This window comes from Triturus cristatus, chromosome 5_2 (assembly GCF_964204655.1).
Source record: "Triturus cristatus chromosome 5_2, aTriCri1.1, whole genome shotgun sequence".
Taxonomy (NCBI): domain Eukaryota; kingdom Metazoa; phylum Chordata; class Amphibia; order Caudata; family Salamandridae; genus Triturus; species Triturus cristatus.
The window spans coordinates 1,073,236,363-1,073,524,720 of NC_140588.1; the positions used below are offsets into that span (position 1 = coordinate 1,073,236,363).

At 47.3% G+C, this 288,358-nt stretch overlaps 1 protein-coding gene across 1 annotated transcript; it reads right to left on the bottom strand.

The window, feature by feature from the left end:
• Nucleotides 1–22,605: 22,605 nt before the first annotated feature.
• Nucleotides 22,606–241,163, bottom strand: LOC146829691 (testis-expressed protein 11-like). The gene is made up of 8 exons (XM_085606537.1): nucleotides 241,113–241,163; nucleotides 240,498–240,635; nucleotides 233,253–233,355; nucleotides 173,014–173,138; nucleotides 124,645–124,730; nucleotides 32,122–32,175; nucleotides 24,650–24,690; nucleotides 22,606–22,733 (listed from the first exon to the last, which is right to left on the bottom strand). Exons 1-8 carry the CDS (start codon nucleotides 241,161–241,163, stop codon nucleotides 22,606–22,608), a joined length of 726 nt encoding a protein of 241 aa, XP_085462663.1.
• Between the last annotated feature and the right edge of the window lie 47,195 nt (nucleotides 241,164–288,358).

A 288,358-nucleotide genomic window follows, 5' to 3' on the forward strand; every position in this document is an offset into this window, starting at 1 on the left:
ACACAATCCATGTGCTAAATGTTACGGTATATTGAAATATTAAAACCAATAATGTTGAGGTAAATATTCAAAGATACATCACAATTCATATTATGGTACAAATTGTCAAATACAGTTACATGATCATTTACCTTGATTAAAATAAAGAAAGAATTCCTCTTATGTAAAATAAAGAGGCTGACCTTAGTTAAAGAGATGACGCAGTACAGCTTGGCCAACCACTGCATCCTCTCGTTGTGTAGATTGCAGGCGGTAATGCTTCATAAACATGTGGACATTTTTCCATGTCGTAGAACGGCATATCTTGTCTAATGTCACTCCTGCAAACAAGGCTGCAAATGCAGAGACTGTTCTTGTGGATTGTGCTTTAGCCCTTACTGTCAGAGGCTTGTTAGCCTTTTCGTGGCAGAATTGTATTGCAGATGCAACCCATCTGGCGATCGTGGCCTTTGTTACTGCCGTTCCTTGTCCGTAAGCCACCAGGAGCTGATCCCTTTTCCTTATTTCCTTTGTCCTGTGAAGAGAAAATTTCAAGCATCTTTTGATATCCAACGTATGCAATGCCCGTTCTGCTGGACTAGATGGGTTTGGAAAGAAAGATTGTAATATCACCGGCTCGTTGAGGTGAAACTGTGTTGGTACTTATGGAATGAACGTTGGGTTTGACCGTAGAGTTACATAATTTTCAGTGAAATGTAGAAAACGTTCTTTGACTGCAAAAGGCTTGTATCTCCCTGACTCTTCTTGCAGAATAAACGCTAGCAAGAGGGATACTTTCCATGTGAGAAATTTAGGTTCCGCTTTGTGAATCGGTTCAAACTGTTGTCTCATCAACAGCGCCAGGACCACATTGAGTCTCCACTCTGGAGGAGGCGCGCGCACTGGGGGAAAAGTGCGGAAAAGACCTCTCATGAACTACTTTACGAAACTAGATGCACAGAGAGAAGGAATCTGAAGAGATTTCCTGTACTTGGAAATTGCAGCCAGGTGAACCTTTACAGAAGAGAAAGTGAGACCTGATTTGGCCAGAGAGAGGAGATGCGGCAAAATCTGTTCAGCAGGAGCTTGGAGTGGGTGAACGTTATTCCTTTCGGACCAGAAACAGAATCGTCTCCATTTCAAACAATATGTTTTGATAGTGCTTTCAGCATGGGATTTGGCAATGATCTCTCTGCATTCTTGTGGTATGTTTAAATTCTTAAATTCAAGGAATTCAGGAGCCATGCGTTCAAATGAAGCGAGTGAGGGTCCAGATGGTTCACTTGGCCCTTGTCCCTTGATAACATCCATCGTTGAGGATGGCAACAGGCGAATGGGTTTCGACTCCGATAGTAGAAGCAGTTCTGGGAACCAGTATTGTCTGGGTCAACGTGGTGCTATCAGGATCAGGTGACAGCCTTCCGATTTCATCTTGGTTAGTACCCTGGGAATTAATGGAATGGGGGGGGGGAAAGCATAGGCATAAATCCCTGACCATCGCATTAAAAGGGCATTCCCCCTTGACCCTGGTAGAGGGAATCTGCTGGCATAGTACTGGTATTTGGCGTTCTCCTGTGTTGTGAAGAGGTACAACAATGGTTTCCCCCATTTCGATATATCTTGTCCAGTTGAACTTGCTCAAGTTCCCATTTGTGACAACTGATTTGGGACCTGCTTAATTTGTCTGCTACGGTTTTGTGCAGACCTTTGACATGCTCGGCCTTTAACGAGATTCGATGGTTTGTTGTCCACTCCCATAATTCTTGTGCTTCCTGTGATAGTGTAATGGATCTTGTTCCTCCTTGTTTTTTGACATAGTACATGCTGGTCATATTGTCTGTACGAACTAACACGGAGGAGCCTGCTATCCTTGGTAGGAATGTGGCTATGAGGTCCAAGCTGTTGATGTGCTGCTTCTTTTGCACTGAAGACCATTTGCCCTGGATCTGTAAATCCTGTAGATGACCTCCCCAGCCTTCCATGGATGCGTCCGTTGTTAGAATGAAATCTGGTGTGCTCTGTAAGAAATTCAGGCCCTGAACAAGATGTGTTGCCTGACACCACCACAGCAGAGCTTTCACCATCCGTGCAGTTATTTGAATTACATCTTCAAAGGACCTCATTGCTTGTTGCCACTGTTTCTGCAATTCCTCCTGAAGAGGCCTCATTTTCAGTCTGGCTAGAGGTACCAGATTTATTGCTGACGAGCACATTCCCAAGAGCGATTTATACTGACTCTTTTCTTGAAATGGTCTTTGCAAGTCTTTGTAGATGTATCTGTCTTTCCTGAGATAAGAACTCTTTGCATTGAATGATGTCTAAGGATGCTCCCAGGAAAGATATTACTTGAGTTGGATGTAAGATCGATATTTCCCTGTTTAGGGTTAGTCCCAATGTATTGAACACATGAAGGCAGACATTTGTTGCTCTGTTGGCCTCCTGTGCAGTTGCTGCTTTGAGCAGTCAGTCGTCGAGGTATGGAAATACTTGAAACCCCTGGGACCACAGGGTTGCCGCCACTGGTGCCAGGCATTTGGTGACGATTTGAGGCCAAACTGGAGCACTTTGAATTGATAGTGGGTAACAGCCACTATCCATTCCTTAGGAATTTCCAATGTTTCGGATGGATTGGGATATGGAAATATGCGTCTTCCCTGTCGAGTGAAGTCATGAAATCTCCTCTGTTTAAGCAGCCCAGGATATCTGAGAGTGTTACCATCCTGAACGTCTGCTTCTTGAGAAACTTGTTGAGATTCCTTATGTCTAGAATTGGTCTCCATTCTCCTGATTTCTTTTTTATTAGGAAAAAACGAGAATAAAAACCTTTCCCCTTCTGAGTGAACAGCACTTCCTTTATTGCCTCTTTGAGAAGCATGGTCAACACTTCTTTTCGTAATAAGTAAAGGGGAGGGGGACCTCTGGGTGGAGTGTTTGGTGGTCGCTGGAGGAACTCCAAAGTGTGACCATTGGTGACTAGGTCCAACACCAAGCGATTTGATGTTATTTCGTGCCACATGCACGACTGGAAATTTTTGCACCCACGGGTAGGGAGGGAAGATGGCCTGGTACCCTGCCACGCTCATTGCTTTCTGCCTGAGTCGCGGCCTTGTTGGGATGCTGGCTTGCGGCCTCCTTGGCGAGAGAAACCAGCTGTAGATTGTTGGCGATAAGATGAGGTATAAGAATGCCGATATTGGGTTTGATATGGCTGATATTGTTGAGCCCTCTGGTATCCTCCTTTGTAATTGGCGAATCCTCGCACTCTAGCACCTCTGAATGGTGTTCTTTTGTACTGTAGAGAGCCCAATGACTTTGCAGTATCAGTCTCATTTTTAATTGCCAAAAGAGCGTCATCAATGTGCTTTCCGAAGAGTGACTCACCGTCAAAAGCCATATCTAGAACTTTCGATTGTACTTCAGGTCTAAAGGTGGTCGCTCTTATCCATCCCTGACGTCGAAGTACTGCCGCTCCAGCTAACTGCCTAAAACTAGTATTAGCCACATCAAGGGCAAAGTCAATTGTTTCAGAAGCTGCACGCTCATCCTCCAGCAGTATCTTGCGTGCATCCTGTCTGCCTTAGGAAGTCTGATAAGGCAAGAAGGAGAATCATCCCGTGCTCCATACTTCTTTTCCACACGATGTAGTACTGATGAAATGGACGCTGGTGTCTTCATAATTCTTATGCCCTCCTGCCATATATGGTCAATGATAGGTATGGAATGTACCACTTTCCTTGTGTCCTCCTTGAAATCGTATAGGAAGCACTCAGTTTGCTTCACAGTCATGGGCAGATGAAACCTGTTGGCTGCCTTCTGCATTAAATTGTGAAACCCCCCGATATCCTCTAGAGGAGAGTCTGACGGAAGGTATGGAGGAGGGGATGGTGTAGGAATCACATAGTAATCCCAAGGATCAGGAGCAGGTATTGGATCTGGCAGTTCACCTTCCTCTACCTTCTTCAGAGGAGGAAGTGTTGTGTGCTCCAGGGTCGACTGCCTTCGAACCCAGTAAATTCACAGGTGTGCTAGGCAGTTGAGGACCTGGTGTTCCTGTAGGTGCTTCCACTTAAGGAACCTGATTCCCTGATTGATGTTGCGTGGGAGGGAATCTTTGTTTATAATCCGCCAGCATGGCTTGAAGGTCCTCAATTAATGATGGCGGTAAATGAGCCTTGTCCCTCCGATGTGGTTCCGGTCAGAAATTAAATTAGTAACTATGATGTGGCATAAACCCTTGTTGGTAATACTGCGCCTCTTCTAGAAAATCTTCTTCCTCCTCGTCATCCTCCTGGCACTTCACATGAAGCTCAGATGGGCTGTGAGCTATACCATATAAGCCATCATCATCATCATCCTCTTCCTCTATATACCCTTCCAATAGATGTGATGGAAGTAAAGGTGATACTTTGCAATAGTCCTGCATAGACGGGTGTAAGAATGTCTTTGACACTCTAGTGACCTGAGTGATCCTCGTCGACGGAGGCGTCAAGGTGCGGAAATCATGGGAAAAGGTATTTCCTTTGTCAACGTTGCAGTCGTCGACGGAGCTGGCATCCACAATATCTTTGTCGACAGTGTCGTCATCTACGGTGTCTCCGTCATTGACAGTGTCTTGGTCGACGGTGTCTTGGTCGGAAGGTCCCTTCGTTGACAATGTTTTCGTCGACGGTACCTTCGTCAACGATGTCTCTGCCGTCGACGGTATGTTGGTCGACGGACAAACAGTGGACAAGTCTTTCGCTACAGGGATCTTCGTTGACGGCGTCGCAGCCGACTGAGAGACGTCGGCGGTCTTCAACGACGATGAAGCCTTTGTAGTCGATGTGGAAACTTTGACAGAAAGAATAGGAGACTGGATTGCCGTCGTCGTAACCGTCGACGATGGCGTTGACAATGTTACACAGATTGTCGTCAACGAGAAAGAGATTATCATTGGCAATGGCTTTTTAAAAGTTTTCTTACTCACAGGATCAGAAGAGGAGGTTCTAGGGCGATCTCTTTCTTTCCTGACAGGTGTAGAGGGCACAGACAAAGTCGGTTCAGAGGCGTGTTTAGCCTCCTTCTCCTTACTTGAAGCCCTTTCCTGGGAAGTTTTAAGGTGTTTTCTCCCCTCACCTGAGGAACTGTACTTGGATCTAGCCCTCTTCTGGGATGATGAAGCTCTGCCTTCTTCTTTATCCGAGGAATTAGATTGCTGTTTTGTGGTCTGGAGCCACAATAACAGTCTTCCCTCTCTGTCCTTGAGGGTCTTATTTGAGAAGGTGCAACAGATTTTACAATCTCTCACCTCATGCCTAGGATATAGGCAATAAATACACTCCTTGTGTGGATCATCCACATGGACCCTTTTCTTCCCACAGTTATTACAAGGGCGGAAAAGGCCTTTTTTGTCTGACATGATGTCCAGATTTGTTGAAGAGAAGAAACTGAGTTGCACTCAGGGAGACTCTATTCCACACAACGTGCAGTGAAAATCTGAAGAGAACTTGCCGCTGCTGAGAGTGTTCTAGAGGGTGCTAACAGCTGATTGGCTGAAGCCAACATTTGGTCCTTTTTTTAAAAAAAAGGACATAGATAGGCTACTATTAGAGGGCCTTGGGCCATTTTAGCCTATGTATTATTTATGGCACTGTTTGTATATTTTACCATGGGACTCCCATCTTGACTGCGGGGAATGATTTAGGTATGTGAATCTATGAAAGATACCTCAATAATGGACAAGTTATGCAACACTTATCAAGTAGAACCCACTGTGGTTTTCTTGAAACAACCTTCTGGGAGTGTCCAACTCTTCATTGATCATACCTGCCAGGTGCAATGTGGCGATCTACGGATCTCACCTCCAGATGGTGGAGAATTCCCGGGGCAGGGTTCTCAGTCTCATCCCTTCGTTTGTTTAGAGATTACATGACAGTCGTTGACTCTCTAAATGGATAATGATTTAAACTTCAATGCAGGGAAGAACAATTGTATATCTAAATGAATGATTCTGAGCTTCGAAAGACTCATGTGACATGAGCAATCCTTTTGTGGAGGGAGTTGTAGTTTCCATGGCGGGGTGTGCAAGATATGGTTTGTATGGAAGACTATACTGAATTTCAGGGGATTTTAGCTTTTGCTTTGGAACCATCACATTACGACACCTATGTTGTTTCTGTGAATTTCTAACGTTCCCCCATGTGAATGGTATAGAGTACATGAAAAACTTTATGTTAACAGTGTTTTTTAAATGAATTACATATATCCAGTGGTCTAGCACTGGCGCCATGCCATAGGCCTTGGTGAAAGCAAGGTAAATTAGGCCCCAATTCGCTGGCTTGGAAGTTAAATACAGCCACAATTTGGGCCCCGGTGCCACTGCACCTGCTGTACTACTGACAGGTATGCCCCTGGTATCAACCCACAAACAACTCATGCGGGTTTGTGGTGGCTCAACTGATTTTTAGGCACCTGTTTTGTGATGGTATTTTGCATTCAAAAGGGGGTATCGTGACGTGAAATAAATTTAAATAACCATGCATTTAGAAGTTTAGCTACACATCAGCATGCGTCAATCGAAGCTAGGCCGTTTTTTGTCAGAATGATGTTTCATGCCCTTCTAAAACACAGAAAGGTGCACAGTGAGCTGCAAACAGACTTTTAAACATAAGGAGAGAAATCGTTCATGTTATTTTTATAAACACCTCAAACTTTAGAGCTCACACTGTTAGTGTGTGTATAATAGGTGTAAAGCCTTCTGCCTGTATGAAGAGGAAACTGAAACACATAAAGGGGACATACGGAAGGAAGACAGGAGGACGAATGAAAGGAATGGAAATGAGAAGGAAGTGGGGTAAAAGCACAAGTTACTAACCTTCGGTAACAATATATCTGTTATATCTGTAAGCGACATTAGTTAGTGATAGATTCCTTACCTTAGAATTACCCGCAGGCGTCAGACTGGATCTGGAGAGTTTTCGTCAGCAGTACCCCTGCGCGTCGGAAGGTGGCGTCGTGTGGCTCCGTGTCCATCGTAGGTGTCGTGATCGCCGGGATGACTTTGCGGCAGCTACTTAGACACCACCCTCGCGCGCTGATGTCAGTTCTGTACACGACTTTCCGCGCCAGGAGCGCAGAGCCATGCAAGATACTGACCACTAGTGCATTGAAACTATGGCCCTGAATGGGGTGACCTTAACCCTAGAAATCAGTTCGCAGAACTGGGAGGATGGGTGGGGCGGTAAGGAATCTATCACTAACTAATGTCTCTTACAGATATAGCCTTACCGAAGGTAAGTAACTTGTGCATCTGAAAGAGACACATTAGTGATAGATTCCTTACCTTAGAATAGATACCCCAGCAATACCAACCTCAGTGGTGGGTCTGCGAACCAAGATCACACCTAAAAGTCACGGAGAACAGAACTGCCAAAGAAGCCGTCTCTCCGGACTTGGTTGTCAAGGCAATAATGCTTAGTAAAAATGTGCAGCGAGGCCCACGTGGCTGCCTGACAGATGTCTTGCAGGGGGACACCGCGTCCCAATGCAGTAGTAGCTGCTGTCGCCCTGGTAAAATGGGTACGCAGCCCCACGGGAGGTTCCTTTTTAGCCAGAGAATAACAGGTTTTTATACACAAGACGACCCAGGGGGAGATAGTCCTCTTGTGTACAGCCCGGCCTTTCTTGGCGCCTATGTAGCCAACAAAGAGCTGGTCATCCACCCGGAACTGTTGGGTGTGATTCAGGTAAAATGAGAGCGCACGTTTTGGGTCAAAACGGTGGAGCCTCTTTTCCTCTCTGGAAGGGTGCGGAGGCAGATAGAAAGTGGGCAAGGTGATAGTTTGCCCGATATGGAAGGCAGTAACAAGCTTTGGCAAAAAGGAAGGACGAGTGCAGAGCACAACTTTGTCTGGAGGAAGAGACAGAAAAGGAGGTTTGCAGGAAAGGGCCTGAAGCTCACTCACGCGCCTAGCGGAGGTGATGGCAACCAGGAAAGCAGTCTCTAAAGTCAATAAACGAAGAGGACAGTTGTGAAGCGGCTCAAAGGGAGCGCACATCAAATAGGTAAGAGCCAGATTCAAGTCCCACTGCGGCATCACAAAAGGAAAAGGAGGGAAAAGGTGAGTAATGCCTTTGAGAAATCTACTTCCGACAGTGGACTTGAAAAGAGAGGGCTGATCCGGGAGCCTGAGAAAGGCCGAAATTGCTGAAAGGTGGCCCTTAATAGTGCCCAGAGCAGAGCCCTGCCGGGCCAAAGAAAGAAGGAACAAAAGGACTTCTGAAAGAGGGGCAGAAAGGAGATCTACAGCCTTTGCTGTGCACTATGCCACAAATTTGCTCCACCTGCAGGCGTATACCGATTTAGTGGAGGGACGCCTGGCTGCCAGAATGATTACACAGATTTCAGGAGGCAAGTCAAATGGAATCAACTGTCACTGCTCAATCTCCACGCATGGAGGTGGAGGCTGGACAGGTTCGGGTGGAGGACCATCCCCTGCTGCTGCGACAGAAGATCCTCCCGAAGAGGCAGTCGGATCGGGTGATCCACGCTCATACTGAGTAGCTCGGGATACCAATCTCTTCGAGCCCAGTCCGGGCCACAAGAATGACTTGGGCCCGGTTGCGCCTGATCTTCTTCAGCACTCTGGGTAGAAGTGGTCTAGGTGGAAAGGCGTACAATAGACCACAACTCCACTTGTGACGAAAAGCGTCGCTGAACGAGTGCCGCCTTGGAAATTCCAACGTGCAGAACTGCTGACATTGCGCGTTCTCTTCTATGGTGAATAGATCTAACCAAGGCTCTCCCCACTGTTGAAAGAGACCTTGCGCCACCTCCGAGTCATTTGTGATCCATCATGCACCTGCGGCTGAGTTCGTTCGCCCTGGCGTTCAAAGAACCTGCAAGTGTTGAACCAACAAAGAAATGCCTTGATGTTCCAGCCATGTCCAGAGATGCAGAGCCTCTCGACATAGGGTCCACGACTCCACCCCGCCTTGCTTGTTGCAGTACCACATGGCAGTGGTGTTGTCTGTGAACACCTGCACTACTCTCCCCTTGACAGAGGGAAGGAATGCCTTCAGTGCAAGTAGGATCACCCGGAGCTCCAGAAGGTTGATATGGAGCCTGGACTCCGCCGGAGACCAGAGGCCTCTGATCTCCGCCTCTCCCATGTGGCCGCCCCATCCCAGGAGGGACGCATCCATCACCACTGTGTACTCCGGTTGGGGAAGGGAGAGTGATCTGCCGCTGACCCAATGCTGGTTTGTGAGACACACTGCAACTGTCCTGCAGTGCCCCCCGAGATCTGGACGCACTCGAACAGGTTCCCTTGATGCTGCGCCCACTGGAACTTCAGATCCCACTGCAGAGCCCGCATATGCCATCTGGCATGATTGGTCAGCAGGATGCAGGAGGCCATGAGGCCAGTAGCCTCAAGGTCATCCTGACCGAAACCCAGGACAAGGGCGGAAAGTTCGGAATCATAGCCTGAATGTCCCGGACTCGCTGTTCGGGAGGATAAACCCGAAACTGCACCGTGTCCAGAACCGCTCCGATAAAGAGGAGCTTCTGAGAGGGAATCAGGTGCGACTTTGGCACGTTGATGGAGAACCCCAGCAAATGCAGGAGGTTAGCCGTAGTCTGGAGGTGGGAGACGACAGCCTGGGGCGAGCCCGCCTTCAACAACCAGTCGTCGAGATAGGGGAAGACTGAAACCCCTAATCTACGCAGAAGAGCTGCGACCACCGCCATCACTTTCGTGAACACCCGAGGGGCGCTGGTAAGGCCAAAAGGAAGCACGGTGAACTGAAAGTGCTCGTGGCCTACCGTGAACCGCAGGTAATCCTGGTGGGCCAGCAGGACAGGGATATGAAAGTAAGCATCCTGCAAGTCCAACGCTACCATGCAGTCTTGCGGGTGTAGGGCACCAAAGACCTGAGCAAGTGTGAGCATCGTGAAGCAATTGACGTTCCGAAGGTCTAAGATAGGACGCAGGCCATGTCCTTCTTTGGAACCAGGAAGTAGTGGGAGTAACAACCACAACCTACTTCTGGCGTTGGAATGCGCTCGATGACCTCCTTGGCCAAGAGGGCCGCAACTTCCTACTGGTGAAGGGCCAAGTGATCCCCCGACATGCGGTGGTACTGAGGTGGCATGGCTGGAGGGGTAGTCTCGAAGGGGCGGGACTATCTGTAAAACCGACCTGTACAAAGTGATGGTGTGCCAGTGGGGGGGGGGGGGTGATGGTGAATCCTGCCGACCACTGTCGTTTGGTGGGCCTGAAACACCGGACTAGGAAGGTTTGTTGGCAGTGGTGGCAGGGGAGGTGGTGGATTGACCCGCCCGCTGGCCCCGTGACCCACCTCAGCGGGTCCCACGTCCGTGGCTGCGCTGAGACTGTTGCTGAGCAGGCCTGTGGCTTTGAAACAAACGTGTTTGGGCGCCTCTTCCTTGGCCACGAAAGGAGCAAAAAGCAGAAGCCGAAGGAGTGCGCGTGGCTGAAAGGCCCAAGGACCCGGCCGAAAGGCCCAAGTACTTGGCCGTAGCCCGCGAGTCCTGTCTGCTTTGTCGCCAGAAAGACCAGTGCCATCAAAAGGCATGTTCATCAGAGTGTTCTGGACATCACCAGAAAAGCCAGTCGTCCTCAGCCAGGCATGATGGCGTAGCGCCACTGTCGTGAAAATCGCTCTGCCCAGCGAGTCGGCGGTGTCAAGGCCACAAAGAATCGTGAACTTGGCTGCATCTCTCCCCTCAGCAATAGCTTGGGAGAGCACCGTTCGGGCATCCACCGGACACTGAGGCAGCACCTGCGCCAACGTATCCCACACAGAGTGGGAAAACGGGCAAGAGGCATGCGGTGTTCACAGACCGCAACCCTGAACTGGCGGAAGAGAAAATCTTCTTCCCAAACCGCTCCAGTTTCTTGGATTCCCTGTCCGGAGGTGCGGAAGGGAATGTGCTCGGGAACGCAGAGGCTTGGACAACCAAGCTCTCAGGGGTAAGGTGCTGGGAGAGGAAAATGGGGTCGCCCAGGGCCGGGCGATGGCGTTGGGTCACATTCCGATCCACAGGAGCCCCTGTGTTGAGCCTGGACCAGGTGCCCAAAAGCACGTCTGAAAGTGCATCATTAAAGGGCAGCAGCGGCTCCGCAGAGGAAGAAGCTGGCCGAAGCACTTCAGTCAGGAGGTTAGTCCTGACGGACACTGTAGGGAGCTTGAGGTGGAGATTCTCTGCTGCCCTACGCAACACCACTGAATAAGTACCACCCTCCTCCGTAGCCACGGTAGAAGGAGACAGTGCGCTAGGTTCTGGAGAGAAATCTAGATCACCTGCGTCCTCCAAATCCTCTGCCCAGTCCGGGTCTAACTCGCATTGGGCTGCGAGAGGGTCTTCAGACCCCTCCCAGTCCTCCCCGTCCTCCATAACTTGCTGGGCAGGTGGGAAAGGAGGAGGACAATGGAGAAAGGGATAAAAATTCCCCATCGGCGTCGATCGACACCAGTTCGGCACCGTCTCCATGTCGGTGTGGAAGCCGCCGACGACATCGGCCGGGGAGCCGGCTGACGCTGGCGGTGGTGCCATAGACGTCAATGTCGGTGGAGGTCGTATGAGGTCAACCGACATTGGCTGTGATCCATGCATGGATCCATGGGGGTCTCGCGGAGCCGAGGCCGTAGCTGTCGACGACGTCGGGGCCAGAGCCATCGACGAAGAAGGGCGAGGATCCCCAGTCGGACCCGCGAGGCCCAAAGGTACGCCGGCGGGGCCCGACGTGCCAAAGAGACGGCCTATGGCTGACAGAAATTCCTGCAGCTGGGCCGGTGTTGCAGACGGACCCGGGAAAGGCGGGTATGCCGTCGGCAACTGCGTAGGCTCAGCTAGAGCCGTGGGGGTGGTACCACCCGCACCCTCAGCCATGTTGCGCGACAGGCTAGGGGAAGGCAAAGAGCGACGGTGCTTCTTCGACTTCTTGTGCTTCGTCATACCTGACCCCGAATGCGAAGACTTCGTTGAACGATGGTGGTGGCTCCGCGACTGGTCCCTCGACCTCCCACGGGACCGGGACCTTGTACGGCGTGGAGCCGACTCCCGGGCCTCAAGGAACTTTCGGGACCACTCGCACAAAGTTTTCGGAGCCATGGCCAGGCAGTCGGGGCACCACGTGGGGTCATGGTCGCGCCCCAGGCAGTAGAGACACTCACGGTGTGGGTCCGTCACCGACATCATGCGGGGACAAACCTCGCAACACTTGAAACGGGGCATCCCTATAACACCAGGAGTCAAAGACTCAAAAAAGACAGAGGGCCGGATTCACAGAACTAACTTAAGATAAAATCCTAAACTTACTACTTTTGGTATTCACAGAAGGCATTTAGTAGTAGTAAAGTTAGGATTTGGTCTAAAGTCTGTCTTAAGTCTGTCTTAAGTCTGTCTTAAGTCTGTCCTAAGTCTGTCTTAAGTCTGTCCTAAGTTTGTCTTAAGTTTGTCTTAAGTCTGTCTTAAGTCTGTCTTAAGTTTGTCTTAAGTCTGTATTAAGTTTGTCTTAAGTCTGTCCTAAGTCTGTCTTAAGTCTGTCTTAAGTCTGTCTTAAGTCTGTCTTAAGTCTGTCCTACTACTTTTGGTATTCACAGAAGGCATTTAGTAGTAGTAAAGTTAGGATTCTGTCTTAAGTTTGACTTAAGAGAGACTTAAGACAGACTTAAGAAAGACTTAAGACAAACTTAGGACAGACTTAAGACAGTCTTAAGACAGACTTAAGGCAGACTTAAGGCAGACTTAAGACAAAATCCTAACTTTACTACTACTAAATGCCTTCTGTGAATACCAAAAGTAGTAAGTTTAGCATTTTGTCTTATGTTAGTTCTGTGAATCGGGCTCAGTGACAAAAGTCCCCAAAAACTCAGTCAAAAATTGACGGGGGGTACCACTCTCTCCGGAACTGCGCTCACTGGTGCGGAAAAAGAAAGAACTGACGTCAGCGCGCAAGGGCGAGGTCTATGTAGCTGCCGTGACGTCAAACAGAGATCTTTTGATCGGGTAAACCGCTGGTGTTGGAGAGTTTTGTGTGCTGTGACCAGTGTTGAGCACGACTGCCTGCTCAGCGCGTTTCTGTGAGGCACAGAGCTCCGGCATTTGAAGGGTGGTTATTCGAGATCGTGCGAAGCGTATTGCACCGTCATTAAAGCTGCAGACTGCGTGATCTTCAGGCTGTAGTGTGCTTATTATCTAAATTGGTAATAAGTTTACCGTCTCAGTATTGGCTGTAACACGAGATTGAAAGGCGCCTTAGTCTCCCTATATGCTGCATTTAGATAACCACTCACAAGAAAGAGGAAGTGGGAGGAGTCCACTGGCAATGGTTGGAGAGTCTTTAACCAGTGCTGGTATTGACTCAAGTGTTAATCGTATGTGCTTCTGCATGTCTTCTCATTGGTAGAGGGGAGTATCCTTCAGACAAGCTAATTGGTGGTGAATGATATTCACAGTCTAGACCTGCAACCCTGCACTTGGGAAAACAGGAAGTGACAACGCTGACTACCTTCTTTATTATAATTATTTATTTTACACGTCTTTGGTTCAATTCTGGACTACGGTGACTACTTTTATCCCCTTCGATGCTTCTGTCGGCCAACGGCCGTCGCCAGCACTACCTTCATAGTGCTGCGCACGTCCGTTGGCCGACGCCGCCCCGACCACTTAATTAAACTGCCGCACCGTGGCGGAAATTGCACCGCGGTTAAGCGGTTATTATTATCTTTTGCTGTTTGTGTGAATTGTGCAACTCAGCATTTGGGAAACAGGAAGTGTCAACGGTGACTACTTTCTTTATTTTAATATTTGTTTTACATGTTGTCTGGTTCAATTCTTACATAAGGGAAGCTTTTGACTTTGACTTTTACAAAGGCATTACATAATACTGTCCCTCCTCCACCGTTTTTACAAAATCCAGGGATAGAGACCTAGCACAGTATGGGAAGATTGGAGGGAGTCTTTAGAGACTTATGAGGAAGCTATTGGGGAAGATGTTTACGTTGCAAAAAGAAAATGTGCCATTTTAAAACACAATCTAGGGTTGGAGGGGAGGAGGATTTTGAAGACTTTACCAGTACCAGATGACGTTCTTCATGAGGAGAATGAGGAAGCGGAAGAGTGTGAAGAAGCTGGGTATTCTTTAGCAATTAAAGCTCTTGAAGAGAATTTTGGGAAGAAAATAAGCATTGTATTTGAAAGACGTTTTTTTCTCGTGCACAGTTGCAAGGGGAATCCATTGAACAATTTGTGTCTGTGTTAAGAACATTAGCTGTCATCATGTAAGTTTAAAGATTTACATGAAGAAATAATTAGAGATCAACTGATAAATAGGACTTGCAACACCAAAATTCAAGAAAAGCTTTTGGGTTTGAAAGATCCATCTCTTGAAAAGGCTGTATTAATTGCTTGTAAAATTGAGAACACATCTCTTTATGTTTAAGAATTGAATCAAGATGTGTGGAAAAGTGAAGCTGAATGTGGTGATAAAGCAGTTAATACAGTACGCTATTCTGGAAAGAATTCCCAAAATACCGAGTTCAAGGAAAGGGAGGTCAATGATGAGCGTAAAGGATCAGGTAGTAAACAATGTTTCCGATGTGGGAGTTTTAGGCATTTGGGGGAGTCTAATTTTTGTCCTGCTTTTAGGTCCAGATGTTTTAAGTGCAAAAGATTTGGGCATTTTTCAAGAATGTGCAAAGATGGTGCGGTTTACAGGAAACCCAATGTGAATCTAGTAGAAGATCGTTGTTCAAAGTATGAATATTCTAGTTAGGGTACTGATGAGGAGGTTGAAGTGATGGTGGTCAGTGAAGTGAAATAAATCCTGGAAGGTGGTGATTCTGTGACAAGTCCATATAATCCACCTGAATGTGTGGTAGTTATGAATGGAGTTCAGATGCACATGGCTGATTCGTGTTCTCCGTACACCCTGATTGACAAAACTGTGTAGAAAAGTATTGGGGCACCTGCTTTGATTTCTACTATGATTGAACCAGAGGGATATTGTGGAATCAAATTGCCAATTTTAGGGTGTTTTAATACTGAATTGAAATACAAAAGTAGATGTTCCAGTGGGAAGGTGTATGTTGTTGAAAAATGCAAAACACTTCTAGGATGGAGAGAACAGAAATCGCTGGGTATTATATTGGACCCCAATCATCCCGACCAGGTGTTGATGACTCATAAAGGGGAGGAAAAGTGGAGTAATCGGTTTCCAAGTTTATTCATTGAAAAACTGGGATGTTTGAAGAAATTTGAACACCGTATTATTTTAAAACAAGGATCTGTACCTAAGGTCCACAAAGTGCGCAATGTTCCTTTAGCGCTTTGTGGTCAACTTAAAGGTGAATTAGAATGTTTATGTAATGCTGGTGTCATTGAGCCCATAGAGGCACCAGAATGGCTTAGTTCCATTGTTTTGGCGAGGAAGGCTAATGGCAAACTGCGCATGTGTGTAGATTTAAGGGATCTAAATAGCTGCATATGGGTTGATCGGCATCCCTTACCCCTTATAAGCAAAATATTAATGAATGTAAGAGGAGCAAAATATTTTTCAACATTAGACCTCTCCAGTGCATATCATCAGATAAGGTTACATGCGGAGTCTAAACATCTTACATCTTTCATTACTCCTGAAGGGGTCTATCAATTTGTTTGCATGCCCTTTGGCTTGGCACCGGCGTCATCAGTTTCTCAGAGAATTATGCACTCAACATTAAAGGGGTCATCTAAGGAATTATGTTTTCAAGATGACATATTGGTGTGGGGTAAAAACAAAGAAGAGCATGATAAGGGTCTACAGGATGTTTTGTCAAGACTGGAGAGAGCTGGTTGGACAATTGCTTTGGAAAAATGCAATTTGAAGTGAATGAGGTTGAATACCTAGTGCATACTTTGACGTGTGATGGAATTAAACCAATACTGAAACTAGTGGAAGTTATTGAGAATGCACCTTCACCACAAAACATGGATCAATTGAGATCATTTCTTGGGCTAGCTAAATTCTTTGCTAAATTTGTCAAGAATTTTGCTGGAAACACGCATGTTCTAAAAGAATTGTTAAAAAAAGGTGTGCAGTTTGTAAACATCAAAAAATCCATCAGTGAAGCTTTGATATTAAAACAGTGTAATCCCGATGACAAAACTATAATTGTTACCGATGCCAGTGCATACGGTTTAGGGGCTGTTTTGATGCAAGAGTGTAATGGGTATGAAAGGGCTGTAGCATTTGCGTCCCGCACTCTGAAAGGTGCAGAGCCCACGTATTCCACCATTGAAAAGAAGCTTTGGCGTGTTGGTGGGGTGTTCAACATTTTCGCACATATGTTTGGGGAAACCATATGAATTACGGACTGACCACAAACTGTTGATAGACTTGTTTACCACTAAGGGTGTTGGCAGAGCCACACCTCGCATAGCCAAGTGGCTATCCAGGCTGCAAGAATATACTTTCAATATGTGCTATGTTCCTGGAAGTAAGAATTTAAGTGCAGACTGTTTATCATGGTTACCTCTGGATTGTAAGGAGGAGGTGGAAGATGAAGAGTGGGTTGTGGCAGATGTTAATGAAACATGTAAAGGAGCTATTTGGGAGAATGAGTGGAAACAAATGTTGTTGGAAGATCGACGGTTGAATTTAGTTGCTGAGTTAATTCAAAGTGGTACTGAAATAAGTGGTAAAGAAAAAGAGAATATAAGCGATTATGCTACTGGTTGAAGTGAAATATCTGTGTTGAAGGTGATGTGAGAAGAAATGACAGATTAGTGGTTCCTGAAGGTTTACGTTTTCATTTGTTAGAGCTATTACATGTGGGTCATGGTGGAATTTCTGCCATGAAACGCAAGACACGTGTCGACTTTTGGTGGCCAGGAATGGATGGGGAGGTAGACAGATTTGTGAGAAATTGTGTACCTTGCACATGTAGTGACAAATCTCACATAGTTATGTAATCTCCGATTGTTTAATCTACGGCCTTTTGATTGTCTTGCACCGGAGAGCAGATATGCTTTGGTAATAATTGACTATTTTTTAAAGTGGCCGGAGGTGGCTTTCATGAGGGAGGTCAAAGGGTGTCATGTCATTTCATTTTGTGAAGAGATTTTCAGGAGAGAAGGATATCCAAGAAGAAAACAAGTTACTTACCTGTAACTTTGGTTCTCCAGTATTGGAAACTTTCATAGATTCCCATGCTTGAATCATTCCCCGTCGTCTTAATGGGGGTCCCCTGTATACATAAAATAGCAATAGAAACCATTACAAAAGAAGAAACCAGGCCTGGGCCCATTCTAGTTTTGTAACAATACTGGAGTAATTTTGGTGTCGGCTAATGGCCAGCAATTTACATCCCGTGAGTTCACTGCATTCTTGAAAATGGAGGAGATTGAGCAACATTGCACTGCAGTGTATCATCCTTTGGAAAATGGCTTAGTATAAAGATTTAATCGTGTCCTTTTGTGTACAGTTGGCGTTGTGTGCTGGTCTGGATTGGAAAAGAGAGATAAAAAATATGTTGTGGAACTACAGAAATACTCCGCATTCAGTCACTGGTGAAACTAATTTCTTTCTTTCTTTTAAAAGGAAGAGTAGCTTGTACCACAGCTGCTCCGGCGTGGATGGAAAGAACGGCAACAAAGAAATTGAATTTGGAGCAGTTGGAGAAGAAGGTTTATAAGTATCAAGATCGTTATGTGCACAGGCACAATGATAGTTTATCTAAGTCTAGACTTTTTAAGGAAGGAGAGTGAGTCTGGACTTTAAGGGAAAATCAGAGAAAGGGTTTTTCCAGATGGTCCTATCCTAAGGTGGTCAATGATGTGAAAGAGTCAAAAGTGTTGGTGGATGACAAGTGGTGGAATGGAAGGAAATTAGTTAAGTGTAATGATGTGGAAGTGAGTGGAAAGGTTGGTAACAAGAATGAAACTGATCCACATGGCATGGATTCCTTGGTCAAAGATCTATCCAAAGAAAAAAGTGGGTCAATGACTAAGCTACACAGAAACAAGGATTTTGTTGTGCGTAGTAAAAGGATGCCCAAATACTTGAAGGATTATGTTGTTACTTAACACCGTAGTTTATGATGTTATATGCTATAAGATGTGTAACGTTTATAATGTTGTAATTATCTCTAGAGCATCAGCATGATGTTGTATTTATTTCTCATGTTTTTTTTTGTTTATTTCTTTCCCAAAAATTAATTCTGTTTATAAAAGGGAGATATGTTGTAATCTTCTTGCTGATGTCACATAGTAATGGTTGCCATCTGACATCAGATAGAACATTCAGGGGAGTTCTGCTGGTGACAGTTGATGAATCTTGCCAGGGGTTGATGGCGTTGGCGTATCTAAATAAAGTCTCTTACATTCACCACAGCGTCGTCATCTTTAAAAGCGAGGACCGCACCTGGGGGCTCTGCTCTTTCCCCAGCTCGCCGAGTGATTTGTAGCAGGTAGAGAGGGACTTCAAGAGAGGGGGAATAGTGGGGGGGGAGGGGAGTAGAGAGAATAGATGGATCAAACAGAGCGATCTTGTGAGGAGAGGAAGGGCCAGGGCTGGTGTGAGCATTGTTGCCATGTTGGTTCCCCAGTCCGGCCCTGGTTGTGCTCGGCTCCTATCTGGGGGTTTCTAGAGGCACTCACATTGAGGTGTAGGCGGCCGCCCAGTAAGTTGGAGTTTAATGAGAAAGGTTATCTTTGCGGGTACAAAGAGAGACATGAGGCATCAGCTGAAGCAGGATATTAAGAGACATGGACGGTTGCAGACCTCAAACAGATTGAATACTACTGGTAACTCAAGCTTTCCTTTCGAAATAAAGAGTGCATTGCTGCAAAATTACGGTTCGATGTGGCATTGGCACCTAGACATCAGCATTGATTTAAAGCGCCCTGAACAACCAACATCCACAAAGGCAATAAGATGCACTTGGGTGGCTCTGAGATTTAAGAAATGATAGGTAGCAAAGCAATGTCTGAGGTGGTTTATTCAGAAATAAACTCAGATAACGGCCATTCCCTCACTCCTGAAATAACTGTGAAATATCACAGAGCATGTGACCACTACCACCATGCCTTGCTAGAGTTGAAAAGCTGCAGGGACCTGTGTTACACCAAGTTGTGGCAGGTGCAGCTGATGCGGCTCCTGCAAAGGGAGACCCCGCATCGCTCTCTAGGCCTCCTTCTCCACAGCCCCCCTCAGGCCACATCACTGTGCAGTGTAGTTCCACAAATCTAGCACAGCTGCCTCCACAGCCCAGCCACCATGCTGCTGTAATGACTGCCTTAACAGGTATGGAGTGGATTACACAGATGTTTCTCCTTCAACTCTCAACATGTTAGCTCAGTCCACTAGAAAAACTCTATCCTTATTAAAAGCATAATGTATATAAGAGATGTTAAAAACAAAAGATGACATTCTATGAATAATTATCACTCCTTATTGAAAATATGGTTAAAAAAACAAATATAGCATTACTTAATGCTTACAGAGTGAAATATTTAATTAGTACGCACTTAAATACTCATCATTCACACAATAAAAAAACAAGCACGGTGTTGGTTTGAGTTTAAGATCTTCGAGTCAACAGATATGCAGGGGTTTACATGACTCAACAACACATTCAATTATTACAAGGCCACAAGACAGATAGGAAGCATCAGATTCATGAGTTAGGGATGTGTGATGAACAATGTTTGGGGAGTATATTTATTCATTCTGAGAATATTTGTAATTGCCTAGATATTTGTTACAAGATTTGTAGAATATTAGCACATAATAGATGTGAATTATCATAAAGTACCTAAGTGTGTGCATGCACTAATTAGGGGTTTTGGGGCAGGGACCCCATATCGTTTCCTTGCAAGAGATTCTTTGGCATGTCCTGTTCTAATCACTACATAACTGCAGTACGTACAACCCATTAGGAGGGGGTGAGAAACACGTCAGCATTCCTTTTCTCCTCAAAGGTTGTAGTTTCCTTTGCCAGTCAAAGAAATCTACCCAGATGTGACACCCCAAGATTTGGCTTTCTCATGGTATGGCACTCAACGCAGGGCTAAGCCCCAAGCTAAGGGCACACACAACTAAATCCAAGAGATCTGTAGGCACCCTTTTATGGAACTGCGATTAAACAAGGCTTAGCAGGAACAAGTGATAGAAACATGCATCGTCAGAGTGGATACTTCAGTCTTTCTACACAATGGCTAATCAAGCAGAAATTCCACAGTACATACACCCTGTCCCTACTACTCATTCAACTGAAAAAGGATTGCCATACATAGAGAAACCATGCTCGTTGTAGGGGCAGATTCAGTTTATACAACTGAGGTCTTTTATTCCTGGTTTGATGTAGCACCTGTAGATGATGGAGGACATTTTACTAAATATATTCCAATGGATCCTTCGTGTTATGTCGATTTGTATGGTGCAGCTTATAACTCGTGAGGAATGTTGGCCGGGCTGCACTCTTAGTCGAACAGCCTGGTCTTCAGTTTCTTGCAGAAACTGAGGAGTGAAGTAGCTGTCCTGATGTGTTTTTGGAAGCTAATTCCAGTGTTTGGCAACGAAGTAGGAGAAGGCACTTCTGTGGATGGTGGGGGGACCTGTGTGAGGGAGAGAAAGGTAGAGCATAGTTGTCTGGAAGGTTGGTGGAACTGAAGTAGGTCGTTGAGGTATGCCGGCACAGTGTTGTGTAGGGCTTGTAGGCGTGGATGAGCATCTTGAATTGGCAAAGCTTCTGGATGGGTAGTTAGTGTAGTTCAGGGGATGTCTCTGGTGATGGTGTTTTGGATGGTCTGGAGTCTTTGCATGAGTTGGTTGCAGATGCTGACGCTAAAACCATGTTGCCCGCAGCCAGCCTTGACGACGATGGACAGTAGCGCCCGCAAGGGAGCGGAACGCAGTCGTTGCCTTGTCCATTGCACAGTCAATGACTTCAGAAGAGGTTTTCTCTACCTCTTGAAGAATCTTCTTCGCTTCCATTTTCGCATCTTCTGGCAATTGATCCATATAGGGGGAAAGGTCGCACCACATCTGGCGATCATAGCGGCCAAGTATCGCTTAGGTGATCGCAGCCCTGACCAACAGGCTGGACATGGAGGAAAACCTCTTGCCCGTGTTATCGAGGCGTCTGCCCTCTTTATCTGGTGGTTTTGTGACGGGAGCAGAAGGATTTCTGGACTTTCTTTGGGCAGCCTGAGAGATGACAGAGTCTGGTTCAGGCTGGTTGACCAAGCAGGCCGGGCTATCGTCAGGAGCCTTATATTTCTTCTCAAGGCGAGGCAGTACCGGAATCACCGTGGCTGGACTCCGCAACACTTTCAAACCCTCATTCCAGATGTGACCGACGATAGGAATAGACAGAACTGGTTTCTTATAAGGCTCCTTGAAGTCATAAAGGAAACATTCAGACTGCACCACGGGCAGGCGCAGTTCAAATCTCTTAGCAGCCCTTTCCATCAAATTATGGAAACCCCCTATGTCTGCAGGGGGAGAACCAACAGGCGCTGGTGAAGGAGAAGCCGGATCAGGAATTACATAGTCATCCCACTCTGCGTCTGGATCTGGTATAGGGACGTTGCCCTGGTCCTCATCAGAGGTCTCATCCTGAATGAGAGGGACGATTGCTGGTGCATCCTGAGCCACAGGCAGTGGTTGAGGTGGTGGCAATTGAGGGGTAGCAGGCAGTGCAGGAGGAACAGCTGTAACTGGTGCCGCAACTGGAGCCAGAGATTGTGTTGAGAATCTCCGTCTATAGTCCAAAAGCATAGACTGCAAGTCTGCTAGTAGAGAGGAAGGCAATAGTCACCCTCCTGGGGGAAGTCATCTCAGGTGTAATCTGGCGTTTTCTGATAGAAATGGCAATTTTTCCTTTGTCGACGAGGTCGTAGACAGGACCGTCAACGACGATGACAGAGTCGTCGACGAAGATATGGACGTCGTCGACAAGACCGTCATCACTACAGCAGCCAATGCCACCGTAGTCGTGGTAGACGGGGTTGCCGTCGCCACCATCGTCATCGTTATCCTCGTCGACGACAAAGCCACCACCGGCGTCGTATTCGTCGACGGGGAACCCTGAAGCGTAGACGCCGGAGACGAGGATATCTCGTAGATGGAGCCAGAAGTAAAGGAGAAGACGTTGACTGTACCTTTGACGTCTTCGTCGACGGAGTCGATGACAACGTCGTCGACAAGTGAACTTTCTTCCCAGACTTGCCATTGAAAGAGAGAGATGAGGGCTTTTTGTAGGCTTTTGGAGCCGCTGGAGGAGAAGATGGAGGAACAGAGCTAGATTTCGTCTCAGATATTACTCCTGTGACAGTCCTTCCCTCTCCTTTACACCTCGGAGAGGAGATTCGCCAGGACTACGCCTTTCAGACCTATGAGAGGTCTTTTTCAAGACCTTACTAGGACAGTCTTCAGAAGGTGAAGGAGAAGATATACCCCTTTTTACAGACCTCCTGGAAGATGTAGCAGAGGATGCCTCATCACTGTCACTGGAGACTGGTTCCTTCCTTGACTTGAGCTTCTGGAGCCAGGTCAAGAGACGCGCCTCGCGGTCTCGCAAAGTCTTTGTTGACAAAGTGCGGCATATTTTACAGTCTGCTGCCTTATGGTCTTGCTACAGAGAGTAAATACAATCATTGTGCTTGTCCTCCACATACAGTGTCTTCTTAGCACAAGTTGCACAAGCTTTAAAGAGGGCTTTCTTCTCTTTATCAGACATCTTGACCCGAAGTCCAAGCAGGTCTTGAAGAAAAAACAGGTGAAAAACTGTAGAAGTAAGGTTGACAGGAAAATACTGAGCAGAGCTCAGTGGAGACTCCCTTGCACAACGTGCAGTAGAAAATCTGAGGCTCTGAGGTTCTCTCAGGAAGGTTCTACAGGGTGAGGCTAATCTAATTGTTTGTTCATTTTATTTGGTCTCTTTTACAAAAAGAGGTGGATATGTTACAAAACTAGAATGGGCCTAGGCCTAGTTTTTTCTATTGTAATGGTTTCTATTGCTATTTGATGTATACCGTGGACTTCCATCTCGACGACAGGGAATGATTCAAGCATGGGAATCTATGAAAGTTCCAATACTGGCGTAATAGTTGATTCATCTCTGCAAGGTTTGGAAACTGTACACAAGTAACTGATGGACACTTAGGGGCATATTTACAAGCTCCTATTGCGACCCACAACGACACTTTTAGTGACGTTGTGATGGTGATAAGAGCTTTGCTTTATTTAAAAGACAGCGTTAAGCCACTTAACGTGGCTTAACACTGCCTTGTAAATACGCCCCCCTTTCACGCTACGCTTAGCGTGAAAGGGGTGGCCAATGGGTGCTGTGGTGGGTGTTCCACCGCAACACCCACTGATTTTGACGCTGCCCCCTACTTACAAGAGCAGCATAATTAGGAGGCAGCGCCAAAATTTAGACCAGGGAAAACCTGCTCTTAAATAGGCGAAACAAGGAGAAATGCTTTATTTGTCCTCGTTTTCGCATTAAGCAGCACACATATTAAGTTGCAAAACTGCATTTAAAGATTGTTTATGTGCAGGATGGGGGACCTTCCTGCATATAAACAATCTTCCCCTCAACACAGGTACCCTTGCACTATTGGTGCCTTCGTTGGCCTTCGTTGGCGCTAGGCAGCTAAAGTTAGTGCCAGCACAGGGGGAAACACTGGGCTGCACCATATTCTAGTAAATATGGTGCAGCCCTGCATTTCTAAAGTGACAAAGCGTGTCGTTAGCCTTCTTCGCATAACGACACGCTTCGCCACTTTCTTTCTAAGTATGCCCTTTAATGTGTTGAGCCATCTTGCTGCCTACACCTCAACTTCATTCTCTCTGTGGTGCGACCCCTTAAGAGGTGACCATGAGAACTTATGCTGAGAGACGAATACGACCAATAGAGGAAGAGGAATTAAAGCACGACTGGCTGCTGAGGGAGTTGAGGGTAGACAGCCTCTGGATGTGAACACTGCGGGGTAGGAGAAGGAGTACAGCAGTTCTAGGTGGACCTCCCTGATAAAAACAGCGAACCTACTGGCCTTTGTTGTTGGTTTGGGAGGAAGCCAGGAAGGTTAGGTTTCATACTAAGCTGATGAGAAGTCGCTTCGTTCTGAAGCAAGGTGGTGGTGTGGCAACATCCAAGAGATGCAATCACCAGAACAAGGTTCTATGAAATCTGAAAATAATTTAGAAAGGCTAGGCATCATTGGAGACAAAACAGTAAATGAGCGTTTTTCTATAGGTTGAAGGCAACAGATGGCGGCGACTCAAACGTGTTTCTCTTTCCAAAATCAATAGACTGCACCAAATCAGCTGGTTAATGAAAGTTCTACCAAAACGTGCAAACACCCCTACAGAAGTAACATGTTCATTGTAAATGCAGATAAGATTGTTATTACTCTTACACCACACTTTCCTAGATATATTTGACATCACATGCTACTGCTACTCTACAGGAAACTTAAAGATAGAAATGTCCTAGCTATGCGGCATCGGTATTCACAATGGAGTGCGGCTCCCATCTGCACAACACTGGAATTCAGACCACATTACCTTATGCATGCAATCTCTGATGACACATCATGTTTTATTAATTGTGAGAATAAAAAGGATTAATGAAGGTTTTAATGTTACGAAATTGAGAGTGGAGGCTTGCTTACCTGTGTTGAGATAGGATGAGAGAAGAGTAATATCACTATTCCTACAGCAGGAGTTAAAGTTGTAAATTAGTTTTCAGCATATTTGAAATCACTTTGTGTTAGTCATTTTCCTTCACTATTTGAGAATAATGAACACATGAAGTATGTGTGTTTTTTTTTTTTATAATAGATTAGCTTCAAGTAACTAAGCAGAAAGGGGTTCATTTCAAGTTTATTAATGTTTAGACAATTGTCTTTAAAACAATAAATACATATAATGCACATTAAAATGTAACCCCAACCCTACCACCCCCCAGACCATTCCAAGGTCAAAATCTCGGACTACTCATGGGACCCCACAAGCCCGCTATAAACATTAAGAGTAAAGTGCCCATGTATCACTATATATCACTTCATCTCTCCGTCCATACGATGCGACATCAGTTAATCTAAAAAGTCTAAAATCTACAATAGCACTTGCTATCCGAAACTTATTTTTAAATATGTTGCTAAGGCACGTGCAACGTCTAAAAATGCAATATTCACTAAGAGTGCCAGTGCTTTATAACGTTGATATATATTGTATTTTAAAAAAGCGGTTGTAAAATCAGACATCAAACCACATAGAAATGTAGACAATCTAGTAAAAAATGAACATTAAAATGTTGTCACCTTAATCCATACATGCACAATTGTTCTCAGCATCCAGAAGTGTGTTAAATTCCTCGAGCTTCAGGTACCGTAAATTCAAGCCAACCGAAATTTTAAAAACAATAGGCGCAGTTGGGCATTTGGCAATGTATATATATATATATATATATATATATATATATATATATGGGAACACCCGCTGATTATTTCTGGACTCCATTCTTATAATTTGCTGAGTGATTATTCTTTACATACCCAAAATCAGACAACTATGGCCCCTTTCAATTCAACTTTCGATAGGTGGGAGGCCTCAGTCATCTTGAATTTCTCAATTTTTAGAGCTACAACAAATTTTCCTCATCTACCCCTGACCTGCACTGCCCATCTTAGCTCACTCCTTGCAATTTCATTTGCACAGAGAAGTGATACCTTTTGAACCTCTGAGGCCCAGAGCTTATCTCAGAATCGCATTGTTGATTTGTAGGCCAGGAAATTCCAAGCCTGCAAATCCCCTTCCAATCTTATCGCTGGGCCCATCACACTTTTTGGCAGACCTAACAATTTTTCAGACATTTACCCTCACAATTTTCCCAGCTTGCCTCCGTGCTTCGAGTCAATAACTCTGCCCCATATAGGCATTGAGAGGGGACCATTGTGCTATAAGCGAGGTCCAAGACGGCCCACCAAAGGTGTTCTTAAAACATACTAACCTCCTATAGTTAAGGCTGCACATATCTCCACAGTTTCATATGCAGAGCCCAGTTCAAATTTTTTGTGAACATCATTCCTAGATACTTGTACGAGGTTACCATCTCCACCATCCTATTGCCCAATAAACATTTACATGGTTTTGAGTTTTTCCCAAAATAAATTATTTTTGGGTTTTTCCTGATTAACCTTGAGTTTGTTGGCCTCCCAATAGATATTAAATGTATGCAACTGAGTCAGATCTAAAATGGTGAGGTCATCTGTATAGAGGAAGCACAATATGTGCCTACTCCAATTTTCAGCGAAAAATATTTGGTGGTAGCAAAGGCACTGGGTAGGTCTGTGAGAAATAAAGAGAACAACGGAGGGGCCAGGACACAGCCCTGCCTCAGTCCATTTTCTAAGGGTATTCTTTTCAATAAGGCCTCATTTGTGTCAAGCTCGACTTGGGTCTAATTCTGTGTATGTAGTTCTTGGAGTATTGCTAATGGGCTAGTGGGAATTACCAGTTGGTGTAGCTTCTCCCACAGAATACAATGATCCACAAGATCAAAGGCTTAGCTTTGGTTGACAAAACAACAGAACAGATTCCCTGTCATTTCCATTTCCTACTGCCCCAAACCTCACAAGCTGAAACAGTGATCAACCACTGAATGCCCTTGCGAGAAGCCTCCTTGTTCCACTGGGACAATATCATTGCATGCAATCATGTTCTTATGAGAGATAGGAATTACCTTTGAGTACAATTTTGCACCAACGTCAAGCGAGACATCCGTCTCCCTTTTTTATACATAGGTTTGATTACTGCACCCTTCCATCCTGGTGGAAATATATTTGACCTTGTCATGGATCCAAAAACTTTTGAGAAGAAAGTTGCCCACCACTTGGGGTTGGACTTTAATACAATTGCTGGAAGATTATCCACCCCTGCTGCTTTGGGTAGATTTAGGGAGGATATCAGTTTTACTGGAGAATAAATCCAAAGACTCCTCCCCCAATTTAGGCCAATTTCCTTTCACAGCTACCTTTCTGGCCTTACAGATATTGCTTAAACAGGTAACCCAAGTACTGTACACCTTGAAGGTGACTCCAAATGACTCCACCATCTCTGAACAAACTTCCAAGTTTTTTTTCATATCCTTATCATGGAGGGGGCTAACCATTTAGTCCCAACATGACTAATAATAAGCAATCTTCTTAGCACTAATCAAGACATCATACTCCTTTTTTATACAGTTCTCTTCCATTACAAGCCCCCAAGGAGAGATTCCCCCTTCCTACTACCACTGAGGGCAGGACCTCAGCCGACCACTGCACCGCCGCGGGAAAAGGAAGCCCCTTCCTCCATGGCCACACTAGGAGGAGAGACAAGGCCAGTGTCTGGTGAAGTGTCCTTACCACTGGCATCAGCCAGTTTCTCATACCAGTTATCCTCGGCCAAGGGCTCCTCAAGGGGGTCAGGAGAACCACAAAAATCCTCAGATCCTCCCAAATCGTGTTCTCCACAGTGCCTTTCGAAAGAAAGAGGCAATGTTTCTAACCAGGAGAGTCTTGGTCGGGTCGGAGTCGGGAAGGACAATGTGGTTGGCACTGCAGAGGAGCGGCGCCGGGAACAACGCCAGTGGAGGGGATTCTGGTAAAGGTCATGGATTCAGGACCTGAATGGGTCTGGATTCAGAAATGGAACCAAAGGGTCCAACTTGTGCCAAAGGCAAACCCGCCTGTGGAAATCCAGTCAGGACATTCTGAACCCACATGGCCAGAAAGAGTTACAGAGGAGTAGGGTCGCTAAATATAAGCAATTTGGCCTCATAAAATTCCCTCAGTTGGACAGCAGTTTTTCAGGCTCTAGAAAATTCTGGAAGGCAGGAGCCGACCCAGGCAAAGTATGGGAGCGGGGCTTAGATTTGTGGCATCCAGCGCCTCGTCTGATGACTTGAACCAGTGCATTGAAGTCAAAGACTGCTTCCACTTCTTGGCCTTCTTGTGAGACTTACCCAACGAAGACTTTGACTTTCACGACGACCAACAGGAACAGCTCCGAGAGTGTACCTGGTACCTCCACTTGACAAGGACCTGGAGCTGAGCAGAGTTGTCAATGGCCGAGCACCAGAAGTGTCAAAGCACACTCCTGCACTACCATGGGGTAATCGCATGGCAGTCAGGGCAGGCCTGGGAGTAGTGTCTGGTTCCAGGCATCACAGGCAAACCAGGTGTGGATCTGTCACAGACAACTGCCTGTGGCAGGCTCCACAAGGTTTAAAACCCATTGGTTTTGTTAGGGGACATCCCTAAAGGCACAGTGGGAGCATAAAGTTCAAAAAGTGTAGACAAAAAGGTAGTAAAAAAATGATTGAGGAAGCTCTTCAGGATCTCTGCTGATGGCGTAGAAAGAAAATAACTGATGTCAGCATGCTGGGGTGGTGCCTATATAGGTACTGCACGTCACATCCAGAATGGAAAAAGCAGATGACGCCGTTGCGGAGCTAATCAACGCAACTTACTGGCACACAGAGGTACTGCTCAAGATTTCCAGATCCAGTCTGGTGCCTGGGGAATATTCTATGGTAATGAATCTGAGGCTAGAAATCTCTATCAGATTATGCCAATTCATTGTATGTGGGACTGCCTCAATGCCCCATCCAAAAAAAAGAAATTATTTAATTACCTGTAACTCCAGTTCTTCAGCGCTGGTATTTTTCATATATCCAAATGCTTGAATAATTCCCTGTCATCAAACTGAGAATCCTTAGTAACTTTCAATAGTAGTAAACAATGTTAAAGTGACCATAGGCCTAACAACAGTTTTGTTTAGTAGCACATCCATCTTATTAGAAACAACCCGAACTTCAGCCAATGAGACGGAGGAGCTGAGATCTCTCCCACCACTAAGTGCTACCAAAGCTTACATGTCATAGCACAATAGTCAAGGATGCACAGAAGAGACAGTGAGCCTTTGACCAGGGAGGAGAGAGGGTAGCATGTGAATCTATGAAAGATACCAATGCTGGTAACTTGAGTGTCGCCAGGGCGTTGTTTTGCGATATGGAAAATCATTCAAAGCCAGTCAGTTCACAATCCATAAACCAGGATTGGGGTTTCATTTGACTATTTTTTATTTTCAACAATCAGTTGATTATTCCTCCTTGAGTAATTCATTCCTGGCTGTCTCAAGCGTAGTTTTCTCAGACTCTTGACTGCGTTTCTGTTTCTCTTCACAGATGCAGGCATTGTCGGACTGTGAGACCCTCAGGAAAAGACGGGCTATACAGTTAAGGGTCCAGTTCCTCACTTCTAGAGGTTCTTCCTATATTCCCTACATTACTGTCCCTTTATTATTACTCTTAATATGCCCTCTCTCCTTCTCGGGTTACTCTATCCCTCGCTTTTGCTCTCTGATTACTTCTAGGATACTTCCTTTCTTTCTTTCTTGGATCCTTTCAGAAGTAATCTCTTTTCCCTTAAATGTTCATCTCTAGTAAAATAAACTACAATTGATTCTCCCTAATAAGCAGGGGATACGATTTCTCTCCACAAGAGATTTCTACCATTGCCTTCGGTAGTATCTTAGTTTGCTTTTCCTGTTGTTACTCACGCTCTGTTCCTCAAACTAGTGAAAAATCCCCAAAAGTATGCCACAAAATAAAAAAAAAAAATGTTTCTGTCTCTTTTAGAGAGGTCAGCATCTCCACTTCTTTCGCTGAAGTTTGGGCTGTTCTAAATGAGATGGAGGTGCTGCTAAACAAACACTATTGTTGGGCTTACCAGTGCACTGTTTGGAAGTAACGACTAGTTGGTACTAGATATCGCAACACCTCTATTGTCGTTATGGCATATTTCTTGTTACTTCTTCCTACCAGAAGTAAGAGGGGGAATATGTCATCACTGGAGTATTATCAAAGGCAACAGTCTGCAGAGCTGGCAAGGCGAGGTTTGTGCTATTCATCAATCCTGCTCTTCCTAGTGCCATATTTAGAATGTGCTGTCTCACAGAGCCCGAGGATGCCACATGCTGCAGCATACATTACTAAAGCTAAGACAGATCTGAAGCAGTCCACTGCAGCTCTCTGCCTACTTATCTACAGGAGACAAATTACTACAGCTAAGAGGGCTCAGAAGCGGTGAGAGTCCACTGCAGTTCTCTGCCTGGTTCCCTTTAGGAGTCAGCAGCAGCACCCAGTTCTGTGCTTCTTTGAATACTGGAGGAAGGCAGACTCTCTTCCTCAACATTTACCTCCTTTGAGAGCACCAGCCGCTTCCCCACATGTTTAGGTATTGGCAAACAAGTTACTTACCTTCGGTAATGATGTATCTGGTAGAGAGTACAGCAAAAAAATAAATCCATAGATAATGAATTATAAGAACCTAGCCAGGGAGAAATTGTGGGTTCGTCAAATTTGGGTGAACCTCAACTGTCAATAGAAAAGAGAAATTTTCTTTTCTTGAGTCCCCTCACTCCCCCCGGGTTGCCCCTAGGTGACATGCTTCATCATTGGGGCCATCCCAAGCATCTACTGCTTGGGGCGTGCTGCAACTTGCGAAGTTACGTAGGAGCACTTGTTATGTAAATATATGTATAGTTATAGAAAGTAAGCAACTTGTTCATCTGATAGAGACATCTAGCCGCAGTTTCCTTAACTTAGAATAGATACGAAAGCCATACCCCATTGGAGAAGGGTCTGTGACTGAAATCCACCAAGTTCCAAAGAGAACTAGTACGTCAAAAAGATTGACTAAAACAGGTTGGGACAGCAAGTGCAAGCGCGGCTGACACTAGACCCATGAACCTCTGTAGGAGAGCAGTAAAAAGGGAAAGGCAATGGCACCACAGTCCATCAGAGGACAGTACAAGACGTCCCTCGTCCAAGAAGGGACAAGGGGAAACCACAGAAACACCAGAATGGTCTGTGCACAATGGAAGTAAATTCATAAGCTTCTGTAAAGAGAAGTAGAAGCCAAACTGCGCACAGGATCCAGTGGATCTGCCAAAACAAAGAAAGTCCCAAAGAAGGACAAAACAGCATGACAGAGTCAGAACATCCAAAATGAGCATGCACCACCGTTACTTCTTCTTGTGCTTACCTGCGTGAGGAGAGCAACGTTCGCGGAAACGACTCCGTGACCTGCACAGGACTGGAGCCTCCGATCGAGCTGGAGATCGGCGACGCTTGGACTCCGAACGGGACATCTGGGCGGACAGCAATTTCATCCGACTTTCCCACCAGGGCTTTGGCTTCAGCTGCCGACAGGCGTCACATTCCTCGGAGTTGTGGTGCTCACCCAAGCACCACATACAGATCAGTTGCGGATCCGTCACCGACATCTGCCGTGTACAGGTCTCACACGATTTGAAGCCCAAAGGCATTGCACACTGTTTTCAGACGTGAAAAGGCATCGGTAAGGCCTAATAGGACCAAACAGAGGAACCGCTTCTCCTTGATCTGCATTGTGGGCACGGAAAAGAAGAAAACTGACGCCGGCGCGCTGGGAGGGACTTATATGGCTCCACTGACGTTATATCCGTGGACGACGTCAGGGCGGAGCCATGCAACGCCGTCCATCGGCCCGCAGAGGTACTGCTGAAAAATCTCCAGATCCAGACTGGCGCCTGAAGGATATTCTAAGTTAAGGAGTCTGCAGCTAGATGTCTCTATCAGATATATCTGACATAAGTCTGGACACCACCCAACAGAGGTACTTTGGTCATCTTATGAGCAGCACATATTCCCCTCTTCTAATACTGCTGGCATATTCTAATTATTTTCTCATTACCCCTCTGTCTGTGTAAGGCTATCTCCATAGGAACATAGTCTTAACCACCTGCCTTCATGCACTACTAGAGGATCCTAAAACCCTGAACGCTCTTCAGGAGACACCCTTTACTTAGCATGCTCTACTACAACCAACTAGCACACCTTGTGGTCACATGGCATGTGAGAGGTGCAAGCATGGTTAAAGAATTCAGCACTGCATGTAGGGTTAGTCTAAGTTTTAATAACTTCTAAAATATTTTCCAAAGAGTTTTCCAGAGGGTGCCTTACCTGGTGTCATATAAATATTTATAGAGGACCCTCAAACTCACTTGCCTACCTCAAAAACAGCATTAAATAAACTGTCAATATATTATATCTTACCTCTTTTCTTCAGGTTCTGACCCAACTTTGGAAAGCACCAGACGAATCAAACATCTATGATAAAAATATTCAAATTAGGAGTTGGTTTCACAACATCCACCTAACAGAAACTTATTTTGAAGCACTGGACATTTTCCTAAATTCATTTCAACCTGTTACCGTAGGGGCGGGTATGGGTTTTTGGTTTGTTATTGCTTAGCAAAATAGAAAACAGCCTAGTCCTCCTACAACAAAAACAAATAGACACAGTAGGATTTAGCTTTTTCTAGGCTGAATAAAACATACTGTCAGGACGCAGGCTAGCCAAACTCAGGGGTAATGTGGTCTCTTAACCAAATTTTGTAAACCAAGGAAAGACACCTTATCTCCCTCTATCCCACTTACTTTATCTGGCAAAATGGGAGCCCCTGGAGGCAACTCAGGTCACTGTGCAAGATATGAAAGAAAAGGTAATCACTCACCGTTTTGCAGGGAATAATCAGCACCCACTAAGAATAATTCCACACCATGGTTGTTCTTAGCACACACCTTGGCATCAGAGGAGATTATAAGATAGCATTTTAAGGCAACTGGATCAAAAAGACTTCTGTCATTCCAATGCACACAAGAGTATGTCCCGCATAGATTACTTTCTCAGAAACCTGGCAGATATTGGGCACTTTAGACACCCTCGAGCTTTGCCAAGGGGCATCTCCGATCACTCTCCGGTGAGGGTGGAGCTTACCTATTTTCAATATCAACACCGTAGTGCCATATCTATTAATCCATGGTTGCTTAAGATCCCGAACATTAGAGAGGACCTGACTACCCAGACAGCTCACTACTTCACTGAAAACGCTGGCTCAGTTGCATCAGCACAGATTCTGTGGGAGGCATATAAACAGTGGTGAAGGGGCAGGCGTTGGCACTGAAGAACAAGTTAATTACCTTCGGTCACAATATAACTGTGAGAAACATTAGTAGTGATAGATTCCTTACCTTAGAATATCCCCAGGCGTCAGACTGGTTCCAGAAAGTTTTCGTCAGCAGTACCCCTGCACGTCGGTAGGTGGCATCGTGCGGCTCCGCGTTCGTCATTGGTGTCGTGGTCGCCGAGATGACGTCGCGGGCGCTACTAAGACGCCGCCCGCGCGCGCTGACGTCAGTTCTGTACACGACTTTCCGCGCCAGGAACGCAGAGCCATGCAAGATACTGACCACTGGTGCATTGAAACTTGGGCCCTGAAAGGGATGACCTTAACCCTAGAAATCAGTTCGCAGAACAGGGGAGGATGGTTGGGGTGGTAAGGAATCTATCACTACCAATGTTTCTTACAGATATATCGTTACCGAAGGTAAGTAACTTGTTCATCTGAAAGAAATACATAGTTATAGATTCCTTACCTTAGAATAGATACCCCAGCAATACCAACCCCGGTGGTGGGTCTGCGAACCAAGATCACATCAGGAAGTCCTGGAGAACAGAATGGCCAAAGAAGCTGTCTCTTCGGACTCGGCTGTACAGGCAATAATGCTTAGTAAACGTGTGCAGCGAGGCCCACGTGGCTGCCTGACAGATGTCTAGCAGGGGGTCACCACATCCCAATGCAGTAGTGGCTGCAGTTGCTCTAGTGGAATGAGCATGCAGCCCCACCGGAGGCTCTTTTTTAGCCAAAGAGTAACAGGCTTTGATACACAAGACGACTCAGCGGGAGATAGTCCTCTTGTGTACCGCCAGACCTTTCTTGGTGCAACTCTTCCTCTCTGGAAGGATGCGGAGGTGGAAAGAAGGTGGGCAACGTAATGGTCTACCCAATGTGAAAGGCCGTAACAACTTTTGGCAAAAAGGAAGGACGGGGCCTGAGCACAACCTTGTCCGGATGGACCGACAGAAAAGGAGGTTTACAAGAAAGAGTCTGGAGCTCACTCACTCGCCTAGCAGAGGTGATGGCAACCAGGAAGGCAGTCTTCAAGATCAAGAGATGAAGAGGACAGTTGTGAAGGGGCTCGAAAGGAGTAAACATAAGATAAATAAGAACCAGATTCTAGTCCCACTGTGGCATCACAAACAGAATAGGAGGGAAAAGGTGTGTAATGCCTTTGAGAAATCTATTTACAACCGGGGACTTGAAAAGAGAGGGCTGATCAGGAAGCCTTAGAAAGGCCGAAATGGCAGAAATATAACCTTTGATAGTGCCCAGAGCAGAGCCCTGCCTGGCCAAAGAAAGAAGGAATAAAAGGACCTCAGAAAGAGGGGCAGAAAGAGGATCCACAGCCTTTGCTGTGCACCATGCCAGGCGTGTACCACTTTAGTGGAGGGACGCCTGGCTGCCAGAATGACATCACAAACTTCAGGAGGCAAGTCGAAAGGAATCAACTGCCGCCGCTCAATCTCCACGCAAAGAGGTGGAGGCTGGACAGGTTCGGGTGGAGGACCGTCCCCTGCTGCTGCGACAGAAGATCCTCCCGAAGAGGCACTCAGATCGGGGGATCGATGCTCATACTGAGTAGCTCTAGATATCATACTTTTTGAGCCCAGTCCGGGGCCACAAGGATGACTTGTGCCCGGTCACGCCTGATCTTCTTCAGCACTCTGGGCAGAAGTGGTATAGGTGGAAAGGCGTACAACAGACCAAGAGCAGACAAGCCCTGAGCCAAAGTGAACATCTTGAACTTCTCTTTGCGAAGGAAACGATTGACGTTCCGGAGGTCTAAAATAGGACGCAGGCCCTTGTCCTTCTTTGGCACCAGAAAGTAGTGGGAATAACAACCAGGACCTACTTCTGGTGGCGGAACGCGCTCGATGGCCCCCTTGGCCAAGAGGGCCGTAACTTCCTGCCGAAGAAGCACCAAGTGATCCCCCATCATGCGGTGGTACCGAGGTGGCATGGCTGGAGGAGCAGTCTCGAAAGGGAGGGAGTAGCCCCTTCGGACTAGATCTAAAACCCACCTGTCCGATGTGATGGTGCACCGGTGGGGGAGGTGATGGCAAAGCCTGCCGCCCACTGGCGTTTGATGGGCCTGAAAGTTCGGACTATGAAGGTTTGGAGGCACTAGTGGCCAGGGTGGAGGTGGACTGACCCGCCCGCTGGCCCCTTAGTCCGTCACGGCAGAACCCATGTCCACGGCTGCGCTGAGATTGTTGCTGCACAGGCTTGTGGCTCTGTTGCGAACGCTGCGGGGAGCCCCTTCAGGTGCCATGAAAGGAGCGAAAAGCAGAAGGCGGAGGAGGACGGACTGCAGAGAGTCCCAAGGACTTGGCCGTAGCCCGTGAGTCCTTAAAACACTCCAACTGTCTGCTTTGTCGCCGAAGAGGCGACGGCCGTCAAAAGGCATGTCTATAAGTGTGCTTTGGACATTCCCCGAAAATCCAGTTGTCCTCAACCAGGCGTGGCGTCTGACCGCCACCGTCGTTGCAATCGACCTGCCCAGTGAGTCGGCGGCGTCTAGGCCATAATGAATCATGAACTTAGCTGCGTCTCTCCCCTCTGCAACAGCCTGGGAGAGAGCTGTCCGGGCCTCCTCCGGACACTGAGGCAGCACTTGCGCCACCGTATCCCACAGAGAGTGGGAGTAACAGCCCAAGAGGCATGCGGTGTACACAGACCACAGCACAGAACTGGTGGAAGAAAAATTCTTCTTTCCGAACTGATCCATTTTCTTGGATTCCCTATCCGGTGGTGCAGAAGGGAAGGCGGTTGGGGAAGCAGAGGCTTGGACACCAAGCTTTCAGGGGTGGGGTGTTGGGAGAGGAAAATGGGGTCACCCGGAGCCGGGTGATGGCGTTGGGCTACGTTCCTATCCACAGGAGCTCCTGTGGAGGGCCTGGACCAGGTGCCCAAAAGAACGTCGGAAAGTGCTTTGTTGAAGGGGAGCAGCGGCTCCGCAGAAGTAGCTGCCAGCTGAAGCACTTCTGTCAGGAGGTTAGTCCTGCCGGCCACAGTAGGGAGCATGAGGTGTAGAGTCTTGGCCGCCCTACGCAACACCACAGCATAACTAGTGCCCTCCTCCATAGCCACGGTAGGAGGAGACAGCATGCCAAGGTCTGGTGAGGTATCCAGACTACTGGCTTCCTCCAACTCCTCTGCCCAGTCCTGTTCAGAATCACAATCAGCTGCGAGAGGGTCCTCAGACCCCTCCCAGTCCTCCCCTTTTTCCTCAGGCCGTTCTACAGTCCAAAAATATGGAGCAGGGACATGGGGATAGAAATCCCCGAGCAATGTTGAGAACGGCATCGATCGACGCCGTCCCAACGCCGCGTCCCTTTCGGGGCTGAAACCGGGGCCGGCGTCGTCCCGAGGAGCGGGCGACGTTGGAAGCGGTGCCGGTGGGGTCGACGTCGGTGGAGGTGTTATGAGTTCAACTGGCGTCGACCCGGATCCAGGCCTGGATCCCTGAGGATCCTGCGGCGCTGGGGCCGGAGCCGGCAGCGGCGCCAGGGCTGGAGCTGCCGGCGATGGAACGCGAGGACCCCCAGTCGGGACTGCGGGGCCCGAAGGCGCACCAGCGGGACCCAACGGCCCAAAGAGGCGAGCCATGGCAGACAGGAACTCCTGTATCTGGGCCGGAGTCGCCGACGGACCCGGGAGGGCGGGTAGGCAGGCGACAGCACAGGCTTTGCCGGAGCCGCGGGGGAGGCACCACCCGCGCCCTCAGCCACGTCACGCAACCGACGAGGGGAAGTCGGAGAACGATGATGTTTCTTCGACTTCTTGTGCTTCGCCTTACCTGAGCCCGAGTGCGAAGACTTAGATCCCAAAGATCGATGATGATGACTCTGCGCACGGTCCCTCGACCTCCCACGTGACTGGGACATCGAACGGCGCGGGGCCGACTGCCAGGCCTCCAGCAGCTTTCGGGACCGCTCCCGCAAAGACTTCAGCGCCATGGCCCGGCAGTCGAGGCACAACTTGGGGTCGTGGTCGCGCCCCAGGCAGAAAAGACACACTCGGTGTGGGTCCGTCACCGACATCATGCGGTGACAGTCCTCACAGGACTTAAAACCGGGCATCCTAACTGCACCAGGAGTCGAAGACTCAATGAAAAAACAGAGACAAAAAGCCTCAAAAAGTCAGTAAAAAAATGACTGGGGATACCTGCTCTTCCCGGATCTGCGCTTGCTGGCGCGGAAAAAGAAAGAACTGACGTCAGCGCATGTGGGCAGCGTCTAAGTAGCGCCCACGACGTCATCCTGGTGACCACGACGCCAACGACGGACGCGGAACTGCACGACGCCACCTACCGACACGCAGGGGTACTGCTGACAAAAACTTTCCGGATCTAAGGTAACGAATCGATCACTATGTGTTTCTTTCAGATGGTGGGCTACATCCGGAAACAAAATCAACAATTGCTTGATCTAGAGACGGTGCTCCAACAGCTTGAGGAACAAAACACACGCTCACCTTGTGAAGCCACCACCTACCAATTAGCCATTAAACAGTTGGAATACAGATCTCTGGCCAGGGAGAAAACTCGGGCCAAGTTATTACAAACACAATACAGGGTATATGAGATAGGGGACAGGGCGGAAAAGATGTTAGTGTGGTTAGAGAGGCGGGAACAGGGAGAGCACTGGGTACCAAAGCTAACCCTGCCGGTAACAGTGCAAATTAGTGATCCGCAGGGCATTGCGGAGGCCTTTGCGGATCATCTGGAGGAGGTTTATACCTCCTCAACTACATATACGACAGAAGACTCCTGTCAGTTGCTAGTCGACATGACATTACCTGCCTTGTCTGATGTCGATAGGATGAGGCTAGAGGAGGACCTCACAAAGGATGAAATCTGCCGGGCCATAAACGATATTCAGTCTGGGAAAGCAATGGGGCCCAACGGCGTTTCAATTGAATTCCTCAAGACTGTGGCCACGCGGGTCGTCCCCACCTTAAAAATATGTTCACTGAAAGCTTCGACAAAGGAATCTTATCAGATGATCAGCGACTTGCTTCCATAGCGGTCATTCGAAAGCCTGGGAAACCGACGGATAGCTGCGGTTCCTATCAGCCGATCTCTTTGATCAATGTCGAAGCCAAAGTCCTAGCCAAACTTTTAGCTAACCGTCTTATCCCAATACTTTCATCCCTAGTCCATGCCGACCAATCGGGCTTCATACCAGGTCGGAACACAGCATTGAATATCCGCCGTCTACACAGTGTTTTGGGTCGACAGTGATACATAGAGGAAGATGCGGTGGTGCTTTCTCTGGATACCTCTATGGCATTTGATTCCATAGAGTGGCCCTACCTCTTCCAGGTTCTGACGCATCTCGGGTTCGGCCCGAAATTCCTGGGTTGGATCAAACTGCTATATACGGACCTGCATGCCCAAGTCAAGATTAACAACCGAATATCGCGAATGTTTACACTGGGCAGGGGCACATGACAGGGCTACCCGCTATCCCCTCTTATCTTTTCTTTGATCCTGGAACCATTGGCCTCCTGGGTGCGAAGAGATGTGCTCCTTAGAGGCCTGAAATGGGACAAAGGACATGAGGATAGAATATCATTGTCTGCCGATGATGTACTGGTGTACTTGGCGTCCCCCTGTGCATCCCTACACAGGCTCCTAAATATTTTTACCAACTTTGGCAAGTACTCGGGCTACGCTATTAATTGGTCGAAATCAGTACTATACGTTCTCCATGGCCAGACTCCCCGACTGCCCCCCGGGTTGCGACTTGGAGGTGGCCCTTGACGGCTTTCGTTATCTAGGGATTTTTATCACCCCCGACCCTCACCTCTCCTATGACAAGAACCTAGCTGCCCCATTAGACAGACTCAGAAAAGATGTTACCCACTGGAGATCCCTATCACTGTCTCTACTGGGCCGAGCGGCCCTCTTTAAGATGCTGGCCCTCCCCCGGTTCTTTTATGTTCTCCAGAACTGCCCATACCCAATCTCGGATTCGTATTTTAAAAGCATTGATAGCGAGTTGAGGTCACTGTTATGGAGCGGAGAGACGCCGCGTATTGCACTACATCAATTATCTAAGGAGTGGTACGATGGAGGGATCGCCCTCCCGGACATGCGACTCTACTATTGGGCATCGCAGCTTGTCGTGGTAAACTACTGGTTGTACCGCTCTCTGTTAGATCCCGCCTATATGCTGGACAGGTACCAAATGGAGTGGGAAGGGTATTTAGGTGCCCTCTACACGAAGGATCGGAAAGGGAGATTTGTGGGCCCCACAGCTTGCACGGTACAACTCTGGTATCAAGCGACCAAACGCTTGGGCTGGACTGATGTATTGACTCAGTCCACTCCATTGTGGTACACCCAGAAGTTAGAACTCCTGTGCCATCAACCGGGGTTTGACAAATGGGACGGGATCGGACTCTCCTATATAGGTCATCTCGTGAAAAAGGGTAGGCTCCTATCGTTCCCGGAACTGCAGGAGAAGTACGAAATGGCCCAGGGGGAGGCGTTTTGATACCTGCAGGTTCATCATGCCCTAACGACCGCTCTCCCAGACTCGAGCTACGTTCCGGAATCGTCTCCACTTGAAAATCGACTACTTTCTGAATCACTCCCTGACAAGGCAATTTCCCTAACGTACCGCAAGTTGTGTAATAATCTACCTAACCCTTTCCTAGCTCTCGGCAGCCGGTGGCAAGCCAACATTGGTGGCATTGATGACGACGATTGACAAACGGCACTAATGTCACTGAGAGAGGCAGCCATTTCACTCCGCTTTCGGCTGATCCAATTAAAAGTTCTGCATAGAACCTACCTCACCGGGGTTACACTGGCTAAAATTGGGACGCGACAGGATGCCTCTTGTCTGAGGGGGTGTCACATGTGGGAGTGGGCAACCACGCACCTGCAAGATGCACTCGGCAAAACAATCAGCCTCACTCCATCATTGGGGCTCCTCAACATTTGGGAGCCAACCGACCTTACTGAAGTAGAACAACAACTGGTTACCTTGGGCTATGTGTTGGTTAAGAGAGCCATTGCGATGAAGTGGGGGGTGGCGGGGCAACCTTCAATAAATGTCTGGGCGGCTGAGCTGGGCAAATGCATGGTAGCAGAAAAAGAAGTATTCAAATTCAGAGGTTGCCCCAAGAAATGGGACAGAAAGTGGAGTGGGTGGAATGCATATTGTGGAAATCTATGTATATCTACGACTGTAGAATTGGAAATGGCTAAGGGGAAACACCGTACACTCTGCATGACTAAATGATTGTATGACTATGTTTAGTAATCTGTACCTGATATTCTAAGATTGAACTGTCTGCAATTTATACCTGTGATGATTGGAAATTTGTTACTAATAAAAAGACCATTAAAAAAAAAAGAAAGGATTTCTGTCATCTGCGAGACTTTATCACCATATAGAGATTCTGTGGCAAATTTAAGGGTTTTACAGAATCTGCACGTGTATAAAGCTTCTAATTCAAATAGAGGAGGACTGCAAGGAACGCGAGATGCTGATGACATTCACACATGTAAAGAACTGTTTTTTTCTCCAACATGGGATCCTTTGCAAAGTTTAGAGAAGGAGAGTATCTGCTGTTTATACTGAAGATATACACACCACTTTAGCACTAATGTCAAATGGTATTTCTGAATCTATAGCAACATATATTGCAACACAGAATCCATTGCGCTATAAACGACTTTAAGTATATCTACAACTGAGAAGAGGAGGTCCACTGAACTCTTTGGTGTGGTGATCACCCACTTAAAATTGAGTTCCTGCTAGGCTAGCTTAGAGATCATGGGTAATGCCATAAAAGCAAAGCCAGATTTGTTTCCTCACCACACGTACACTTACTTGTGTAGTTGTGTACTCAGAGTCGAAGGGCACCTGAAATGCTGCAGGGCAAAAGTGGCCTCACTAGTAATTTACTCCTAAGCTCTCAGTGACCAGGCCTTCAATGTTATGTGCATTAACATTTTGCAGGAGCAGAGGATATAAAAGAGGCAGCAGGACCTGGGCATGCATCTATTCTGGAGCTACTGCGAACATCATCTCAAGGAGGATCCACGGCTACATAGCAACCACCAGAAACACTCTTGTCCGTTCCTCCATATCTTGTTGAGGGCTATCTGGATGACTGGGAAACAGGAGTGACTTGAGTCATGGGATCACAAAGCTATCTATTCCCAATCCCAATAAGATGGCAAAAATACACAGCAATGGATGGTAAAGAAGAAAGGTAAGTCTGCTCTACATATCCCTCTACCTCTACTGTTTGCTCACCCAGCCAAGTCAAAGTGTTCAATAGTGGGGTTCTACTAAAATGGAAATTACCCAAATTTCCTTCCACATGCCTTTTGTGGCTGACCATCTGTATCCCATGTGGGCAATATCATCTCTGGGGCATGCTGGAGTGCCTCCAACCATAGTGGCGGACCCGAGAAGTGTTCTGTGTGCCACTGCATATGGGAAGGAGCAGAGGAGAGGGAAAATAACCTGTAGGCACTACTGAGCTGTTAAAGGGCCAATAGGCTCAGATGTGATTTAAACATACATTCATTGTGGATTGAGATAATAAAACAGGTAGAATTGAGGCAGCAGAGCGATCAGTGAAGGGGATATTGAGGGGCCTGGCAAATAGAGTGCTGCAGATTGAACACAAATCAGCATCTGTGCCTGTTACCGCTTCAAAAATAGAAGGGTCAGTTGTAGGAGACAAAGCTACTTTAGAAGATGTTGTAGAGTTGTAGAGTTAAAAACCTTTGCAATTGGGAGCCTTTAGCTGAACAATCTGAAGAGGAGCTTCCAGTTCAGAGCACAGGACTTGCTGTCACATGTGACAGATTCGCTTACTGGGGCAATAGACAAAATGCTGAAGACCTTGATAAAATCTGGTGAAGGGACGGGCCAGTGGTCCATACACAAGCCTATAGATTACCCTTGAGAATGAAGGGTGGGTGCTCTGCTGCTTGAGGAACTGTGATGGTGATGTTGGACTCAGCTGACAGCCGCAAGAATGCTGCGAGCAACAGTATGGCAAAATAGTGGTGTACAAGGACAGTCCTCTTCTCAATTTTTCTGAATTGGTATCTCAACACACTGGGCAAGAGCAGAGAGCTGATGCCAATGGCAATGGGACTTTGTGCTTGTTTCAAGCCTACCGAATTGAAGAAGGTCATGTGTTAGAAATTGGGTTTCTGGTTAGGAGAGGTATGCACCCTGTACAAGCAGGAACCACAATCCTGGTCAGAGTAAGTCACAACACACCCTAAATTACCTTTTACTCACACTCTGGTAGCTTGGCACAGAGCAGTCAGGTATAACTTAAGAGGCAATATCTTTGTGCAACACTTCAAGTTACTTACCTGTAATCCTAGTTCTCTTCCAGGGGTATCCTCATTAAAGTCATAAGCACTAGAATATTCCCGCCCGTGCGCGGGACCCCGGAAACACAATCATATATGTGACAAACATATATGTATCTCCATATATATATATATACATATATATAAAATTCACTTAAAAAAACATAGGTTTCACACATGTTATAGTTAGGTGGACATTTCACTCGTAAAAAACCAATGAAGTTATAGTTCATTGGTTAGCGAGTTATAGTTATCTGAACTAACTATAACGGGGGAATTTCATTGTTTTTTTACGAGTGAAATGTCCACCTAACTATAACATGTGTGAAACCTATGGTTTTTTAAGTGAATTTGCAAGGTTTTTTAAATGCTAATTCCTAACTATAACGTGTGTGAAACCTATGGTTTTTTCAGTGAATGTGTTTGGTTTTTTAAATGCTAAGTTATGTATTTATTATTATATTTTTTATATATTTACTTTACAATAAACTACGTATTAAAATTCTTATTTTTTTTGTTTTTATATGGTTTTTCACCGTGCGCGCATGGTGCGCGCATGGTGCGCGCACCCCGCGATTTAAAAAAAAAAAAAGGAAAAGTTTTTTTCTGCCTTCGGGGTCCTTCAGGGACCCCCTGACAAAGGCTAGGGGTCAGGAACTCTCTACCCTGCCCCCTTTTCACGTTCGCCACCTTCCTTTTTCACTCTCGCACTCAAAACAAACAAAATGGCGGCCGACACTTCCTGATTTCGACCGATTCGAACGTTGACTGACATGTAACCACCAATCAGAATTACGCTCGCGCAAGTTAGGGTGCGCGCACGGTGCGCGGCTATAGATATTTATGTACTTTAACTGCAATTTTCTCAGGAACTACTGAACAGATTGACTCCATATATGCAAAAGGCGCTTCCCTGACCTGAGGACTACCTCTTTGCCAAATTTCAAGTAATTCTGTTCAGCCGTTCGGGCTGTACCTTCGACTAAAGGGCCTATGGGAAAATGCATGGGGAAAACGTGTTTTGGGATCCCCCTTTTATCTCGGCCTCATCTTGACGAATCCCCCCGAGACTTTCAGGGTAGGAGCTGAGCGGAGCGCCCCATTAGTTTTGAAAATTTCGCGAGGGTTCGTCAACCGGCGCAAAAGTTATTCAAAATAGAATTTTGAGATTTCCTATGGAAACACGGTCCTAACTATAACTATCTACTGGCGACCGCCAGTAGATAATATAATAAAAAAGCAAATGCAGCCTTTCATAACCAGAGCTGAATAATGCTGTAAGGACTCCCCTGTATTTCATAAACAATACCTTAAAAACCAGGGGAAAGCAACAGCAAAGCATGTTTGAAAACTGCATTAATGCTTAGCACTTAGCACAATCTCTCAGAAAGGACTGAAAGCATTGACATCTCACAGGCTGCATTGCAGAAAACATAGCCTAGAAAAGCTGAAAAGCTAACTCATAGCAACATAGAAATAAACTGGCACCGTGCCTTTAAGGCAGCCATGACCGCCAGCTTCCCATCATGCCTCAGGGGTGACAGTTAGGTCAGTTGTTCTTTGCGGTGACTCAAAAGCCATGACACAAAGAGTTGACAATTCCTTAAATACAAGGGGGCAGATTTACAAGCCCCTTGCGCCTCATTTATGCCGCCATTGCGTCACTTTTGTGACGCAGCGGCCGCGCAAATCCTGTGCCATGGTGCGGGTTACTTACAACGTGACGCATCTGGGAGATGCCTCACGTTGTAAAGCCCTGCGCCAGAAGTAGGCGTTCCTGCGCAGGGGGGGCGTTCCGTCGCAGGAATGTCTCCTACAAGATTTCACTCAGTCACTTTTAGGCCCATGCTGCGTCAAAACCCTGCGCCTGCTTGAAGCAGGCGTAAGGATTGACGCAGCATTAACAAGATAGGGCCCCCCCAGAGCATTGCTGGAGCTGCGTCGCGCTTGCGACGCAACTCCAGCAATACGCCACTTTTACGGCACAGATGCGTCACGCATCTGTGCCGTTTTTGCCCCATGGTGCGCCGCATTGTAAATGCGGCGCATCCATGGTGACGGAGCCATGACGCACAATATGCCCCTAGGTTCCTTTGCCCGGGGAGGCGGGAGGGTTGCTTATAACTTTGATGAAGCTGGATGAGGTGAGGCTCGCTATTCTATTCTAGTGCTTATGACTATTGATGAGGATCCCCTGGAAGAGAACTAGGATTACAGATAAGTAACTAATCCTTCTCTTCCAGGGGATCCTCATCAATAGTCATAAGCACTAGAATAGAATATCGAGCCTCACCTCATCCATCTGCGGGCAAAGGAAACAAATAATTAATAATCAAGCTCAGATAACTAAACTTGAAAACCCAGATATCTTATTATCTGAACAGATTCCTCAAGGAGGCTTGGTCTTCTTGAGTATCCGCCCTGGAATCGGATTCAAGACAATAATGCCTTGTGAAAGTGTGCACCGATCTCCAGGTTGCTGCCTTGCAAATCTCTGCCATTGGAACATCATGCAAGAAAGCTATTGTAGCCGCTTTCCCCCTAGTGGAGTGTGCTTTAGGTGACAACAATAGGGGTTTATTTGCCAACTGGTAAGCCAATTTTATACAGGACACTATCCATCTCGAAATGGACCTTTTGGAAGCTGGAAAGCCTGTCCTCATGGAACCATAATTTAAAAACAATTGACCTGATTTCCTTATGCCTTTTGTTCCCTCCAAATAGAACTTGAGCACTCTCTTAAGGTCTAAGGAGTGGAGTGACCTCTCCGCAGGAGTAGCGGGATTGGGAAAAAAGGATGGTAGGGATATTGACTGGTTAACATGAAAATCAGATACAACTTTTGGCAAAAAAGCAGGGTGAGTCCTTAACACTACCCTGTTGTGGTGAAAAATAGTATATGGCTCTTTGGCAGACAGCGCTTGGATTTCACTTACTCTGCGCGCTGATGTTATCACCACTAGGAAGGTGGTTTTCCATGTCAAATGCTGCAAGGTGGCCTTATGGATGGGCTCAAAAGGAGGACCCATCAATCCAGAGAGGACTAGATTCAACTCCCAAGGAGGAGAAGGAGGCCGAACAGGGGGATACACTTTCTTCAACCCCTGTAGGAAAACCTTGACCACCGGTAGTTGAAAAAAGGAAGGCTGGTTGGGAGACTTTCTGTAGGCCGCAATGGCCGCTAAGTGTACCCTGATCGAGGAATACTTTCAACCTGTTTTGGCTAAGTACAGGAGGTAGGGAAGAATTACGTCCTCCTGCCCTGTAGTAGGATTAAAATGATTACGTGTGCACCAAAAGTAGAATCTTTTGCACTTAAAAGAGTATGACACCCTCGTGGAAGGTCTCTTTGCCTCTTTTAAGATGTGCATTTAGTCCTACGGTAAATTCAAGTGTCCATATTGCAGGACCTCAGGAGCCATGCTGCCAAGTTCAGTGAGGGAAGGTTGGGATGGAAAATCTTCCCGTCCATCTTGGTCAGCAGGTCCGATCTGTAAGGTAGTCTCTTGTGGGGGAGCATCGACAACTGTAACAGGTCTGGGTACCACCACTGACGAGGCCAGTCTAGAGCTATCAAGATCATTGTCATGTTGGATCGGATGAGTTTGGACACCACCTTCGGGATTAGAGACAGGGGAGGAAAGGCGTATGCAAATATTCTGGACCAATCCATCAAAAGAGCATTCCTCCTCGTCCCTGGACGGTAGAACCTGGATGCGAAGGCGTGGCATTTTTTTGTTTTGGTCGTCTGCAAACAAATCTATGGAAGGTTGCCCCAACTGATGGAAAATATCTGTCACTACCTCGTCGTTTAGCACCCAGTCTGGCTGATCTTCGAAGTGCCGACTGAGTGCGTCTGCTCGCACGTTTCACTCCCCTGGAAGGTGCACCGCTGTGATGGAGAGGCCTAGGGCTAGAAGCCAGAGCCATATCGTTTGAGCTTCCAGGGAGAGCGGGCGAGAGCACGTACCACCCTGTTTGTAGAGGTAATACATGGTGGTCGTGTTGTCTGTTTGGATCAGGATCGAGTTGGACATGATTGAGGGCTGAAAAGCTTTCAGAGCTAGATGGACTGCTTGCAGCTCCAACATGTTTATATGGTAGGATTGCTCCTTGATGGACCACCGTCCCTGCATCTGCAAGCAAACCATGTGTGCTCCCCACCCTTGTAGGGATGCATCCGTTACCAAGGACTGTGTCGGAACTGGTTGATGGGAAGATAGGGGTCATGGCTGCCTTAAAAGCAATGTGCCCGTTTATTTCTATGTTGCTATGAGTTAGCTTTTCAGATTTTCTAGGCTATGTTTTCTGCAATGCAACCTGTGAGCTGTCAATGCTTTCAGTCCTTTCTGAGAGATTGTGCTAAGTGCTAAGCATTAAAGCAGTTTTCAAACATGCTTTGCTGTTGTTTTTCCCTGGTTTTTAAGGTATTGTTTATGATATACAGGGGAGTCCTTACAGCATTATTCAGCTCTGGTTATGAAAGGCTGCATTTGCTTTTTTATTTTATATATATATTGATACGGTACTCCCACTCAGACGAGGCGGTAATCGAGAGGCAATTCTTAGAAAGTTAGAGACACAGGGCCCGATTCACAGAACTAACTTAAGACAAAATCCTAAACTTACTACCATTTTGGTATTCACAGAAGGCACTTACTCATTTTGGTATTCACAGAAGGCACTTACTCATTTCGGTATTCACAGAAGTTAGGAGTCCTAACTTTAGGACTCCTAAATGCCTTCTGTGAATACCGAAAGTCTTAAAATTAGGATTTTTCTCAGTTTAGTAGTAGTATAGTTAGGACTCCTAACTTTAGGACTCCTAAATGCCTTCTGTGAATACCGAAAGTCTTAAAATTAGGATTTTTCTCAATTTAGTAGTCCTAAGTCTAAACTTAAGACTACTAAATTGAGAAAAATCCTAATTTTAAGACTTTCGGTATTCACAGAAGGCATTTAGGAGTCCTAAAGTTAGGAGTCCTAACTATACTACTACTATACTGAGAAAAATCCTAATTTTAAGGCTTTCGGTATTCACAGAAGGCATTTAGGAGTCCTAAAGTTAGGAGTCCTAAATTTAGGACTACTAAATTGAGAAAAATCCTAATTTTAAGACTTTCAGTATTCACAGAAGGCATTTAGGAGTCCTAAAGTTAGGAGTCCTAACTATACTACTACTAAACTGAGAAAAATCCTAATTTTAAGACTTTCGGTATTCACAGAAGGCATTTAGGAGTCCTAAAGTTAGGACTCCTAACTTCTGTGAATACCGAAATGAGTAAGTGCCTTCTGTGAATACCAAAATGAGTAAGTGCCTTCTGTGAATACCAAAATGGTAGTAAGTTTAGGATTTTGTCTTAAGTTAGTTCTGTGAATCGGGCCCTAAGTATATCCTGGAGTTGGATTCCAAAGTGCCCAATGGGCTTAATTCCAGTGAAGATCTCTACACTTGTTTATAAAGGGACTATATATGCTTTCTGTAATAATTGATTATTGATTTAAAACAACAACTTTGAGATGAGTTTCAACCACCTCCTCTACTATCTAAATTTTAACTCTATGCCTTTTTTATATGTAACAAGTGAGTCAACATATAGCTTTTTAAAAATTGTATTAATAGAGTTTTGCACATTTGCACTTATTTTGAAATTTTGAAATTATGGGTTCCTTCGACAATGATTTATCTATTGAGTGGCTAAATTGCATACTGTAAGCTTTGAAACACACAAAAGATACATATTCTATTTAATATCATTATATAGTATATGGGAATACCACATGTAGAATGCATTGGAAGTGACGCCTAGGTGGATGGCATATTTAACACATGGCGATTGGTCAAGTGGGATACAACAAGATAGCCCACTCGGGCTGTATGGTAGTAATATTAATTTTGGGTATCCTCTCCAACTCGAGATGTCCATCTCACTAGGGCGTCCATAAAGATTAACATTTTTTGTCAAATAACGATGACACAACACTATATAAATGTATATGATTGTTGTTAATATTGAATGTTAATCTACGTTTAAGTCGTTACGAGCATTCTATGATTGTTTAATTGAACAATGAGGTTTCAAACTTATTTTTAAGCTATGACAAAGGATTGATTTTAACGTGTTTTTTAATTGACACTGTTTTAAATCCTTGCAACTTTGCACATAATTTACAGTTGTTTGCTTATATGTAATGTATATTCAGGATAGCAATATACAAATGTCTTGGCTTCTGAAGTTTTGGTTTTTAACGTGTTTATGAAGTCAATAGACAGGTATTTTAACCAAATGCGAATTTGCACAAATAAGAGCAGCATTTTGCACATGTTCTAAACATTATTTGCACTAGTCAACTTTTATTGTAGATGTCTACAGGCCAATAATCTTGGTTCCTGAGGCATTTTTTGTCATTGTATGCAACTTTGCATGAAAAAAGAAGAAAAAAGAGCAATTTGCACATTTGTTAAACTTCAAAGTATTTTGTCGATGTCTATGTACCCATAATCACATGATTGTTGCACTGGCACTTTAAATTTCATGGTCACTCCTCTGGGCGTCATGTGATCAAGGCTTCTTTGAAGCCGAAACGCGTCATGGCGATAGTGCTGGTTTGAAATGAAATAAAATATTAGCACGAAAATCTGGGTCCGTACCGTCTCTTGTGCAGCGCCTGTGAAGTGGAGTACTGCAACGGATTGCTTTGGCATATATATATATATATATATATATTCACTGAAAAAACCATAGGTTTCAGGGGTGTTATAGTTAGCTGGAATTTTCACTTGTACAAAACCATTGAAATTCCCCCGTTATAGTTAGTTCAGCTAACTATAACTCGCGCGCCCGCAATGCACTGATGATGACGTCACATATTACATCACTCATGACATGGTCAGTGACATCACTCATGACATCACTGATGACATCTCAAATGACATCACTGATGACATCACTGATTACATCATCCAGTGAATGTCTGTTTTTCTGAAAATTAAATATGTTTTATATATGTATATCTCAAGGTCGATGGAAGAATAAATGGGTATATAAGTGTCTAAATGGATGATTTGTTTTTGAAAAATTGATTATGTAACTGACTGATTAAGTGTATCATAGTGAATACATGGCTTAGTGAGTAATGTTTAAATATGTAAATATCTGTATCAGTCTCTCACTTTGTGTATACGTGGCTGCATAGGTTGGTGAGTAGCTACATGGGTGTCTATATAGGTTATTAGTTGGTTTTTTGAGTATCAGTCTGAGTGTCTGCATGGTTCGGTGGGGGGTATTACGTAGTGCATAGGTGCATGAATGAGTGACTCACTGTTTGTATGTGTTGAAGACAGCATGTGTGCAGGACTGTATGGGTGGATGAGTGTGTGTATGTGTGTTAGTGAGTGAATGACTGTCTCAATAGTGTCTTTATGAGTAACTACATATGTTTTAAACTAGTATATGTGACTATTGGTGTATATTAGTGAGTATATGTGAGAGTGAGAGATTGAAAGAGTTCCTGTATGAATAAGTATGTGTTTCTATAAGTGATTGTTTAAAAGACTAAGTATGTGTAAGTTTCCGTAGAAGTAAGTGTGGTGGTGTGTGTATAACTGTATAACTGTATATGCAAGTAAATGTATGTTTGATTCTTTATTAGCATGAGTGACTATGTGTGTGAGTAACTCTATGGATGAGTGGCATTGTGTAACAGGATGTATAGGTGTATGAGTACATATGATGAGTGAGTACATGTATGAGTGACTGTATAGGACTGTTGGTGAATGAGTGGATGTGTATGTGGATCTTAGAATTACTGAAGAGGTTGTTGTAACTGGTATTGGTATGTCCATTGTTTTGAAAATTTCAGTCTCTATTTTTGAATGTGTGTATCAAAGGTTATATTAGGGTGAGAGGAGGTCTGCCACTCTATCACAAGGATGATGTCATCAGTGATGTCATCAGTGATGTCATTTGAGATGTCATCAGTGATGTCATGAGTGATGTCACTGACCATGTCATGAGTGATGTAATATGTGACGTCATCAGCAGTGCATTGCGGGCGCGCGAGTTATAGTTAGCTGAACTAACTATAACGGGGGAATTTCAATGGTTTTGTACAAGTGAAAAGTCCAGCTAACTATAACACCCCTGAAACCTATGTTTTTTTCAGTGAATTTCTGAGGTTTTTTAAATGCTAATTCCTAACTATAACGTGCCTGAAACCTATGTTTTTTTCTGTGAATTTCAAAGGTTTTTAAATGCTAATTTCTAACTATGCCTACAGAGATAGGACATGTGAAGAAAGAAGAAAAAATGCACAGAAAGAAAAAAAAGAAGTGCAGAAAGAAGCAACAGAAGTCCTCAAAGACGAAGAAAAGTGCAGGAAGAAGGATAACGTGCAGAAAGAACAAAAAGAAGAGCAGAAAGAATCCTTGTTGCAAAATCATCCTGTACCCTCAACTTTTTCAGACGGATACTGGTGGTAACTGAGTCTGACTAACCAGTCCTAGAGCCAGTGCTATGTTAAAAGACACTTAGAATACAGTGAAAACACCTACATACACTAGGGAACATTATGCGTTGGGGTCCCCCTGTGATTAGCATGACCTCCTCTGTAAGCCCCTAGTATATAATAGGGCAGGGGGATTAAAACTACCTCTTAAAACAGGCCACAGGGCGTTTTGCACACGTTAACTCAGGCCCCGTCCCCTCCCTTCACCACTGTGTAAACACGCCCTGTGTCCGTTTTTAGTTGGGAGATTAAGTTCATTTGAATCCTGAGGGTCCCTAGGGTCCTACTAGCCCACTAGGTACCTCCAGTAAGTGCCACAGCGCTGCGTTGCAGAGAGGTGTAAAAAGTGGCACAGCCTGGACCACCTCTCTGCAATGCAGCTCAGTGGCGCTTACTGGAAGCACTTGGTGGGCTAGTTAGCCCCCAGGGGCCCTCATTATTGAAGGGAAATTAAATCCCCAATTTAAAACGTGCCATAGTGCGTGTTTGCACACGTCACCTCAGGCCCCGTCCCCTCCCTTCACCACTGTGTAAACGCGCCCTGTGGCTGTTCTAAGTTGTGAGATTAAGTCCCCTTGAATCCCAAGGGTCCCTAGGGTCAAACTAGAGGTGTAAAAAGGGGCTTGGCCTCAGAACACCTGTCTGCAGCGCAGCTCCCTGGCGCATACTGGAGATGCCTGTTGGGCTAGTTGGCCCTCAGGGACCCTCAGTATTGAAGAGGAATTAATTCCCCAAATTACAACTCGCCAGGGGGCGCGTTTGCAGAGTGCTGCAAGGAGGGGGCGTGGCCTCCGGCACGATGCCAGTCTTTTATTTATTTTAATTTATTAAGAAGGGGTGCTGTGTGGTTCCCCTTCTTATTCTAATTTATTGGCCCTGATGACCCCATCCCCCAGGGCCTGTCTCCTAATTATTTTTTTTTACCCCAATCCCCAGGGCCGGCCACTGTTTTTTATTATTTTAAAAAAATCTATATTTATAGACACACCTAGGACATGCTGGACAAACCGTACGTACCTATCACCATGACGATTTGAGTGATATTCATTAAAAGGCGACTATGCATACAATGAATCCACGTGGAATGTATTTACACCACTAGTGAAGCTCTGACATGTCTGATGCCCTACCGTGCCTAATCCCGGTAGACACCCTTGTCGTTTATTTTTACAAACATGGGTAGCTATTGACCGGCACATTTAATACACATGCACACCAAGCCATTCAAAGGGGATTCGACAAAAATTCGACCAAAACTATGTAAGAAACCCCCCTCACGGTTAATAAAACACACATCCACTGCCGGATGTGTAATACTTTTTATTTTACTCTCTGGAAAGGGGACGAACATCACTTGAGAGTCACAGCGCGCTCCTGGCAGAGCCCAATGCTGTGTTACACCCACCATTGCCTGCCGAGTGCCACACACCTCTGTGTTGTATTCCACCAGCTAGTGCATATGCTATGACACTCTCTAGCCCATGTGCACTGTAACACCACCCCGTGAATATGTCATGCCACACTTGTCTTCGCACGGGTTATATTGCCCCATCTAACGTGCCTTCCTCGATGCCTATGTTATAACGCACAGTGCTATGCCATACATATTACAATCTGGGATCCATATCTTTGTCACAGTGCATATGCAACGTTACACTCCCCAGCACATATTTTATATTACAACTTTAGAGACTAGTTAGGTTACACAACACTGCCCTGTGCATATTACACTCCAAGGCGCACATCGCATAGCACGCGCTAGTGCCTGTGCTATCTCGCGCTCTCCAATGAATCTGTCATTGCGCACAATGTATTGCATATTATATTTCACGCCCGGTTCATCTTATATCACACTTTTTGGTGCATAGTTTATACCATACACTATACCTAGTTTTCATTTTCAATCGTGCTCTCAGGACTATGTTCTATATAACAATGTGTTCACCTACCCTTTTCACGGGCATTACATTTTGCGATAGGGGGTGGAGGGTCAGGGGGTGTTTCTGCCAAGTGAGCCCAGAGTCACAGTCACAAACGTCCTCTTCTTCCTGAATAAAAGTGAGATTATGCTGCATACTTGTTTATATTTTTAGTAGTTCGCACAGACACACGTTTTAAAAACAATAAAGTTCCTAATACCCGCCTTCTCTGAACAGTTAGCTTGCTGCCCCCATCCCCCTCCTCCCTATCCTCTGTTGTGTGAATCCATGGACTAGCCTCCTCCCTCCTGCCATGCATGGTCTGATGTGCTGCCACTGCCCTCAATTTAGTATGATGTACCAGTCCCCTCCTCCTGCCCTCCATTGCCCAATTCTATGCCCCATCATTGACCTCCTGCTTAAACTCTGTGCTTAGCTTGCTGCCCCTATTCTCCTTCCCCCTGCCCTCCGATGTCTTTGTGCATGCCCCTGCTCCATCCTTTTTGCCCACCATGTTCCATGGACCTGCCACTCCTATCTACTCTGAGTGTTCTGTTGAGCTGCCACTCCCCTCCCACCTGCCTAGCATTGTCAGATGACTGTAACCTGTCCCTGCCACCTCCACCCTGCCTGTCCACATGCCATGCCCCTATCCTCTTCCTCCTGTCCTACATGGTCCATTGTACTGCCACACCCTTCTGCCCTCCCTGGTCTGTTGTGCTGCAACTGCTCCTCCTGCCTGCCCCGTGCGGTCTGTTGTGAGGCCCCTTCCCCTGAACTTTCTTGTCTGTGCACAGGTCCTGACCCTCCCTTCTATCCTCCATCGTCCTTTGTGCATGCCCCTGCACCCTCCTTCTTGCCCATCATAGCAATTGTGCTGCCACTAACCCTCCCACTTGCCATGCATGGTCTTCTGTGCTGCCATGGCCCCTCCCACCTTCCCTGTGTGGTCAGTTAGCTGCCCCTGACCCCCTCCCACCTTCCCTCCATGGTCTGTGTGTATGCCATCACAGTCTCACTGTTGCTCTTCATGGTGTGTCTTGCTTCTAGTGCCCATCCTGCCTGACCTCCATGGCTATCTTGCTGCTCCTGCCCTGCCCCCTTGCCCCCAGCCCTCTATTTACATGTGCATACCCCTACTCCCTCACTCCTCGCTTGTCTGTTCCATTGTAATGCCCCTGATCCGTCCCTCCTGCCCTTTATGGTCTGTTATGCTACAGCTTTCTCTCCTGTCTGTCCATTATGGTCAGCTAGCTGCCATTGCCTCTTGCCCCTCTGTTCTCTGGTGTCCATGTGCATGGTCCTGGCCCCTCCCTCTTGCTTTCTATGGAGTGTTGTGCTGCACTCCCGTCCCGCATGCCCTGTGTGGTGTATTGTGCTGCTGCAAACCCTGATGCCTGCCCTGCAGGGTCAGTTTGGTGCACCTCTCCATGTCCCTCCTGTCCTCTGTTATCCAAGTCCATGTCCCTACCCCATTTCCTTTGAAAGTAACAAGGACCCCCTGTGAGATATTTAGGTCAATTCCTAGGACAGGGTAACAAAGACAATGAAAAATATATTCCTAGGCAATCAAAATTGATACAAGTGTCAACCACTGAATATGTTGATATAGAGCCAGGAAAGGCAGAAATACTTTTAATAAGAGCCAGTGTACCATATGGCGATGAAATTAAAAATCTTCTCTTTATTGTCAGTAACTGTTAATGTTTTATATATAAAAAACATATAACCAAAACACAATACAACTTTTAAAAAAAAGACACGTTTTTTATATAAAAATGTTTCATGAATTCTCAACATAATACACAATAAAATGCAGGTATAATGACAAAAAAAGATTTTCAATAAACACAATATTAAATAAGGAAGGTAAAAGACAAATATAAACATTCAAAATTCGTAAAAATAAAGTTGCGGCAATTGATTGTCTTCGACGCGCGTTTCGGCGCACTAGCGCCTTCGTCAGGAAAGCCACACAATTTTCCTGAAAATAGAAGGTACACTGGCTTAACGATAAAATAACATCATTTTAAGGATGACAGTAGTAGCTTATGTGATTAGCTATAAAATTAGCTCTTCCAAAATTAGCGAAAACAGACTGAAAATAAGTGCAAGTGATAAAGTAGAAGGGGTAAAGGAAAAATTAGAATAGTGACCAAGGACTAAAATACAAGTGCTGTTCAGAAATATACCCAATATAAACAGAATATATTAGAATTGATAAATAGAAAGTATATACACCGTGATGGTAGACAGACCACTTGATTCAAGAAAAGCAAGAAAATCCCAGGAGAAAATAATTTCGACCAAATGTGAGAAAGATACTAGCCAATATTTAAAGATCCAAGCATATGACCTTCGAGAGAAACTTACTCGTAATAATAATTGGAGTAAAAAGGATGAAGGTTATCGAGGACTGATACTCGTTGATGGAATAATCACTAAGAAAAAGATCAAAAGAAGGGGATGGTGAGGTGTTATTGTTGTTAAATGCTAACGATAATTGACTTTTAATGTTTGGATAAGTCTAAGGTCTACAACTGATTACCTTGTGATTAATACTATTTCCAACCGATATTCTTCAGTACGCACAACTTTTTAAAAGAGAACTCGATGAGGCTGCGAAAGAGGCCGATAGCTTCTAAAGAAATATACAATTATTTAAAAATTATTAAAATGGCATAATCTACAACAAATTAGTATCTTGTTCGTATTGGGCAGAAGAGACAGAAGGTGTTACCTACCCGGTTATATTCGGGAAGGAAGTTGATTGATAATCTTATTGTTATATATTGCTGTTTGCACTGATATATGGATGTTTTATCTTCTTTTCTGACCCCAAAACGGTCTGCAAATAATAAAGTAGAAGCGAAATAGTTACAATATGCAAATGATAACTAACGGAAGTTGGCCGATATATTGTAACACGAGATCGGGAGTACTATATGATACGGGCCCCTGATGTGTTGGCAGTAACTGAGGGGTTCAGCAGAACTCACCTAATGATGAAAGACCTTCGTGGGAAGAAGGATGTACCTCACCGTGTTCTTTTCTTCTACGGAGCACTTTCTTCCATATGTGTGAGACAGCGCTTAATTGGAGGTTTAAATCGGTACGGCGGAGCGTCACTCAGTCATGTGATTAAAAACGTGCTGATGTAATATTTAATATTGTGTTTATTGAAAATCTTTTTTGTCATTATACCTGCATTTTATTGTGTATTATGTTGAGAATTCATGAAACATTTTTATATAAAAAACGTGTCTTTTTTAAAAAAGTTGTATTGTGTTTTGGTTATATGTTTTTTATATATAAAACATTAACAGTTACTGACAATAAAGAGAAGATTTTTAATTTCATCGCCATATGGTACACTGTCTCTTATTAAAAGTATTTCTGCCTTTCCTGGCTCCATATCAACATATTCAGTGGTTGACACTTGTATCAATTTTGATTGCCTAGGAATATATTTTTCATTGCCTACCCCATTTCCTTCCATGATCCAATGTACCATACTTGCGAACATTTTGAACTTGGTAAGAGGGAGATTTTGAAAAAAAACTGGGGTATTGATTTTCCCCTTTGAGTTACATTGAAAAAGAGGAGATTGTAGACAGGAGACAGATCAAATAAAGCCCATTTGAGCTTAAAAACATTGGACGTTTCCTGGCTGAATCGGGTCTGTTGGCATGTATGGTTGTACTACCATTGCCTCTTCCTTCTGCCCACAATGGTCTATTACATTGCCACAGCCTCTCTTGCAAGTCCTGTATTGTTGGTTTGTTGCCCCTGCCCCCCTTTCCACTGCCCTCCATAGTCTGTTGTGCTGCCACGGCCCTTCCTGCCTGCTCAGTGTGGTTAAATTGTTGCCTTTGCACCCTCCTACCTGCCTTCAATTTTCAGAGTCCGTGCCCCTGGCCTCTGCCTCTCAACAGTATCCTAATGAACAACTAGATTGCTAACATTCTATATTTATTACAAAAGTGTGGAAAGCCTGACGTCATGTTGATGTAATCAAAACTGTAATACCTAGAGCATTTCCTTTAGAAATTACATATATGAGAGGGTCTTATTGGCATCAAAATTATGGTTAGTGCTCTAAAAGACTAAAATAAGGACATATTTTCTGAGTTTTCAAATAGCGACAAAGCACTTTTAAATTATTTGTTATCTTTATGTTTTTTTATCCAGTTGACCACTTGATTAAATGTTGCACTTAGGGGAGAGGATGTGGTGTTACTTCCAGAACTGCAGACTTTGCAACTGGGGAACCAGGTTGGAGTGTCTGCTTCAGCTCGACATTCTGTTATTCTGGTCAAATCACTTAGTCTCCCCATGTCTACAACCAAAATGAATTTGTTCTTGTGTGATGTAACCAATGCCCATGTAAAGCACTCCAATACCTGACAAGTCTGCACTATATAACACTGCAAAAACACAAAATAATAAGTGTTTTGCACACTTCTGTCATTGGGTATATTTGGGCTACATCTGGGTGATTTTGGGCTACATTTGGGCTCTTTTGTCTCCGGTGGCCATCTTGGGAGATTTATTTGTTATGAAGTTTCCTCATTTCCTCATGTACTGCAGTCTCCTCAGTAGGAAATGCTTTCAGTTTTTTACTTTGATTCCATCAAGAAGGCATTCACATGTGTCACACATTTGCCATAAATTCTGAAAGTTAGCACTCTAGTTGCTCATTAGATCACTGTGGTAAAACTACTGTTCACCATGGAAGTCTGCTCCTGGTATTAAAAGTGCATGTTTCAGTCTGCATGTCAGAAATTTTTAATGAAATAGAAGAGGATTTGAGAAATCACTCAAAATGTGCCCTCATTTTCTTTCTTCAGCATTAATCATAATTTCTATGGCAAAATGAACCCCCTCATTGTGTTCCTTTTTAAATTAAATGTTTTAAGTGTTACCAGTTTATTCCAATCAAGATGGCTTCAGGTGTGCCATACTTTTGTCATAATGAAGACAGTAAGCGCTCTAGTTGTTTTTAAGAACACTCTGGGACATTCTGTCATTGGGCTATACTTGGGCTACATCTGGGTGATATTTGGGCTCTTTTGTCTCTGGTGGCCATCTTGGGAGACTTATTTGTTATGAAGTTTCCTAATTTCCTCATTTACTGCAGTCTCCTCAGTAATACTTTCAGTTTTTTACTTTGATTCCATCAAGAAGGCATTCAGATGTGTCACACATTTGCCATAAATTCAGAATGTTAGCACTCTTTTTGCTCATTAGATCACTGTAGTAAAGCTACTGCTCACCAGGGAAAACTGCTGCTGGTATTGAAAGTGCATGTTTCAGTCTGCATGTCAGAATATTTTAATGAAATAAAAGAGGATTTCAGAAGTCAAAATGTGCCCTAGTTTTTCTTTCTGCAGCACTAATCATACTTGTTATGGAAAAATGAACCCCCTGATTTTGTTCCTTTTTAAATTAAATGTTTTAAGAGTTACCACTTTAATCCAAGCAAGATGGCTTCAGGTGTGCCATACGTTTATCATAAGTAGGACTGTTAGCGCTCTAGTTGTTCTTTGGAACACTCTGGGAAGCTGCAGTAGAACACAAAGGAATCAACTGACAGTCTCTGCCCTTGTTGGATGTACATGTTTTACTGAGAATGTCAGACTTCATTCTCACATGACTGAGAAAGATAATGTGAATTTACACAAAATAAGCCCTCAGTTTAGCTTATAGATCACCTTCCAAACCTCTGTGGGAAAAGCATGAGAAAATATTTTTCTCTCAATCATGATATCCCAGCAGAAGGCTTTTTCACATGGTGAAATCACTTTAGAACATACCACAATTCCTAAAATGAGTATGGTACCATCAACAAATGATTTATAATGTAACTAAAGTCTTAAAACCTTCTATTAACTGCAATGCTTTTTAATGAGGTGCTATCATGTATATTGGTCCCAAGATGGCTGCCAACACTTCTTGGATGAAGTGCTGACAGACAATCAGATCTCAGGATGAGATGTGTGGTTAGGCTCCGCCCACATATATATATGATTTTACTTTTGATTTTCTCAGGAACTACTGAACAGATTGACACCAGACCTGCAAAAGGCACTTCCCTGAGCTGAGGACTACCTCTCTGCCAAATTTCAAGTAATTCTGTTCAGCCGTTCGGGCTGTACCTTGGACTAAAGGTCCCTATGGAAAATTGCATGGGGAAAATGCATTTTGGGAACCCCCTTTTTTCTCAGCCCCCGCTTGACGAATCCCCCCGAGACTTTCAGGGTAGGAGCGGAGCGGAGCGCCCCACCTATTTTGAAAATTTCGCGAGGATTCGTCAACCGGCGCCAAAGTTATTCCAAATAGAATGTTGCGGATTTCCTATGGAAACACGGTCCTAACTATAACTATCTACTGGCGACCGCCAGTAGATAATATATATATATATATATATATATATATATATACTTTGTTTAAAAAGTCCTTAGTGTCTTTTACGTATGACTTTAGTTGAGTTACAAAGGAAAACAAGAAATAATTGCTTGATCTGAATTCCAAAAGGTCTTTTACCATAGCCTCCGAAAATACATCGATCGCATCGAATGGCATTTGGGGGTTAAATAAGGATCGATGCGATCGATGTATTTTCGGAGGCTATGGTAAAAGACCTTTTGGAATTCAGATCAAGCAAAAACAAACATCAAAACAGAAACAATATTACAATTGGACAGAAGAAGGCGTTACAAGATTTAATGAAGGACACGTCAATCATAATCAAATCCTCCGACAAGGGAGGCAATGTGGTTCTGCAGACAAGGGAAAACTATAGAAAAGAAGCACTACGACAGCTGTCAGATCAAAAACATTATGAGAGAACAACCAATGAGGGATACCTACAGAGCATTAAGAAATATGACGAACTTATCAAAAAATGGTATGACAAGTCAATGCTAGGGACAGAAGAGCATATGTTCCTTCGTAGCAATAATCCTACAACACCTACTTTCTACCATATTCCCAAATTGCATAAAGACAGAACAACTCCTCCGGGCAGACCCATCGTGTCCTCTTTGAACAGTCTAACGGAACATTTATCGATGTTCATTAATTATTTCTTGTTTTCCTTTGTAACTCAACTAAAGTCATACGTAAAAGACACTAAGGACTTTTTAAACAAAGTATCGGATATGAAGTGGGACTCATCCTATCTACTGATGGTATTGGACATTACTAGCCTATACACGAGTATAGAGCATGAACATGGTATAAAAGCTATAAAATGTTATCTTGAGAGACGACAACTTCGCTTTGCGGAGCATAATCAAATGTTAACTGAATTTTTGGAGTTCTGTTTACAAAATAACATTTTTTTATTTGAAGATCAATATTACAGGCAAACATCTGGTACGGCAATGGGCACCTGCTTCGCTCCCAGCTATGCGAATTTATTCGTAGGCTGGTGGGAGGAGCAGGTGCCCAAAGTGTACACAGGACTGGATGGGGGCAGAGTTGTGGAATGGCATCCATACATCGATGACCTGTTCATAGTATGGCAGGGGTCAATTGAGTCAGCTTATGGGTACATAGATGTCCTTAACAGCAACCATCTAAATTTACACTTCTCTGGTACAGTGAGTCCGGTGGCAGCGGACTACCTGGACCTACGGGTATTCATTGAAGATGGAAAGATTCAGACAGCTTTATTTCTCAAAGCGACAGCTGGTAATTCTACCCTGTATGCCACCAGCAACCATTCACCTAGATTAGTTCAAAGCATTCCGTACGGTGAGCTTCTAAGATTGAAGAGAAATAGCACCATGGAAAAAGATTTTGAGGCGGCAGCATCAGAATGTATAGACAGGTTTACTGTGAGGGGGTTCAAACCTCAGATTCTGGAAACTACCTTACATAAGGTTAGAAAGATCCCAAGGGAAAAACTTCTGTTAGAGAAACCTCAACAACCAGAGAATGTTGGAAAAGATAAATTTCGGATGATTACCTCTTATTCTTCCGAAGCCAACTATTTGAAACATATGCTAAAGAAAAATTGGCATATTTTAAAAACAGATAGTGTAATCAGTGATGATATTCCAATCTCTCCCTTAGTAACTTTTAGAAAGGCTAGGTCCTTAAGGGATATGCTTGTGAAAAGTCACTTTGAAAAAATTCCAGAACGCAGCTATACCTTTAAAGAAATGAAGGGATTTTTCCCATGCAAAAGATGCAAAGCCTGCTCCACCAGTAAAAGAGTTTTGTCCTATAACATACCAGACACCACAATAATAAGACCAATCAATAAATGTTTAACTTGCAGTACTCCTTTCGCAGTTTATTGTTTAGTGTGTCCATGTGGACTGCGATATATAGGCAGCACTATACACCAACTAAAAATCAGGATCCTAGAACATCTACGGGCCATAGACAAATCTGACGCAGCATATCCAGTCGCGCGCCACTTTGCAGAGTGTCATCAAAGTAACAGAAATCTGTTACAATATTTTGGCCTAGATTATGTTCCTGTAAATGTAAGAGGAGGCAATAGAACACGCAAGTTGAGAAGACTTGAGTCGAGATTTATTATAGATCTACAGACCAAGTACCCACGAGGATTAAATAGTGGGGAGGAATTAGTGGTCCATTTAGGTCAATAAATCAGATCATTTCTAGTCTGAATATCCATGAATTCGGGTTCTTTCGTTCGCTGTTTCACCTACCGATATTCAGCAAATTGTTCCTGTATTACTTCTCTCTGAATTTTGAATTCTGACTATTAGACATTAATGAGTATTGTCAATATGTAAAAAGTAAAAAATAATGTGTGTTGATATTTCCATCACATAGCCGATACACGGCTAGTATTATGAATTTACAAATGATTCTAAACATTTATAGTGTGTTGATATCAGTGCTTCATGAAAGGACTCAAGCCGATACACGGCAGGATTAACTATGTGCAATGTGAGTGCCATGGGCTGGTTACAATGTATAATTGATTGTGTTTGTTAAATGCTTAATATGTGATGACGCATTGAATCGCATTAGCTTCGATTTACTGTAAGCCGATACACGGCCGGAAGTAATGTGTGAAACCACTCCAAAATGGTACTGCTATTTAGTTAAAAATGTTTGTCCTTTCTTTATCTTTGAAGCACTAAGATAGCTTTTTAAACATGCCTCCTCGGAAGTGTAATGAACACCAAAGAAGGCCTACGCCGAAACGCGTTTGTTTGCCATTTGCCGTTACCGTTGAATAAACAACAACTGTGAATGTCCCCCCGGAGTGCGGTATTTCTTCAACAAGTATGGGGAAATTGAGCTTTGGATATTAAGCGGTGTCCACTACCGCAAACCGCACCCGTCCGCGAGTGCTCCGCAGGAGGTGAATGTGGAGGTGGACCTAGAGATATATATATATATATATATATATATATATATATATATATATATATATTCACTGAAAAAACCATAGGTTTCACACACGTTATAGTTAGGAATTAGCATTTAAAAAACCTTGCAAATTCACTGAAAAAACCATAGGTTTCACACATGTTATAGTTAGCGGAAATTTTACTGATAAAAAACCAATGAAATTCCCCCGTTATAGTTAGTGCAGGAAACTATAACTCACGCGACCGCAATCCTCTGCTGATGCTAATACTGTATTTAGACACTTATTTGCCCATGTCTTCTTCCATACATTTTTAGCTATACATATATTACAAATATTTTTTTTTCATAAAGACACATATGTCATCAGCAGAAGATTGCGGTCGCGTGAGTTATAGTTGCCTGCACTAACTATAACGGGGGAATTTCATTGGTTTTTTATCAGTAAAATTTCCGCTAACTATAACATGTGTGAAACCTATGGTTTTTTCAGTGAATTTGCAAGGTTTTTTAAATGCTAATTCCTAACTATAACGTGTGTGAAACCTATGGTTTTTTCAGTGAATTTGTACGGTTTTTTAAATGCTAAGTTACTTTACGCCATTCGTGGCGTGCGCGCCCACTTAACGCAGTTCGTTCCGTGCGCGCACGGTGCGCTTCGCGCACCGTGCGCGCACAGTGAGCACGCGGTGCGCTTCGCGCACCGCGCGCCCACTTTACGCAGTTAGTGCCGTGCACGCACGGTGGGCACGCGGTGCGATGACAAAGCAAGAAAGCACGTCAACAAATCTGTTTCTGCTTTCCTCCGTGACTATGGTATGGGTGCCATTTACCACAACAACTTGCGTTATGACATGCAAGACATTTATAGAGGAGATGGGGTGCACTTCAATGATGAAGGGAACAGAGTCTTCCTCTTGAACCTTAGACTCTGCATCGGTACTTACTTGTAGGTACCACTAAAAAATCATTTCATAAACACAACGGCTCTTTTTAGAGCCCCCTAATATCTAAACACTTAAATCTGATTTTCATTTTTTTTTTTTTTTTTTTCTACCGTACGCTTACCGTAAGCTTACCGTACGCATACCCCGTGATTTTTTTTAAAATCAATAAATGTTTTCTTTGTACTTTACAGTCCTTCTTTGACCCCCTCACAAATGTAAGGGGGTCTGTAACTCTCCTCATTGCCCCCTTTTCTTGTTTTCACTCTTTTTTTTCTGAGTGAAATACACAAAATGGCGGCCGCTGCTTCCTGGTTTCGGCCGATTCGAATGTTTACTAAGATCTAACAGCCAATCAGAATCGCGCTCGCGCACGCCACCGTACGCTTACGGTAAGCGTACGGTAAGCGTACCGTAAGCGGGCTCAGATATATATATTGATTTAAAGGCTATTTTCTCAGAATCTACTGAACAGATTTACACCAAACCTACAAAAGGCACTTCCTTGACCTAGGGACTACCTCTCTGCCAAATTTCGAGTAATTCTGTTCAGCCGTTCGGGCTGTAGCTCGTTCTAAAGGTCCTATGGAAAAATGCATGGGGAAAACGCGTTTTGGGACCCCCCTTTTATCTCAGCCCCCGCTTGACGGATCCCCCCGAGACTTTCAGGGTAGGAGCGGAGCGTAGCGCCCCACCTATTTTGAGAAATTCGCGAGGATTCATCGACCGGCGCCAAAGTTATTCAAAATAGAATGTTGAGGTTTTCCTATGGAAAAGGGGTCCTAACTATAACTACCTACTGGCGACCGCCAGTAGGTAATATATATATATATATATATATATCCCACAATAGCTTGCCTCGCAAACTGAACTCAGACCTTGAAGGGCGGCCAGTGTAGCTGGTACGAGGCTTCCAGTCATAAATACCACCAAATGCTCCTTAAACAAAGAGACACACCGACTCTGGCTGAAAGCTGCATTTCGTTTATTCATGGAAAAGCACGAAGGCAATAGGCATCCTTTTCCTAACGTTTCTGCTTCTGCAAGCCTTGATCACGGGAGGAGTCTCTGACTTTTGAATGACCCACGTGGTTTCTTAAATCACTGCAGGCCGTATTCTTTTGCAGAGCACGCAGGGGGAAATTATTTTCAATTTTAAACGAAGCGCTATTGTGGTGTGGTAAATATTCTTTTTACCTTGACTGAATTTCATACGGAATCTAAAATAAAGTAAAATAGCTCAGAATAACAAGAGGCAGAATCCGTGGTATAAGAGATTTTCTGAATGGGCTTTATTCCAAAATGGCCGACTCGAGTGGCGGCCTTCAGGTTCCGTCACCACGAGGGTTCAGGAAGTGAAGTACAATACTTTATTGACAAGAAGTAACTTTTATAGGTCATACATTACAATGAAACGAATGCAAAAGGCGTAACAATTGATAAGAGAAATGACATAGTGGTACGTAATCGAAACTAGGCGTAATAAGGAGCAGAAAGAAACATGATTGGCTCTGATTATCATGCATAGGTGGATCTATAAGATAATACTTAACATAGATGCGCGCGCAGCAGCATGACGTGTGATTGACGTGCAACTAGGGGGTGAAGGGGACTTGACATTTAGCTCTACATGTGGAGACGAGAAGTCTGGGGGGTCAAGTTAACCTAATCCCAAATCATATCTAACATCCTATGTTTAGAGAACTATGTTATCCACAAGGAAGGACTCTCGGACAGAATCTATTCTATACTGACTGTGTGTGCGTGTACAAGCGTCTAAGTGTCTATATGAGATGCGAGGGGCAGAAAACTTTCCATGGCAACAGGGCTATGAATTACTTGCAGGAGGACGGAAAGGCCGAGTCCTTTGCTTGTGAGCTAAAGGAAATGTTTACCTAAATCACTAGACAGGAATGCATCGGCTGAAGAGCAAAGTAGATAATTCGAAGGTGAAATACAGCTTCTTGGCAGGCAGGCAAAACTGGCCGAGGCAGGCACCGTTAGCTGCACAGGGAGTAGGACAAAGTTCATGGATACAGATGCGAGCTCAAGCTGAAGCTGTCAGAGACAGAGAGCAGGGAAGGCTTTGAGGACAGAATCGGGCCTACTTGCCTGAACTGTAAAAATGGAGTAACTTAGCCATATAAAGTCGGTGGCCTTTCATACTTAGGAATCGAATATCCAGCCCATTGATGGCGGATCTGACAGAGAACATGTTGACGGTGGACGCACATATGTTTGCGTTTTGGAAACTGGAACTGGAGGGAACATACATGTACTTGTGACATGCACATAGAACCGTTGGGGTCCAAGATAGGGGACATAACTGATCAGGAAAATCCACATTTCCACATTCCCTCCTTGTCCCCTACTTGCCCTTCAAGAGATATCAATCTTCATCATTCCATCGATTTGCTCATGGAGCATCATTTCTTCTTCCTTCTTCTTCCGGCATTCTGAACGAGAACTTTGATATGGAATGCATGATGTGGCACACAGACCACAAATCGCTGGTCCACATTGCAGGCATAGACAACAACTGAAGAGCATAAGAAGGCCAATACCTAGGAAGGATAGAACTCTCCATCCCCAGGCTGATATCACACTCCAAAACCACCCGGACCACGTCCAAGTGCCTGGATTCTCGTGTATCTGGCTCACAATCTTATGAAGGCGTGTTATAGCTTTATATACAGATGGCGAATTTTCTGGTATGAATATGCAGCAGCTGGATCCGATGACCCTGCAAGCTCCGCCCCTATCGGCCAGGATGACGTCAAGGACAAGACGATTCTGGAGAACAACAATTCTCATCACTGATTGTTCCTCTGTCAGATTGCCTAGGGCGGCTATAGTCTCGTTTACTACAGCTTCAAGAGTCTTGGTTAGTCTACGTATCAGCTTACTATTTGATATTGTACCTATATAGGGAAAGATACCTTTATTGAAATCTACATACTTGTCCCATGCCGTCTCAGTATAATCGACAACTGGGAGATCTCTTTGCTCTCTATTGTGTACTAAATGAACATCTCGATAATAATCAGGAGGAGCTAGGAAAACAGGTGGCAGAAGGAATGCTATGTAACAGGTACCATCCCAATCTAGAGGCAGACGCATATATGCCGTCTGACCACATATAAAGTAAGAATGGCGAGAAGCTCTAAATGAGGATTTACCTTGATCACTATATTCTACTGTAGTAACGCATTGGCTATGGCCCATATGTATGGAACCAACTTTTCTTACACATAATTCACCCTTAACTGGAAATACTGACATAGTGGGCAGAATTAGTTCAACTTCGGATTTGACATTCAGAATCATAAGATTAGGTGTAAAATTACCTAATTTATACACTTCATTTTCTAGATCAGTCCCTGTTCTACTGGGGTGACCCTCCTTATTAGGGTGACAGACTTTGAATAAAACTAGATTCAGATTTCCCCATATCCAATGTTGTTGATAAACTGCTGTGTCTGGGTCTATGGAATTTAGTAAACTAAACCATGCTCCGCAGGAGCCATTGTGTGTGAACGGATGTGGAAAGAAAGGCAGAACTCCTTTGTTATTCTGATAGGGAGGGAGTCGGCCACACACCCAACAATTGGTGGCATTACTAGTCTGATGGGAATGATGTAACATACTAATGAAGGTGTTATTGCGCAGCGCAAGTCTATAAGATAATTCATGTGGCGGTAGGTCACTAAAAGAATGTTCAGCAGCAACATTATAAACATGTCTAGAAATAGGATGATATATGTGCAAAATCACACTCGTAATAATTATTAAAACACTCAATAAAAACAAAATTAATAATGTCCTCATACAGTAGCTACACAGTGATTTACAATACGCCTGTCGTTTCAACATTTCTCGGGTATTTTCTCTACTCAGGTCCAAGGGATACATGTCGGAGACAATTCAACCGCTTCACCTTGGAGAGGACTTAAACAATCAAATTGCTCGACTGTTTGGGCCTAAGCTTTAATTTATAGCACTGAGAGTCATTCTGTTCAACAAAAGGAAGTTTTGAATCAGTCTGTGAGGGAGTGCAGGGCACAGTGTCTATATCCGAGGATAGTCCATGAAATTTCTTAATGTGGCTGGAATGTATCCAGCCCTTGCGGCCCTCAACTTTCACGGCTGTTCTTGTGGTCAGCAGGACTAGCTTCGGTGCTTTCCACCTGGGCTCCAACTGGGTCTTGCGATCGAAATTCCTCACAAACACCAGATCACCCGGAACAACGTCATGGGGTTTCACCTCAGTGTTGTCAGGAAAGGCTGCAGCTACCTGTGAACGACAAGATTGTAGTGCAGACATCAAGGAAGCCAAGTAATCTGTTAGCATATCACAATTAACATCAGTTATTTTACGTGGTATAGGCGTCCCCCACATATTTGGTGGCCTTCCGAAGATCACCTCATACGGGGATAGCCCTGTTCGAGAGTGTGCTACCATTCTTATGTAAAATAGTGCAACTGGTAATGCTACTATCCAGTCAACACCTTTCTCCTTACATATTTTAGACAATCTGATTTTCAAAATTTGATTATGTCGTTCCACGAGACCTGCTGCCTCGGGGTGTCGGACACAGTGGAATTTCCACTGATATCCCAACAAAAGTGAGACATGTTTCATTAATTCGGATGAGAAAGGCTGGCCGTTATCTGAATATACAACACGTGGTAAACCGTACCGCGGGAAGAATTCTCGAACTAACTGTTTGGCAGTAGTCGGGGCCGTGTAATCTGATACTGGGTACGCCTCAGTCCATCGGGAGAGAGCGCAGACAACTACAAGAACATATTTGAATCCTCGACATCGTTCCATCTGGATATAATCCATTTGGAGCACTTCAAAAGGATGATCAGGAGTCTGGAATCCACCCTGTTCTACAGGAACACTTTTTCCTGGGTTGAACTGACAACATATCATACAGGTACGGACTTTTTGTTTAGCTGCTGCTCGTAAATGTTTATTGAACCAAATGTGTTGAATGCTATCTAGCATAGCTTTCTCTCCTAAATGCGCTGGGCTGTGAATTGTAGCTATAATGGCTTGGACCATAGAGTCAGGAAGAAACCATACAGATTTCTCCTTCGTCATCCATCCCTGATCTGTCTGGATCCCTCCTAGTTCAGTCCATTTCTTTAATTCTTCTGCAGTAGCATGTGTCTGTATGTCAATTACGTCAAGTGCGGGATCCTTAATTGTCATACACTGTGTTGGTGTCTGAACTATTGGCTTTGTCATGTCTAATGTGCGATTCTGAGCAGTCTGTTTAGCTGTTCTGTCAGCTAAATCATTGCCTTGAGAAATGATATCAGTAACCTTCGTGTGTGCTTTACATTTCATAATTGATATGGCAGTTGGTAGATGTATTGCGTCTAACAAGGCATGAATGAGGGTTCCGTGCTGAATGTGGGCACCATGGGAGGTTAAATAACCTCTCTCTCGCCACAGCACGCCGAAGTCGTGTACAACTCCGAATGCATAACGTGAGTCAGTGTATACATTAACTTTCTTATTTGTGGCTTGAATACAGGCTTGTGTTAGAGCAATAAGTTCTGCTGCTTGGGCTGACAAAGTATCTATACAATTTGTCTCAATAACTTCAGTGTCTGTTGTGACTGCATACGCGGCCACTAAGTCTCCTGTACTTGCTCTCATGCACGATCCGTCTACATACAACGTCAGGTCTGGATCTAACAATGGAACGTCTGTCAAGTCTTGTCTAGGTTTCGTCTTTATTTCAATAATTTCAACACAATCATGAGCTAGTGGGTCTGTTCCAATTACAGGTAATAGTGTAGCAGGATTCAATGTATTACACCGTCGGATCTCTATGTGTGGCTGAAACAATGTCAGTTCATAACCGGTAAGTCTTGCTATGGTCAAGTGTTGTGTTTGTGTTCGGTTCACAAGAACTTCTACTGCATGTGGTACTTGTACTGTCAATGGATGTCCTAACACTATGGCATCGCTTTGTCTGATTGCTAAAGCTGTTGCTGCCACTGATTTCAGGCACGCGGGCAAAGCCTGAGCTACGGGATCTAATGTACTGGAAAAATAAGCACATGGCTTGCGTGATCCTGCTTGATCCTGAGTGAGTACTGACAAAGCAGTACCTTCGCGTTCTGTAACAAAGAGTGTAAAATGTTTGCTATAACATGGTGTTGCTAAAACAGGTGCTTGGCATAAAGCTTCCTTTAGGCTTTCAAAAGCTTGTGTATGTTCCTGAGTCCAAGGGAGAACAGTCGATGTGGCTGCCTCCTGTGTGGTTAACTGAATGAGTGGTTTTGCTAGAAATGCGTACTGAGGGATCCACTGCCTACAATATGAAGTGAGGCCTATGAAAGCCCGCACCTCCTTTTGTGTCTGGGGTATTGACATGTTAGCAATTAACTGGATGCGATCTGGTGTAAGCTGCCTTCCCTCCTTGGACAGCGAGTGACCAAGATAAATAACTCGCTGGACACAGAATTGCAGCTTAGAAGGAGACACCTTGTGCCCCTTGTCGGCTAGAAAATGTAAAACTGTCAGAGAAGCCTTTTCACATTCGGGTTCGCTTCTCGCGGTGATCAGCAGATCATCGACATATTGAAGCAGTGCAGTATTGACTGGCATGTGGATACTGTCAAGTTCTCGTTTCAGTGCTTGGCTGTAGATGCTGGGGCTTTCTGTGAATCCTTGGGGAGCGCGTGAGAATTTAAAACTGCGCCCATTTAAACTGAATCCGAACAAATATTGGCTTTCCGGATCTATTGGGACGCTGAAAAAGGCATTCTTGAGATCAATTACAGTAAAGAATGTTGCTTCGGAATCAATTGCTGTCAATAATGATGATATATCGGGGACCACAGGAAATTGTGGCACAATGCACTTGTTTAGTTCACGCAAATCAATAACCAATCGGTATACTGGCGGAGCAGTAGGGTCAGTTCGTTTAAGAATCGGAATTATCGGTGAATTACATACATTGGAGTCTGTTTCTACAACTACTCCTTGGGCAATTAGCTCATCAATGATTTTCAGCAAAGCCACTACAGCATCTTGCGGTAACTTGTATTGTCGCATTCGTGGTAATACCACTCCTGCCTTGAGTGTAACTCGGTATGGTGTAATGTTCATGCAACCAACATCAGTAGGGCCTTGTGCCCATAGATGTGCTGGTAAAGTCTGTAGTCGGGGATCCATGTCTCTAGACACATAGTGACCTTTAAAATCACGTAAAAACAACCTTATTCCTCCCGGAGAACAACATATTATGGCTCCTAGGGCTTTCAGAGTTTTAATTCCTAACAGATTTTCTGGGCATGATTTAGTAAGCAATAAATCTGTAGTTCGTGTCAAAGGTCCTATCGTAAGTGGAAGAGGCTGTGATACTTCATTAACAATAGGTTTTCCTGAAAAACCAAGGGAAACATTTTGAGAGCCTGAGAGGGGTGCCCCTGGAACTTCACTACGTTTTATAGTTGTTCGACTTGCCCCTGTATCGAGTAAGAATTTTCTATCTTGACCTAATAATTCACTATGTACATAAGGTCCTTCTTGATCTACAGGAATCTCGATAAGCGGTAAGTCAACTTCCCTCTCTAGGCTGGTTCATGCGTAACGCTGATACTCAGGATATTCATACTGTGCAGTCTGATACATTTGTCGTGTTGTGGTTTGTGTGGCAGTAACAGGCAACGGTGGTGCAGCTGGCACAAACTGTATTGGCTGTTGTGCGGCTGGCATGGCCTGGGAATGCGGCATAGCTCCTTGTTCATTCTGATCTTGTCTGTGTGGCCGTGATCTTTCTTGTGTTTTACCTATGGCGATATTATGTTTTAAAACTGGACAATCGTGTACGTAATGACCTGGCTTTTTGCAATAATTGCATGTCCCTTTTACCGGTCCTGCTGAATCGGACTGTGTCATACCCTTTTTATGTCCTTCAGCCGGTACTGTCTGAGACACTAGCATTTTCATTTTTGTATCTTTCATACGTCTTTGTTCGTGTTCTTGTTCATCTCTAATTCTATTGTGATGATACTGTAACATTTGTAGCATTTGTGACGGAGTATTACTTTGCCAGGTACTCTCGAATTTCAATATTCTATTCTTTACTGGAGGTAAAGCATTTTCTACTAATTTTGTCACAAATAAATGTGGATACGACTCACTACTTGTTTTTATACCACTATTTATTCCAAAACATTTTTCAAATCGGGCATAATAGTCACTTGTGTCTTCATCATGCTTTTGTTTACAGGCCGTGATTGCACCCCAATCTTCCTTTTTCGTAGTTAATAAACGTGGCAGTACTTGTACTAGTAAACCTGGTAATGCTTTGACTTTATCCCCGAGCCCTGAACCTGCAGCTCGGGCCTTTTCTTCCGTTTCTAATGCTGTCCAATCTATCTTTTGGTCTCCCACTTCCCACTCTTTTTCTTTCAGTTTTTCATAAATGCCAGCAGGTAAGAGCACCTTTAATATCGTCATAATATCAGGATAGGTATACTCTCCCATCAGCAACATGTCCTTAATTTCTCGGTGGAAACCCGCTGGGTCTTTGTCATGACTTGGTACTACTTTCTTCATTTCTAACAATTCAATTTTTGATATGGGTGTGTATACAAATACACGGTGAAACTCATTGTCTTCGCCTTTTATTGGGTGCACTTCTCGTGAGGGATTTTGTCTATCCATATAATACGGTGTTCTTTCTCTGCGGGGCAGCGAGAAAGAATCCGGTCTTACAAAAAGGACATACTGTTTTCGTGACACTAATATTTCTTTAATTAACTTGTTACTAGAACCTCTCCATCTGTTCGTGAGTAGTTCCGTTAATATATCAGGTAAAGGACCAGGGTCAGCATGTTGGCTCTTATATAGTATAAGGAGTTGCTGAATCATATAGATTCCAGCTAAACGTTGTTCATCTGCACTAAGGTTAAAAAACGTGTGTGCTACGGTCTCATCACCGTATTTTTCAGGACTGTCAATCCAGTGAACGGCTGATCTGGCCAATTCTTGCTCATCCATGGAATCGAGGAGGTGGTAACCCCTTCGTTCTCGTAGTATTTTATCTGCGGCTTGGAACAAATGTTCAGGAGACTTTAAATTTATTACAGGCGTCGGATACGTTCTGCTATTATTTGGACATTCTGAGTGTATGGGATCAGAAAAGCATCTAGTATTATCACAGGATCTTCCTCTGCCTACGTATGCTATGGTTTCTGACTGTCTTGCGGGATTCCCTGATTCGGATACTCCATCTTGCTCGAACTCGTCTGTTTCCAATCTTTCTTCGTGAATACGTTCTATTTCTCTACGGATTTTTCGGCACATGGCTATTATACAGTTTTTCTTATCGTGTCTCCCTTCTGATATATTCTGGCTCCATCTTGTAAGAGTAAGCATTGTATTCGGGTCTACCCCCGGACGGTCTTGATTTCTGATCACGCAGTTTATGAGGAAACGTAACAGTTCCCCCTGTATCTCTACTTTCTGGAATTCCATAGCTCTGTTAATACATTCTGGGTCTCGCCCTGTTTGGACAAAATGATATATGTTATCTAGATGCGTAGTCATTCCTGGTAACCTCGCTAAATACTCTGCGGCTCGTCTGATACGTAATGATGCCAGGACCATTTCGTCCTCTTTACCGACCACCGGGTCATATCTACAATCTATAAGGAGTTCCTTAAGCGTACGTTCACTTACGAATTTGGGTGTACGTGAATGCGCTGATTCTTGAAAAACAAGTTTATTTATTCTAGGTGGTGTAAAGGTATTTCTTGCACCTCCCGTGGCCCCTTCAGGGGCGTCGGGTGTGAATGGATTCGTCGAACGTGATACAGCAACTATAGGTGTCGATACCACTGTAGAATCGATTGCGGGGACAGATGCGGAAACAGATGTGCTTGCCGGAGCTCGTGTCGGGACTTGCTGTTGCACGGGGACAGATACCTGATCCTGACGTTGAACCCCTCCGCCAGACGGTCTATGTGGTGTGGGGTTAGCATACTCGGGAGCTGCGTCATCTAGATATGAGGAAAGAAAAACATCTTCTGCGGTTCTGGGATGCCCTTTTGGATGTACCTTAATTGGAAATAATGGGGGTGGCAAGTCTTTTGGCATCTCTGGAACAGCCTTAGGTAGTCCTTCGGCTAGGAGGGGATACATACCACTCATAAGAGCGTTTCTTTGTCTATCTACTTGTTCTGATTTCACTCGGATACCTTCCTCAATTAATATATTTTCTTGAACTTCCTTTGAACTCTCTTTACTCCTCTCTTCTTGTCTACGTGCTTTTTCTGTACGTCTATGAGATTCTTTACGCCATAACTCAACAGCGTCTTTCTGTGACTGTCTGACTTTTCTTTTCCATAACTCTTCCTCCACTTTCATGATGCACTCTGCATCCCAGGTTCCCGCTGCGGGCCACCTTTGACTTTCCGGCAATCCCTTGGTATAATCTACCCATAGATCCAGAAACAATATGGCATCTAAGCCATGCTTGTGATACATAAAATGCCCTGGGGTGTCCCTAGGAGGAATAGGAACTGCTTCTTCAAGCACCCCTTTTCTGGTAGTAATCTGTCTTAACTTCGAGAAGAGCGGCATCTTGACAACTGATCTGATACTTACTCTTGAATTCACTTAATACGAAAAACACAATAATGAACGGTGAACAATGAACAATCATTCATACCACAATATGCAAGACATTTGAACACTTTAAACATTAAACATTAAACAAAAAAAAATGACCGACAATGATGACAGTCTGCATAACTAATCACCAAGCTGAATTCTTGACAATAACTGAATACTTCGGAATACTTGATATACTGCTAAACAGTACATATACACTGCTAAACAGTGCAGACCGGATTTGTGTACCCAAATCCGTCTTGACCGGCACAACCTATGTGCGCGTCAACACGCCTCCCCGGCGATGGTACTCACCGAGTAGCTCCTTGAAACGGAAGGCCTCAGAGAATGAACGGGACTCGATGACTGCGGACAGCGGACCCTCTTGGACATCGGGATTTCGAAAACCTGGTGGGCCTCTGTATACCTCGGATCTTGCTCTCTCAGCTAGGCTCTGGTCGGGATACTTCGCACTTCTCACCGCCTCGTCTGGGTTGATCGCAGCCTCAGTCGCCCCCGCTTGACCGGAGGGAGCTTACAGGAAATCCTGCTGGTACGCGTTTATGGTCCGTCCAGCTGTGGCAGGAGACCGGGCCTGCAACGCACCGCCGGCGCGTGAGATGAGAAAGTGTCCCTGTTCGGGCGCCATTATGTGGTAAATATTCTTTTTACCTTGACTGAATTTCATACGGAATCTAAAATAAAGTAAAATAGCTCAGAATAACAAGAGGCAGAATCCGTGGTATAAGAGATTTTCTGAATGGGCTTTATTCCAAAATGGCCGACTCGAGTGGCGGCCTTCAGGTTCCGTCACCACGAGGGTTCAGGAAGTGAAGTACAATACTTTATTGACAAGAAGTAACTTTTATAGGTCATACATTACAATGAAACGAATGCAAAAGGCGTAACAATTGATAAGAGAAATGACATAGTGGTACGTAATCGAAACTAGGCGTAATAAGGAGCAGAAAGAAACATGATTGGCTCTGATTATCATGCATAGGTGGATCTATAAGATAATACTTAACATAGATGCGCACGCAGCAGCATGACGTGTGATTGACGTGCAACTAGGGGGTGAAGGGGACTTGACATTTAGCTCTACATGTGGAGACGAGAAGTCTGGGGGGTCAAGTTAACCTAATCCCAAATCATATCTAACATCCTATGTTTAGAGAACTATGTTATCCACAAGGAAGGACTCTCGGACAGAATCTATTCTATACTGACTGTGTGTGCGTGTACAAGCGTCTAAGTGTCTATATGAGATGCGAGGGGCAGAAAACTTTCCATGGCAACAGGGCTATGAATTACTTGCAGGAGGACGGAAAGGCCGAGTCCTTTGCTTGTGAGCTAAAGGAAATGTTTACCTAAATCACTAGACAGGAATGCATCGGCTGAAGAGCAAAGTAGATAATTCGAAGGTGAAATACAGCTTCTTGGCAGGCAGGCAAAACTGGCCGAGGCAGGCACCGTTAGCTGCACAGGGAGTAGGACAAAGTTCATGGATACAGATGCGAGCTCAAGCTGAAGCTGTCAGAGACAGAGAGCAGGGAAGGCTTTGAGGACAGAATCGGGCCTACTTGCCTGAACTGTAAAAATGGAGTAACTTAGCCATATAAAGTCGGTGGCCTTTCATACTTAGGAATCGAATATCCAGCCCATTGATGGCGGATCTGACAGAGAACATGTTGACGGTGGACGCACATATGTTTGCGTTTTGGAAACTGGAACTGGAGGGAACATACATGTACTTGTGACATGCACATAGAACCGTTGGGGTCCAAGATAGGGGACATAACTGATCAGGAAAATCCACATTTCCACAGTGGGACATTTATTGTTAGAACCGGACCTGCTTGCCCTGCGTGGAAATGTTTTTCAGCTTGTGGTGAGTTGGGAGCTTAAGGAATAATTGCCTGAGGCTGCGAGCTGATGCTGTGTTTCTAGTCAATGGAAACTGAAAAACGAACTGTGCATTTTGGCTGACTGTATTTAGCGCTGGGGGATTGACAAGTAAAGAAGAACATGCTTAACAAAGCGCTTCGTTTAAAATTGAAAATAATATATATATATATATATATATATATATATATATATATATATATATCTGGAGATACATATATGTTTGTTTCTGGGGTCCCGCGCATGGGCGGGAATATTCTAGTGCTTATGACTATTGATCCCCTGGAAGAGAAACATCCAATATGTAGAAATTGAAACATGGATGTCTGAAGAATAAACTGAAAAATAGCGCTTAAATGGTATATCTGGTCGTGTCGGACAGAGAAAAACTCAAAAGTTGAGGCCGAACGCGATGGAGCATGGGCCGGACACAGGACCCAGTTAGGCCAGCTGAACAAAAGTGCTTGTTTCAAGCCTACCAAATTGAAGAAGGTCATGTGTTAGAAATTGGGTTTCTGGTTAGGAGAGGTATGCACCCTGCACAAGCAGGAACCACAATCCTGGTCAGAGTAAGTCACAACACACCCTAAATTACTTTATACTCACCCTCTGGTAGCTTGGCACAGAGCAGTCAGGTATAACTTAAGAGGCACTATCTTTGTGCAACACTTCAAACAGTAACAGTGAAAACACCACACAAAGACTCTGCACCAGGTTAGAAAAAAAGAGAATAATTTCATAAATAAAACAAGACCAAAACGATAAACATCCAATATGTAGAAGTTGAAACATGTAATTCTGAAGAATAAACTGAAAAATAGCGCTTAAATGGTATATCTGGTCGTGTCGGACAGAGAAAAACTCAAAAGTTGAGGCCGAACGCGATGGAGCATGGGCCGGACACAGGACCCAGTTAGGCCAGCTGAACAAAAGTACCTTGATCAGGACTGCGACGTCGTCGACAAAGATGAGAGGTCCAGCCGAAGCCATGCAACGGTGTTGAGCCATGCATTGGACGAGATGCGTCAATTTTCTCCATGCTGCAGCGGTGATGCACCAGTTTTGAGTGCGATGCCCTGGCTCTGGATGCAATGAGCTGTTACTGCTCCTGCAGCAGACGATGCATTGGTTCCAAAGGCCATGCGCCGGGTCCGCTCCACGCAACGACAAGGATACACCGGTTCCGATCCACGCAAAGGCAATGATGCGCCAGTTTTGAGCCAGGCAAAGGCAAAGATGTGCTGGTTCTGATGAGGATGCTTGGGTTGGCTTGAAGAAGCACCTTAGGTCTCACTTCCAAGAATCTGGGGTGGCACCACTTGGCAGGGCAGACTAACAGAGTCCAGGTGCAGAAGCAGGTAAGATGGAAGTCTTTTATGTCCCTGATAAGGTTAGAGCCAGCATAAAGGAGAAACCACCAAAATTCTGGAGCTAGGGGTAACTGAGCCTTCAAGCAACCGTTGCCCGGTGGTGCTGGTCCCCAAGGCTGCCACTCCAGGTACCACCCCTAAGCTCTGGTTCTGCATGAATTACAGGGACTCAATGCATTCAATAAGACTGATGCACATCCCATCCCTCGAGCTGACGAGCTCACTGATCATTTAGGGGGTGCCAAGATAATTTCAGGTAGCCTACCTTAGGGGTGTGGCTAGCAAGTTGGTGCAACATGCCTGCTGAATAACTCATTTCCCACCTGCTCTGGTGCCAAATAGGCCCAGGGCAGGGGGTGGTGCTCCCCAGGTCTGGGGGTTGCATGTCAAAGGCAGCAGAGGCTTTGAAGCCTTCACATGCTAAATTGCTAGCCAAGCAGGTATTGTTCCTGGCCTCTGAGAGCACAGGCTAACCTTTGCAGGGGGCCAGAAACCTGTCTGTGATGGCTGGCTGGAAGATACCAGTCAGCCAACACACTAAGAGACTGGTAGAGCTACAAGGGGTACCTCTAAGCTACCCTCTGGGTACATGCCCCAATAAATCAGATGCTGGCATCAGTACAGATCTATTAAGAGAAGGTGTTTGATACCAAACACTAGTACTCTTAGTGCAGCCATCATGTAGCTGGGTAACCCGTAATGATCAGTGCCCAGTGATACCTCCAAGAATCAGCTCCACATTTTTTATATCTGAATACATGTGCTCATACATAAGCCTGTTTTTTCAGTGTGGCAAAGTATTTGTATGTTGGCATTGTGTCCATGTTCTGTGAAACCCATCAGATTGTAATGAATATTGTACTGTGCAACAATTGTTGTGTAGGCTCATAAGACCACCTTAAGAGCGTATTATTACCTTCAGGCCTTCAGTCCGCGGTAATAGACAGCAACATATTAATTTGTTGTTGTTAAATGTCTTAGAATGTTAGATGATACTTTGCCACTTTTTAAAATATTTTGCATAAATAATAAAAGGAGATACAGTTCTAGTTTTGACTGGTACATTAAGTTCTTATTGCATTATGTTTCTACTTTAGGTCTGATTATATCAGTATCTTACCAACTTGTTGCCTAGTGAATTTGTATTGCCAATTGCATTTTCCCTGTCCTAGGAACGTTCAGTAGTTACGGGGGTCCCTATTTTCGCGTTAATCAGTGCCCATTACATGACTTCAAAATGGCTTTCTGAGCACTTGCAATGACTAGCAATGGAACTAGGCATCAAAGTGGCATATCTGCTCATGCAGCTGTGCCATCACATGTAATATAATGCACCTTGCCTTAGGGCTCTCAAGGCCTGCTGCAGCGGTGACTTACATATAGTACATGCAATGTATGTAGGCATTTCACACAGGGAGTGGGCAATGTTGTGCTTTCGAAATGGCTTGCACCATTTCATGCGACCTGCAATGGCTTGCACCATTTCATGCATCCTGCAATGGCAGTCTGCTTGCAATTTGAGTGTGGGTCCCTTTGGGTGGCATAATACATGCTGCAGCCCTTAGGAATCCTCTTTAGTACCCATGCCCTGGGTACGAGGGGCACCATTAACCAGGGTCTTACAAGGGTGCTAAAGTCCTTGCCAATTGGGTAACAGTTAACATTTGTGTCGTTTTTAAGTAATGACCCCTGGCACTGGGGCCTGGTTAGCAGGAACCCGGTGCACTTCCACTCAAAAGCATCAGTACCAGTGTGCAAAAAGTGGGGGAAACCATGTTTAAAAGGAATAGCACTCCTTTTCCCGCTTCCCCTCACCCCGCATGTTATTACAACGAGGTTGTGTTTGCGATATATAAAACTGCAACAAAAAAAAACCTCACTTTGCACTGCCAAAGGCAACTCGCAATGGGGTATGGTATACTTTCATAGACATCGGATGTAGTATATGATCAATAAAACCTAGACATTCAATGAAAAAGCAATGTTAAAGTGACGTTTTTGTTCGCTTTGTTTATAACACCTGGCGGATGCCAGTGGTTTGGACACCTACCAAGACACTAGCTTTGCCTTTCCTCCTGGTATGGCTAAGGAGGAAGGGGTTTCATTTGCCATGGTGGGGAAGAAGGCGGTTGAGGTCCCGGGCCTTACCCTATCCTCAGTGGCAGTCTGTAGGAAAGGGCCTCTTTTAAACGGTAAACATCACTCACCCCGCATCTGTGACCCCGCATGTTATTACAACACGGTCGTTACAACGACCGCGTTGTAACAATGCAATACCATTACTCCGCAAGTCGTTACCACGACTTGTGGAGGGGGGCGCTGGATGTTGGAATAATATGATTTACTATTCCAACTCCAGTCTGTGCGGACAGTAGGGAAGGTGTTGGATTTGAAATCCAACACCTTCTCCCCCCTCCGCAAGTCGTGGTTTCAACTTGCGGGACAATAGTATTGTGTTGTTACAACGCGGTCGTTGCAACCACCGTGTTGTAATAACATGCGGGGTCACAGATGAGGGGTGAGTGATGTTTACCGTTTAAAAGAGGCCCTTTCCTACAGACTGCCACTGAGGATAGGGTAAGGCCCGGGACCTCAACCGCCTTCTGCCCCACCATGGCAAATGAAACCCCTTCCTCCTTAGCCATACCAGGAGGAAAGGCAAAGCTAGTGTCTTGGTAGGTGTCCAAACCACTGGCATCTGCCAGGTGTTATAAACAAAGCAAACAAAAACGTCACTTTCCCATTGCTTTTTCATTGACTGTCTAGGTTTTATTGATCATATACTGCATCCAATGTCTATGAAAGTATACCATACCCCATTGCGAGTTGCCTTTGCCAGTGCAAAGTGAGTTTTCTTTTTTGCAGTTTTATATATCGCAAACTCGACTGGAAGGTATTGGAGCACTTTACATGAGCACCAGTTACGTTACATAAGGACACACCCGCAGCGGATTGGGTGCAGGGCCAGGCTGTGCTGCCCAGCCCTGCACCCAATCCGCTGCGGGAGGCCAACTCCTGCAGCACACTCACTGCCTTTGTGCGCCGTGGGGAACTGGCCATAGGGAGTGGCATATGTACAGGCCCTGCGCCCTACTGTTCATGTACAACCAACCAGCCCATACGGATGCCCTTTCTGACTCTCTTCCCTGATGGATCTGCATGAAGCCTGACATTCTGAACCCAAATCAGATGAGCTATTATTGGAAACTGTATTGCTGGTTCATCGAGAGGTGCACTTAAACCTACAAATAATGTTCTGTGAAGGAGAAAGGTAGTTTGTGTTTAACGGGCTGCTGTGGCCAAAACGAAACATTAGCAGTATAATTCCCACTTATCACTTGATAAGAAGAGATACGAAGTTGATCTAAAGAAGCTGCCACATGTGCCAGTCTGTCTGTTTGATGTTCATTGCAGCAGGTATGTGTCAGGGGTAAGAGTGCCTACATTTGCGTTTGTGGAAGAGCTGTTCCTCCATCCTCCCTACTTGCTTCATTTGTTATTCTCTGTGTTGACACGAAAAGCAATACAATTTAAAAATGTCTCTACACAAAAACAAGGGTTTTTCCTCTAACTGTAATTAAGGGCTGCTCAGTAAACTGGACAAAGGTTGTTATTCTGTTTTAAGCACTGAACAGGCACAATCGGAAACCAGAGGTAAGCCAAGCTTGCAGATACATTTGCTTATTTACCAGGAACTTTTCAAATAGTAGCAACATCATTTTACCCTTTTAATCTTTCCTTTTAATATTAATATTTCAGCTTGTCTCGCGATTTCCATTACTTTGTTTTCCAGTGTGTTTCTATCATGTAAATTAAAAGTAATAGCTTATCTTTGGCCTGTTGCAGCATTCAGTTGCTGTTTTATTAGCTAAAGATTTAAATTGACATCTCTGTGGGCAAGATTCGCGCTATGTTCAACTTACCAAAATAAAATGTGGCTTCTGCCTCCCACCTACGCTAACTTAGTCCATGACTATTGTGAAGCACTCGAGTACCTGTGGGAAAGGTTTGTGCTATGTTAAAATGCCAAAATAAAATGTAGCTTCTGCCTGTCGCTCACAATCATGATTACACTGCATCAAGCTGGTGTGCAGATCCCTCAGCTGTTTTATGAATAAGACCTTTGTATCATTGACACTGCAAGAGGCATTAAACCGGTACACAAGACTGTGGGTAGAGGATGCATGTGTGCGCCAAAAATAAAAGGTGGCTTCTGCCTGTCGCTCATGCTAACTTAGGGGCGATTAGGATGGCGGTTCGACTTCTGTCCGACTGCCATCCTTTCATAGATGGGACCGCCCGACAGGCTGTCGCCGGTCCCGCCATAGGTATTAGGATGCGACCACCACCACGGCAGTCGCAATGCCTATGTTTTGTATTGCGGCGGGTGCTGCTGGCTGCAGCACACGCCGCAGTACAAAAAGGGGACACTTCACATATCCCTGCCCTACGTGGCAGGCAACATGTGTTGTCTGTCACATGGTACAGGGATTATGCCCCAAAACCCACAGCTAAGGGCCAGGGGGCAAGGGAGGCCCGCTACTGGCACCCAAAGTCCCTTTACGCCTGCCTTTTCATGGGGGGTTAACCGCCATGAAACAGCGAGCGGAAAGGGACATTGTAAGCCCTATGGTGGTGCCTGGCAGGCACCACCACCATTATAGGGAATACAACTCCCTCTGACGCACCAGCGGGTTCAAGGTCGGTCTTTCTGACCACCAGCCATTTGCCCGCCATTGAAATATGGTGGGCAGAAAGGAAAATGCTACTTACCAGTATGCATCTGTTCTCGGCATGTAGGGCTGCAGCGTCACACACTAGTGCATATCTGGTGGTGGGCCCGGATGATTACACTTTGTTGTTGTCCTGGAAGAGTCTTTGTATGGTAGATGACTCCTCCTCTGAGCATAGTGCGCATGGGTATCGACTCCATCTTCAGATTGTTTTTCGCCATTACGGGAAATGATGGAGTTGTGTGAGAACAGAAAGAGATGCCCATGAATAATGTATCTAATTAAGATATTACTGGAACAGATAGAGGTAGCAGGGGAGGCGGGTGGGCGTGTGTGACTCTGCAGCCCTACATGCCAAGATCAGATGCATACTGGTAAGTAGCATTTTCCTTCGAGGCATATGGGCTGCAGATCACACACTAGTGCATAGATTGCATAGCAGTTCTCTCCCTTAGCGGCGAGTACCAGTATCTTTTGCAGTGGTTTGAAATAGTGTTTTGAGTACAGCCTGGCCCACACTAGCTTGTTGTTTTGCTTGCACATCTACACAGTAGTGCTTTGTGAATGTGTGCAGTGTAGACCATGTAGCTGCTTTGCAGATATCATCTAAGGGAATGTTCCCTAAAAATGCCATAGATCCCCCTAGTTTACGGGTGGAATGAGCCCTAGGGGAAATGGATAGAGTGCGTTTTGCTTTTTGGTCGCAAATTTGAATGCATTTAACAATCCACCATGCAATCCCAGTTTTTGAAATGGGGTTACCTTTATGCGGGGGAGAAAAGGAGACAAAAAGCTGTTTTGTTTTACGAAATGGCTTTGTCCTATCAATATAATAGAGGAGAGCTTGTTTAACATCTAACGTATGAGGAGCTCTCTCAGCTACTGTTTGAGGTTGGGAGAAGAATACTGACAACTCAACAGACTGATTGAGATGGAATGGTGAAATGACTTTTGGAAGGAATTTGGGATTTGTCCTTAGAACCACCTTGTTGTGATGGAGTTGCAAGAATGGTTCTTGAGTTGTTAGTGCCTGGAACTCACTCACCCTTCTGAGTGATGTAATAGCTACTAGAAAGGCATCTTTCCATGAAAGGAATTGTAATTCACACTTGTGCAAAGGCTCAAATGGAGGGCCCACGAGCCTGATGAGAACAATGTTGAGGCTCCATACAGGTGAGGGTGGTACCCTGGGAGGAATTATTGTTTTAAGGCCTTCCATGAAGGCTTTAATGGCAGGAACTTTGAATAATGATAGATGCTGTCTGTTTTGGAGATAGGCCGCTATGGCAGCAAGATGTAACCTGATTGAGGAGTATGTTAAAGTGCATTTGTGGAGATGCAGAAAGTAGCATATGATGTTCTGGATGGAAACATCTAGGGGGTTGATGTTGTTATTGGTGCAATATATAACAAATCTTTTCCATTTAGCTGCGTAGCAAGCTCTAGTGGTAGGACGTCTAGCTTCTTTGATAACGTTCATGCAATCAGGTGGGAGGTTGAGATATTCAAATTCTAAGACCTCAGGAGCCAAATTGCTAGGTTGAGCTGCATGGGGTCCGGATGCATGATCTCTCCATGGTTCTGTGTTAACAGATGTGGTGATGTGGTGAGAGTTGCAGTTTTTGATGTGGTACCACTGAAAGTTCCAGTAGTGTGGTGTACCATGGTTGCCTTGCCTATGTTGGTGCAATTAGGATCAGTGTGAGGGAGTGTTGCTGCAGCTTGCGCACTACTAACGGAATGAGTGGGAGAGGCGGAAAAGCGTATGCAAATTTGCCTGACCAACTCATCCATATCGCATTGCCTTTGAACAATGGGTGTGGATACCTGGCGGCGAAGCTTGGACATTTGGAGTTTAGGTGTGTGGCGAGCAGATCTATTTGTGGCTGTCCCCATACTTGAAAGAAAGGTTGAAGAACTTGCGGATGAATTTCCCACTCGTGAATCTGTTGGCTCTGACGACTCAACAGATCTGCAATCTGATTTTGAACTCCTGGTAGATGCTCTGCTGGTAGATAGATTTTTTGAGGAATGGCCCACCTCCATATGCTCTGTGCCAACCGGGAGAGCTGTAAGGAGTGTGTTCCTCCCTGTTTTTGGATGTAATACATGGCTGTCATATTGTCTGTTCGGACTAAGGCAGTCTTGCCTGATAGGTAATTTTGAAAGGATTTTAATGGTAGAAAAATGGCTAGCAACTCCAGATGGTTTATGTGGAGTAGCTTTTGTTGTGGTGTCCGCCTGCCTTGAACTGTGTGCTCTGACAGATGAGCTCCCCAGCCGATGAGGGATGCGTCTGTGGTTAGCACCACCTGTGGAACTGGCTCAAGGAACGGCCGTCCTTTGGAAAGGTTTCTGGTGCTCCACTATGTAGGAAGGTGGATATCTGACTATGGTTACCCCCAACTATTTGCCTAGTGTCTAGCTGGTTTTTCGACTTAGTTGGCCTGAGATCCTGCCATTCAGGGTCTCAGGCTGTCTGCTCTCTCTTTAAAATGGACTCCATGTACCCTAGGTACATACCCAATTGGTAAGGATCACCTTATTGGACCCTGTACAGTGTACCCTAGGTACCCAGGGCATAGGTGTACCCTAGGCCTCCCAGGGGCTGCAGCATGTATTATGCCACCCCTGGTCTGGCCTTCCAATCAGACACAACTGGCTGATCACTCAGCTGGGGCAAGGTCGTGTAATCACCCCTTGCTTAGATATAGTATACCTATATCTGCCCTTAAAATAGACACATTTGTACCTATCAGCCACTCCTATGGCAGGCCTTAACAATCCTGGAGGCAGAGTGCTTGGTAACATGTGAGATGGTGCTCTAGCATGAGCTGAGCCTGTCTGCAGCTTTCGGAACCATGTCCTTATAGCTGTTCTATGATATAGCCTACCATATACTCTTAAAGTGCCTTATAATCCTAAACGGTTATGGTAACTATGGTTTGGCTTTATCAAAACATGTCATGTAAGGTGTCTAACACTTTGGAATAATACCGCCTTACCATTTCTGGTGATGAGGATATTATTCCCCCCTTCTAGAGGGAGAGACATGTTAAAATCCTACTTTGCTGTTTAACTCTAACCAAAGCCTCAGCATCACAAAATGGATGCTGCTGCCACAGACACAAGTCTGACCTCCTGCTGCTGGGAGTGATCCCGGCAAGGGAGGCTTGGACAATAGGTTTTCTGCTTGGGGAGGTGCTAGCACCTCCCCAGACAGACTTTAGTGTATTGGGGCAGGGAGGGCTGAAAGGAATGAGACATGCCTGGGGCACACAAGGTGTCCCATGCATAGTCCAGTTCAAACCGGTGCTGGGGCATTCCAGCCCCAGTCCTGGCGTGAAACTGGACAAAGGGAAGGGGGTGTAACCACCCCCCTCCCAGGTCCCACCCATAAGGCGTGACCTAGCAGGTAACCCAGCCCCCCAGATTTGGATAAGAGTGGTAGCTGGGCCCCAGGAGATTAGATTATCCTGAACCTGCAACTTGAACAGAAACTCTGGACCTTCGACATTCGACGAAAGAAGAAGACTGAAGAATCTCCCTTGTGGCCAAGGAGTGGCTACCCTGTGCAAACAGGCACCATCAAGAGACTACCCTTTGCTTTGCTGAAGTTCTACGAGGGACCGACTGCAGAGCCCGACCAGAGCCTTGACTTCCAGACTTCTCCGACCCTGATCCACATCCACAGCCGAGCTGAGATCCGTGGAGGCGACGAGAGACGTGGGACCGGCTACCTGGGAAAAGTGGCTAGTATCTTCCAGCGCAGCTTCTGAGGCACCCTCGAAGTTGTGCACCGGGGATTGAGAAGCCCCAACCCCAAGCACCATCTGCACCGAAGATCAGCCCCCCACACTCCACGAGTCCTGCGTGGGGCCCTTCTGCATTTTTCTGCTTGCCGCGTCTGTCCAGTTGCTTGCCCGTTGGCTAGTGGCCTCTGTGACGACGCATCCTGAAATCTTCACTGCTGGTTTGGCTCCTCCAGACTGGCTCCCGCTTCCCTGCAAAAGAGAAGCACCCCAGACCTTCCTGGTCTGCACCAGAAGCAAGTCCTCCGTTCTTCGTGGGTTCCGCTTGCCAAGGCTTGGTGAGTCCTAGTTCGACTTCGACGCCGCCGCCAGCAATAGCCTTCGTGGGACAGCTCGCCTCCTGGTCCTGGTCGTCCTCGACGTCTCCTGGTCCCCGTGGCTGCAGCGACAAGCTTCACCTTCACCTGCAATCTTCACGACATCGCCTGGTTCCTTCCTGGTTCCACGTGGTCACTGGCTAGTGACCTTGACTCTGTCCCTTCTGCTTGCAGGTATCTTCTCTTCTTGATCCCAGCCTTGGGATCCACCGGACACTCTTCACTGACTGCCTGTCAGCAACTTTCCTTCAGGCATCCATAGAAGTCCATGACGAAACCCGACGCAAGTTCACACCTATGCACCCGCAGTCCGTGGGCTAGGTAACTTGGGTACTTCGGTGCTCACAAGGGTAGTGACTATCCTAGGGTCTAGTTTCCGAGTCTCGACTCTCTAGCTGCTTCAGAAGTGTCCTTAAACTGTTAATTTCTAACTGCTAGTAATTCTATCGACTTTTACGCATTACGCGTGAGTGTTTCCACTCTGCACCTGAATCCCGTGGGCCTCCCACTTCCTAACTGTTGCTAGTGTAGTGTAGCCCCAGCGATTCCCTAGGACTAGGCCTAGGCCTATCCTATTTCCGTGACAGTGGTCCTTATACCACTTCTTTAGTATATGGTTTGCGTGGCCCCTAGGGCCTAACTGTATTACTTACCTGTGTGACTTAATGTATGCATAAATAAGACTGTGTTGTACTTACCTCTAATCTCATAAAGAGTGCTGAGGGTTTGACTATAATAAATACACTTTATTTTATATATATATCTGTTGTGGTGTCCTTTCATTTGGTATTCAAGGGATTATATATGGTATCACAGCTGGCTTCACATGCCATTCAGAGTTTAGCCTAAGACTGCTCTTGTCCATGCTACCACTAGGATAGCTGGTCTATAAGGTTGACTTTACAACCAATCACCATAAGGGTTGTTTGGACTGATATAAGGTGTACACTAGAACTAGTGACAGCATACATCAGGCCAACTTCTCACATTGGTGAGCAGCGGTTGGGATCTGAGCTTGCTGTTGTAATACCATTGTAATCTTGAGATACTAAATTGAAAGATCACACAGATATTGTTTAGGTACATATAACATAGATTATAATACTTAAGTCCTACTGGACTTAGTTGTTGTAGGTTGAAGGGCCTAGCACACCCTGACTACAACTGCTCGAGAGGTTTAGTAGATACAACTAGTGTAGGTAGGTGCACACACCACACCCTCACTAGAATCATGTCCCTGAATGGAGATCACACTGATACTCCCTCAGGAGAGGAGAATCCTGGACAGATTCCCTCTAGATATGATGCATTCACTTTCCAGGAGATGAGACAACTGTGTACCTCCAGGAGATTAAAACAGGGTTCCAACCCTACCCTTAGACAGCTAGTGGAGCTTCTGGAGCCTATGATGCTGAAAGAGCTGCCAAGTATGGTGCCATAGCTGTAGATAAGGGCCTCCCCTCCACAGAAGAGACCCCTGACTTAACTGATACAGATGAGTTAGAAGAGACCTCAGAGGAAGAGGGAGGTAGCAAGACCCCAGTCAGAAGACTTAGTCAGGCTAACTTAAGCTTACATGGGAGCTTGCATGGGAGCTTCCCTTACAGGCCACCAAGTAATCTTAAAAAGAGAGATAGAAGGGGTAGATCTCCCTCAGGGGACTCTCTCCACTCCTATCACTCAAGAAGCTCCAATGCTTCATCCCACAGGGGGATGACTTCCCCCCAGAGGAGAGAGCATCAGGCCAGAATGAGGGAAGCCAATCTGAGGATTGAAAGGGAAGAACTTGCCCTTGCCAAAGAGAAGCTTGCTCTGGCCAGAGAGCAAAAATTGTGTGGGTCAGAACCCACTGGTGGCAGCAACATTCCTAGAGATTGGGATAGGTCTTATGACCATAGAAACCTAGGCAAGATAGTCCCCCCATATCAGAATGAGGATGACATCCACAAGTGGATGACTGCTTTGGAGAGGGCCTGCAAAGTACAGCAGGTACCCCAGAGTCAGTGGGCAGCTATCTTGTGGCTCTCCTTTTCTGACAAAGGTAGAGACAAGCTCCTCACAGTCAGTGATGAGGATGCTAACAATTACAAAGTCCTGAAGAGTGCTCTGATAGATGGGTTTGGCTTAACCACTGAGCAATATAGGTTGTTGTTCAGAGACACCCAGAAGACACAGACACAGGACTGGTCTGATTTTGTGGATTGTGCCACTAAGGCTTTGGAAGGTTGGTTAACTGGTAGCAAGGTGCAGGACTATACAGGATTGTACAACTTGATTATGAGGGAGCAGATCCTTAGTAATTGTCAGAACCAGCTTCTCCATCAACACCTGGTAGACTCAGATTTGACCCCTCCCCAAGAATTGGGAAAGAGGGCAGATAAATGGGTCAGGACCAGGATTAGGCCTAAAAATCAGGGTGGTGACCAAAAGAAAGATACCACCAAGCCTCAAGAAAAGGGTGGGGATAAAACAAAAGAGAAATCTTCCTCAGGGCCCCAAAACTCCACACAGGGTGGAGTGTCCCAAGCTCCCTCCTCTACCACAGTTAAAAAGCCTTACTGCCATGAGTGTAAAACTCCTGGGCATTGGAAAACTGACAGCAGTTGCCCAAAGGCTAAAAACAAAACTGTTCCTCCAAGTACTCCTGTCACACCACCTATTACTGTCAGCAGTAATCCCCCAGGTGGTAGGAGTGCCCCCAAAAATTTGGTTGGGTTTTCTTGGGGAACACAGGGGGACCCTGGCTTAGCCAATTCCCCTACAGCAGCTACTCTTGTCTGTGATGGTGGCATGGGGTTTGCCAACTTCACTGCCTGTCCCAACACTTTGGGTAGGTACAGACAGGAGCCCTACATCAATGGTAGAAAAGCTGAGGCCTACAGAGACACTGGAGCTAGCATCACTATGGTGGCCCATAGGCTAGTTCCCTCTGAGCAGCTTTTGCCTGGTTTCTCATACCAGGTAACTAACATTGATGGCAAACAGAACAGTCATCCAATGGCAGAGGTATGTCTCAGCTGGGGAGGTTTCACTGGCCCTAAAAAGGTGGCAGTGTCTCCAACCTTGCCTGTGGACTGCTTACTGGGGAATTGTTAGACCCGGCCCTCGTAACATAGCCAGACCTGACCCCTGCACCTCACACCAGCCCCGAGCCCACGGCCTAGCCGATCCTTCCCACCAGAACACACACACCCGACCCGGACTTCCCCGTCCGTGGCCTTCCTCCTTTCGGCCACACCGGGCCCGCGTGCCCACTTCATGCACCAAGATGGCCGCCCGGCCCCAGCGCGACCCCGGCCTAGAGGCGCCACTCCGGCTGGAGGACATCGCGCTCCCCTTGGGATGAGAAATGGAGGAGCAGTTTCCATCACACCTCTGCGCTTCCCTGGGAAGGTGGGTTTCGATCGACCCGCCGGCCTCCCCAAGGGCTGGCTCCACGCCTGCTGGGTGTCTGGGACTCCTCCCGACCCGGCCCTGAAAGGATCAAAGGACAATGGCAGGAAACACCAACAAGCGACCCCCAGGTGACAAGACCCCTGCCTGCACAGACTCCGGACATCAAAGAGGAGTCGCCCTATAACAAGGGGTGCTCTGGGACTGTCCGGCAGATTCGCCTTGGAAACACCTGAGCCCTGCTGAGTGACTCGCGGCTCCCTGAAGATCGTAAGACCTCCGAACACGTGCTTGAGCCTTGCTGAGTGACTCGCGGCTCCCTGAAGATCGTAAGACCTCCGAACTTGTACCTGAGCCCTGCTGAGTGACTCGCAGCTCCCACAGACTCTCTTGGTCCCGCCGGACCCCACGACGACAAGCGTATCCCCCAGCTCAAGGATTGTGAGCTGTGCGCCGGGTACGCTCCTGCATCTGATCCATATCCCCAAAGACTGTCCCGCTACCTCCTACCCCCCCTCCAAGACTTTGTGAGCCCGCGCTCCACTTGTATATATTTGCCTTGCTGATCATAAAGATCCTACAACTCCGATCCGATAAAGATTTATTCTTAAGAACTCTCGGTGTGGTGTCTCTTTGTCGTGTGGTGCCGAGTGTACGATCCTAGATACGAGATTTCTCCCCTGAGGAGTCTCCCGCCAGTGCCCGGCTACGATACCTCGAGGGTGGGTCTCAGGACAGTCAGGGCCCCCTCCGGGCCCCTCTGAGGTCACCTTCTAACATTGGTGGCAAGCGACGGGATTCGGGCCCATAATCTAGAGATCGTACCGTGAACGGCTGATGCACTACCGACAAAGATGGCAGAAGGAAACGCCGTGGTTCTCACAGAAAACGACACCAGTACCGTGTTCCAGGTGGAACAGCTGGAAGAGTACACACACAAAGAACTGAAGCAATTCTGTAAGGAACTCAAAATCGCTACCACTGGTCTCAACACCAAAGAAGATATGCAAAAGACACTGAAAGCTTGGGTGGATTCTGGAGCCTCCCGCCCAGAAGGAGCGGGGGAGCCCCACGACGAAGCTGGACCCTCCCAAGGAGAACGCAGCAGCAACCAGGTGCGAGGCTTCGTACCAGACGGGGGCCTATCCCCGGAGGAACTCGCAGACAGAGAAAGAAGTCGCCATCACGAACTCGAATTAGCCAAACTCAAAATTGAGGGCGAGTTGAAATTAGCCGAGAAAAAGCTAGCGGTGGAACAGCTGCGAGTGCAGGGAGAACTAGAAGAGAAGAAACTCCAACGGGAACACGAAGGAAGGAGACTTCAACTGGAACATGAACGCAGCTTGAAGGAAATGGAGCTGAAAGCAAAAAGCGAAGAAGCGCGGCCCCCGGGGAACCGAGAGGCGGCCTCCCCGGAGGAGCAGAAGGTCCACATCCCCAAGGATGTGGTCAAAGAATTTTACAAAAACGATGACATTCAACAGTGGTTCTGGGCCTACGAGGTCGCCATGACCTCCCATCGGGTCCCGCAGAAGGATTGGGGGGCCGGGTTGTGGGGACGATTCCTGAGCGAAGGGAGAGACACCCTGCTCGACCTACCAACCTCCATGCAGACCTCCTATGACCACATGAAAGCGGCCCTCCTCACAAGGTACGGCCTCACCCCGGAGATGTACCGCCAGCGGTTCCGGGACTGCAGGAAGATCCCGGGTACCACCTGGGTGGAGTATGTGAATTTCTTCAGCCGCGCCTTCGATGGGTGGATCAAGGGCAGCAAGGTAACCACCCTGGAAGAACTAACAGACCTTATGTTGTGGGAACACCTGGCTGCGAACTGCTTTCTGGAACTGCGCCAGCATCTGCTCGACAGCAAGCTCACGGATCTGAGAAAGCTGGCCGTCGAGGCGGATCGCTGGACCAACACCCGGGTCTCCCGGGGCCCTGTAGGAGAGAACCCCCGAGCCAGTCAGGGACCACCCCGCCAGAGAGGGGGGGAAACCAGGGAGGGCAGAGAGAGTCCCAGTCTAGTCCCCCGAAGTCCCAACCTCCGCCTTTCCCGCACCCCCACCAGCTGTATCCGGCCCCCCCCTGAGACGGGGGCACCGGGTGACCATCACTTGTTTCCGTTGTCAGAAGCCCGGGCATTACGCCAACGACCCTGAATGCCCCATGGCCCCACACACCACCCAGGCAGCACACCCCGCTAGACAGATAGCCAATGTAGCACTGGGGGAGGAGGTTGAGGAGACCGAAGAGTGGGAACCCGCAGCCATGGCCCTAGTATCCTTAGTAGATAGAGAAATGGTCCCTGGAAGCCTCCTGCCCTCCAACACGAAGAAATATGGGCAGTTCGTAACGATCAATGGCCACCAAGTAGAAGCCCTCCGTGACACCGGGGCCAGCATCACCGGTGTCCTCAGTCATTTAGTCCACGAAGACCAGGTCCTCCCCAACGTCTTTTGCCCGGTCTTTTCCGCCAACAACACGGAAAGCCTATGTAAGGTAGCCCTGGTGCCTTTTGAGTGGGGAGGGGTGGTCGGTAAACTGAAAGTCGCAGTGAGAAGCTCCCAGCCAGTCGACTGTCTCCTGGGGAACGACCTGGAAAGTTCCCCCTGGAAACAAGTCGAGCGCAAGACCCACCTAGGGATGATGGGCCTCCCGGAGTGGGTGTGCGCCACCACTCGATCCATGGCGGCCCGACTGACCCCCCTGAGGGAAGTCGACGACGCCCCGACCACTGAAGATAGGATGGTCCCCGCCGAGGGTCCCCACATCCCCCCACCAGAAGGGTCGGTCGCCAGTGACGAACCCCCGCCTTCCGACTCCTCCCAGGTCACCGAGTTAGGCGATCTGCCCGAATTGGCCCAGTGGCGCCACGAGGGGGGCCCCTCCCGAGAGGAGTTCTGCCGAGAGCAGGCTACCTGTCCTTCCCTGGTCGGGCCCCGGCAACAGGCAGAGGCCCAGGCCGCAGGCGACCAGACTGGGACGCACCGGGTGTATTGGGAGAATGACCTTTTGTACAGCGAGCAGAAGTCGGTGGAGCTAGGGTCCGGCCGGGTGCTGGTGGTACCCCTACGCTTCCGAAACCTCCTCCTGGGCTTGGCCCACGACGTTCCCCTCGCAGGCCACTTGGGCCAGGACAAAACCTACAGTCGCCTCGTGACTCACTTTTACTGGCCCAGAATGAAAGCAGATGTAGAAGCCCACTGCAAGTCCTGTCCCACGTGCCAGGCCAGTGGGAAGAGCGGAGGAAAGCGCAAGGCTCCCCTCCAACCCTTCCCTGTCGTCAGTACCCCTTTTGAGCGGGTCGGGATCGACATCGTGGGGCCTCTGGACCCCCCAACCTCCCAAGGGCACCGTTTTATCCTCGTCCTGGTGGATCATGCCACCCGATACCCTGAAGCCATCCCTCTGCGCACCGTCACAGCCCCCGTGGTGGGCCGGGCGTTGATGGGAATCTTCTCCCGCATGGGTTTTCCCCGCGAGGTCGTGAGCGATCGCGGTACCAACTTTATCTCCCGATACATGAAGTCCTTATGGCAACAATGCGGGGTGTCCTATAAATTCACCACCCCGTACCACCCCCAAGGAAACGGCCTGGTAGAGCGGTTTAACCGGACTCTGAAGGGGATGATCGCGGGCTTGGAAGAGCCCCTCCGGCGTAAGTGGGACGTCCTGCTCCCCTGCCTCCTATTCGCCTACCGAGAAGTTCCCCAGAAATCCTTGGGGTTCAGCCCCTTTGAGTTACTCTACGGACACCCCGTCAGGGGGCCCCTCAGCCTGGTCAAGGAAGGGTGGGAGGCGGCGGCCCGAGGCCCCCCCGAGATGTGTTCCGTTACGTCCTGACCCTCCAAAACCAGACTAGGAGGTTCCGAGAGATGGCCGAGGCCAACCTGGAGGCGAGCCAGGAGGAGATGAAGCGCTGGTACGACCAGAACGCTACTCTGGTCGAGTTTCAGCCGGGCCAGCAGGTATGGGTCATGGCCCCCGTGAAACCCTGCGCCCTCCAGGATAAATGGACCGGGCCCTTCAAAGTGGTTGAGCGGAAGAGCCAGGTCACGTAATTGGTGGACGTCCAGTCACCCCGGGACCCCCTCCGGGTCCTCCACGTGAACCGCCTCAAGCCCCACTTTGTGCGGACGGAGCTGAGCCTCCTACTGGCCACTGATGACGGGTCCGAGGAGGCGTCGGATCCTCTCTCTGATCTCCTGTGCACCAAAGAGAAGGACGGCTCCGTAGAGGGAGTGAACCTCTCCCCATCCCTCACTCCCCAGCAACGTGAGGATTGCCGCCAGCTCCTAGGGCAGTTTTCTGACCTCTTCTCCCTGGTCCCCAAAGTCACCGACTGGTGTGTCCATGACGTGGATACCGGGGACAGCCCAACGGTGAGACACCGAGCCTACCGAGTCCCTGATCGGGTCCGGTTCTGTATTCAAGCCGAGGTCTCGAAAATGTTGACCCTAGGAGTGATCGAACCCTCAGACAGCCCCTGGGCCAGCCCCGTGGTCCTGGTCCCAAAAGCAGCTGCCCCCGGTGTCGCCCCAGAACTCCGCTTCTGCGTGGACTACCGGGGACTCAATGAAGTCACCCGAGCCGATGCCCACCCCATTCCCCGAGCCGACGAGCTCATTGACCGGCTCGGGGCTGTTCGGTTCCTCAGCACCTTCGATCTCACCTGCGGCTACTGGCAAATTGCGCTCACAGAAGGAGCCAAGGAGCGGTCCGCCTTCTCCACCCCGGATGGGCACTATCGCTTTCGCGTGATGCCCTTCGGGATGAAAAATGCCCCGGCCACCTTCCAGCGACTGGTAAATAGAGTCCTGGCCGGGCTGGAAAAATTCAGTGCTGCATATCTCGACGATATCGCAGTTTTTAGCTCAGAATGGAGTGAGCACCTCCAGCACCTCCGGAGGGTGCTGACCGCCCTGCACCAGGCAGGCCTCACCGTGAAAGCCAGCAAGTGCCAGATTGGGCAAGGTTCGGTAACCTACCTGGGGCACCAGGTCGGAAGCGGGCAGGTCGCCCCTCTACAGCCCAAAATCGACGCCTTCCTAGCATGGGAACCCCCCACTACCCAAACGGAGGTCCGAGCCTTTCTGGGCCTCACGGGCTACTACCGGAGATTCATCCGGAATTACGGCAGCCTGGTCGGTCCCCTCACGGGACTCACGTCCAAGAAACAGCCCAAGAAAGTGCAGTGGTCCCCTGCCTGCCAAGAGGCGTTCGATGCCCTGAAAGCGGCCATGTGCACTGCCCCCGTCCTCCAGGCCCCCGACTACTCCAAGGAGTTTGTGGTACAAACTGATGCCTCCGAGCATGGCATCGGGGCAGTCCTCTCCCAGGTGAATGACCAGGGCCTAGACCAGCCCGTAGCCTTCCTCAGCCGAAGGCTGTTGCCCAGGGAACAGAGATGGAGCACCATCGAGCGCGAGGCGTTCGCCGTAGTCTGGGCCCTCAAGAAGTTACGCCCTTACCTGTTCGGCACCCATTTCAAGGTCCAAACCGACCATCGCCCCTTGTGATGGCTCATGCAGATGCGAGGAGAAAACCCCAAGCTACTGCGGTGGTCAATCTCCCTCCAGGGGATGGATTTCACCGTGGAACATCGCCCTGGTACGGACCACGCCAACGCCGATGGCCTCTCCCGGTTCTTCCGCCTCAGCGAAGAGAACCCCCAAGAGGATGGGTAGTTCTCTCCGGCTTTCAGCTGGGGGGGACGCGTGTTAGACCCGGCCCTCGTAACATAGCCAGACCTGACCCCTGCACCTCACACCATCCCCTGAGCCCACGGCCTAGCCGATCCTTCCCACCAGAACACACACACCCGACCCGGACTTCCCCGTCCGTGGCCTTCCTCCTTTCGGCCACACCGGGCCCGCGTGCCCACTTCATGCACCAAGATGGCCGCCCGGCCCCAGCGCGACCCCGGCCTAGAGGCGCCACTCCGGCTGGAGGACATCGCGCTCCCCTTGGGATGAGAAAGGGAGGAGCAGTTTCCATCACACCTCTGCGCTTCCCTGGGAAGGTGGGTTTCGATCGACCCGCCGGCCTCCCCGAGGGCTGGCTCCACGCCTGCTGGGTGTCTGGGACTCCTCCCGACCCGGCCCTGAAAGGATCAAAGGACAATGGCAGGAAACCCCAACAAGCGACCCCCAGGTGACAAGACCCCTGCCTGCACAGACTCCGGACATCAAAGAGGAGTCGACCTATAACAAGGGGTGCTCTGGGACTGTCCGGCAGATTCGCCTTGAAAACACCTGAGCCCTGCTGAGTGACTCGCGGCTCCCTGAAGATCGTAAGACCTCCGGAATTGTGCTTGAGCCCTGCTGAGTGACTCGCGGCTCCCTGAAGATCGTAAGACCTCCGAACACGTGCTTGAGCCTTGCTGAGTGACTCGCGGCTCCCTGAAGATCGTAAGACCTCCGAACTTGTACCTGAGCCCTGCTGAGTGACTCGCGGCTCCCACAGACTCTCTTGGTCCCGCCGGACCCCACGACGACAAGCGTATCCCCCAGCTCGAGGATTGTGAGCTGTGCGCCGGGTACGCTCCTGCATCTGATCCATATCCCCAAAGACTGTCCCGCTACCTCCTACCCCCCTCCAAGACTTTGTGAGCCCGCGCTCCACTTGTATATATTTGCCTTGCTGATCATAAAGATCCTACAACTCCGATCCGATAAAGATTTATTCTTAAGAACTCTCGGTGTGGTGTCTCTTTGTCGTGTGGTGCCGAGTGTACGATCCTAGATACGAGATTTCTCCCCTGAGGAGTCTCCCGCCAGTGCCCGGCTACGATACCTCGAGGGTGGGTCTCAGGACAGTCAGGGCCCCCTCCGTGCCCCTCTGAGGTCAACTTCTAACAGGAATGACTTAGAACTCTCAGCTTGGGCTGGAGTTGAACAAGACACCCATTCTAAAATGGTAGGCCTTTCAAAAAAGGGTAGTGGGGTTGTGCCAGCCACAATCCCTGTCCAAGTAGATTTCCTCCCTGAAAAGGTTGGAAGGGCAGTGGTAGCCACAGCCCAGGCAAAGACAGACTTCCCTGTAGATACTGGCAGAGCTGTGACAGTCACAGCTCAAACACAAACTGAGTGCCTCCCTGAAAAGGTTGGCAGGACTGTAATGGTCTCAGTCCATACTCAGACTGACATAGGTGTAGTGAAGCCTGAAACTATGGATCACTCCACACAAACAGAGAGTAGTGGAGAGGAAGAAAAGTCTCCCTCTCCCCAGACATTAGGAAAAGGTCAGCCTCCTCAGGGATCTGACCTCACCCCTTGTGAAGGAACTGCCCCAGAGGTAGCCAGGCCTGGCCTGGCAGGGCCTCTGATGTCAGTGGCCCCTTCCAAGGTGGGACCCAGTCTTGTGCAGGTAGCCTGCCTCTCTCTACCCTGCCTCAGTCAGCCCAGGGCTGCAGAGGTCAGGGAGGCCTGTGGACCCCAAGAGGGCCCCTGTCCACAAGAACCCCCCCATCAAAAGAATGAGGATTGCCTGGCTAGTAGCACTAGCCAGGTGATGGTTAAAAACATTCCTGAGGGATCTCCTTTACAGGTAGTTAGGGACCTCCCCCAGAGGGATTCTGTTGGGCACAGGCAAACATGGGACCTTAGGGCCCCAAACCTGACCTGTCCCTCCAGTAAGCCAACAAAAGGGACCCAGCCTCCAGCTTTAGGTAGCCAGAGGCTGACCCTGAGAGCACAGTGCAACTCAGTGAAAGAAAGAAAGGCATCCATGGTGGAGGATGATTGGAGGAAGCTGAGGCCTCACTTTGAGGACACTCACTTCAGTACTCCATCTCAACACCAGCCTTTTACTTTGCAAAGACACACCAAAGGTAGAGATTCCCTATGGTGGAGACCCTATGATACCTTTAGGGTGAGGGATTGCTTAGTGGACCATGAGACAGGGGGTAACCATGCCAGTGCTGGTTCTTCCTTATATGGCCACTTAGGCAATAGAGGCTTACCTTGTCAAGGCCAGCCTTATCTCCTTTTGTTTGGGGGGGGGGGGGTTGTGTAGGAAGGTGGATATCTGACTATGGTTACCCCCAACTTTTTGCCTAGTGTCTAGCTGGTTTTTCGACTTAGTTGGCCTGAGATCCTGCCATTCAGGGTCTCAGGCTGTCTGCTCTCTCTTTAAAATGGACTCCATGTACCCTAGGTACATACCCAATTGGTAAGGATCACCTTATTGGACCCTGTACAGTGTACCCTAGGTACCCAGGGCATAGGTGTACCCTAGGCCTCCCAGGGGCTGCAGCATGTATTATGCCACCCCTGGTCTGGCCTTCCAATCAGACACAACTGGCTGATCACTCAGCTGGGGCAAGGTCATGTAATCACCCCTTGCTTGGATATAGTATACCTATATCTGCCTTTAAAATAGACACATGTGTACCTATCAGCCACTCCTATGGCAGGCCTTAACAATCCTGGAGGCAGAGTGCTTGGTAACATGTGAGATGGTTGTGAGAAGTTGGCCTGATATGTAGTGCTCACTATTCTAGTGATCACTGTGTATCATTCCAAACGACCCTTATTGATGATTGGTTGTAAGTCAACCTCATAGACCAGCTACCCTAGTAGCGTGGATACGAGCAGTCTTAGGCTAAACTCTAGAGGGCGTGTTAAGCCAGCTGTTTACCATCACATATACCCCTTGAACACCAAGTGAAAGGACACCACACAAGTTGTTATGAAAATAAAAGGATATTTATTTATAACAAGACTACCCTGGCTCTTTATGAGTCAGGGAGCTAAGCACACTACAAAACTCTTAGGAAAATACTTCAGTTGCACAATTTACACAAATGCCCGAGGGCACGAGAAACCATCTACTCTAACAGTGAAATGCGAATGGTTAGAGTCTGGAGGTACTGATTCCGGAGTGTTCCGATCAGTGGGACTAAACGAAAAAGGAACTGGACACTTGTAGAGCGAACCTGCGATGGAGCACCGAGATGCTCGAGTTACCTAGCCCGGAGGCTGCGGCTGCGTGAAGTTCGGCAAGATGTCGGGAGTCCTCGTGTAGTCTCAGGAGCCTGAAAGAAGAAGTTGCTGGCAGGCGACCAGTGACGATGTTCAGAGCGACCCAAGCCTGGATCGGTGATGAAGGAAACCTGAAAGCAGAGGGGACTCAGTTCTCAACCGCTAGCCAGCGATCGTGTGGGTACCAGGGGGGTACCGGCTGAAGTCACCTCGACCAGGTGAGTGGGTGACGTCGGACTCGGCTGTTCCTCGGACCAGGAGGCGCGGCGGCGACCAGGATGGAGGGCGAGCTGTCCCACGAAGGTGTCTGCTGTCGATGATGCTGGGCCCAGGAAGGGGCAGCGGATCTTGGCAGTGGCAACCCAAGCGGGGGAGTCAAGATGGCGTCGGGAGTGGACCAGGAGGGTCCGTGGTACTCCTCTGTTGAAGGGGAGCAAGAGCCAGTCTGGAGCAACCAGACCGGTGATGCGAATAATCTTGGAGCGTCGTGAAGAGGGCCACAAGCCGGTCGGCAAGTGGTCGGACAACGCTGGGAAGAGCAAGAAGCGGAAGGGCCCCCACGCAGATCTCGTGGATGCTGGGGAGACAGATTTCGATGCTGGAGCTGCTCGGGGTTTAGGGCTTCTCAAACCCTAGGTGCACTCACTCGAGGGTCCCTCGGTGGGCGTGCTAGATAAGCGTCGTGCAGGTTCTGAAGATAGCCGGTCCCGCAGGTCTCGTCACACCTACGACTCTCAGCTGGGCTGATGAGGTAGGTAAAAGGTCAGAGATGGCAGGGAACTCGGGTCTCGTCGAGCTGGGCAGTCTTGATCCGTAGGAGACGTACAGCAAACCGCAAGCGCTTAGGTGGTGCCTGCTGGTGCAGGGTGGCTACTCCTTAGCCACAAGGGAGAGTCTTCAGAAATAGTCAAGAGTTCCTTTCGTGGAAAGTGGTTCGTGATTCGGAGTTATCCGATTATCTGATTATCCAATTTGGGAAGGGGACTCGCTCCTACCTTTATTCTAAGAAAAGGGGCTGGCCCGTGACTAGGTTCTACCTATGGGTGGAGCCAGGAGGGGGGTGGTTACACCCCTATCCTTTGTCCGGCTTCGCGCCAGCTCAGGGGCTGGTGTGCCCCCAAAACTGGTTTGAGCCGGGCTATGCACAGTGAGCACCGGGGTGCCACTTGCAATCACCTTCCTTTCAGCCCTGCCTACTTGGGATACACAAACCCTGTCTGGGATGGTGCTAACACCGCCCTCGACAGGAAACCCTTTGTCCAAGCTCCCCTTGCTGGAAGGTCCCCCAGCAGCAGGAGGTCAGACTTGTGTCTGGTGGCAGCATCCATTTTGTGATGCTGAGGCTTGAGTCAACTTTAACCGGGGTTCAAGGTTACTTCCATGTCGTGTCCCTCTAAAAGGGGGGAATGCTAACCCCGTCGCCAGGACTGGCGAGGGGTTCGTATTCCCACTCGTATGACACCTTACTCGACATGTGTAGGTGATGTGATGCCAAAGTTAGCAAATAACCGCAAGGATTATAATGCATTAAAAGTAGTTGGCCCGCGTCACCATGGAACGGCTGTTAGGACTTGGTTCCGCAAGCCGTCGACGGGCTCAGCTCGCGCCAGAGCACCGTCCCACATGATTCCCTGCACTCTGCCTTCAGGATTGATAAGGCCTGCTATAGGAGTGACTGATAGGAATCCATGTGTCCATTTTAGGGTTTAGGTGTAGGAATACTACACCTACAGCAACGGGTGATTACACCACGTGGCCCCAGCTGTCGTGCAGCCAGTTGTGTCAGATTTGGGCGGCCATTCCAGGGGTGGCATAATACATGCTTCAGCCCCTGGTAGGCCCTGGGTACACCGATGCCCTGGATACCTGTGGTATGCTGAGACAGGGACTGACAAGGCGGCCCAGTTCCAATTAGTGGATGCACCTAATGTACATGTGTGTTAATTTCGAGAGAGAACAGCTAGGCTGTGGGTCTGATTGGCAGGCCCACAGCCGGGGAAAGTCGTAAACCAATGAAGCAAAAGCAAAAAATCTGGGTGATCATAGGATTGCAGACCCTACTCTCCTACAATGGTGCTCTAGCATGAGCTGAGCCTGTCTGCAGCTTTCGGAACCATGTCCTTATAGCTGTTCTATGATATAGCCTACCATATACTCTTAAAGTGCCTTATAATCCCAAACGGTTATGGTAACTATGGTTTGGCTTTATCAAAACATGTCGTGTAAGGTGTCTAACACTTTGGAATAATACCCCCATACCGTTTCTGGTGATGAGGATATTATTACCCCCTTCTAGAGGGAGAGACATGTTAAAATCCTACTTTGCTGTTTAACTCTAACCAAAGCCTCAGCATCACAAAATGGATGCTGCTGCCACAGACACAAGTCTGACCTCCTGCTGCTGGGAGTGATCCCGGCAAGGGAGGCTTGGACAATAGGTTTACTGCTTGGGGAGGTGCTAGCACCTCCCCAAACAGACTTTAGTGTATTGGGGCAGGGAGGGCTGAAAGGAATGAGACATGCCTGGGGCACACAAGGTGTCCCATGCATAGTCCAGTTCAAACCGGTGCTGGGGTACTCCAGCCCCAGTCCTGGCGCGAAACTGGACAAAGGGAAGGGGGTGTAACCACCCCCCTCCCAGGTCCCACCCATAAGGCGTGACCTAGCAGGTAACCCAGCCCCCCAGATTTGGATAAGAGTGGTAGCTGGGCCCCAGGAGATTAGATTATCCTGAACCTGCAACTTGAACAGAAACTCTGGACCTTCGACATTCGACGAAAGAAGAAGACTGAAGAATCTCCCTTGTGGCCAAGGAGTGGCTACCCTGTGCAAACAGGCACCATCAAGAGACTACCCTTTGCTTTGCTGAAGTTCTACGAGGGTCCGACTGCAGAGCCCGACCAGAGCCTTGATTTCCAGACTTCTCCGACCCTGATCCACATCCACAGCCGAGCTGAGATCCGTGGAGGCGACGAGAGACGTGGGACCGGCTACCTGGGAAAAGTGGCTAGTATCTTCCAGCGCAGCTTCTGAGGCACCCTCGAAGTTGTGCACCGGGGATTGAGAAGCCCCAACCCCAAGCACCATCTGCACCGAAGATCAGCCCCCCACACTCCACGAGTCCTGCGTGGGGCCCTTCTGCATTTTCCTGCTTGCCGCGTCTGTCCGGTTGCTTGCCCGTTGGCTAGTGGCCTCTGTGACGACGCATCCTGAAATCTTCACTGCTGGTTTGGCTCCTTCAGACTGGCTCCCGCTTCCCTGCAAAAGAGAAGCACCCCAGACCTTCCTGGTCTGCACCAGAAGCAAGTCCTCCGTTCTTCGTGGGTTCCGCTTGCCAAGGCTTGGTGAGTCCTAGTTCGACTTCGACGCCGCCGACAGCAAGAGCCTTCGTGGGACAGCTCGCCTCCTGGTCCTAGTCATCCTCGACGTCTCCTGGTCCCCGTGGCTGCAGCGACAAGCTTCACCTTCACCTGCAATCTTCACGACATCGCCTGGTTCCTTCCTGGTTCCACGTGGTCACTGGCTAGTGACCTTGACTCTGTCCCTTCTGCTTGCAGGTATCTTCTCTTCTTGATCCCAGCCTTGGGATCCACCGGACACTCTTCACTGACTGGCTGTCAGCAACTTACCTTCAGGCATCCATAGAAGTCCACGACGAAACCCGACGCAAGTTCACACCTATGCACCCGCAGTCCGTGGGCTAGGTAACTTGGGTACTTCGGTGCTCACAAGGGTAGTGACTATCCTAGGGTCTAGTTTCCGAGTCTCGACTCTCTAGCTGCTTCAGAAGTGTCCTTAAACTGTTAATTTCTAACTGCTAGTAATTCTATCGACTTTTACGCATTACGCGTGAGTGTTTCCACTCTGCACCTGAATCCCGTGGGCCTCCCACTTCCTAACTGTTGCTAGTGTAGTGTAGCCCCAGCGATTCCCTAGGCCTAGGCCTATCCTATTTCCGTGACAGTGGTCCTTATACCACTTCTTTAGTATATGGTTTGCGTGGCCCCTAGGGCCTAACTGTATTACTTACCTGTGTGACTTAATGTATGCATAAATAAGACTGTGTTGTACTTACCTCTAATCTCATAAAGAGTGCTGAGGGTTTGACTAGAATAAATACACTTTATTTTATATATATATCTGTTGTGGTGTCCTTTCATTTGGTATTCAAGGGATTATATATGGTATCACAGCTGGCTTCACATGCCATTCAGAGTTTAGCCTAAGACTGCTCTTGTCGATGCTACCACTAGGATAGCTGGTCTATAAGGTTGACTTTACAACCAATCACCATAAGGGTTGCTTGGACTGATATAAGGTGTACACTAGAACTAGTGACATCATACATCAGGCCAACTTCTCACACACTACTGCAAAGAGCGATGTGTCAGGCCGTTCCCCTGGTGAGCCTGATTCCACTGGCTTGCTAAACACTCTTGTAGGGGACGCATCTGGAGTCTTGTGTGCGGTACTACGAAAATGCAAGAGGCCATCATCCCAATTAGTTGCATGAACACTCGAGCTGTTAGTGAGTGTTGCAGTTGAAATTTTTGTATAAGAGCTTGCATGGCCTGTATTCTTATTGGGTTGGGGGATGCAAGTCCTTTGGAGGTGTCTATTGTGGCACCTAGATACTGTTGAGACCGGGATGGTTGGAGGTGAGACTTTGTTTTGTTTATAGTGAATCCGAGTTTGTGTAAGAGGTGAATGGTCTTGTGTGTGTGCTGGACGCATTGCTGGTATGACTTGGCTTTTATTAACCAGTCGTCCAGATATGAAAAGACATAGATGTTTTCCCTTCTCAAGTGTGCTGCCACTACTGCGAGACATTTTGTGAAGACTCGGGGTGCTGTAGTGACCCCAAAGGGGAGGACTTTGAATTGGTAATGCTGACCGTCCACTACAAACCGAAGGTACTTCCTTTGAGCTTGGTGAATGGGAATGTGAAAGTAGGCGTCCTTGAGATCTAGGATAGCAAAGGAAGTCATCTTGTTGTAGCAGAGAAGGACCTGCTGTAATGTGACCATATGGAAGTGGTCTGACTGTATGTAAAGGTTCAGGGGTCTGAGGTCTAGTATAGGTCTGAGGGAGCCGTCTTTTTTGGGAATAAGGAAATACAGCGAGTAAACCCCTGTGCTTTGCTGGTGTAGTGGAACTGGTTCTATTGCTTGTTTGTGCAGTAGAGCAACAACCTCCTGTTTTAGGAGTGTGAGATGCTCTTGTGACATGGGACGCTGTTTGGGTGGTATTGTTAGAGGGGTGGAAGTGAGCTCCAGGCAATAACCTGAGTGAATTATTTGTCTCACCCACCTGTCTGTTGTGATGGAGTTCCTGACAGGTAGGAACTGTTGTAATCTCCCCCTGACAGGAGTGGAATGGTCTGGGGGGAAGGGAGGGAAGTCACTGCTTGGGGGCGGAGGCAGTACAGGTGTTGTTACCTCTGCCTCTGCCTGTAGTATTGTTGCCTCTGTATCCTCCTCTGTAAAACGTCTATTGGGCGAGGATTGGGTGGGAGTTTTGTAAGAAGAGGATGCAGTGTTGGTAGGAAAAGTTGTTGAGGCGCCCCTATATGAGGAGCGACGAAAGGACGCTCTTTGGGTTTGATTTTGTAAAGCTCCCATGGATTTTGTGGTGTCAGTGTCCTTTTTCCGTTTTTCAAGAGAGGTATCAACTGAGGGGCCAAACAGATGCTGTTGGTCAAAGGGTTGATTGAGAATACTTGTTTGTACTTCTGGTTTGAAACTAGAAATACGCAGCCAGGCATGCCTGCGTAAAAGTATGACAGTATTTTTTGCTCTTGAGGGTGTGTCAGCAGCATCTAGAGCGCAACGGATGGAAGTATTAGTAATAACCTTCCCTTCTTGTATTATATCAGTAGACCTGGTCTTGTATTTGTCTGGTAGATGTTGTATAAGGGTTTCAAGCTCATCGTAGTGAGCCCTATCTTATCTTGCCAACAGAGCTTGGGTGTTGGCAATTCTCCAGACATTGGCTGCTTGAGATGTCATGCGTTTCCCTGAAGCATCTAAGAATTTGGATTCTTTATCAGGTGGTGGAGCGTCCCCTGTTGTTTGAGAATTTGCTGTTTTCTGTACGCTGGAAACCACTAAAGAGTCTAATGGTAGATGGCCCTTGATATAGGCTGGGTCAGATGGAGCAGCTTTGTATTTTTTCTCCAACCTGGGGTTAATTACCCTGGCTCTGACGGGATCTTTGAATACGTCTGGAGCGTGGTTTGTAACCCCTTTAAGCATTGGTAAGATGGTTGTGGTCTTATGAGAGGGTAATAGTGTGTCCATAAGGAAGTCGTCATCCACCGGGTCAGTATGGAGATCGACCCCATGAAAAGCTGCTGCTCTGTGAATGAGTTGTGTAAACCCTATGGTGTCATCTGGAGGAGATGGCCTAGAGGGGTATACGTCATCTTGGGGTAGATCCGGGGCATCTGGTGCATTGTAGTCTTCCCAAGGATCACCTGATGGGCCAGGAATATCGTCTGGGTCCTCAGGCCTGCTCATCTTCTATTTATCTTCGTTATCAGGGTTATGTAGACTGAGTGGCGAGTGTGTAGGGGAAATAGAAGGATCTTGCAGTTCTGGTGAAGGTACCCTTAATGGAGATGTTTGAGCATTTTTTTGAGTGGAAACGAAGGTGTGGGAGGAGGTTCCAGTTTTCGTTTATAAGGTACAGTGATTATATGTCAATTCGTTGGATGGATATTAAGAGTCTTTTGTTTTGGGTCTGGGCGGAAAAGCTCTTCTATGGAGGGATCCTTCTTTGGGGCCGGTTTGACCTGTTTGGGATCGAGCTGTTTGCTTGGTTTACCGATGTCCGGTACAGTCTTAGGAGCGGATTGAGGTTTGGGTTCCGAAGACTTCTGGTCGGACGCTTTTTTCAGCTCACATTTTTTCTTTTTTCTTCGGATCGGAGTTGTTGGTTCCGAAGCTTGTTTCCGGTCGACAGTTTTAGGTACCGAAGTGTGCTTAAATGTCAAAGTTGACTTCGGTTCGGAGCTTGGCTTCGGTTTGACCATCTTAGGTGCCGAAGTTTGTTTTGGTGCCGGACTTGGCTTCGGTTCGACTGTCTTAGGTGCCGAAGTTTGTTTCGGTGTAGGACTGGATTTTTGTTCGACAATTTTGGGTACCGAAGTTTTCTTCGGTGCCAAAGTCTGTATCGGTTTCACTTTCGGTTTGAGAACCTCTTGATTATCGGGGTTGACTGAAGGCTGACTCGAGCCCGAGTCACGTAGAGGCTTTTTGGAAGTCTTCGTTGCTGGGCCCGAAGGCGGGTCAGCGGAAGTTTATGATCGGTGTGTACCTGGGCCCGAAGGTGGAAGTGGAACCGAAGCCTCACCCGTAGTGGGGGTAGGAAGAGGTTCGTCGTCTGTACTTACGACCGGCTGACCAACTGGAAGGGGATCGTCATCTTCTGCCTGCTTGTCGGCTCCGGAAGCTGAATCCTCTGCTTCGGAAATGATGACTTGTTCCTGCTGTTGCTCTTCTTCGGACTCCGGTTGAACTGGAGTCTCCTGGACGAGAGTGTCTGGTGCCGATGAAGACGATTGTGCCATGACTCTCCGAGCTTGACGGTCCCTTATTGTCTTTTTGGACCGGAGCAAAGCACAGGCCTGGCAATCTTGGCTCTAGTGCTCTGGGGACAAGCACAGATTGCACACCTCATGTAGATCAGTGTGGGGGAATTTGTGTCCACACACCGAGGGCACTTTTTGAATGGTGTTATTTCCATGAGCCGAAGGCCCAATGGCGCAGTTGGGCCCGACGGCCCTCGACACCACCGGAATCGAAAAGTGCAGGTTGTTCGAGACGCGTGTAGAAGGAAGTCTTGATCGAAAACAATACCGATGGTAGGGATCAGGGAATGCGCGTAGAAAAGAGATCGGTAACGAAACCGAGCGGGAGCGACATACACATCCGAGCCTGATGGCGGAAAAAACAATCTGAAGATGGAGTCGATGCCCATGCACACTATGCTCCAGAGGAGGAGTCATCTACCATACAAAGACTCTTCCAGGACAACAACAAAGTGTAATCATCCGGGCCCACCACCAGATGGCCATCTATGCACTAGTGTGTGATCTGCAGCCCATATGCCTCGAAAACATGGTTACGATGGTGGTGGGACCACCACCGACGAGCTGTTGGTGGCGGTTCCACCGTCATCATAATCAGGCCCTTAGTCCGTGCCGGTATTGAAGGACACATATATCTGTGGGCAAAGTTTGTGCTATATTAAACTTCCCCCCCAAAAAATGTTAACTTCTGCCTCTCACCCACCCTAATGATTACACCGTTACTTGGGAAATCAGCATTAGGTGATCTGATCCCCAACTCTTGCTACACACACACACACACACACACACACACACTCATCTTGTGACATTGAGCAGGTTTTTCCATCCTTCCTTGCCTGAGGACCTACATTAGGAAATCTGAAAGATATTTTAAGGCTGAGAAACATAGGGACTGTCACCAAGTGTCGGGACAATTCCCCTGTCTCTTTTTCCTCAGCCCAGGGCTCACTACATAGTGTACCCCTGATATTGACACTGGGGGCAGTATGCCTGTGAAGAATACGATCTACAGGCTATCTGATAAGGTGAGCGCCAGCATAAAGGAGAAGTCTCCAAAATGCTGGAGCTAGGGGTAACTGAGCCTTCAAGCAGCCCTTGACCGGTGGTGCTGGTCCCCAAGACTGCTACTCCGGGTACCACCCCTGAGCTGAGGTTGTGCATGAATTACAGGGCCTCAATGCATTCACTAAGACTGATGCATACCCTATCCCTCAAGCTGACGAGCTCACTGATCATTTAGCGAGTGCCAAGTTCCTCAGCACATTTGATCTGATGTCTTGGTACGAGCAGATCGCCTTATCTGAGGGGGCCAAAGAGAGGTCTGCATTCTCTACCCTGAAAGGCCACTTCTAATTCCAGATGACGCCCTCCAGGTGGAACAAGGCCCCTGTCACCTCCCAGAGGTTGGCCAACCAGGTCCTGGCTAGGTTGGAGAACTTCAGTGCCAACTACCTAGACAACACTGCTGTCTTCAGTTCTAGCTGGGAAAACCACCTTTGCCACATCATAGAAGTGCTTCTGGCTCTGAAAAGAGTAGGCCTGACCATCAAGGCCAGTAGGGCAGGGTTCAGTGTTCTACTCTGGTCACCAACTCAGAGGCAAGGTGCAGCCCTTCCAGGCATAATTTCAGACCATTCTGGCTTGGCAACACCCCCTCCCCCCAAGACCCAGAATGAGGTAGGGGTCTTCCTGGGTCTCACCGGGCCGGGTACTACAGGAGATTTGTCAAGGGGTATGGCAGCATTGTTGCTCCCTTGACAGAGCTGACTTCCAGGGAGCAGCCCAGACAGGTGATCTGGAGGCATGCCAGACTGCTTTCAGTGGCATAATACAGGCCCCCGCAGCCCCTGCACTTAAGCTTCAGGGGCCTCCCCAGCACAATACTCTGGCTGGAGAGCTCCTGATTGAGTCCGGAGGGGCCCCTCCAAGTACCTTGCAGGGGGGTCCCCTCAAGATTCGTTACGCCAGTGACTGCTTTTGATACCCTGAAGAAGGCCATGTGCACGGCACCACTGCTCAAGGCCCATAATTTCTCCCAGGAGTTCATTGCGCAGACAGATGTCTCAGAGCATGGCATAGGGCCGTGCTCTTAAAGCTAAACTAAGAGGGTCTTGACCAACCAGAAGCATTCATTAGCAGGAGGTCACTTCCCAGGGAACATAGGTGGAATGCAATAAAAAGGGAAGCATTGGCAGTGGTCTGGGCACTAAAGAAGTTCAGACCATTCCTATTTGGTGCTCACTTTCGGGTTCAGACAGACCACAGACTCCTCAGATGGCTAATGCAGATGAGAATCCCAAACTGTTGTGGTGGTCCATTGCCATACAGGGAATTGACTTTACGGTGCAGCATCACCCTGGAACTGACCACAACAATGCTTATGGTCTCTCCAGGTTCTTCCGCCTTAGCGAGGAGAACTGCCCTGAGGGTGGGTAACTCTCTCTGATATCAGCTAGGTGGGACACAAGTTGGACCTGACATCCTTGTTGTGGTTTTCCCCCAACTTTTGCCTCCTGTTTTTGGTTCCTTTGTTTTTGCTGGCTTTCGCTACTACGCACTTGACCAATGCTTACCAGTACTAAAGTGCTAGCGATCTCTCCTTTAAACGCGGTAATATTTGGCTTACACCCAATTGACAAACTTTACTTACTTGTAAATCCCTAATAAAGTAGTACTACATTTACCCAAGACCTGTAAAATAAATTCTTCTAGTGGGCCTGCAGCACGTATTCTGACTGGAGGACCGATGCTCACGCTCAATTGCTTGGGATATCAGAATGACTACAGCCCAGTCAATCCTGATCTTCTTGAGATCCCTGGGCAGGAGTGATTTCAGTGGAAAGTAGTACAGCAAGAGCTGCTTTTAAAACTCCCATGTGCAGTAATGCTGACATTGCGCGCTCTCACCGGTGGTGAACAGATCTAACCAAGGCTCTCGGAACTCTTGAAAGACTACTACTGCAGGTCTTTTGCAGTTCCATCTGAGATCTGGACAATGTCAGACTATGTTGGAGAAACTCCCCTGATATAGTGGCCTCTGAAACCTCAGGTTCCACTGCAGAGTCCGCATATGTCAAGGGGCATGTGTCACTAGCACGATGCAGGAGGGCATGAGGCCCAACAGCCTCAGAGTCAGTCTCACTAAATCCGGGACAGAGACTGAAACATCGGTATCATAGCCTGCCGTTAGGGAGGATAGGCTCTAAACCGTACAGTGTCCAGACTGGCTCCAATGAAAGGGAGCATCTGAGAAGGAGTGAGGTGTGACTTTGGCATATTGATAGGGTACCCCAGCAAGTGTAGGAGGTCTGCCATAGTTGGAGGTGGGAGACAACTTCTTGGTGCGAGCCCAGCAAATCGTTCAGGTAAAGACTGGAACCCCCGACCTCCGCAGATATGTGACAATCACCGCTATCCCTTTGGTTAACATCCGAGGAGCACTGGTAAAGTCAAAGGGGACCACAGTAAACTGTAAGTGCTCGTGGGTGGGCCGCAGGTAACTTCTGTGGACGGACAGGATGGGGACATGGAAATGTGTGTCCTGCAAGTCCAACGTCACCATCCAGACTATAGGGTCCAGGGCAGGCAGGACCTGAGCAAGGGTGAACATCTTGAACTTCTCCTTTGTCAGGTAGGATTTGAGAATGCACAGATCTAGGATATGATGGACTCTCTCTCATTCTTGGGCATCAGATAGTAGCAGGAATAGCAACCAGAACCTACTTCTGATGTCGGTACCCAGGGATGTGGAATTCCTATAGCCCGATGCCCGGGAGATATTGTTTGAGGTCAAGGGCAACAAGTTTTCACGTGTATTTTGTCCTTGGGACAAGCAGGCCAAACCCCCTACAGCACCAACTCTTTGCCTGCCACTTTCCAGAACCACATTATTGATCAGGGAAAGGTATTGCCTACAGTTAAGGTAATATTTGTGTCCTTGTGTTAATGCTGTTCAGACTTGTTTTTATGGTTCAATTAATGTAACGCTTTTATTATTAGTGTGAGCGCTTCAAGTAAATGTTGTTAGCTCCAACTGCACTACTGACAGTGGTTCCAGAATAAAAATGTGTACACACATTTTCAAAGTTTAGCAATATGAGGCTATGTATAGTGCTACCAAAAGGCTCTCTGATAAGATGCAAATATTTGCAGAAGCTTGAACGCAAGATTGATGATTCTTTGCTTTCAAAATAAAATGTTCACAAAACAAATGCAAAAACATTTTGCTAAACTACTGAAAAAATGTAGGTACCATTTCTTTGCAGCATCATTTAGTAAAATGTGTTGATGCACACTAGTATTTCCCAAAAATATTCATAATGGAAGATCAGTGTAACTAGTTTTAATAAGATTGTGGGAAACATAAAAATAAACAAGCATCGGTAAAGCCAGTAGGTCTGAAATTGTTGGTCAGACTTTTGGTTTTGTCAATGCGTGACTTGTTATGGTATGGTTTTTGTAAAACCTTATTGGTGTGGTAGCTGCCGGGCCTTCACAACTATAACAAACATTGGCAAAAGCAAAAATTGTTTTGGTCTCAAAAAGCACACATTGCACAGTAGTTCCAGGCACTGAACAAAACAACTGTTTGTCGATATGCTCCTTGTGAAAGAACAGAATGCTGTCACTCACAGTGAAGCTAGCCGATAGAGTGAGAGAGACAACATTTTAATAAACAGAAAAGGTTATGGTTAACGGTAGACCATATTAGGGGCCCAATTATTAAATAAAGTAAACCCATGTCCTTAGATTAAGTGCAGATATACGACTTTTGTGAATTAACAAGACTTTACAAAAGGAGGCAAGAAATAGTACTCCTAGAAAATATTTGAGAAAGTGCATTTTAGCATGAGCAAATATGCAGGTGTAGATTTGCTCATGCGAAAATCTGAGTGTTTGCAAGTTTACTTTCCCTCCAACCACTTTTTTCCCAACCCTGGAAGAAGTTTTATGTCTGCCATTATCAGGGCAAAACGAAAGGGGATGATGAAGCTTTGAACATTGCAAGCACTCACCCCCATTCAACTGACCTGGGTTTAATCCATCATCATTCTTTAGCTCACACCGCCACCACAGTTCAGACATGGCTGTGAGAAGTTGGCCTGATATGTAGTGCTCACTATTCTAGTGATCACTGTGTATCATTCCAACCGACCCTTATTGATGATTGGTTGTAAGTCAACCTTTTAGACCAGCTATCCTAGTAGCGTGGATACGAGCAGTCTTTAGGCTAAACTCTAGAGGGCGTGTTAAGCCAGCTGTTTACCATCACATATACCCCTTGAACACCAAGTGAAAGGACACCACACAAGTTGTTATGAAAATAAAAGGATATTTATTTATAACAAGACTACCCTGGCTCTTTATGAGTCAGGGAGCTAAGCACACTACAAAACTCTTAGGAAAATACTTCAGTTGCACAATTTACACAAATGCCCGAGGGGCACGAGAAACCATCTACACTAACAGTGGAATGCGAATGGTTAGAGTCTGGAGATACTGATTCCGGAGTGATCCGATCAGGGGGACTAAACGAAAAAGGAACTGGACACTTGTAGAGCGAACCTGCGATGGAGCACCGAGATGCTCGAGTTACCTAGCCCAGAGGCTGCGGCGGTTGAAGGTTCGGCAAGATGTCGGAAGTCCTCGTTGTAGTCTCAGGAGCCTGAAAGAAGAAGTTGCTGGCAGGCGACCAGTGACGATGTTCAGAGCGATCCAAGCCTGGATCGGTGGTGAAGGAAAACCTGAAAGCAGAGGGGACTCAGTTCTCAACCGCTAGCCAGCGATCGTGTGGGTACCAGGAGGGTACCGGCTGAAGTCACCTCGACCAGGTGAGTGGGTGACGTCGGACTCGGCTGTTCCTCGGACCAGGAGGCGCGGCGGCGACCAGGAGGGAGGGCGAGCTGTCCCACGAAGGTGTCTGCTGTCGATGATGCTGGGCCCAGGAAGGGGCAGCGGATCTTGGCAGTGGCCACCCAAGCGGGGGAGTCAAGATGGCGTCGGGAGTGGACCAGGAGGGTCCGTGGTACTCCTCTGTTGAAGGGGAGCAAGAGCCAGTCTGGAGCAACCAGACTAGTGATGAAACAATCGTGGTGCGTCGTGAAGAGGGCCACAAGCCGGTCGGCAAGTGGTCGAACAACGCGGTGAACAACAAGGAGCGGAAGGGCCCCCACGCAGATCTCGTGGATGCTGGGGAGGCAGACTTCGATGCTGGAGCTGCTCAGGGTTAGGGCTTCTCAAACCCTAGGTGCACTCACTCGAGGGTCCCTCGGTGGGCGTGCTAGATAAGCGTCGTGCAGGTTCTGAAGATAGCCGGTCCCGCAGGTCTCGTCACACCTACGACTCTCAGCTGAGCTGATGAGGGAGGTAAAAGGTCAGAGATGGCGTGGAACTCGGGTCTCGTCGAGCTGGGCAGTCTTGATCCGTAGGAGAGACTTACAGCAAACCGCAAGCGCTTAGATGGTGCCTGCTGGTGCAGGGTGGCTACTCCTTAGCCACAAGGGAGAGTCTTCAGAAATAGTCAAGAGTTCCTTTCGTGGAAAGTAGTTCGTGATTCGGAGTTATCCGATTATCTGATTATCCAATTTGGGAAGGGGACGCGCTCCTACCTTTATTCTAAGAAAAGGGGCTGGCCCGTGACTAGGTTCTACCTATGGGTGGAGCCAGGAGGGGGGTGGTTACACCCCTAACCTTTGTCCGGCTTCGCGCCAGCTCAGGGGCTGGTGTGCCCCCGAAACTGGTTTGAGCCGGGCTATGCACAGTGAGCACCGGGGTGCCACTTGCAATCACCTTCCTTTCAGCCCTGCCTACCTGGGATACACAAACCCTGTCTGGGACGGTGCTAACACCGCCCTCGACAGGAAACCCTTTGTCCAAGCTCCCCTTGCTGGAAGGTCCCCCAGCAGCAGGAGGTCAGACTTGTGTCTGGTGGCAGCATCCATTTTGTGATGCTGAGGCTTGAGTCAACTTTAACCGGGGTTCAAGGTTACTTCCATGTCGTGTCCCTCTAAAAGGGGGGAATGCTAACCCCGTCACCAGGACTGGCGAGGGGTTCGTATTCCCATTCGTATGACACCTTACTCGACATGTACAGGTGATGCGATGCCAAAGTTAGCAAATAACCGCACGGATTATAATGCATTAAAAGTAGTTGGCCCGCGTCACCATGGAACGGCTATTAGGACTTGGTTCCGCAAGCCGTCGACGGGCTCAGCTCGCGCCAGAGCACCGTCCCACATGATTCCCTGCACTCTGCCTTCAGGATCGATAAGGCCTGCTATAGGAGTGACTGATAGGAACCCATGTGTCCATTTTAGGGTTTAGGTGTAGGAATACTACACCTACAGCAACGGGTGATTACACCACGTGGCCCCAGCTGTCGTGCAGCCAGTTGTGTCAGATTTGGGCGGCCATTCCAGGGGCGGCATAATACATGCTTCAGCCCCTGGTAGGCCCTGGGTACACCGATGCCCTGGATACCTGTGGTATGCTGAGACAGGGACTGACAAGGTGGCCCAGTTCCAATTAGTGGATGCACCTAACGTACATGTGTGTTAATTTCGAGAGAGAACAGCTAGGCTGTGGGTCTGATTGGCAGGCCCACAGCCGGAGAAAGTCGTAAACCAATGAAGCAAAAGCAAAAAATCTGGGTGATCATAGGATTGCAGACCCTACTCTCCTACAATGGCCATATGCAAATCAGTCTGACCCTGTGCCTCATGGGAACAGTCCAGCCCGAACTGCCAAGACATGTCTTCCCTGGACCAGAAACAAGCATCCTGGGACCGGTTTCTAGCTAATCAGCCGTCATCAGCCAGGCTAGCTTGAATCCAGCGGCAAAGTGAGCAAGGGACCCACGTCTGGGCATACCCTGCCAACTTAGGGCGAACAAAGCAAAACCAAAGGGGATGATGGACGGAGTGTTGAACATTGCAAGCACTCACCTCCAGTCAACTGATCTGGGTTTAATCCATCATCATTCTTTAGCTCACTCCGCCACCCCAGTTCAGACATGGCCATATGCAAATCAGTCTGACCCTGTGCCTCATGGGAACAGTCCAGCCTGAACCAGTGGCGTAGCAAGGGGGGTGCGGTGGAGGCGGTCCGCCCCAGGCGGCACTATTTTGGGGGCAGCTGCGCGGCACTGGTGGCCCGTTACGGCGGCCTTTATCATTTATTTGGGGAGGGACACTGACACTACTAGTGTCAGTGTCCCTCCCCAAATAAATTCTAAAGGCCGCCGCAACTGGCCACCAGTGCCGCGCATGCGGCCCAATTTGAAAGTATAAGTGCAAGCGCTTGTTGTTGAAACTGCTGCCGCTGCGACGTCACGTCCCGCGTTTCTTTGTGCTTGTTTGTTGGTTGTGCCTAGGGCCTTCAATCTTGTAGCGTGCGATGACGGCCCCTGACATCATTTTGGCCAGCCCTCGCGTGACGCGTCTCGTGATGAGAACGTAGCAGTGACGCCTTACGCGCTTCACCGCTACGCGCTCTGGTGAGGAGGCAATTCTGCCATGGGGCAGTGGTAGTGCTGGTGGGCGATTTGTTTGTTGGCGGCTGCTGCAGCTGAAGTGAAGGAACCAACCCCTGCCTGCCATAGAGACCCTGAAGTGAGGTAAGAGGAGAGCCCAGCTTGCTAAACATTTTCAGACGGTGTTTACAATACCTTTTTTGAAAGAGAAAAAAACCCTTCATGCTATTCATTATGAATTTGCTAGATGATTGTACTATATATTTAAAACTAATAAACTGTGAATCTCCCTCCCACCTCCCCCCCTCCACTGGTGACCCCTTGTGTTTCTGTGGAGTGTGAGTATTAACAGTGGCCTTGTTTGTGTCTTTTAAGTGGCGTTTGAATTTTTCACTTTTGCTGATTTGGTTCGTGATGCATGGACGTCCAGGGACATGACCCCTGATGTACTGTGGAAGATGTGTTGGGGCACATATATGTATCTCGTTGTTTAGTTATTCATCTTTACGTTTTCATGCCTGGTTTCTAACCCTAGCTAGGAGCTTAGTGTACTGTTCAGTGAAGTTAGAGGTAAAAGTGCATATGTTCAAGAGGTTGGTAGGTCCACGGTTTTGAAAGCTTCAATGAGGGTGTCCCAGTCCATTGCAATTGGTTTCTTCCACAGACCTCTATATTCCTCCCTCCGGAGTCCTCCGCTCTCTGCCCCTCCCCACTGAATAACATCTTCTTGCCAGGTTGAGATAGTTGGGGGGATGAGGGCTTCCATGCTTTAGTTACTTGACGTTTCGTGAGAAGAAGGGCCAGGTCTATAAATGTAATCTGTGCCGTGCAATTTTTGGCACGGGGATGCAGACCCAACAAACAATTCCCAGCTGAGCATCAGATAGGGCCCCCTATAACCTCTGTTACTTGAGGCCAATAGGTTTACAGGGTAGGGCAAGACCACAGCATGTGTATTAGTTTTGTGTCTTGTGTATGGCATCTGGGGCATGCTGACAACGCTTCTGGATACATAGTGTATGTGGTGCAAGGTAGGCTCTGTGCAAGATCATAAATTGTATAAGCTTGAATCTGGAGTTGCATGAGACCTTCTTTGGGAATTCTATTACAGTTTCCCATTCCTTGTCTTGCAGGTCCCTCCCAATATCTTGTCACCACTTGGCTTATAGTTGAGTCAGGGGTACTGCTAGGTGGTTCCTTAGTCCAAGGTATAGCCACCGCCTCAGGTGTTTGCCTTTACCCATTAAGTGTGCTGCATATATGAATTCATGTGTGGTAGGTTCGATACTGTCCGGGGCCCAATGTAGTTTTACAGACCACGTTATGCTTGCATGTGTAAGAAATAGGGAGTCTGGTAGGTTGTGTGCATTTATAAAAACCATGTGGATTAACAGCGTAGCATCCGCAAACAATCTCCCAATTGTGGACACTCCGGCCTGTTCCCATATGTGTAAGTGTTGCGACGTCAGTGAGCCCGTTGGGGTGGGGAGGCCTAGAAGTGGAATATTTGGTGCATATGGAGTTGTCTTTGCCGTGTATTTAAGGGTCAGTTTCCAGTATATGAGGGTGGCCTCTGGTGGGGCGTCAGAAGTGGGCACGCCATGAGTGAGGGAACCAACCGCAAGACTTGGCTCCGTCGCTGTCAAGGGAGCACTGCCTTTTTCAAGATCTTGGGGTATGGTGGCAGTTAATTGACTGATCATCTGTGAGGATGTTAACTTTCCTTGGCAATGTTTGCAGTGACCCAGACTGATAAAATGGACAAATCAGAGTAAGTGGAGGCAATTGCAGAGTTGAGGAAGTAACGTTTTAAAATGGTGGGAGAAACAGAGGATGTATACATGTCCACACATGGTTTGAGACCTATCTGCCCTCCTGGAGGGCTGTCATTCATAGGCTCAGCAGCCCTGCCCTTCCCTGGCGCTGCCTCCCAGCCCGTGACTCGACTCGGTGCATGTTTGCATTGTGCTGAGGGGATTACCAGGTAATTGTTCTCGCAGCTCTCTGATGGATGTCACATGGGGTTTTTCTGAGTCCCCAGATAGATCATGCAGTCTGTGTGTTCTCTTTTGTACTGCCGGTCACCGGTGTATTCAACTGTGCAGCCTTGGACCGTGTCATATATGTGCATGTAACTTGCATGATCGAGGTAACTATTAGCGGCAATACTACGTGTCTTTCGGACCTCTTTCAAGTGCTCGCCGTCCTTTTTCACCAGCACCCCCCCGCCAGGGCGGCAATCTGAGGGATAGCCCCGGGTGCCACAAGCTCTAGCTACGCCAGTGGCCTGAACTGTCAAGCCATGTCTTCCCTGGACCGGAAACAAGCATCCCGGGACCGGTTTCTGGCTAATCAGTCGTCATCAGCCAGGCCAGCTTGAATCCAGTGGTTTTGCTTTGCCATTATCAGGAGTCAATATCCAACCTTTCTCAGACTGGAGAAGAGTTGGTGAAAACCCTTAAAACATGCAAGTTAGTAGGCTTGCACAGTCTCAAAAGGGCATTTCAACAGTGGAACTGTTGCTTACCATTACCTTCATCCCCACTATGTAGATCTGCGGAAATGTGGAAACATAAGGGAATTGCTAGTATTCAAACCCTACTATGGAAGGAGCCCTGGCATAATCAGAGAGGCTGTTTCAGAGCTCTTATATAATGTAGACTGATGCCATAATTTGTCGCCGCACTATATGGCACAAAAGGGACAAGTACATTTTGTTACAGAACAAGTAGATTTATGAAGCAACCTGCTCCATGGACAAGTAGATGTTTTATTAAATTCCACAACCCTGGTACCCGGTACCCACTCGATTGATCCCTTGGTCAGGAGAGCCAACTATACCTGATGAAGCAAGGAGAGATTGTCTTCTGTCAGTCGGTCGTAAGTGGGTGGCATGGGTGGAGGTGTATTCAGAATGGGGTTAGAATAGCCCCATTTGACTATCTGTAAAACCCACTTGCCGGATGTGATCAAATACCAGTGGTGCAGGAGATGGCATACTGTGGGTCCACTGGATGCCCATGGTGGTATGAAAGCACACTAGAGTGATTTGGAGGCTGTGGCTGCCAGGGAAGTGGTAGACTGGGCTGACCTCTAGCTAATGGCCCCACGCTGTCTGTAGGAACCCCATTCTCAGCCACAAAAAGGCTGGGAAGCCTGTTGGCTGTGGTGGCTAGGTAGGAATGAATACAGCTGGAAGACCCTCCCGTAGCCACAAAAGGGGAGGAGCCATGGATAGGCCCACAGATCTGGCCATAGCTCTGCTTCAGTGCTGAGTCCGCCTTCTCACCAAAAAGGCGAGATCCATTAAAGTACATGGCCATGAGCAGAGCTTGGACATCCCCCGAAAAGCCAGTGGTTCTAATCCAAGCATGGTGCCTAATGGCCAACGATGATAAAATTGATCTGCCCAGCGAGTCGGTCATATCCGGTTCACACCTGATGGTGCCTCTGCGATCTGCAACTACCTGTTACAGTACGGCTTGGGCCTCCTCCCAGACCATGGGCAGAACTTGCGCAACCGAACCCCAGAAGTCTAAGGGCCCGATTCACAGAATTAACTTAAGACAAAATCCTAAACTTACTACTTTTGGTATTCACAGAATGCACTTACTACTTTTGGTATTCACAGAATGCACTTACTACTTTTGGTATTCACAGAATGGATTTACGACTACTAACTTTACGTCCGCACTCGGGCCGGAAATTCCGGCCCGGTGGCTGAGCTTCCGGCCGGGAGGTGGAGATTTCGGCCATGGCTAAATCTCCGCCACCGGCCGGAATCCCCACATCCGGGCCGAAAGCTCCGCCTCTGGACTGGAATCTCCGCCTCCGGGTCAGAAGCTCCGCCTCCAGGTCGGAAGGTCCGCCTCCGGGCCGCAATCTCCGGCCCGAGTGCGGACGTAAAGTTAGTAGTCGTAGATCCATTCTGTGAATACCAAAAGTAGTAAGTGCATTCTGTGAATACCAAAAGTAGTAAGTTTAGGATTTTGTCTTAAGTTAATTCTGTGAATCGGGCCCTAAGGGTGTATCTTCCCAAGAGGCACATGGTGTTCATTGACTGTAGTGCTAGGCTGGCGAATGATAACATCCTCTTACCAAAGATATCCAGCCGCTTGAATTCCCTATCCAGTGGAGTGGTCGGGAATGCCCCAGGGTTTACTCTGGAAGTGGTGGCTTGGACCACCAAGCTCTCCGGGGTCGGATGCTGGGTGAGGAAACTGCAGTACTCAGAAGCAGGGCGATGGTGGTGGGCAATTGTCCTATGCACAGGAGCCCCAGTGCAGGGTTTGGACCAGGTGCCGAGTAGAACATTTGTAATTACTTCACGAAATGGGAGAAAAGATTCAGATGGGGCAACTCCAGGTTTAAGCACCTCTGTCAAGACGTTTGTCTTGACTACCACTGAGGGCCACTGAAGGTGCAAAACTTCAGACACCTTTTCCACCACGATAGCAAATGAGACACCCTCCTCAATATCCACGGTGGGGGAGAGACCAAACCAGTGTTCAGTGAGGTGCTTAACCCATTGACATCTGCCAGTTCCTCATGCCAGTTAACCTGTGTCATCTAGGGGATGATGGTATGCAAAAGGCCCTCAGACCCCTCCCACTCATCTCCCTCTCCAGGCCTCTCGGAAAAAAGGCATATGCTCCAACTCGGAAGGCATGGTCCCGGTTAGAGCCGGATTCGGACGACGCTCGTCCGGCTCTGGGTTGGGAATGACGATGGCGCTGCCACCATTGTGGGGCATTGGCAGAGCTGGGGGAGTAAGTACTGGAAATGGCACCAAGGAAGGTCGCGGTCTTACGGGCAGCACTGCTCCGGATCCAGCATTGGATCCAAGTGGCCTGATTGGCATTGAGGGTGAACCCGCTGGCGGGAATCCAATGGGGCACTTCCCGAACCTCCGGGCCCAAAGGTTCTCCAGAGGGGTCTGGCCACCCAAATCTGAGGTACAAAGCATCAGAGAACTATTTTAGTTTGTCGGGGGTTACTCCTGGAAATGTGAGTCTTAATGAAACAGGACAAAAGGAGAAACAAGCGTGATAGTCCTTGCTTGCAGTACTACAATTAACTCTGACAGACAGGACAAGAGTGGTAATGACTCTGATTGCACTCTTATTTCCTCATCTTGCTAGCATAGGCTTATACTCGCACTTTATTTTACATTGATTTTTGTTAGTTTGAAACTCACCTGCTGGCATACTGCATTTTATGAGATCACTTAACACCACTCTGTATGTGTCTGGCTTCTTAACTTTTATACTCATTGTGAGAAAGTGCCATCTTTCTTGCATGGTATGCCCCCACTTTTTGCGGAATTGCTGATGTACTTTGACTGAGTGTGCCCTGGGCTCCTGCCAATCAGGTGCCCAGGGCCTGTGTTCCTTCCCTAAAATTGTATTGAAGCCTAAACCCAATTGGCATCTCTGGCCACATATCAGCTCCTGGTAAATGGTACCCTAGAAACCAAGGGTCCTGTGACCAGAGAAGACCCCTAAGGGCTGCAGCACTTATTGTGCCACCCTTAGAGGCCCTGTACCCTGACACACACACACTGCCTTTGCAGGCTGTGTGTCTTGGTGCAGAACAAAACAGACAGTTGACATGACACACATCCCTGTGTGCCATGCCCACAAACACACTGCCCTGGCATACCTCAGTCACCCCTCTAGCTAGGTGCTTTATGCCAGTGGTGAGGGTACAGGTGCATACGCCCTGTACCCCTACAGTACCCAGGTCCATTCCTGGGCACTGTAAGTGCAGTGCTGCCATTAAGAGTATATGGTGCTGGGAAATCGTCATCACGAACTCCACAGCACCATGATGGCTGCACTGAAGACTGAGAAGTTTGGTATCAAACTTCTCAGCACAATAAACCCACACTGATGCCAGTGTGGGATTTAATGTAAAATGCACGACAGAGGGCAACTTAGAGTTGCCCCCTGAAACTAACCAACAACCCGTGTCCTGACTGAGAGGCTGCCTTGGCTGCCACCCAGCAGACAGGTTACTGGCCCCCTGGGTAGAGAACCATCCGCTCTTGTGGGCCTGCAACAATGCACATCCTGGGGCGAGGTGCCTAGCCTCCTCCCCCAGGATGGGCAGGGGAAGCTTCAAAGGCATGCCGCCTTTGTGAGCCTTCCCAGACCACTTGCTGTACTCAGCAACTGGTCCCCACCGGTTCTGACCCCGACTCTAGCGGAAAGACTGGCAGGAAAACCCAAGGGAGGAAAGGGGGTGGGCCGGCCTCTGCCAACCCCACCCCTCAGGTGGGGGAGGCGAGGTGAAGCACGACCCCGGGCTCTTGCCATCTTGAGGATGGGGAGCCCTACCCAATCAGGACTAGGCTCCTGCCCGCCTCCCACTGGAGAGTGGCAGGATAGGGGGTGTACTCACCCCAGGAAAGGGACCCATTGGTCCCTGACCTTTCCCTACCTGTAACGCCCCTAAATTTAGTATTTAGGGGCACCCTGAACCTTCCTTCCTCAGATCCCGATTCCGAAACAAGAAGAACAAGAAGAAAGAATACCTGCCGTGCAGCTGCTAACAAAAGGACGACACCAACTGACTTGGCCCCAGCCCTACAGGCCTGTCGATCCTCGAACCTGCTCCTGCTAAATCCAGGCGTCTCCTGTGGTCAGCAACCTCAAAAACCCCAGAGGACCTGACTGCATTGCTCATCTAAACAGTGGGACTCCCACGAGCAGTGGTTCTGCTCATACAGCAACAACCCCTGGTTCCAGCCAGGAACCGCGAATCCAGCACACTCTGCACCCGCCGAGCCCGGCCTGTGCCTGAGTGAACAAAGACCACAAGGACGTCCCCCCGGCAACTGTGACCAAGAATCCAGCACCCAAGGACCCTCCTCGACGTTCCTGACGACGCCTGCAGTCTCAACTCCAGGGACCCCCCAACCGCGACCAGCAGAGGGTAAGATTTCCTGACGCCAAAAGACACCCCTGCACCCGGCGCCCTGCGGCCCCCTGTGTCCAGCTCCTGGGTGCCTACCTAACCTACAGCTCCCCAACTTACCTCTCGAAGTGGTGGTCGCACTTGAAGAATCTCCATCCCCGAGCTTGCAGCCTTTGTTCATCTTGCAGCTTCTTCATTGAAATACATTGAGCGCCCCACGGCTCAAAAGCACCCTGCACCCAGCTGCCCGAGTGGCCCTGGAAGTGCAGCATCTGTCCTACTCTACTTCCAACTTGCCCCGAGCAAGTGACCAGGAGCTCAGCTCCCACAGCCGCGTGGCCTGCCTGCTAACAGCTACCAACCAAAGGCCCCCTACCCGCCATAGGCTAACATTGGGCCTACTCTCTCTGCACCCGGCTGCCCCTGTGCCGCTGAGGGTGTAACAACTGTACCTACCTGACCCTGGGAGACCCCTGAGTCTATCCCCAGAACCTTAACTCTGCCAGTCGAGTACTTACCTGAAAGCCGATAACCTACATTTTCTCCATAGGGTAACATTGACTGGTTTCACTTGGAAATTCGAGTTTTGAAACTTTAAAATATTCCTTAAAAATCGCCTGTGTACCAAAAACAATTTCTTTCAACTGTTTACAGGAGATGCATCAGGGCTGAATCCAGGATCCAGCCCTGAGTAAGAAATACGTATGCAAAGTAATTGATATTGCCTTTACTTAAAAATTTCCATTGAGCTCAATGTTATAATTGTGTTTAAATTGTGTTGCCAATTGCAACAACTGTAACTTTTGCATTTAAAAGTCTATTGTTTATTGAAAGTACTCAACTAGAGCATTTCATTTTGAGAAAGTATTTTGATACCTACTTGTGGTTCTAAAATAATACAACTATATATTTTTATATACAAACCAATTGGCCTAGAGTTCAGTTCTTGAGTGTGTGAGACCATTTGCTGACTGAGTGTGTACAACAAATGCTTTACACTGTCCTCGGATACTGCCTTACTGCTCGACCAAACTACCACTTTAGAGAGTAAAGTTATATCTAACTTTAAGCTCCGCCAAACCTCTGGGGACTGTGGACTATGTACACCCTGTACCTTACTTTGGTGCAGTATATACAGAGCCACTTTCTTACACTCATTGCTTATTGTTGATTTTACTTGACGATTGCATATTTTATTCGTCATGTTTTAATGGACTGGATGAAATACTTTCATGGCTCTTTAGCCAAAAGAAAGTAATTAATTATTAATAATACCATGTTTAAGGGAAAAAGCACAAGCACTTTAACACTAGTTAGTAGTGGTAAAGTGCACAGAGTCTTAAAGCCAACGAAAACAAATTCGGCAAAACCAGAGAGGCGAAGGCACAATGTTTGTGGTAATATCACACCAAGGATACAAGGTCTAACACTGATGATAGCTGAGCTTTGGTGCAGTTTTGCTGCACGCTAAAAGACCGCCTCTCGGCGGCATTGGCAATGCAGGTAGAGTGGGATGATAGACCTGTGCTGCTGGGGAGCCGGGTGATGAACAGCCATTGAAATACAAAAGGCGCTTTTGTTATCCAGGTTTGTTAATGGCCAGCTGTGGCATTGCAGACCATAGAAAAGAAGATTACCCCACACGTTTCAAGAGTGGGGTATGCAGGGTTGGATTGGAATGAAAACTCGGCCCGGGCACGCTACAAAAAAGGGGCCCACATTTGCATATTGCCTTTCCTCAAAACACTGTTTCGGCAACATTTTATTTAAAAAAAAGGGGAGTGGAATAATACAATATGCACAGATTAGTTTACACTGTTGAAACACACCTGAAAACAAGTGAGGCCACTTCTTTTCAGGCCCCCCCGCCCCTGCTCAATGTGCACACATTAATGGGCCGGCCCAGAGAGAGAAAGGGAGTGACACCTCTGCCTGTTGATAAAAGGAAGGTAATGGACACCCATCTGCCTCCAGAAAGGCCACTCGGGCACCCACTGGGCCGCTGGCGGTATCCGAACAATGCAGAAACCATCCAAATCGGCCCCCCAGACTGCTCAAAAAAGCAGCCCACAGCTGGAACTAGGTCACCGGCCCCTCTGGCATTGCCCGAGGGCCCGCGTTACCAATCCAACGCTGGGTGCATGGCCGCAGAAAATAACATTTATAGGAGTAGGCACGGCCCACAACATTTGTGAAAATATGGGGCAGCTGGCATGAATGTCATGATCTCAGGGCAATGCATGGAGTCCTGTAGGGTGAATGGAGGCTGCCTATTTGGCAGATGGTGATGTGCCTAGTGGGGTCTTCGGAAATGTGCAGTTGTGGTCTGGGTAGTTGCAAAAAGAAGAGTCACAATGATTGTAAAATGTTACACTATGTTGTGCTGTTTTGACACTTGGACTAACAATAAGACTGCAATCCCAGCAACCGGGTGCCTTATTGTTCACGTGGACTACTGCAATTTAAAACTATTCACATATTGTATGTTTTTAAAGGGAAACAACTACCTCGGGTTGTCTTGAGAAACGTACCCTCGATCCACCCCAAGCACTACCTTTCCACTCATTTTTCTTCCCTTTGTCTCTAATTATTGGACCCTTCTGCCTATAACCAACCCTCGACGCATATCTACACACACACGTGTTTCCACCTGACTCATTTGATGAAAATAGATATTCGGTAAGATATTAATTACCGTCCAAGTTATCTTCTCTTTTTTAACTCACCAGCTGCATTCAGTATAGAAGATCGCTCTATTCTTCTCCTAATGATGTCTTTTTCAGTATTATTTTGTCTTACCTCTGAAACCATATTTATTCTCTGTTTAGGGCTTGTCAACTCCAATTTATTTCCCATCAGGGTGGCTCTTCAGAGTTCTGCTCTTGGAGCTCTCATTTCCTCAGTCTATACCGCCATTATAATGTCCTGCTCTGGAGTACACTGCAAGTCAAACTCACGATTCCCTAATCTATACACCCTTAAACTCACTTTCTCAGCAGCTGCACAACACAATAAGAACTGGCTACAGCCTCTCGCCTTTCCCGCTTACAGGTTGTCTGCTAATGGGCTACTAAAACTCCCAATCAAGTGACAAGGCCTGTCCTGCAAACGAGGCTACCACAATGCTATGAAAAGATAGGAATGTAACCTCAATCTAGGGGAGTAAAAGGCCAGCTATCATCTGAGACTCCTTGGGTGGATACTCTCAAGGTGCGCACAGCATCACCATGGCTTATTGTTTATGGGTGTGATTTTGGAGCTGATGTGAACACATGTATGTGGCAGCAATCTGCACAGAGATGAATGAATACAAATAATACACATTGCCTCCGAGTACACAATATGATATATTTTCAAAAGTAAGGGCTTACTCTACCTTAATGATGTAAATACTTGAGCCAGACCTTGTGACTGCTGGGCTAAGTATTCTAGGGCTATGATTGCCACATTTTCCTGTCCGTTCTGAAAAAAAAATCATATAGTAGACAAGCATTTACAAATGCAGCAGGTATCATATCATCCTTTCTAATCGTCTCCCTCACAACCTAGGCAATATCTTGGTTTTAGAGAGGTTAGCTAAGCATATGCACTTACCTACCTGCTACATATGTCCACTAGCCTGTTTTAACTGTAATGTATTGAACATGATTTACAAATGCGCCGTGGCACAATCATACTCTGGCTGCAGACAATATGACAGGGACTACCACCAGCATGTTTCTGGAGATTATCACCATTTTACTAGGGAAAGAATGCTGCCAGAGATTACCACTAGTGTACCAAGGCCAGGATGTTGCAGAGATTAACACCTTTGTGCCAGGATCTACATTTTACCAGGAAATACCACCGGTATGCCACAGTGAGCATGTTGCTGTGGATTACAACTACTTTGCCAAGGCCAGAATTTAGCCAGGGATTACCACCATTGTGCTAGGGACAGCATGTTGCCATATGTTACCATCATTGTGGCAGGGCTCACATACTACTAAGGCTTGCTACCACTGTGCCTGAGCCAGCATTTTACCAGGGATTACCACCACTGTACCAGTGACAGCATGCTGCAATGGATAACCACCAAAGCGACAGGACCAGCATGTTGTAAGAGATTACCATTATTGTGCCAGGGTCGACATTTTAACAGGAACTATCACCATTGTGCCAGAGTGAGCATTTTGACAGGGCTTGCCACAATTTCGCCACTTACAGCATTTTGCCAGGGTTTTCCACCATTGTGCCAGGGCCAGCATGCCGCCAGATATTACCATAAATGACCATCATGGGGCCTGAAATTATCACTATTATAGATGGACTAAAGTATACAGAAAATTGATGGATGGAACGCTTGAATTAATCTCAACAACTGGTAATTATGCATCCCAAGCCAACTTTATTTTGCGCACCATGCCACCTCAGTTTTGACCCAGCTATATGCAAATCAGTCTTGACCCTGCTCCAGTGGGAACAGTTCAGCCTGAACTGCCAGGCCAGATCCTCCATGAACTGGAACACAAGCAACCCATGACCAGTTTCACCCTATTTAGGGCTCATCAGCCAGGCATAGCTTGGTTCCAGTGACACAGTGTGCACAAGACCCACGTCTGGGCATACCTGTCCCACTTAGGGCGACACACTAAATTATACAAAAAAGTGATCGATGGAATGCTTGAATTAATCTCAGCCACCGGTAATTACTTGGGGCCCCATCCCAGTCCATTGTAATTTTGCAAACCATGCCACCTTAGGTTCCACCCAGCTATATGCAAATCAGTCTTCACCCTGCTCCAATGGGAACAGTCAATCAATCAATCAGGGGGGTTATAAAGTGCGCTACTCACCCGTGAGGGTCTCAAGGCGCTGAACAGTCCAGACACAACTGTCACGCCAGGTCTTCCCTGACCTGGAACTCCAGCAATTCTGGACCGCGTTTGCCCTAGCTAGGGCTCATCAGCCAGGTATAGCTTGGTTCCAGTGACAAAGTTTGCATGGAAGGCAGGCACACCTTTGCAGCCGGGGTCTCTTGCTGCAGGACCTTACAGGGGCACCACTGGGAGGCTGTCCTACTACCAAGGTTTATAGAGTCCAGAGAAGGTAGATGAGCATTTTAACCTGTTGTAGGAACCCAGAGCACCAGTGGCATATGTACGGGGCCTACAAGAGGTGGAGGCATCCTTTGTTCTACATCTGGCTCTACTTCCTGAACAACGGGCTGCTGCTGATCTATTGTACAGTTGTCTGATGAGTAACTAGCATCTTCTCTTCCCCCTTCCCCTCCAGAGAGTGCCCTATACAGCTGCTGTGATTGCTGAACCGGGCACCTGCATCATTGTACCCGTGGGATCCTGCATGAATCCCCCGCGATTGACGGTCTGGGGCTCTGGGCATCGAGTTAACGCTTTGCTCCCCAGGAGCTGATAAGGGAGCTGCGGTGGCTAGTTGCTGTCCTTGGGTAGGGTTGGTGCATCCGACTGTCGACAACAAGTGACTTTCTCTCCTTAGCTGGCCATACCGTTTTTGATCCCCTTGGAGCACAGCACTCAGAGTCTTGCCGGGAGGCCTAGGGGTCATCAGGAGGGCCCGGCACCTGCGATAGACACACACCGTTGGCTGGGTGGTGCCCGGAAAGTCCTGTGTTGGGAACTGCTGGGGCTGAGTAGGGTAATTATATGGGCAAAGCAGACCTTAAACTGTCTAAATTGCAGTTCGACAAGAGGCAGGGGATTCCTCCTATGGTGGACGCCACTAAATCCTCTCCTGATGCTGCAAGTTGTGACATGGCTGCGCTACTGCGCAACATGAGGGAAAGTTTCCACACTAGTGACAGTAAAATCGACACCTTGACGATTAGAATGGACCGGTTTCAGAAACATATGGATAAGCAGAATCATGGCTCACCCAGGCTGAGTCAGGAATATCGGACAAGGAGGACTTGCAGCAACAGACGGCCCTTGCTCGGTTGACCAGGGATCTACGGGGCAATGCAAAGAACAAAGATCTGGAAAGGTGCTACAGTTGCAATAATATAAAAAACTTGGGGGTAACCGAATCAACTAACTTAACAAACATGGAACTGTTTGTTGAGCAGCTCCTAGAGACTGACTGGCCGCATGCCTTTCTCTACCGCCTGCATTGTGGAGCGTGCACACCATTCGTTGGCCCCCAAGACTCGTCCAGGTCAGAGTCCCAAGCCCATCACAGCGGGATCCTTAACCTATAGAGACAAGGACGAGATTTTACACCTCAACAGGACCCCCCTGATCTTCAGTATGCCGGATCCCCAATAGCCTACTGGCCAGATTTCACCCCCACAATCCAGGTACTGGCCTTCTTGAGTAAGCATAAGATCGATATTGCCCTGCTTCAGGAGACCTACCTTTCGCTGTTGGGAACTCCCACATTTACATTCTTAGGGGGTCCTAATAGTTATTTCTCTTCCTACTCTACTTACTCCCGGGGGATAGATACCCTTATCAATAAGTTTTTAAGGTTCACAGGCACGGAGAACATAGTTGACATGTATGGAAGGTTCTTTGATGAAATAATGATAACCTGTGCTAAAAGATTAGCCTATTCTGTGGCGTGAGGATTTTAATGCAGTGTTACACCTAACCATGGAAGCAGACATAGTATTGCAAAATGCAATGTGGTTGTATGACTTACTTGATGCCGGATGGGTCCTTCACCCTATCAAAAGGAAATATACATTCTATTCCTCTGTTCATGATATGTCCTCTTTCATAGATTTGTAGTAGGTCAATCAATCAATCAATCAATCAATCAGGGGGTTTATAAAGCGCGCTACTCACCCGTGAGGATCTTAAGGCGCTGAGGGGGAGTGGGGGGAGCGACTCCGGATCAGTCGAAGAGCCAGGTCTTGAGGTCCTTCCTGAACGTGTGCAGGGTCGGGGTGCGTCTGATGTTCACAGGGAGCTTGTTCCAGGTCTTGGCAGCGATGTAAGAGAAAGCTCTCCCGCTGGTTCTGTTTCTGCGGATGCGGGGGATCTCAGCCAGGGCAACGTCGGCGGAGCGGAGGTTCCTCTTGGGTACGTGGAAGGATACTCTCTTGTTGAGGTATTTGGGTCCGATGTTGTTGAGGGATTTGTAGGCGTGGGTGAGGAGTTTGAAGGTGATCCTCTTCTCGACGGGGAGCCAGTGGAGGCCCCGTGGGTGTTGGGTCATGTGTTCGGGGCGCGGTGTCCCGAGGACGAGTCTGGCTGCAGCGTTCTGGATGGTTTAGAGTTTGTGTAGAAGAGTTCTGTTGATTCCGGCGTAGAGGGCGTTGCTGTAGTCCAGTCTGCTGGTTATGAGTGCGTGGGTGACGGTCCTTCTGCAGTCGGGGGTGATCTATTTGAAGGCCTTACGGAGGATGCGAAGGCAGTTGAAACTAGTGGAAGCGAGGGCATTGATCTGGCGGTTCATGTAGAGGGAGAAGTCAAGGATGATGCCGAGGTTTCTTGCGTGGTCTGTAGAGGTGAATGGATTTTCGAGGGTGGAGGGCCACCAGGTGTTGTCCCAGGCAGAGGTGCAGGGTCCAAGGATGAGGACCTCGGTCTTCTCTGAGTTGAGCTTCAGGCAACTGTCTTTCATCCAGGCTGCCACGTTCTTCATTCCTTCCTGGAAGCAGAGTCTGGTGTCTTCGGGATTCTTCGTGAGTGAGAGGATGAGCTGGGTGTCATCGGCATAGGATACGATGCTGAGCCTATGCAGCCTGACGATGATGGTGAGGGGGGCTGTGAGAAGTTGGCCTGATATGTAGTGCTCACTATTCTAGTGATCACTGTGTATCATTCCAAACGACCCTTATTGATGATTGGTTGTAAGTCAACCGTATAGACCAGCTATCCTAGTAGCGTGGATACGAGCAGTCTTTAGGCTAAACTCTAGAGGGCGTGTTAAGCCAGCTGTTTACCATCACATATACCCCTTGAACGTCAAGTGAAAGGACACCACAGACGTTGTTATGAAAATAAAGGATATTTATTTATAACAAGACTACCCTGGCTCTTTATGAGTCAGGGAGCTAAGCACACTACAAAACTCTTATGAAAATACTTCAGTTGCACAAATTACACAAATGCCCGAGGGGCACGAGAAACCATCTACACTAACAGTGAAATGCAAATGGTTAGAGTCTTGGGTTACTGATTCCGGAGTGATCCGTTCAGTGGGACTAAACGACAAAAGGAACTGGACACTTGTAGAGCGAACCTGCGATGGAGCACCGAAGTTACCTAGCCCAGAGGCTGCGGCTGCGTGAAGTTCGGCAAGATGTCGGGAGTCCTCGTTGTAGTCTCAGGAGCCTGAAAGAAGAAGTTGCTGGCAGGCGACCAGTGTCGACGTTCAGCGAGATCCAAGCCTGGATCGGTGATGAAGGAAACCTGAAAGCAGAGGGGACTCAGTTCTCAACCGCTAGCCAGCGATCATGTGGGTACCAGGAAGGTACCGGCTGAAGTCACCTCGACCAGGTGAGTGGATGACGCCGGACCCGGCTGTTCCTCGGACCAGGAGGCGCGGCGGCGACCAGGATGGAGGGCGAGCTGTCCCACGAAGGTGTCTGCTGTCGATGATGCTGGGCCCAGGAGTGGGGCAGCAGGTCTTGGCAGTGGCAAACCCACGCGGTGGAGTCAAGATGGCGTCTGGAGTGGACCAGGAGGGTCCGAGGTACTCCTCTGTTGAAGGGGAGCAAGAGCCAGTCTGGAGCAACCAGACCAGTGATGAAAACAAACTATCGTGGTGCGTCGTGAAGAGGGCCACAAGCCGGTCGGCGAGTGGTCGGACAACGCGGTGAACAGCAAGGAGCGGAAGGGCCCCCACGCAGATCTCGTGGATGCTGGGGAGGCAGACTTCGGTGCTGGAGCTGCTCAGGGTTAGGGCTTCTCAAACCCTAGGTGCACTCACTCGAGGGTCCCTCGGTGGGCGTGCTAGATAAGCGTCGTGCAGGTTCTGAAGATGGCCGGTCCCGCAGGTCTCGTCACACCTACGACTCTCAGCTGGGCTGACGATGTAGGTAGAGGTCAGAGATGGCAGGGAACCCGGGTCTCGTCGAGCTGGGCAGTCTTGATCCGTGGGAGAGACGTGCAGCAAACCGCAAGCGCTTAGGTGGTGCCTGCTGGTGCAGGGTGGCTACTCCTTAGCCACAAGGGAGAGTCTTCAGAAATAGTCAAGAGTTCCTTTCGTGGAAAGTAGTTCAAGATTCAGAATTATCCAATTTGGGAAGGGGACTCGCTCCTACCTTTATTCTAAGAAAAGGGGCTGGCCCGTGACTAGGTCCTACCTATGGGTGGGGCCAGGAGGGGGGTGGTTACACCCCTATCCTTTGTCCGGCTTCGCCTCAGCTCAGGGGCAGGGTTGCCCCCGAAACTGGTTTGAGCCGGGCTATGCACAGTGAGCACCGGGGTGCCACTTGCAATCACCTTCCTTTCAGCCCTGCCTACCTGGGATACACAAACCCTGTCTGGGATGGTGCTAGCACCGCCCTCGACAGGAAACCCTTTGTCCAAGCTCCCCTCGCTGGAAGGTCTCCCAGCAGCAGGAGGTCAGACTTGTGTCTGGTGGCAGCATCCATTTTGTGATGCTGAGGCTTGACTCAACTTTAACCGGGGTTCAAGGTTACTTCCATGTCGTGCCCCTCTAAAAGTGGGGAATGCTAACCCCGTCGCCAGAATTGGCGAGGGGTTCGTATTCCAATTCGTATGACACCTTACTCGACATGTGTAGGTGATGCGATGCCAAAGTTTAGCAAATAACCGCAAGGATTATAATGCATATTAAAGTAGTTGGCACGCTTCACCATGGAACGGCTATTAGGACTTGGTTCCGCAAGCCGTCGACGGGCTCAGCTCGCGCCAGAGCACCATCCCACATGATTCCCTGCACTCTGCCTTCAGGATTGATAAGGCCTGCCATAGGAGTGACTGATAGGAATCCATGTGTCCGTTTTAGGGTTAGGTATAGGAATACTACACCTACAGCAACGGGTGATTACACCACCTTGCCCCAGCTGTCGCGCAGCCAGTTGTGTCAGATTTGGACGGCCATCCAGGGGTGGCATAATACATGCTGCAGCCCCTGGTAGGCCCTGGGTACACCGATGCCCTGGATACCTGTGGTATGCTGATACAGGGACTGATACGGCGGCCCAGTTCCAATTAGTGGATGCACCTAATGTACATGTGTTAATTTCGAGAGAGAACAGCTAGGCTGTGGGTCTGATTGGCAGGCCCACAGCCAGGGAAAGTCGTAAACCAATGAAGCAAAAGCAAAAAATCTGGGTGATCATAGGATTGCAGACCCTACTCTCCTACATGACCCCCCCCCCGAACTTTGGGACAATAAGCTAACCTTGACCAGGTGAGTCTTCTTGCACTAAGTGGAAATACCTGGAGAGCCCATCTGCATTGCCATGATCAGTGCCAGGTCTATGCTCTACTGTGAAGTCCATCCCCTGTAGGGAAATGGACCACCTAAGTAGTTTGGGGTTTTCACCCTTCATTTGATTTAGCCACAAGAGGGGCTTATGGTCGGTCTGAATCTTGAAGTGAGTGCCAAACAAGTATGGCCTCAACTTCTTCAGGGCCCAAACCACAGCAGAGGCCTCCCTCTCAATAGCTGACCAATTCTTCTCTCTGGGGGTCAGCCTCCTGCTAATAAAAGCTATGGGCTGGTTATGACCATCAAAATTCAGTTGCGATAGAACAGCTCCCACACCCAACTCCGAAGCGTCTGTTTGGACAATGAATGGTTTGGAGTAGTCTGGACTCTTTAGGATAGGTGCTGTGCACATGGCCTGCTTTAGGTCATCGAATGCCTTCTGACAGCTTGCTGTCCACTGAACTTTTTTTGGCATCTTTTTACTTGTCAGGTCGTTTAGCGGGGTCACAATGGATCCATAATTTCTGACAAATTTCCGGTAATAACCAGTCAGGCCCAAGAAAGCTCGAACCTGAGTCTGGGTGGTTGGAGGAGCCCAGTCCTGGATGGCCTGTATTTTGCTCTCCAATGGCTGAACCTGGCCTCCACCTACAAGGTGGCCCAGGTATACAACCTGTGTCTGCCCTATCTGGCACTTAGTGGCCTTGATAGTGAGGCCTGCCTTTTGCAGGGCCTCCAACACTTTCCTCAGGTGGACCAGGTGATCCTCCCAGGTGGAGCTAAAGACAGCGATATCGTCCAGATACGCCGCACAGAAGTCGTCCAACCCAGTGAGAACTCGATTCACCAGCCTTTGGAAGGTGGCAGGTGCATTTTTCAAACCAAAGGGCATTACCACGAACTGATAATGCCCACCCGGGGTAGAAAATGCTGTTTTGGGCTTGGCCTCCTCAGCTAACCTGATTTGCCAATACCCAGCTGTCAGGTCAAACGTACTTAAGTAGTTGGCCGAAGCCAACCGGTCTATAAGTTCGTCTGCTCTTGGTATCGGGTGGGCGTCAGTCTTAGTGACTGCATTGAGGCCTCTGTAGTCCACGCAAAACCTCATCTCTTTCTTACCGCCCTGGGTGTGAGGTTTCGGCACGAGAACTACGGGACTAGCCCAGGGGCTGTCCGAGGGCTCAATGACTCCCAGCTCCAACATTTTCTGCACCTCTGTCTTGATGCAGTCTCTGACATGATCAGGCTGTCGATAGATTTTACTCTTTACGGGCAGACTGTCCCCAGTGTCGACCTCATGGGTACACCAATTGGTCTGACTGGGTGTCAGAGAGAACATATGTCGAAAGGATTGAAGAACCTGTTTACAATCCTTGTGTTGATGACCAGAGAGGCTGCCGCAAAAGACAACACCATCTACCGACCCATCGTCAGGATTCTGAGAGAGCAGGTCCGGGAGAGGGTCACTCTCCTCCTCCTGTCCCTCATCTGTGGCCATGAGCAAGCCCATGCCCTCCCTGTCGACATATGCCTTGAGCCTGTTTACATGGAGCACCCTGTGGGGGCTCCGGGGAGTTCCCAGGTCTACCAAGTAGGTGACCTCTCCCTTTTGCTCAATGATCGTGTGGGGCCCAGACCATTTGTCTTTGAGTGCTGCTGGGGCCACTGGCTCCAGCACCCACACCTTCTGTCCAGGCTGGTACACAGTCAGGACAGCCTTTTGGTCGTGCCAAGCTTTTTGTAATTCTTGGCTCGCCTCAAGGTTTTTAGATGCCTTTTCCATGTATTCCGCCATCCGCGAGCGGAGACCGAGCACATAGTCCACAACGTTTGATGCCGGCTTTCTGAGAGGTCTCTCCCATCCTTCCTTTACCAAACAAAGGGGTCCCCTTACAGGATGCCCGAACAGAAGCTCAAAAGGGCTGTAGCCAACCCCCTTCTGCGGGACCTCTCTGTAGGCGAACAAGAGGTAGGGTATCAGGACATCCCATCTCCGCCGAAGCTTTTCAGGTAGTCCATGAATCATCCCTTTGAGGGTCCTGTTGAATCTCTCAACAAGCCCATTGCATTGTGGGTGATAGGGTGTGGTGAATTTGTAGTTGACACCACACTCCTTCCACATAGCAGTCAGATATCCCGACATGAAGTTTGCACCTCTGTCTGAGACTACCTCCTTAGGGAAGCCCACTCTGGAGAACACTCCAACTAGGGCTCGTGCCACAACAGGTGCTGTAGTGGTCCTAAGGGGAATAGCTTCAGGATACCTGGTGGCGTGGTCCACCACCACCAGTATAAACTTGTGCCCTGATGCTGTCTGGGGTTCCATTGGTCCGACAATGTCGATCCCCACTCGTTCAAAGGGTACCCCCACCACCGGTAGTGGTATGAGGGGGGCCTTTGTCGTGCCACCTGACTTACCACTGGCTTGGCAAGTGACAAAGGAGCGGCAAAACTCCTTCGTATCTTCGGACATGTGGGGCCAGTGAAAGTGTGGAACAATTCTGTCCCAAGTCTTATTCTGGCCTAAGTGACCTGCAAGGGGAATCTCGTGGGCCAAGGTAAGAAGGAAACCTCTCAGAGACAAGGGGATGACCAGCCTCCTAGTCGCGCCAGGTTTGGGGTCTCTTGCCTCGGAGTACAGGAGTCCATCGTCCCAGTACACTTTGTGGGTACCTGTGGCGTTCCCTGCAGCCTCAGCAGCAGCCTGCTGTCTGAGGGGTTCAAGTGAGGGGCAGTCTAACTGTGCCTTCCCCAGGTCTTCCCTGGAGGGTCCCCCTGAGCCCAGAAACTCAACCTGACCAGGTTCAAGCTCTTTTGGCTCAGTTTCCCTCAGTTCTTTAAGGTCAGCCTCCTCAGAGACTTGATCCACGACCTGGGGCAAGGGGGAAGGCGAAGCCTTACCCTTACTGCTCCTTTTCTTGGAAGGTGTCTGGTCCGTTCTTCCAGGATCCAGCACCTGTTCAGTGGGGCATCTTTTGGCCTGTGACCTGGTCACAGCAAGGACATGTGCTGGCAAGCCTAACATTTCCATGTGAGTCCTCTTCTCCACTTCTGACCATTGTGACGTTTCCAAATCATTGCCCAACAGACATTCTACGGGGAGGTCTGAACTAACCACAACCTTTTTCGGGCCACTTACCCCTCCCCAGGAGAAATCAACAACTGCCATACTGTGATTGGTAGTGACATTGCTGGCATTGGTCACTAGGTAATCGGTACCTAGCATGATCTGTCCAGGGTCCACAAAGTTAGGCGTCACCATGGTGACACTGGCACAAGTGTCCCTGTAGGCCTGAGCCACTTTTCCATTGATCAAAGGTGTCTCTCTGTATTTGCCCAAAGTATTGGGACTGGCGCCAGGGGACATATCCATATCCCCTGTACAGACAAGGACGGCCTGAGTGAGCGTGCTGACTAAGTCGTCACTCCCCTCGGTTCCCAAGGTTAACCCAACTAATGCCTTGGGAGGCGCACTACCACTGCTGACTGTACTAGGGGGTGCAGGTGCCTTAGGGGCTGCAGTGGCAGGAGTTTGCCCTCCTTTCTTGGTGCACTCACTAAACCAGTGAGTCTTACTTTTACAGTACTGGCACCACCTTTTTGACTGGCCTTCTTGAGTCTTCTTCTTCTGTGAAGCCTGACCCCCACCCTCTTTGGTTTGTTGGGGACCTGTCGAAGACTTCTGGTCATTTTGTTCGTTCTTGTTACTACCCTTTTGGTCTGCTTTCTTCTGACCACCCTGGTTCTGAGTCTGGTTCTGCTTGACCCTTGTTCTGACCCATCTGTCTGCCTTCTTTCCCAATTCTTGGGGAGAGGTCAGATCCGAGTCGACAAGGTGCTGATGCAACAATTGGTTCTGACAGTTGTTTAAAATCTGTTCTCTCATGATAAGATTGTACAATCCTGTGTAATCAGTAACCTTGCTACCCAGCAACCAGCCCTCCAAAGCCTTAGTGGCACAATCGACAAAGTCAGTCCAATCCTGAGACTGAATTTTCTGGGTATCCCTGAACAGCACCCGGTACTGCTCGGTGGTTAAGCCGAACCCATCCATCAGTGTATTCTTCAGGACTTGGTAGTTGTTTGCATCCTCAGCTCTAGTAGTGAGGAGCTTGTCTCGTCCTTTACCCTCAAAGGAGAGCCACAGTATAGCTGCCCACTGACTTTGGGGGACGCACTGGACAGTGCAGGCCCTCTCCAAAGCAGTTATCCACTTGTGGATGTCGTCCCCTTGTTTAAAGGGGGGCACTATTTTACTCAGGTGTCTAGTATCTATACCCCTGTCTTTCTCTCTAATGAGAATGCTGCCACCAGTGGGATCTAACCCACTTAATTTCTGCTCTCGGGCTAAGGCAAGTCTTTCTTTGGCGAGGGCAAGTTCTTCCCGCTCGATCCTCAGATTGACTTCCCTCATCTTCGCTTCATGCTCCCTTCTCTGAGGGGACGTCATTCCTCTCTGAGAAGATGCCTGAGAGACATGTGTACGAACAGATCTGTTAGAGCCTCTGGAGAGAGACCTAGCTCGTCCGTTCCCAATGTTAGGCCTGCTTGAGCGTGGGCCCGGGGCTCCTCCGGTTCCATTCTCATGCCTGCTTAAGTTGGTCCTCGTAAGCCTGCCGACTACCACTGGACCTTTGTTTGCCTCGTCTCCTGATAACTCCTCCTCGTCTTCCTCCTCTGTATGGAGGTCGAGGTCCGGGTCACCAAGGGTTCCCTCTAAGGGAGGCATGTTCCCATCAGCATTGGGGGGACCTGTGTTAGAGGACCTCCTAGCATCGTACGTCTCTAAGAGACCTATCAGAAATGCGATGGTAGGGTTAGAATCCTGGTTTATCTTCCTGGAGGCACACAGTTGTCTCATCTCCTTGAAGCTAAGAGCTGCATATCGTGACACGACCTGTGGAGGGTCACTGACCACTAAGGGAGTCTCTGCAGACTCTCCGTGGACCGACATGCTTTCTAGTGAGGTGTAAGTGATGCACCTACCTACACTATTTGTTTACCTACTGATCCCTTGCTAAGAGTTGTAGTCAGGGTGTGCTAAGCCCTGTTACCCTACAACAGCTGGTTCAGTAGAACTCCGAGTATTCTAAGTTAAGTTATATGTACCTGGGTACTTATCTGATCTTTCACTTTGATATTCTTAGGATACGTGTGTGGCAACCAACAGCAAGCTCAAATCCCACCGCTGCCACCAATGTGAGAAGTTGGCCTGATATGTAGTGCTCACTATTCTAGTGATCACTGTGTATCATTCCAAACGACCCTTATTGATGATTGGTTGTAAGTCAACTGTATAGACCAGCTATCCTAGTAGCGTGGATAAGAGCAGTCTTTAGGCTAAACTCTAGAGGGCGTGTTAAGCCAGCTGTTTACCATCACATATACCCCTTGAACGTCAAGTGAAAGGACACCACACACGTTGTTATGAAAATAAAGGATATTTATTTATAACAAGACTACCCTGGCTCTTTATGAGTCAGGGAGCTAAGCACACTACAAAACTCTTATGAAAATACTTCAGTTGCACAAATTACACAAATGCCCGAGGGGCACGAGAAACCATCTACACTAACAGTGAAATGCAAATGGTTAGAGTCTGGGGTTACTGATTCCGGAGTGATCCGTTCAGTGGGGCTAAACGACAAAAGGAACTGGACACTTGTAGAGCGAACCTGCGATGGAGCACCGAAATGCTCGAGTTACCTAGCCCAGAGGCTGCGGCTGCGTGAAGTTCGGCAAGATGTCGGGAGTCCTCGTTGTAGTCTCAGGAGCCTGAAAGAAGAAGTTGCTGGCAGGCGACCAGTGTCGACGTTCAGCGAGATCCAAGCCTGGATCGGTGATGAAGGAAACCTGAAAGCAGAGGGGACTCAGTTCTCAACCGCTAGCCAGCGATCGTGTGGGTACCAGGAAGGTACCGGCTGAAGTCACCTCGACCAGGTGAGTGGATGACGCCGGACCCGGCTGTTCCTCGGACCAGGAGGCGCGGCGGCGACCAGGATGGAGGGCGAGCTGTCCCACGAAGGTGTCTGCTGTCGATGATGCTGGGCCCAGGAGTGGGGCAGCAGGTCTTGGCAGTGGCAAACCCACGCGGTGGAGTCAAGATGGCGTCTGGAGTGGACCAGGAGGGTCCGAGGTACTCCTCTGTTGAAGGGGAGCAAGAGCCAGTCTGGAGCAACCAGACCAGTGATGAAAACAAACTATCGTGGTGCGTCGTGAAGAGGGCCACAAGCCGGTCGGCGAGTGGTCGGACAACGCGGTGAACAGCAAGGAGCGGAAGGGCCCCCACGCAGATCTCGTGGATGCTGGGGAGGCAGACTTCGGTGCTGGAGCTGCTCAGGGTTAGGGCTTCTCAAACCCTAGGTGCACTCACTCGAGGGTCCCTCGGTGGGCGTGCTAGATAAGCGTCGTGCAGGTTCTGAAGATGGCCGGTCCCGCAGGTCTCGTCACACCTACGACTCTCAGCTGGGCTGACGATGTAGGTAGAGGTCAGAGATGGCAGGGAACCCGGGTCTTGTCGAGCTGGGCAGTCTTGATCCGTGGGAGAGACGTGCAGCAAACCGCAAGCGCTTAGGTGGTGCCTGCTGGTGCAGGGTGGCTACTCCTTAGCCACAAGGGAGAGTCTTCAGAAATAGTCAAGAGTTGCTTTCGTGGAAAGTAGTTCAAGATTCAGAATTATCCAATTTGGGAAGGGGACTCGCTCCTACCTTTATTCTAAGAAAAGGGGCTGGCCCGTGACTAGGTCCTACCTATGGGTGGGGCCAGGAGGGGGGTGGTTACACCCCTATCCTTTGTCCGGCTTCGCCTCAGCTCAGGGGCAGGGTTGCCACCGAAACTGGTTTGAGCCGGGCTATGCACAGTGAGCACCGGGGTGCCACTTGCAATCACCTTCCTTTCAGCCCTGCCTACCTGGGATACACAAACCCTGTCTGGGATGGTGCTAGCACCGCCCTCGACAGGAAACCCTTTGTCCAAGCTCCCCTCGCTGGAAGGTCTCCCAGCAGCAGGAGGTCAGACTTGTGTCTGGTGGCAGCATCCATTTTGTGATGCTGAGGCTTGAGTCAACTTTAACCGGGGTTCAAGGTTACTTCCATGTCGTGCCCCTCTAAAAGGGGGGAATGCTAACCTCGTCGCCAGAATTGGCGAGGGGTTCGTATTCCAATTCGTATGACACCTTACTCGACATGTGTAGGTGATGCGATGCCAAAGTTTAGCAAATAACCGCAAGGATTATAATGCATATTAAAGTAGTTGGCACGCGTCACCATGGAACGGCTATTAGGACTTGGTTCCGCAAGCCGTCGACGGGCTCAGCTCGCGCCAGAGCACCATCCCACATGATTCCCTGCACTCTGCCTTCAGGATTGATAAGGCCTGCCATAGGAGTGACTGATAGGAATCCATGTGTCCATTTTAGGCTTAGGTATAGGAATACTACACCTACAGCAACGGGTGATTACACCACCTTGCCCCAGCTGTCGCGCAGCCAGTTGTGTCAGATTTGGACGGCCATCCAGGGGTGGCATAATACATGCTGCAGCCCCTGGTAGGCCCTGGGTACACCGATGCCCTGGATACCTGTGGTATGCTGATACAGGGACTGATACGGCGGCCCAGTTCCAATTAGTGGATGCACCTAATGTACATGTGTTAATTTCGAGAGAGAACAGCTAGGCTGTGGGTCTGATTGGCAGGCCCACAGCCAGGGAAAGTCGTAAACCAATGAAGCAAAAGCAAAAAATCTGGGTGATCATAGGATTGCAGACCCTACTCTCCTACAGGGGCCATGTAGATGTTGAAGAGCGTGGGGCTGAGTGATGATCACTGGGGTACTCTGCAGTTGATTTCCATGGGTTCGGAGAGGAAGGGAGGGAGTCGAATCCTCTGGGTTCTGCTGGAGAGGAAGGATTGGATCCAGTCGGGGGCGGCTCCTTGTATCCCCGCTTTGTGAAGTCTGGCTGTGAGCATGCGATGTAAAACGGTGTCCAAGGCTGCGGAGAAGTCTAGAAGGATGAGGTCCACAGTGTGTCCCTGGTCGAGTAGCATGCGGATGTCGTCAGTGGCGGCGAGGAGGGCGGTCTCAGAGCTGTGGTTGCTGCAGAATCCAGACTGGGAGGCGCCTAGGATGGAGTTCTCTTCAATGAAGGCGGTCAGCTGGGCGTTTACGAGTCTCTTGGTGACTTTGGCCGCAAAGGGGAGGAGAGAGATGGGCCGGTAGTTCTTCAGGTCCGTTGAGACAGTCTTTGGGTTCTTGAGGAGGGGTTTCATTTCCACCCGTTTTCCAGTCGTCTGGGCAGTCCACGGATCTGAGGGAGGCGTTGATGGTCTGTCCTAGTTCGGGTGCGATGGCAGCGGCGGCCTTGTGGAATATGTGCCGTGGGCAGGGGTTGTTGGTGCTCCTGAGTGAGTTTTCTTCATGGTCACGGTGATGAGTTCGATGGTAGCGGGATCCCAGAACGTGATGGTCGGCTTATTGGCGCTGGTGGGTAGGGGGGGTGGTGCTTGGCGCCGGTTCGCTGAAGTTGTTGTAGAGGACCTTGATCTTCAGATGCAAGTAGGAGCTGAGCTTGTCGCAGAGTTCCTGGGAAGGTGTGACGTCCGTAGTCTCGCAGGTGGGTTTTGCGAACTGCTGGATGATGTTGAACAGTTCCTTGGCGTTGGTTGCGTTGGTCTGGACTAAGGTTCGTTTGGTGTCCCTTATGCGCCGGTGTTATTTGTTCAGGGTTCTCTTGTGGTTGTTCCGTGCTTCCGTGGTTTTCTCGTTTCGCCAGGTTTTCTCTAGGCATCTGCATGAGTGTCTGGCTTCTTGAAGTTCTGTGGTGAACCAGGCGGCCTTCAGAGGGCGCTGTTTGGCTGGGAGGCCGAGGGGTGCGAGCTTGACACAAACTCTTTTTCCTAAGATACAAGAGGTCTGCATCTTACCCAGAACATTGCCTAATCATTCCCCAGTCCTGATGGACCCTCCTCTGCCCCCCTGTTGTATTAGCCTGCGGTTGAAGGGATCCAAGTTCCACGACTCATTCTTTTGATTTGAGATCAAGGTGGCTATTTTGGAAAATTCAGCCTCACTGAGGGGGGGGGGGTCATCATAATGAACGGTGTGAGGCAGTTGGCATATATCACCACGGGAGGAATTCCACAATCCCCACACGCAGGTCCACTTCTAAGACAGCCTCGAGCCACATATACTGTCTTTTCCCTATACATGGACCAATCAAGGTTCTTCCTCCAGGACTCTACTGTGGGAGGATGAGGTGCTCCCCATAATTGAGCGATGTTCCTCTTGGCAAGCGTTAGCCCCAGAGTGACCCATTGTGTTAAGGAAACATTCAGGTCTGTCGGTTCCCATATATTCAGGATGCATATACGGGCTTCAGGGTGGAGATGTGTGGATAGCACCGTGTTAATAGTGTCATGTATCTCCCGCCAGCAGGGTCGAATAAGGTCACACTCCCAAATGATGTGCATAAAAGTACCCCTTTGTTCGCAACCACGTCTACAGTCCCCCTCATCAGTTCTTCCCATCTGCACCAGCCGGGGTCCTGTAATGTATATCCTATGGAGGATTTTAAGCTGAACCAGTCTAAGCGTGCTGGGATAGCCACGACTCTTGGTGAGGATACTGCCTCCTGCCATTCCTCGTCATCCATCTCGATACCGTCCCCCGTCCATTTCTCCCGCAATAAATGAAGAGGATCTGTCATGTTATTTATCATTTTTTTGTAAATCAAGGAGATAGCTTTGTCAGGGAGGTGCCCATCTAGTATTCTATCCTCTAACGGGGAAGACTCGGGAATGGTGGTGCCCTACGGCAGAAGGGACCACAAGGCGTGCCGGATCTGTGTATAGCGGAAGTGTTCTGTGTCAGCAAGGTCAAAGTGCTGTTACATGGTGGTAAACGATCTGATATCCGATTTCTCCCAGAGGTCCCTGATGTGTGAAATTCCAATAAGGTCCCACTGGTCAAACCCCCTTGATTTCCATAGACTACCCAGTTGTTCAGAATCCCACAATGGGGTCGCTAGTGTCAGTCGGCGATCCCAGCCAAGGTATTTAGTGGCGGTATGCCAGACATGTACCGAGTGTTGGGTAGGCCCAGTTAATTTAAAGTGTTGAGGTTTGGAGTAAAGAGCTCTATTATAGTTCTCCCCAGGGAGCAGCCATCTGTCCATAGCATAACCTGGGTCACCCGGTAGGGTATAGGTGCTCTGGTTAATGGCAGCTAGATGGGTCGCCCAATAGTATTTTTTGAGGTCAGTGAGGCTAAAGCCTCCATCGTACCAGTTCAGGGTGAGCTTGGTTAAGGCAATACGCGGCTTCCCGTCCCACAGCAGGTCACGCTTAAGGCCCTCAACCTCTTTAAAATAAGACACTGGAACTGGATCCATAGAATTCTGCAGGGTGTACAAAAAACGGGGCAAGGACATCATTTTAAAAAGGGCCGCCCTGCCTAGTAGGGAGAGAGGGAGAGACTTCCAGTTAGCTATATCCCTCCGCAGCCTAGCCAGGGGCTGGAGTAAGTTCTGAGAATACCGAAGTGACGGGTCTAAGGAGAGAAAAAAACCCAGGTACTTGAAGCCCTCTGTGTTAATTTGTATAGGGCAGTTCTTTGGTGGAGTGGGTGGCTCGCCCGCTAGAACAAACAGCAGGGACTTACCCCAATTAACAGAGTATCCGAAGAATCTACCAAAATTCGCCAGGATATCTAAGATCGCTATCAGAGACCGTCTCGGGGAGGCCAAATACAATAGGATGTCGTCCGCATAGAGTGAAATGGGGTCTCATACCCTCTACACTTGAACATTTGGTAAGAGAACTTAAGCAGCTAGAAAACAATTATGCCTGCTCTCAACAGAAAGACAGGTCCAAAAAACGGCTGATTGAGTTCCATGAGAAGGCTGCCCAGGAGCATGCATGCACGCGTCAGTTTGGCAAGGGAGACACGCCAGGCAGAACGCTTGCTTGGGTAATTACATCAGCTGCAGACAGCTCTTACATTCCTTATATTGCAACCAACTGTGGTGCGGTCTCCTCGGCGACAGTGGACATTTTGAGCACTTTTACACAGTATAATACGGAGCTGTATGCAGGAACGCAACGCCCATTGGACTCAAAGGGCTTCAGCCCCCCTCGTCGTGTGTGTCGGCCCGGGCTGAGACAGCTTCCTGGGCTTTGTTGTTTTTTCACACCTTTTTAGAGTCCCTGCATATCCACTCTGCCTACTGCTGGAAGAATTAGCCCACCCCCTACCCCCTGAAATTTGGCTCTAGTTGCGCCTCTGGCTGTATGTATGCAACAAAATCCCATTGCCATCTTGCCGAGATTGCGTTATATGTGGCCCTGGTTTGGGTTGAAGGTGAGGTGTGCAACCTACTCAACTCCTTACCAACTCATAGAGGATGCTAAGACTGCCATAAAGGGACTCTCAGGAGGTAAGATACATGGAGAAGATGGTCTACTTGACGGGTTTTATAAAGAATTTTTCGACATGCTATCCCACAGAATACTGGCTAGGTACACTGCACCCTTAGAAAAGGGTAGCCCATCCCCTACAATGAGGGAAGCTAAGATTACTGTTTTTCTTAAATCCGATAGGGGCCCAGTGGCCTGTACCTCTTACAGACCGTTGTCTCTCTTAAAAACAGATAACAAAATCTTTGCTAAAATCCTAGCTCAATGCCTGCAATCGCTTTGCAGTTTTTGGTGTTGCTAAATTAGGCCCACTTTGTCCCCCCAGAGATCAACAGCTTTCTATCTCTGCACTTTGATGACACTCTTGCATCTGGAGGATCCATAGATTAGCATTCAGGTGCTGGAGATAAAGGACAATATTGACACCATTGAGCCTATCCATAGCCCACAATGCGAGTGAAATTCCCAGAGTAAACCGGCCAGGGGTTTAATTGCTAATGGAAAGATTAAGGTCTCATGCATCTTGCAATGGTTATAACATCCAAATATTGCCTATTTATCTGAGCCCTGGCTTTAGAGGTAGTATACACTAGAGTGATCATTTGTATAAAGCGAGTACCAAGTCCCAGTTGGCGGGGACCTCATAAATGGCTATTCTAGAGCGTCAAACGCCTTTTCAGCATCAAGAAGCACCACCAGAGCTGGAAGGTGTATCCCCAGTCATCAGGGAGGTTGTTAGAGGTGGAGGCTTGACCAGACTTCAAATTAATTGAGGAAAGTCCGAAAAGTTCCCCTTGTCAGATGTAAGCACAGCACCTTTAGTAGACTATCCCTTAAAATGGAGCGGAGATACAGTGAAATATCTAGGTATAGACATCACCAGAGATGTAGCGGAACTGCTGCAAAGCAATTTTGGTGTGACACAGGACCATTTTAAGGCTCGTGTGGAGCACTGCTTGTGCCTCCCCATCTCCATGTGTGGTCGCATCTCTCTGATACAATTGTGATCTTACCAACATTTTTATATCTGTTTGCAAATATCCCTTGGCATATCCCAATGTAATTCTCACGTCAGTTCCAACAGCTGCTTGCTAGACTGATTTGGCGGGATAGGATAATCGGGGGTTCGCTGGTTCACACTCATCCGACCCATGGAGAGTGGGTGGCTATCAACACCCAACCCTTTCATTTATTAGTTGATGGCACAAGCACAGTACTTAAAGTAATGGTTACACCCCCTGCCTGCTCTCATGCCCTCGCATAGCATACACCTTGGCCCGCTTGACTTCCCTACTCACCTCCATATGCACTCGCCATCAGCCTCTTCGGTATGATGTCAAGGCAGTGGGCATAACTTGTACGGCCTGGTGGGAATTAGCGAGCTATTTTAACTGTGATATTCCATATTTGCCACTGCTGATTCAGAATCCTTTACTCCCACCGCTGGTCCCCAGGGAGGAGAAACTCCTGGACATGGTGGGCGTGACAGTCCTAGGTGATCTGTTCCCCAGTGAGACTTTTATGTCTCCTAAAGAATATGGAAGAATGGGGTGTAGGAGGCTGGCTTAATCTAGGGTGCACACTTAAAGGAGTGATGCACCATGCACTAATCCAGTCAACCCTTATGGTGATTTTAGTGGTCTTTGATAACCATTGAAAGATCTCAAAGTGATAGCTGTGAAGAGCTGTCTTCAGGCTCATCTTTAAGGAGTGTAAAGCAGTTTGTTTTACCACATTTAATAGACAGGGCACATTAAATGAAAAAGAACCACACAGTGTTCATAAAAATAAGTCTATTTAATACACACCAAAATCACTAACAGATTGGTATATCTCCTTGCCAGAGAAATCAACATTACACATGAAAATACTTAAGAGAAATCAGGTAAGTAGCACAAATATACACTGGCCTCCAGGTGGAGACCAAACCATATACTAAAGAAGTGGAATGCAAACAGCAAGGAAGAACGGGACATGATCCAAAGGACTCAGAGGAGCTGGAAGAACCAGGAACCACCCAAGGTAAGTATCTAGAAATCAGTCATTAGATATGGTACAAACTCCAGCCAATCAGGCGACAGCACCCTCTGGAACCTTCTCCTCAGAGGCTCAGGCTCTCAGATTTTCGAACACGAGAGTGACATAAGAGCCAAGTAGAAGAGGGGTGTCTCTGAGCGGAGGTTGGTGGGTCGCATATGAATCTATGAAAGATACCACTACTGGAGAACCACAGTTTACAGGTAAGTAACTTATGTTCTTCTCCAGTATTGGAGTATCTTTCATAGATTCACATGCTTGAATCAGAGTAGATAGCAGTAATTCTAGAATTGTGCCTGGCAAACCATAAGTCAATTATAAACAGAGTACAAGAAAAATACATATACATTTATACAAGATAGCAGTAACTATAGGCACCTCTGCAAGAGTACAAATATATATATATATATACATTCTGTTTAGAAGGAGGGAAGAAAAGAGGCTCACCTTACTTAAAAAGATTACGTAGCACCGCTTGCCCCACAGCTGTGTCAGCATTGTTGGCAGCTTCCAGACAGTAGTGCTTGGTAAAGGTGTGTCTGCTGGACCATGTTGCTGCTCTGCAAATCTGATGAAGAGGCACACCAGCAAAGAGAGCAGTAGAAGAGGAGACTGCTCTAGTAGAATGCGCTTTCACCGTTGCATGAAGTGTCTTGCCCGCTTGCTGATGGCAAAAGGAAATTGCACGAGATATCCAACGTGCAATAGTATGTTTAGTTACTGGATCTCCTTTACGCATCCTGCCGTAGGCTATAAAAAGCCGATCAGTTTTACGGATACTGGTTGTCTTTTACAAATAAAATTTCAAACACCTTTTAACATCAAGAGAATGTAAAGTCTTTTCCGCTGGCGACTGTGAATTAGGGAAAAAAGTTTTTAAGATGACCGGCTCATTCAGGTGGAAATCCAATGGTACTTTAGGGATAAAGGCCGGATTAGTGCGGAGCACCACAGAGTCTTTGGTGAATTGAAGAAATGGCGGTTTAATAGTAAAAGCCTGTATGTCGCTGACTCGTCAAGCAGAAGTAAGAGCTAAAAGCAGCGATGTCTTCCAGGAGATGAACTTGAGATCGGCCCTATGAATGGGCTCAAATCAGGGGCTTCATGAGTTGTGCCAAGACAATGTTCAGATGCCAAGGCGGAGGCGGGCGTCGAATTGGCGGAAACATTCGAAATAAGCCCTTGAAAAATTGTTGAATAATTCTTGAAGAATAAAGAGAATTGGACCCATCCTGCCGGAATCTGGAAATTGCAGCCAGAAAAACCTTAAGGGTAGAGTGAGAGAGGCTGGATTTCGCTAACTGTAAGAAGAAAAACAAAAGTTTCTCTGGCGTAGAATTAAAAGGGTGAACATTTGAAGCTTCACACCAAAGACAAAACCATTTCCACTTGAGCTTGTGGGTTTTGATGGTGGAAGGTGCTCTGGCGTTAGCAAGGACCTCTCTGCAGTCCTAAGGAATAACTAAGTTGGCAAACTCATAGTGTTCAGGCGCCAGGCTGCCAATCGCAGAGATGTGGGATCCGGATGGCAGATCTGGCCACAGTTCGTAGTAAGAAGATTCGGTATTGGGCGGAGCAAAATTGGATCGCCCTCCGACAGAAGGAGGAGGTCTGTAAACCAGAACTGGCGAGGCCATCTGGGGGCTATGAGAAGAATGAGGCAGGGTTCCGCACCCTTGGGACTAGAGGAATCGGTGGAAAGGCGTAAGCATAAATTATTGACCAGTTAATCAAAAACGTATTCCCGCATGATTCTGGTTGGGAAGCCAACTTGCGTAGAATGGGCATTTGCGGTTCTGGTTGGTCGCAAATAAATCCAGATGGGGCGTCAGCATAGCAGAAAGATGCGGTCCAGCGTTGGTTGATGAAGTTCCCACTCGTGGTTGGACGAGATCGACCTGCTCAGAGAGTCCGCTAGAATGATGGACACTCCCGGAACATGGACTGCCGTCAAAGTGATCTGATGCTGAATCGCCCAAACCCAAATTTGTTGAGCTTGAAGGGATAGCAAAGTGGACCTCGTGCACCCTTGTTTGTTTACATAATGCATGCTTGTTGTGTTGTCTGTCCGGATCAACACTGACGTTCCATGAATGAGGGTGCGAAAGGATTTCAGCACCAGGAATATCGCTAGCAACTCCAAGAGGTTTATGTGCCAAGTTCGTTGGTGTGTGTCCCATTTTCCCTTGACTGTGAGGCCCTGAAGATGTGCTCCCCACCCTTCGAGGGAGGCGTCTGTCGTGAGGGTGAAACTTGGAGCGTCCACTACAAACGAACAGCCTGCTGAGATGTTTGGTATGCGAGTCCACCATAGCAACGCTCTTCGCATCCGAGATGTGATGTCGACGACATCGTCGAAGGACCTTGAGACTTGTTGCCATTGTTTGTCAAGTTCCTCCTGTAAGGGTCTCATTTTGAGGCGACAGTTGGGAATTAGGGGAATACAGGAAGATAGCATCCCCAGAAGTGATTTGAACTGTCGAACAGAAACTGACCTTTTTGTGCGCAGGAGATTTGCCAGCTTGCAAATTCGCTGTTGTCTTTTGTTTGAGACAAATGCCCTTGTTTGTTGTGTGTTTATGATGGCCTCCAAGAATTTCCTCACTTGAGATGTGGTGAACTAAGATTTCTCCAGATTGATGGAAAGGCCCAGCGACTGGAACAGAGATCGGCATATTAGAGTGTGTCTGGTTGCGACTGCAAACGACTGTGCCTTTATAAGGCAGTCGTCGAGGTAGGGAAAATTTTGGAAGCCATCCTGACGAAGATGGGCTGCCACCGGTGCCAAGACCTTGGTGAACATTCAGGGCGCAGAGCGAAGGCCAAAGGGAAGGACCTTGAATTGGAAATCTCTGCCAGCCACTCTGAAGCGCAGGAATTTGCTGTGTCTGGGTAGGATAGGGACATGAAATTAGGCATCTTGAAGGTCCAGTGTTGTCATGTAATCCCCCTAAGACAGTAATTGAAGCACTTCTTGGAGAGACAACATCTGGAAGGTTTGTTTCTTGAGGAATTTGTTGAGGGAACGAAGGTCCAGGATGGGGCGCCACTCCCCCGATTTTTTCTTGATCAGGGAGAATCTTGAATAGAAGCCTGCACCCCCTTTGTAGTTTTGGTACCACTTTGATCGCTCCTTTTTTAACGTGATATTGATTTGGCATAAAAGTTCCCTCAGATGGGCAGGAGGAGGACCTCTGGGAGGAGAATTTGCAGGGAATTTCAGAAATTCCAGAGTGTGTCCTCTGGACACTAAGTCCAAAACCCATCAATCTGTAGTTATTGCAGACCAGTTGGAGAAGAAGTGGGAGATCCACCCTCCAACTTTGGTCGGATTGATGGGTAGAGTGGTTGGCAGGTGGCAGTTGTCACTGCTTTTTTGAGGAATCTCTGCCTCTGTAGGAGGATTTCCCTCTGTATTGCTTGTAAGAGGCAGCCGGCGGCTCTCGAAACAACTGCTGTTGCTGGGAGGAGGATTAACGCTGTTGACCCTGATAGGGCTGGTACTGCCGGTATCAGTTGTAACATCCCCGAAAAGAAAAAGAGGAACCACGACCCTTCGCACCACGAAAGGGCTGCTTCTTAAATTGTAGAGTGCCAAGGGCAAGTGCGGTGTCGGTATACTTTTTTATTGCTTGGAGGGCGTCATCAATGTGCTGGCCGAAAAGTGATTTGCCGTCGGAAGGCATGTCAATAATCTTTGTTTGTACTTCTTGCTGAAAAGAAGTGGCTTTCAACCAGCCCTGATGTCGGAGGACTGCCGCCCCCGCTAGTTGGCGAAAACCTGTGGAGGTGATATTCACTGCACAGTCAATGATCTCGATGGAGATCCGTTCTCCCACCTGAAGGATCTTTAAAGCTTCCGCTTTAGAGGCCTCGGGCAACATATCAATAAAGGGGGAAATGTCCGACCACATTTGCCTGTCGCAGCGGCCTAGGATAGCTAGAGAATTAGCCACCCGGACAGTAGTTGCCGCCATGGTGGAAAACTTCTTCCCACTGGAATCAATGCGTCTGCCCTTTTGATCAAAACCACAAACCGGGAGACGCTACATTCACTGTGGAATTATACGACTGCAGTTCGGCGAACTCAGATTGTCCGTGAGACAAATAGATGGTCCCCGTGTTAATCATCCTTGACACTGCAGAAATGACTGATCCAAACGGCTGCAGTTTGACAATCTGAGAATTTCACGGGAGACACACGTATGGTCTCCATGTGCTAATTGACACACTGTGTAGTGCCACACGAAGTGTAATTGACCCTTATACGTTACCACTAGGAACGGGACGCCTGGATATACACCAGACTCTTACAGGTTGCACCACCCTCCCTTGTCCTGAAGAAGACCCGCACGGCCAAGGCTTCAAAAATCCTCTGTGCCAATTAGACGGGTCAAAACGTCGACGCCCTCCCCCCCCCTTCTTGGGAAGCCTGGGACACGCAACCCCCTTACGTGCTACACCAGGAATTAGATTCCGTTTGCAAACTATTTAATTGTGTTGTGATATCGTAAACGTGACCAGGCTTGTTTGAACGGTGATTTACAACCGTTCCCTCTACAAAGTTCACTAATGTGTATCTTACTGTGTTTCATACTATTCCCTTCTCACTTACTCACTCTTTAGCACCCTTGCCCTATGCACGTTCCCTTTGGAGCAACCATGTGTTAAATATTACAGAATTTTTGAAATTGCATAAATAAATGTATGATGATTCAAAAATCGGATGTTGCTGCTATTTTCATGTTGTAATAATGTATTGATTACTATGAGCTACTCTAAATAACTCTTGTCCATTTAGCTCCACTTAGTAGAACGATAGAATTTAAGAGGATTATTACTTTAAGTGAATAATTGGTTTGGGACCATTGTTTTTTGTATTAAGTCTATACCCAGGTCCTTGACTTTTGGGTTACCCCATTTTTGTAAAGGCTACTTTCGATCAGGAGGAGCTGACAACGGAGACGAGGGATTCCTGGCACAACATTGTGCCACCTGGGAGATAACCGAGTCCGGCTTCGGTTGACCAATGTGACAGGCTGGTGAATTATCCGGGCTTTGTACTTCTTATCCAGGCTTGGCAGGACTGCAGGAATAGAGGCAGGGGTCTTCATGACCTTCAAACCCTCCTGCCAGATGAAGGCGATGCTCGGTATAGCCCGTACCTGTTTCTGTGGATAGTCTTTGAAATCATACAAGAAACAGTCTTCGTCCTTAGTGACCATAGGTAGGTGGAACCTCTTGGCCGCTTTGTCCATGAGAACATGAATTCCACCTATATCAGCTGGTGGAGAATCGGCAGGAGTTGGCGTGGTCGGCGATGGAGTCTGGATCTGATAATTGTCCCACTTGGTAAGTAGGGATATATCATCCAACTCCCCTTCTTCTCTGTTATCGTTAGTGGTATGTGTGTCCCCCGGGTGGTAAGACATCGATGCCACTGGAGACACTGGAGGGGGCGGCCTGATGATCGATGAAGGTGGAGGAATAGGCATCTGAGGAACAGATGAGGCTGATTCCGAGGGGGGAAAGCGGCGGTAGTAGTCATCAAGCATATGTTTGTGGAAATATGGATTTTTCTGATCAGTTATGTCCCCTATCTTGGACCCCAACGGTTTCATGTATGAATCACAAGTACATGTATGTTCCCTCCAGTTCCAGTTATGAAGACGCAAACACATGTGCGTCCACCGTCAACATGTCCTCTTTCAGATCCGCCATGAATAGGCCGGATATTCCATTTCTAAGTATGAAAGGCCACCGGCTTTATATGGTTCACTTATGCCATTTTACAGTCCAGGCAAGTAGGCCCCGATTCTGTCATCAAACTTTTCTTGCCTTCTGCCTCTGAAAGCTCCAGTCTGAGCCTGCATCTGTGACCATGAACTTTGTCTCATTCTCTGCGCGGCTCACGAAGCCTGACATCAGCCTGTTGCCTGCCAAAAACTGTATTTCACCTTCGGAATTATCTGCTCCGTTCCCTGCCCGATGCATTCCTGTCTAGTAGTTTAAGTAAACATTCTTCCAGCTACTGAGCAAAGGCCCGGCTTCTCTGTCTTTATGCAAGTAATTCATAGCCCTATTACTATGGAAGATTTCCGCCCTCGCATCTAGTGTAGACACTTAGACGCTTGTACACGCACTAACAGTCAGTATAGTCAGTATAGAATAAGATTCTACTCTAAGAGACCTCTCTTTTGGATAACATTGTTCTTTAAACATAGGATGTTAGATATGATTTGGGATTAGGTTGACTTGACCCTCCAGACTTCTGTCGCCACATGTAGAGCTAAATGTCAAGTCCCCTTTACCCCCTAGTTGCACGTCAATTACACGTCATGCTGCCGCGCACGCATTTCTGCCAAGTATTTCTGCTGACATTGCGAAATTCTTTCATGGAACCACCCTATTATGACATCACATCTGATGACGTTCTTTAATCACACCCAGTTACGCCTATTTTTGCTACGCATGAATATATTATCCACACTATCAATTGTTACGCCTCTTGTATTCGCTTCACTGTAATGCCTATTGTATAAAAGTAATTGATTATCAATAAAGTATGTACTTCACTTCCTGAACCTTCGTGGTGATGGAACTTGGAGCAACCGATTCGAATCGACCATTGGAATAAAGCCCATTCCGAACCTCTAATACCACGGATTCTGCCTCTTATTTCCTGAGCTATTTTTATTATGTTTCTGTATCAAATTAAAGTCCCGGTAATTAAATTATTTACCACAGGAATGGCGCCCGAACAGGGACACTTTCTCATCTCACGCGCCGGCGGTGCGTTGCAGGCCCGGTCTCCTGCCACAGCTGGACGGACAACAACGCGTACCAGCAGGATTTCCTGTATCTCCCTCCGGTCAAGCGGGGGCGACTGAGGCTGCGATCAACACCCAGACGAGGCGGTGAGAAGTGCGAAGTATCCCGACCAGAGCCTAGCTGAGAGAGCAAGATCCGAGGTATACAGAGGCCCACCAGTTTTCCGAAGTCCCGAGTCGAGTCCAGTTTCCGAAGTGTTCGAGTCGAGTCCAGTCCGGTTCAAGTTCAGTTCCGTTCCGAGGCCTTCCGTTTCCGAGCTACCCGGTGAGTACCATTACTGGGGAGGCGTTCTGACGTGCACATAGGTTGTGCCGGTCAAGACGGGTTTGGGTACACAAATCCGGTCTGCACTGTTTCAGCAGTGTATCTGTACTGTTTAGCAGTATATCTAGTATATCAAGTATATAAATTCAGAATAATTCAGTTAAAGTCGAGTATTATGTTTAGTGATTAAGTTTTCCTTAGATCGTCATCATCATTGTTGCTCAGTTAAATGTTAAACGTTAAATGTTTTAAGTACGTTCTGCATATTGTGGTGTGAATGACTGTTCATTATTGTGTTTACTGTATTAAGTTTGTTCAAAATCAAGTATCAGATCAGTTCTCAATATGCCGCTCTTTTCGAAATTAAGACAGATCACAACAAGAAAAGGGGTACTCGAAGAAGCTGTTCCTATTCCTCCTAGGGACACTCCAGGGTACTTCATGTATCATAAACATGGCTTAGACGCTATATTATTTCTTGATTTATGGGTAGACTACACTAAGGAATTACCAGAAAGTCAGAAGTGGCCCGCAGCTGGGACCTGGGATGCAGAGTGCATCATGAAAGTAGAGGAAGAGTTATGGGAAAGGAAAGTCAGACAGTCACAGAAAGACGCCGTTGAGTTATGGCGTAAAGAATCTCATAGACGTACAGAAAAAGCACTCCGACAGGAAGAGAAAAATAAAGAGAATTCAAATAAAGTCCGAGAAAATTTATTAATTGAAGAAGGTACACGAGTGAAGTCAGAACAAATAGACAGACAAAGAAATGCCCTTATGAATGGTATGTATCCCCTCCTGGCCGAGGGATTACCTAAGGCTACTCCGGAACTACAAAAAGACTTGCCACCCCCATTATTTCCAATAAAAGTACATCCTAAGGGGCATCCTAGAACCGCAGAAGATGTTTTTCTTTCCTCATACTTAGATGACGCAGCTCCCGAGTATGCTAATCCCGCCCCACATAGACCGCCTGCCAGGGAGGTTCAACGCCAAGATCCAGTATCTGTATCTCTACAGCAACAAATCCTGACACAAGTTCCGGCAAGCACATCTGTTTCTACATCTGTTCCTACAGCTACTTCTATAGCTGTGTCCACACCTATAGTTGCTGTGTCGCGTTCAACGAATCCTTTCACGCCCGATACCCCAGACGGGGCTACGGGAGGTGCTACCAACATTTTTTCTACGCCACCCAGAATAAATAAACTTACCTTTCAAGAGTCAGCACATTCACGTACCCCCAAACTCATAAATGCCCGCACGCTTAAGGAACTTCTTATAGATTGTAGATATGACCCTGTGCCCGGCAAAGAGGACGAAATGATCATGGCATCATTACGTATCAGACGAGCCGCGGTGTATCTAGGGAAGTTACCCGGAATGACTGCGCATCTAGATAATATATATCATTTTGTCCAAACAGGGCGAGATTCAGAATGTATTAACAGAGCTATGGAATACCAGAAAGTGGAGATACAGGGGGAACTGTTACGTTTCCTCATAAATTGTGTGATCAGAAATCAAGACCGACCGGGGGTAGACCCGGAAGCAATGCAAATTCTTACCAGATGGAGCCAGAATATATCAGAAGGGAGACATGATAAGCAAAATTGTATAATAGCCATGTGCCGAAAGATCCGTAAAGAAATAGAACGCCTACACGAAGAGAGATTAGCGGTAGACCGGTTCGAACAAAGCGAGGAGGAAGGATCAGGACTGCCCACAGGACAGTCAGAAACCATAGCCTATGTAGGTAGAGGAAGATCTTGTAATAGTACTAGATGTTTTATTGACCCGATACGTCCGATATGTCCAGATAATAACAGGAATTTCCAAACACCTATAATAAATATAAGGTCTCACGAACATTCGTTCCAAGCCGCTGACAAATTACTCCGAGAACGAAGGGGTTATCATTTTCTCGATTCTATGGATGAACAAGAATTAGCCAGGTCAGCCGTTCATTGGGTTGACAGTCCCGGAAAATATGGTGATGATACAGTAGCACACACATTTTTGAATCTCACCCCAGATGAACAGCGTTTAGCTGGGATTTATATGATTCAACAACTCCTTATACTATATAAGAGTCAGCATTCAGATCCTGGTCCCTTACCTGATATATTGACTGAACTACTCACGAATAGATGGAGAGGTTCAGGTACTAAGTTAATTAAAGAAATACTAGAATCTAGAAAGCAGTACATTCTCTTTGTATGCCCAGAACATGTCTCACTGCCCATTAAGGAAAGAACCACGTATTACATGGACAGACAGAATCCCTTACGAGAAGTACACCCAATAAAAGGCGAGGACAATGAGTTTAAACGTGTATTTGTATATACGCCCATATCGAAAATAGAATTGTTACAAATGAAGAAAGTGGTACCCAGTCATGACAAAGACCCAGCGGGATTCCACCGAGAAATTAAAGACATGTTACTCATGGGAGAGTATACCTATCCCGACATTATGACAATATTAAAGGTATTAATGCCTGCTGGCATTTATGAAAAACTCAAGGAAAAAGAGTGGGAGGTGGGAGACCAAAAGATAGAATGGTCAGCATTAGAAGCAGAAGAAAAGGCCCGAACTGCAGGAGCAGGACTTGGGGATAAAACTAAAGCACTACCAGGTTTACTAGTACAGGTACTGCCACGTTTATTAACTACGAAAAAGGAAGATTGGGGTACAATTTCAGCCTGTAAACAGAAGCAAGATGAAGACACTAGTGATTTCTATGCCCGATTTGAAAAATGTTTTGGTATAAATAGTGGCATAAAAGCAAGTAGCGAATCATACCCACATCTGTTTGTGACAAAATTAGTTGAAAATTCCTTGCCTCAAGTGAAGAATAGAGTATTAAAATTCGAGAGTACCTGGCAAGGTAACACTCCATCACAAATGTTACAAATGTTACAGTATCATCACAATAGAATTAGAGAGGAACAAGAACATGAACAAAGACGCATGAAAGACACGAAAATGAAAATGCTAGTCTCCCAGACAGTTCCAGCTGAAGGACATAAAAAGGGTACGACACATTCCGGTGATTCAGCAGGTCCTGTAAAAGGGACATGCAACTATTGTAAACAGCCAGGTCATTACATACACGATTGCCCAGTCCTGAAGCGTAATATCGCCACAGGTAAAACACAGGAAAGACCACGGCCACCTAGACAGGATCAGAATGAACAAGGAGCCCCGCAGCATGCACAGTCCATGCCAGCTCCACCACAGTCTATACAGTTTGTGCCAGCTGCACCAGCGCTGCCTGTTGCTGCCACACAAACCACGACACGACAGCTGTACCAGACCGCACAGTACGACTATCCTGATTATCAACGATACGCATGAACCAGCCTAGAGAGGGAAGTTGACTTACCCCTTATCGAGGTCCCTGTAGACCAAGAAGGACCTTATGTACATAGTGAATTATTAGGCCAAGATAGAAAATTTTTACTTGATACAGGGGCAAGTCGAACAACCATAAAACGTAGTGAAGTTCCAGGGGCACCCCTCTCAGGCTCACAGAATATTTCCCTTGGTTTTTCAGGAAAACCTATTGTTAATGAAGTATCACAGCCTCTTCCACTTACGATAGGACCTTTGACCCGAACTACAGATTTATTGCTTACTAAATCATGTCCAGAAAACTTGTTAGGTATAAAAACACTGAAAGCTCTAGGAGCTATAATATGTTGTTCTCCGGAAGGAGTAAGATTGTTTTTACGTGATTTTAAAGGTCACTATGTGTCTAGAGACATGGATCCCCGACTGCAGACTTTACCTACACATCTATGGGCACAAGGCCCTACTGATGTTGGTTGCATGAATATTACACCATATCGAGTTACACTAAAGGCAGGAGTGGTGCTACCGCGAATGCGACAATACAAGTTACCACCAGATGCTGTAATGGCTTTACTGCAAATCATTGACGAGCTCATTGCCCAAGGAGTGGTTGTGGAAACAGACTCCAATGTATGTAATTCACCGATAATTCCAATTCTTAAACGAACAGATCCGAAGGCCCCGCCAGTATATCGATTGGTCATTGATCTGCGCGAATTAAACAAATGCATTGTGCCACAATTTCCTGTGGTCCCAGATATCTCGTCCTTACTGACAGCTATTGATTCCGAAGCAACATTCTTTACTGTAATTGATCTCAAGAATGCCTTTTTCAGCGTCCCAATAGATCCGGAAAGCCAATACTTGTTCGGATTTAGTTTAAATGGACGTAGCTTTAAATTCTCACGCGCACCTCAAGGATTTACAGAAAGCCCCAGCATCTATAGCCAAGCACTGAAACGAGAACTTGACAGTATCCACATGCCAGTTAACACTGCCTTGCTTCAATATGTCGATGATCTGCTGATCACCGCGAGAAGCGAACCCGAATGTGAGAAAGCATCACTGACAGTTTTACAATTTCTAGCCGAAAAGGGGCACAAGGTGTCCCCTTCTAAGCTGCAATTCTGTGTCCAGCGAGTTGTTTATCTTGGACACTCGCTGTCCAAGGAGGGAAGGCAGCTTACACCCGACCGCATTCAGTTAATAGCTAACATGCCAATACCCAAGACACAAAAGGAGGTACGGGCTTTCGTAGGCCTCACTTCATATTGTAGGCAGTGGATCCCTCAGTATGCATTTCTAGCAAAACCACTCATTCAGTTGACAACGCAGGAGGCAGCCACATCGACTGTTCTCCCTTGGACTCAGGAACATACACAAGCTTTTGAAAACTTAAAGACAGCCTTATGTCAAGCACCTGTTTTAGCAACACCATGTTACAGTAAACAGTTTACACTCTTTGTTACAGAACGCGAAGGTACTGCCTTGTCAGTACTCACACAGGAACAAGCAGGAGCACACAAACCATGTGCTTATTTTTCTAGTACATTAGATCCCGTAGCTCAGGCTTTGCCTGCATGCCTAAAATCAGTGGCAGCAACAGCTTTAGCAATCAGACAAAGCGATGCCATAGTGTTAGGACATCCATTGACAGTTCAAGTACCACATGCAGTAGAGGTTCTTGTAAATAGAACGCAAACACAACACTTGACTATAGCGCGACTTACAGGGTATGAATTAACATTGTTTCAGCCGCATATAGAAATCAGACGTTGTAACACATTGAATCCTGCCACACTTTTACCTGTAAACGGAACAGACCCACTAGCTCATGACTGTATTAAAGTTATTACAATCACGACGAAACCCAGACAAGACTTAACCGATGTCCCATTGTCAGACCCAGACCTGACGTTGTATGTAGATGGTTCATGTATGAGAACAAGTACAGGAGAGTTAGTGGCCGCTTACGCAGTCACAACAGACACTGAAGTCATTGAAACAAATTGCATAAATACCTTGTCAGCTCAAGCCGCAGAGCTCATCGCTCTGACACAAGCCTGTATTCAAGCCACAAATAAAAAAGTCAACATATACACTGATTCACGTTATGCATTCGGAGTTGTACATGACTTCGGCGTGCTGTGGCGAGAGAGAGGTTATTTAACTTCTCACGGTGCCCACATTCAGCACGGACCCCTCATTCATGCCTTATTAGATGCAATACATCTACCCACTGCAATATCAATTATGAAATGTAAAGCTCATACGAAAGTTACTGATATCATTTCTCAAGGCAATGATCTAGCTGACAGAACAGCTAAACAGACCGCTCAAACCCAAACATCCGACATGACAAAGACAATAGTCCTGACGCCAACACATTGTATGACGATTAAAGATCCTACTCTTGATGTAATTGATATACAGACACATGCTACACCAGACGAAATAAAGAAATGGACTGAATTAGGAGGGATCCAAACGGATCAAGGATGGATGATGAAGGAAAAGTCTGTGTGGTTCCTTCCTGATTCAATGGTCCAAGTCGTTATTAACACTGTACATAGTCCAGCACATCTAGGAGAAAAAGCTATGCTAGATAGCATTCAACACATTTGGTTCAATAAACATTTACGAGCAGCAGCTAAACAAAAAGTTCGTACCTGTATGATCTGTTGTCAGTTCAACCCAGGAAAAAGCGTTCCCGTAGAACAGGGTGGATTTCAGCCTCCTGATCACCCTTTTGAAGTCCTCCAGATGGATTATATCCAGATGGAACGATGTCGAGGATTCAAATATGTTCTCGTAGTTGTCTGTGCTCTTTCCCGTTGGACGGAGGCATACCCGGTTTCAGATTACACTGCCCCGACTACTGCCAAACAGTTGGTTCGAGAATTCTTCCCACGATACGGTTTACCACGTGTTGTCTACTCAGATAACGGCCAGCCGTTCTCATCCGAATTAATGAAACACGTTTCACTTTTGTTAGGCTATCAGTGGAAATTCCACTGTGTCCGACACCCCGAGGCAGCAGGTCTCGTAGAAAGACATAATCAAACTCTGAAAATTAGATTGTCCAAAATATGCAGAGAGAAAGGTGTCGACTGGGTAGTAGCATTACCAGTTGCACTCTTTTACATGAGAATGGTAGCACACTCTCGAACAGGGCTATCCCCGTATGAGGTGATCTTTGGCAGACCACCAAATATGTGGGGGACGCCCATACCACGCAAAATAACTGATATTGACTGTAATATGCTGACAGATTACTTGGCTTCCTTGATGTCTGCACTACAATCTTGTCGTTCACAGGTAGCTGCAGCTTTTCCTGACAACACTGAGGTGAAACCCCATGACGTAGTTCCGGGAGACCTGGTCCTGGTGAGGAACTTTGATCGAAAGACTCAGCTGGATCCTAGGTGGAAGTCGCCGCAGCTGGTCTTACTCACCACAAGGACAGCCGTGAAGATCGAGGGCAGGAAAGGCTGGATTCATTCAAGTCATATCAAGAAATTTCATGGACTACCATCGGATGTGAATACCACACCTCGTGTGTCTTCACCCATTGACTCAAAACTTCCTTTGGTTGAAAAGAGTAATTCCGAACTTTATAAACTAAAACTCAGGTCTAATCAGTCAAGCAATTTGATTGTTTAAGTCCTCTCCAAGGTGAAGCGGTTGAATTGTCTCTGACATGTATCCCTTAGACCTGAATAGAGAACAAACCCGAAAAATGTTGAAACGACAGGCGTACTGTAAATCACTGCGTAGTCATTGCATAGTGACGTTATTAATTTTGTTTTTCTCAAGTCTTTTAATAATTACTGCAAGTATATTGTTGCACATATATTATCCTATTTCTAGACATGTTTACAATGTTACTGCTGAACATTCTTTTAGTGAATTACCTCCGCTTGAGTTGTCTTATAGATTTGCGCTGCGCAATAACACGTTTATTAGTATGTTACATCATTCCCATCAGGTTAGCAATGCTACAAATTGTTGGATATGTGGCCGACTCCCTCCCTATCAGAATTATAAAGGAATTTTACCTCTCTTTCCATACCCGTTCACACACAACGGCTCCTGTGGAGCATGGTTTAGTTTAACTAATTCCCTAGATTCGAATTCTGCAGTTTATCAAGATAACTGGGTATGGGGAAATTTGAACTTAGTTTTACTTAAAGTCTGCTATCCTAACAAGGAGGGACTTCCCACAAGAACAGGAACTGATCTAGAAAATGAAGTGTATGGATTAGGTAATTTTACGCTTAATCTTATGATCCTAAATGTCGAATCCGAAGCTACTCCAATTTTGCCCGCTATGTCAATATTTCCAGTAAAAGGTGAATTATGTGTAAGAAAGAATGGTTCCATACATATGGGCCATAGTAGATGCACCACTGTAGTAGAATTTAGTGATCAAGGCAAGTCTACATTTAGAGCTTCCCGCCATTCCTATTTCATATGTGGTCAGACGGCATATGTACGTTTGCCTCTAGATTGGGATGGTACCTGCTACATTGGATTTCTGTTGCCACCTGTTTTCCTAGCTCCTCCTGATTATCACAGAAATACTCATTTAGTATATAATAGAGTAAGGAGAGATCTCCCAATAGTTGATTACACTGAAACAGCATGGGAAAAATACACAGATTTCAATAAAGGTCTCTTTCCCTATATAGGTACAGTTACTAATAGTAAGCTGATACGTAGATTAACTAGAACCCTTGAAGCAGTAGTGAACGAAACTATTTCCGCCTTAGGCAATTTAACAGAAGAGCAGTCTGCTATGCGGATTGTTGTGCTTCAAAATCGTCTTGTCCTTGACGTCATCCTGGCCGATAGGGGCGGAGCTTGTAGGGTCATCGGATCAAGCTGTTGCATTTTCATACCAGAAAATTCGCCATCTGTATATAAAGCCATAACTCGCCTTCATAAGATTGTAAGCCAGATACACCAGAATCCAGGCACCTGGACTTGGTCCGGTTGGTTTTGGAGTGTATTATCTACCTTTGGATGGAAGGTCCTATCCTTCCTAGGTATTGGCCTTCTCATACTATTCAGTTGCTGTCTATGTCTACAATGTGGACCAGCGATCTGTGGTCTGTGTGCCACATCGTGTATTCCACCACCAAGATTTCATTCATCCCGGAAGAAGAAAGAAGAACAAATGATGCTATATGAACAGATCAACGGATTGATGAAGATTGATATCTCTTAACGGGCAAGTAGGGGACAAGGAGGGAATGTGGAAATATGGATTTTTCTGATCAGTTATGTCCCCTATCTTGGACCCCAACGGTTTCATGTATGAATCACAAGTACATGTATGTTCCCTCCAGTTCCAGTTATGAAGACGCAAACACATGTGCGTCCACCGTCAACATGTCCTCTTTCAGATCCGCCATGAATAGGCCGGATATTCCATTTCTAAGTATGAAAGGCCACCGGCTTTATATGGTTCACTTATGCCATTTTACAGTCCAGGCAAGTAGGCCCCGATTCTGTCATCAAACTTTTCTTGCCTTCTGCCTCTGAAAGCTCCAGTCTGAGCCTGCATCTGTGACCATGAACTTTGTCTCATTCTCTGCGCGGCTCACGAAGCCTGACATCAGCCTGTTGCCTGCCAAAAACTGTATTTCACCTTCGGAATTATCTGCTCCGTTCCCTGCCCGATGCATTCCTGTCTAGTAGTTTAAGTAAACATTCTTCCAGCTACTGAGCAAAGGCCCGGCTTCTCTGTCTTTATGCAAGTAATTCATAGCCCTATTACTATGGAAGATTTCCGCCCTCGCATCTAGTGTAGACACTTAGACGCTTGTACACGCACTAACAGTCAGTATAGTCAGTATAGAATAAGATTCTACTCTAAGAGACCTCTCTTTTGGATAACATAGTTCTTTAAACATACGATGTTAGATATGATTTGGGATTAGGTTGACTTGACCCTCCAGACTTCTGTCGCCACATGTAGAGCTAAATGTCAAGTCCCCTTTACCCCCTAGTTGCACGTCAATTACACGTCATGCTGCCGCGCACGCATTTCTGCCAAGTATTTCTGCTGACATTGCGAAATTCTTTCATGGAACCACCCTATTATGACATCACATCTGATGACGTTCTTTAATCACACCCAGTTACGCCTATTTTTGCTACGCATGAATATATTATCCACACTATCAATTGTTACGCCTCTTGTATTCGCTTCACTGTAATGCCTATTGTATAAAAGTAATTGATTATCAATAAAGTATGTACTTCACTTCCTGAACCTTTGTGGTGATGGAACTTGGAGCAACCGATTCGAATCGACCATTGGAATAAAGCCCATTCCGAACCTCTAATACCACGGATTCTGCCTCTTATTTCCTGAGCTATTTTTATTATGTTTCTGTATCAAATTAAAGTCCCGGTAATTAAATTATTTACCACATGTTGCAAATTGGAAATAAGAGACATAGGCATCTGTGCAGTTGGATTCTCAAGTGGTGGTTGAACATTAGGCTCTGGGTAATAGTCATACCCTTGGTCATCATCAACATCCTGGCACTTAATAAGAAGCTCTGAAGGACTGCGAGCAGCACGGAACCTGTCATTCTCTTCCGAATCCTCCTCACCAGCCCCATAATCAAAAACCTCCGCTGGAAGATTAGGAGATGCTTGAACTGGCAATAGAATATCCAAAGAAGACTGTCTACGTTGAAGGAGGGAAGCCGCCATCACTCCTGAGGGCGGCAAAATTGCTGCTGAAGATTTCAAGGGGACTAGAGACATCAAAGCTGAACGTGGAACCAAAGATTCTGCCGACGACGCTGCAGTCGTCGACGAGGATCGAGTTGAAGTTCCGTATGTGAATGCTTCTGTGCCGTCAACGAGGGAACCGTCGACGAGGGAACCGTCAACGAGGGAACCATCAATGAGGCAACCATCGACGAGGTGGCTGTCGACAAGGTGGCCGTCGATGAGGTCTCCGTCGACGAAGCAGACTGATCCTTGGAAAACGCTGACGTCTCATCGACGAAGAGGCGTCCGTCGACGAATGTCCAGAGATGGTGCGCCTTTTCTTTTTTATCGATGACGAAGTGAGGGAAGCGGTAGAGGACGCCGACGACATAATCATAGTAGGCTGAGGAGACGAGAAGGTGGAAGTCGTCGTTGTAGTAGTGACGACGGAAGACTTCGTCGACGAAGGAATCGACGACGAGCTCGTCGACGAGATACCAATTTTTTGAGGTAAAAGTATCTGAGGAAGAGATTTAGACGCTTGAGACTTAGATCTCGGAGGCGTAGAGGGCATAGACTGACCTTTAGGAGGAGCAAGAGCCCCTTTTGAGGAGGAAGGCTGGTCTACAAGCTTAGATGAATTATGCTCTTTCAGCACCTTAGCCTTAGGGTATGCCATCTCAGCCTCACTAGCTCTCTTCTTAGAAGCGACAGTCCTGAGAGAAGAATCACTCTCAACATCTGACAAGGGATTATCCTTTGTCTTGAGCTTCTGCAGCCACAGAAGAAGACGTCCCTCTCTGTCTCTTAAAGTCTTTTGAGGAAAAGTCCTGCAGATTTTACAATCTCTCACCTGATGGTCAGGGTGGAGGTAGTAGATACACTTTTTGTGTGGGTCCTCAGAATGAAGCCGGAGTTTCCCACAAGACTCACAGTGTCTAAAGAGTGACCTCTTTGTAGTAGACATTGTAGTGAAGATATTTTGAAGAATTCCTTGAAGAACAAGTTACTTACCTTCGGTAACGATGTATCTGTAAGAAACATTAGTTAGTTAGATTCCTCACCTTAGAATATCCCCAGGCGTCAGGCTGGATCTGGAAAGATTTTTGCAGCAATACCCCTTGCGCGTCGCTAGGCGTCGTCAGCGGCTCCACGTCCGTCGTCGGCGTCGTGCGCCGGAATGACATCGTCGGAGTATTTAGACGCCGCCCTCGCGCGCTGACGTCAGTTCTTGTACATAGCTTTCTGTAGGAGAGTAGGGTCTGCTTTCTATGTTCACCCCCACTTTTTGCTTTTGCTTTACTGGTTTTCGACTTAGATGTGGCTGTGGGCCTGCTAATCAGACCCACAGCCCTGCTGTTCTCTCTCTAAATTAATACTATGTACTTTAGGTGCATAACCCAATTGGATAGGATCACCTTATTGGCCCCTGTACAGTGTACCTTAGGTACCCAGGGCATAGGTGTACCCTAGGCCTACCAGGGGCTGCAGCATGTATTATGCCACCCCTGGCCTGGCCTTCCATTATGACACAACTGGCTGATCACTCAGCTGGGGCAAGGTCGTGTAATCACCCCTTGCTTAGGTGTAGTATTCCTATACCTACCTTATATATAGACACATGTGTACCTATCAGCCACTCCTATGGCAGGCCTTAACAATCCTGGAGGCAGAGTGCTTGGTAACATATGAGATGGTGCTCTAGCATGAGCTGAGCCTGTCTGCAGCTTTCGGAACCATGTCCTTATAGCTGTTCTTTGATATAGCCTACCATATACCCTTAAAGTGCCTTATAATCTTAAACGGTTATGGTAACTATGGGTTGGCTTTATCAAAACATGTCGTGTAAGGTGTCTAACACTTTGGAATAATACCCCCATCCCGTTTCTGGGGATGAGGATATTATCCCTCCCTTATAGAGGGAGAAGACATGTTGAAACCTACTTACCCGGTTAAAGTTAACCAGAGCCCCAGCATCACAAAATGGATGCTGCTGCCACGACACATGTCTGACCTCCTGCTGCTGGGAGTGATCCCGGCACGGGAGGCTTGGACAATAGGTTTCCTACCTTGGGAGGTGCGAGCACCACCCCAGACAGGCCTTAGTGTATTGGGGCAGGGAGGGATGAAAGAAACGAGACACTGCCTGGGGCACACAAGGTGTCCCATGCATAGTCCAGTTCAAACCGGTGCTGGGGCACTCCAGCCCCAGTCCTGGTGCGAAACTGGACAAAGGGAAGGGGGTGTAACCACCCCCCTCCCAGGTCCCACCCATAAGGCGTGACCTAGCAGGCAACCCAGCCCCCCAGATTAGTATAAGTGTGGTAGCTGGGCCCCAGGAGATTAGATTATCCTGAACCTGCAACTTAAACAGAAACTCTGGACCTTCGACATTCGACGAAAGAAGAAGACTGAAGAATCTCCCTTGTGGCCAAGGAGTGGTTACCCTGTGCGAACAGGCACCATCAAGAGACTTACCCTTTGCTTTGCAGAAGTTCTACAAGGGATCGACTGCAGAGCCCGACCAGAGCCTTGACTTCCAGACTTTTCCGACCCTGATCCACATCCACAGCCGAGCTGAGATCCGTAGAGGCGACGAGAGACGTGGGACCGGCTACCTGGGAAAAGTGGTGAGTATCTTCCAGCGCAGCTTCTGAGGCACCCTCGAAGTTGTGCACCGGGGATTGAGAAGCTCCAACCCCAAGCACCATCTGCACCGAAGATCAGCCCCCCACACTCCACGAGTCCTGCGTGGGGCCCTTCTGCATTTTCCTGCTTGCCGCGTCTGTCCGGTTGCTTGCCCGTTGGCTAGCAGCCTTTGCGACGACACACCTTTGATTTTCCACTGCGGGTTTGGCTCCTCCAGACTGGCTCCTGCTCCTCTGCAAAAGAGAAGCACCCCAGACCTTCCTGGTCTGCACAAGAAGCAAGTCCTCCATTCTTTGTGGGTTCCGCTTGCCAAGGCTTGGTGAGTCCTAGTTCGACTTCGACGCCGCCGACAGCAAGAGCCTTCGTGGGACAGCTCGCCCCCTGATCCTGGTCGTCCTCGACCTCGACCTCTCCTGGTACCCATAGCTGCTGCGACAAGCTTCACCTCTTCACCTGCAAACTCCCGACATCGCCTGGTTCCTTCCTGGTTCCACGTGGTCACTGGCTAGTGACCCTGACTCTGTCCCTTCTGCTTGCAGGTATCCTTCCTTCTTGATCCCGGCCTTGGGATCCACCGGACACTCTTCACTGACTGCCTGTCAGCAACTTTCCTTCAGGCATCCATAGAAGTCCACGACGAAACCCGACGCAAGTTCACACCTATGCATCCGCAGCCCGTGGGCTAGGTAGCTTGGGTACTTCGGTGCTCACAAGGGTATTGACTATCCTAGGGTCTAGTTTCCGTGTCTCGACTTTCTAGCTATACCAGAAGTGTCCTAAAACTGCTTATTTCTGAACTGTACTATTTCTATCGATTATACGCATTACGCGTGAGTGTTTCCACTCTGCACCTGAATCCCGTGGGCCTCCCACTTCCTAACCTTGGGTAGTGTAGTGTAGCCCCAGCGATTCCCTAGGCCTAGGCCTATCCTATTTCCGTGACAGTGGTCCTTATACCACTTACTTAGTATATAGTTTGCGTGGCCCCTAGGGCCTAACTGTATTACTTACCTGTGTGACTTAATGTATGCTTGAATAAGACTGTGTTGTACTTACCTCGAATCTCATAAAGAGTGCTGAGGGTTTGACTAGAATAAATACACTTTATTTTATATATATATATATCTGTTGTGGTGTCCTTTCATTTGGTATTCAAGGGATTATATATGGTATAACAGCTGGCTTCACATGCCATTCAGAGTTTAGCCTAAGACTGCTCTTGTCCATGCTACCACTAGGATAGCTGGTCTATAAGGTTGACTTTACAACCAATCACCATAAGGGTTGTTTGGACTGATATAAGGTGTACACTAGAACTAGTGACATCATACATCAGGCCAACTTCTCACACTTTCCGCACCAGGGACGCTGAGCCGTGCAAGAGACCGACACTGGTGCCAAAAAATCTAGGGCCCTGAAAGGGAGAACCTTAACCCTAGATGTCGGTTCACAGAACGGGGAGGTTGGGTGGGTCGGTGAGGAATCTAACTAACTAATGTTTCTTACAGATACATCGTTACCGAAGGTAAGTAACTTGTTCATCTGAAAGAAACACGTTAGTTAGATTCCTCACCTTAGAATAGATACCCCAGCAATTCCAACCCCGGTGGTGGGTCTGCGAACCAAGATCACACCAGAAAGTCCTGGAGAACAGAACGGCCAAAGTGGCCATCCCTCCGGACTTGGCTGTCCAGGCAGTAATGTCTCGCAAACGTGTGCAGCGAAGCCCACGTCGCCGCCTGACAGATGTCTTGCAAGGGGACTCCCCGCCCCAGTGCAGTTGTGGCCGCTGTGGCCCGAGTAGAATGGGCCCGTAGCCCAACAGGAGGAACCTTTTTCGCCAAAGAATAGCAGGTCTTAATACACAACACGACCCACCGAGAGATGGTCCGCTTGTGTACAGCTTTACCCTTCTTAGCCCCTACGTATCCAACAAAAAGTTGGTCGTCCACCCGGAACTGTCTTGTGCGGTCCAAATAAAAAGATAGCGCACGTTTTGGGTCCAGACGGTGGATCCTCTCTTCAACTTTTGAAGGATGCGGAGGCGGAAAGAAGGTGGGCAGCGTGACAGATTGCCCGATGTGAAAGGGAGTCATGACTTAAGGCAGGAAAGAAGGACGTGTAACTTGTTCATCTGAAAGAAACACGTTAGTTAGATTCCTCACCTTAGAATAGATACCCCAGCAATACCAACCCCGGAGGTGGGTCTGCGAACCAAGATCACACCAGAAAGTCCTGGAGAACAGAACGTACAAAGCGGCCATCTCTCCGGACTTGGCTGTGCAGGCAATAGTGCTTGGCGAACGTGTGCAGTGAAGCCCACGTCGCCGCCTGACAGATGTCCTGCAAGGGGACTCCCCGTCCCAGGGCAGTTGTCGCCGCTGTGGCCTGGGTGGAATGGGCTCTCAGCTCAACAGGAGGGACCTTTTTCGCCAAGGAATAGCAAAGTTTAATACACAACACGACCCATCGCGAGATGGTCCGCTTGTGCACAGCTTTACCCTTCTTAGCACCTACATATCCAACAAAAAGTTGGTCGTCCACCCGGAACTGTTTTGTGCGGTCCAAATAAAAGGACAGCGCACGTTTTGGGTCCAGACGGTGGAGCCTCTCTTCATCTTTTGAAGGATGCGGAGGCGGAAAGAAGGTGGGCAGCGTGACAGATTGCCCGATGTGAAAGGGAGTCACGACTTTAGGAAGAAAAGGAGGACGTGTCCGGAGGACAACCTTATCCGGATGAACCGAAATGAAGGGAGGCTTAGCTGACAGAGCCTGGAGCTCACTCACCCGCCTAGCGGAGGTGATAGCCACCAGGAAGGCAGTTTTCAGAGTCAGAAGACGAATGGCACAGTTGTGAAGGGGCTCAAAGGGAGCGCACATCAGAAAAGTGAGAACAAGGTTCAAGTCCCACTGAGGCATTACGAATGGAACAGGAGGGAACATATGAGTAATGCCCTTGAGAAAACGTGAAACAACAGGGGACTTGAAAAGAGAAGGCTGATCAGGAAGCCGTAAGAAAGCAGAGATTGCAGCAAGATAACCCTTCAAGGTGCCCAGAGCAGAGCCCTGCTGGGCCAAAGAAAGAAGAAATAGGAGAACCTCAGAAAGAGGGGCAGAAAGGGGATCCACAGCCTTTGCTGTGCACCATGCCACAAATTTGATCCACCGGCAGGCGTATACCGTCTTTGTGGAGGGACGCCTGGCTGCCAGAATGACATCACAGACTTCAGGAGGCAAGTCAAATGGCATCAACTGTCGCTGCTCAATCTCCACACATGGAGGTGGAGGCTGGACAGGTTCGGGTGGAGGACCGTCCCCTTTTGCTGCAACAGAAGGTCCTCCTGAAGAGGCAGTTGTATCGGGGGATCGATGGACATACTGAGTAGCTCGGGATACCAGTACCTTCGTGCCCAATCCGGAGCCACCAAGATGACTTGGGCCCGGTCGCGCCTGATCTTCTTCAGCACTCTGGGCAGAAGTGGTATAGGCGGAAAGGCGTAAAACAGACCGCAACTCCACTCGTGACGAAAAGCGTTTCCGAGCGAGTGCCGCCTTGGAAATTCCAACGCGCAGAACTGCTGACATTGCGCGTTCTCTTCGGTGGCGAATAGATCTAACAAAGGCTCTCCCCACTGCAGAAAGAGACCTTGCACCACGTCCGAGCTCAGACGCCATTCGTGATCCATCATGCACCGACGGCTGAGTTCGTCTGCTCTGGCGTTCAGAGAGCCCGCCAGATGTTGAACCACCAGGGTGATGCCCTGACGTTCCAGCCTTGTCCAGAGGCGCAGAGCCTCCTGACAAAGGGTCCACGACCCCACCCCGCCCTGTTTGTTGCAATACCACATGGCGGTGGTGTTGTCCGTGAACACCTGCACGACACTTCCCCAGACAGAGGGAAGGAAGACTTTTAGTGCAAGTTGGATCGCCCTCAGCTCCAAGAGGTTGATATGGAGCCGAGTCTCCACCGGAGACCAGAGTCCTCTGATCTCCGCCTCTCCCATATGGCCCCCCCATCCCAGGAATCCGTCACTACGACATGCTCCGGTTGGGGTAGGGAGAGGGATCTGCCGCTGACCCAATCGCGATTCGTGAGCCACCACTGCAGCTGGTTCGCAGTGCCCTCCGAGATCAAGACATGGTCGGACAGGTTGCCTCGATGCTGGGCCCACTGAAACTTCAGGTCCCACTGCAGAGCCCGCATCCGCCACCTGGCGTGAGGTACCAACAGGATGCAGGAGGCCATCAGCCCCAGAAGCCGCAGCACCAACCTGACCGAAACCCAGGACAGAGGCAGGAAGATGGAAATCAGGGCCTGAATGTCCCGGACCCGCTGTTCCGGCGGATAGACCCAGAACTGCGCCGAATCGAGAACCGCCCCTATGAAAAGGAGCTTCTGGAAGGGACTCAGGTGCGACTTCGGCACATTGATGGAGAACCCCAGCGAGTGCAGGAGGTCGGCCGTAGTCTGGAGGTGGGAGACGACCTGCTGGGGCGAGCCCGCCTTCAACAGCCAGTCGTCGAGATAGGGGAAGACTCGAACTCCTGATCGGCGCAGATGAGCTGCGGCCACCGCCATCCCTTTCGTGAACACCCGAGGGGCACTGGTGAGGCCAGAGGGGAGCACGGTGAACTGAAAGTGCTCCTGACCCACCGTGAACCGCAGGTAACGCCGGTGGGCCGGCAGGACGGGGATGTGGAAATAAGCGTCCTGCAAGTCCAACGCTACCATCCAGTCTCCAGGGTCTAGGGCAGCCAGAACATGAGCTAAAGTGAGCATCTTGAACCGGTCCTTCCGGAGGAAGGAGTTCACGCTCCTGAGGTCCAAGATCGGGCGTAGGCCCCCTTTGCCCTTCTTGGGAACCAGAAAGTAGTGGGAATAACAACCACGACCTACTTCTGGACCAGGAACGCGCTCGACGGCCTCTTTGGCCAAGAGGGCCGAAACTTCCTCCTGTAGATGATGCAAATGATCCCCCGACATACGGTGGTTCTGCGGCGGCATGGCTGGGGGGTCGTCTCGAAGGGGAGAGAGTAGCCCCTTCGGACGATTTGCAGCACCCACCTGTCCGACGTGATGGAGCGCCGGTGGAGCAGGTGATGGCGAACTCTGCCGCCCACTGGCGTTGAATGGGCCTGAAAGCTCGGACTAGGAGGGCTTTGAGGCGGATGCTGCCGGGGTGGATGTGGACTGACCGGCACGTTGACCTCCAGTACCGCCGCGGCGGAATCCACGTCCGCGACCGCGTCCAGGTTGGTTCTGCGGCTGGTGGCTGGGCGGACGTGAGGAGGCCCCCTTCCTTGGCCACGAAAGGGGCGAAAGGCGGAGAGATGAAACCAGCGTCCGGGGAGGTATCCAGACCGCTGGCATCCCCCAATTCCTCTGACCAGTCCTAAGAAAGTTGGGCCTGAGCGGCCATAGGGTCTTCAGACCCCTTCCAGTCGCCCTCGTCATCCGATTCCCGATAAACAGGAGGAATGATCGGAGCGGGGCAGAAGATGAAGCGTTCACCAATCGGCACCTGTAGCGGCGTCGGGCGGTGCCGCGCCGGCGTCGGGCCCGGACCAGGCCTAAACTGGGGAACGCCGTCGTTCGGGGATGGCGTCGGGGGTGGAACCGGTGCCGGCACCGGCGGAGGAGGCGTCGTGAGGTCGACCGGCGCCGACAGAGATCCAGGCCTAGATCCCTCAGGGACCTGCGGCGTTGGGGCTCGAGCCGTCGACGGCGCCAGGGCCGGAGCCGCCGGCACGCAAGGTCGCCCAGTCGAACCTGCGGGGCCCGAAGGCGCGCCTACAGGCGTCGACGGCGGAGCCAGGCTCCTCATGGCCGAGAGGAAGGCACTGACCTCCGCCGGAGTCACGTCAGTCCCAGGGACCGGCGGGTATGGGGACGGACGCAGCTCCTGCGGCACCGACGGAGCTGCGGGGGTGGAACCACCCTGACCCTCAGCCGAGTCGCGCGACCGGCGAGGGGAGTCCGAAGAGCGATGTCGTCTCTTGGACTTCTTGGAGTGCTTCGACTTACCCGAAGACCCCGATGAGCGATGACGATGGCTGTGGCTCCGCGATCGGTCCTTGTTCCTCCTCCTGGACCGGGACCGAGAGCGGCGCGGAGCCGAGTGCCAAAGCTCGAGAAGCTTACGGGACCGCTCCCGCCTAGCTTTCAACGTCAAGGCCTGGCAATCGAGGCACGACTCCGCGTCATGGTCGGTCCCCAGGCAATAAAGGCACCGGCGATGGTGATCCGTCACCGACATCAGGCGATGACAGGCGTCACAGGCTTTGAAACCAGGCATCCTACCGGCACCAGAGTCGAGTCGATAGACCAAAAGAAGTCAAAAAAGTTAGTCAAAAAATGACTAGGGGTAAGCTCTTCCCGGATCGGCGCTTACTGGCGCGGAAAAAAGAAGAACTGACGTCAGCGCGCGAGGGCGGCGTCTAAGTACTCCGACGACATCATTCCGGCGCACGACGCCGACGACGGACGCGGAGCCGCAGACGACGCCTAGCGACGCGCAAGGGGTATTGCTACAAAAATCTTTCCGGATCCAGCCTGACGCCTGGGGATATTCTAAGGTGAGGAATCTAACTAACGTGTTTCTTTCAGATGAAAAAGTTTAAGTACTGAGCAGTGCTCAGGGAGACTCCCTTCATAGGACATGCAGTAGAAAATCTGAGAGCCTGAGCCTCTGAGGAGAAGGTTCCAGAGGGTGCTGGCGCCTGATTGGCTGGAGTATGGACCATATCTAATGACTTAGACAAGTTATTAAAGTGACAAGTTTTTTCCTATTAACTTCTATGTTACATTACTTCCTATTGATCTTTTAGCTATGCTTTTGCTATGCTAATGCTATATTGCTATATTGCTATTCTATGTACCGTGGGACTCCCACTTCGACGACGGGGAATGATTCAAGCTTGTGAATCTATTAAAGATACCTCAATACTGGAGAACTAATAAATATATCATTAGCTTTCATGGTTAGAGAGCTAGGTCCTGGGAGATTATCTTCTAGTTCTATTTTTTAGTATGTTAAATTTGTTTGTCCTCAAACCAGATCTAGAATGAGGTGGTTGGTGCGACAGATACGTCTGGTGTAAATGTATTGGTATGGAGACATGGAGTGGCTGGCTGTTGTGTGGGTTACAGGTTCCACATCTTGGATATTTTATTTATTGATAGAAAGCTCAGTCACTCCAAGAAGTCTGTACGTGTGCAAGCTAATGGGTGGGAAAGAGTTGGACAGGAGATAGAGTTTAACCAAACAATAGTTTTGAGACACTTTCTAATGGTAACATGATTTTTCTCTTGATGTAGTGCAAGTGGCAGAGTATTCCATAGGTTTAGGTCCGATAAGGAAGAGTGTGCGCACCTCAGCATACATTGGATTTTTTATTTATTTTAGGGTCCCGGAAGTGCACATGTGAGCTAGACCTTAAGGTCTGCGCAGGGTCATATTTCTGAAAGCATTCTATGATATTAGATTTGTCCAGTTCACACATGGTTTTGTGCATATTCTCTGAGACACTGAAGAGCATCCTTTGTTTCATTGGTTGCTAGTGTTATTTGCTCCTTGCAGCAGTTACATGATAAAACTTCCTGAGCATAGAGGTTACTAAATAGCAAAAGTCTGGGTGCGCTGGACCTTGTTATATGTGTTGTCAGAGAGGCTTATGTGGAGACAACTACAGTAATCAATCCTAGACAGTAAGCATTCTGATGCTACATTTGTGTGCTGGACTTGGGAATATATGGTAGTGGTTTCTTTAGAGAGTACATGATAAAGAAACTGGTCAAGGAAATGGCATCAATTTGGTCCTTAAACAAGAGTTTGGCATCTCTCCTTACTAAAAATGTCCTCCCTAACAGATTCCGAAGGGCACTCTGGGACAGTGGTCTTGTATGCTCTAGAAAGGGGGTTTAACAGAATTCAAACATTTGAAAGCCTGTGGCAAATAACATTACTTCATACTTTGATTTTTTAGTCCTGCCTGTTCCAAATGGTGTTTTCATGTCAAATGCACTTTATGATGTTATTTCTATTACATAAAGGTTTCTTCGTACAGATATACTCCCATTAAATGTATAATGTACCTCCAGAGCCATCTGTGCAGCCAAGCTCAGCAGACTGGTCGAAGTGTCCTCACCCATGTGCAACATCACTTCATGCTCTGCTACATTTGAGGATAGCTTTCCCATGGTCATGATGGCATCTGCAGCTATAAAGTGCAGGATGGATTAAGTGACATAAAATGTGAAACAAAAAACTCTAAGGAACCTAACATATTGTACTGAAATACATCAACAGTAGAAATTTGACTATGTGCATCTCAATCTTACTTTATTAGTCTCTTCTTGATAAACAAACTAACAACACATGTAATATACAACTTAATGGAAACTAAACAGCCTTATGGCCTCAGTTGGAAAATGGTTTATCAGCGTAAATAAATGCACCCTTGCACTCCATAGCATATACAACAAGCTACCACATGCTTTCACATTCTGCAACCACAAAGTCTACATGTTTAGCTGCTTCATTCCTAGTCCCTTAATTGGCAACCATTAAACTTAAAGCCCCAGTGAGTTCTTTGATGCTCGTTAATAATAACTGTGAGCATTAAAATTGTTGGCACCTTCCCCCTGATGCTTTTTGGGAATCCTAGTTCTAACCCATTGATCAGCTTTCTTAGCCAGTTCAATGGGACTAGAAAGTGATGTATCCACTAGATGCCGATGCAACTTAACTGAAGTACACTGTGCTAATATGTGCTCTTTCATTATCAAATTATAGAGTCCTTCATAGTCAAGCACCTTGTCTCCTTTTAACCAGCCACATAGTTTTTTGACTGAGAAGTCACCTTAATCTATCCAGGTCTAACTCAAGGTCTTGTGAGTCCCCCCCAAACTTAATCCTGTACTCCTCAGTAGTTAGACCAAAGACCTAATCAGGGTAACCTTCATGAGATCATAGGACTCAGCATCTGCCTCATTAAGTGTCAGGAGTCTATCCCGGCACTTTCCTGAAAATAGCTCCACCAGTACAGAGCCCCAACGTTTTTGGCTGAGGCTTCTTATTCTACAAGGCCTGTCAAAGGTTGTGAACCACTTGGTGATATCATCACCCTCCACATATTTGGGGACAAGCCATTTGGGGATTTTAGGGTCAAACGTTTCCTCTCTGTCCCCAGTTATTAGTTTGCTGCCACCATACATGGCCAGTATCCTGTCCTCCAGGGTTATTCTTTGGGCTACTCTTTCAAGAAGAATGTCATCCTCAATGAGTTCTTCATCATGCCCTGAGTGACCTGATCTATCCTCAGTAGAAGAAGGCACTCTGGGCACGGTCCCTCGGTTGTGGGCACAGGTACCATAACTTCTCTTTCTGGGGAAGGAGGATCTGCCTTACTTTCGCCATCTCCACTCTGACCCTCAGGGGGAGTGGTATCATCCCTTGGTTGGGTCAACTCATACTCTTCCAAAAGCTTCTGAAGTGTTGCAGTGGTAGGGTGTGAGCCAGTTCTAATTTTCAAATTCTTAGTGAAGGCTCTTAACTGCTGGTAGCTAAGCAGCAGGTAAGGGGCCAGATTGAGCTCCCGAGCCACGCCCTCTGTAGAGCTCATTGTTTACTAAAGTTGGGACCTTTTTAGAAAAACGACAGAAATTCTAGAAACAACCTTTATGCCTAACTATTAGTTTGCTTTTGAGATTCTAAACGCTCTGCACTGTGGGGCTCAACACAAGGCCTTAACAGTTATTTTTAAACAATTTAGAAAAATATTTGATTTGTCAAAAAATTATTCCATAGTTTAAGACAATTTTGGATTCCTTAGTTGAATCACTTATTAACACAGTGGTACAACAAATGTCAAGTCTTGTATCCCACCACTGCCACCAGTGTAGGAAACTGGCTCTATATATAGTATACAAAAAAGATGTATGCTGTGTAAAGAGTCCAGTTATCCCTTATGAGTGGACAGGGGCATGCTCTAGCAATCCCAAGGTTCTCTATCTAGGATAGTGAGGTTGAGCAGCCTTAGGCTTATCAGAGAGGAGTGTTAGATATTTGTTATACGTACACAGTCAATACATGATGCAAACACTCAAAAAGGAGATTCACACCAATTTAGAAAAAAAACACTTCTTTTTATATATACTTTTAACACCAAGTACTTTTTTTTAGATAACTCTGTGTTGAAAGTATATAGAAATACACTTGCATTTGGTGAGTTATCACGGTTTTGCAGTGTACAGAAATACACTGGCACTTGTATCGGTAAAGCAGTAATGTTCTCCTATGGGAAAGGAACATATACTGCATACGGGTACTTAGCAGTGACTTACTGGGCTGTTTTTTGGGATTTTAGGTAGGTATAGGGCAAGGTCCAAGGCAGCACCAACAGGTCACCTCAGTCAGCCCTGGGGCGTACAGATGCAGAGGTGCGTTACAGCGTCGGGTGCCCCATTTAAATCAATGGGGAACAGTCTGGATCAAAAGAGGCTGCAAGTAAGAACTGGGAGGCAGGCCAGGCGAACCCACAGGGGGGCAGTCCTTGAAGGTCTCAGGCATGCAGAGACACCTTTGGCCTACTGGAACTCGGGCTCGGGGTTCATATGCAGTGGTGCTTTCTCCAGCGGGGTCGCACCTGGGGAGGCACTGACAGTTTTTTGTTGCCTGCAAAAACAGGCTGCAGACAGGGAATGGGGGACCAGTCTGACAACACCCAAATTGGAGCTCAGCTTCTGAGGGTCTCTGTGCTTCAGGGGCACTGTCAGTTCACCGCCACTCGGGCCAGGGGGCTCTTGTGCAGTGCAGCTTTGTCCGATGGGGTCACGCTGCAGAGGCTCTCGTGTCGGTCATTTTGGTGTCTACAAAAGTGCAGGGAAGTAGCTCCTCTGCTCCAAGGGAGATGCTGCTGGTCAGTTGAAGCCGTGGGTCGCTCCCCCACAGTTTTGGGATGTGACTCTGCTTTCTGAATGAGCAGGGCCCATGCAATTGTCAGGGACAGTGTAGGAGAGTAGGATCTACCTCTTATGGTTACCCCCACTTTTTGCTGATGTATCACTGTTTTTGACTTAGTCTGACTGGGATCCTGCTATTCAGGACCCATGTCTATCTGCTTTCTCCTGTAAATTGATTGCATGTTCTTTAGGTACACTCCAGATTGGATTCTGGGGTCCCCTTATCAGTCCCTAGTATATGGTACACCATGTACCCAGGGCATAGGTACCTCAGAGGCCTCCCAGGGGCTAAAGCATGTATTGTGCCACCCCTGAGAGACCATTCAAACTGACACCACAGGTCTGCTACTGCAGCCTGTGTAAGGAGGTGCATGCACCCCTTACTTAGATATAGGTTCCCTATATCTATTCTAAATCACTACACACATAAACCTATCAGTCACCCCTATGGCAGGCCTTAACAATCCTGAAGGCAGGGTGCTGGGTTTTGTGCGAGAAGGTGTCCCTGCATGAGTACGGCCCCTCTGCAGCCTTCGGTACCTATTCTCCGGGGTTGTCTGTGATGCAGCCAACCATATATACTTAAGTGCATTATAACCTCGGGGTAAATGCAAACTTTAAAACGGCTGCTTAGAAACATGTTGTGTTTGGTGTCAAACACCTTGGAATCATACCTCTCCTGCCAGTAACTGGTGGGGGAGGTATGATTCCACCCTCCTAGAGGGCCCTGTGTGGATCACCGGTCTACCCAGTACCAGCTTTCTCGACCTGGGCATCACAAAATGGATGCTGCCAGCAACAGACACGAGTCAGCCCTCGTGCTGCTGAGCCAAGCTCGAGCAGAGGAAGGCCTGACAATAGGTTTCCTGTCACAGGGAGGTGTGACCACCTCCCAGACAGGCTTTAGTGTATTGGGGCTGGATGGGTGCACTCTGAGAGTGCCAGAAAGTCTGCACTGGGGGTACATTTGGTGTCCCCATGCATAGTCCAGCTCACACCAGTTGCATTTGCTCCTGCTCTGGCGCGAAGCTGGACAAAGGATATGGGTGTAGCCACCCCTCTGTCCTGCCACTCCCCTATGAGGGTCCCCAGAGTCAGTCCAACCCCTTCCGTGGGTATAAAGTGGGAAACCTGATTCCAGGACTTTGGCTTTTACCTGGACTAAACTCTGCAACAGAAACCAAGTACTTTGACAGTCTACACTTCGCTGGATGACAGAAGAATCTCCCTTGGAGTAAAGAAGTTACTCCCCTGGAGCAGCAGGCACCTACACACATCTGACCGGTGTGAGAAGTTGGCCTGGTATATGCTGTCCACTAGTTATAGTGGGCACCCTGTACCAGTCCAAACAACCCCTTATTGATTATAGGTTAAAGACAACCTTTATTGAAAGCTATCCTAGTGGTAGCTATGGAGAGCAGCCTTCAGGCTAAGTCTTGAAGGAATGTAAACCAGCTTGTTTTACCAGTCTATAATCTCTTGAGTGCCTAAATGAAATACATCCACACCAGGTATATATATGAAATATATGTATTTATTCCTAAACACACCCTCCTAGTCTCTTTAAGTTACACTTCAAATATCACAGTAAAATAGCACAAATACACGTCAGGCCCTAGGGGCGAGCCAAACCATATACTAAAATAGTGGTATAAGAACCACAACTTAACTAGACACAAGGCCTAGAGCCTGTAGAATCGCTGGGACCCCAAGGAACCACCCAAGGTAGTGACACAGGGTACCCACGGGGGCCGTGTGCAGTGTGTGAACACAGCCATGAGCTCCCGTTAGCTTCTATGGGGAAAGTCACGGTTAGATTTTTAAAGATTAGGGACACTTAGAATTGAGTCAGGACCAAACCCTTTGGGACTTAGGAAGTTCTAGGGTCAATACCCACGGGAGCACCGGAGTACTCGTGTTACCTCACCCAGCGAAGCCAGGTGCATAGGTGTCAAATGGTGTTGGGTCGCGTCGTCCATTTCAATAGGAGCTGGCGAAGAAGTGCTACTGCTGGGAAGATGCGAAGTGTCCGAAGAGATCCAAGCCTGGATCGAAGATGAGAAGAACCTGAAAGCAGAGGGGACAGAGTCTGGGCCACTAGCCAGTGACCAGGAAGGCGGTAGGCAGATGCCCACCGATGTCGGGTGATTTCAGGTGAAGGAGGTGAAGCGTGACTCTTCAGCCACGAGGACCAGGAGGCGTCGAGGATGACCAGGTGCTGGATTCGAGCTGTCCCACGAAGGATGTCGAGTGCTGCAGTGTCGGTGCCCGGATTGGACACAACAAGCCTTGGCAACAGCAACCCACGCAGGAAGAGAAGAAATTCTTCGGTGCAGACCAGCAAGGTCTGAGGGAATCACCACTTGGTTGGGAGTCAGGGGACATCTGGAGCAACCAGGGAAGCCCAAGGAAATTCAAAGTTACCCCCTCAGGGACCCACCAGTAGACGGACCAGGGATCGCAAAGGGACCGCGAGATGAAACACAAAATGGCGGCCCTCGGGTCACTCAGGGTGACTAGGCCGACAATCTTAGGTGGATTCTGTGCTTGAGGAGGGGGTACAAGTGAGCCCAGGCAGGACTTCAGGAGATGCCGAGAAGTCAATGCACTTGCAAAAGTGCACGGTGACCAGGAGTTCCGGTTCCACACTACTCACAAGGGCTGCGGGTCTTAACTTTGCTGGGGACTCGGGTCGGCCTCTGAGATGTCTGGAAATCCTCTTCCTGGGCTGCAAATACTTCGGAGTCCGGCGGGAGCTTTGGAAATGCAGACCGGCAAATTGCATCGTTGGTGCCTGCCAAGTGGGGGAGTCACTCCTTGATCCCAAGGGAGATTTCTGCAGTCCTTTAGTCTTTAGTAGAGCGTCGAAGGTCCAGGTTTCAGCTTCAGAGTTTTGTCCAGGGATATCTAAAGTTCTGGTTACAGAGGTTCCTTACTTATACCTAAGGAAGGGGTTGGACTAGCTCGAGGGACCCACCTATGGGAGGGTTTGGAAAGAGGGGTGGCTACACCCATTTCCTTTGTCCAGTTTCGCGCCAGAGCAGGGGCTGAACCGGGTTAAGCTGGACTATGCACAGGGACACCAAATGTGTCCCCAGTGCAGGACTTCAAAGCACTCTGAGAGTGCTCCCACCCAGCCCCAATACACATAAGCCTGTCTGGGAGGTGGTTACACCTCCCTGTGACAGGAAACCTATTGTCCAGGCCTCCCCTGCCAGGGTTTCGGTCAGCAGCAGGAGGCCAGACCCATGTCTGTGGCTGCTGCATCCATTTTGTGATGCCAGGGCTTTATTAGATTTCTACCGGGTATACCAGTACTGCCATGTCTTGCCCTCTAGAAGGGTGGGATCATACTCCCACACCAGTTACTGGTGTGGGGGTATGATCCCAAGGTGTTTGACAGCAAACACAACATGTTTTTGTGCAGTCAGTCCAAAGTTAGCATTAACCGTTTAAGATATAATGCACTTAAGAGTATATGGTCAGGCTGCACCACTGACAACCCCGGAGAAGAGATTCCGAATGCTGCAGAGGGGCTCAGCTCATGCCTGGGCACCCTCTCACATATAACCAAGCACCCTGCCTTCAGGATTGATAAGGCCTGCCATAGGGGTGACTGATAGGTTACTATGTGCAGTGATAGGTGAGGTATAGTGAACCTATACCTCAGTAAGGGGTGCATGCACCATCTTACCCAGGCTGCAGTAGCAGACCTGTGGTGTCATTTTGCATGGCTTTCCAGGGGTGGCACAATACATGCTTCAACCCCTGGTAGGCCTCTGGGGTACCTATGCCCTGGGTACATAGTATACCATATACTAGGGACTCACAAGGGTACCACAGAATCCAATCTGGAGTGTACCTAAAGTACATGCAATCAATTTAGAGAGGAAGCAGCTAGGCTGGTGCCCTGAATAGCAGGGACCCAGCCAGACTAAAGTCGAAAAACAGTGAAACACCAGCAAAAAGTGGGGGTAAACATGTGAAGCAGATCCTACTCTCCTACAACCGGTATGCATCTCCCGAGCTCCTGAGGACTCAGAAGATTTCTGCAACAGAGGAGGTGGGTTCTCGAGTGTCCCTGAGGTCGATCTGCACTTTCAGCAATCCTGAGACCAGTATCCCAACTGGGGACCGTGCAACCCGAACCCCTGTGCACCGTGTACTTTTGCAGCAGCATATGCTTTTTGACGATCCCTGAGGCTGTGCTTTGGACTACGTGTAGTCCCGGCCCGAGCAGCATTTTCACCAAAGATCTCTGGTCTCCACTCCACAAGTGCTCTGTGGGCTGGTGCTTTGTGAATTCGCTCGAGGTCCCCTCGCGATACCTGGTCTGTTGGCCTGTGGGTCCTGGCAAGGGTTACTTTGATTTTCCTTGGGCTTCTCTGGTTGCTCCAGATGTGCCCTGACTGCCCATAGCTTGGAGAGACTTCTGGACCTTGCTGGTACACACCGTAACCTGTTTCCTCTGCCCGCGTGGGTTGCCTTGGCCAAGGCTTGTTGGTGTTCAATCCCTACCCTCAGCATTCGACATCCTTCGTGGGACAGCTCACCTCCGGACTTTGTGGTCAACGTCTCCAGGTTTCCATGGTTACAGAGTCAATCATCCTATCTTCACACCTGAAGCACCCGACATCGGTGGGCATTCGTCTATCGAGCCCCTGGTCACCCTGAAGTGACCCAGACTCTATCCCCTCTGCTTTCAGGTTCTTCTCACCTCGAATCCAGGCTTGGATTCCACCGGACACTTTACATCATCTCTGCAGCAGCACTTCTTCGCATCATGCCACTGAAAACGATGAGGGTTACCGACACCACTTGACCCCTATGCACCCGGCTCCTTTGGGATAGGTAACACGGGTACCTCGGTACTCACAAGGGTGCTGGCCTTAGAACCTTCTATGTTCCAAAGGGTTTGCTTGAAGTCCTCTCCGAAGTGTCCTTAAACTGTAATTTTCCAACCGCGACTTTCCCATTGTGTTGTACGGAGCACGCGTCTGTGTTCCCACACTGCACCCGTCCTCCGTGGGCTCTGTGTGACACTCCTTTGGGTGGTTCCTTGGGGTCCCAGCGATTCTACGTGCTCTAGGCACTGTGTCTAGTCAAGTTGTTGTTGTTATACCATTTTTTAGTATATGGTTCGGTCTCCCCCTGGAGCCCGCTATGTATTGTGCTATTTACTGAGGTTCTATTGATTAAGTATTGTGTGCTTAATGTTCTAATTTCGTATAGAGATTAGTAGAGAGAGTTTAGTAATAAATACATATTTTTTTTATAACACTTGTGTGGTTCTCCTTTCATTTGATCACTCCGGAGGTTCTGTTCTGGTGAAACAAGCTGCTTTACATTCCTTCAGGACTTAGCCTGAAGGCTGCACACCATAGCTACCACTAGGATAGCTTTCTATAAAGGTTATCTTTGACCTAATCACCATAAGGGTAGTTTGGACTGGTGCAAGGTGTCCACTTTAATTAGTGGACAGCATATACCAGGCCAACTTCTCACTGACAGCAGGCAGGCTGGCAGGGTTGGCACCAAGTCAATGGCCGCTCCTCAGTACTCGTGCTGTGGGCTCTTATTTGTCCTTCTTTTTTCTGTGTTTTTGTTTATCTTAGCTTGTAAAGCGACTGGTTACTCCAACGGAGTGTCCCAGTGCTAGAACACCAACAGAGCTCCAGCAACTCAACTGAACTACCGCACCTCCCTACACTCATAGCTACCAAGCAGTAGAAAAAGAAGGCCTACTTCCGACCACCCGGAGGGTGTCGGAAGAGCCAGGTTTTTAGTTTTTTTCGGAACAGAGTCTACGATGTGCGCATCCTTAAATCCACAGGCAGGTAATTCCATGCCTTAGCCGCCAGAAAGCCAAAGGAACTCCCTCCTGCCCGTACCTTCCGCACCTTGGGCACAGTCATTTTAGCTGTGCCCAGTGATCTCAGGTTCCGAGCAGGCCCCTTCCTGTGACAAAAACCCAAGGCCTTAATGGTGACTCTTGCCTGTATTGGGAGCCAGTGTCGTTTCGTCAGGGGCCCGCCTAGGGATATTCAGAATAAGCCGAGCTGCGGCGTTCTGAACCTTCTGTAATATTCAGATATTCAGATTTCTAACAGTCACCCCTAGGTACAGTATGTTACAGTAGTCTAGGCGGGATGTGATAATGGCCTGTACAATTGTTCTTTTGGTGTCAAGTGGGAGAAGGTCAAGAATTTTTCCCAGCATTTTGAGAATGCCGAAGCAGGCTCCAGCCACAGTGGAGATCTGCCCTGGAAAGGACATAGTATCATCGAACCATACTCCCATATTCTTGACCTTGGCTTTCGGGGTCAGAGTAAGTCCCAACTCCTCCGGCCACCACAAATGTGACCAAAGAGAGGGCTGTTTTCCAACTACCATCACCTCCGTATTTCCTGCATTCAGCTGCAAGCAGCTGTACTTCATCCAGTCTGCAAGCTCACCCAAGCAGACCCTGAAGTCAGATGCCATTCCAGACTCCTTTAATCCAGGGTAACAATCAGCTGAGTGTCATCCGCGTATGACACCAGTTTTACCCCATGTCTCAACACAATATCTGCCAGGGGGCGCATGTGTATATTAAACAGGGTAGGGCTAAGGGCCGAACCCTGCGGCACCCCTTGAGACAGAGGGCAAACTCTAGATTTAAAAGGATGTTGTAGGACTTGGAAGGATCTGTTCTGCAGGAAGTTTTTAACCAACCCCCAAGTACCGCCACCAACCCCAGCCCCCCACAGCCTTTCCAGCAGAAGGCCGTGGGAGACCGTATCGAATGCAGCACTCAGATCCAAAAGGATCAGTGCAGTTGTCCTTCTTTCGTCAGCTGCGGTTTTAAGGGCCTCCGATGCCAGGAGAGGGGCCGACTCAGTACTATGAAGTGGCCTAAAGCCAGACTGAGTATCATGGAGAATCCATCTTTCTTCCAAGAACATGGACAGTTGGCTGTTTAAATGTTTCTCCGCAATTTTAGCAACATAGAGGAGCAGAGAAATCGGTCTTAAATTTTCTGGGAGAGCAGGGTCTAAAGAAGGTTTCTTTCCCTCGCAGTAGAAATTTTGGGGGATCCGGTCCAAAGGTGACCCTGATTTGACAGCTTCCATGAGTTTTTAGATATCACTTTGTACAGGAGGAAGAAAGACAAACTTATCCTCAGTCCCAGGGTCTTCCACGACTGGAGCGGAAACAAAGTTTCTACTACTTTCTGGGAAGGTGGCAGATTTTTTCTATCTTGCCCATAAAAAAATCTGCAACCTTATTGCAAGGATCAGTAGAAGCAGGTAGTGTGGCAGTCACACGTTCCAAAGAAGACAGTTGTTTCACTACATTACAAATATTCTTTGTGGATTTTTTTTTGCTACCTCAATTTGCTCAGTATAAAATTCCCTACGCACCCTCCTAATCTGTTGATGGTAAAACCTCAATGTTGCTAGGTATTTTGACCTATTTCATCCAGATAGTTACCCCTCCACTGGCGTTCAAGGCGTTTACATCGAATTTTCAATTGCGCCAGTTCTTCAGAAAACCATTTCGCAGATGCAGCCATTCGAGTACTTTTACATGGTTTCAAAGTTATCAAGGAGTCCACAGCCTCCTTGATCCATCGGGAGACTTGGCTCTCTGCTACCTGGGTTTCTAACCATATACCAGGAGCACTTGAGAACAAGTTTCTCCTCAAAGATGTCCTGGGTTAATGCGGCCCATTTCTGGGCTCAGAGCGCTTTCCCTGTTTGCAGGGGACCTTTTTAGGGTTCACAATCCTGAAAGGGAGGATATAGTGGTCAGACCACACTACCGGCACCTGTAACAGTGCTTCTTCCTGCACACTGTTAGTGAAAATATTGTCCAAAGTATGGCCCCTATTGTGCGTGGGAGTATGGACCAGTTGATTTAGACCCATCACCTGTAGTCCTTGGGTCAGCTCCACAGTATCTTTACTTTCTCTATTATCAAATGAAAATTCAAATCACCCAGAAGAATGAAATTGGGGTAGCGGATAGAGTAGAGGGGCAGAAGCTCCGCTAGGTCTTCAATAAAGGTTCTTGACAGGGTAGGGGGTCTATAGATAAGAAGCCCTACAATAGATCTTACACTATTTATGGTCAGATTAAAGAAGGCTGCTTCGCAGCTAGACAGCGGCAGTTTGGACATTTTTAACTGAAAATCTTTCCTAAATATCACGGCAAGGCCGCCCCCTCTCTGCCCGGATCTGTCCACCCTCAGGATAGCATAGCCTTCAGGTAGCGCTTCCAAAATATAAAGGGGAGATTGCTCATTAAGCCAGGTTTCGACTAAGAATAACCCAGCCGTTTTTTGGTCCATAAATAGGTCTTACATTTCTAGGCTGTGTTTGCTTAATGACCCACAACAGATATCAGCCAGAAACCGCAGTTCATACAGCCCCTTAACACGCTATAGACCGCCATAGAATGAAGGCACTCAGTATCTACTGCGCCTCTAAAGGCCATCAGTTCCTCTGCGGAATACACACTCATATACTAGGTGGAAGGTCCAGAGGTCCTGGCGCCGTCCAGGTGCAGACGGGCTTGCCTGCTGCGCACCTGCTGCGCGGCCGCTTGAGCATGTGCCTAAGTCTAAGTAGTGTGTATGCTGGGAGCACTAGACCACTCCAGCAGCACCCCACACTCGGCGCCGGAAGTTGGAAGACCGGAAGTGAGGCCAAGATGCCGAGGGTACGTCGCAGCGCCCTCCGCACAAACGGCACCAGCCGCGGCGGATCAGGGCGAGAGTACCCTCGGCGAAGTCAGGAGCAGTGGGCCAGCTTGCAATATTCAACCCCCCCACTTCTCCAACCCACAAGTGCAAGGTAGCAGTAACCGGCAAAAAAACAGTTTAAAAGTTTAAAAAAGGAGCCACTATAATTCGCACAACGGTCAAGGTGTAACAAGAGTAAAATCTGCGGATAACACAATATTGGCAGGCAGAAAATCAAGTTACTTACCTTCAGTTACGATATATCTGTAAGAGACATAGATTAGTTATGGATTCCTCACCTTAGAATTACTCCCAGGCATCAGACTGGATCTGGAAAATGTTTTCTTCAGCAGTACCATTGCGCGTCGATAAGTGGCGTTGTTCGACTCCGCGTTCGTCGTTGGTAACGTGGTTGCCGGAATGACGTCGCGGTATCTACTTAGACACCGCCCTCACGCGCCAACGTCAGTTCTTTACACGACATTTTGCGCCAAAAGCGCAGAGCCATGCAAGACACTGACCACTGGTGCACAAAAACTAGGGCCCTGAAAGGGAGTCCCTTACTATAGAAGTCAGTTCGCCGAATGGGGAGGATAGGTGGGACAATGAGGAATCCATAACTAATCTATGTCTCTTACAGATATATCATTACTGAAGATAAGTGACTCGTTCATCAGAAAGAGACAATTAGTTATGGATTCCTCACCTTAGAATAAATATCCCAGCAATACCAACCCCAGAGGTGGGTCGGCGAACCAAGTTCACACCAGAAAGAACCGAACGGCCAAAGAAGCCATCTCTCCGGAATTGGCTGTCCAGGCAGTAGTGTTTGGTAACCGTATGTAGTGAAGCCCACGTAGCTGCCTGGCAGATGTCATGAAGAGGCACTCCACATCCCAAAGCAGTAGTAGCTGCCATTGCCCTGGTGGAATGGGCACGTAACCCTACTGGAGGCTCCTTTTTCACCAAGGAAAAGCATAAGATAAGTCAGAAACAAGTTCAAGTCCCACTGGGGCATTACGAAAGCAATAGGAGGAAAGAGATGAGTAATGCCCTTAAGGAATCTATTTACAATAGGGAACTTGAAAAGAGAAGGTTGATCAGGAAGCCTAAAAAAGGCTGAAATGGCTGAGAGCCGAGCCCTGCTGGGCCAAAGAAATGAGGAACAAGAGAACTTCATAAAGAGGGGCAGTTAGGGGATCCACAGCCTTTGCTGTGCACCATGCCACAAATGTGTTCCATCTAAAGGCGTATACCTTTTTAGTGGAGGGACACCTGGCTGACAAGATAACGTTACAGACTTCAGGAGGAAGGTCGAAAGCTGTCAACTGCCACCGCTCAATCTCCATACAAGGAGGTGGAGGCTGGGCAGGTTCGGGTGGAGGACCGTCCCCTGCTGCTGCGACAGAAGATCCTCCCGAAGAGGCAGTCTAATCGGAGGATCAATGGCCATGTGTAACAGCTCGGGATACCTGACTCTTCGTGCCCAATTTGGAGCCACAAGAATGACTTGGGCCCGGTCGTGCTTGATCTTCTTCAGCACTCTGGGCAGAAGTGGTATAGGCGGAAAGGCGTATAGAAGACCGCAACTACACTCGCGACGAAAAGAGTTGCCTAGCGAGTGCCGCCTTGGAAATTCCAACGCGTAGAACTGCTGACAAATGCACGTTCTCTTCGGTGGCGAATAGATCTGACCAAGGCTCTCCCCACTGCTGAAAGAGACATTGCGTCACCTCTGAGTGAAGACGCCATTCGTGATCCATCTTGCACCTGCGGTTGAGTTTGTCTGATCTGGCGTTCAGAGAACCTGCCAGGTGTTGAACCACCAGGGATATGCCCTGATGTTCTTGCCATGTCCAAAGGCTGAGAGCCTCTTGACATAGGGTCCACGACCCCACCCCGCCTTTTTTGCTGGAGTACCACATGGCAGTGGTGTTGTCCGTGAACACCTGGACTACTCTTCCCTGGACAAAGGGAAGGAATTCCTTTAGTGCAAGACAAATCGCCTGAAGCTTTAGAAGGTTGATGTGGAGCCCGGACTCCGCCGGAGACCAGAGGGCTCTGATCTCCGCCTCTCCCATGTGGGGCCTCACCCCAGAAGTGATGCATGCGTCACTACTGTAAACTCTGGTTGGGGAAGAGAGAGGGATCTGCCACTGACCCAATCCTGGTTCGTGAGCCACCACTGCAATTGTCTAGAAGTGTCCTCCGAGATCTGGACACAATCGGCCAGATTCCCCTGAATCTGTGCCCACTAGAACTTCAGGTCCCACTGCAGAGCTCGCATATGCCACCTGGCATGATCCACCAGCAGGATGCAGGAGGCCATGAGGCCCAACAGACTCAGAGTCATTCTGAGTGAAACCCGGGATAGAGGCTGAAAGATCGGAATCCTAGCCCGAATACCCGAGACTTGCTGCTCGGGATGATTAACCCAAAACTGTGTTGTGTCCAGAACCGCTCCGATGAAAAGGAGCTTCTGAGAGGGAATCAGGGGGACTTTGGCACGTTTATAGTGAACCCTAGTGAATGCAGGAGGTCCGCCGTAGTCTGGCGGTGGGAGACGACAGCCTGGGACGAGCTCGCCTTTAACAGCCAGCCGTCGAGATAGGGGAAGACTGGAACCCCTGATCAGCGCAGATGAGCTGCGACCACCAGCATCACTTTCGTGAACACCCAACGGGCGCTGGTAAGGCCAAAGAGGAGCACGGTAAACTGAAAGTGCTAGTGGCCTACCGTGAACTGTAGGTAACGCCGGTGGGGCGGCTGGACAGGGATGTGAAAATAAGCGTCCTGCAAGTCCAATGCTACCAACCAGTCTCTCGGGTCGAGGGCAGACAGGACCTGAGCCAGTGTCAACATTTTGAACATCTCCTTCCAGAGCAAGCAGTTGACGTTCCTGAGATCCAAGATAGGACGCAGGCCCTTGTACTTCTTGGGCACCAGAAAGTAGTGGGAATAGCAACCACGAACTACTTCTGGGACAGGAACTCGCTCGATGGCTCCCTTGTCCAAGAGAGCCGCAACTTCTTGCTGGAGAAGGGCCAGGTGATCCTCCGACATGTGATTGAATTGAGGTGGCATGGATGGAGCGGTAGTCTCGAAGGTGAGGGAGTAGCCCCTTCTTACTATCTGCAAAACCCACCTGTCCGACATGATGTTGAGCCAGTGGGGGAGGTGATGGCGAATCCTGCCGCCCACTGGTGACTGATGGGCCTGAAAGGCCAGACTAGAAGGGTTTGGAGGCTGCTCAGAGGGGGCGCTGGTGGACTGGCCTGCCCACTGGCCCCCTGACCCACGGCGGTGGGATCCACGTTCCCGGTCAAGCAAAGGCTGAACAGCTTGCGCAGGCCTGTGGCTCTTGGCGAAACATGGCGGGGCACCCCTTCCATAGCCACGAAATGGGCAAAAAGCAGACTACGCTGGGCGGGAGGTAGAAGCGAGCCCTAAGGATCTGGCCGTAGCCCTAGAATCCTTAAAGTGCTCAAGCGCGTTGTCTGCCTTGCCGCCAAACAGGCGACAGCCATCAAAGGGCATGTCCAAAAGCTTTGCTTGGACATTACCCGAAAAGCCAGTGGACCTCAACCAGCCGTAGCGTTGCAGTACTACTGACGTGGAAATCATCCTGCCCAGTGAGTTGGCACTGTCCAGCCAACACCAGATGGCGAACTTTGCTGCGTCGCTCCCTTCAGCAACAGCACGGGAGCGCACGGCCTGGGCCTCCTCCGGGCACTGTGGCAGCATCTTCGCAACCGTGTCCCACACCGAGTGGGAGTAACGGCTCAATACACATGTGGTGTTCACTGACTGCAGTCCCAAGCTGGAGGAAGAAAACATCTTCTTCCCAAGGTGGTCCAGCTTCTTTGATTCCCTATCAGGTGGTGTGTGAGGGAATGCACCTTTGGACATTGAGGCTTGGACTACAAAGCTCTCTGGGGTAGGATGTGAAGAGAGGAAAATGGGGTTGCCTGAGGCCAGGTGGTGGCGTCGAGCAATCATCCAGTCCACAGGAGCCCCTGTGTTCGGCTTGTACCAAGTGCCCAAAAGGATGTCCGTAAAGACCTAATTGAAAAGCAGCAGGGATCTCCGAAGAGACCGCTGCTGGCTGAAGCACCTCGGTCAGGAGGTTAGTCCTGACCACCACCGTAGGAAGCTCAAGGTTTAGGGCCTGGGCTGCCCTACGCAACACCACTGCATAAGGCGCACCCTCCTCCGTAGCCACGGTAGGGGGAGAAAGCATGCCAAGGTCTGGGGAGCTGTCCAGACCACTGGCGTCACCCAACTCCTCTCTCCAGTCAGGTTCCCCTAATTGGTCTGCAAGAGGATCCACAGACCCCTCCCAGTCCTCCTCACCCTTTCCTGGTAGCCACTCGGGGTGGTTGGAAATATCAGGGGAAAACAGGGGTACAAAAGGGTCGGCGCCGGTCCCGACGTCGGATGACGTCGCTCCGGCTGTGTCTTCAACGAGGGGGAGTCCGGGGCCGACACCGGCGGGAACACAACTGGTGTTGAAGGCGGCGGGGGTGTTGTCACTGGATTTGGTGCCTGAGGAGGAGTCACGAGGTCGAAGGCCGCCTATCCGGATCCAGGCATGGAGCCTTGGGGGCCCTGCGGCGCTGGAGCCGAAGCCGCCAGCATCGAAGGCCTAGAGCCCCCAGCCAAATCCGCGGGGCCTGAAGGCGCGCCGGCGGAGTCGGGCTGCCCGAAGATGGAGTGCAAGGCTTCGTAAAAGCTTCGAAGCTGGGCAGGGGTCGCTCCGGCTCCCGGAAAGGGAGGGAAGGCTGGAATCGATCCAACAGGCTCCGCAGGCGGTGCCGGACAGTTACGTTCTGCTTCCCGCATTGCGTCGGCCGACGGACGGGGAGAACACGGAGAGCGACCATGCTTCTTCGCCTTCTTCTTGTGCTTTGACTTACCCGAAGACGAAGACTTCGATGACGAGTGGTGGTGGCTCCGCGAACGGTCCCGCGACCTCCCTCTCAACTGGGACCTCTAACTGCGCGGAGCCGACTGCTGGGCCTCGAGAAGCTTTCGGGACCGCACCCGCAAAGACTTCGGATTTAGGGCCCGGCGTTCGGGGCACGACTTTGGATCGTGGTCTCGCTCCAGGCACCAAAGGCACACGAGGTGCGGATCGGTCACCGACATCAACTTGTGACAGAAGTCATAAGGTTTGAAGCCGGGTTGACGGTTAGACATCCCTCGTGCACCAGGAGTCGAGAGACTCAAAAAACGATGCGACAAATAGTTGAAAAAAGTTTATCAAAAAGTGACTAAGGCCACGCTCTCTCCGGATCTGCGCTGGCTGGTGCGGAAAAGGAAGAACTGACATCAGCGCTACGGGCGGCATCTAAGTACACACCGCAACATCAGTCTGGCGCCGACGACAGACGCGGAGTCGACCGACGCCACCTACTGATACGCAAGGGTACTGCTAAGAAACAAAATTCTCCAGATCCAGTATGACACCTGGGGGTACATCTAAGGTAAGTAATCTATCACTACAGTCTCTTTCAGATTTGAAGATATGCCTTGTTCACTGTAAATCTCAGGAATGTTCTGTGTTCTGCACTGCTGGTATGTGGAATGATGTGTCTTTTCGGTCTGTGTCAAACTTACAAGCTCCCTGTTTTAGATGTGTGAACATTTGATTCAGAGTCTGTAGGAAAGTACCCTTTTGGCATGGTTACCCCCAACTTTTTACCAGACTCTGATACATCTTTGACTCCTAACCAGGTTACCAGTGCCTGTGTTCTTTTGTGGTAAATAATTTAATTACCGGAACTTAATTTGATGCGGAAAATTAATAAGAATAGCTCAATAAAATAAGAGGCAGAATCCGTGGTATTAGAGGTTCGGAACGGGCTTTATTCCAAAACACAATTCGAATTTGTGGGCTTCATATTCCATCACCACGAAGGTTCAGGAAGTGAAGGACAATACTTTATTGACAGGTAATCATTTTTATAGAAGAGGCATTACAGTGAAACAGATGCAGGAGGCGTAACAGTTGATAACAGAGATAAAGGCATACATGCGTAACTAAAATGGGTGTAACTAGGCGTAACTAAAGAACGTCATTAGGTATGATGTCACAAATGGGTGGTTTCATGAAAGAATTTCGCAATGTCAGCAAAAATACTTGGCAGAGATGCGCGCGCAGCAGCATGACGTGTGATTGACGTGCAACTAGGGGGAGAAAGGGACTTGACATTTAGCTCTACATGTGGAGACAGAAGTCTGGGGTTATGTCAACCTAATCCCAAATCATATCTAATATCCTATGTTTAAAGAACTGTGTTATCCAAAAAGAGAGGTCTCTTAGGATAAAATCTTATTCTATACTGACTATACTGACTGTTAGTGCGTGTACAAGCGTCTAAGTGTCTACACTAGATGCGAGGGCAGAAATCTTCCATAGTAACAGGGCTATGAATTACTTGCATAAAGACAGAGAAGCCGGGCCCATTTGCACGGTAGCTAGAGGAATGTTTACCTAAACTGTTAGACAGGAATGCATCGGATGAGGAGCGGAGCAGAGCAGATAATCTTGAAGGTGAAATACAGTTTTTGGCAGGCAGATAGGCCGACAGGCCGAGTCAGGCACCGTTAGCCGCGCAGGGAGTAGGACAAAGTTCATGGATACAGATGCGAGCTCAGACTGGAGCTTTCAGAGGCAGAAGGCAGGAAAAAGCTTAATGGCAGAATCAGGGCCTACTCGCCTGGACTGTAAAATGAGGTAAATGAACCATATAAAGCCGGTGGCCTTTCATACTTAGGAATAGAATATCCGGCCCATTCATGGCGGATCTGAAAGAGGACATGTTAACGGTGGACGCACATGTGTTTGCGTCTTCAAAACTGAAACTGGAGGGAACATACATGTACTTGTGACTTATACATGAAACCGTTGGGGTCCAAGATAGGGGACATAACTGATCATAAAAATCCATATTTCCACATTCCCTCCTTGTCCCCTACTTGCCCTTAAGAGATATCAATCTTCATCAATCCGTTGATCTGTTCATATAACATCATTTGTTCTTCTTTCTTCTTCCGGGATCTCGAACGAAAACTTGGTGGTGGAATACACGATGTGGCACACAGACCACAAATCGCTGGTCCACATTGTAGGCATAAGCAGCAACTGAATAATATGAGAAAGCCAATACCTAGGAAGGAGAGCATTCTCCATCCCCAGGCTGACAACACGCCCCAGAACCAACTGGACCAAGTCCAGGTGCCTGGACTCTGGTGTATCTGGCTTACAATCTTATGAAGGCGGGTTATGGCTTTATATACAGACGGCGAATTTTCTGGTATGAAAATGCAACAACTTGATCCGATGACCCTACAAGCTCCGCCCCTATCGGCCAGGATGACGTCAAGGACAAGACGATTTTGAAGCACAACAATCCGCATAGCAGACTGCTCTTCTGTTAAATTGCCTAAGGCGGAAATAGTTTCGGTCACTACTGCTTCAAGGGTTCTGGTTAATCTACGTATCAACTTACTATTAGTGACTGTACCTATATAAGGAAAGAAACCTTTATTGAAATCTGTGTATTTTTCCCATGCTGTTTCAGTGTAATCGACGATTGGGAGATCTCTCTGCTGTCTATTGTGTACTAAATGAATATTTCTATGATAATCAGGAGGAGCTAGGAAAACAGGTGGCAAAAGGAATCCGATGTAACAGGTACCATCCCAATCTAGAGGCAAACGTATATATGCAGTCTGACCACATATAAAGTAGGAATGGCGAGAAGCTCTAAATGTAGACTTGCCTTGATCACTGAATTCTATTACAGTGGTGCACTTACTATGGCCCATATGTATGGAACCATTCTTTCTTACACACAATTCACCTTTAACTGGAAATACTGACATAGCAGGCAAAATTGGTGCAGCTTCGGATTCAACATTCAGGATCATGAGATTAAGCGTGAAATTACCTAATCCGTATACTTCATTTTCTAGATCAGTTCCTGTTCTTTTGGGAAGTCCCTCCTTGTTAGGGTAGCAGACTTTAAGCAAAACTAAGTTCAGGTTTCCCCATACCCAGTTATCTTGATAAACTGCAGAATTCGAATCTAGGGAATTAATTAAACTGAACCATGCTCCACAGGAGCCATTGTGTCTGAACGGATATGGAAAGAGAGTCAGAATTCCCTTATAGTTCTGATAGGGGGGGAGTCGGCCACATATCCAACAATTTGTATCATTGCTAGTCTGATGGGAATGATGTAACATACTAATAAAAGTGTTATTGCGCAGCGCAAATCTATAGGACAACTCATGCGAGGGTAATTCACTAAAAGAATGTTCAGCAGTAACATTGTAAACATGTTTAGAAATAGGATAATATACGTGCAACAATATACTTGCAGTGATTATTAAAAGACTTAAGAAAAACAAAATTAATAACGTCACTGTGCAATGACTACGCAGTGATTTACAGTACGCATGCTTTTTCATCTGCATTTTTCCGTTTCTTTCTCTATTCAGGTCTAGGGGATACATGTCAGAGACAAATTCGACCGATTCACCTTGGAGAGGACTTAAACAATCAAATTGTCTGACTTATTAGACCGTAGTTTTAGTTTGTATAGTTCCTTATTGCTTAGTTCAACCAAAGGAAGCTTTGAGTCAATCGGTGAAGACACGCGAGGTGTATCATTTACATCAGACGGTAGTCCATGAAATTTCTTGATATGACTTGAATGTATCCAACCTTTGCGACCTTCGATCTTCACGGCTGTCCTCGTGGTGAGTAGTACAAGTTGAGGCGATTTCCACCTAGGATCCAGCTGAGTCTTCCGGTCGAAATTCCGCACTAACACCAGGTCCCCGGGAACTACGTCATGGGGTTTCACCTCGGTGTTGTCGGGAAAGGCTGCAGCTACCTGTGAACGACAAGATTGTAGTGCAGACATCAAGGAAGCCAGGTAATCTGTCAGCATATTACAGTCAACATCAGTTATTTTGCGTGGTATAGGCGTCCCCCACATATTTGGTGGTCTACCGAAGATCACCTCATAAGGGGATAGCCCTGTTCGAGAGTGTGCTACCATTCTCATATAAAAGAGTGCAACTGGTAAGGCTACTACCCAATCGACGCCTTTCTCTCTACATATTTTGGACAATCTAATTTTCAGAGTTTGATTATGTCGTTCCACGAGACCTGCTGCCTCGGGGTGTCGGACACAGTGAAATCTCCATTGATAGCCTAACAAAAGTGAAACGTGCTTCATTAGTTCGGATGAGAACGGCTGGCCGTTATCTGAGTAGACAACACGTGGTAAACCGTACCGTGGGAAGAATTCTCGAACCAACTGTTTGGCAGTAGTCGGGGCAGTGTAATCTGAGACCGGGTATGCTTCTGTCCAACGGGAAAGAGCACAGACAACTACGAGAACATATTTGAATCCTCGACATCGTTCCATCTGGATATAATCCATCTGGAGGACTTCAAAAGGGTGCTCAGGAGGCTGAAATCCACCCTGTTCTACGGGAATGCTTTTACCTGGGTTAAACTGACAACAGATCATACAGGTACGAACTTTTTGTTTAGCTGCTGCTCGTAAATGTTTGTTAAACCAAATGTGTTGAATGCTGTCTAGCATAGCTTTTTCTCCTAGGTGTGCTGGACTATGTATTGTATTAATGATGACTTGGACCATTGAGTCGGGAAGAAACCATACAGATTTTTCCTTCGTCATCCATCCTTGATCCGTTTGGATCCCTCCTAATTCAGTCCATTTCTTTATTTCATCTGGTGTAGCATGTGTCTGTATGTCAATTACGTCAAGAGTGGGATCCTTAACCATCATGCAATGTGTTGGTGTCGGAACTATTGTCTTTGTCATGTCAGATGTGTGAGTTTGAGCAGTCTGTTTAGCTGTTCTGTCAGCTAGATCATTGCCTTGGGAAATGATATCAGTAACTTTCGTATGAGCTTTACATTTCATAATTGATATTGCAGTGGGTAGATGTATTGCATCTAATAAGGCATGAATGAGGGGTCCGTGCTGAATGTGAGCACCGTGAGAAGTTAAACAACCTCTCTCTCGCCACAGCACGCCGAAGTCATGTACAACTCCGAATGCATAACGTGAATCAGTGTATATGTTGACTTTCTTATTTTTGGCTTGAATACAGGCTTGTGTCAGAGCGGTGAGCTCTGCTGCTTGAGCTGACAAGGTATTTATGCAATTTGTTTCAATGACTTCAGTGTCTGTTGTGACTGCGTATGCGGCCACTAGTTCTCCTGTACTTGTTCTCATACATGAACCATCTACATACAACGTCAGGTCTGGATCTGACAATGGGACGTCTGTCAAATCTTGTCTGGGTTTCGTCGTGATAGTAATAACTTCAATACAATCATGAGCTAGTGGGTCTGTTCCGTTTACTGGTAACAGTGTGGCAGGATTTAATGTACTACAACGTCTGATTTCTATGTGTGGCTGAAACAATGTTAATTCGTAACCGGTAAGTCTTGCTATAGTCAAGTGTTGTGTTTGCGTTCGGTTCAAGAGAACCTCTACTGCGTGTGGTACTTGTACTGTCAATGGATGTCCTAACACTATGGCATCGCTTTGTCTGATTGCTAAAGCTGTCGCTGCCACTGATTTCAGGCACGCTGGAAGTGCCTGCGCTACTGGATCTAACGTACTAGAGAAATAAGCACATGGTTTGTGTGATCCTGCTTGTTCCTGTGTGAGTACTGACAAGGCAGTACCTTCGCGTTCTGTAACAAAGAGCGTAAACTGTTTATTGTAACATGGTGTTGCTAAAACAGGTGCTTGACATAAAGCTTTCTTTAGGCTTTCAAAAGCTTGTGTATGTTCCTGAGTCCAAGGGAGGACAGTCGATGTGGCTGCCTCCTGTGTTGTCAACTGAATGAGTGGTTTTGCTAGAAATGCATACTGAGGGATCCACTGCCTACAATATGAAGTGAGGCCTATAAAAGCCCGCACCTCCTTTTGTGTCTTGGGTATTGGCATGTTAGCAATTAACTGGATGCGATCGGGTGTAAGCTGCCTTCCCTCCTTGGACAGCGAGTGACCAAGGTAAACAACTCGCTGGACACAGAATTGCAGCTTAGAAGGGGACACCTTGTGCCCCTTTTCGGCCAAAAATTGTAAAACCGTCAGTGAGGCTTTTTCACATTCATGTTCGCTTCTAGCGGTGATCAGCAGATCATCGACATATTGAAGCAGGGCAGTGTTGACTGGCATGTGGATACTGTCAAGTTCTCGTTTCAGTGCTTGGCTATAGATGCTGGGGCTTTCTGTGAATCCTTGAGGTGCGCGTGTGAATTTAAAGCTTCGTCCATTTAAACTAAATCCGAACAAGTATTGGCTTTCCGGATCTATTGGGACGCTGAAAAAGGCATTCTTGAGATCAATTACAGTAAAGAATGTTGCTTCGGAATCAATGGCTGTCAGTAATGAAGAAATGTCTGGGACTACGGGGTATTGTGGTACAATACATTTATTTAATTCGCGCAGATCAATAACCAGTCGATATACTGGCGGGGCCTTTGGATCAGTTCGTTTAAGAATCGGAATTATCGGGGAATTACATACATTGGAGTCTGTTTCCACAACCACTCCTTGGGTAATAAGCTCGTCAATGATTTGCAGTAAAGCCACTACAGCATCTGGGGGTAACTTGTATTGTCGCATTCGTGGTAGTACCACTCCTGTCTTTAGTGTGACTCGATATGGTGTAATGTTCATGCAACCAACATCTGTAGGGCCTTGTGCCCATAAATGTGTGGGTAAAGTCTGCAGTCGGTGATCCATGTCTCGGGACACGTAGTGCCCTTTGAAATCACGTAAAAACAATCTTACTCCTTCCGGAGAACAACATATTATAGCTCCTAGAGCTTTCAATGTTTTTATACCTAACAGGTTTTCTGGACATGATTTAGTAAGCAATAAATCTGTAGTTCGTGTCAAGGGACCAATCGTAAGTGGAAGAGGCTGTGATACTTCGTTAATGATAGGTTTTCCTGAAAAACCAAGGGAAATATTCTGTGAGCCTGAGAGGGGTGCCCCTGGAACTTCACTACGTTTTATGGTTGTTCGGCTTGCCCCTGTATCAAGTAAAAATTTTCTATCTTGGCCTAATAATTCACTGTGTACATAAGGTCCTTCTTGATCTACAGGGACCTCGATAAGGGGTAAGCCAACTTCCCTCTCTAGGCTGTTTCATGAGTATCGTTGATAATCAGGATAGTCATACTGTGCGGTCTGGTACATCTGTTGTGTCGTTGTTTGTGTGGCAGCAATAGGCTGCGGTGGTGGAGCTGGCATAGATTGTTGCGGAGCCGGCATGGACTGTGCTTGCTGCGGGGCTCCTTGTTGGTTCTGATCCTGTCTAAGTGGCCGTGGTCTTTCTTTTGTATTACCTATGGCGATATTATGTTTTAAAACTGGACAATCGTGTACATAATGACCTGGCTGTTTACAATAGTTGCATGTCCCTTTTACAGAACCTGCTGAAACACTGGACTGTGTCATAACCTTTTTATGACCGTCAGCTGGAACTGTCTGGGAAACTAGCATTTTCATTTTCGTGTCTTTCATGCGTCTTTGTTCATGTTCTTGTTCCTCTCTAATTCTATTGTGATGGTACTGTAACATTTGTAACATTTGTGACGGAGTGTTACCTTGCCAGGTACTCTCGAATTTCAATACTCTATTCTTAACTTGGGGCAAGGCATTTTCAACTAATTTTGTCACAAACAGATGTGGATACGATTCGCTACTTGCTTTTATTCCACTATTTATACCAAAACATTTTTCGAATCGGGCATAGAAATCACTAGTGTCTTCATCTTGCTTTTGTTTACAGGCTGAGATTGCACCCCAGTCTTCCTTTTTCGTAGTTAATAAACGTGGCAGTACCTGTACTAATAAACCTGGTAGTATTCTGGTCTTTTCCCCGAGCCCTAAACCTGGACCTCGAGCTGTTTCTTCGTTTTCTAATGCTGTCCAATCTATCTTTTGGTCTCCCACCTCCCAATCCTTTTCTTTGAGTTTTTCGTAAATGCCCGCAGGCATTAATACCTTTAATATTTTCATAATGTCGGGATAGGTATACTCTCCCATGAGCAACATGTCTTTAATTTCACGGTGGAAACCCGCTGGGTCTTTGTCATGACTGGGTACCACTTTCTTCATTTCTAATAGTTCCATTTTAGATATGGGTGTATACAAACACACGTTTAAACTGATTGTCATCACCTTTTATCGGGTGGACTTCGCGTAAGGGATTCTGTCTATCCATATAATACGTCGTTCTTTCCTTGATGGGCAGTGAGACATGTTCGGGGCATACAAAAAGAATGTACTGCTTTCTGGATTCCAGTATTTCTCTAATTAACTCAGTACCTGAACCTCTCCATTTATTCGTGAGTAATTCAGTCAATATATCAGGTAAGGGACCAGGATCGGAGTGTTGGCTTTTATATAATATAAGGAGTTGTTGAATCATATAGATACCAGCTAAACGCTGTTCATCTGGGGTGAGGTTCAAAAACGTATGTGCTAGTGTATCATCACTGTATTTTCCGGGACTGTCAACCCAGTGAACGGCTGACCTGGCTAATTCTTGTTCGTCCATAGAATCGAGTATATGATAACCCCTTCGTTCTCGGAGTAATTTGTCAGCGGCTTGGAACGAATGTTCGGGGGACCTTATATTTATTATAGGGGTTTGGAAATTTCTGTTATTATCTGGACGTATCGGACGTATCGGATCAGTAAAGCATCTAGTATTGTTACAAGATCTCCCTCTACCTACATAGGCCATGGTTTCTAACTGTCCTGTGGGCAGTTCTAATTCTTCCTCCTCCTCGTTTTGTTCAGGCTGGTCTACCGCTAATCTTTCTTCGTGTATGCGTTCTACTTCTTTGCGGATCTTTCGGCACATAGCTACTATACTTAATAGTTTATTATGTCTCCCCTCTGATATATTCCGACTCCATGTGGTAAGAATTTGCATTTCTTCCGGATTTACCCCTGGTCGGTCTTGATTTCTGATCACACAATTTATGAGGAAACGTAACAGTTCCCCCTGTATTTCCGCTTTCTGGTACTCCATGGCTCTATTAATACTTTCAGAATCTCGTCCTGACTGGACAAAGTGATATATATTTTCTAAATGTGTAGTCATTCCTGGTAGCCTCCCTAAATATATTGCAGCTCGTCGGATACGTAATGATGCCAGCAGCATTTCGTCCTCTTTGCCGGGCACAGGATCATATCTACAATCTACTAGAAGTTCCTTAAGCATGTCGGGAGTTACTAGTTTGGGCGTACGTTGGTGGGCTAATTCTTGAAAGGAAAGTTTATTTACTCTGGGTGGCGTGGAAAAAATGTTTGCTGTACCTCCTGTAGCACCGCCTGGGGTGCTGGATGTGAAAGGATTCGTTGAACGTGATATAGCAACCATAGGTGTGGGTACAGCTGTAGAAACAGGTGTGCTTGCCGGAACTTGTGTCGGAGTTTGTTGTTGCGGAGGTACAGACGGAGGGTCTTGGCGTTGAACCCCCTCGGCAGGCGGTCTATGTGGTGCAGTATTAGCATACTCGGGAGCTGCGTCGTCTAAATAAGAGGAAAGGAAAACATCTTCTGCGGTTCTGGGATGCCCTTTGGGATGTGCTTTTATCGGAAACAATGGAGGTGGCAAGTCTTTTGGTATCTCCGGAGTAGCCTTAGGTAACCCTTCGGCCAGAAGAGGATACATACCATTCATAAGGGCATTTCTTTGTCTGTCTGCTTGTTCTGATTTTGCTCGGGTACCTTCTTCAATTAATAGATTTTCTCGGTCTTTATTTGAATTCTCCTTACTTTTCTCTTCCTGTCTGAGTGCTTTTTCTGTACGTCTATATGATTCTTTACGCCATAATTCAATGGCATCTTTCTGTGATTGTCTAGCTTTCTTTTTCCATAATTCTTCCTCTACTTTCATGATGCAATCTGCATCCCAGGTCCCAGCTGCGGGCCACCTCTGACTTTCTGGTAATTCCTTGGTGTAGTCTACCCATAAATCAAGAAATAATATGGCGTCTAGGCCATGTTTATGATACATGAAGTACCCTGGAGTGTCCCTAGGAGGAATGGGAACAGCTTCTTCGAGTACCCCTTTTCTAGTTTTGATCTGTCTTAATCTCGAAAAGAGCGGCATATTGAGAACTGATCTGATACCTAATTTTGAACACGTTTAATACAACAAAACACAATAATGAACAGTCATTCACACCACAATATGCAGAACGTATTTAAAACATTTTAACATTTAACATTTAATGAACAACAATGATGGCCATTTAGGGAACTAGTCACTAAGCATAATACTCGGCACTAACTAGGTAATTCTGAATTATATACTAGACATACTTGATATACTGCTAAACAGTACAGATACACTGCTGAAACAGTGCAGACCGGATTTGTGTACCCAAACCCGTCTTGACCGGCACAACCTATGTGCACGTCAGAACGCCTCCCCGGCAATGGTACTCACCGGGTAGCTCGGAACGGAAGGCCTCGGAACTGAACTGAACTGGACTTGGACCAGACTGGACTCGACTCGAAACTTCGGAACTTCGGAACCTGGTGGGCCTCTGTATACCTCGGATCTTGCTCTCTCAGCTAGGCTCTGGTCGGGATACTTCGCACTTCTCACCGCCTCGTCTGGGTGTTGATCGCAGCCTCAGTTACCCCCGCCCGGCAGGAGGGAGATACAGGAAATCCTGTGGGTACGCGTTGTTGTCCGTCCAGCTGTGGCAGGAGACCGGGCCTGCAACGCACCTCCGGCGCGTGAGATGAGAAAGTGTCCCTGTTCGGGCGCCATATATGTGGTAAATAATTTAATTACCGGAACTTAATTTGATGCGGAAAATTAATAAGAATAGCTCAATAAAATAAGAGGCAGAATCCGTGGTATTAGAGGTTCGGAACGGGCTTTATTCCAAAACACAATTCGAATTTGTGGGCTTCATATTCCATCACCACGAAGGTTCAGGAAGTGAAGGACAATACTTTATTGACAGGTAATCATTTTTATAGAAGAGGCATTACAGTGAAACAGATGCAGGAGGCGTAACAGTTGATAACAGAGATAAAGGCATACATGCGTAACTAAAATGGGTGTAACTAGGCGTAACTAAAGAACGTCATTAGGTATGATGTCACAAATGGGTGGTTTCATGAAAGAATTTCGCAATGTCAGCAAAAATACTTGGCAGAGATGCGCGCGCAGCAGCATGACGTGTGATTGACGTGCAACTAGGGGGAGAATGGGACTTGACATTTAGCTCTACATGTGGAGACAGAAGTCTGGGGTTATGTCAACCTAATCCCAAATCATATCTAATATCCTATGTTTAAAGAACTGTGTTATCCAAAAAGAGAGGTCTCTTAGGATAAAATCTTATTCTATACTGACTATACTGACTGTTAGTGCGTGTACAAGCGTCTAAGTGTCTACACTAGATGCGAGGGCAGAAATCTTCCATAGTAACAGGGCTATGAATTACTTGCATAAAGACAGAGAAGCCGGGCCCATTTGCACGGTAGCTAGAGGAATGTTTACCTAAACTGTTAGACAGGAATGCATCGGATGAGGAGCGGAGCAGAGCAGATAATCTTGAAGGTGAAATACAGTTTTTGGCAGGCAGATAGGCCGACAGGCCGAGTCAGGCACCGTTAGCCGCGCAGGGAGTAGGACAAAGTTCATGGATACAGATGCGAGCTCAGACTGGAGCTTTCAGAGGCAGAAGGCAGGAAAAAGCTTAATGGCAGAATCAGGGCCTACTCGCCTGGACTGTAAAATGAGGTAAATGAACCATATAAAGCCGGTGGCCTTTCATACTTAGGAATAGAATATCCGGCCCATTCATGGCGGATCTGAAAGAGGACATGTTAACGGTGGACGCACATGTGTTTGCGTCTTCAAAACTGAAACTGGAGGGAACATACATGTACTTGTGACTTATACATGAAACCGTTGGGGTCCAAGATAGGGGACATAACTGATCATAAAAATCCATATTTCCACACTTTCCCAAAACTGTGCCTTTGAGTCGACAACTGGCACACCTCTGGCTCACATATAAGTCCTTTGTAAAAGGTACCAGTGGTACCAAGGGCCTTCTGACCAGAGAGGGTCTCTAAGGGCTGCAGCATGTACTATTCCACCCTAAGAGACCCGTATCGGAAGATCGAGGGGTAGGTCGGCCGCTAGACACGATCACTGACAACTGACCTTCGGTACGCCAGTGAGTGTCCGTTCTAGCCCACACGATTGGGGTCCCTTATCCCTCGTGATTTGGTCTCCCTCCCTAGAAGGTATATTATATATTTGTGTGATTTACTCAGGGTGTGGTACTATCTGCATGCACTGGTCCTGTTGCAGGGATTCTGCTTATACACAGAACTATGCATAGAACCCCAGGACCTCAGTGAGTTGTGGTGTACCAGAAACTCACCTCAGAACCCAGAACCCAGTATCCGGCTAGCATAAGTGTCCCATTCGTTATCCGAGATTCGGCTCAGAGATCCCAATGAAAAGACAACCCAGAACAAGCGACTCAGTACATACTCAGGAATGGTGGGAATCGAAAATACCTGTTCGTATATTATTCTCACATCAGTCCACAACAAGAATCAACAGAGACACGGTGAAAATAAAAAGAGTTTATTTTTATAGACCACGTGTCCTAATATGCAGTACTTTGGCTAATACAAGCAGACAAATGATTAAAATCAAAACCATCAACATAGTTACAATTCCATAGAATATAAAAGGGGTGATCATGTTATAATGACAGTGGATACTACCACTTTCCCTTTACTAAGAAGCTAATATTATTATTAGTCTAACAGAAGGTCTCTTAGGCTTGAATAGGGGACCCCATACCTCAAAGATCAGCTTAGTGAAATCACATCACAGGAGCATCAGGAGTCTTCTCGCAGGAAGGCTCGTCTTCGGTCTGAATAATAAACATGATGTCCGTGATATTAAAAGCACCAACTTTCAGGTATGTGCAGCTGCTCGTGTGTTATGACTAAATAGTGGGTCGATCAACCTAGAGTGGAAAACATGCATTGTCTAACAACTCAGACTGTTTGTCACATCGTGTGCAGACCAAGGTCGCTTCGCAGAGCTCGGGATGGTAACAACAGATTGCTCTCGTGTGAGGCAAAACTCGAGTCAGCAGTTTGTTTAAGCAATAACATGTGAACGCAGTGTCATGTGCAAAAGCAGCAAGATGGCTTTCTAACTTCTGACGTGGTTATGCTAACTTAACAATGTATGTACGTATTAAGGGAGTCCTTACTACATGCCCCCTTGATCGAAGCACTACTTAGTATGCAAGAAAAGAGAGAACGCAGAGTTCAAGCGCGACAGAGCAGAACAAGGCGTATCCAATTTAAAAAACACTGATCAGTTCAGGCAAAGTCCGAACAGGAAAAAACAAAAAATGGAAAGAAAAAACAAAAAACCTCAAACGGGCCGTGGGGGGTGAAAAAATGAAAAAACGCCTCACCGGGCAGCAGTGCAGACGTACAGGGACAGTTCAAGACACGTGAGGAAAACACAGTGGACGATAGTTCACTCAATCCATGAAAGTATATGCAGCATATGTGGCCACTGCTTCCAGCAGAAAATCATTGGCACGGCCACTGAAGGTTTCAGCCATCCAGTTAAGTAAAGAAAAGGAACATACGTGTTCTTCTATTAGCGGAGCCTCTAGCACCATCAGAGGGCAACCAGCGTGTACTTCCAAATAACTCATATCCAAGAAGTCATATGCCGCTCTCACGACGTCCGAATTACCCAGGATACCATGCGCCGCACCGCAGGCCATAATCCGAACACCAGAACAGGCAGACTCGTGAGACACTAAGGGCCTCATCAGTCGATCAAAATCCGGGTCCGGACACACCATGTTGGTTAAGCACAAATCCATAGGCCATTCAAAGGGACAATCTAGGCAGTGGAAGACAGGTTGCACGCAGGTGAAGTAGGAATACCGGAAGGATAATCCATATGCCAGGCTCAAAGTCGCCAACGGCAGGACACCATAGTAATCAAGCATCCTGTCACGAAGAAGCTGCAGACGGGACAGGCTGTCGTGTGGCACAGAAAGAGCAGCCATTCCGCAAGATGAAAAGTAAAAGTAGCACACCTGCCACTAGAGCCAGAATTAACGGGACACCTCCAAAGACGCTGGAGAAAATAGAATGAAAAAATTCCGGAATCACACCAAAAATAGTTTGGAAAGAGGTCACGAGGCCCGAGCCCACAAGTTTAAAAAAATGAGCCAGGCCAGTCGTGGATGAGGCATTGAAAATTGTTCGGATCAAAGCTCCAAAATGCAGGGGGAGGTCAGTATTCAAAAGCGCCTGTACCTCAGTGCGCGTATTTGCTACGTGAAGGACAAATGTTTCCCGGGAGGAAGTCAATGGCACCTCCTTTTGGGACAATAGCGCTCTTATTCTGCTCATCTTGTTGAACTCTGCTTTCAAGGTTGGAATCGAAGGCCAGATGGAAGCATCCAGCCTCCCATGCGGGGGTGGAAACAGGACGTTATTGCAGCAGACAACCCTCTGTGATACAGTTACTATATTCGGGATCCCCACTAACATCCCGCAGCAAGCTTCATTGTTTAAAATTAAAAAACTACCGTTTGCAAGCAGCGTGAAAGATGGCGTAATCACCGGTACCGGGATACCTTTGAGGACGCAGGCCAAATTCGGAGCGTGTACATTACAAGCTCCGTGTAATTGAATGTGCCTACATACAACAGAATGATCAGGTGACGTTGTACATTCTTCACCCTTCAGATAAACCTCAGTACCGTCCCTTGTACATCTATACGTAAACGGGAGGGACCAGACTTCATGTATGAAAGCGGTACCCAGCTGTTCATATCTACCCAGAGCATAGTGTTTCATACAAGAGGTAAACTTAAAAAGTGCGAACGGTAGAGTTATCAATCCGTGTAAGAGCCACACAGCGGAGTCGACTTCCGCTACAGAGAAAGGTAACGGCTCCAATTTTTCAATATGTAGCAAGGAATATGTAGCATCCTTCATGGACATGAACTGCTGTTTGTCAGTAAGGTTAAAGGGAAGAAATAACGATGTTGTATTCAGATAGTCCCAAGGGACCTTCCCTGCCTTCAATGTTTGTAATGTCCATGCAAACTGCATAACAGAACGCAACTGGTTTTGACCATGATACAACACAGACATATCATCCTGCACAATATCCACAATTGAAGAAACAATATTATCTAATGTATAAATGCGAGAAGAAAGAGTGTTAATGCTGTTATCAATAACTGCTAATACTTTTTCCATATTAGCCTGATCAATAGCTCTCAATCTTGAAGCTGCCTCAATTTGCGACAGTTTCCATACTTCGTTGTAAATAGCATACACCCATCTCTTGGACCTGCCACCCACAGGACCTTTAACAAAATCATTCAAATCTATTTTGTCATGTAACTTTGATAAATGAATTTTGACAGATGCCAAGGTGGAATGTCGCAGCCAGGACTGACATAATTTCCCTACAGAGTATGTAGTTACTGTATGTGACGACTCAAACCGGGGGTCCACGCGATCTTGAGTATACCCCGGTTTCAGTCCTAGAAAACGACGTTGACAGGTATCAGAACTGCTTTGCCAAATTAACCATCCCTCACTATTAAATTTCGAAATATTGAAAGATGAATTAGAAACTAATAACTGCAAAGCAGGAAGGGACAGATCTGTGTGATTATTCCAATTTGGGTAAGCACCCAGATCCGGCACAGAAGGCGAATTTAGTTTTTTAGAAGTGGCCAATCCGAAACAGGTGGTTTGGAAGATGGTTGCATTTAAAAACAACATATGATTTGGTACTAGACAGGCACGGTGTAAAGCTTCAGTTCCCTGAACCTGCCACGGTTTGGAACCCCAAACCGACTTAAGATCAATAGTAGCCTTCCATAGATCATAACCTTTGATTGACAACTCATCCATAAAGGACTTAGAATATAGCAATTTGGTGTGTGTCAGTCTAACCTTGGAGGCAGACTCAGGCTTAACTTTAAAATAAAAGGATGCCGGGGCTGAAACACCGAAATCAGTAAAATAAGTAAACTTATCAACTAATGTATGTGAACTGCCAAACGAGGGGGTGGGACAGTGTTCCCACTGTGTAAAATTTACAAAATTTCTAAACGAATTCGATTTATGCAGGAAGTGATTGCCATAATGTTGAAAACAATACTGTTCCGCATAATTAGCCGCATTTTCATACAAATCCTCAGCATCAAAGGCGGCATAATATTTCAAATCTGAAAACAGCGCTTCAATGGCGTGTACATCCCAATCATCAGAACGTATGTTCTGTTTAACTACATCACCCATAGAAACACAAAATACATTAGGCACATTAATGACCTCTGTAGGCCCATGAATTTGAAATTTAACTGCATCCCATGCGATTCCATCCATGACGGGCCAGGCAGTAATATTCACAAAAGTCTGGTCCCTTTTCATGATGTGGGATGAGGAGTGGGGAGCCAAAGTTCCATTGATAAATCTAATTGTCGATCGCTCTTTGAGATAATGGCCATCCACCAAACGGAAGAAAACTACAACAAATCCAATGGACATGAACAAAAAAATACTAAAAAGCATCAACCAGATGTATGTCCAAGGGGCTATCAAAAAATGTTTCTTAAACCAGCTTACAAAAACAGCAATGTTTGATGGGGGAGTTGAGGGCAAAGAGTTAGTGTCAAAGGAAAAACGGGACAGGCCAAGTGCTGTAGATTGTAAAACAGGCGAAGGTCCACGTGTAGGATAAGCATACTCAGTCTCTTCTGGCAAACCACCAGCCGGTGGTATCAGCAAGGGATCAGTAACTGAATGCATCTCGATGGCAACATCAGACAAGGTGGTAGAAGCAGGAACCATCATTGAATTTCTTTGCATTGCCTGGCATGAAACTGCCGGAGTCATACTAAGAAGTATCGGCCACTCGCTGAAGTTTGACATTGTCAATAGAGATGTACCTGTTTTCTTTGCGACCAGGAAGTGGAGGTAAAATGACTGTTCTTGTACCCTGCACTCCAAGCACTGGAACTGGTGCACGATAAGAGGGGCCGAACTCCTTCTTGTTCTCCACCTTCTCACGGACCAGATCACCAACTCGGGGTAGCCAGCCGGCTACCGGAATCTGAACCTCAGCTTCAGACGTGGAGGGCAAATGTTCTTTCGAAAGAGAGTCTCTGGCTTCTTGTAGAGTCTGCAAAACAGCACAGTGATCATCTACGTCAAAGGGTGCGGTCGACGCCGCAATGTCTAGACCATCAAGGTCTGGAACAAACATTCTGATTCCGAAGAGCATCATGTACGGGGTCCGCCCACCCAGAGACCTTCTAGGGAGATTATTTAGTGCACGTTGGACGTTATACAAATGGGCTACCCAGTTCCGGCCTGTGCCTAAAACACGTGCTGTCAATGATTGCTTTAAGTCACGGTTCATTCGCTCCACCACACTATTACCCTCAGGTCGGTAGGGAGACGAAAATTTGACTAGGACCCCCAAATTTCTCATAGCCTCCTTGTAAGCCTTAGAGGCGAACGCAGGGCCCTGATCAGAATGGAAGGTACCACACGCAAAAGTTCCCACAAAGACACGCAAATCCCTGATGACAGTCCGCGAGTCAGCACTCCTTTGTGGCCATACCCATAGAAAACGTGTGCACGAATCCACTGCAACCAAGATGTACTTGTACGCAGTATCAGAAGAAAAAGGATCGCAGTGATCTAAATAAACACAACCAAATGGCTTATTAGAGATGTACAGCTGAGTCTGTGGTGGGCGCGCAACAGTAGAAGGTTTAATCTGTTGGCAAATGTCACAATCAAGAACATAAGCGCGCGCTTGTTTATATAAACCAAACCACCAGTAACGTTGTTGTAGCAGAGATATTGTAGCTGACACACCGGCGTGGGCTGACGCCAACCCCTCGTGCGCAGCCAAGATCAGTGCTGGTCTGCAGTCCGCGTTGGGAATAATTCTGTCACCAACGTCGTTAATCCTCACTAATGGGACGTTATCAGGACTTAAATGATAAATATAACGAGAGGGAAAACCCTTCGGGTAACACCTCCCTTCTCTGTTGCAGCAATAGCTGCCAAGATGTCATCATCAATCTTACTTTTGGATCTTGTAACTGCTGCCACTAAGTATGTAGCCACTGCTGTTTTTGCTGCCTCGTCTGCTAAGCTGTTGCCGACAGCATGGACACCAAGTCGTTGGTGACCCAGAGTGTGAACAACACTCACGAGAGGGAGACGTTCTTTAAAGTCTGCCACTCGAACCCAAAGCGTTTTATGCTTAATTGTGCTACCTTTAGTGTCTCGATAATCATTCTGAGACCAGAAGTGTAAATTGTCATTGTAGGACTGGACACAGTAGAAGGAGTCACTCACTATAAGAGTAGTGACTCGGGGATCAGCAAACTCCAGTGCAAGCACCAGAGCCCGGAGCTCCGCAAATTGCGCGGTACAATCACCCAACGACTGCGTATGCACTGCATCAGATTGGAATTCACCATTTACGAATGTACCTACGACAATTGCGCAAGCCGCTGAATAAGCGTGCTTCGATCCAATTGCGGGTTGCGCAGACCCGTCAGTGTATATGACACAATGGTATTCCTCGAGCGGGCGCAAAGACAGAGGTGCCGGATGAACGAATTCATACTGCAAGTACTCTTGAGTCTGTAATGAGGCATCAAAGATGTAAGTGACGTCTGGCGACGTCAGTGTTGTGGCCCATTGTATCCACCGTGGATGCAAAGCTTTAGAATTTGGTACACTTGCTTTAGTCACTGCCTCTAAAGCAGGATATGGAGTTACAACCAGAATCTGTTTCCCATGCGACAGTGCGCGTTCCTTGAGGATCGCCATCTGCACAGCAGTCAGAACTTTTTTGACCGTGGAAAAACGTAATTCAGCAGAGGTGTACAAGTGGGATTTGTACGCAATGGGGACTGTGTCGCCCTCATTGAACGTCAAATACGTGAACCCCACGGCGCCTGGTACTATTCTTATTACCAGGTTAGTGCGGTTATCACGTGTCAGCAAGTATTGTGAAGCAAGAAGGTCAGCCTGTAAAGACTGTAAAATTGCAGAGTGTTCTAGCTGCCAGCTAGATTTCGAAAACGAAGGCTGTACCAAGGCGTAAAGCGGCTTGATACGCTGGTCATAATCAGGAATGTACGTTCGGCCGAAATTCAGAAAACCCAGCAGAGATTGTAATTTCTTCAGTGTCGTAGGAGCACTTAAGCGTGCACACTTTTCCAGAAAGTGGGGGGCTAACCCCTTACCTTCATTGTTGAGCTCGTAGCCCAAAAACAACACCGTATATTCTGCGATGTGAGACTTCGCAAAATTGAATTTGTAGCCATAGTCAGCAAAACTCACGATAATATTGTCAACCCGAGACAGATGCGGCATCAGCTCATCATCCGTAAGATAGATATCGTCAACATAGGAGTATGCTTCGGGGTCTATTCTTTCTAAGAGAGAAACCACGCGAGCAGAAAAGACGCCAGGGCTATTTTTGTAACCCATGGCTAATCTTGTAAACTGTTTTTGTTTTCCGCCTGAAGTAAACGCTGTCCACTGGCTACTCAGTGTGGACAGGTTGTGGCTAAAAAAGCCATTGGAAATGTCAAGTGTCGTTTTAAATCTTTTACGCACGAGACTGTCGACCAAAGCCGAGCTATGTGTATTTTGTACCGCGCAGGTCCGGCAATGGGAGTTTAGGTGCCGGTAATCCAAAACTAAACGGTACGAGCCGTCAGGCTTCGTTACAGTGAATAAAGGGTTATTCATAGGGGACACACATGTTTCAATAACACCCTGATATTCCAATTGTTCAAGGATTGCCGCGACGTGGGGTCTAGCTTCACGACGCATGGGATATTGAGGTTGAGGCTGGGGCATAGACCGCAATGGAATCTCATGGCAGGGGGACAATCTGTCCCATCCCACCTGAGTACGATACACCGCCGGCGCAAGCGCAAGCGCCCACTCCTCAGCATACACTTCAGCTTGGTCCTTAGGCACTGTGTGCGCAAAGGACGGGAGGATTACTTCCTCCCCTCTAGGAGCCTCTAAAATGAAAGCTGGGGGCCAATCTGCCTCCGCTAGGAGGATATCATAGGTGGTGGTCAGATTATCCCCAAAAATCCCTTTTATTGTACGTTGTATGTCACCCTCTATTAATAAGACTATTTCATAAAGTCTGTCAGGGGGAGCCACTCTGGTGTCAGCTGTTTCAACAGTAACCGAGATGTCAGTTGCTGTCACCGCCAGAAATGGACGCAGAGCTTGACGGACTATGGTAATTTCCGCTGCGCTGTCCAGGAGCGTCAGCGCCCATGTCCGGTTCCGAAGCTGTGTCCGCACTATCTGAGGCATACCTTGCCGTCAGAGCCGCCACTTTCTTCTTCTGAAACGGGGGTCTTTGTCGTGCAAATTCGTCCTGCTTGCCTTTACCCTCAGTCTGTCGGGGCTGGTCACGCTGTTGTGGAGCACCCCGACCTTTGCCACCGCCTCCGCCACCGGACTGTGTAGCCGATGTTTCCTGTGAAGAACGAGGAGAGCGCTGTTCAGAAACCTGAAATCTATCAGGAGACTTTATAGCAGCACGATCGCGCAGATCATAAGTGCGTTCACTACTAGACTGTACGGGAGAGGCAGGCCGAGAGCCCTGTTTCTGTTGCTGCTGCTTTCCCTGTTGTTTAACCTGCCATTTTTGTTTAGGAAAAAAGGGCCGTTCGTCCTTACCAGACGTTTCTGCCTTACCCTGCTGTTTTAGATCGGGATTCTTTATTACAGGCTTAACTCCTAAAGAGCTACGACCCAAATCCCGATATGCCTCTGCGATTATTTTCGCAAATTCCTGCGGTTTGTCCTCCTCAGCAACTCGTTTCAGTTCATTACGAACCTGGAAATGCAAAGCATCACCCTTCAGGTTACCAATTATCATGGTAGCCACCAGGTCAAATTGACCGAGGAGCCGCATCCCTAACTCTATCGCAGACTCCGCACCATGGTTCTCTTGAACTCTTTTGATAACGGAGGGCAGCTGCAACATAGACGGAGTGCCAAAGCACTGCGCGTACGTCGCTGCAAAGACCTTGCCCCAATTTACACAATCATCAATGTGGGGGACCAAGTCTTTAGGCAAACTAATGGTGAGGATCCTGTGTTTCTCCACAGGAGTAGTATTCGGGTAAACCGCTTCTATTTGGTCACATTTTTCAGCAAGCCAAAAGGGGAAATCATCCCTAGTTTGGGGGCGCTTGCCCATAACAGAATTAACCATAACAGGACTAATGACCACCGCGTGATGATCAGTAGGCTGTCCCGCAACAGCAGGTGCCCCCGCCTGCATATTGCGCGACACATACTGCACTAACGCCCTATATACCGTAATGAGGGCAGTGTGTAGTACACGCAACTCAGCCACCGTCACCGTGAGGTAACGGGGATGAGGCGTAAATCCGGCTAGTACCGGCCAAGTGGCCCCTGCAATTGACAAAGGGCCCATTCTCGGCGGTATAACCACATGGGGAAGGGCGCCATTAAACCAAATATGGTGCTGCCAAGCAGATATTGGTATTTCCTGTGTCCTATACGGCGTATAGTTCGCCGGCACTGCAGCGGCAGTGTAAGAATGAAAGGTGTCATCATCCCCCACCGCTGGAATCGTCACCCAAGAGTAGAACAACTCATAGGGATGAGCCACATCGGCTCCCACTACAAAGATGACGTTCATACCAGTGTCCGGTACCCCATACTGCGTCAAATGACGTTTCAGAGCTGCACGGCTATGCGCCGCAATATCCACCGACATTAGGACAACACACTTGAAACTATCAGTAGCACAAGGGTTCAATAACCTTTTTAATTATCAAGCTTGAAAGAACCTATATCAATAGACCTAGGTAGGTTTTAAATCCGTCAGACTTGTTATCCGGAAACAAGAATGAGGGTGTTGTGGACAAACGCGAGCACTACTAAGGCGTTTCAACTCATAGACCAAACGTTAGGTGCGCCATGTTGCAGGGATTCTGCTTATACACAGAACTATGCGTAGAACCCCAGGACCTCAGTGAGTTGTGGTGTACCAGAAACTCACCTCAGAACCCAGAACCCAGTATCCGGCTAGCATAAGTGTCCCATTCGTTATCCGAGATTCGGCTCAGAGATCCCAATGAAAAGACAACCCAGAACAAGCGACTCAGTACATACTCAGGAATGGTGGGAATCGGAAATACCTGTTCGTATATTATTCTCACATCAGTCCACAACAAGAATCAACAGAGACATGGTGAAAATAAAAAGAGTTTATTTTTATAGACCACGTGTCCTAACATGCAGTACTTTGGCTAATACAAGCAGACAAATGATTAAAATCAAAACCATCAACATAGTTACAATTCCATAGAATATAAAAGGGGTGATCATGTTATAATGACAGTGGATACTACCACTTTCCCTTTACTAAGAAGCTAATATTATTATTAGTCTAACAGAAGGTCTCTTAGGCTTGAATAGGGGACCCCATACCTCAAAGATCAGCTTAGTGAAATCACATCACAGGAGCATCAGGAGTCTTCTCGCAGGAAGGCTCGTCTTCGGTCTGAATAATAAACATGATGTCCGTGATATTAAAAGCACCAACTTTCAGGTATGTGCAGCTGCTCGTGTGTTATGACTAAATAGTGGGTCGATCAACCTAGAGTGGAAAACATGCATTGTCTAACAACTCAGACTGTTTGTCACATCGTGTGCAGACCAAGGTCGCTTCGCAGAGCTCGGGATGGTAACAACAGATTGCTCTCGTGTGAGGCAAAACTCGAGTCAGCAGTTTGTTTAAGCAATAACATGTGAACGCAGTGTCGTGTGCAAAAGCAGCAAGATGGCTTTCTAACTTCTGACGTGGTTATGCTAACTTAACAATGTATGTACGTATTAAGGGAGTCCTTACTACAGTCCACCAACCCTACATGAGTAGATAAGGATTATTAGTCTTGATAAAATGCCATGATCTTTTAGACAATAACAGGCATGAAACATGTGACCCTCTATTTCCTTACAAACACTATCTAGTGCCGGAATGGACCATTACATCCATCTCTCGCCTGAAGCCACACTTTCAACCATAACAAAGGAATCCAGTGATTAGGTAACCTTTTGATCTCCTTTAGTTATTTTTACTGCACATTATTTCCAATCTACTTACACTCATTCACACATTTCACTACCACACCTCACTCTTCACATCGGCAAAAAGAAAAGAACTTCGACAAAGAGCCCCTCTGGGCCTGTTGGGCATTGCTGTGCCGGCCCAACGAGGAGCTGCCTGATGATGAAGCATGACACCACTTGGGGTATGTGAGGGCCCTTGCTTCTAAGGGCACACTCCCCCACCTTGCCTCGACCTTGATTCCTCTACAGGAACCTTTTTTTGACAAGTGAGCTGCAGGGGCACGTATGCTGGACCTCTTGAAGCCCAAGTCCCTCCTTTTTCGTTTAACCCTAAGAGAACCCTGACCGAACCTTGGCATACTGCCACAGCAGCCTGCATGTTTTGGTGCAGATAAAAGTGAAGAGTCGACCAGGCACACATCCGTGTGTGCCAGGCCTATAAGCACCTCAGGAGGCTTAGGTAGGTCACCCATACAGCAGGCCTTACAGCACTAAGGTAAGGTGCAATATACCTCATGTGAGGGCATAACTGCATGAACAGATATGCACCTGCAGTGTCTAAGTCCATTCTGAGACATTAAAAGTGCACAGTGAAGCCATATTGAGTACATGGGCTGGGAGCCTGTCACTACGAGTTCCACAGCTCCATGATGGCTTAACTGAAACCAAAGATGTTTGGTACCAAACAGCTCAGCTTAATAAATCCACACTGTAGGAAGGTGGAATCTGACTATATGGTTGCCCCCAACTTTTTGCCTGGTTTTTGAATGGTTTTTGACTAGTCTGGCTGGGATCCTGCTATCCAGGACCCCAGCCTATCTGCTTCCTCCCTAAAACTGATGTGAGTACCCTAGGTACATACCAATTGGATACTGAGGACACCCTATGAGGCCCTTGTAGATGGTACCCTAGGTACCCAGGGCATGGATCCCTCAGAGGCCTACCAGGGGCTGCAGCACTTATTGTGCCACACCTGGGACAGCCATACAAACTGACACCACCAGACCACTACTGTAGTCTAGGTAAGGTGGTGCTTGCACCCCTTACAGGGATACAGGTACCCTGTATCCCACCCCATTACAACACATATATCCTCATAGGTCACCCCTAAAGCAGGCCGTGCTAATCCTACAAGGCAGGGTGCTGAGATGTGTGTGAGGGGGAACCCCTACCTGAGTAGGGCCCCTCTGCAACCTTCATTAAAATTAGTGCGAGGTTGTTTGTAGTGCAGCCATACCATATACTCTTAACCGCATTATAAGTATATCGCGATAGCGTGATAACTTGAGAATGGCTACACAGAACCATATCGTGTTTGGTGTCAAACATGTAGGAATCATACCCCCAGTCCAGCCATGGGCATGAGGGCATGATATGGGAAAAGCGGCAGAATTTAGACACCAATATAAAAGTGCACACGTATCACAAAATGGATGCTACCCGCCACCCACACGACTCTGGCTGCCTGTTGCTGGGCAGAACTCCAGCCACGGCAGCTGGACAATAGGGATCCTGTTGCAGGGAGGTGCTCCCACCTCCAAAGACAGACTATGTGGATTGGAACTGGGTGGGTGCACCATAGGATGCCTTTCAGAGTTGCACGTAGGCTGCTACAGCGCCTACATTCTGCATACACATCCTGGAACCGGTTCAGGGGCATCCTGCCCATCGCCCAGGCGGGAAACACACAAAGGGGAGAGGGTGTAGCCACCCTTTCCCGCCTAACCTCCCATTGGTGGTCTCTGATCTGGACCCTCCCCTAATCCTTTGGATAAAGGTGAATACTGTGTCCCCAGAGCCTCAGATTAATCTTGGACTTCACAGACTTGACCTTCGACGAGCTGCTGCCCAGCTGACTGAAGAAATCTCCCTTGGGGTAAAGGAGTTACCCCCCTGCTTGGCAGGCACCTGAAACACTGTAAGTGACCTGATTGGAACTTCGCTGCTCCTTCGGACATCGACGACTCCTCTCGACCTTGAGGTGGGTTTCCTAGCATCTCAGAGGCCAGTGAGTGTGCTCAGCAAATCTGAGCACCGTGGACCGCGTGGGTGCCGAGATCCCCAATACCCCAGGACACCGGCCACCTCTTGCACAGCACACGACCCCGACCAGTGGGGAAGTTGTGCTTTGGCCTAATATTGAGCCAACCTCTCAGCAGCAACTGTGCCAAAGATCAGCGCCCTAGCCCACTCCTGTGGCCCGTGGGCACCCTTTTACGCACGCCAAATTGCTGCCTCCCATGGTCCCTTGTCTCTCAACTTGTGGGCCCTAGCGGAGGTCAATCTTTACTTTTAAGAGCTCCCCTGGTTGCTCCAGGCCTGCTCTCCAGTCTCCTTGAATGAGACCTCTCTCAGATCTCGTGGGTCTGCACCAGTAGCTTATTTGTTCATCTTGCATGGGTTGCGGTTGCCAAGGCTTAGTGGATCCAATCCGGACACTAACACCGCAGCAACCCTCATCCGTCGTGGGACAGTCGCCCTCCAGAAGCTGGCCTTCCTTGAAGCCTCCCGGAGCCTGTGGCTGCAGATCCAAGCTACACCTTTTCCACTTGAAGCACCTGACATTGAAGGGCTCTTTTCCTTGAGCTCCCTGGTCACTGTGCCGTGACCCAGACTTTGACCCCTCTGCTTTCAGGTTCTTCTCTTCAAGATCTACAACTTCATTCTTCACAACATCATCGACGCTTTTGGCTAGCAGCAGTTTTGTACATTTTCCCACTGAAAATCAGCCCGCGACCCAACATCGAAAACGACCTATGCACCCGGCTTCCCTGGGGCAGGTAACAGTGGTACCTCGGTACTCTTGTGGTAGTGGGCTCCTCAAAAGCTTAACTCTAAGCTCCTAACTTTAAACTCCTGCTAGAAGTGTCTTTAATCTTGTAAAATTCAACCTCGACATTCTCCATAGGCTTTAATAGAGATCCCGATAGCAGCTATTACCACTGCACGCGTCTCCCGTGGGTCCCCTTCATTTTTACCTTGGGTGGATTCTTAAGGGGCCAGCGATCCTAAATGCCCTAGGCATTGTCTGTAGAATTGTCGTGGTTCTTATACCACTTTTTTAATATATGGTTTGGTCCCCCCCTGGGGCCCTGTGATTCCATTGCTATTTATTGTATCTATCAATGCTTGTTTGAATTGTAACTTTGCCTCTAGCCTCATAAAGAGACTTGTGGGATTCTGTTTAGAATAAATACATATATTGTATATATATACCTGTGTGGACTACTCTTTCATTTGGTCATTCAAGATGTTATCTATGGTAAAACAATAAGTTTAACACTCCTTCAAGACTTAGCCTGAAGGCTGCTCTCCACAGCTACCACTAGGATAGCTTTCTTTAAAGGTTGTCTTTTAACCTATCACCTTAAGAGTCGAATTGGACTGGTGCAATGTGTCTCCTATAACTAGAGGACAGCATATGCCAGGCCAACTTCTCACACACACTGGATTTATTAAGAAATGCACCCAGAGGGCATCTCAGAGGTACCCCTGAAATCCTACTAACTCGCTAATGTGTGTGCCTGACTGGTCTCCACCAACCTGCTACCTTTAGACATGTTTCTGACCCCCGGAGGTGGGAGCCTATTGCCCTTGTGGGTCAAAAACAAAGCCTGCTCTGGGTGGAGGTGCTTCACACCTACCTTCAAGCAGGAACAGCATAGAAAGGGGGTGAGCCTCAAAGACTTCCCGTCCTTTGTTATTCTTACCCGGGCCTCTCCAGCTAGTGGAGATTCCAGCCCACCTGACCAAGCACCATTTTTGGCGGCAAGGTCGGCGGGAAAATTAGTAAGCAAGAGAGGTGAGTCCCCCCTCAGCCATAGCCACCATTAAGGTGCCCTGATTTGAAGTGACTCCCTCCTTTCAGAATCCTCCATATTATTTTGGAGGACTGTAGAAAATAGGGTTAGGGCTATGCCCCCTCCCCAGAGGGAATGGACATACAAAGGGTGTAAGCAGCCTAAAGGTAAGCAGCCCATTGGCTACTACTGTAGTGATCGCGGATGTTCTGCAGGAGCGTCCGGAACGTTGGAGAAAGTCCACAGTCGTCCCCCACGTTCCTCCGACTCTATCAAACACTAGAGTACGAAGGACCCGCTGGGGAAAACAGGGAAACAAAACAAGGATAGGTGGGGGAACACAGGCAGGTCTTGAAGGATGATTCTGGCAGCCGAGATAGCAGGAAGGTGATGGTTCTTTATAGGAAGGAATAAACGAGCCTCTCCGCTGTAACACAAAGGCAGGTAAATGAATATAACTACAGCACTACCTTGGAGCTTTATTCACTTCATTCCCATCCACACACCTACCGGGATTAATGTCAGCCTCCTGGATAATGGCCTGCAGGAATAAGTAGGTATAACTCTGCACGACCCCCTTATGATCGGTTCCCAGAGGAGGACTCAGATACACAATGTGTAAGTCACTTTACAGGCTGAGAACAACAAAGATAGGTTTCATAAAAGAGGTAAGGGTGTGAGTCCTCATATGCTTATACAAAGTGTAGGAAGGTCACGTACCGTGACTCTTAAGTAGGTAGGTGGAAAACCTAATCCACTGCTCAATGGTCCTCGCAATAAATCACCCTAGGATGCCTGATGCGGGTCGAAGAGAACATAGGGTAGGGACAAGTAGTGGATGCGCCAAGGAGGCTCTTGATGCTAGAACTGGGGTGAGAGCACCAAGTCTGACTCCAACTAATGCACAAGACGTGGAGTCGCTCCAACAGGAGGCGTAAACACAACACAATACAAGCCTGATTCTGGAAGTAGCAGGCTGACAAACAACACGACACAACACAAGCCTGATAAGCAGGGGTAGGGTTTAACAGGCTTACATACAACCTAACACAACTCTAGCCAGAGGGGTACATTCTGGAGAGGGATATCAGCAAAGGAGCAGTGCAGGCTATGGGAATCACTAATCGACAGCCAACTTCAAACTCCGAGGTAAGGAGAGACGAGTGACGGGCGACCCCCGCACTGCTAAGTAACACTTAGACCTTACTTGGCAAGGCGCAACACGCCTGGTCGCTCTGGTGGAAGGAGCGCCAACACGCTCGGCCGCTCGAATGGAAAGAGCGCCTCTAAGTTTCACCGGCGGGAACAGCGGTAGTAATCCCGGAGCCGGGACGCGTCTGAATCGACTCGTCCTCGGCTTCGCGCTGGAAAACAGGAAGTACGAGTAACCGGAAGTCAGGCAACAACGATCAAGACGGAACTGGGGCTCAGAGCTAGAACGCGAAGCGGCGTCTGCACGCCCTTCGTCGTTTAAATACACACTGCACCCAGGGGCCGGACCGCGGGGCATGACAGCACACTCCCCCCACAACGCCCTCCCCCTGGTTTGGGTTTATGAGGGTACCTAAGGTGAAACAGCCGCACCAACCGGGGAGCATGCACGTCAGAAACTGATACCCAAGAGCGTTCCTCCACCCCGTATCCTTTCCAATGCACCAGATACTGGAGGGTCCTGCCCGATAAGCGAGAATCAATGACCTCCTCAACCTCATACTCGTCAGTATCTTGAACGGAGAGAGGAGCGGGCCTCTTGGGGACACGCGTACCAGGTTCAACAGGTTTGAGCAATGATACGTGAAATACAGGATGGATCTTAAGGGACGCAGGTAGTTCTATCTTCACTGCCACCGGATTGACCAGCTTTACCACCTTGTAGGGTCCGATGTATTTGGGATTGAATTTGCGAGGACCACTGAGTTTAATGTGTTTCGTGGAAAGCCACACCTTATCCCCTGGAGCGTATATAGGTTCCAACCTCCTGTGCAAATCAGCCCCCTCTTTGTATCTCACTTTGGCTAACTCTAGATCTGTCAATGACTGCTCATGTATGTCGTGTAACTTTTGTACCAAGTCAGTGGCAGCGGGAGTCGGGCTGTCAACAGGAATCCCTAGAGGTAAGAACCTGGGATGAAACCCTTGAGAGCAGAAAAAAGGGGTCAGTTGGGTGGAAGAATGAGGGCTGTTGTTATACGACATTTCTGCCATCCACACCCACTCATCCCACTCAGCTGCAGATTGTAAAGCTTGAACCCTCACATATTGTTCGAAGCACTGATTGACCCTCTCTGTTTGGCCATCCGACTGGGGATGATGACTGGAAGAGAGTCTAACATCGATCCGTAACATCCTGTCAGGGCTGTGGTAGGCTCAGCTAGATTTCCGACATTTTGCATACACTCTAGGAGTCAGGCTGGTCGTTTGGTAGGTAGGCGTAGAAAGATTTCAGTTCGATCGCTTGCTGCCTTCTTGCGATCCTTTAGCGCTTAGGATTCAGGTACACACCCCCCCTCAAGATGGCCGCTGGCTGGTACATCTGTTTTCCAGTTATTTTTAGGTTCATGCAGCGGTGTAGTCTTTTCTCAGTTTTTTGAAGTGCGCGAGCGCGTCCTCAGCGCGGCGCACTTCAACCGTCAAAATTGGTTTGACAATACGGAGTTTCCTATCGCTCCGTATTTCGTCAGAAGCACGCCCCGTCAAGATTTTGGCAGTTATTTCTGAGAGAGCCAACTTCCCCTAAGGTTCCTTCCCAGTCCCAAGTCATTTGGGTTCCAGTTATTTGCTCACTCTCCTCAGGAGTACAGTTCTAGTTTTTAGTCACAGCGTGAGGTGAAGAGTCCAATTCCTTTCCAGTTCCACCACTTCTCGACGGACAAGAAGAAGGTAGAATCAATTCTCGAGCTTCCCCTTCAGAGAAGTAAGTGCTGATTTCTTCCTATATCTCGTGGACTCTGGATTCCACTAAGAGCTTGTGACTTTCTATAAACTATTTGAGAGAATAAAGAAGCGCAATCTCTAAAAGATCCACAGAGCTCCAGAACATTTTCGGAAAGAAAGACTAGAGAGAAAGTAGTCGCAAGAAACAAGTGAGAACTAAAAGAGACCTTGCAAGAGAAGCAGCATAGCATATATAATATATATATATATACATATATGAATTGAACTTTCAACCTAATATTTCTGCCTCGCTCTGGAAGTAGAAGAAAGAGTATTTAGTGAACATTTATTTGAACATCACTCAATAGTAGAATACAGGTAACTACGGACTTCAAGGGGAGGAGGTGTGGAAGGGATATGAGGAAGATCAGGTTTACATATGTTTCTATTTGCAGGAGTGGTACCCACCTTTCAACTCCACTACTCACCCACTAGAAGGTATCTACCAAAGCAGAGAGCGGCAAAACACAGTGTCAGGACAGGTACAGTAGGTTAGAGGTCATGTAATTTCTGTGTAGAGCTAGTGGTAAGAATTGTTGTTAAGTAACTCTCGTTGCAGGAATCGGAAGACAAGGTCCGAGTCCAGTCCAGGAAGAAGACGCAGTGTTGTCTCTCTTTTCTGTCCAATTCCCCTTTCCCCCTCTCTGCTGCTCGTGAGCCTCTGAGCTCGCGGTAGCGGAGTGGTGGAGTGGAGATCAAGCATCGGCTCCTGTGGAAAAGGCTCAATCGACTCAGGTACCTTGACTGAACCTTGACAGATTGAAGTGCCAAAACAATTAAAATTCCACCCGAGCACGATGGCTGAGGGAATTGATGTAAAGGCTCTAGCAACGGTGTTAGATAGTATACAGAAACAGCTAAGTGACACCTTGGAAGATAACAAGTCCCTGAGGGAAGAGGTTAGGAAGTCTGCCCAAGAAGCTCGTTTTTTGCGTCAGCAGTTTGACGAGTTTTCCGGAGGTTCTCCTTCCTCAGTTAAGGAAGATAAGCCTCCTTCTTTTGCTCCTGCCCCGTCTGCTGCAGAACTCACTACTCAGGTTATTCATGCCATCTCCCCGACAATTCCATTGGCAGCTCCAGAAAGATTTAGTGGGGACCCACACAAGGCCCAAATTTTTCTCACGCAATGTTCCTTACACTATCTCTGTCGGCCAATCATTTTTAAGGAAGATCAATCTAAAGTGGCTTTCATGCTGTCGTACCTGAGTGGAGATGCTGCTGCCTGGTCCATGCCCTTGGTGAACAACAATGATTCCATTTTGTATGATTTTGAAGGATTCAAGAGAGAATTTTTACGGATTTTTGACAGAAGAACCATCTCCCAATCCACGGACAATGAGCTGTTAGATCTTAAGCAGGGGAATCGTGAATTAGTGGCATACCTGGCCCAATTCAACAAACTAATTGTGGAAACCAGTTGGCCTGAGGAAAAACGAGCTGCAATTTTCTATCGAGGCCTAAAGGACGAGTTAAAGGATGGTCTATCACAGATCCCAAGGCGTCCTACAGAGGTCTCTGAACTAATTGACTTAGTCCTACAGATTGATCAGCGACAAAGCGAAAGAAAGAGTGAGAGACGTAAGGAATTTAGGAATGTCCCACCTCGGTTTGACAGAATAAAATCAGAAGGATCAAGGTTAAAGGAAGCTGTGTCTGAGGAAGAGCCTATGCAAATTGGTTCAGTAAGAGGGCCATTGTCGAAGGAAGAAAGGGAGAAGAGACGATTGGGCAAGTTGTGCATGTACTGTGGGAACTCTGGTCATTTTGTGCGGGAATGTACAAAGAGGCCCAAGAACAATTTTGGGTTAAAAGATCGGCTCCACCAGTAGAAGGGGTTGCCCTGGTGGAAGCGAAGGAACAGTCAACTCCAGAACCAAAGTTAGTGGCAAATACCTTGCAATCATCGGCGCCACATTTTTTTTTTTTTTTTTTTTTTGGAAACCGTTTATTGCAGTTTGAAAAAGTTACAGGTATGGGCCTACAACCACCCGGCCGGCCGCTAGAGTGACAAAAGCATATTACATACATACAGTAAGAGTCTCTTGGCGGTGCAGATTGGGGAAGCAGAAGACATCAATAGCGCAGGCCGCATAACTCCAAGCCCACAGTACGGTTTCCTTTTATCAAAACAAAACAACACAAAAAAAAACACACCCGCAAGGCAACCCGCAATCCAAAATGACGGCACGAGCTCTGTAAGTGGGGGATCCCAACATCGGCGCCACATTTGATCATTTCTGTGCAAATAAGATTTGGAGGACGGATCAAGGAGGGGATTTCTGTCATGATTGACTCAGGGGCAACTGGAAATTTTTGCGACATAGGTTTTGCCAAGTCTCTCGGAATCACCTTTTTGAGAAAGGAAAGGCCAGAGCCGGTTCGCGCAGTGGACGGAACGAGCTTGTCCTCCGGTCCTATTGTGTATGATACTGAGAGGATCCTGTTGAGTGGACCTGGACAACATCTTAGTTCCTTGCAATTTAGTCTGATCGACGCTCCACAATTTCAGCTGATTTTGGGTCTGCCTTGGCTCACTGAGCATAATCCGCAAATTGATTGGGCCAGACGTTCGATTTGCATGAACTCTGAGTATTGTCTACGTCATTGCTTTCACACGATTCCAGATTCCCCAGAAGTTTCTCAATCCCAACTTTTAGCAAGCTTCCCCAAGACAATTTGTGCGCTTGACACCCAAGAAATTCCCCTTGAATACGAAGATCTGGCCTCAGTGTTCGACGAAAGAGAGGCAGAACGTTTGCCACCTCATCGGGAGTACGACTGTCGAATCGAGCTTGAGCCAGGAGCCTCCCTTCCCTGTAGTCGGATTTATGCATTGTCTGAAGCGGAAAATGCCCATCTCAAGGAATATCTGAACAGATACCTGGCCAACGGATTCATTCGCCCTTCCCAGTCTCCAGTTTCGTCCCCGCTTTTTTTCATCCCCAAGAAGGATGGCCAATTAAGGACTTGCATAGACTATCGCGCCCTTAACTTGGTAACCAAGAAGAACCGCTATCCGCTTCCCTTGATCTCGGAGCTGTTAGACCAGGTGAAAGGAGCGAAAGTTTACTCAAAATTGGATTTGAGAGGGGCTTACCATTTGGTACGTATGGCAGAAGGCGAAGAGTGGAAAACCGCCTTTCGTACTCGTTTTGGTTTATTTGAGTACCAAGTCATGCCATTTGGCTTATGCAATGCTCCGGCTGCTTTCCAGCATTTTTTGAACGATGTTTTGCGAGAATTTTTAGATCGCTTCGCAGTGGTTTACATAGATGATATCCTCATATTCTCTGCCAGCGAGGAAGAACATATCCAGCACGTCAGATCCATTCTGAAGAAATTGCTTGAAAATCAACTTTTTGTCAAATTGGAGAAGTGTGTTTTTCATACGACTCAAGTTGAGTTTTTGGGATTTGTGTTGTCCTCAGATGGAGTTTCTATGGATGAGTCTAAGGTGCGAGCTATCAAGGAGTGGCCCTCTCCGCGTACAGTAAAGGAGGTACAGAGTTTCCTTGGATTCGCCAATTTTTACAGGCGATTTATCATCAACTTTTCTGAGCGAGTTTGTCCTCTTACGAGATTATTGAAGAAGAAGACCAAATTTGAGTGGAATGCCGAAACGGAATTAGCATTTAACGAGCTCAAGAAAATCTTTGTATCATCTCCAATCTTACTCCACCCGGATCCGGGAGAACCATTTTTTGTGGAAGCAGATGCCTCCGATTTGGCCATCGGTGGGGTTTTGTCCCAGCGACATAAGCAGACAGGTCAGCTACATCCTGTAGCTTTTCGCTCTAGGAAGTTGTCTGCGGCTGAAATCAATTATCCCATTGCGGATAAGGAACTGTTGGCAGTCAAGGATGCCTTCACTGAATGGAGACATTATTTGCTGGGAGCAAGGCATGTGGTGACAGTATTTACTGATCATCGGAATCTCCAGTTTTTGAAATCTGCCCGTACCTTGACCCCACGCCAATTGAGATGGTCTTTATTTTTTGCAGATTACGACTTTGTTTTAACTTACAAACCTGGATCGGCAAATGGGAAGGCGGATGCCTTATCTCGCCTAAATGTGAGCGCTGACAACAAGACTGCAGAAAGAGGAGTCATCATTCCAGCGGAACGGATAATCGGAACACTCTCCTACTCCGAAATAGAACAGAAGTTACCAAACTTGCGATCTTTGGAAGAAGTTAGAGACTGGACGGCAAAAGGGAAAGAATATCAAGTCAAGGATGGAAGACCCGTCTACCAAGACAAGTTGTTCGTGTCTAGTCGGGAGCTGCAAGAACAAATCATTGAACACTTTCATGACAATATGCTGGCTGGGCACAAGGGAGTGAAGAAAACTACAGAATTGATTCGAAGAGAGTTTTGGTGGCCAGCAATGGAAGCTCAGGTGCGGCAGTATGTAGCTACTTGCGAGCCTTGTATCAAGGGAAAAACACTTAGAAGGGCTCCCCAAGGGTTTTTGCAGCCATTGCCCCCAGCCCCGTACCCGTGGCATACTATTTCAATGGATTTCATAGTGGATCTACCTTCCAGTGTGGGACTATCTGTCATTTGGGTGGTGGTGGACCTTTTTTCTAAGATGAGTCACTTTATCCCTTTAAGGGCCCTCCCCAATGCTACCCAGCTGTCCAAACTGTTCACACAGCACATTGTCAAGGCCCACGGAATCCCCAAGGTTGTTATCTCTGACAGGGGTCCTCAGTTTGTCTCTCGCTTTTGGAGATCCTTTTTGAAAAGATTGGGTGTAGACTCTCGTCTGTCTTCCAGTTTCCATCCTGAGACTGACGGACAGACCGAGAGAGTGAATCAGGAGCTGGAGCAGTTCCTGCGCCTGTTCTTGATGGACCAGGAGGGAGATTGGCCAGACCTGATTTGGGCGGCAGAGTTCGCTTATAACAATGCAGAGCATGCTTCCACGGGTTTCTCTCCATTTTATTTAAATTCTGGTCGTCATCCAAACGCTTGGGTAGACAAGGAGTCTAGTGATGTTCCTGCCGTGGAGACTGTGGTTCAGGATTTACATAAGGCCTATCAATTAGCTACTAGAAATCTGTCTCAGGCTAAGATTTCTTACAAGATGCAGGCCGATAAGAAGAGACGTCCCAATCCTGTTTACAAGAAGGGAGATCTAGTCTGGTTGTCTACTAGAAATTTACGTTTGAAGGGAAACAGAAAGTTTCAGCCGAGGTACATGGGTCCCTTTCAGGTAGACAGAATGGTGAATCCAGTCAGTGTGAAGTTAAGTCTTCCTCCTAGGTTGAGGATACATCCAGTTTTACATGTCTCCTTGCTTCAGAGTAGTCCAAAAGGGGTTAGGTACAGAAATACTCCTTCCCCAGTTTTGGTACAAGGGCAGGAGGAATTTGAGGTGAAAAGAATACTCGACTCTAAAGTTCAAGGAGGGCAAATTTTCTATCTCGTAGATTGGAAAGGTTGTGGTCCAGAAGAGAGATATTGGGAGCCCCAATCCAATATCCATGCTCCCCGTTTGCTGAGAGATTTTCACCGCACACACCCCACTAAGCCCAAAAGGGTTAGGGAGGGGGTTTTGGTGGGAGGTACTGTCAGGGCTGTGGTAGGCTCAGCTAGATTTCCGACATTTTGCATACACTCTAGGAGTCAGGCTGGTCGTTTGGTAGGTAGGCGTAGAAAGATTTCAGTTCGATCGCTTGCTGCCTTCTTGCGATCCTTTAGCGCTTAGGATTCAGGTACACACCCCCCCTCAAGATGGCCGCTGGCTGGTACATCTGTTTTCCAGTTATTTTTAGGTTCATGCAGCGGTGTAGTCTTTTCTCAGTTTTTGAAGTGCGTGAGCGAGTCCTCAGCGCGGCGCACTTCAACCGTCAAAATTGGTTTGACAAGACGGAGTTTCCTATCGCTCCGTATTTCGTCAGAAGCACGCCCCGTCAAGATTTTGGCAGTTAGTTCTGAGAGAGCCAACTTCCCCTAAGGTTCCTTCCCAGTCCCAAGTCATTTGGGTTCCAGTTATTAGCTCACTCTCCTCAGGAGTACAGTTCTAGTTTTTAGTCACAGCGTGAGGTGAAGAGTCCAATTCCTTTCCAGTTCCACCACTTCTCGACGGACAAGAAGAAGGTAGAATCAATTCTCGAGCTTCCCCTTCAGAGAAGTAAGTGCTGATTTCTTCCTATATCTCGTGGACTCTGGATTCCACTAAGAGCTTGTGACTTTCTATAAACTATTTGAGAGAATAAAGAAGCGCAATCTCTAAAAGATCCACAGAGCTCCAGAACATTTTCGGAAAGAAAGACTAGAGAGAAAGTAGTCGCAAGAAACAAGTGAGAACTAAAAGAGACCTTGCAAGAGAAGCAGCATAGCATATATAATATATATATATATACATATATGAATTGAACTTTCAACCTAATATTTCTGCCTCGCTCTGGAAGTAGAAGAAAGAGTATTTAGTGAACATTTATTTGAACATCACTCAATAGTAGAATACAGGTAACTACGGACTTCAAGGGGAGGAGGTGTGGAAGGGATATGAGGAAGATCAGGTTTACATATGTTTCTATTTGCAGGAGTGGTACCCACCTTTCAACTCCACTACTCACCCACTAGAAGGTATCTACCAAAGCAGAGAGCGGCAAAACACAGTGTCAGGACAGGTACAGTAGGTTAGAGGTCATGTAATTTCTGTGTAGAGCTAGTGGTAAGAATTGTTGTTAAGTAACTCTCGTTGCAGGAATCGGAAGACAAGGTCCGAGTCCAGTCCAGGAAGAAGACGCAGTGTTGTCTCTCTTTTCTGTCCAATTCCCCTTTCCCCCTCTCTGCTGCTCGTGAGCCTCTGAGCTCGCGGTAGCGGAGTGGTGGAGTGGAGATCAAGCATAGGCTCCTGTGGAAAAGGCTCAATCGACTCAGGTACCTTGACTGAACCTTGACACATCCCACAGAGATTCCTCCAAAACCGAGACACAAATTGAGCCCCCCTATCAGAAATTAAGACCGAGGGAAGACCATGGAGACAGACAATATGTTGCAAGAAGACCGAGGCCAAAACTGCTGCTGTGGGTAACCCCGTCAAAGGGATAAAATGAGCGGTCTTTGTGAAATGATCCACCACCACCAGCAAGGTGTTATTAAGCTTTTTGGTCAGCGGTAATTCCACGATTAAGTCAAGGGAAACTGTGTGCCACGGGCCGGGAGGAGAGGCGAGAGGGAGCAGCAGACCCACTGGTTGTAGATGAGAAACCTTGGATTGTGCACAGACATGACATGACTTCACATACTGTTCTATGTCCCTCACCATATTGGGCCACCAAAAACGCTCACGTATAACCTTGGTAGTTTTCTTAATGCCTGGATGTCCCGACAAAGGGTGTGAGTGATACCACTCCAATACCTGAGTTTGCAAGTCAGAAGTGGGCAACACCACCCCTCCCCGAACACACACAAAACCATCTGTCTGAACCCACTCCTCCGCCCCCACAAAATCACACATATTCACAGAGAGTTGACATTCACGAAGCCTATCCCGAAAGACATTCTCCGTGAGCACCCCCCCTACGAAGCACCGCTCAGGGATGACCAGGGGCACGGCAGTGGGCACTTCGGGAAGCTGAAAACCCAACCGGGACAGGGCATCGGCCTTACCATTGCTTCTCCCAGGGCGGAATCTGATGGTGAAGTCGTACTCACAAAAGAACTGAGTCCATCGGAGTTGCCTCATGGACAGGGCTCTGGTTGACTTCAGATATTGGAGGTTGCGATGGTCCGTGTACACTACAACTGGGAAACGAGCAACTAATAGGTACTGCCGCCACTCATCAAAGGCTTTCTTGATTGCCAGGAGTTCCTTATCTCCCACCGCATAGTTAAATTCAGCAGGAGTGAACTTATGAGAAATATAGGCTACGGGATGGCATGCCCCCGTCACCGGATCGGTTTGACTCAAGACCCCTCCCACTGCCACTTGGGAAGCGTCAACCTCAACTACATAAGGCAAGGCTGGATCCGGATGACGTAAGATTGTAGCGCGCGTGAAGGCCTCCTTCAAACTCCGAAAGGACGAGTCAGCAGCAGCCGACCAGACATAAGGAACCCCCTTTCGCAACAAGGTAGTAAGAGGATGTGCCAACTCTGAGTACCCTTGAATAAAACGCCGATAAAAATTGGCGAAACCCAAGAATTTCTGCAGGTCTTTAACGGTACCCGGTGCCGGCCAGGAAAGGACAGCCTCGACCTTAACTGGATCCATGCGAAGTCCCTGTGGGGAGACAATGAAACCCAAAAAAGGCACTTCACGTGTATGGAAGGTACATTTCTCTAGCTTGCAATATAAGTCATGTGCCTGCAACCGTTCCAGTACTTGTCGGACGTGGTCAACATGTTCGTCCATAGACGCGGAGAAGATCAATAAATCATCTATATAGGTGATGACATGGCGATCCAGCATGTCCCAGAGTACTTCATTTATGAAGAACTGGAACGCAGCAGGAGCGTTACAAAGCCCAAAGGGCATTACTAAATACTCAAACAATCCGTATTTAGTACAGAAGGCAGTCTTCCATTCACCTCCCTCCTTGACACGCACTAGATGGTAGGCGCCTCGCAAGTCCAGTTTGGTGAAATATTTGGCATTGCGTACTCTGTCAAGGAGGGAGGCAATCAGAGGCAAAGGGTATCTGTTCTTAATAGTGACCTTGTTCAATCTCCTATAATCAATGCAACACCGAAGACCCCCCTCACGCTTAGGAATAAAAAACAGTGAAGAGGAGGCTGGAGATCTGGAAGGCCTGATAAACCCTTTCTCCAACATCATATCTAAATATTCTCGGAGATATACATTTTCTTTCTCAGTGAGGGCGTACACTCTACTGCTCGGGATACGTGCTCCTGCCTCCAGATCTATCCGGCAGTCATATACCCTATGCGGTGGAAGAACGTCCGCCTCCTTGGCATCAAAGACGGCGCTCAAATCACTGTAGCAGAGGGGCAACTCAGGTATGGGTTCAGTCTGATCTTCCACTACGGTCGGGTGCGCAGGAGCTACTGCAATCCGAGACTCCGTAAGTGCAAGTCGCCGAAACGTGAGAGTGGCGGACTGCCAATCAATGATGGGGTTATGTGTCTGCAACCAGGGGATGCCTAAGAGCACTGGTATTTGAGGGGAATGGATCAAGTCAAATTCAAGAGTTTCCTGATGGTCGGGATCTATATGCATGTGGAGACAGACCGTCCTGTGGGTAACCGGGCCAGAAACAAGAGAACGCCCATCTATCGTAAAGACCGTATTGGGCACCTCTTTCTTGATACATGGAACTAAATTGTCTCTTGCCCATCTTTCATCCATAAAATTACCCGAGGCCCCAGAATCGATCATGATGGCTACATGTAACCCTAGCTGTGCTACCGAGAGATAGGCTGACACATATAAATGATTAACAGGTCTGGGTTCAAGTTCGGAGGTGGAGACTGTCAATTCAGATTCGCCCAAGATTCCTGTCTCCATGCATCCCAGGCTTTCTAGTTTCCCGAACTCTTGGTAGACGTTGGTTTAACAGGGCAGGACTGCAAAAAGTGGCCGGCCTTCCCGCAGTAGAGACAAAGTCTGTTGATTCGTCTTCTTTGTCTTTCCTCGGCTGTTAACGGCCCTCTCACTATCCCTATTTGCATAGGTTCGCTCTCATCCAGCCCTTTAACCGCCTCTACTACCTTGGTCCTGGTGGGAACATAGCGTGACTCTCCCTTCCCCTTTTCTTGCTTCCGCTCCTGAATACGATGTTCTATTTTTACCACAAGGTCTATCAACTCAGGACAGGCAGTGGGGAGGTCCACTATTTGCGAAAGGGCATCCTTTAAATCATCACGCAGCCCTCTGTAAAATAGAGTACCTCGCTTTTCCTCAGGCCAATTGGACTCCACCACCAGTCTTTGGAAAGTAGTGATGTAGGACACCAGGTCTTGACTACCCTGTTTCAAGGCCAGTAACTCAGAGTCTGCGGAGTGTGTATAAGTGTGTTTATCAAATAGTTTGCGGAACTCCCTTTTGAAGGCTTGGTAATCATACAACAAAGGGTCATCACGGTCTACTAGAGGTATGGCCCAGTCTGCGGCCACCCCACTAAGATAGGAAATCATGAACGCGACCCGGGCCTGATCAGTGGGGAAGCAGGTGGCTTTACAAGAAAAATGTAACTGGCAGTGACTGAGAAAGGCAGCGCACCGAGAAGTATCCCCTGAGAATCTTTCTGGCGGAGCTAATGGGATGGAAGTAGGGGTGGTGACCTGTATCACAGGGTTGGTGGCGTCTACTCTCCCTCCCGCTGCCCCCATACCTTGACTGCGCTGGAGGTTATCTAGTCTAGCGGACAGGGCCTGGGTTTCTGCTTGCAAGTTGCCGAGCATGCCGGCAACATCAGCAAGCGTAACCACACCAAGTTCCATAACGCTCGGGCAGAATATTCTATTAGGCTTCGCGTTCTGTAGTGATCGCGGATGTTCTGCAGGAGCGTCCGGAACGTTGGAGAAAGTCCACAGTCGTCCCCCACGTTCCTCCGACTCTATCAAACACTAGAGTACGAAGGACCCGCTGGGGAAAACAGGGAAACAAAACAAGGATAGGTGGGGGAACACAGGCAGGTCTTGAAGGATGATTCTGGCAGCCGAGATAGCAGGAAGGTGATGGTTCTTTATAGGAAGGAATAAACGAGCCTCTCCGCTGTAACACAAAGGCAGGTAAATGAATATAACTACAGCACTACCTTGGAGCTTTATTCACTTCATTCCCATCCACACACCTACCGGGATTAATGTCAGCCTCCTGGATAACGGCCTGCAGGAATAAGTAGGTATAACTCTGCACGACCCCCTTATGATCGGTTCCCAGAGGAGGACTCAGATACACAATGTGTAAGTCACTTTACAGGCTGAGAACAACAAAGATAGGTTTCATAAAAGAGGTAAGGGTGTGAGTCCTCATATGCTTATACAAAGTGTAGGAAGGTCACGTACCGTGACTCTTAAGTAGGTAGGTGGAAAACCTAATCCTTGCTCAATGGTCCTCGCAATAAATCACCCTAGGATGCCTGATGCGGGTCGAAGAGAACATAGGGTAGGGACAAGTAGTGGATGCGCCAAGGAGGCTCTTGATGCTAGAACTGGGGTGAGAGCACCAAGTCTGACTCCAACTAATGCACAAGACGTGGAGTCGCTCCAACAGGAGGCGTAAACACAACACAATACAAGCCTGATTCTGGAAGTAGCAGGCTGACAAACAACACGACACAACACAAGCCTGATAAGCAGGGGTAGGGTTTAACAGGCTTACATACAACCTAACACAACTCTAGCCAGAGGGGTACATTCTGGAGAGGGATATCAGCAAAGGAGCAGTGCAGGCTATGGGAATCACTAATCGACAGCCAACTTCAAACTCCGAGGTAAGGAGAGACGAGTGACGGGCGACCCCCGCACTGCTAAGTAACACTTAGACCTTACTTGGCAAGGCGCAACACGCCTGGTCGCTCTGGTGGAAGGACCGCCAACACGCTCGGCCGCTCGAATGGAAGGAGCGCCTCTAAGTTTCACCGGCGGGAACAGCGGTAGTAATCCCGGAGCCGGGACGTGTCTGAATCGACTCGTCCGCGGCTTCGCGCTGGAAAACAGGAAGTACGAGTAACCGGAAGTCAGGCAACAACGATCAAGACGGAACTGGGGCTCAGAGCTAGAACGCGAAGCGGCGTCTGCACGCCCTTCGTCGTTTAAATACACACTGCACCCAGGGGCCGGACCGCGGGGCATGACAACTACCTTCTGACCGTGTAATGCTCCTAAAGTTTGTGTTTAGGGGCACCTCTGAGCCTTACTCCTCAGATTACCAACGACCTACGAAGAAGAGGACAAAGGAGAGCGGATCCCTGCACAACAAGAAGCTTCAGCGACTGACTTGGTCCCAGCCCTTACAGCCTGTCTGCGGTTTTCGACCGGTGCAAGCTTCCATGACTCGTACCGCCAACCAGTGACCTCCAAAATCCTGAGAGGACTGCCTTCCTTAGACTCCTCATCTCCCATGGACAGCAGACCAGTTCAAAAGAAACCAACTTTCAAATACCAAAGCTCTGCCTGCAAAACGGTGAAACCGGCTACCTCTGCACCCAACGCCAACGGTCCGAGTCCAAGTGACCCACCGGTCCAGCAAAGTTTCCCAGCGATTGAGGGCAAGGGTTTACTGTGGGCTGACCCCTGCTGGATTCCACATCGACGCCTGCAGCCTCTGATTGACAACCCCCAACCGCGACCTGCCCCGTTAAGCTGTTTTCCAACAACAAAGCACACCCCTGCAACTGGAGGCCATGGGCCTTGGGGAGATCAACCGACTGTGTCCCAATGCTCCAGCACATCCCAACTTACCTATGCTACTGTAGGTTTTTAATTTGGCCTCCTGATCTGAGCCTGCACCCTTTTTTACGACTTTGAGATTCCCCATTGGTTTGCATTGGGCACCCAACGACGCCTTGGCATTCTGCACCCGGCCACCCCTGTGATGCTGGAGGTGTATGTTTGGTGCTGCCTTGTGGCCCCTCTGTTCTTACCTTAACCCCTGGAAATTGGGTTACCAAACCGTGCTACTTACCTGTAAGTAGTACAACTTCGATTGCCCCCTCTCTCTATTGGATAACATTGGGACTAGATACTGAGTTTGACCTCTGCACCTGTCGCCCCAGTGCCGCTGGTGGTGCAGTTTTGTCACTTACCTGAACCTTGCCTGGTACTGATTCTTTATCCAGAAACTCAATATTGTAAATCGTTTACTTACCAGCATATTGTTGATTGTGTTTTTCATCCTATAGATTAACACTGCATTGTTGAAGAATGCACAGTGTCCACTTTTTACATTGAAAAGACATTGCAAAACATATTTACATGCAACAAAGTATCTTTGGTTCTATAAAATAAATATACTAAAAGTATCATTTTTACAAACCATTGGTATTGGATTTAGTCATTGAGTGTGTGTATCATTTAGTGCCTGTGTGTTACAACAAATGCTTAGCACCGCCCTCTGATAAGCCTAACTGCTCGCCCACTCTACCACAAAAGATAGTGAGTTGTAGCTGGAAAAGAGGCACCCTCATGGATAACAGTGATGGTGGAGTGGAGATGTCATTGCTTGGTAGTTTCAAGTAGGGTAGATGACTTGGAGAGGGGAGGTGGTAGTGTCCTGTTGTGATAAAGTAGGATTTAGGAGATACTTTATCCATTCTAGTCACAATGCTTATAAGATGTGGGCTTCCACCTGGTTTGACATGAGCATGTCTTTGTTGGCCACTTCCATGATACTACTTTGATAGGCCTCTGCCATCCAATGCAGTATGTAACTGGGTTGGCCAACAACATACAAATTATATAGTACGCGTGTCAGAGGATTTGTGATATGGGTTCTCAGTACAGGAAACACACCATTTGACCACAATGGTGAAAAGTTTATGGCAATCGAACAGAGTAACGTCCTCCCTACACAATCTTTCCGGCTGCCTTATATGGTCTGGGTCATGTGACTAAACGTGTCCTCCATATCCCTACAACAATAGAACATGCTGCATTGGGTGTGACACAGTACCTCTATCGGCATCATTTTCCAGGACAGCAATCTTATATAGGATGAACTGAGTACAAATGTTGTCGGGGTCAGACCTCTCAGAATCCTTCACAGCCTCTTTTGCCTGTTTGGGGGAACCGTCACATAGTTGTTTAAAACATAGGCAATTGCATGGTAACATAAGTCAATAATATATAAATGTAATAATTTTGCCAGCTATGTGATAATTTAGTAATGCAGGGTATTATACAGTAATAAAAAACCCGTTTACTTTCAAATCTAAATGTAACTCTTAGTCTCACATTGTGACTGTTCTTTCACACTATTTTATCAAACTTTGATCGCTGCAGGAGACACATTTTTTTCCATTCTAAAGTCGCCATTTACGTTTGAGTCTGTAGAGACCATCAAAAGCGAGATGGTAACAGAAAGTCTAAAGCAGAGAACAATTGCTTGATAGTAATTATGGTTCTAAAGGATACTCTTTCCTTCCTCTAGAATTATTCACCAGTGCCAGATTGGCCAGAGGAAAATCTCAATTCTTTATCACAAAAAATACCCATAAGTGTGCTACAGTATGGTGAACATTACTGAAAATAATTCACATATAGGTAAAACTACTGATTTCTGCAGTCTTTAATTTCACTTTTTAACAAGACTCTCAACATAATCAATTACAGATATCCCAAGAGTCGGTGTAGTGGTCATCAGAGTCCTACAGAAAATGAAATGTAGCCAACAGAATCACTGTTAAAAAGATATTGTGTATGCCCAAATTGCCCACCTTTTAAAAATGACTAGGGAAGGGACAAAAGTTCTAGCATGGTTTGGAAAAGCAGGGGTATCCTGCCCATGGTCAACTTCGTGGTCTGACCTATGGTTTTTACCAGATGATGTGACCAACAACTAGTCCACTGGAGCTGCTCTGTGTTTAATGCCAATGTGTGCAGCCAAAACCATTTTAAAAAGAAGAAACACGACAGGTAGACCCCATTTTCCGGAATCCATCTTAACACAGGAAACGCCATCATCACAATTCCCAGCATCCAACTCTATAGGAAGTGGCATCACCACATTTTCCAACAACTATTAATAAGATGTGATGTCACTTCTTTCCTGTCGAAAGCATCTTTAAAAAGAAGAAACCTGTCAAGTGACCTCATTTCTCAGACTCCATTACAACAGAAAGTGACATCACTGCATCTCCCAGCATACATCATAACAGGAAGTGGCATCACTAGTGTCCTGCCAAAACCATCTTTAGAAAGAAGAAGTCAGATAAGCAGACCCCATTTCCTAGCATCAAACTCAACAGAAAGTGACATCCCTTGTTTCCTACTTGAATCTTCTGGCTTCCTTCCCTACATCAGTCAACTCCTCCAAGCCGCCCACTGCCGAATATCCCCAGCTAAGGCAAACACAAGCAACGGTATCTCTGCTTGAGTCTATTACAGTCAAGAAGGGCCTTGGGACAAACCCATTGTATCCAGTAAATCATCCCCACATAATAAGCCAGGCACTCTCACATAACACTCACACTCACTCTCATGTGAACAATAAGAGGCCGTCAATACAGCATTAGGTGCAGCTGTGAACCACCAGATTTAGACGATAGAGGCCAGGTAAAATGACAGCCACGTGTGCTGCCCTCCCACTGCCTACACTAGCAGTGTATGAGCTGAGCAGCTAAAATGACAGACACACGGGGTATTCGAGATGGGCAACTTCAATATCGCCCAAATCTCACATGCACAATGTGTGTATGTAAGGAAGCAACTAGGACAGGCAGGCACTTCCATAAGAGGCAAGTATGCCCTGGTTCAGAACGAGCAGCATGCCTTGAGTCATAATGTGTGTTAAGTCCTGGCATCCCGATCCCACTTCACCTTTCACTTGCTGACCCTTCCATGTGTCAGCCAATGAACGTGGCAACCGCTGAGCCCCAGACTGCCCCCGTGTTAATACTCGGTCTCAACAGGGTTCAGTAGGCAGAGAGTTTTGTATGTCAGCTGAACCCTGCTGAGGCCTAGTACTGCAGGCCTGTTGCCACTGGGGTCTGCAGGCCCCTCCTTCTTCCGGCCTCAGCCCCCACTTGCACCTAATGAAGGCGTGAAGCAAGAGGGAAGACATAGGCTGATGCAGAGCCACTATGAGGCAAGAGTGGAAGGGGGACATTGGCTGACTGTGCATCTGAAAGTGTGAATGTATGGATGTGCTTGAGCGAAGCTGTAGGAGGTGAATTTCCTCCTGCTTGTATGTGTGAGTGTGCCTGTACATGAGTGTGTAAGGCTGGGCAGGGGCGAGCAGGTAGGAGACTAACAGAGACTTATCTCACCTCTTTCAAAGATTACCGGCTACCAGGAGCATGGACCTCATGAACTCACCAACAAATAAGCAGCACCAAATACAAAACACACACACTCCTCATGCTCATCAGTGCACACCTTGCATTCAGCATACCCATGATAGTGCAGACGTCATCACACATCAGCTAGATGCATGGATCACATCCTAGGTAGTGTCTTTAACCCACGCTTCAGAATCCAAGACGCTCACTGCACTCACAAGGCAGACACAGGACTTACTGTCTTCGACAAGTCCACCCAACCACGTTCCTTTAGCAAACAACCTTAAAGTAATTTGAGTCCTACACCCGTGAAACCCCTCTAGTAATAACCAAAACATTCACCTGGACTCAACAAGGACTTTGAAGAATTCACAGACCTCATCACATATGCCTCAGTGCAGTAAAACCATCCAACATTCACCTGAGATTTCAACCTCCCCAGAGATTCAACCAGCAAAGATAATCACAACTCTGAACATCAAGCAACACATTTCACCAAGTCTACACACTGTAAAGGCAACACTCTTCCAACTTCAACTTCAAACCAATGCAATCCCGCAATGGATCTGGACTGCTAAGATCATCAAACCCTTCTCTATCCAAGACACCATACCAAGGGCAACTGAAAAGTGAAAAAACAAACAACGCTCTTTCAAAAATCTTCACATGAACTCTATCCCAGATGAACTCATCAGGTTCTCACACTTCCTATAGCCATAAATCAGATGTCCTGGCCAAAAGTAATTGTGAAATGAAAAACCAAGCGGACCTCAACAGAACTCAAAGCACAAGTAGTGCCTAGGAACTTCCAAGGTTTCGCTCTATTTCACTCATTTCAAACACATCCTCTACAAGCCTACCATTAGTAAGACAAGCAACAAACAAGGCAGTTAAGAGTCAATCCACTTCCCAATACGCCTATCCAATTTTCATTAACAAATGTGATGCCATCAACCACTCCTTCACTGTGGAGATCATCAAAATCAGAACTTACTTTGACAATATCAAACAACCAGCTATACTCCCTGGAGGACCAACCTCTCCCTTCCCAGGTGGACCGCCTTCAGTCTCCTCTCATACATGAAACTCACAGATATCCTCGTTAGCTATGAAGAAGACATTCTATTATCATCCTACATGAAATTCCGTCATAGAGATCTCTCAACCCTCCTTAGCATCACCAACACCTCCAAGTAACCTTCACAGACGATCTAACAAAAACAACAACGAAAAACAAATTCTCCTACGGCTCAAAAAGCCTACCCTGCACCAAGATAATCTAGCCCACTACTGCCCCATCACCCACCTAACTCTCATGTATAAGATCATTAAGAAAACAGTCTTGAATCAATTACAGGATCAGATCAGCAAAAAGAACCTTTTTGTGGACTTTAAAAAAAATATTACATCCCTTCTTCGGCAATACCAATCGGTCACTCTTCCCCAGGGAGCCAGGCAGGCTTGTGACAGACCCTCAGTATGAGGTGGTGGTGTGGTGTGGAGGCTATGGCTGCAATCGTTGTGGCTTAGTGTGGCTTGTAGCTAAGGCTGCACTGTCTGTCTGCTTGTTGGTCACCCATGCCACCTATTCGCCTATTCCTCAAGCCGCCTGAGCCAGGTTGGAGCACATTCTTATAGAGAGACCTGTGGTAATGTGTATTTACTAAGCCTCTGGCTTAGAACGTAATGAGCTCATGGAGCAAGTGTTCTATATTCCTGTATGAAGATTCTTCTTAGTGTCAGTTGCTCCAGAGCCTCTTCTTGGATGGATGTATTTCCAGATTAAACCCTGTGTTCAAAGTATAACCCTGCGTGACCCATCACTACAAGATTGGCGACGACCGGGATTGTTTCTATCTCCCAAACACTGCGTGTAGCAAGAAGGGGCCAGAGGACAAAGCAGTGAAGTGCTTCGAAGGATTTGAAGCAGTGAAGTATTGGATCCAGTATTTTGTCCTACTCGACGAGCGAGGTGAGAAATTCCTTCGTTGTTAATTGTGCTGTCCCCGTTTTGAGAAGGAGCAGATCGACGTTGTTTTACAGTGTGCGGGACTCTCCGTTCAGTTATTGCTGCGTTGCCATTGTGCGCGGCGAAGCCGGTCAATTGAAACCGTTTCAGGCAGCAGTGTCTTAAGGCGTAGAGCCGTGCAGTTGCTGAGGCTCTGCTTTGTCTCTTCTATTGGCCTCTGACACCTTAGTCTGCTGGAAAAAGTTTTCTCAGCGCATTATTGGTATAATTTTCGGCAGTGAAGGTCTGTTGCTCGCGACGGTGTTTCGAGCTCTTACATGCTCGCGCCTTCACTGAATGTCTTCACTGAATGCCGGACACTAGGGTGACCAACCGTCCGTAAATTTCACGGACAGTCCGTAATTTTGGCCGTCTGTCCGTTGTCCGTGAAGGATTCTTTAACGGACGCCATTTGTCCGTAATTTTAACCGGGCACGGATCGCACCACCCTAAAGCCGGCACAGCTTCCACCCACCTCCCTGCTTGACTCCGATGCTGCTGAGGACGGGTGTAACAGACTCCAATGCAGTACCAAAGCTCAGATACCCAGCAGCATTGGAGAGGCACAGCGGGATGGCCACCCTCACACCTTCCGCCCGTGATGAGCTGTTAAGAGGTGTTTGAAGGTGACTGAGAGGGAGGGGCTGCAGCTTCAGGAGCAGGGGCATCTATTCAGATGCAAACAGCCCTGAATGCGTCATGTCTCTGCAATTTAGAGGGGCCTCACACATTCCCTTTCTGCCCAGGGCCCCAAAAATCGTAGAACCGGCTCTGTTTACACCGAGGAAGCACGTGGTTCTCTTCACAGAGCTTAATTAAAATAAAGAAATGGCACAATCGCACCCACACTGATTAACAAAGTATGGAGGACAATCAGTTAAATCAGTTCTCTTGGAGTATCTCCCACGGTGGGGGATGGCAAAACTAACATTTTAGAAAGAGAGCCTGTCGTCTGGTTGTCTTGTCCAGGATGGGGTTAGGAGCCCTACCCCACCCTAGAAGAGACCAAGATGATACTAGAATACTGCATGCCCATCCCTGTGCCCCCCCAGTGATGGCTCCTGTCCCCCCATGTGGTGGCTCCTGTCCCCCCCGCCTGTGATGGCTCCTGCCCCTGTCCCCCCTCCCCCCTGTGGTGGATCCTGTCTCCGCCCTGGGTGGCTTCCGTCCCAGTCCTGGAATGGCTCCTGCAGCGAGGGTGAAGTTCTTGATGGGCCTCTTCTCAACAAGGCTCAGCTCAAAATTAATATGAAAAGGTGAGCGAGTGAGTAAGTGAAGGGATAGGTGGATGGCTGGATGAATTAGTGAAAGGGTGAATGGATGAATGAAAGATTGAATAGATGGATAATGAGAGGATGGATGGATTGATGAGTGAGTGGAAGGGTGGATGAGAAAAAAGGTAAATAGCTGGATGTATGGGTGGAAGGGTAGCTGGATGGGTAAAAGGGTGGATGGATGAGTGAACGGATGGATGAGTGAAAAGGTGGATGATGAGTGAGTGAGTGGGTGGATGGATGAGTGAAATGATGGATGGATTGATAAGTGCAAGGGTGAATGGACGGATGAGTGAAAGGGTGGATGTAAGGATGGATGAGTGAGTGAAAGGGAGGGTACGTGGACAAAAGGATGAATATATGAGTGAAGGAGTGAAAGGATAAATGGAAGAGAGAAAGGATGGATGAGTGATAGGGTCAATGGATAGATTCATGAGTGGATGAGTAGATGGATGGGTGGGTGGATGGATGGAAGGAAGGATGGCTAAGTAAAAGGGTCGATGGAGAGAGAAAGGGAGGATGGATGGATGACTAAAGGGTGGATGGGTGGAAGGATGAGTGACTGGCTGGATGTATGAGTAAGTGAAAGGATGGCTGGATGTGTGAAAGGGTAAATGGCTGGATGGATGAGTGAATGGATGGATGGGTAGAAGAGTGGATGGATGAGTGTACCGATGGATAGGGTGAAAGGGTGGATGGATGGATAATGGATGGATGAAGGAATGGTTGAGTGAAATGATAGATGGAAGGATACGTGATGGATAGGTTTGCAAATGGTTGAATATGTTTGGATATGGATGGGCTTACTTATATACTATTGCGCAACCTCCTCTGATGTGTCTGTAAAACTTACCTATTGTCCTGAAGTTTTGTCCTGAATTTTGACCTCCTGTCCTGAATTTGTGTCCTGAATTTTGACCCTTTGTCCTGAATTTTTACACTCACCGTCCTGAATTGCACCAATGCCAGTTGGTCACCCTACCGGACACCTGGACGCTGGTGTGTTGGGCAGATGGACCAAGCGTCGCCCTTCGCATGAGCAGAAGGACTTGTGAAGGCACTAACAGGACTTCCTCGCTTACTACAAAGGGTCCTCTTGCAATTTTGTTTTCTGGACCCGAGGATCGCGTCGGTAGGAGCCGGATCAGTGACGGGCCAATATTTTTTATTAACATATCAACATCCTTTAGCAGATTGCCAGTTGACGGAATCAGTAGCCTCAAGAATGAACTAATAAACATTAGATCACTTGCACCATTATGTATAATTAACACTGAATTCTGCTGTGCGTAATTGTGCTTTAAAACCTCAACCTCAGTTAAATGTCAGCAGGTCACGCCTGCTGAATTTCATCAGGGAAAAAACGGAACGGTTCTTGCTGTAGCGTACAGACTGTGGCAAGGTAAGTACCAAAATGTGCATGTTTTTCTCCCCCAAACTTTTTATTGCACCTGATAAATTCCGACCCTCCATCTCCCAGTGTTGAATTGTATCAGGAATGATAAACGGCACTTACTTCCCTGACACACTTGGATTCAGGGCTGTTACTAGCTATGCAAGTTGCACAATCCTGAACAATCTTGGCTCGACATTAAGCAACAATTTCTCATCAGTTGGCCTTCAGTACATCTGCTTACTTTTTCGAGTTGGTTCAGGTGGAGGAGACAGGATGCTCTGTTTCTCTGGAGCTTAGCAAGGTTTGGATCAATTTGTCCCGCAGAATAAAAACTGAAAGAATAGTTGTACCACTGAAGTGCCTCACTAAAATTATTTTCCTAAAAATGGAAAAAAAACACATAAAAGGAGGTCAATTGTGCTGAACTGAGAGTAAAGCTATACGTATAACACTTCCAGATAAGTCATCTGCTGCTCAATATTGCACACACTTTCTAGTGGAGGAGTCTAATGCAACAGTTTGATGATACATAGAATTCAAGAGATTTTAAATCTGCATGAATTTCAGTGCAATAAACAAGATTTTGCTGTTAAGAGCGAAATGGTAATATTGCACCACAAATCGATAACATCACATTAGAGCACATTATAGAATTTAACGCCTCGTAGCACCAACAAAAAGCTGCTGTTAACATTGAATCTTTAAATGCAGAAAAACATGTGGAAACGCCATAATGAACAAGTTACTTACCTTCGGTTACGTTATATCTGTAAGAAACATTAGTAGTGATAGATTCCTTACCTTAGAATTACTCTAAGGCGTCAGACTGGATCCGGAAAGTTTTCGTCAGCAGTACCCCGGCGCGTCGGAGGGTGGCGTCGTACAGCTCCGCATCCGTCGTTGGCATCGTGGTCGCCGAGATGACGTCGCGGCAGCTACTTAGATGCCGCCGCTATAGGGTGCTGACGTCAGTTCTGTACACGACTTTCCGCGCCAGAAAACGCAGAGCCATGCAACATACTGACCACTGGTGCCTTGAAACTAGAGCCCTGAAAGGGATGACCTTAACCCTAGAAATCAGTTTGCAGAACGGGGAGGATGGGTGGGGCGATAAGGAATCTATCACCACTAATGTTTCTCACAGATATATCATTACCAAAGGTAAGTAACTTGTTCATCTGAAAGAAACACATAGTGATAGATTCCTTACCTTAGAATAGATACCCCAGCAATACCAACCTCGGTGGTGGGTCTGCGAACCAAGATCACACCAGGAGGTCTCGGAGCACAGAACGGCCAAAGAAGCCGTCTCTCCAGACTTGGCTGTCCAGGCAGTAGTGCTAAGTAAAAGTGTGCAATGAGGACCACGTAGCTGCCTGACAGATGTCTTGCAGGAGGACACCACTTCCCAATGCTGTAGTGGCTGCAGTCACCCTGGTGGAATGGGCGCGCAGCTTCCTTTTTAGCCAGAGAATAACAGGCTTTAATACACAAGATGACCCATCAGGAGATAGTACGCTTGTGTACTGCCCGAGCTTTTTTGGCGCCAACGTAGCCAACAAAGAGCTGGTCATCCACCCGGAACTGTTGTGTGCGGTTCAAGTAAAACAAGAGCGCACGTTTTGGGTTCAGACGGAGGAGCCTCTCTTCCTCTCTAGAAGGATGTGGAGGCGGAAAGAAGGTGGGCAAAGTGATGGTCTGCCCGATGTGAAAGGCAGTGACAACCTTTGGCAGAAAGGATGGAGGTGTCCTGAGCACAACCTTGACCGGATGGACAGATAGAAAAGGAGGCTACAAGAAAGAGCCTGGAGCTCACTCACTCTCCTAGCAGAGGTGATGGCAACCAGGAAAGCAGTCTTCAAGGTGAGCAGACGAAGAGGACAATTGTGCAGAGGCTCAAAGGGAGCGCCCATTAGATATGTAAGAACCAGATTCAAGTCCCACTGTGGCATTACGTAAGAAATAGGAGGGAAAAGATCAGTAATGCCTTTGTGAAATCTATTTACAACAGGGGACTTGAAAAGAGAGGGCTGATCAGGAAGCCTGAGAAAGGCCAAAATAGCAGAAAGATAGCTCTTGATAGTGCCCAGAGCAGAGCCCTGCTGGGCCAAAGAAAGAAGGAACAGAAGAACGGCTGACAGAGGAGCAGAAAGGGGATCCACAGCCTTTGCTGTGCAGCATACCACAAATTTATTTCACCTGCAGGCATAGACCAACTTAGTGGAGGGACGCCTGGCTGCTAGAATGACATTTCAGACTTCAGGAGGCAAGTCAAAAGGCATCAACTGCCGCCGCTCAATCTCCAAGCAAAGAAGTGGAGGCTGGACAGGTTCGGGTGAAGGACCGCTCTGTGCTGCTGCGACTGAAGATCCGCCCGAAAAGGCAGTCGGATCGGTGGATCGATTGTCATACTGAGTAGATCGGGGTACCAAACTCTTTGAGCCCAGTCCTGCGCCACAAGAATGACTTGGGCCTGGTTGCGCCTGATCTTCTTCAGAACTCTGGGCAGAAGTGGTATAGGTGGAAAGGCGTACAACAGACCTCAACTCCACTTGCGGCGAAAAGCGTCGCCTAGCGAGTGCCGCCTTGGAAATTCCAACGCGCAGAACTGCTGAAATTGCGCGTTCTCTTTGGTGGCGAATAGATCTAACCAAGGCTCTCCCCACTGTTGAAAGAGACCTTGCACCACGTCCGAGTGACGACGCCATTCGTGATCCATCATACACCTGCGGCTGAGTTTGTCCGCCCTGGCATTCAGTGAACCTGCCAGGTGTTGAACCACCCGGGAAATGCCCTGCTGTTCCAGCCATGTCCACAGGCACAGAGCCTCCTGACATAGGGTCCACAACCCCACCCCGCCCTGTTTGTTGCAGTACCACATGGCGGTGGTGTTGTCTGTGAACACATGCACCACTTTCCCATTGACAGAGGGAAGGAATGCCTTAAGTGCAAGTCGGATCACCTGAAGCTCCAGAAGGTTGATATGGAGCTTGGACTCAGCCGGAGACATGAGGCCTCTGATCTCCGCCTCTCCCATGTGGCCCTCCCATCCCAGGAGGGACGCGTCCGTCACCACTGTGTGCTCCGGTTGTGGAAGGGAGAGGGATTTACCCTGGACCCAATGTCGGTTCATGAGCCACACTGCAGCTGCTGTGCAGTGCCCTCTGAGATCTTGATGTAATCGGACAGGTTCCCCCGATGCTGTGCCCACTTGAACTTCAGGTCCCACTGCAGAGCCCGCATATGCCATCTGGCATGAGTGACCAGCAGGATGCAGGAGGCTATGAGGCCCAGCAGCCTCAGGGACATCTTGACTGAAACCCAGGATAGAGGCCGAAAGATTGGAATCATAGCCTGAATATCCTGGACTCGCCGTTCGGGAGGATAGGCCCGAAACTGCGTCATATCCAGAACCGCTCCGATGAAGAGGAGCTTCTGAGAGCGAGCCAGGTGGGACTTCGGCACATTGATGGAGAACCCCAGCAAATGCAGGAGGTCGGCCGTAGTCTGGAGGTGGGAGACGACTGTCTGGTGCAAGCCCGCCTTCAACAGCCAGTCGTCAAGATAGGGGAAGAATGGAACCCCGGATCTGCGCAGATGAGCTGCAACCACCGCCATCACCTTCGTGAACACCCGAGGGGCGCTGATAAGGCCATAAACCGTAAACCGCAGGTAACGCCGGTGGGCCGACAGAACGTGAATGTGGAAATATGCATCCTGCAAGTCCAACAATACCATCAAGTCTCCAGGGTAAAGAGCAGACAAGACCTGAGCCAGAGTTAGCATCATGAACTTCTCCTTCCGTAGGAAGCGATTGACGTCCCTGAGGTCCAAGATAGAACGCAGGCTCTTGTCCTTCTTGGGCACCAGAAAGTAGTGGGAATAACAACCACGTCTTACTTCTGACGCAGGAACGCGCTTGATGGCCCCTTGGCCAAAAGGCCGTGACTTCCTGCTGAAGAAGTGCCAAGTGATCCCCCGACATGCGGTGGTACTGGGGTGGCATGGCTGGAGGGGTAGTCCCGAAGGAGAGGGAGTAGCCCCTTCGGGCTATTTGTAAAACCCACCTGTCCAAAGTGATGGTGCGCCAGTGGGGGAGGTGTTGGCAAATCCTGCCGCCCACTGGTGTTTGATGGGCCTGAAAGACCGGACTAGGAAGGTTTTGGGGCAGTAGTGGCCAGGGTGGAAGTGGACTGATCCGCCTGCTGGCCCCCTGAACCGCCTCTGAGGTTTCCACATCCGTGGCCGCTGCTGCTGCGGCTCAGAAGCGAACGTACTGGGGTGCCCCTTTCGTTGCCACGAAAGGAGCGAAAAGCAGAAGTCGGAGGAGGGCGAGTGGCCGATGGGCCCAAGGACTTGGCCGTAGCCAGTGAGTCCTTAAAATGCCCCAACACACTATCTGCCTTGTTGCCAAAAAGGCGAATGCCATCAAAGGGCATGTCCATCAGGGTGTTCTGGTCATCCCCCGAGAAGCCAGTAGTCCTCAGACAGACATGGCGGCAGAGCGCCACTGTCGTGGAAATCGCTCTGCCCAGCGAGTCGACAGTGTCAAGGCCACATCGTATTGTGAACTTGGCTGCACTTGGCTGCATCTCTCCCTTCAGCAATAGCCTTCGAGAGCACAGTCCGCCTTTCCTCTGGACACTGAGGCAGCACTTGCACACAGAGTGGGAGTAACGGCCCAAGAGGCATGCGGTGTTCACAGACCGCAGCCCTGAGCTGGCGGAAGAAAAAATCTTCTTCCCAAATTGTTCTAGTCTCTTGGATTCCCTATCCGGGGGTGCGGTAGGGAATGCGCTCTCGGACGTTGAGGCTTGGACAACCAAGCTCTCAGGAGTGGGGTGTTGGGAGAGGAAAATGGGGTCGCCCAGGGCGATGGCATCGGGCCACGTTCCTATCCACAGAAGCCCCTATGTTGGGCCTGGACTAGATGCCCAAAAGAACGTCAGAAAGTACCTCATTAAAGGGCAGCAGTGGCTCCGCAGAGGTAGCCGCTGGCTGAAGCACTTCTGTCAGGAGGTTAGTCCTGACGGCCACGGTAGGGAGTTGGAGGTTGAGGGCCTCCGCCACCCTACGCAACACCACTGCATAACTAGCACCCTCCTCCGTAGCCACGGTAGGAGGAGGGAGCATGCCAAGGTCAGGTGAGGTGTCGAGACCACTGGCATCCCCCAGTTCCTCTGGCCAGTCCCGGTCATACTGTGGTAAATAAAATACATTACCGGGACTTAATTTGATACGGAAACATAATAAAACAGCTCAGTAAAATGAGAGGCAGAATCCGTGGTATTAGAGGTTCGGAATGGGCTTTATTCCAATGAACGATTATAATCGGTTGCTCCAAGTTCCATCACCACGGAGGTTCAGGAAGTGAAGTACATACTTTATTGACAAGAAATGACTTTTATAGTACATACATTACAATGAAGCGAATGCAGTAGGCGTAACAATTGATAAGGAAAATGACGATTCATATGCGTAACCGAAAATGGGTGTAATAAGGAGTAAAAAGGAACATAATTGGTTATGATGTCATATATAGGTGGATCTATAAGATAATACTTGGCATAGATGCGCGCGCAGCAGCATGACGTGTGATTGACGTGCAACTAGGGGGTGAAGGGGACTTGACATTTAGCTCTACATGTGGAGACGAAAAGTCTGGGGGGTCAAGTCAACCTAATCCCAAATCATATCTAACATCCTATGTTTAAAGAACTATGTTATCCACAAAAGAAGGACTCTCGGACAGAATCTATTCTATACTGACTGTGCGTGCGTGTACAAGCGTCTAAGTGTCTACACTAAATGCGAGGGGGTAGGAATATTCCATGGTAACAGGACTATGAATTACTTGCATAAAGACAGAGAAGCCGAGCCATTGCTCGGTAGCTGGAAGGAATGTTTACTTAAACTACTAGACAGGAATGCATCGGCTGAGGGGCGAAGCAGATAACTTGAAGGTGAAATACAGTTCTTGGCAGAGAATAGGCTGATGTCAGGCTTCGTGAGCCGCGCAGAGAATGAGACAAAGTTCATGGTCACAGATGCAGGCTCAGACTGGAGTTTTCAGAGGCAGAAGGCAAGAAGAGTTCGATGACAGAATCAGGGCCTACTTGCCTGGACTGTAAAATGGCATAAGTGAACCATATAAAGCCGGTGGCCTTTCGTACTTAGGAATGGAATATCCGGTCTATTCATGGCGGATCTGACAGAGGACATGTTGACGGTGGACGCACATGTGTTTGCGTCTTCATAACTGGAACTGGAGGGAACATACATGTACTTGTAACATGCACATAGAACCGTTGGGGTCCAAGATAGGGGACATAACTGACCAGAAAAATCCATATTTCCACATTCCCTCCTTGTCCCCTACTTGCCCGTCAAGAGATATCAATCTTCATTAATCCATTGATCTGTTCTTATAGCATCATTTGTTCTTCTTTCTTCTTCCGGGATCTTGAATGAAAATCTTGATGTGGAATGCACGATGTGGCACACAGACCACAAATCGCTGGTCCACATTGCAGGCATAAGCAGCAACTGAATAATATGAGAAGGCCAATACCTAGGAAGGATAGGACTCTCCATCCCCAGGCTGATATCACACTCCAAAACCAACCGGACCAAGTCCATGTGCCTGGGTTCTGGTGTATCTGGCTTACAATCTTATGAAGGCGGGTTATGGCCTTATATACAGATGGCGAATTTTCTGGTATGAAAATGCAACAGCTTGATCCGATGACCCTACAAGCTCCGCCCCTATCAGCCAGGATGACGTCAAGGACAAGACGATTTTGAAGCACAACAATCCGCATAGCAGACTGCTCTTCTGTTAAATTGCCTAAGGCGGAAATAGTTTCATTCACTACTGCTTCAAGGGTTCTAGTTAATCTACGTATCAGCTTACTATTAGTAACAGTACCTATATAGGGAAAGATGCCTTTATTGAAATCTGTGTATTTTTCCCATGCTGTTTCAGTGTAATCGACAATTGGGAGATCTCTCCGCTCTCTGTTGTGTACTAAATGAATATTTCTATAATAATCAGGAGGAGCTAGGAAAACAGGTGGCAAAAGGAATGCAATGTAGCAGGTACCATCCCAATCTAGAGGTAGACGCATATATGCAGTCTGACCACATATAAAGTAGGAGTGGCGATAAGCTCTGAATGAGGATTTGCCTTGATCACTGAATTCTACTGTAGTAGTGCATTTACTATGGCCCATATGTATGGAACCAACTTTTCTTACACACAATTCACCTTTCGCTGGGAATACTGACATGGTTGGTAAAACTAGTTCAACTTCGGATTCGGCATTTAGAACCATGAGATTAGGAGTAAAGTTACCTAATCCATATACTTCATTTTCTAGATCAGTTCCTGTTCCTTTGGGGCGACCCTCCTTGTCAGGGTAACAGACTTTGAATAAAACTAGGTTCAGATTTCCCCATACCCAATGGTCTTGATAAACTGCTGTGTCTGAGTCTATGGAATTGATTAAGCTGAACCATGCTCCACAGGAGCCATTATGTGTAAACGGATGTGGAAAGAAAGGCAGGACTCCTTCATAATTCTGATAGGGAGGGAGTCGGCCACACACCCAACAATTTGTTGCATTACTAGTCTGATGGGAATGATGTAACATACTAATGAAAGTGTTATTGCGCAGCGCAAGTCTATAAGACAATTCATGTGGCGGTAGGTCACTAAAAGAATGTTCAGCAGTAACATTGTAAACATTTCTGGCAATAGGGTAATATATGTGCAACAATATACTTGCAGTAATTATTAAAAGACTTAAGAAAAACAAGATTAATAATGTCACTATGCAATGGCTACGCAGTGATTTACAATACGCCTGTCGTTTCATCATTTTTCGCGACTGTCCATGATTCAGGTCTAGGCGATACATGTCGGAGACAGATTCAACCGCTTCACCTAGGAGAGGACTTAAACAATCAAATCGTCCGACGGCCTAGGCCTTAATTTTAGTTTATAAAGTTCTTTACTGTCGGCCTCAGCCAGAGGTAGTTTTGAGTCAATTGGTGAGGACACACGAGGTGGGCTGTTTACATCTGAAGGAAGTCCATGAAATTTCTTGATATGACTTGAATTAATCCATCCTTTCCTGCCTTCAATCTTCACGGCTGTCCTTGTGGTCAGCAAGACCAACTTGGGTGTCTTCCACCTGGGCTCCAGCTGAGTCTTTCGGTCGAAATTCCTCACAAGGACGAGGTCCCCCGGAATTACGTCATGGGGTTTCACCTCAGTGTTGTCGGGAAAAGCTGCAGCTACCTGTGAACGACAAGATTGTAGTGCAGACATCAAGGAAGCCAAATAATCTGTCAGCATATTACAGTCAATATCAGTTATTTTGCGTGGTATAGGCGTCCCCCACATATTTGGTGGTCTGCCGAAGATCACCTCATACGGGGATAGCCCTGTTCGAGAGTGTGCTACCATTCTCATGTAGAAGAGTGCAACTGGTAACGCTACTACCCAGTCGACACCTTTCTCTCTGCATATTTTGGACAGTCTGATTTTCAGTATCTGATTATGTCTTTCTACGAGACCTGCTGCTTCGGGGTGTCGGACACAGTGGAATTTCCACTGATAACCTAACAAAAGTGAAACATGTTTCATTAATTCGGATGAGAACGGCTGGCCGTTATCTGAGTGAACAACACGTGGTAAACCGTATCGTGGGAAGAATTCTCGAACTAACTGTTTGGCAGTAGTCGGGGCAGTGTAATCTGAAACCGGGTATGCCTCCGTCCAGCGGGACAGAGCGCAGACAACTACGAGAACATATTTGAATCCTCGACATCGTTCCATCTGGATATAATCCATCTGGAGGACTTCAAAAGGGTGATCAGGAGGATGAAATCCACCCTGTTCTACGGGAACGCTTTTTCCTGGGTTGAACTGGCAACAGATCATACAGGTACGGACCTTTTGTTTGGCTGCTGCTCGTAAATGTTTATTGAACCAAATGTGTTGAATGCTGTCTAGCATAGCTTTTTCTCCTAGATGTGCTGGACTATGTATAGTGTTAACTATAACTTGGACCATTGAATCAGGAAGGAACCATACAGACTTTTCCTTCATCATCCATCCTTGGTCCGTTTGGATCCCTCCTAATTCAGTCCATTTCTTTATTTCGTCTGGTGTAGCATGTGTCTGTATGTCAATTACGTCAAGGGTAGGATCTTTAACTGTCATACAATGTGTCGGCATCGGGACTATTGTCTTTGTCATGTCGGATGTTTGGGTTTGAGCAGTCTGTTTAGCTGTTCTGTCGGCTAGATCATTGCCTTGAGAAATGATATCAGTAACCTTCGTATGAGCCTTACATTTCATAATTGATATTGCAGTAGGTAGATGTATTGCATCTAATAAGGCATGAATGAGGGGTCCGTGCTGAATGTGGGCACCGTGGGAAGTTAAATAACCTCTCTCTCGCCACAGCACGCCGAAGTCATGTACAACTCCGAATGCATAACGTGAATCAGTGTATATGTTGACTTTTTTATTTGTGGCTTGAATACAGGCTTGTGTCAGAGCAATAAGCTCTGCGGCTTGAGCTGACAAAGTATTTATACGATTAGTTTCAATGACTTCAGTATCTGTTGTGACTGCGTAAGCAGCCACTAACTCTCCTGTATTTGTTCTCATACATGAACCATCTACATACAATGTCAGGTCTGGGTCTGACAATGGGACATCGGTTAAGTCTTGTCTAGGTTTCGTCGTTATTGTAATAACTTCAATACAGTCATGGGCTAGTGGGTCTGTTCCGGTTACTGGCAAAAGTGTGGCAGGATTCAATGTGTTACAGCGTCTGATTTCTATGTGTGGCTGAAACAGTGTAAGTTCGTACCCTGTAAGTCGCGCTATAGTCAAGTGTTGTGTTTGCGTTCTATTTACAAGAACCTCTACTGCATGTGGTACTTGAACTGTCAATGGATGTCCTAACACTATGGCATCGCTTTGTCGTATTGCTAAAGCTGTCGCTGCCACTGATTTTAGGCATGCAGGCAAAGCCTGAGCTACGGGATCTAATGTACTAGAAAAATAAGCACATGGTTTGTGTGCTCCTGCTTGTTCCTGTGTGAGTACTGACAAGGCAGTACCTTCGCGTTCTGTAACAAAGAGTGTAAACTGTTTTCTGTAACATGGCGTTGCTAAAACAGGTGCTTGACATAAAGCTTTCTTTAGGCTTTCAAAAGCTTGTGTATGTTCCTGAGTCCAAGGGAGAACAGTCGATGTGGCTGCCTCCTGTGTTGTCAACTGAATGAGTGGTTTTGCTAGAAATGCGTATTGAGGGATCCACTGTCTACAGTATGAAGTGAGGCCTATGAAAGCCCGCACCTCCTTTTGTGTCTTGGGTATTTGCATGTTAGCTATTAACTGAATGCGGTCGGGTGTAAGCTGCCTTCCCTCCTTGGACAGCGAGTGTCCAAGATAAATAACTCGCTGGACACAGAATTGCAGCTTAGAAGGGGACACCTTGTGTCCCTTTTCAGCTAGAAATTGTAAAACTGTCAGTGATGCTTTCTCACATTCGGGTTCACTTCTCGCGGTGATCAACAGATCATCGACGTATTGAAGCAAGGCAGTGTTAACTGGCATGTGGATACTGTCAAGTTCTCGTTTCAGTGCTTGGCTATAGATGCTGGGGCTTTCTGTAAATCCTTGAGGTGCGCGTGAGAATTTAAAGCTACGTCCATTTAAACTAAATCCGAACAAATATTGGCTTTCCGGATCTATTGGGACGCTGAAAAAGGCGTTTTTAAGATCAATTACAGTAAAGAATGTTGCTTTGGAATCAATGGCTGTCAATAATGACGAGATATCTGGGACCACACGAAATTGTGGCACAATGCATTTGTTTAATTCGCGCAGATCAATAACCAATCGATATACTGGCGGGGCCTTTGGATCTGTTCGTTTAAGAATCGGAATTATCGGTGAATTACATACATTGGAGTCTGTTTCTACAACTACTCCTTGGGCAATGAGCTCGTCAATGATTTGTAGTAAAGCCACTACAGCATCTGGTGGTAACTTGTATTGTCGCATTCGTGGTAGCACCACTCCTGCCTTTAATGTGACTCGATATGGTGTAATATTCATGCAACCAACATCAGTAGGGCCTTGTGCCCATAGATGTGTAGGTAAAGTCTGCAGTCGGGGATCCATGTCTCTAGACACATAATGACCTTTAAAATCACGTAAAAACAACCTTACTCCTTCCGGAGAACAACATATTATAGCTCCTAGAGCTTTCAGTGTTTTTATTCCTAACAGATTTTCTGGACATGATTTAGTAAGCAATAAATCTGTAGTTCGGGTCAAAGGTCCTATCGTAAGTGGAAGAGGTTGTGACACTTCATTAACAATAGGTTTTCCTGAAAAACCAAGGGAAATATTCTGTGAGCCTGAGAGGGGTGCCCCTGGAACTTCACTACGTTTTATGGTTGTTCGACTTGCCCCTGTATCGAGTAAAAATTTTCTGTCTTGGCCTAATAATTCACTATGTACATAAGGTCCTTCTTGATCTACAGGGATCTCGATAAGGGGTAAGTCAACTTCCCTCTCTAGGCTGGTTCATGCGTATCGTTGATAATCAGGATAGTCGTACTGTGCGGTCTGGTACAGTTGTCGTGTCGTGGTTTGTGTGGCAGCAACAGGCAGCGCTGGTGCGGCTGGCACAAACTGTATAGACTGTTGTGGAGCTGGCATGGACTGTGCATGCTGCGGAGCTCCTTGTTCATTCTGGTCCTGTCTAAGTGGTCGTGGTCTTTCTTGTGTTTTACCTATGGCGATATTATGTTTCAAAACTGGACAATCGTGTACGTAATGACCTGGCTTTTTACAATAATTGCATGTCCCTTTTACAGGTCCTGCTGAATCACCGGAATGTGTCATACCCTTTTTATGTCCTTCAGCTGGAACTGTCTGAGAAACTAGCATTTTCATTTTTGTGTCTTTCATGCGTCTGTGTTCGTGTTCTTGTTCCTCTCTAATTCTATTGTGATGGTACTGTAACATTTGTAACATTTGTGATGGAGTGTTACCTTGCCAGGTACTCTCGAATTTTAATACTCTATTCTTTACTTGGGGCAGGGCATTTTCTACTAATTTTGTTACAAACAGATGTGGGTATGATTCGCTACTTGCTTTTAGGCCACTATTTATACCAAAACATTTTTCAAATCGGGCATAGTAATCACTAGTGTCTTCATCTTGCTTCTGTTTACAGGCTGAAATTGTACCCCAATCTTCCTTTTTTGTAGTTAGTAAACGTGGCAGTACCTGTACTAATAAACCTGGTAGTGCTTTAGTTTTATCCCCGAGTCCTGCTCCTGCAGTTCGGGCCTTTTCTTCTGCTTCTAATACTGACCATTCTATCTTTTGGTCTCCTACCTCCCACTCTTTTTCCTTGAGTTTTTCATAAATGCCAGCAGGCATCAATACCTTTAATATTGTCATAATGTCGGGATAGGTATACTCTCCCATGAGTAACATGTCTTTAATTTCTCGGTGAAAACCCGCTGGATCTTTGTCATGACTGGGTACCACTTTCTTCATTTCTAACAATTCTATTTTTGATATGGGCGTGTATACAAATACGCGTTTAAACTCATTGTCCTCGCCCTTTATTGGGTGTACTTCTCGTAGAGGATTCTGTCTATCCATGTAATACGTGGTTCTTTCCTTGATGGGCAATGAGACACGGTCTGAACATACAAAAAGAATATACTGCTTTCTTGATTCTAGAATTTCTTTAATTAATTTAGTACCTGAACCTCTCCATCTATTCATAAGCAATTCAGTCAATATGTCAGGTAAGGGACCAGGGTCCGAATGCTGACTCTGATATAGTATAAGGAGTTGTTGAATCATATAAATCCCAGCTAAACGCTGTTCATCTGGGGTGAGATTCAAAAATGCGCGTGCTACTGTATCATCACTATATTTTCCGGGACTGTCAACCCAATGGACAGCTGACCTGGCTAATTCTTGTTCATCCATAGAATCGAGGAAATGATAACCCCTTCGTTCTCGGAGTAATTTGTCAGCTGCTTGGAACGAATGCTCGTTAGACCTTATATGGACTATGGGTGTTGGGAAACCCCTGTTATTGTCTGGACATATCGGACGTATCCGGTCAATAAGACATCTATTGCTATTACAAGATCTTCCTTTACCTACATAGGCTATGGTGTCTGACTGTCCTGCGGGCAGTCCTGACCCTTCCTCCTCGTTTTGTTCGAACTCGTCTACCGCTAATCTTTCTTCGTGTAGGCGTTCTATTTCTTTTCGGATCTTTCGGCACATGGCTATTATACAATTTTGTTTATCATGTCTACCTTCTGATATATTCTGGCTCCATCTGGTAAGAATTTGCATTGCTTCCGGGTCTACCCCCGGTCGGTCTTCATTTCTGATCACACAATTTATGAGGAAACGCAACAGTTCCCCCTGTATTTCCACTTTCTGGTATTCCATAGCTCTGTTAATACATTCTGGATCTCGCCCTGTTTGGACAAAATGGTATATTTTATCTAGATGCGCAGTCATTCCTGGTAATTTCCCTAAATACACTGCGGCTCGTCTGATACGTAATGATGCTAGGGTCATTTCGTCCTCTTTTCCGGGCACAGGGTCATATCTACAATCTATCAGAAGTTCCTTAAGCGTACGGGCATTTATGAGTTTGGGTGTACGTGAATGTGCTGACTCTTGAAAAGTAAGTTTATTTATTCTGGGTGGCGTAGAAAAGATATTGGTAGCACCTCCCGTAGCCCCGTCTGGGGTATCGGGCGTGAAAGGATTCGTTGAACGTGATACAGCAACTATAGGTGTGGACACAGCTATAGAAGTATCTGCAGGGACAGATGTAGAAACAGATGTGCTTGCCGGAACTCGTTGCTGTAGAGATACGGGTACCGGATCTTGGCGTTGAACCTCCCTGACAGGCGGTCTATGTGGGGCGGAATTTGCATACTCGGGAGCTGCGTCATCTAAATATGAGGAAAGAAAAACATCTTCTGCGGTTCTAGGATGCCCCTTAGGATGTACCTTTATTGGAAACAATGGGGGTGGCAAGTCTTTTGGTATCTCTGAAGTAGCCTTAGGCAATCCTTCGGCCAGAAGGGGATACATACCATTCATAAGGGCATTTCTTTGTCTGTCTACTTGTTCTGATTTCACTCGGATACCTTCCTCAATTAATAAATTTTCTCGAACTTTATTGGGATTCTCTTTACTCTTCTCCTCCTGTCTACGTGCTTTTTCTGTACGTCTATGAGATTCTTTACGCCATAACTCAACGGCATCTTTCTGTGACTGTCTGACTTTCCTTTTCCATAACTCTTCTTCTACTTTCATGATGCACTCTGCATCCCAGGTTCCCGCTGTGGGCCACCTCTGACTTTCTGGTAATTCCTTGGTGTAGTCTACCCATAAATCAAGAAATAATATAGCGTCTAAGCCATGTTTATGATACATGAAGTACCCTGGAGTGTCCCTAGGAGGAATAGGAACGGCTTCTTCGAGTACCCCTTTTCTTGTAGTGATCTGTCTTAGTTTCGAAAAGAGCGGCATATTGAGAACTGATCTGATACTTAATCTTGAACACACTTAGTACAAAAGCACAATAATGAACAACCATTCATACCACAATATGCAGGACGTTTAACACATTAAACATTAAACATTTTTTAACCTTTAAAATAACCAACAATGATGATCGTCTGCATAACTAATCACCAAGCATAATTCTTTGACAATAACTATATACTTCGGAATACTTGATATACTGCTAAACAGTACATATACACTGCTAAAACAGTGCAGACCGGATTTGTGTACCCAAACCCGTCTTGACCGGCACAACCTATGTGCACGTCAGAAATGCCTCCCCAGCAATGGTACTCACCGGGTAGCTTCGGAAACGGAAGGCCTCGGAAACTGGACTTGGACCGGACTGGACTCGACTCGACTCGTCGGAAACTGGACTCGACTTCGAACTGGTGGGCCTCTGTATACCTCGGATCTTGCTCTCTCAGCTAGGCTCTGGTCGGGATACTTCGCACTTCTCACCGCCTCGTCTGGGTGTTGATCGCAGCCTCAGTCGCCCCCGCTTGACCGGAGGGAGATACAGGAAATCCTGCTGGTACGCGTTATTGTCCGTCCAGCTGTGGCAGGAGACCGGGCCTGCAACTCACCGCCGGCGCGTGAGATGAGAAAGTGTCCCTGTTCGGGCGCCATTCATGTGGTAAATAAAATACATTACCGGGACTTAATTTGATACGGAAACATAATAAAACAGCTCAGTAAAATGAGAGGCAGAATCCGTGGTATTAGAGGTTCGGAATGGGCTTTATTCCAATGAACGATTATAATCGGTTGCTCCAAGTTCCATCACCACGGAGGTTCAGGAAGTGAAGTACATACTTTATTGACAAGAAATGACTTTTATAGTACATACATTACAATGAAGCGAATGCAGTAGGCGTAACAATTGATAAGGAAAATGACGATTCATATGCGTAACCGAAAATGGGTGTAATAAGGAGTAAAAAGGAACATAATTGGTTATGATGTCATATATAGGTGGATCTATAAGATAATACTTGGCATAGATGCGCGCGCAGCAGCATGACGTGTGATTGACGTGCAACTAGGGGGTGAAGGGGACTTGACATTTAGCTCTACATGTGGAGACGAAAAGTCTGGGGGGTCAAGTCAACCTAATCCCAAATCATATCTAACATCCTATGTTTAAAGAACTATGTTATCCACAAAAGAAGGACTCTCGGACAGAATCTATTCTATACTGACTGTGCGTGCGTGTACAAGCGTCTAAGTGTCTACACTAAATGCGAGGGGGTAGGAATATTCCATGGTAACAGGACTATGAATTACTTGCATAAAGACAGAGAAGCCGAGCCATTGCTCGGTAGCTGGAAGGAATGTTTACTTAAACTACTAGACAGGAATGCATCGGCTGAGGGGCGAAGCAGATAACTTGAAGGTGAAATACAGTTCTTGGCAGAGAATAGGCTGATGTCAGGCTTCGTGAGCCGCGCAGAGAATGAGACAAAGTTCATGGTCACAGATGCAGGCTCAGACTGGAGTTTTCAGAGGCAGAAGGCAAGAAGAGTTCGATGACAGAATCAGGGCCTACTTGCCTGGACTGTAAAATGGCATAAGTGAACCATATAAAGCCGGTGGCCTTTCGTACTTAGGAATGGAATATCCGGTCTATTCATGGCGGATCTGACAGAGGACATGTTGACGGTGGACGCACATGTGTTTGCGTCTTCATAACTGGAACTGGAGGGAACATACATGTACTTGTAACATGCACATAGAACCGTTGGGGTCCAAGATAGGGGACATAACTGACCAGAAAAATCCATATTTCCACAATACTCACACTGGCGTCTAAGTAGCTGCCACGATGTCATCTCAGTGACCACGACGCCAACGACGGATGCGGAGCCGCATGACGCCACCTTCCGATGCGTAGGGGGACTGCTGACGAAAACTTTCCGGATCCAGTCTGACGCCTGGGGTAATTCTAAGGTAAGGAATCTATCACTATGTGTTTCTGTCAGATAGTTTGCATTTAAAACCACATTTGGGGGAATATCACAATCACCAGTTGCAGTAAAATGCTTGGCAAATGATAATATCACCACACTCTTCCCCCCCGAACAAGAGTTTATCTATACTCAGACTACCTGACTATGAAATGATGTAAATGGGTTAATGAGTATGCAGCGTCCACCTCTACCGGTGCTGTTGCAACCGTATCCAGTAACGTAAAGTCTGGTGTTTTGACTAATTCGTCAAACACTCAATACCGGTCAGTTTCTGACACTTGTTGAATCGCGTTATCGCTAGTAAACCCCTCACCTAAGATGGCGACTACTACGAGCCTCTAGCGCTAAACCAATCATGGATTATGGACCCGACCCCAACTTCCGCCCAACACAGGACAACATCCTATTTGAACTCCCGCGATACGTGACACTTCACCTCCCAGTCCTGGTAGAGCGGGGTAGGTCGACCGGAGACACGGACTCGGCGTGTCAGTAAGTACACGAATTCTCTTATATATCTCCATGACGAGGTGTTAACGTGTAGAAGAGCTACACTGAAAGGCTATTTGTAATGACAACTTGTAGAGTAGCTATACTGAGGCGTTATTTTTCATGTGGCAAAAGTAAGAGAAGGGGTTTGCAAATACACGAATGCTTTTATATATCGCCATGACGAGGATCTATACTGAAACGTTATTTTCCATGACAACTTGTAGAAAGGAAGTATTGATGCGTCATGTTGAAAGTGCCGCAAGTAAGAGAAGGGGTCTACATAACCCTGGAGTTTTGTTGTTGATCATGCCATTCTATCAGCTCCCTTCTAATATACAATTACAGAACGCGAGGAACTCCTTGCGATGCCTACCAGGAACTGCAGTGTGCTATCCTATGAATTTGATAGGGTAAGTGCGCACAGCACGTTTTTGTTATCTGTTTTTAAAGACAGTTTTAAATTATACGACACGTTGTGGAGTGATCACATCACATGGCTTGTGTGTTTTTTGTTTTTACCACCACGTTTAGAGTGCACCGTCACTGCAGCTGCACAAACTTAGCTCACAAGACGCACCTTGTAAACACAACAAACTGTGTTCATGCATTCTTTTATCACCCTGGTCTTCCTTTCCTTCCTCTCCACAGGTAGACCGAGTTGCAGGTAAAAAACCTATAGGAATGCTGACTGTAAATTGGATGTACAGCTTATATGTAGATAGAATACACTAGGTCCTGAAGAATCGCTAGAGTAATTCTCAGTTAGAGCGAGAAACATGTTGACCCCGAACGAGGCAGTGTTTATAACCTAGCACATTATTCTACGTTACTAACACTTTACCTCATATATATTTTTTAACTAGGTAAGGAGGCTTCAAAATAAATTGATTGAGACAGCACTCCCTTCCCTATTTTAAATTTCCCCACTATTCATCTTCATCTACATTACAATAGAGCCCCTCACTCCCACCTCACCTAACGGCTGTTTGGATAAAAAGATCTCCATAAGAGCGCTCCCTAACAAAGAGCCCGTCAGGTATTGCACCAGCCGACTCGACGTAAGAGCAGCCCGATGATGATGCATTACATCCTGATGGGTGCGTGAGGCACAACACCCTGATGGTTGTGTGAGGGCTCCAATATCCGACTTCGTGGCATCCACATCCAATATCCGACTTCGTGGCATCCACATCGATTGTATGCACATCACATGGTCCATCTCACTCGCTTAAGGAACAGCTTGGTTACTTCTTTTGGTTGTAGCCTTGAAATGAAGTCATTGCTGGTTTCTTATGCGGATTGGAATTTTTTCCGTTTTTTGAATTTAAGATTACACCTTAAAAAAATTATGGACAGTAAAGCAAAATGTAGTTATTGGGTTGCAGGAGGCGACATCTGGGCTTTAGAAAGTGCGCACAGGTAGAAGGGTCTATTCGCTTTGCACTTCTACAGCACTACCGGTTGTTACCAGGACAATGTATCGTCATAATTGAGGAAGCTGCCATCACATCTCACGCTGGCATGTGCCTGACATGGTAGCCATGGCAAGCATTTCAAGTAGATATAAGGTGATGAGAGAAGTCGCGGGGGAAATAATCACCATCAACAGGGTGAAAAATGATGACTTTCACATAAAGGTAAGCCCGTGTGTTACATTTTGCTGATAACAGTACATTGAGCTTAACAGAGACTACAAATAGTCAGAAGAGGAAGAGCGATTGCTTAATGCACTGTCAGGCAGCCTGGGGTTGGACTACAAACTCAGGGCATTGCTGGGCATCCTAGTCTCTTAGATTGCTCTGGGGTCTCTGCGCTCAGACAGGTGGAGGGGTGTTCCACAACTGCTGGAAGCGCCAGGAATGCAGGGCATTGAAGGGACGGCAGAATTCAGTACTGAGGGACGGCAGAATTCAGTCCTGGGTGAAGGATGTTAAACTGGGACTTCTTCATTTGTCAAACGAAGACCACAAATTCCAGGGCGCAGACAAACCTTTTAAACTACACTTTATAAGATGGAGGTCTGCTCATAGGATGTTACCCCAGGTTCTAAATACAACTTTGCTTAATTAGTGCTTGTTGGCCTTAGGACTCTGTGCAGTTTACCACTGCTGACCAGTGCTAAAGGGCTTGTGGTCACTCCCCCAAGGATGGTTAAATTGGTTTATACCTGATTTACACATTTAATTTACTTATAAGTCCCTTATAGAGTGGTATACAATATACCCATGGCCTGTAAATTAAATGCTACTAGTGGGCCTGCAGCACATTATGTGCCACCCACCTAAGTAGCCCCTTAAAACATGTCAAGGGTCTTCCACTGCAGCCTGCATGCAGTTTTATGGTTTAAATCGTTTTTATTGAAATGAATTTGTTGCAAGCAATAACATTACTCCCACCTACAACCACCGGCTGGCGGGGAACCATATAGGCAACATTCAAGTTATAAATGGAAGTGAGAGTCAAGGGAGGGTGAAAGAGAGCAGAGAAGAAACTGAGAAGAGCAAGGGAAAAAAGAAACAGGACTACACCCACAGCCCAAAGTACAACTTGATAGGGATCTAGGACTGAATCCCCTCCGAGGGGGGCTGTGCGTCTGGAGAAGGAGCAGTGGGAAATCGCAGGACCCTTAAGTACCGAGGGCAGGTAAGCTCGATGAACTCGGAGGATAGGCATGCCACATTGGGCACCCAGGTCTTATCAAATTTAGGCAATGTGCGATTAATCCCCACGGTGATCCTTTCCATCCCCACCACTTCCCATAACCTGTGTACCCAGTCTAGTTTAGACGGGACGTCCTCCGTTCCCATTTTGCCAGGAGGGCCTGCTTAGCCGCCCCCAGAGCTAGGGTGAGCGCTCTTCCACTGCAGGACCTGAGAGGGTATGTGAGAGGGTTGGGAATACCCAATAGAATGTAGATAGCGAATCTGGGGAGTTCTAACAGGTATATGAGGTCAACCAAAGGCAGTATGGAGTCCCAATAGACCTGTATCTTAGGGCAGTGCCATAGAATGTGAGATAATGTGCCCGCCTGTCCACACTTGCACCAGCAGAGATCGCTGCTGCGTGGTTTCCACTGGGCGATACGCCCTGGGGTATAATACCAATAATGCATAATTTTTAAGAGCATCTCCTTCCTTGAGGTACTGCACGATGAAGCCCGGGCCCTGTGAATGATGTCCGCCCACTCTTTTAAGGAGAATTCCCTACTTCTCTCCGATTCGCACCTCCGCTGCGTTGGGGACTTAGTCTGCATGCAGTTTTAAACAGCCAATTCGACTTGGCAATATAACCACTTTGCCAAGCCCTAAACTCCAATAATACATATGTCATCCCTAAGGTAGGTTCTAGGTAGCCCATAGGGCAGGGTGCATTGTGAATAAAAGGTTGGACATTTACCTTTAAGCTTTACATGTCCTGGTAATGAAAAATACCTAAATTTGTTTTCACTACTGTGAGGCCACCTGTCCCATAGGATAACATTGGGCTACCTTATTACATTTAATAAGCACTAACTTTTGATTGGGGACAGATGAGCATTTCATGTTTGGTATCTGAAACTTTCCTTAAAAATCCTCTTTAATGGTAAAGTCCGATTTTAAATTACAATTTTGAAAATGGCACTTTTAGAAAGTTGCCATTGTTTTGCCCATAGCCATTTCGTACCTGCAGCCTCCCATATGTCAAATTGCTGGATGTAGTTGGCAGTTAGGATTTTGTGAATTCCTCCAAGACAATCACACAATAGAGGGATCAGTTGTGCCTGCATGGGCCACATGCTGGCAGGATGGGGGGCAGAGCTGGATATAGCCCCACTTGTAACTGAATAGGCTGTGCTCTGCCTTGACACAAAGTGCCTTCACCTCTACATTGTGTCTGCAGACAGGTTTAGGGGCAGGGGAGTCAGCAAATTCCAAGCATTTCAAAGGGAATCCTCTATAAACGTCTCCTAACTTCAAAGAAGACACAAAGTATGAATAGAGCCCTCAGACCCAGACCACAGTACAATATCTGGACCTGCGGAAGAACTTTCAAAGGACTGCCTGCTGCTGTGGCCTGGTGTGTACTTCATAAGACTGATTTACTGCACTTGGAAACACTGCTTTGCTGCCTGGAGTTTACCTTGACCCATCAGAGGCCTAGCCTGCTCCTTGAGCCTGGCTTCTTCACCAGAACCCAGGACTTCCAGAGTGACTCCAAGGGCTAGTTTGCTGGCCTCTTGTTCAGAGCCACAGGGACATAACGGGCTCACACCATCTTGAACCCACTCCTGGACCCACCCTGAGTGCGTCCTAACCCCCCTCAAGTGACGCCCTATCCAGTCCTGCACCCTTGACAGTGGTGCTAAAAGTGCCCGGATAACCAAAATCCAAAACTTGGGACTTAAACATTTTTGGCTAAAAGCTGCCTCGAGGACCTCCAAAAGACCGGGACCAACCTGCTAGTCTATCAGTCGGCCTGACTTCAAGGCAGCTCCCACTATTTTCATCTCCACAGCAGCAAATCCTATTCAGCAGTCCTACCCCAAAGGAACTCTTGTTGGCTACAGCTTCCTGCCTCATCCCACTGGAGATTATTTAGTTCCAAAAAAGTGACTAAGAATGAACGTCGAAATCTTCACTGCAACTTCATCTCCGACGAATCCCAACACTGCACCAATTCAGAAAGGACCTCAAGACCTGGCTCTTCAAATGTCCCACACGGAGCTGCTCACACCCCCCACACTCAGCACCTTGAGACCCTCACAGGTGAGTAGTGAGCTCTACAAAACCCTGATTGATTGCAACTTCATCCAGCAGCTCCTTTGATGACTACACTTCTCCCTTGGACACCGCCTGCAGCCTTGCCCAACTGAACTTTACATTTCAAAACTTTTTCTTTGAAATTTCTTCTAAGTCTGAAGGTAAGCGCTGACCATACCACTTCTTATATCTGATCCCCTCTCCATCGCCGTTGGCTATATTTTTCATTTTGACCTGGCCTCGCGCGATTAGGTGTCCGCCGTTGGCTCTTTGGTCATTTAGGTGCTAATTTTTGCTAAAAACTTTTAAAATTCATAAATCTGGTTCTACTGATTGGATTCTCGTCATTTTGGTGTCAAATAATTTATTAAAATTTACTCTATTTTTTCTGAATAGGAGTAGGATTTTTTGTGTGTTGTGTTTTCACTTTATTACTGTTTGTGGCCTCCTTAAACACTTTACATATAGCCTATAAGTTAAGCATGACTGATTTTTGTGCCAAGCTATCAAGAATTGTGCACAGGTTAATTTTGTGACTTTTTGTGATTCACCCTGTGAGGGATTGTGGCTGTTGCTTAACCAGGGCTCATGCCTCAGACAATCAACAACCCAATTTCTCACAAATATGAAGTAGATTATTTTCCTTTATGTCTGTTACTGTTTGAATCATACATAAGGAAGCTTTTCCAAGAGATGGATAAGTTGCTATACTTTGTTTCAATATTTTTCATTGCTCCCTCCTACTATTTTGGATGAAGATCTTTGCATCTCACAGCTTGGAACTTCCACTGGAGTCTGCGTCTGGATATTGCCTCTCTTTTTTCTCTTCCCTGATGTCAGGGCGCTTTTGATGCCTAGCTAATCACTGTGTTGTTAATCATCTTCAGAGCTGAAAGATTTCACTCTGTGGTATTCCACGGAGGTACATAAAAACTCAGCGAGATTCTGCGGGACAGGAAGAATATGCATGTTGCGCTATGTGCTGGGATTTAGCACTGGTAGCGTATTCCCATGCTAAAAAATCAGACCGAACAGCACCACGCGGTGCACAAATAGTAAGTGTGCAGCCGTTTTCTTTTGTCCAGGCTGCTCCTGCCTAGCTTTCTCTTTCTTTACTGCTGCTTTTCTACCCAACAAAATCCACCCCATCTGATCACAATCCCACCTTTTCTTTACTTTATCACTTTCTGACTTCCCCTGTGTGTTTATTTCTTCAATTACATTTCTGTATGTTTTTATTTACTTTTTTGTACCTTGATTTACATACTTTCCTGACCTGTGCTCTCTGTCCTGATTCCCTTGCCATCCCAGTCCCTTACTCCAGTCACATCCCATATAGCTATGACAAAAGCAGGTAGCAATGCCGCTGCTACTGCAACAGTGCCTCTGTCGGCAACGGGCAGGGGTGCAGCCGTGCTCTATCTATGGCAAGGCGGAGGTGGCAGCACTCATATTCTGTGTGTAGCGCCTACTCCCCTGCATGTTGGGAGCAGACGGCAGGCCAGCCAAGGGCTTTGTTCTGTGGGAGCGTTAGGTGCTCCCTTCAGCAGATGACGCATCACTGAGTATACATCATAGACGTTGAGCAGGGCCTGCTCAACCTGCTAGGCGTCAAGGTTGAGGGCCTTGGTGAGAATTATTTTTGATTGCTAAAAATTCTAATATTAATTTTTCTTTTAATCATAACATTATTTGTTCCACTCATACTAAAGCCCACAGCGTAAAATCAATTATTAACGTCACTCATACACTTAAGCAACTATTACTCGCCCATTGCATCTCCATTGATCTATATAATTACCTTAAAAAAAAAAAAAAATTCCACTTTTGAACATAATATTGCAATATATTTAAAACATTGTTATATGTATTTATAACTATGGTGAGTTATAGTTGCTTGAGTGTATGAGTGATGGACTGTAGTATAAGTGAGACGAATAATTTTGTAATTAAAAGCAGAATTCAATAACTATAACTATTGTATTGCTAATGTTTGTGCAGCTTAAATGTGATGTGTAATTGTGGAATCTCACAATAACCCCTAGATGTAACTGACTTGTAACTTTTGTTTTTTGTGTGAATTTTATGAATTTAAGAACTAGTTTATTTAAATATATGATATTGCTATGAAAGGTGTTATAAAATTAGAAGATGTTTGTGAAATCTAACCAACTAAATGTGTTCTAATAATAATTGTAGTAAAATATATATAATTTAAATTAATATGGAAATTGTGGCGTGCTTTTGTGCTCGTTATACTGGGCTACACTTTAGCAGCCTACTTTTTGTGTATATATACTATATATGTATATATATTTTTTTTTTCACTACGTTCTCCGTCAGTTTCCCGCTCTCAATACAGCGGGTGCTCCAGCCGCGAGGACGAAACTCGCGTATTCATATCAGCCACAGTTCGAAAAATGCTGCGCACTCCGGCCAGTATTCAAATTAATTCATTTTAATTCTTTGCAAAACACGATCAAAACACGATCAACTGACAAACGCGTTTCAGCCTCCTGGCCTTCATCAATGTCAGTGATTCTCTGCTCACATTTTCTATATAACCATTTCATTGGTTGACAGGGACTGAGATCACAAACACAAAAAGTAATAAAAATAAAAAGCAGACTTTTAGAATCCAGTTACTTGTTTGGGGAAGATATCGGCCATTTTAACACTATACTCTGTATAAATAGACAGTGTTATACTTTCGTATTAAAACCCCAGGGTTCCACATAACCTTGAGTAAGGAAATGCAATGCAATTTCATCAAAATACAATTAATCACAATATGCAGTTCATCAATGCCATATGCAAGTTCTCCCTAGATTATTAAACTTTAGTAGTGCGCCCTTATGAATCTTATATTGTACCATAGTTTTTATCTCCAATTGGAGTGGGCTTGTTCCTACCACTGTCATGTTGCCCCTGTTCATATGGGTCTTAAATAAAGCTCTGTATGAGCCTATTTTTACTATTTCGGAGTTATATTTATATTTTCGGTCTTCTTTGTTTTAATGTTTTTGCCTTTCCCCATTTAATTCCTGCTTTTAAGGGACAGCGCATCATGTATGCTGTTACGTTCCCTTATCCGATAAAGGACCATAATTCTTCCTCCTGGTCGAGTCCCCCACGGAGTCCTAGTGCGCAGATCTACTATGAGTTTGGCCTCTAGTTGTCTGAGTAGTTTTACTCTATCTCCTCCTCTTTCTACTGGCAGGATCTGGTCCATACAGTAGTACATCAACTTATCACTTAGCAGGAGTGATAAGATGATGCATTTTTCGAACTGTGGCTGATATATATATAAGTATATATATACTCCTACTATGTTTGTCCCAAACATGTAAAATGTGTGTTTTAAGGTTGTTTTTTTTGTATTGTTATACTGGATAGTTGTAAGGTTTTTTTTTTGTTGAGGTTTCGCCAGTACGTGGTATTGTCTCGGTACTATCAAGGTACCTCAAGAATGTAAGAAAGTTTATGATAGGCTTTAAACATTGGTTTTCGAACCAATAGAAAACAGGATTTTATTTTACCTTGTTGCTGTTCTTTTGACTGTAGCAGAACTGTTGTGGAGCTGTGTTCTTTACAACAATGGAGAAGCAGGAGAAGCTAGTGGTGTTCCTCTGGCTGCAATGGAGGAGGAAGAGGAGGCCATTGCACAGAAAGATCAGAGAAAACAGCTGATAGGAGTCAGTAGTATGGCAGTTGTTTTGCCTTTTAGTAGGGGAGGAAAAAACATAAGCACAAGGCATGTAACATGCTCCTTATGTCACAAAGAGATTTCCCGTGGAACTGGCCATCAGTACTCATTGGGTACAGCTGGAAACATTTTTGCACCATGTATTCTATCCGTTTGGCTTGGGCCAAACAGAAAAGGGACTTGGAATTGGCTCAACTGGATGAGGCGACACCAAACCCGGTTGCTGAAGCACTAACTGCTGCACCGCACCTTCCACCTCAGCCTTGCAGACTCCAGTAGTACCACCATCGACTACCTCAGCACCACCCACAATTCCACCACCTGGTTTACCAGTCGTTGTACACCGCATTAGGCAAGACCGCCACATCATCGAGCCATATGCAAGTACAGTGACATACTGCTTGTACTGTGAAACTGTGATAGTGGCAGGGGAGAGTGACCATAATATGCAAATGGAAGCTAGTAATAGCTCACCACTGCCCTCCCCAAAGCCTCCAGGGGTCGTTTTTCTTGGCAACAGGGTTTGTTGTGCCATGTTGGATGCGTTGGTTTTCTTTGTTTTTGTTGGTTCGGTTGACCTATAGTTAAAATAAAAATAAAAAATCCAGAAAAGATTTTCAAAAGGATAAGAGGAAATTCTTCCTATACAGGCGCAGATATTAATGCATACATACATGAAAGAAGAATAAAGGACAAGGTAAGTGAAGGGTAAGTTATATTATGTAGGTACATATAGTAAAAGAATAAATTGTACTTTGAAATGTAATATTTACATTTCTTCAAATACATACTTAGGGCCCAGTCATAATCAAACCCACAGTGGAGGAATGGCAACCGCTGCACCAGCGGTTGGACCACCCTATTCCCAGTTTACCGGTCGGACCACCATTGGACCGCCCCAACAGCTAGTGATCCGTGATCCCTCGGTGGTGTGCCAGCTGTCAGAGGCTCGCAATATGCTGGTGGACCCCCTGCAGCACGCCATGCATATTACGAGTTTCCTCACCGCCACAGTTTTCATGGCAGTGAGCCCGCCATGAAAAGTGTGACGGTGACGGAACAAAGGAGGCCCTACATGGCCCCCTGTTGACTCAAGGCTTGAAGATGAATGCGGGGGCACATGGTGTGTCCCCTTGTTTGTATGCACCCCCTGTTCCTGCATGGCATAGACTTCACAGCCCATGCCATGCGGGAACGGGCATATGCGCCTTAGCCTGAGCCTTAGCACAGCACCACCGTGGGACCACCCTCCTAATGTGACTGGTGGTCGTGTTTGGCCATGTGGAAGCGGGGCAGTGGCATGGCATCCCGCTCTCACAACGCCAAACTCATAATCAGGCCCTTAGTTACAACCTATTTTATTAAGTGTTCTTCAGATGATAGTAACATTCAAGTTACTAATACATGCTATAATTAAGCACCTAATAAGGTGAAGATAAACAGTACATTTTGGTGATCATAAAACACTAGGGAAAACACAAATCAAGTGGATTGTTTAAATCCTGTGCTCAATCAACTGTAAGTTGTACTAAAAGCACTGAAGCAAATAATAGTAACTCAATTTCCTACCTATAGAAGTAGATTTCTTTAACGGTCATCTACCATGCTAGGCCACATAATGACATATATACTTTTGCTACTATGTACTATATTCAGTCCATATTTCCTATATTTATATGGCTGTAACTAAAATTAAACTTTTGTAGTTAGGATTAGAAGGTAACAGTATTTTAAATGTTAAGGCAATCTTTCTTTAAAGGTTAACTAACTGTCATCACATGCAGTCAATCCTGTATTATTCCTTAAATATATTGTAAAAATTCCTGAAATTAATTGTGTTTTGCTCATGATGGAAAATACTTGTAATACAAGTAAAACTGCACCCAGAAATGGAAATCTGGCTATTAGGGAAATCAGTAATTAAGGTATTGATTTTATATTATCTGGAACAGTTCTTTGCATCATTAGACCTAAATTCTTATTGACCATAGTTAACCAAAGAGTCGACACAACCTTTGATCCACACTTTAAACAAAAGTTATACTGCACAGCTTGGTATATAAATATTTTAAGTAATATTGATTTACAGTCAGGAATAGGAAGCTAGACAAATCTTTTTAATTCTGTGAACGTTGAGAAAGTTTTCAAGCGATGCAAACATTCATATTCCCAATAGAAGCTGATAGCAAAAAGATCTGTATGTGTCAAATTTTCATTAGCTATAATTTCAAGACTAGCCATACAAATGTCTTGAGCATCTTGTTGCTGATTTATAGAGAAGCAAACTGTTCCAGTACAAACATCAACAATTTCTCTATTACTAATTCTAGATTGGCAGAATTGTTTCCCTGATTGAAGTACCAAATAGAGATGAGTTACGGTCTTACAAAATGGCTTTTATGTATTTTCTAGAAGTAATTCTTTTAGTAAAGGTAAATATACAATCAGATTAACAATCACATTACTATGGCAGTTAATACCATTTGTATTACTGAACTGAAAGCCTAAAATTTCAATGTGGTGTTCTTTTTATTTTTTTACATAGGTCTGTATTTTGTAAAGGCTCATCGATAGTGAACCTTTCCTTCCTTTTCATATATATATTGTAGGATTACAGACCTCTGGATGTTCTCCAAGAGAAGAAGCATATATTTTTCTAAAACGAATATATTCGCATACACAAGTGTCTGCATTCATTTTGGTGTCAACTAGATTTATAATATATAGTCCTTCTAATATTTTAACACATGAAAAGCAACATATGCCAAACCCTCTTCAAAAACAGGAGAGCAAATGTTAATTATTGCATAATCCAAGCTTAAACTTTGAGATTTGTGTATTGTTACAGCATAAGCTAAATATAAAGGAATTTGTTCTCTTAGAATATATCTCTTTCATCAGTAAACATCTTGCCGTTGCTCTTGAAATGTGCTTTGCTTCCTCTTTACTGTCACATTTTATAATAACAAATTTGATTTCATCATTACTTTTGTATTTAACAAAATGTAGTACATGTCCCATTGCTCCCTTTACAGTCCTTGTTCGATATCCAAATTGCGATATCAAATGACACGGCATTTTTTGCAAAGAAATACGTCTTTTACTAATCCTACAGCCCAATACACCTATATTTCCATATTTAATAATTTTGTTGATGATTCAGTTATAGGAATATATGCTCTATGAGTTTCAAAACAATCTTTACAAGGTAAATGTATAATTGTTTCATTTTACATGGATAACATTTCCATATTTAAATCACAACATTCTTTTAGCATTGCCATTAAACAGATAGTGTTTCCAAAAGGAGATATTGCATAACTTCGGCTGCAGTTTTTAAATGAGGAAATAAAGTTGATGCAGCTCTTGTTTGAAGCATATATTTAGCCTTTTCAGTTACAATTCCTAGCCTAATTCTTTTAATATTTTACCATATTCTTCGTCATTTGCTTGTCTTATATTTTGTGTAAGTTCCGTATATTTGAAATGCAACCACATATTAACATTACCTATACTTCCTAAGGAGTTTCTAGTTTCTTTTTCTGTCACTGTATTAAAAATTGGCTTCCCTTTAACTGGAGTAAGTTGAAGTAGATCAGCAAAAACTACCACATATTTGCCACCAAATATATTATCATGAGATGACTTCAGAATTTCTGTCATACGTAACTGACCAAAGACAATCATTAAGGGGCCGATTCCAATCCTGGAAAAAGGCTGTACGAATCTGTACGGAGCGTTTTCTCCGTACGACTCGTACCCGGTAAACTTTCCGTACAACCTAGGAAGTACGATTCGTACAGAAAGCCTATTTCTGTACGTTTCGTACAAAACACCGTATGGGTCAAAAAAAGCAACGACTCTGATCCGGAACAGATTGTACGCGACGTCCGGACGCATTCAAGCAGCGTTTTCCGGCCCAGCAAGTACGATTCATCCCTACGTCACTCCGTATGGCTCTTTTTTTACGGGAGCCAAAGACAGCCGGAAAAGCAGAGTCCGACGCGAACCTCTATGCAACGGAGCCCCGGTACGCGACGTACACGCCATGAACCCCATTGTACGTGTCATCCAGGTCCTCCTAGCCTACGGCCTGGTGCACCGGACCCGACGCACACGCCGCAGAAGGTGAGAACAACACCCAGGGGCCAGGGGGGGTGAGGGGCGAGAAACATACCCCATACCCAAAGCCAAACCTATAATATGGAGCCCATACATTACCACCAGGGTCTGGTCACTTGGGGGGGGGCGTGGCCAGCAACCCCTGCGTACTGCAACAACGGAAGTGGACGTGTACGGTGCGTTGCACACGTACCCCTACGGCACAAGTACAATAGTGATACGGACCGTACACACGCAATGAATGCGTGGGTACGGTGCGTTGCACACGTACTCCTACGGCACCAGTAGAACAGTGATACGGACCGTACACACGCAATGAATGCGTGGGTACGGTGCGTTGCACACGTACCCCTACGGCACAAGTACAATAGTGATACAGACCGTACAGACGCAATGAATGCGTGGGTACGGTGCGTTGCACACATACTCCTACGGCACCAGTAGAACAGTAATACGGACCGTACACACGCAATGAATGCGTGGGTACGGTGCATTGCACACGTACCCCTACGGCACCAGTAGAACAGTGATATGGACCGTACACACGCAATGAATGCATGGGTACGGTGCGTTGTACACGTACCCCTACGGCACCAGTAGAACAGTGATACGGACCGTACACACGCAATGAATGCGTGGGTACGGTGCGTTGCACACGTACTCCTACGGCACCAGTAGAACAGTGATACGGACCGTACACACGCAATGAATGCGTGGGTACGGTGCGTTGCACACGTACCCCTATGGCACCAGTAGAACAGTGATACGGACCGTACACACGCAATGAATGCGTGGGTACGGTGTGTTGCACACGCACTCCTACGGCACCAGTAGAACAGTGATACGAACCGTACACACGCAATGAATGCGTGGGTACGGTGCGTTGTACACGTACTCCTACGGCACAAGTACATTTGGGATACGAGGCGTACACATGCCAGGAATGTGGGCTTACGGACTGGCCCTGCATGTTACCTTCATATTGGTGTGTGTGTAGGTCCAGGCCAGCAGTGTACTGCTCCAAGGGGGTGGGTGGGTGGGTGCAGAGGATTCCCAGCAGTGGCCTGCAATATGAGGTTTGTGTGCAGATGAATACCAGCAGTGTCCAGACATATGGGGGTGGGTGCAGAGGACTCACAGCAGTGGACAGAGACATGGGGGTGGGTGCAGAGGACTCCCAGCAGTGGACAGAGACATGGGGGTAGGTGCAGAGGACTCACAGCAGTGGACTGAGATATGGGGGTGGGTGCAGAGGACTCCCAGCAGTGGCCTGCAATATGAGGTGTGTGTGCAGATGAATACCAGCCGTGTCCAGACATATGGGGTGGCCATGTGACAACTGACATAATTCAAGTTGTTACTCTAAAACAATTGTACCTTGGCACTCACAGCACTTGTCAACAGTTCTTCATGTTTTAAATGTGGTAATTTGATTATTTGTGTTAAGAACACTGATGTGCCTGCATGAAAGATGTCTCCCAAGGAAGTGCACACCAAACGACATTTCCACTTTCATGGAACACGCTGGCACCTTTGCAAAGAAGCCACTGTTAGAAATGAATGGTGTTGCAGAAAGTACATATACATGGGCCCACGGAGGTCTTGATGTGTTGAGACTTGTTAGTTTGTATCACCAACAACAAAGGAGTCTCACAAAATCAAGACCACTGTGGGAACATGAATATGGAGAATCTGCAACACCATTTAATTCTAACAGTGGCTTCTTTGCAAAGGTGCCAGCGTGTTCCATGAAAGTGGAAATGTCGTTTGGTGTGCACTTCCTTGGGAGACATCTTTCATGCAGGCACATCAGTGTTCTCAACACAAATAATCAAATTACCACATTTAAAACATGAAGAACAGTTGACAAGTGCTGTGAGTGCCAACTTGAATTATGTCAGTTGTCACATGGCCATCCGTCACCTGATTACACAGTTGGCTACACATATGACCTACTGCCTGTCATCTGGAGTGGCACCAATGTCCACACCCAGGACAATGCATAAGCTACTGGGCCTGCAATTGGGTTGTTAAAAAGCATAGCTGTACCGTGGAGACACCCTCATGGCAAGCCAGAATGTCCACACAGATGTCAGCACACAAAGTCCAAACTGCGTTGCATCTGGACCACACACAGGTGCAAAAAATGTATGAGCAGGAATCATGTTTTTGAAAAAATGACACAGGCTGCAAAGCACGAACATTAAGCACTGGCCAGCATCACAGGGGCACTGCACGGTGATTCTGTGTACAGCCAATTCTCACACACAGGTCAGACCTGGCAAGGAAAAATCAGGGGTGCCCATGTAGGCCTCTCCCGCACAACCACCGATACCTGAGTCAATGTGATTAATACAGATCAAGAAGTGACACCTCTTATTCAGGGTAACAAAAACTGTGCAGCAAAAAGTGCTAGATTTACACAACCTCACCTCCTGGGGCTGGCAACACATATTTGCGACTAACAACCATCAACAGATTGTTGTGAATAGCCACACAGGCACTGCCCAGTGTGAGTATGCACAAGCAAAATGGTGTATGCCTGTCCAGTGGAACATTTAGCACACATTTGAAAAATACAAACTAGGCCAGGGAACAATGCCACAGAGGCAGACCTATGCTGAACCCACAGAGAATGTGGACAGTGGTGGATGACACACATGATTAGGAGGCCAGGGTGTCTCATGGGACTGTAGTGGGCACACTGCTCCGTGTTCCTGGAATGAGCTGACTGTACCATGAGCAACCGTCATGACACTATGCATATCTCCCAATAGAAGCTGATAGCAAAAAGATCTGTATGTGTCAAATTTTCATTAGCTATAATTTCAAGACTAGCCATACAAATGTCTTGAGCATCTTGTTGCTGATTTATAGAGAAGCGAACTGTTCCAGTACAAACATCAACAATTTCTCTATTACTAATTCTAGATTGGCAGAATTGTTTCCCTGATTGAAGTACCAAATAGAGATGAGTTACGGTCTTACAAAAAGGCTTTTATGTATTTTCTAGAAGTAATTCTTTTAGTAAAGGTAAATATACAATCAGATTAACAATCACATTACTATGGCAGTTAATACCATTTGTATTACTGAACTGAAAGCCTAAAATTTCAATGTGGTGTTCTTTTTATTTTTTTACATAGGTCTGTATTTTGTAAAGGCTCATCGATAGTGAACCTTTCCTTCCTTTTCATATATATATTGTAGGATTACAGACCTCTGGATGTTCTCCAAGAGAAGAAGCATATATTTTTCTAAAACGAATATATTCGCATACACAAGTGTCTGCATTCATTTTGGTGTCAACTAGATTTATAATATATAGTCCTTCTAATATTTTAACACATGAAAAGCAACATATGCCAAACCCTCTTCAAAAACAGGAGAGCAAATGTTAATTATTGCATAATCCAAGCTTAAACTTTGAGATTTGTGTATTGTTACAGCATAAGCTAAATATAAAGGAATTTGTTCTCTTAGAATATATCTCTTTCATCAGTAAACATCTTGCCGTTGCTCTTGAAATGTGCTTTGCTTCCTCTTTACTGTCACATTTTATAATAACAAATTTGATTTCATCATTACTTTTGTATTTAACAAAATGTAGTACATGTCCCATTGCTCCCTTTACAGTCCTTGTTCGATATCCAAATTGCGATATCAAATGACACGGCATTTTTTGCAAAGAAATACGTCTTTTACTAATCCTACAGCCCAATACACCTATATTTCCATATTTAATAATTTTGTTGATGATTCAGTTATAGGAATATATGCTCTATGAGTTTCAAAACAATCTTTACAAGGTAAATGTATAATTGTTTCATTTTACATGGATAACATTTCCATATTTAAATCACAACATTCTTTTAGCATTGCCATTAAACAGATAGTGTTTCCAAAAGGAGATATAGCATAACTTCGGCTGCAGTTTTTAAATGAGGAAATAAAGTTGATGCAGCTCTTGTTTGAAGCATATATTTAGCCTTTTCAGTTACAATTCCTAGCCTAATTCTTTTAATATTTTACCATATTCTTCGTCATTTGCTTGTCTTATATTTTGTGTAAGTTCCGTATATTTGAAATGCAACCACATATTAACATTACCTATACTTCCTAAGGAGTTTCTAGTTTCTTTTTCTGTCACTGTATTAAAAATTGGCTTCCCTTTAACTGGAGTAAGTTGAAGTAGATCAGCAAAAACTACCACATATTTGCCACCAAATATATTATCATGAGATGACTTCAGAATTTCTGTCATACGTAACTGACCAAAGACAATCATTAAGGGGCCGATTCCAATCCTGGAAAAAGGCTGTACGAATCTGTATGGAGCGTTTTCTCCGTACGACTCGTACCCGGTAAACTTTCCGTACAACCTAGGAAGTACGATTCGTACAGAAAGCCTATTTCTGTACGTTTCGTACAAAACACCGTATGGGTCAAAAAAAGCAACGACTCTGATCCGGAACAGATTGTACGCGACGTCCGGACGCATTCAAGCAGCGTTTTCCGGCCCAGCAAGTACGATTCATCCCTACGTCACTCCGTATGGCTCTTTTTTTACGGGAGCCAAACACAGCCGGAAAAGCAGAGTCCGACGCGAACCTCTATGCAACGGAGCCCCGGTACGCGACGTACACGCCATGAACCCCATCGTACGTGTCATCCAGGTCCTCCTAGCCTACGGCCTGGTGCACCGGAACCGACGCACACGCCGCAGAAGGTGAGAACAACACCCAGGGGCCAGGGGGGGTGAGGGGCGAGAAACATACCCCATACCCCATACCCAAAGCCAAACCTATAATATGGAGCCCATACATTACCACCAGGGTCTGGTCACTTGGGGGGGGCGTGGCCAGCAACCCCTGCGTACTGCAACAACGGAAGTGGACGTGTACGGTGCGTTGCACACGTACCCCTACGGCACAAGTACAATAGTGATACGGACCGTACACACGCAATGAATGCGTGGGTACGGTGCGTTGCACACGTACTCCTACGGCACCAGTAGAACAGTGATACGGACCGTACACACGCAATGAATGCGTGGGTACGGTGCGTTGCACACGTACCCCTACGGCACAAGTACAATAGTGATACAGACCGTACAGACGCAATGAATGCGTGGGTACGGTGCGTTGCACACATACTCCTACGGCACCAGTAGAACAGTAATACGGACCGTACACACGCAATGAATGCGTGGGTACGGTGCATTGCACACGTACCCCTACGGCACCAGTAGAACAGTGATATGGACCGTACACACGCAATGAATGCATGGGTACGGTGCGTTGTACACGTACCCCTACGGCACCAGTAGAACAGTGATACGGACCGTACACACGCAATGAATGCGTGGGTACGGTGCGTTGCACACGTACCCCTATGGCACCAGTAGAACAGTGATACAGACCGTACACACGCAATGAATGCGTGGGTACGGTGTGTTGCACACGCACTCCTACGGCACCAGTAGAACAGTGATACGAACCATACACACGCAATGAATGCGTGGGTACGGTGCGTTGTACACGTACTCCTACGGCACAAGTACATTTGGGATACGAGGCGTACACATGCCAGGAATGTGGGCTTACGGACTGGCCCTGCATGTTACCTTCATATTGGTGTGTGTGTAGGTCCAGGCCAGCAGTGTACTGCTCCAAGGGGGTGGGTGGGTGGGTGCAGAGGATTCCCAGCAGTGGCCTGCAATATGAGGTTTGTGTGCAGATGAATACCAGCAGTGTCCAGACATATGGGGGTGGGTGCAGAGGACTCACAGCAGTGGACAGAGACATGGGGGTGGGTGCAGAGGACTCCCAGCAGTGGACAGAGACATGGGGGTAGGTGCAGAGGACTCACAGCAGTGGACAGAGATATGGGGGTGGGTGCAGAGGACTCCCAGCAGTGGCCTGCAATATGAGGTGTGTGTGCAGATGAATACCAGCCGTGTCCAGACATATGGGGTGGCCATGTGACAACTGACATAATTCAAGTTGTTACTCTAAAACAATTGTACCTTGGCACTCACAGCACTTGTCAACAGTTCTTCATGTTTTAAATGTGGTAATTTGATTATTTGTGTTGAGAACACTGATGTGCCTGCATGAAAGATGTCTCCCAAGGAAGTGCACACCAAACGACATTTCCACTTTCATGGAACACGCTGGCACCTTTGCAAAGAAGTCACTGTTAGAAATGAATGGTGTTGCAGAAAGTTCATATACATGGGCCCACGGAGGTCTTGATGTGTTGAGACTTGTTAGTTTGTATCACCAACAACAAAGGAGTCTCACAAAATCAAGACCACTGTGGGAACATGAATATGGAGAATCTGCAACACCATTTAATTCTAACAGTGGCTTCTTTGCAAAGGTGCCAGCGTGTTCCATGAAAGTGGAAATGTTGTTTGGTGTGCACTTCCTTGGGAGACATCTTTCATGTAGGCACATCAGTGTTCTCAACACAAATAATCAAATTACCACATTTAAAACATGAAGAACAGTTGACAAGTGCTGTGAGTGCCAACTTGAATTATGTCAGTTGTCACATGGCCATCCGTCACCTGATTACACAGTTGGCTACACATATGACCTACTGCCTGTCATCTGGAGTGGCACCAATGTCCACACCCAGGACAATGCATAACCTACTGGGCCTGCAATTGGGTTGTTAAAAAGCATAGCTGTACTGTGGAGACACCCTCATGGCAAGCCAGAATGTCCACACAGATGTCAGCACACAAAGTCCAAACTGCGTTGCATCTGAACCACACACAGGTGCAAAAAATGTATGAGCAGGAATCATGTTTTTGAAAAAATGACACAGGCTGCAAAGCACGAACATTAAGCACTGGCCAGCATCACAGGGGCACTGCACGGTGATTCTGTGTACAGCCAATTCTCACACACAGGTCAGACCTGGCAAGGAAAAATCAGGGGTGCCCATGTAGGCCTCTCCCGCACAACCACCGATACCTGAGTCAATGTGATTAATACAGATCAAGAAGTGACACCTCTTATTCAGGGTAACAAAAACTGTGCAGCAAAAAGTGCTAGATTTACACAACCTCACCTCCTGGGGCTGGCAACACATATTTGCGACTAACAACCATCAACAGATTGTTGTGAATAGCCACACAGGCACTGCCCAGTGTGAGTATGCACAAGCAAAATGGTGTATGCCTGTCCAGTGGACACATTTAGCACACATTTGAAAAATACAAACTAGGCCAGGGAACAATGCCACAGAGGCAGACCTATGCTGAACCCACAGAGAATGTGGACAGTGGTGGATGACACACATGATTAGGAGGCCAGGGTGTCTCATGGGACTGTAGTGGGCACACTGCTCCGTGTTCCTGGAATGAGCTGACTGTACCATGAGCAACCGTCATGACACTATGCATATCTCCCACTCATGCACATCATGTCTGAGGCCACAACATTGGTCATGCATGCTGCAAGGTGTTCAGTTGAACCCTCACACTCCTATGTTGAGAATCATCATCAGTGCCAACAAATATGGACCCCCAACATAGTGAACAGGTCATGGCACAGGCAAGGTACCAACACAAGTCACCGACCACCCTCCCACATGATGCATAAAGCAATGTGCACTTAGATTTACTGGAACCCTAGATGACCATGTGCAAATGTGATTACACACAGACCAGGGGACACATGTCAAGGAGGGGAAGGGATGAAAAAGAGCACCAGGTGACATTGGGGAACAGAAAATGCACTGCACATATAAACTCTGGGAGTGTATCCAGGCTACAGAGCACTTCCAAAAGCTGGTGACACATAACACAACAAACAGCCATGTACCTACCCCCTTGTTGCTGCAGTCTCTCCTGTAACTGCCTATCGAGGTCAGGGAATACCACTGCCAGGACACGGCTCATGTGGGGGGGTCAGGCGTCGGTGCCCGCCGTGGGGGCGAGGACTGTCGATCCCCAGCTGGACCCGGGCGATTCGCCGGGTCCAGCACCGGATGTCCTGCCACCTTTTGCGGACCTGTGGCAGGCTCCGACCACGCTCCCCCGCAGATCTCACGTCCCTGACGATATCCCGCCAGATCTCCCCCTTCTCGTAGGCAGTTACCTGTCAGGATGACAAAGTGACACAACATCAATACATCTGCTCCAAGTCCCAGAGACACACATTTGAACATCTTTTAAATGTTGAACAGGGCATAGGATGCTGACAGGAATTGCATCATTCACAATAAGAAATTGGCCTGTGTACATGGTATTGAAAGTCAACAGGTGGTATGAGGGGTGCGACACATTCACTGATCATGGCACACACTGTGCAGCACATGCAACAGCAGGCTGATGGCCAGCACTTGTCAAGCATTCACATGTCCCACTCCACTAACGCACCCTCAGCAGACTAGACAGACACACCCAGGCACAGATCACTCGCCTGTCATTGACAACAGCGGATACAACCCTCACTCTGCACATTTGCCACTTGCCAGTGGGGTGTCACAGGTGCCGCGCTAGCTCTGCAAGTCAGACACACTGCACGGCTTACTTGTCACATCAGATGGGTAGATCTGTTGCCTCCTCCATGCAGCTGTGGTGCAACACTTCACATAGACACTCACCCACATGACAAGGAACATTCACACACATCAATGTCCATGAGGTCGTACACATCATTTGGACACTCTCACCACAGGTCCACTCAACTCATACACATCTGTGGGTACAGTCACCTGTCACACCGGGGGGACCACTGAATCACCTCAGGACAATAGGAAAAAAAGCCACCAAGGATTTGCCAGGCTGAATGTGTCATGCACTATGCAGTGAAAGTCACAGTAAGCACAATGCAAGTGAGGAGTGCACACAGGAACTACATCATGCTCTGCATGAGAGACATCAGCATGCCCCCCCCCCTGGGACCCACTCTAAACAACATTGCATGTCTGTCCCACCTGGACACAATATTGACAGTCACACAACAGGTGCATAGGCAAAGGTAGTGGAGTCAGCACTCACCTGCTCCCCTGGTCTCCTATACAGCTTGGTGTACTGTGGGAGGAGGCAGGCCAGCAACGCCTCATTCTCCTCCAGGGTGAATGGCTGGGCCCTCTCCACAGTACGTGACATGGTCCAGAGGAAGCAGAGACAGCAGCAGTGTGGTCGACTCGAAAGTTGTGCAGACAAGTGCCCTCTCATGGGTTCTGGCTGCCTTATATCTGTCTTGCTGAGGGGCATTCATTTTGAGGAGTACATAGTGATTGGTCAGACACATTTGCATTGTACGTTTACTCCAATCCCTTTAAACATACACCTATGACACGCATTCGCATCGTTCAAATTTTGAGCATCATGTCAAGTCAACAACCACTTTGCAACATTGGATTTTGTGGCAAACTGACTGTTCCAGGACACCTGATGGACACATTTCAACTGAAAACTCAGTATCCATGACAACCAGCATGCATTTAGGGCCTAATACTTGTCCCTTATGTGTCCCCTATGTAATTTTGAAATCCACACACAGGTACGGTGCGTTTCACACGTACCCCTACGGCACAAGTACAATGGTGAAACGAAGCGTACACACGCGATGATTGCGGGTGTACGGTGTGTTTCATGCGTACCCCTACGGCACAAGTACTATAGTGAAACGAAGCGTACACACTCGATGATTGCGGGTGTACGGTGCGTTTCACACATACCCCTACGGCACAAGTACTATAGTGAAACCAAGCGTACACACGTGATGATTGCGGGTGTACGGTGCGTTTCACACGTACCCCTAAGGCACAAGTACTATAGTGAAACGAAGCGTACACACGCGATGATTGCGGGTGTACGGTGCGTTTCACACGTACCCCTACGGCACAAGTACAATGGTGAAACGAAGCGTACACACGCGATGATTGCGGGTGTACGGTGCGTTTCACACGTACCCCTATGGCACAAGTACAATGGTGAAACGAAGCGTACCCACGCGATGATTGCGGGTGTACGGTGCGTTTCACACGTACCCCTACGGCACAAGTACTATAGTGAAACGAAGCATACACACGTGATGATTGCGGGTGTACGGTGCGTTTCACACGCTTACAATGGTAATACAGGCGTACACATGCCAGGGATGGAGGGCTACGAGTCGCACAAGGATGTCCATCAAGTACTTGTCATTGCATACTTTCATGTGCAGGCCCTAGGTGTGTCAGCCAGTGATATTGCACAGGTCATCTCATCTAGTTGCACAATTGATGTGTGATGACCTGTGTACACATGTCATGTGTGATGGTGCACTATGAGGCACACATCACCTTGACACTTGCCACATGTGTGTCTGTAGTCCAACTGTGTCATGCACAGCAGCAGTGGGATGGCACAGTCATCAACACCCGCACCTGTCTCCTGAGGCCAGGGACAGGGACACTCTATCAACTGACATGTCACGATCAGAGTGCCCCTATGTGACTCTGTCAGGTGTGTCTCATGTGTTCCCATGAGCTTGCTGTTAGTGTTCCGTCAACTGCATCTGCTGTTGTGCATCCAACATGGGTCTGTGTGGAGATGGGCATGGCACACATCTACGCACACCATGCCACATGTGGATTCCCACGGCTGTAGGGTCTGTGTGCATTGGACATCATATTTTCCCAGGCATACATGTCTGCGTCGTCTGAATGGCTGTGTTTAATTGTTGTCACGTGTACCCCTTCATTGCAATGTGTGTCATATGTACATTTGACATTCCATGTGACCTGTGCGTGTACCTTGCAGTCAACTGTCTGGATGAGATGACATCCTTCCAATGCAGCTATGTGTGTCACTCCGGTGATATCTCTGGCTGTTCACTCAGACTTGCCCCCAGCTCATTTCAGGGCATGTCATGTAGACTTGACAATCAACAGGTGTATCTGGCTTTTCGTAGGAGTGCCAGCAAGCTGGCATATGTGTCCTGGATGTATTGCACACACCAGACTCCATAGTTACCTGATGTTTTGTAGCAGTTTAGCATGTGCTATGTTCATTGACATTGATGTTGGCAGACTCTCAATCTTCATTATTCCTAACAATGTCCTGCAGGGCACCGCCTGTCCCAAGACCAATGCCAGACTTGGCTGCCATGAGGGAACGTGCCTGCATCTGACGTTACAGATTCACTCAACAGTTGATTGAGGACTTGACCGACAAGCTGGCACCACACCTCCAACCGCAACACAGGTATCCTACTGCGCTGACCCCCAAGATGAAGGTGATGGCAGCCCTACATTTTTTTGCCACAGGTACGTTTCAATTGACCATAGCTGATGTTGGTGGGATGTCACAGACAATGTTCAGCCGTGTCCTGCATGATTTTTTGGCAGCCATGTTGGAGCACCTTAATGAATTCATCAAATTTCCAACTCCTGAGGAGTTGACAGATGTCAAGGGTGATTTCTATGCCCTGGGAGGGATGCCCCATGTCATTGGGTCCATTGATGGGACACATGTGGCTTTGGTACCACCACAGGCACAGGAGCAAGCCTATCGCAACCGTAAACATTACCACTCAATAAATGCCCTTGTGGTGTGTCTTGCTAACATGCTGATTTCCCATGTCTGTGCACGTTTTCCAGGATCAGCACACGATGCCTACATCATGAGGCGTAGCAGGGTGCCACAACTGATGCTGCGGCTGCACAACGAACGAGCATGTCTTGTTGGTGGGTATTCTCTGTTTGTCCTGTGTGTTGCGGTATCTTTGGCTCTTACGGCATCTCCTGACCCACTTATTTACATGATGTTTCCATGTAAGGGACTCTGGATATCCCAACATGCCATGGCTAATGACACCTCTCCGCAACCCGAGAACAGCTGCAGATCACCGGTACAACAATGCACACGGGCAGACCAGGCGAGTGATTGAGAGGACGTTTGGACTCCTTAAGAGCCGATTCCGGTGCCTTGACAAGATAGGCGGGTCCATCCCATATGCACCGGAGAAGGTGTGCAAAATCTTCATTGTGTGCTGCATGCTGCACAACATGGCCATTGAGAAGGCAGTGCTTCTGATGAGCAGGAACATCCACCCGTGGAGGATCCAGGGCTTGGTCACGAGGCAAGTGATGAGGAGGAGGAGGATGATATCCGGAGTCAGCTCATACGCAACTTCTTCTCATACAGTTGAGTCACTGGGTATGAGTGTGCAAGTTTGTAGCATTGAGTGGCATGTGTTGCAATGTGTGTGTCCATCTGAGTGAATGCAAAGTGACTTTGATGTGTGTACTGATGTGTCACTCGAGTGATGATGTCATGCCACACAGTTTTGCGGAGAGACATTCTTTGAAATTTGCATGTGTCCAACATTGTTCATGTTTCGTAACTGACCATGTGTGTGGCGAGATTTGTTTTAGGTGACTTCTTGTGTGTCTGTCATTCCCAGGTTTTTGTGCCTGTTGTCTGCTCGTGTCATCTTTGTCCTCCTGCTATTCCTCATGAGGATTGCAACGTGTGCTGAATCAGCGTGCCATGCACGGACATGTGGAAATGTCAGTTTGGGTAAGGATAGCAGCAAGGCTTTTTGGTGGTGGTACGGGTTGGGAATGTGTGGGGACTGCTTCTGTGCATGTTGTGGTACCATGCATACATGTCTTCTCACCATGGAGCATGTAACACGTAGCATCACTCCCATGACATGATATTCATCCTTCTTGACAGTCATCTGTAGTGGAGTCTGATGTAGGCATCAATGTTCGTAAACCTTGCCTCTGAAACATTGCGGATGCTACTGGTGGACATAGTGTGGGACATCACAACAACAGGCTCTATGGTGAATTGCAGACTCTCCATGTGCAGCAGGATGTGTTTGGCTCATCCCCTTAACTTGTGTGCCACTTCATTGGGATTTACTACATCCGTGTTGTGAAGGGGGGTCCAGCGTATGTCCCACATGTTCTGTCAACTGACCTGTGAGTCTGTTCGTATGGACGCATTTCCCTTAGTGTGAGTTTGTGTAATAAAGGTGTTCAGCACATTCCGAAGTGCCTCATCTCTGTCACTGCAGATCTCTTGCCAGTTTGCATGCGTCATCTATGGCATAATTGTCAAAGATTGAGCATATGGGTGTATGTGTACTTCGGCAACATGCATGCAGTTCTTCATGGCTAATAATATGTATTGTGCATGAAGTACCTGTCTGTGTATGTATTTGTTCAGGTTGCTCCCCACAACGGGACGTGAACGCCTGCTGACGGTGTGTCTCCTGTGCGCAGCTCCGCTTTTTGTTGCCTGATCCTGTGGCTGTCATTTTTGCTGATTGCTCATACATTTTCTCTGAGTGACCCATGAGTAACCTGACACTCCTTCCTTTACATACACCTGTTGCACTGTGTCTTTCTGACCTCCTTGTCTTTGTGTGCTACTTTTTGCCTAGTTTCTCACCCCTTCCGCCTGCTGCTGCCTCACCTGCGGCACCGCCCCACCGAGTGCCCTGATTCTGCAACCCACACACCTACAAAATGCTCCTCCCTTCCCCCTCCACTCATTCTAAATGCAGCCAGCAGCTTGTCTGTGCCACTGTTGCACCAAAGCCGTGCCAAAGGCAGGACCGTCTGCGCCTGCAACGAGCACAGTGCACGACCCTCTGGTCCTTGCATGACCCACGTCACACAACAGGCTCATGCTGCAGCCACCCTCCAAGCAATGTCCTCCAGACAATCAACCGCCTGCTATCAGGCAACCCCTAAGGGCATACACACCTTCGCATGCTGAGTGTGCAACTCCAAATGCCTACACAGCGCTGCCCCGCCTACCAGACCCTGTCAGAACAACCAGGTCATGTGCCTCCTACTCCACACCCGCTCCGTCCACAAGCACGCCATTGGACTCTGTTACCTCCTCAACACAACAGCTCCACACATCACCTTCATGACAGTAACCTGGTCAAAAGCATCCTCAGCACACAACTTCTTCATTGCCATCTCAGACGGATACAAGATCACCCGCAGGGACAGCAACAACAATCCCGGAGGATGAATTGCAATTTATTCCCAAGTACACCCTCGAAGTCAAAAATCCGGTTTTGCTCCAACCCCCTGGCAACCCTCAGAGTAACACTCATCTACAGATCTCCAGGCCTCCATCCACAATTCCGCAAAGCCATCAACACGTACATCTGCACGCACGCCCTCACCTCCACAGGCTACATGTGGCTGGGGGCCAGTAACTTCTTGCTGGAGGAGAACCACACCACCATCCAACATTGGTCCATCAACATTTGCATCTACGTCTCCGACAAGTAACACACTGCCCCACACCCCGCTACCGATCCCCCAAAGATGCTTGATGTAAGTCACCACAGACAAGCTGTGTGGGACACTCGAACCAACACCACCGCCACACCCTGCAACCTCACACACTGGATCAGCTACTGATCCAACAATCTTGCCACATTGACGGACTTTCCTGTGAAGCACAACAACAGTTAAGCCACCTGGGACAAGGCAGACCTACTGGACTCATACAGATCTAGCCGGACTCTTGTGCAAACCTTGCAACACAAATTACCTTCATTTACCTTACAGCCCTGGAAAACGCCACACACAGCCATCACCATACCATCAGCAAGGACAAGTGGAGATCTTTCAGATAGGGCAGAGGCACCAAAACACACGACATCAAGGAGCTCATCAGCATTGTGAGTGAACTGACAGCAGATCTCCATCCAAAAGACACCCCACCCTTGCAAGGCAGATCACATCCCTTGCAACTTTCTACCACTGCAAGCTCATGGCCATACACGACAGCCTTGGCACACAGAGGCAGACAGCACTGTTATCCGCGGGACAAACCCCCCTCAGGTTCTGGACTCCCGTCACAACAAATACACCACCTGGCTCATGTGCACCATCCACTCTGGCTCTCCATCAGGCCCCTTCCCACACAACATCTCAACCACATCATTCCCCATCCTTGAAGCCCACGTCCAGGGCGTCCTGAATGTCTCATTTGAGTTTGCCACATTCCATGGGAGCTGGAGGCATGCAGAGACCCAGGCCCTTCTTCAACAACGGATGGCAGTACCGCAGGATCTCCTGGAACATCACCCTGCTTCCCTACCCAGCAAATGTCATCAGGAAGACACTCAACGAACAACTGACAAACTTCCTCCGCGCAAACAATTCCAGGCAACTGGCATCAGAACATCTTCCACAGTATTCACACCACTGCAACGGTCATCATTGCCACCACCAACGACAACTTAGCCCTGCTCAACAATGGTGAGACCACCCCCCTTGACCTCTCAACGGCATTGTACACCATGTACTACCACACTGTCAGCTCACACATCTCCAACACTGGTATCCAGAGGAGGGCCCAGGATTAAATCAACAAGTAGCTCACCAGCAAGGCCTAGGGAGTCGGCCTCCACCCTGCAGCATGTAGTCCACTGAGGTCATGTGGCCCATGCCCCAGGGCTAATCTCTAAGCGTGACGATCTTCAATGTCTCCATGACCCCCCTCTCCACCATCACATGCGCACACGACCTCATCATCATCTCGTATGCCATTGACACCCAGCTGCTCCTCAACTTCACCAAAGACCCAGCCATTGCCAGATCCAACCTTCAAGAAGGCATGAGAACCGTTGACGAATGGATGACCTGAGGCTGGGCTTGGACAGGACTGAGGTCATCATCTGAAGATTGTCCCCTTACGGCTGGGTCAACTCCTTGTGTCCCACCGGCCTGGGCACCGCACCAGCAACCAGTGGCCACGCACGCAAGCTGGTGTTCATCATGGACTCATCGCTCACAATTACCATGCAACTCAACACCATCTGTACCTCATGCTGCAACACCCTCCGCATGCTGCAAATGATCCACAGATAGATCCACTCCAAGGCAAGACAGACCGTCCCCCAGGTCCACGACACCAGCCGGATCAACTACAGCACCGCCCTCTACGGAGGAACAACAGCAAAACTGCAGGAGAAGTTGTCCACATCCAGGGTGCATCCGCACACCTCATCTTCAACATCCCCCGCCCCAGCCACATCACCGTCCACCTGAGCTAGCTACAATGGCTCACTGTCTGCTGCAGGATCACCTTCAGACTCCTCAACCACTCAGGAGGCAGTCCACAACCCCAGACCCAAAACCGACCTTGGACGTCTGTCATCCATCACCCCGTTGGCCCAACATCGTGCAGCCCACCTTGCCCTGGCCACCATTCATCACATCCACAGAACAACTGCATGCAGGAGATAGTTCTCTCACCTCGCCAAACAGACCTGGGACTCCCTCCCCGGGCACCTCAACATGACCCATGACCTCTACACCTTCATGATACTCTGCCAAATTGGTCTGTCTGAGCAGTATTGCAAGCCCCCCCTCAGCAGCTTGAGGCCATCACGGGTGAGTATTGGGCTCTATGTCTGTATTTGGTGATACATTGTGACCCATGTGTGTCCTCGACCGGACTCAGATCCAAGTGTATGGATGGCTGGAGTTAGTTCCACACTCAGGCATACTTTGATATATCCCCACACGTATGTTGTGGACTCATGCTAAATGACTGCAACATCAAATGACAATTACATTTTTTTTTTATTATAGGCCTGGGGCGTGATTTGTGCACAGAAAAAGGTGCAATACAGGGATCATAGAATCCAAAGTTCACAGGGGGAGATGGGATCCTTGGCATTTGAAGTCATCACAGTCCAGGCCACAGTGTTTGGCATCATTGGTCAGACTGTGACCAGCAAGTCCATGTGGCAGATGATGTCAGTCAATGTGGTGATGCTGTCGCACATGGAGGACAGGTGCTACGCCAGGTGACTTGGGAGATGTGGATGGTCTCTCACGGTCTTTTCCGTGGACGACCCACCTTCCTCCGGGGACCCTCAGATGCAGGCCTTGACGATGCTTGGGATGCTCCGTCGGACGAATCCTCCTCCTCCTCCCTCCCTGTGGCTGGTGGTGGTCTTCGCCTGGTGGGACAGGGAGGGTTGCCCATGTTGTCGGCGATCCGACGGAGTGAATGGCTTATGTCCCTTTGCACCGCCAGGAGCTCAACCAGTCTTGCCTCCATCCGTCCTTGGTGTTCTTGTTGACTGGCGTGTTGCTCGGCCTGCTGGTTCTTCATCTCTGTGAGGGTCACCACTACCTGGCTAAACTCCCTGGTGTCAAGCCGGTATGCGTCCATGATGTTGTCTATGTGTGAAATACCGGTCCCTTCAGCTGGCTGGTCAGGTTCTCGCCTCCGCCTGCCTTCACTCCCACCACCCCTGCCCACACGAGCCTGGGCTGCCGTTGTGGGCACATCGGATCTACAGGACCCCTGAGGGATGGCAGTGGCAGTGTTGTCTGCCTCCTCTTGGGTGTCCGGCGCACCTTGTCCCTCCTGGTCAGACTGGCTCAGGTGTTCACTGCAGGCAGGGCTCCTCGGTGTCTCCTGGGATGTGGCAGGAATGGGGATGGTGTTTGGCACAGATGTTCCTGAACCAGGTGCTGCAGGGGCTTGGACACCAAAGGGTCAGGGTCGGTCGGGGTCATCCGCGGAGTGTTGAGAGGCGTCGCTGCCGGTGGGATCAGGTTCCTCCCGAGCCTGGGACTGTGATTCTTCACCCCCATTGTTGGGGGGAGAATCATCACGTTGCCCTGTGTGTGAGAGACAGACAATGTTAATGCTGTTTCATGCAACATCCATGTTTCATACACATTCAAGTTGGCACTGTTCCTCCAGGTAGTTGTATGTGCCTAGCATTCTCCTCAATGTTCACTTGTGGATGGGTATGTTGCGGGGGACAGATTGATATGTTCTCTTGAGTCTTTGACATGTAGATTTTTGGCTTGGATGCTTCTTCAGCTATGTATTGGTGCATTGTGTTACATGTCCATTGTGACAGTGGGTAAATCCATTGCCTGTCCCAGGGGTGTCTGCTTGTGTAAGGGGTGTGTGTGACTGGACCTGCTGGTGGGTGTAGTGTGATTTGGCACTGGGGCTCCCAGGTGATGTAGCTGTCCCCCCATGGAGCATGCTGCCATAACAGTGAGTGTGAGTTCCTGTCCTAGATATCTGACCTTGTTGTCTTGGTGTTTGTGTTTGCACTGGTCACAGGAGGGCCTTGTGCTGCCTACACCCGGGCCAAGTGACAGCTATCTTGTCAGTACTTTCCCAATCCTTGTGCGTTGCACATTGTGCATGGGTATGTACCTGGGCCATATGGGATGAGGGCAATTGTGTCTGATTTGGAGTTCAACAATGCGTTTTGTGACACCCACCCTCCCAGCATACGGGACATCCATTCTTGGGTTGGTGCTTCGTGTAGCATGGGACATAGCATGGCCTTGCTTTCTCAATGGGGCATACACATGTTATTGGCATTAGCGTTGTTTTTGACAGTGGCTCTGGCCGGTGAGGGCTTGGGGGTGGTTGCGTGC

What these genes read in the sequence shown, in the direction of transcription:
- LOC146829691 (XM_085606537.1), bottom strand. Translation starts at nt 241,163, where the DNA reads ATGCCAACGACGGATGCGGAGCTGTACGACGCCACCCTCCGACGCGCC. An exon ending in GGAAAATGATGCCGATAGAG is followed by an intron (nt 173,139 to 233,252) that starts GTACTGTGTCAC and finishes TGCACTTTATAG; the next exon opens with CTGCAGATGCCATCATGACC. An exon ending in CAAGTATTTACATCATTAAG is followed by an intron (nt 32,176 to 124,644) that starts GTAGAGTAAGCC and finishes TTTTTATCATAG; the next exon opens with ATGTTTGATTCGTCTGGTGC.